General features: G+C 32.0%; 29 protein-coding genes, 1 long non-coding RNA gene and 3 pseudogenes across 33 annotated transcripts; 24 read left to right on the forward strand and 9 right to left on the reverse strand.

Moving 5' to 3' along the window:
* Nucleotides 1–1467: 1467 nt before the first annotated feature.
* LOC137826156 (agamous-like MADS-box protein MADS2) lies at nt 1468–7906 on the reverse strand. 2 transcript variants are annotated; one of them, XM_068632023.1, is made up of 9 exons: nt 7752–7906; nt 6861–7564; nt 3560–3638; nt 3352–3413; nt 3031–3130; nt 2446–2487; nt 2330–2371; nt 1882–2021; nt 1468–1807 (listed from the first exon to the last, which is right to left on the reverse strand). In XM_068632023.1, exons 2-9 carry the CDS (start codon nt 7043–7045, stop codon nt 1711–1713), a joined length of 747 nt encoding a protein of 248 aa, XP_068488124.1. In that variant the 5' UTR covers nt 7046–7564; nt 7752–7906; the 3' UTR covers nt 1468–1710. The 2 variants fall into 2 exon arrangements, with proteins under 2 accessions (XP_068488124.1, XP_068488123.1); XM_068632022.1 differs by lacking the exon at nt 7752–7906 and having other exon boundaries at nt 3352–3416; nt 6861–7439.
* A 5683-nt stretch (nt 7907–13589) lies between these two features.
* Nucleotides 13590–15280, reverse strand: LOC137825920 (MYB-like transcription factor EOBI). Its single transcript, XM_068631730.1, has 3 exons — nt 15081–15280; nt 14261–14390; nt 13590–14157 (listed from the first exon to the last, which is right to left on the reverse strand). Exons 1-3 carry the CDS (start codon nt 15217–15219, stop codon nt 13641–13643), a joined length of 786 nt encoding a protein of 261 aa, XP_068487831.1. The 5' UTR covers nt 15220–15280; the 3' UTR covers nt 13590–13640.
* A 9733-nt stretch (nt 15281–25013) lies between these two features.
* On the forward strand, nt 25014–27947 carry LOC137826950 (protein DOWNY MILDEW RESISTANCE 6-like; annotated as a pseudogene).
* Nucleotides 27948–30460: 2513 nt separating this feature from the next.
* LOC137825722 (receptor-like protein kinase FERONIA) lies at nt 30461–32367 on the forward strand. Its single transcript, XM_068631465.1, has 2 exons — nt 30461–31214; nt 31751–32367. Exons 1-2 carry the CDS (start codon nt 30572–30574, stop codon nt 32176–32178), a joined length of 1071 nt encoding a protein of 356 aa, XP_068487566.1. The 5' UTR covers nt 30461–30571; the 3' UTR covers nt 32179–32367.
* A 1069-nt stretch (nt 32368–33436) lies between these two features.
* LOC137824201 (receptor-like protein kinase ANXUR2) lies at nt 33437–47170 on the forward strand. 2 transcript variants are annotated; one of them, XM_068629723.1, is made up of 5 exons: nt 33437–34525; nt 34737–34827; nt 34916–35510; nt 35594–35939; nt 45689–45982. In XM_068629723.1, the coding sequence occupies exons 1-5, from the start codon at nt 34482–34484 to the stop codon at nt 45792–45794; spliced, it is 1182 nt and encodes a 393-aa protein (XP_068485824.1). In that variant the 5' UTR covers nt 33437–34481; the 3' UTR covers nt 45795–45982. The 2 variants fall into 2 exon arrangements, with proteins under 2 accessions (XP_068485824.1, XP_068485825.1); XM_068629724.1 differs by lacking the exons at nt 33437–34525; nt 34737–34827; nt 34916–35510; nt 35594–35939 and adding exons at nt 41949–42184; nt 46545–47170 and having other exon boundaries at nt 45689–46463.
* Nucleotides 41075–41909, forward strand: LOC137824202 (putative receptor-like protein kinase At5g39000; annotated as a pseudogene).
* A 6592-nt stretch (nt 47171–53762) lies between the features above and the next one.
* Nucleotides 53763–55076, forward strand: LOC137825508 (putative receptor-like protein kinase At5g39000). The gene is made up of 2 exons (XM_068631191.1): nt 53763–54524; nt 54604–55076. Exons 1-2 carry the CDS (start codon nt 53894–53896, stop codon nt 54765–54767), a joined length of 795 nt encoding a protein of 264 aa, XP_068487292.1. The 5' UTR covers nt 53763–53893; the 3' UTR covers nt 54768–55076.
* A 3413-nt stretch (nt 55077–58489) lies between these two features.
* Nucleotides 58490–59423, forward strand: LOC137825805 (uncharacterized). The gene is made up of 3 exons (XM_068631594.1): nt 58490–58638; nt 58725–58813; nt 59117–59423. The coding sequence occupies exons 1-3, from the start codon at nt 58528–58530 to the stop codon at nt 59262–59264; spliced, it is 348 nt and encodes a 115-aa protein (XP_068487695.1). The 5' UTR covers nt 58490–58527; the 3' UTR covers nt 59265–59423.
* An 18505-nt stretch (nt 59424–77928) lies between these two features.
* Nucleotides 77929–82117, forward strand: LOC137825481 (cytochrome P450 85A). Its single transcript, XM_068631147.1, has 9 exons — nt 77929–78704; nt 79504–79825; nt 79926–80075; nt 80448–80693; nt 80779–80865; nt 80987–81065; nt 81449–81555; nt 81646–81770; nt 81907–82117. The coding sequence occupies exons 1-9, from the start codon at nt 78514–78516 to the stop codon at nt 81998–82000; spliced, it is 1401 nt and encodes a 466-aa protein (XP_068487248.1). The 5' UTR covers nt 77929–78513; the 3' UTR covers nt 82001–82117.
* Nucleotides 82118–85977: 3860 nt separating this feature from the next.
* LOC137825879 (UDP-arabinopyranose mutase 1) lies at nt 85978–88388 on the forward strand. Its single transcript, XM_068631678.1, has 4 exons — nt 85978–86388; nt 87114–87364; nt 87447–87615; nt 87730–88388. The coding sequence occupies exons 1-4, from the start codon at nt 86077–86079 to the stop codon at nt 88057–88059; spliced, it is 1062 nt and encodes a 353-aa protein (XP_068487779.1). The 5' UTR covers nt 85978–86076; the 3' UTR covers nt 88060–88388.
* Nucleotides 88389–92052: 3664 nt separating this feature from the next.
* Nucleotides 92053–94460, forward strand: LOC137823441 (COBRA-like protein 4). Its single transcript, XM_068628577.1, has 6 exons — nt 92053–92271; nt 92365–92444; nt 92784–93240; nt 93325–93472; nt 93551–93828; nt 93920–94460. Exons 1-6 carry the CDS (start codon nt 92217–92219, stop codon nt 94198–94200), a joined length of 1299 nt encoding a protein of 432 aa, XP_068484678.1. The 5' UTR covers nt 92053–92216; the 3' UTR covers nt 94201–94460.
* A 29-nt stretch (nt 94461–94489) lies between these two features.
* On the reverse strand, nt 94490–98377 carry LOC137823440 (protein COBRA-like). The gene is made up of 6 exons (XM_068628576.1): nt 97975–98377; nt 96938–97017; nt 96056–96512; nt 95686–95845; nt 95323–95600; nt 94490–95163 (listed from the first exon to the last, which is right to left on the reverse strand). The coding sequence occupies exons 1-6, from the start codon at nt 98054–98056 to the stop codon at nt 94874–94876; spliced, it is 1347 nt and encodes a 448-aa protein (XP_068484677.1). The 5' UTR covers nt 98057–98377; the 3' UTR covers nt 94490–94873.
* A 4753-nt stretch (nt 98378–103130) lies between these two features.
* Nucleotides 103131–106880, reverse strand: LOC137825471 (protein COBRA-like). The gene is made up of 6 exons (XM_068631138.1): nt 106430–106880; nt 105499–105578; nt 104864–105320; nt 104104–104263; nt 103725–104002; nt 103131–103586 (listed from the first exon to the last, which is right to left on the reverse strand). Exons 1-6 carry the CDS (start codon nt 106509–106511, stop codon nt 103381–103383), a joined length of 1263 nt encoding a protein of 420 aa, XP_068487239.1. The 5' UTR covers nt 106512–106880; the 3' UTR covers nt 103131–103380.
* A 1321-nt stretch (nt 106881–108201) lies between these two features.
* On the forward strand, nt 108202–113229 carry LOC137825472 (uncharacterized). Its single transcript, XM_068631139.1, has 6 exons — nt 108202–108608; nt 109083–109464; nt 109985–110181; nt 110809–110953; nt 111369–111522; nt 112800–113229. The coding sequence occupies exons 1-6, from the start codon at nt 108568–108570 to the stop codon at nt 112823–112825; spliced, it is 945 nt and encodes a 314-aa protein (XP_068487240.1). The 5' UTR covers nt 108202–108567; the 3' UTR covers nt 112826–113229.
* A 1801-nt stretch (nt 113230–115030) lies between these two features.
* Nucleotides 115031–163573, forward strand: LOC137825473 (coumaroyl-CoA:anthocyanidin 3-O-glucoside-6''-O-coumaroyltransferase 1-like). Its single transcript, XM_068631140.1, has 2 exons — nt 115031–116646; nt 163196–163573. The coding sequence occupies exon 1, from the start codon at nt 115206–115208 to the stop codon at nt 116607–116609; it is 1404 nt and encodes a 467-aa protein (XP_068487241.1). The 5' UTR covers nt 115031–115205; the 3' UTR covers nt 116610–116646; nt 163196–163573.
* LOC137825478 (uncharacterized) lies at nt 118272–118820 on the reverse strand. Its single transcript, XR_011083304.1, has 2 exons — nt 118682–118820; nt 118272–118549 (listed from the first exon to the last, which is right to left on the reverse strand). It is a non-coding gene; the product is annotated as an uncharacterized lncRNA (long non-coding RNA).
* On the forward strand, nt 118548–120015 carry LOC137825474 (receptor-like protein kinase ANXUR2). The gene is made up of 2 exons (XM_068631141.1): nt 118548–119416; nt 119498–120015. The coding sequence occupies exons 1-2, from the start codon at nt 118771–118773 to the stop codon at nt 119881–119883; spliced, it is 1032 nt and encodes a 343-aa protein (XP_068487242.1). The 5' UTR covers nt 118548–118770; the 3' UTR covers nt 119884–120015.
* Nucleotides 122655–123879, forward strand: LOC137825477 (receptor-like protein kinase ANXUR2). Its single transcript, XM_068631145.1, has 2 exons — nt 122655–123380; nt 123458–123879. Exons 1-2 carry the CDS (start codon nt 122747–122749, stop codon nt 123835–123837), a joined length of 1014 nt encoding a protein of 337 aa, XP_068487246.1. The 5' UTR covers nt 122655–122746; the 3' UTR covers nt 123838–123879.
* On the forward strand, nt 127531–128879 carry LOC137825475 (receptor-like protein kinase ANXUR2). The gene is made up of 2 exons (XM_068631142.1): nt 127531–128381; nt 128459–128879. The coding sequence occupies exons 1-2, from the start codon at nt 127745–127747 to the stop codon at nt 128851–128853; spliced, it is 1032 nt and encodes a 343-aa protein (XP_068487243.1). The 5' UTR covers nt 127531–127744; the 3' UTR covers nt 128854–128879.
* LOC137826677 (receptor-like protein kinase FERONIA) lies at nt 133618–134745 on the reverse strand. The gene has a single exon (XM_068632747.1). The coding sequence runs from the start codon at nt 134583–134585 to the stop codon at nt 133758–133760; it is 828 nt and encodes a 275-aa protein (XP_068488848.1). The 5' UTR covers nt 134586–134745; the 3' UTR covers nt 133618–133757.
* Nucleotides 139426–140637, forward strand: LOC137827114 (probable receptor-like protein kinase At5g38990). Its single transcript, XM_068633327.1, has 2 exons — nt 139426–140059; nt 140139–140637. The coding sequence occupies exons 1-2, from the start codon at nt 139426–139428 to the stop codon at nt 140567–140569; spliced, it is 1065 nt and encodes a 354-aa protein (XP_068489428.1). The 3' UTR covers nt 140570–140637.
* LOC137825476 (receptor-like protein kinase FERONIA) lies at nt 145524–147740 on the forward strand. The gene is made up of 2 exons (XM_068631144.1): nt 145524–146300; nt 147245–147740. The coding sequence occupies exons 1-2, from the start codon at nt 145670–145672 to the stop codon at nt 147628–147630; spliced, it is 1017 nt and encodes a 338-aa protein (XP_068487245.1). The 5' UTR covers nt 145524–145669; the 3' UTR covers nt 147631–147740.
* A 1784-nt stretch (nt 163574–165357) lies between the features above and the next one.
* LOC137826039 (receptor-like protein kinase FERONIA) lies at nt 165358–166681 on the forward strand. Its single transcript, XM_068631882.1, has 2 exons — nt 165358–166182; nt 166260–166681. Exons 1-2 carry the CDS (start codon nt 165543–165545, stop codon nt 166637–166639), a joined length of 1020 nt encoding a protein of 339 aa, XP_068487983.1. The 5' UTR covers nt 165358–165542; the 3' UTR covers nt 166640–166681.
* A 2556-nt stretch (nt 166682–169237) lies between these two features.
* LOC137826040 (receptor-like protein kinase ANXUR2) lies at nt 169238–170477 on the forward strand. The gene is made up of 2 exons (XM_068631883.1): nt 169238–169990; nt 170057–170477. Exons 1-2 carry the CDS (start codon nt 169351–169353, stop codon nt 170449–170451), a joined length of 1035 nt encoding a protein of 344 aa, XP_068487984.1. The 5' UTR covers nt 169238–169350; the 3' UTR covers nt 170452–170477.
* A 2919-nt stretch (nt 170478–173396) lies between these two features.
* LOC137823977 (receptor-like protein kinase FERONIA) lies at nt 173397–176505 on the reverse strand. The gene has a single exon (XM_068629379.1). It carries the CDS (start codon nt 176129–176131, stop codon nt 173537–173539), a length of 2595 nt encoding a protein of 864 aa, XP_068485480.1. The 5' UTR covers nt 176132–176505; the 3' UTR covers nt 173397–173536.
* A 3919-nt stretch (nt 176506–180424) lies between these two features.
* On the reverse strand, nt 180425–183221 carry LOC137826243 (receptor-like protein kinase FERONIA). The gene has a single exon (XM_068632137.1). The coding sequence runs from the start codon at nt 183101–183103 to the stop codon at nt 180587–180589; it is 2517 nt and encodes an 838-aa protein (XP_068488238.1). The 5' UTR covers nt 183104–183221; the 3' UTR covers nt 180425–180586.
* Nucleotides 183222–188367: 5146 nt separating this feature from the next.
* LOC137826674 (magnesium transporter MRS2-7-like) lies at nt 188368–191052 on the forward strand. 2 transcript variants are annotated; one of them, XM_068632744.1, is made up of 6 exons: nt 188368–188493; nt 189643–190138; nt 190220–190363; nt 190448–190545; nt 190619–190727; nt 190820–191052. In XM_068632744.1, exons 2-6 carry the CDS (start codon nt 189668–189670, stop codon nt 190958–190960), a joined length of 963 nt encoding a protein of 320 aa, XP_068488845.1. In that variant the 5' UTR covers nt 188368–188493; nt 189643–189667; the 3' UTR covers nt 190961–191052. The 2 variants fall into 2 exon arrangements, with proteins under 2 accessions (XP_068488845.1, XP_068488846.1); XM_068632745.1 differs by having other exon boundaries at nt 190619–190718.
* A 1058-nt stretch (nt 191053–192110) lies between these two features.
* Nucleotides 192111–193825, forward strand: LOC137823501 (beta-glucuronosyltransferase GlcAT14A-like; annotated as a pseudogene).
* A 1637-nt stretch (nt 193826–195462) lies between these two features.
* LOC137823978 (receptor-like protein kinase FERONIA) lies at nt 195463–198257 on the forward strand. Its single transcript, XM_068629380.1, has one exon. It carries the CDS (start codon nt 195499–195501, stop codon nt 198073–198075), a length of 2577 nt encoding a protein of 858 aa, XP_068485481.1. The 5' UTR covers nt 195463–195498; the 3' UTR covers nt 198076–198257.
* A 2911-nt stretch (nt 198258–201168) lies between these two features.
* LOC137823502 (receptor-like protein kinase FERONIA) lies at nt 201169–209102 on the forward strand. The gene is made up of 2 exons (XM_068628671.1): nt 201169–201265; nt 208636–209102. The coding sequence occupies exons 1-2, from the start codon at nt 201169–201171 to the stop codon at nt 209100–209102; spliced, it is 564 nt and encodes a 187-aa protein (XP_068484772.1).
* An 820-nt stretch (nt 209103–209922) lies between these two features.
* Nucleotides 209923–211806, forward strand: LOC137823504 (uncharacterized). The gene has a single exon (XM_068628674.1). The coding sequence runs from the start codon at nt 209923–209925 to the stop codon at nt 211804–211806; it is 1884 nt and encodes a 627-aa protein (XP_068484775.1).
* A 1562-nt stretch (nt 211807–213368) lies between these two features.
* On the forward strand, nt 213369–213812 carry LOC137823508 (uncharacterized). The gene has a single exon (XM_068628681.1). It carries the CDS (start codon nt 213369–213371, stop codon nt 213810–213812), a length of 444 nt encoding a protein of 147 aa, XP_068484782.1.
* Nucleotides 213813–219125: 5313 nt separating this feature from the next.
* On the reverse strand, nt 219126–222132 carry LOC137824338 (receptor-like protein kinase FERONIA). The gene has a single exon (XM_068629940.1). It carries the CDS (start codon nt 221872–221874, stop codon nt 219274–219276), a length of 2601 nt encoding a protein of 866 aa, XP_068486041.1. The 5' UTR covers nt 221875–222132; the 3' UTR covers nt 219126–219273.
* Between the last annotated feature and the right edge of the window lie 16082 nt (nt 222133–238214).

Here is a 238214-nt window from a genome sequence, read left to right on the forward strand (position 1 = left end):
GTATATTGGGCCTGTTCTAATTTTCTAAAAATATTTACAGGGCAACTTCTTCCTCCACCATATCAATTTCAGCATGCACCCAATCAGCTCTAGAAGATGACAAAAATATCCCTCCTAAATGACGAAAAATAACCTTACACAAAAATGGGAAAATTTATTTTTGAAACTTTTATCTGAAATATTTTGGATTTCAATTTTCGGAACATAATTTTAAATTCTGAAATTTTTTATCCAGAATGTATTTTTAGTTTTGTGTTCAGAATTTTTTTTCCAGCATGTATTTTTTTATTTCTCAATTATAATTATTATTTTGGATTTTTTAATTTGGAATAAGGGTTTAGGGTTTAGGAGAAAAAATTTGGAATAAGAGTAGTTTTAGAAATTTAAAAAATTGATATGGTGGTGGAGGTTAAAATTGATATGGTACAAGAGGGTAGTTTTGGAAATTTAAAAATTTGATATGGTGGAGGTTAAAATTGATATGGTGCAGGAAGAATTTGCCTATTTACAGTTCTATGAGCATGCGAATGGGCCCATAAGAAAGGCTGATCAAGCCCAATGTTCAGTGCTTCTACGAAAAAGAGTTGGAAGTTTCTTCCTCCACCCCGTCAAATTTTTCCATGCACCTCATCAATTAGGTAAAATGACCAAAAGACCTTATCTAATTCATCATCATTCCCAAAAGCTCTTTCCATAATATACTCTGAAAAATACATACATTCCTAAAAGTTTATTTCGGAAATTATGTTTCAGAAACATTTTCCAAAAATGTATCTCATGAATTACAGAAAGTATGTTTCAAACACATTGCAAAAAAAGTAACCCAGAAGCCATTTAAAAAAAAGGGTATAACAGTTTTATCCGAAATTGAAGGGGGTGCAAGGAGAAGTTTGTTTTGTTGGGGTTCCATTTATATAATTCTGCAACAATAAAAATGTGAATAATTGAACTACGATACAAAATGAAATATATATAAAATATTGAAATTAAGAAACACAATAACTTGAGATTTGATTTAAAATAAAAGAAAACAATAAATATCTTTCTTTAAGTTGCGTTGATGAGATTAAGTCACTTTAATATTTATAAATATAACATGAAAAGTAGTTAATTCGAAATCGTGAAGAAAAAAATGTTAACGTGACAGGAACAGTTTAAGTAATAAAAAATATTCAAAAGCTCTAAAAAAGCGTTTTAACAGTTAAGCACAAGTCTCTAACTTTAAAGGATAACAGTAAAATGAAAATCATAGCACTGTCTGAAATTAAGAAAAAATTATAATACATGGATACATTAGTAAAAGAAATAAAAGTTCAAAAGATCTAAATGGAAGATGGAAAAAACTGGCGTTGAATTGTTTTTACGATGAAGATTGAAAGGAGGATTCAGAGCTTCACGAGATTTTACAATCCTCCACTACCGATATAATGCAAGCATTAGAAAATTATAACAGGTAGTTCAGATATCTAATAGTAAGAAAAGGATCCTTCAAAAGATACTCAATATGTAATAAATTTCTTACATGCCATGTGTCTATGGCTAAAGGTTCAAAAGTTTGAACAAGTCACAGCTGTTTCTTATACCAAAATAAGAATAATGGAAGCATGGAAGGTTGCATTTACACCTTGCAACACCGATAAGCATTTGGCTTTGCCCTTTTGTGGGGTGTTTTGCTTTTATGTCTCCAACTGAATACTGAACCCAATTAGCTCATAGCATCCACCCTGGAATAAAACCACTCACTTGTTGAGCTGGAGTTGTTGCAGTTATCTGATCTGAAGCTACAACGTTGTACCTGTAATCAGGACTGAACAAAAGGGACACGTTACAATGTAGTTCAAAAAACACTGTTCAGATCAATATTTTCTAATCATGTATTACCCAATCTGCAAAGTGGGATTGCATTCCAGTGGCTGGAAGAAGCCCTGAGAGTGAGAATTCTGTGGACCACCATATTGCATACTTTGATCACCAGCTTCCCATGATTGCCTGTAGTGATTTCTTGAGTTGATTTCGTCCAGCTGCCAACAAGTAGCAGTCATGAATCATGTCATCAGATTGAAGATTGAACAAGATTCAAGATTTACATCAACAAAATGCTAAACAATTTTGATTTTCTTCTTAACTTTCAAGCATGCAGTATGATTGGCCAGAATATATGTGCAGGGTAGTAGTACTTCTAAATTGATTAGAAGGATCTAAAATATCAAAGCTGGAAATATTTTAAGGTATGAGGTATCACATTAAGGCTGAGGTGAGGTATGTATAGTTATGTTACAAAACCAATCTTTTTAGGAGGTAGTAGAAGAACATTGGATAATGGTATTACCTTCATTGTCAAGGATCTGTTTGCTTCTACCAACATCTGTTCCTGCAACAAAATAGCATGAAATTATTAGCATCCATAGAGGTGCTTTATTCCTTTAATTAGGTCAAACAAGGTACCTTGTTTTGAAGGTCAGCCAACTGATCCAGCATGAACTGCGTCTGTAATTTGATGTTTCAGAAGTGCCAGGTAACAAACAAGAGTCACAATAAGCTTTTCTTATGGAAATTTCAAATCATATATAGAGAGTATACTATAAATCATATATATAGAGACACACAATATGCACAGTTTCTTTTCACAAAAAGAAGAAATATGTCACTTACGACTTCTTCACATCTAAAATGTCCAAAATCTTTAATGAATCAATCCTATTCCATTGGTTTCCACTTTTCGATAATGTAATTTGTAAGAATGTTTGAAACTCCCATTTGAAAAAAATTCACGAGTCATCATGTCACAATATGCCTTTATCATATACAGATAGTGATGCAGTGGCCATGGTATCAGAAAAAAAATGTAACAGGAAAAAATATTAACTAAAAGATGTTAAATCAAATGGAGGAACTTTAAGCTGCTGCAACTACTGATAAAAGATGATTTTCACTTCATGTGTAACCTAGTCTATAAAAAAGAATTTACTTTTCTGATTTTCTTATCTTTTTATGAAAAAACTAACACATGCTTAAATTATCCATCATTACCTTGGTGGACCTCACTTGCTTTAGAGAAGAATCCAATTGCCGTTCAAGCTGCTCAAGTTCTTTGGTATTCAGTGGACCCAAGTCTTCTCCTAGAAGATTTCTGCAGTACCAGAGATAAAGGCATTGGTCAAACTAATTGATTCTTGTTATGTGGTATGCAAACTAATCACGAACAAATATGCAAAAAATTATTTGATGACTAGAAATTTTATTCACATTTTAGCGCAGAAGAAATAAACATTAAACAAAGAGAAAGTTCCTATTCTTTTATCATGAATTAATTCATTATTTATTTACTCATTACTGTCCTGTTAAATTCACCTTTGAGTTCTTTGAAGTGATTCAAATCTTGCTTTCAGCTTCAAGTATTCACGGTAGCTGCTCTGCTACAAATGAAAGATAATAACATTAAAATGTCATAATAACAGAAAACTATATATATATATATATATATATATACTATACTATATTATAGTTTCCCATAACTATTTAAGTTGTATGCCAATAATAGCTGCAGCAGTTCCTATACCTCGAGCTCTTTAGCAGGTTTGCTAACTTCCACAGCTCCATAACTGCATTTCTGGTACCTTTCAAGTGTTTTGAGCATGCTGATTTGAAGGTGGACAAGGAAACGAATATCATTGAAATTGATGATGATGGCATGGATAACCATACATAAACCACAATTACTCAAAGGATGTCAACTAATCCACCTTATATATCTTGTGTTTTGCCTTTTTAATATTTGTCCTTGTTTATCTAAAAAGTAAATACATTAGAAGTAGATGGATTATGTGGACACAAATCTTTCAACATGATCTTATCTTTCAACAAAAATACTGACCAGGTTTTAGAAAAGGTTCCTTACAATGGAAAAATAGTTAGCAGCATTTGCATTTATAAGTTAACCAAAATGTGTTACATGATACATAAAGTTAATAATAGGGCATGTGAACTGTTTTATACATTAGGCCATAGAATGCAGAATTGATGCTTTAAATTAATGCTAGAACTAGCCTAAGAAAACCAGTAATCATAGATTGAAAACATTGAATCTATGTTTCTAAAGATGATGAAAGTAATGATGGAGATTAAGTAGGCAACAAATTTCACTCAATGACACAATAAATATAATCCATTTTGTGAATAAATAAAGTTTTCTGAGCTAGTAAATTTAATAGTGTTCGCAAGAGCTAGTATATGTATATATATACATGTCTTAGACCTGAATATTCGTAAGCAAAGCAAGAAATATGACAGCACAAAAGTTTGTAGGTTAAGCTTAAAATTTACATGTTTGCTTTCTTCTTCAAGTGTAAGAGAACTGATAGACTAACCAGGATAATATAAAAAGTGTGCATGAAGTTGTAGCACTAGTCTTACAAAATTTAGCCCTAGCTTACTACTTTTCTAGATACATTACATCGATCCACAGTAAAACAGCTATTCCCTTCTTGCTTTTTCGTTCACTTCTGAGTTCTGCACATGTCAATCTCAACTTATATGTATAATCCATGTGTTTCTGATTGCATAGATGCTTTTGCGGATTGAAATTTTGAAACAATTTTTTTCCATTTGCATAATATTCACTAGTAGCCAACCCTATATTATCTCCCTACCTTAAATAAAATAGAGTTAAATGTACTTTCAGCAGATAGGGCATAATATTCTTTTAATTTCTAAACCATTTGTTTTCATTTAGTTTCCTCGCTTATGAAATGTATTATGTGGGATCTTTATTTTTCATAAAAAAAATAACATTGTACCCAAAGGAATAAATGTTTTAATAACTATCCTATAATATATCTACATCAAGCATAGTTTCATAGTTAATAATTCATATTTCCCAGGAAGGAAAACTCATTCCAAAAAAGTAACAGAAGAAGTAAGAAGAATGTCTCTCCAACTTATTTAATGTTTTTTTTTGCAACCAAATAACTAACTAACGCAAGTTTCATTAAAGAAAAAGATAAAGAGAAAACACAGTAAAGATAGAAGAAATTTTCATTTTTATGTTCATCTCTTATTTTTACTTTTTACTATAATGAGAGTCTTTCAAACCAAAGATATTTTGCGATCAGACTTAGTATATTTTTATCTCTAATTTATTCAAAATTTTAAAATTTATTCTTTAATTACAATTTTGGTCTGTTTTTTGATAATATTTACAACTAATAATTTGTCAAATAATCTAAAAGTATAACAGAGTAACGTATCATTGTTTAAATAATTTGTGCTTCTAATCATCATTTCATTAGTGAATTATGTCAAACTAATGAAGAGTGATTAAATGACGGTTTAGTTAAAAAAATTACATGCAACTGTCTCATCATATTCTTAAATGACTTCCCAAGTCACTAATTGCCAACATTGTTGTTACATTAACTATTAACTTTATTACTTGGATGACAAAAAAATAAAAAAGTCCAGAAAATAGAATAAACAATTTTTAACTAAGATGTAAAAAATATGAAAAGTTTAACACTAAAAAACATTAAATCTTTTAAAAGCTAATATGCATGCATTTCGAGGTATTCATTACAAGAAAATCATTACATAAAAATTAATTTTAGAGAAAAAAATAATTAGTTACTATAGTGACTAAATTAGAGATTAAAAAATGATTGGTTTCTAAATTAGTTTCTATTATTGATAAATAATTTTCAAATTAGTATCTAATTAGCTAAGTCTTTTTCTACCAAATTTAGAATCTAAATAATTGATTAGATATTAATTTAGAAATTATTTATCAATAATAAAAACTAATTTCAAAATTTAATAATTTTTCTAGTTTCTAAAATATTATCTAATTTAATCAATATATCAATTAATTATTTTTTTTATCTAAAATTAATTTCTATTTAATGATTTTCTTGTAGTATATGTATTTGTTTATTTGTATTTCATTTTGAAACTTATATATCACCTTAATGTTTAGGTCTAAGAATTCAAGAATTATAAAGCATAAGGAAATAAGATATATAAAGTATTACATAAGATTGTTGGTGAAACAAATATAAAATAAAGGGTGTGGAAAGTTAGAAAATGGAAATATGAATTTTGCATGGAAGTATCAAAAAACAGGATAACCAACAATTTTGCATACACTCATATACAATAATCTTTACATCCTCACCCCTTTCCAAAGTAGGAAAACTGATATTAATAGTTCACTTTTTCCAAATGTAAACAGAGATTAATTTTAACAGAAGAGAATAGAAATGTAATTAATTTCTTATGAAAATTAAAGCACCCATGATTATCTTCATAGGACTACCAGTTTAGTAGAAGTAGTTATACAGAACATGTCATGATTCTGCTTACAACTATAACCTGTCAGCAACTCACCTAGCTAGACCAACTTCCAACGAAAATTACTTAGTTAAGAAGAAAACTCAGACAAAAATTATGTCAATCTTCATCTCATCTCTGAGAAAAAGCCTCACTTCAAGGAAAAAAGTTAAAACTAAAATTCACAAAAAAGAAAGAGTAAAACAATATCTTATAACCGTACAGTACACGAAATATTAGATATTCAGCAGATCATATGCCATATTACTAGATCTGATAAATCTACCATCCCTTACAAGAAAAATCAAATCAAAACTGAACTCTGATTAGTCTAACTTATAGTAACAGAAATGGACCTTCTTATGTAAAAGCCACATCATAATAAAATTTATGCAGTGTTCAGAAGTATAAAAAAGAATCCAAAGAAAGGCACTGTATAAAAATGGAGAAGCAAGTAGATCTCAGAAGTGAAGAAAGGAAAAAGTGATTTGAGTATTTGAGAAAAAGAAAAAGAAAGATGAACACATACTACTGCATACCTAGTGCTGCTACAGAACTCATAAAGCTTGCCACGGTTGGAGAAGATGATGAGGGCAACCTCAGCATCACAGAGAACAGATAGCTCATAGGCTTTCTTGAGAAGGCCATTTCTCCTCTTTGCAAACGTGACTTGCCTGTTTATCTTGTTCTCTATCCTCTTCAACTCCACTCTTCCCCTCCCCATATCCTTATTATTCTCCAACCTCACTCCTTCTACTTGTAAATCTTTTCCTTTTTTTCACTCAATTTTTCTATTTTAGTACAACACCTATCCCTTTCTCCACCTTTCTTCTTTTTTCTTCTCTTTCCTCTTCCTCCCTGGTGATCCCTCTTTCTTGGCTCAGTTCCTAGTGCAACCAAATTTGTGAAAAGCAAGAGAAAGTTCAACACTTTCAACTTCAAACTTGGAACCCTAGAAAGAGAGAGAAGGGAAAGTGTTGTGTGAGTTTTGTGTTGTCTTGTGTTGTATTTGTATATGTTTGTGTACTCTTCAACTTGCCTTTTTATCCTCAGGATTTTCCATCTCCACCAGAAAAATTGAGTGCAGCTTAGGGTTGGAGCTCTTTCTAGTTTCATGTAACTTTCTCTTTCCCATGATTTTCCATGTTAACGTATTTTTGGAAAACAAACACCTCCCCCACACGCAGCACCCGCGCGTCTCACGCACTCAACACTAGTTGCCAACACTCGCGCGTGGTGACAGCTGTCATATGTGTTGATGTTACTTACAAATATGATAATAAGATGCATTCATTCAACAAACATTATAAGATTTTTCACATTACATTACTTTAGTTTTACCAATTCGTCACTGATAATTTATTGTTTGGAATGAAAATCTGTGTCATTTTCCACTGTCTTAGCAAGAGTATCAGAACGTCGTCACATACCTTAAAATGGATTCCACACGTGTCACCTTTTCACTGGCTCGCATTCACTGAACTATCATGCATTACCTTCAAGCTTTACGCTTCACTTCACCCGTGAAAATAGCAGAATCATTGAAAAGCATAACAGATGAGTGAGTGCTGATAATTAATCAGATGTGAAACAATTCAATGAGAAACATATATAATGTATTTACGTTGTTGGTTGAAATTTGAAAGTGACCAGTGAGATATTTTTCTGTGCATTATTAATTAGGGTGGCAATTGGTACATCCTCCAAGGTTACTACAGTGTCCTATGTGTTTTATAAAAACTCACAAAAATACAATAATAAAATTATAAACATCTTTAATGGAGTAATTCATTATATACGTATGTAAATTAATTATGTGCATGTAGTTTATTAATACAATTTAAATTCTAATTATCTTACCTGTGATTAGATAATTTTCGTGGATATTCATTCAATTTATTTATAATTGTGAATGTCTTATGTATTAATTAGTTGCTTTCTTTGAAAATGAAACCCACATTGTTATCTTCTTAGTACCGTGGAAAATAAGATGTGATCTTGAAGTTTACGATTTGTAGCACCTACCTACCTACCACCTCTTCCCTATGCCATAATGTGGAACTAGTTTCTTGATTACAAGAAATAATTTAGAAATTTTTGTTTATATATGGAAATATAATTAAGAAATTTTGGTCATTGATATTTTTTTTAATTAAATAAGTGTTTATATGTGGAAATATAATTAAGAAATTTTGGGCATTGATATTTTTTAATTAAATAAGTGTTTAATTTTTTTTTCATTCAATGTAGATATATTAAAAAGTTATTTATCTTTTTAACAAATTGGAGTCTTCATAATTTTGACTGTGAAAAATACTCTCTGGTTTAGCTGTTATGAAATGTTGTTGAAGAATCAATTTAATATTTTAATCGATTATCTATTACACAATTATTTGTTTCATTAATTTCTTTAGTTAGTACCCAAATACCTATAACCACGAATACACGTAATATAATATTTGTACCATTAAAATATTTTTATTTAAATCAAAATTTCTGAATTCTTTGGTTTAAAATTATTCCCGTCAAAAAATCGAGATTAATGACAATTTAAATATACAATTCTCTCTTCTCCCATTGATAATTGATATATCTTTTAAAGATGAAACTGTAATGATACTAAAAAACGACAATATTTTAAATACGATGATTCATCGTATCTTAGTGGTATTAATAATTTTTAAATTTATATATACACGGACTTGTAAGTATACAACATACACAATACTTTCCATTTAAAGAAAAAAACGTTATTATTGGGATGTTAAACTTGCAAAAATTTCTTTCTAGGTATTGGTTATGGATATAGCTGTACAATACTAATATAGCACGGCAAAGATGCAAAGTCTTTGAACAAATCTGAAAAAAAACCATTCTCTTATGAGTTGTATTTTCATATGTTTTTTTGGACATGGCTTTCTAATATGCACATGCATGTTTAATGCAATAATTTCTCATATCATACACGGAAATTGACTAGGAACAAAACCACTTTTATGATGAATACAAAAAAACTTCCAAGGTAGGAGAATCATGTATACCATCTCTTCAAGAAACATTTTTGTGGGTCAAAATTATTTTTGGTTAATCATCAAATTTAAGCTAGACAAGAAAGTGTTCTCCATTATTTTTCCTACACTCAAAACAATTTGATCCTACACAGGAACTTAAGTAATTTTACCTTGTTCCTTCATTGTCATGAAATGTCCAATAATTAAATAAATAAATTAGTATTTAACTATCTGAAATCCTTGAAAGTAGAAAATATTAAAAGTTAAATCAGCCCTTGAAGTGAAATCTATCAACTCCATTAGTTTAATTTTTTTTTAAATGACTTATATTCTAATATAACAAATACTTAAAAAAAATATAGCAATATATAGTTTGTCTGGTTGGTTTTAGAGATTGCTAATTGTCATTTCTTTTGGTCGGTACCGTCTTTACACAAAATAAACGGCAAATTTTCTTGTCTTTGATGGTAACTCAAAATATTGGTAAATTAAGATTTTTTTTATCAATAAAATAAATAAATATGAATAGTTTAATCATTCATCAAATCCATATACATACCAACTATTTCATTAAAAAAAATTTTAACCTTTTTAGAACTTATCAACTCAATCAACAAAGACACTTAAAAAAACACTAATAATCTAATTAGTCAAACTAAAAAACTAGCTCAATGAAAATGTTTAATTTTAAATTTAACTACAATTATTTTTTTATAAAAGCAATTTGTTCAAAATGGATATAATCACTGCGTAAGAATTGATAGTTTTCATTCCAAACAAGGAAGATAAACATGTTACATATTTTTTTTTGGTGGGCGAAGAAAGAGCTCCACTTTATTGCTTTCTTTCTTGTTTGATAATGATTTGAAACGCAGACTCCATTTTCGCATTTTGAGACCAACACAAAAGAAAAAAACAAACTCCTACATTATTACATTCATGCCACGGCTTCCTGGTGCTTTTTACACGTGCTCTTAAACAAAATTAAAATATCATCCAAAAGCGTTAAATTCATTTACATGTTATTTAATCTCATCGAAATGGATGTTCATTCTGTCTTCGTAAACTTAGTTTAGATGTTGGAGATCATAACATAACATATGGACTAGAGATTAAAGTCTTTCATAGTATATAAGTCGGTGCAAACCTCATTTCATTGAACCAGTTTTATGAGATTGAGTTAGACTTAAAGTCAACTTCGTAATAGAGTTAATTGCATTTAATAATTATTTTCAAATGAGTTGAAACTGATAGAACTATTATCTTCCTCCTCGTTCTTGTACTTCTTTCCTTGCAAATTTGTACTTCGAATGATATTTACAAAAGACACTTCAACATTTGAGTGAAATCTCATATTCAATGTTCGGTATAATTAATACGTGATGATGACATACATTTTTTCTCAAAATTTATAACTATTTAGATAATTATCATAAACCTTTTGTTATTGAACCAAATTAAAATTTAAATTATAATTAAGAATCATGATTTTGTTAATTTTTTTTTAGTTTTAATGAATATGCTATATTCAGATGCCGTTGGATCCGATAGTACAATAATGAAGTGATTTGGGTGTATAAAATGAAAAATAAAAATCTATGAATTTAGATAATATAAAAATGCGTTGATTGGATGCATAACTGTAAGCGTAAGGAAGAAGATGAACGGAGATGGATGGGGATTGATTGCGATGAATTTGCAACGGTAAAAAAGCGTGGGGAACGGAAGGACGTGAGAGAGAAGAAGAACAGTAGCAGGTGACAGAAAGTTGATTGATGGAAAACCCTGTTACAGTGCAACGACGTCGTACGCGATACGTGTCGTGAGCGGAGAAGAGGAGCACGGAGTCATGGGATTTTGTGTGGGTGAGCGTGAAGAAGACGCGTGCCGTGAAAAGAAAACCAATTCTGCACTTGTACATTCCATCACTCACTCATTCCATCCAATCATCATCTTCAATCTCGCTTCAATAAATAAATAATAAACCTTTCTATATTTTACCTTCCTTTTTAATTCCAAAACGCCATTTCCATATCCTAAAATGGCATGCATTAAAGTGAAAAGGGAAAAAGTTATACTTTTTAATTTAATAGAAAATAAAATTATGTAAAACCTGTGATAATTGGCATGATTAGACCCAGAAAGGAAAACCTGTGATGCAGTAAAATGTATTGAGGTTCTCCATGTGTGGCAAGGCATGACATTTTGGATCTGTGGTAGAGCTTTCTACAAATGCACCTAAAAAATATGGCCCAATTTGCTCATCTAAATCTCTGTCATCGATGTAACAGGTTCTTTTGTGAAAGATAGAGTCTTATTATAAATGTATCAAAGTTTGACACAACACAATAAATGAATACTGTTTTCTTCACTCTTTTTTTCATTATTCATCTTATGTCCAACTTAGCATTCAGTTAAAATGAGGAATGAATAAATGATTGCTTGCAAAACTGGAATTGGTAAATGCTTCAAACCAAAAGACTCTTGAAGGTGCAAGTGAAAGAGTGAACCAAGAATGTGTAGTGGTTTGGTTCAGTCTGTTCTCAGTGTTTAGGAGTAGATAGTGGTCACAGTCCAGTAGTCACTACGGTGCAGTACATTTTTCTGGTTTCACACTATTTTTCTTAACATGGGAATGAGATTATTTGACAAGAAAGTTATTGGCTTCAAATATTAGACTGCATACTTTTGGGCAAGATTTCAACTTATATATATTCATTAGAGATAGGAACAAATTAGTATGAATGAAGAAGAAAATGATACAGAAAAATAGCTGAATTCTGAATGCTCCAATGTGTACTTTTTCTTAATTTTCCAAAAGCATCTGAGTAACATCTTTCATTCACATGGGTGGTTTGCCACTCCTTTTTGAGGGAAGGTTGAATTTGGATTATGTTTTGGAATATAAAGTATGGTTGCAGTTGGCTTTAATCTTTTAAAAATGATGCTTCTAAAGCATTTTGGTCTCGATTTGATTAAACAGCGTAGAGTAGAAAGCATAAACCTATGACTCATTTTGCGTAAAGAATATATTATAGCTTATGGTCCCATTCTAGACCACTATGTTCATTCCAAAAGCCTTCCACGGCTTTGGCACTTTGCCAACATTGTAATATAAAATGCAGAAAGACAAAATTATTATCCTTAAGAAAGATGGACGCATATATACCAGCAAAAAAACATAGCTCAACAAGTGGGCATGGAATATTGAAGAAATTCTATCTTTAATTGGAAATGGAGGATTAATGCTTCTGGTTTTTTTAAGAGAGGATGAATGCTTTTTTTCATTTTAGGATGTGACTTATGTAAGGCTTACTACATCATAAAAAAAAATTTGTGTTTCATTATTATATAATGAAATTTATCCATTTTTATCTTCTTTTCGGATTGGTTTGGTGGTTAATGCCTGATTTGTATCTATTCGATTAAAAACTGTTGAAGGATTTAGGTTGATTGTATTTATTTTGGTGTTTTTGAAGGGTGCTAGTTAGTGGAAGGATTTAGGTTGATTGTATTTTTTTTTTGTGTTTTTGAAGGGTGCTAGTTAGTGAGGTAACCTTATGTTTTAGGAGTTTCAGGTTGATGTTCTTTATAAAGGTTGAATCACCTCTTAAGTGGGTCACATTTTTTTTTATTGATAAAAAAAATCATCTTTTATTTTCTTATTATATTGAAATTAATTTTAGAGTTACTTGGTATCTCACTTTCACATCAATAAAATGTCTTGGCTTATCAGAAATGAAAAGCAAACGAGTTTCAATTTTTTTTAATAAAATCATCACGTAAATTTTTTAAATAATTGAAAGTTATAAAAAAATGAATTCTTAGTTATTTTTCTTTCATGCAATATCTCCTTTTTGTTTTATGAGAAAATGGCAGGTAATAATTGATACACAGTGGGCCATACAATGGGGCTGTTTCAAATTAAACTTCAGGCTCTTTCTTCCTCCACCTCCGTATTTTTGTCTTGCAATCCATAAATACGGAAATTTTCATTTTGTCCTTTCTCAGATTGTACAAGCGTCTTTTCGTATTGTTTAATTTTGAAAACGTTTTTTAATTGTACAATCCAAAAATCACTTTCACTTCCAAATTATACAATTTTGAAAATATTTTGTTTAAAAAAAGATTTTTGAAGTGTACAATAAAAAAACAAAATGAAAACTTTCATAGGAACATAGGACAAAATAGTTACACACCCTTCAAATGTTGCATTGAAGTAGGTACCATTCATCAATAAAAGATATACTAAGATGGATTCAATGAACTTATTTATTCAACAAGCTGCATAGCCAAACACACCAAAGTTTATCCAAACATGTCTTTTCCGTAGAAGAGGTTGCCATATGTTTCATCAAAACAATAAGTTTTATCATCACTTTGCGTAGAATCCCCTCCCAGAGAAAATGTGCCTTCATTTGGCATGGCACATTTGCTAAACTGGTTAACACAATCTGCAAAACTCAGTGGTTCATCAAAGTCCCATAAACCAAACCATAAGCCATCATCCACTAGAGTGTCTGGCCACGTGGATGAGAAACCCTCATGCATGGAAGGAACGGTATTATATTGGTTATCTATTGTTGGGTACATCAGACCAATTTCTTGTAGCTTATTATTTTGTGTCTCAAACGATTTTGTTTCGTTTATGGTATCCTTGTGGCACATGATGCTTCTGAAATCACACTTCTTAGGTTGTTGTTCCTTCTGTCGCCTTTGTAGCTTCTTGTGTTTGGATTTCTCCCTCTTCCCGAAGTGGGTTCTCCAGTAGTTCTTGATCTCGTTATCTGTTCTACCTGGCAAGTACTTTGCTATTGTAGACCACCTGTGTTAATTTGAAGTTCCCATTAAAATAACAACAAGTTTGAGTAATTGAGAAAAAGGAGAGGGAAAGGGGAATATATATATATATGGTGTCTGTTAATTACTTGTTACCCAAAATTGCATGTAGTTCCATTATGGTTCCTTCTTCCAGAGGTGTTAATTGACCTTTCTTGAGACCAGGCTTCAAATAATTTACCCATCTTAACCTACAGCTTTTGCCGCTCCTATTTAATCCTGAAATTCAATTCAAAATAAATTAGCAAGGAAGAACACAAAGAAAAAGTAGAAGACAAATAAGCCACACTAACATAACTAGGGTAAGGTTTCATTGAATTCTTCCATACTAAGTTTAATAAAATAAAATGAGATACTTTAATCTAGATACAAACAAACACTTCTGTCTCAATCCTTATAAAAAACACAAAATCAATTAAACCAACACCTGACCTACAACCATATTACAGATTCTACTAGGACTTTTACATCTTATCAAACCAATCCTTAAATGCAAGATACGACAAGCCACAATAAAAAAGAACAATATTTACCTATCAGGTTCATGATAACCAGTCTTTAGTCAAGACAATGAAGACAAAACACAAAACATCCCCTGTTATAACCAGAAACCCACAAACACATTTACAAAACAAAATCCTTCAAAAACAAGTTCTACAAAAATCACTCCAATTTGATCCCGCTTAATATGTATAGATTCATCACAAACACCCAATTTACATCCTACAACTTATCATGATCCCATATATAGGCATATGCATACAGAAAAGTGAGTTAAACCTTTACTGTTATATTTCGTCTCGATTTGTTCTGTCTTCTTGTTTTTCACTTTTATTTGTGCACACCCTTATTAGGTAGGAGAGGTGCAATTCATGGTATATGGAATGAAAGTGTAAGTTACATATATACCTGTAAACTTTGCCACTGAACTCCACCTTCCTTCTCCATACAAGCAAACATATTCACTTAGCAACTTGTCCTCTTCACCAGTCCAAGGGCCTTTCGTCCACCCTTTGTCTGTTGATAGGAAACTCATCATAGCCACCATGATTTCACTCTAACCTATTCCACACGATCCTACGTATACATCTGCGATTTCTATTACACATATGTGCTTCATTTATACCATATTATAGTGGGCCATCTTAATAGTTATCATTGAGAACTTTGAAATTAATTTTTCCTGTGTGTACTTTATTGTGATGTCAGTTATATACTCCACGTTTGTTTGAGTCTTACACATGTGGTTCACAGCTTCATTATTATTCGAGTGAGAATGGGGCAAGTGGATCAATGAAATCTTAAGCACCCGTACAAAATATAATAATTAAGTACAAATGTTTCCAGCTAGCTAGCTAAAGTAGAATAGTTCATCATATGCACAACATAATCTTCAATCAAGACAAAACAAATGAAATAAAAATAAACTAGAGTGCGTTCTGTTCCCTTGAAAGTGACTTTTGATCCAATGCTACCCTAATAGGTGTATCATTCATTACATATTAATCCTTATTTCAGGATATAGATTACATTTAGATTGATTATCGCTAAAAAAATGTAGATTGATTATTAGTAGTATTTATTTTTAAGGCATGGTTTATTTTGTTTTTTTTTAACCTTGGTTACTATTCATGTACGTCAAAAAAAATTCAAAAGTTGAAGAGAAATATCTAAATACATGTAAGTTATAACTAGCTAATTGGTTTAAGATAAAGTGGTTCATTCCATCGAAGTATGAAAATGTAACACTAGACAAATTATTTTTCACCTAGATCTAAACTTTCAATTGAGTCATATGAAACAATTCATCCTCATCTACCATTCCTTCTTTAAACACTACTTTATTTCTATGATCGCATACACTCCAAATAATTTTTATCCACACTTTCATGTCAAATTTTATGTATCATTCATATGAAGTAGGTGAAACTGTTAAAAGTGACACCACATGTTATTATGTTAGGCATGTTGAATTCCCACCCAGTTGTAACAAGTATTCCAGATAGACCGCATATGTTACCTTACATGTTAGAAATAAGTGTTGTACAAATTCTTCACATTTTAGCATAAAGGGGGAGATAATAACTACCACTACAAGAAAATCAGTAAATAACAACTAATTTTAAAGACAAAAAATAATTAGTTATTGTATTCACTAAGTTAGATACTATTTTATAAATTAAAATATTGTTAGTATCTAAAATAGTTTCTATTATTAATAAAAATTTATAAATCAGTTTTTAAATTGGTATCTAACATTAACTACCAAGGTTTTAACTACTAACTATTTTAATTTCTAAATTAGTCACTATAAAAATTAATTTATAATATAAAGTAGTTAGTAGCTAAAATCTTTGTAACTAATGTTAAATATCAATTTATAAATTATTTAATGATTTTTATTAATAATAAAAATTATTTTAGATACTAATAATATTTTAATTTATAAAATATTATCTAACTTAGTAAATATATAACTAATTATTTTTTATTTTTAAAATTAATTATTATTTAATAGTTTTTTTTATAGTTTAGTAACACATTTCCTAACTAAATTAAGTCTAATATATAATTTATCTAACAGCATTCTCCACGTAAGGGTTGAGCAATGGAAAGTGACTTAACATTAAGAAAACATTGGTTGTGTGCTTTAAAATTGTTCATTGAAGCTAACCATAATTTTCAGCATAGGATTCCAATTAAGGTATAATGGGGAACATAATTTATCAAAGGGCGAGTCACTTAGGCAACACGTGGCCTCATTTACTTTATTTAGTACCATATTGTTTAGTTCCTTAATGCATATGTCAATGAAAGGAGTTTTGCCCATAAATAGGTATTGATTGCAACTTAAACAATTGAAAAATGTGAATGTGTGTTGGCCAAAAGTCACAAGGAAACTTCAAGATCTTCTAAAGTTTCTTGGGTTATGTTATGGGATGCTAGATTTGATAGTGCAGAAAAGATTATGGAAAGATTAATGAATCTATTTGTTTAAGAATTTTAAATGTTTTAAAAGTAGAGATTAGTGGCGTTTACGTGCACGTGTCATGCTAGAAAAGATTACGATCTTCTTACCAAAATCTAATTTCATTAAATCTCACTTCAATGTTTTATCCATACAAATGTTTGGCTGAGTTTATTTAGTGACTTTTTTATTCTGTAGGGTGATATGCCTTATGTACGTGAGAAATTATTATAGGGTTCAGATCTTTTAATGACATTATCTTTTAATGAAATGATATAAAATTTAAAAATCATTAAACAATTTAATATAATTTAATTTTAATCAAATATTTTATGAACCACTTTTAAAATTTATGTGAAAATTTTAATTTTGAAAAATAACATTAATGATCATATCACTGTGGTCAGTACTTTATGATCTTTATTGCCCTTATTATGAATGTTGTAAGGATTGTTGTATCAGTAAAAACAATAAAAAAAAAAGCACTTGAAGTGTTTTAATAAGTATACAAAAACTTGAAAAATGAACGAAGAGATTAAAATAAAAAATGTTTCATAATCTTCTATCTTGTAATTTAAGAATACAAAATGTTTCATAATCTTCTACTTGTAACTTAAGAATACAATATCTAGTTAACTTTATAATAAAAGTTTAATCAACAAAAAATAATAAAAATAAGTTGGGGGTATTTAAGAGATGTTTTCGTACAAAAAATTAAGATTATATATCAATTATAACCTTTAATTCTAGTCCAAAAGATACATAACATGATAGATCAACCACATACACTCTACTAAAACTCAAACTCAAGTATTAAAAAAAAAAATCACTAAAAAAAATCATAAAATAAAAACAAAAATAATTAATTAAAATAATAATAATTAAATTAAAAACTATTTAAAAATTAATAATTTTATTATTATTAAATAATTTTTAAATTAATATCTAATTAACTGTTTTAATTATCAATTATTTAAATTTTAAATTATGTAACAAATATTTGTGAAATTCATATGTAAACTCCAGTATGCGCTGAGGCAATTGCTTCGTGCACCATATCACTGCACTTAATCACAGGGGAAAATCCGAAAATATCCTTTAAAAAATGGGGTACATATAAAATTACATTCCGGACCCCCTTTTCCAGAACACAATAATCTCTTCCGGATAATTTTTTTATCTGGAATGAATTATTTTCAGTTCCGAATTTTTTTATCCAGAATGAAATTTTGTTTTTTTTTTCTGGATTTTTATATCCGAAACACAAAAATCTCTTCTGGATTTATTTTTCCAGAATGCATTATTTTCACTTCCGAAGTTTTATTTCCGGAATAAAGGGTATTTGTGAAATTTTCAAAATTATGTTGGGTGTAGGTTGAAAAGTGTTGGGTGCAGGGAGCATTTGCCCAAAATTGACTCATGGTAACCTTGTCTATGGCCTCTTGTTGGGCCATAGAGACATGCAATAAATTTTGTTGGGCCTGACAAGCAATAAATTTTGTTTGACGGAAAATATGTCTCCTGTTATTAGGACCACCAGACCATAACCCAAAACAAAGAGTTAAAATTTGGAAGTTCGTTCCCATCACAAAAGGAAGTCATAATTTGGAAATGTGTGTGAATTTGGAATATAAGAAATATAAGAATTTTGGAATATAAATTCTAATTTCATAAAAGAATATTTTAGTTATTAAACTATGATGTGCTATATCATAAAGTGTATTAAACAAAAACAGAAACAAGATGAGGAATTTTTAATTAGGCAGTGGTTGATTGAAATTTTTCCTATGACTTAAAGTCAAGGTTTTACTATGAGTAAAATATAAATTCTCAAAACGTAAAAAACAGTGAAATTATATTATAAAGTCGACTTTAAGTCTAACTCAACTCTATAAAATCGATTTATAAGATTAAGATTTACATCCACTTATATACAATGAAATGTCCTTATTTCTAGTTGATATGATATTTTCAACAGAAAAAATTATAATTTTTATTGTGACCTGAAGATATCCATCTATTTACACTCTTGTACTTCATTTCTTAATTTATTGATGTGTTGAAAGAAACTTTTTATCTGAAATACTTGTAGATACTAATTATGTAAATCAGGTAATTTCTCTACTTTCATACATAGATGAAATTTTTTATATATAGATTGAAGTACTCTTAATAGTCTTATTTTTTTATTGTTGATAAAAAGTACAAAGAAAATAATTAATAAAGGAATGCATAGAGTCTCACCAAATTTCTGAAATTAAAAACGAGAGGGAAGTTGAACACAACACTAAAGAAAGTAGAGTTGTACTTCCTATTAGTCACTGATTTGGGAACAAGTATTCAACTCTGTGAGATCTAATTTTGTAATGTACCAAATAGAATAATGACTTTGACTTCTACCAACCAAGTGAATTTATAAAGCGGTGGAGCATGTGATTGAATTCAATGCAAAGAGAAAAACCTTATTAACACTCGCATGCCAAGAATCCTCTAGAATTTCTTTGGGAATGCAAAACGCAGCTTGTGCATTATGCTTTTGTTGATGGTTTGTCTAATTTCATTGGTCAGGAGAGTATGCTTTTGTTGCTAAAATCTTTGTCATTATATTTGCTTTGGAACACATAAGAAAAATGAAATAATACTCTATATGAATTGAATGTCGCTTCAAGCTCGTTTCTTCATGCTTTCAACAACAGATTAATTGCGATCACATGACAACTTTAAACTTATGAAGAAAATGCATGTTATTTGTTCTTATATTAATTTTTATTCTCCTTATATTTCTTTATATATAAATAGTATAAATTTTAATTTATGTGTCGATTTTATAAGATTTAGTTAGATTTAAAATCACTTTGGTATCAAAGTTATCAAGAGTTTATTTTATCGAAAGTTTATTGGACTTATCAAGTAAAAAAAAATTAACTAGTATATTGACTAAATTATATACTAATTTAGAAAATAAAAAATATTAGTTTCTAAATAGTTTATATTATTAATAAATGGTTTCTAAATTAATATCTAATTAGTTACCAAGGTTTTAGTTAATAACTTTATAATCTAAAGTTAATAGCTAAAATATTGGTAGCTAATTAGATACGAATTTAGAAACTATTTATTAATAATAGAAGCTAAATTAGATACAAATAGTTTTTCTAGTCTCTAAAATAATATACAATTTAGTCAATATAACCCCTAATTATTTTTTGTCTTTAAACTTGATTTATGTTTAATGGTTTTCTAGTAGTGTTATCGGACCACTCTTGGATCACCCATAAATATATAGTTTCACGCACAAGTTGTCAGGTCTCAACGTAAGGAAAGTATGTTGGAGATCCTACATCAATTAGAAATAAAGACATTTTATAGTATATACACTATAAGAAAATCATTAAATAAAGCCAAATTTTTAGAGATAAAAATATATTAGTCACTATAATAACTAAATTAAATACTATTATCTATAGACTAATTTATTTATCGGTATTTAAAGTAGTTTATATTATTAATAAATAATATCTAAAACTTTGGTAGCTAATTATTTAAAAACTATTTATTAATAATATAAACTATTTTAGATACTAATAATTTATTTAATCTCTGAAATAATATCTAATCTAGATAATATAATGACTAATTATTTTTTTTCTCTCTAAAATTAGTTTATATTTAATTACTTTCTGAAAAACAAAAATAAAATATAAACTGTAAGATTAATTTAAACTTAAAGTACACTCCTAATAATCAATTTTAAAATTAATAATAAATGTTACTCCATCTAATGAATTGTATTGGCCAATTTCTTAACAGATGACTTTATTTAGAACTAGAACTAGGCACTTTTTTTTTTCATTATGCTTGACGGATTAGTTTTGATCTGTGATAAGTTTCTAATATATTTTTCTTTATTTTATTATTAAAAAATTATGCACTTTACCTCTTCATAGCCTTTCACTTAAAAAGAAGAAGAAGGGTAATTTGAGATGCATGGCTGCAATCTCTCTTTTTCCATATCTTCGCAACCAAACCTTTCTATTTTTCTTCCTTGCTAAGGACCACACCACCTCTCTCACCTTCTCATTCCACGTGGCCAAGTACCACCTCATTATTCTAATAAATATAAATAAATAAAAATACTTTTTTTAAACTAAAATATCAAAATATACTACAAAAAGTAAAAACATTAAACATCTAAATTGAAAAAATTAGAAAAAAAAAATTGAACTGACCTACATATTTAGGTCAAACATGCATGTACGAGACAATGGTTATGATTCAACCTTTTTGTGAAGAAAAGTTATTAAAGTGTGTATAAAAGCATTTGTAATGCATCCGAATCTCCTCAAGTCAAATTTTCACGCGTTTACTACATTTAATGATTCAGCACAACGTGGATGACTTGTGAACGTAAAATCATCTATTTCTTTATTTTCATTTATTTTATCATATATTTCTTTATTTTTATTTACTTTATCATCTATTTCTTTATGTTCAACCACATTATTAATTTACCCACTTCTACCATGAATCTAAAGATGCCTTTGTGATAGTTTAAGTGGATCTACAGATTTGATCGTACACATTTATTTTGGTAATGTGTAGAATATAAAGAGTTAATTAGGTTTGGGAAAAGTATACTAAATGGCAAATAAATTCAACAATGAAGGTGTACTAATTTCAAAGGGTTAGTTGAGTGAGAATATGATGTTTTTGTAGCATATCACAGTGTGTAACTTTCAATCTCTATTTAATTATTTTTTTAATAAACAAATATATTATTTTTTTATAAATTATTTTGTACTGGTATGAGTGAGATTGAGATTTGGTCTACTTGACCGAGACCATGAAAACCTGGCCGATACAAGGAAAACTCGGCTAAGACGAGGGAAACCACCACAGACGGCCTGATCGACCGACACATAAATCCATTAACGCTCAAACCAATGTCAGTGAAGTTAATCTGTCATTAAGAATTAGGTAATACATCCATAAGTGTGATTCATTTCACTAATCATACCCAATAAGGTAAGTCCATTAAAATAATATAAATAGTACACATTCCAAGGAGAAAGGGACGTCATTTATTACTGTGCACCTACTTGAGTGGCGATCACCCGTTTTACTGACTTGAGCGTCAGAGTGTCTTCTACAGGTACCTCCCATTCGGTATTCACTCAAGACCGAGAGCTGAAAGAGAAACACGAAGGCGAGAAGGATCCCAGTGAAACCCTAGCAAACTGCCCAACCGAAGGAGAAAGACAAAGAATTCAATAGTTCTCTAGGTCTCATCTCTCTAACAGGAACATATTCTTTAGTTCCTTATCCTAAATAATTTTATAGTTTTTTTCCGTTTTGGAACACAACATTATGGTTTAGATATTAATCATTGTCCTAGGTTTTTTGTGTGAGGAAGAAAAGTAAACATGACTTTTCAATCACGCTATATATATATATATATATATATATATATATATATATATATATATATATATATATATATATGGTTTGGGTATGCATGTTTTGGAAAATAAATAATGAGTTTGTTCTGTAATTAATATGTTAATGTAGGATTACACATTTTAAATACATTGAATAAAGTTAAATTTATGGAATTTACTAGTATTGTCACTATGCATGCTAATTATCAAAGACGTGGATAAATTTTAATTTGAAGTGGTTCGTTGATGTAGTGTGAAAAGGTAAACAAAGTCACTTACCCAACATCCTATTTTTCTCCTTTGAAACTTAAAATATTGAAATAAAGCCAACATCCTATTTTTGTCCTTTGAAATTAAAAAATGTTGAAATAAGTTTTACATGTGAGTGTAACAAGTAAAAGTACAGAAAGGGGCAATTTAGGAAGAACACTTAGAAAAATCAAAAGAGAGGACAAAACACCTACAAGAATCAGAAGAGGTGATGACTAATGTTCGGGTGACAACAAACGAGTTTAACATAAAAAAGTTGTAAATTTTAAATTTTTTATCTAATTAAATATTAATATAATAATAGAAATTAATTTAGAAACTAATAATTTTTTTAGTTTTTAAAAATGATTTCTAATTTAATTATTATAGTAACCAATTATTTTTATTTTATTTAATAATTTTTTTTAGTTTTCATTTAATCACTACTCGCTTTATAGAGTTATTGGCAAGCTAAATTTTTTAAAAATGAAAAATTTCTTTTGACAATAACAAAATAATTATAAACTATAATTTATAAAAACATTATATTTTTTTTCATAAAAATGTTCCATGTTAGGCATTACTATATAACTTGACATCTCAGTTAGGTTGACACCTAACAATCATCTGTTATCACATGAAAAAAATATTATTAAAAAATAAAAAAATATTATTAAAAAAAAAACAAAAATATGGAAAATTAGGCAAAATTCATGTTAACAAAAACAATACATAGATAAACTATATTTATTCATAAAAAATTCTAATAATAAACTAGATAAAATCTATTATACCAATAAAATGGTTATCTATAAATAAATCATAAATTAGTCAACTCATTAGCACACACATTTCTTTCACGAAAAATAAGAGTAACCCTAAATCTAATTTTTCCATATAAATATTAAATACATTAAATACATTTGTATCCTAAAACTATAAAAAAAATTCAACATTTAGTTTATTTAACAATTAATTAATTATAGGGTTCAGATTAATTCCAGTATTAAATGTGCATTAAGAAACAAAATGGTAATATATAAATGTGAGATGAAGATTATACTTGAAAACAGCTAAATTTAGAAAATGGCATTTATTTAGAAGCATACGCAAAAAAGCATCCAAGTTCATGAACTGTTGCTCAACATATGAACAGCTACTTGATGTCTTTCAACCCTGTCCTTCTGACTCATCATCTGATGTTATTGTTTTCCCACTCATTTACCTTTTCATGCAATTAATCTGCATAATTTTTCAATAATCAATTAATTAATTAAAAAGTTTAATAATTTATAATTAATTACCGACTTCAACATACTATTTTCTTCTGATCTAGCTGGCTGGGCTCCATATCCCACAAAGTAAATAGAAAAATGTATGATGTAAGCTCTCTCTGCATTTACTATGCCAACTAATCTCAGTAACTCTTATCTTTTTTTATCAATACGTTCATGCATTAAAAGAATTGTAATAAATCCTCTTCTACACCTTAATTAGATAAAAATAAGCTAATTTTTTTTCATGATCTTTATCCAAAATTAATATCTATTAAAAAAACATGATTAATGATATTGGATCATCAATTTTTTAATGTTTTTTCATAAACAAAACTGAATCCAAAATTTTATTAAATTTTAATATCTTTTTCCACTATGTGCTGCAAAATATCTGCTAATGAGAATTAATATTCATAAAAATGAATTAACTATATTTTTATAAAAAAAAGAGAATTTTAAAAAGAGTGATGTAGATGAAAAACTGTTTATTATAGTTATTTTTCGCTTTTAAAATAGTTTGTTAGAATACATTAAACATTTATTCTTTTAATTTTTTTAAATAAAGTAATTTTCTTTTAATCACAAGCTTAATAGTATTTAAAAATAAACCTGTGTTCTATCTTTTACTCTTTTTAGGGCTATAATACCTACTTCTTAATTGCAACAAGTAACTATAGTTCAATTAATTGATTAAAACAATTTTGTAAAATGATCTAATTATGAAGTTGATATGGTGAGGTGGCAATGAAGTTTATAGTCGTACACTAGTATTTTAGTAGACTTGAGAAGTCAAATTTGTGAATTCCATAATACTAAACTCTCCATCACATGACATTTCTCATACATTTATTAAGTAGGTTACAAAGTCAAAATTCCACTAATCAGAGTTCAGACTTAATAATTTTATATTATGGTTTCTTCTCTATATAATCCACACATCCATGAATATATGAAATCAAACTTCATTGCCTTGTGTAGAGAACACATAACATAAACAACATATATGGATCAGAAGCTTGTCTCCAGCTGGTTCCATCTTCATTCCTCAGTGCCCTTATCCTACGTGCAACCACCGGAAAGTAGACCTGGCATGGTTTTTTCTCCCGGCAAGAAAATCCCGGTGGTGGATCTCCGGGTGCATGATCTGATGAAACCATCAAGCACATTTTGAAAGCCTCCAAGGACTATGGATTTTTCCAGGTTCTTTCCCAAGACTTTTCTTTCCCTTTGTCATGATTAATTTCACTATAAGCTTTCTGCTTCCATCTCACAGATTCTCATTTTTGAAACTAATCATTTTTTAAATAAATTCCAGATAACAAAGAGCTTCTTTTCTTTCTTGCACTAAAAGTAGAATAAGCACTGCAATATTATTAGTTCTTGAAATTGTGAAAATGTCAGCGTTGAAATTTAGCTTTTTACAGTAATTTTAGTCCAGAACTATACGCTATAATATTAGTGCAGGAGAGTGTTTTAATTTTAAGATTTGAACACATGCTCGTAAAAAACAGGTTCAGTGTACATACACGAGTGGTTATGCATGAAAAAACTAAAACTATCGATTAGCTAAGTTATAATTCTTCTTGATTCTCATTCTTATTCAGATTTCATTCTATAGCTTGCTAGTTAGTTTTGAAATTCTTACTTTTGAGTACTTGGTTGGTTTAAGAATAATTTAGTTAATATTTTATTGATTGAATGAGTTGTATAAAGATTGGTTCGTTCTTGAAAATGGTAGGTAATCGAGCATGGAGTTTCCAAAGAGTTGATGGATAATACGCTGAGTATTTTCAAGGAATTTCATGGCATGCCTGTTGAAGAAAAGATAAGGGAAAGCTCCAGAGATCCAAATGGAAGTTGCAGACTCTATTCAAGCCGTGAGATTAACAACAAAGATTCCATCCAGTTTTGGAGGGACACGTTAAGACACTCGTGTCCATCTTCTGAAGATTACATGCAATTTTTGCCTCAAAAACCTGCAAAATATCGGTAAAATCATCTTCATTTTATGTATTTTTTGTAAATAATATTCAATATGAGCTCACAAAATCCAATTTCGTTGGCTTCATCTTTGAGTCAGCATTTAAATAAACTAAAAACCTTTCTTGGTAATGGTAATGATATATACTAGAAATTTCAGCTTGTGTCAGATGCTTTGACGGTGGAAGTTGATGTGTTCTCCGTTGACAATGATGTCTTAAAAAATGACTAATAACTATCAAGTTTTAAATTCCTTAATTCCATCACATTCTTTGAAGCATAATTGACTCCTATAGATATTCTTGTAGATTGTTCATATTCTTTTCAGGCTTTTTTTTTCTTTTTTAATTAAATGGTTGATAATGAGATTTTAACCATTGCACTTGGTTTAATCTGAACATTTCTGAGTCATCATTGATTGTTGTGAAAGGTGAGTAGACATTTTTGTTACACGTGGGCAACTAAAGGTTTAATTAAGAAAACTTTTTCCTTTAACATTAAGTTTTCCTTCATCACTGAGTTGGTAACCACTACCTAATTACTATTTTTGCGTCTAGTTATCAAAAAGTCACAATTAACAGCACATATCCACCATATAGTCACGTCTAATAAGTACCATTGTCATCAACACTATAGCCACCACAAATAATCCAGCTCAATATGGCAGGTTAATTAGCAGAATATAACTATTAAGCATAATGATTGTTATTAATTTATTAATTATTATTATTGGTATTGTCAAGTAAAGTTTTATCATCTTCTTTAAAACTATAATCTCAATCTGACTAATGAAAAGATTCTTGTGTTCACTACAAAGGCTATTATAGTTTGATAATTCAGTTAACTAATTTTTTTTTGGTGATGACAACTTGCAGTGAAGTTGTTGCAAAATACACACAAGAAATGAAGAGAGTGGGAGTAACAATTTTGGAGCTGCTATGTGAAGGTTTAGGACTTGACCCAAAATACTGTTGTGGTGGACTTAGTGATAGTCCATTACTGCTAGCTCATCACTACCCACCATGCCCAGAACCAGGTTTAACCTTGGGAGCTCCCAAGCACAGAGATCCAAACCTTGTTACCATTCTGCTTCAAGAAAAAGATATAAATGCACTTCAAGTCTTCAAGGATGGAGAATGGCTTGTTGTTGAACCAATTCCTTATGCTTTTGTGGTTAACATTGGACTTATGTTGCAGGTATATACATGTTTCTCCCATATATAAAATTAGTCAGAAATAATAAACTGTTTGACATTAATTGCCATAATATTTGTACATTTTTTTCTGACACATCATTAGGAAAAACACTAAAAGATAGGTTGATTTGATTCCTAATTCTGGGTCATGATGATATGGTTTTGCATGATGAAACTGAAGTTAAGTGTCTGTGAGTAATGAATGTGCAGGTGATTAGTAATGGAAGGTTAATCGGTGCTGAACACCGTGTGGTGACAAATTCAGAATTTGCAAGGACCACAGTTGCGTATTTCATCCGTCCAACAAGCGAACAGATTATAGAACCTGCAAAGTCTTTGATAAGTTGTGGTGCTGAACCCATGTACAGGTCAATTACATATGAAGAGTTCTTGAAAAATTTCATGATCAACGGTGCTGACATCGAACAAGAACTGCTCTTGGAACCTAAGCAGAAAGCTGCTGCACTGTAAACACATTAATGCCCCTATCAGATTTCTTACAACTTTATCTTCTTAGTCTACTGCGAATTATCTAAAGAATTTAATGTTTTCATATTATTATTAAAGTGTTTGTAATGTAATTATGTGCTGTTAAAGACTAATGGTAAGTATTGTACCCAATCCTATCGTTGAAAGTTAATAAAGTTGAAAGCTTTATTTATTTATTACTACGCTTTATGATTAATTTTCGGTAGCAACTTTTACCTCATGATTCAGGTGTTCATATAGTCAAATCTTCCTTTCGCAAAATAATAGATTGAAGAGTTAAACAGCAACTACTGATCAATGAAAAATTGTACACATCACAATTGATTTTTTTTTTAATTCTTAAAATATAACATCATGTAATTCATGAATTTTTTAAACCCAAAACGACGTTTTCAAAATAGAATTTATTGAACAAGTTATAGTTCCTTAGTGCGTCAAGTTTGTTTTGGTTAATGAAGAGTGCTAACATAAATATTTGTTTTTCAATTAACTTAATTAAGGAGTAATATACTAGAAAATTATTAAATAAAAATTTATTTTAATAATAAAAATTAATTAGTTATTATATTTATTAAATTAAATAATATTTTATATATTAAAAAATTATTAATATTTAAAGTAGTTTTTTACACTTTTTTAATTACTTTAATATAATGCATATAAAATTATTACAATACCTAATTTTGTTCATCTTATTTTATTTTTTTATTAGTATAAAATAAATAAATTAAAAAAAGCACTTAAAAAATATTCTAATTGTTATACAAGTACGTAGAATCTCATTATCTTGTGTACAAATCCAGATAAACATTAAATATATATATATATATAAAAAGAAGAAGCAAACAAGACCAATGCATTTGAAGGCATAGCTTCCGGCAGAATTATGCAGCAAAACCTGCATAAGATTCTGTCTTCTTCTTACAAGAATATTTCAGTAGTGAGGTGGGATTCCATCTTATTTTGTTTATTCAATTTAGCTTATATAACTAGAGTAACAAACAACGAGACTAATTTTTTTTTTATCAGCAAAAGAATTGAATAACAGGAACTAATTAAGGATTCAACCCTTATACATATTTAAAAAATATGAGACAATTTCTCTCGTCTCCCAAACCAACAAATAGAGAGACAAATAAATCTACCACTAAAAATCCGTACAGTCCGTTCACTTTCAAGACTAACTTGTACCAATTCAAAACTAACTCGTACAAATTCAAATATAACCCATACAAACTCAAAACCAAACCCAATACAATCTCTTTGCAACCACAACAAGGGCAAAAAGAACAACAGAAGCTTAGAACAACAAACAACCCAACCGAAGGAGTAACTCTTATAAAAACTCACTTTATTGAAAACATACCAGCCTTAGAATCAATGCACCACTCAGAGTAAGTAAAACTAGCAGAAACAGTTTTAGAAGTTACCCAAGACCAAGCCTTTAATTGTGTCAAAGTGAACACTTCCGAAGGATTGATCACCCTCCTTAGAAAATATGTTTATTCTTGTGCTTCCATAATTTACTAACTACAGCTATCCAAACACAATTCCAAACTACATTAACTGGACAGGAGCATTTAGCAAAATAAGATGCAAGAAGTGAGCTGTTGGGACAACACGGTCAACCGACACAATCCCTAACCATGTATAACACTGATTCCAGACTAACCAAACAATCCTGCAATAAAAAAACGTGTTTTGTCCACAGCCATCCTGCAAAAACTACATAGATTGGACGAGACTAAAATACTTGTTATGTTATTTAATTTCCCCTCTCTACCCATAACTGAAAACACCTAACTTGAAGGATTAGTGCTGATAATTTACTTATAATTCATTTTATGCAATTTCATATGATCTCTTCCAAAATGACACTTATAATCTATAATGAAAATACTAAACAACTCAAGATGAAATTTCTTATTATAACACTTGATAACTCTGCCTTGATTCAATAGTAATGATATTTTATTAGCTATAAGTTACATGGAACAATTTCCTATAAAAAATCATGTACTAAATAACACTTCTCAATCTATAATATACTCAGTCAACTTTATGATGTCAAATTCTGAATATATTTATCACATATAAGTGACATTATTATTAAACAATAGTTAGAGGATGACTTTTGCAATGACCATGTAAGCACCTATCATTTTGCAATTTAAAAAGGCATCCCCTGTGTTTTTATGTACTATTAAAACAAACCAGCTACTTGAAAACTATTAGTTGGAAGAAAAAATTAAACATATTTTAAAACTTGAGATTATATAAAGATTTTTTTAAAAAAAATACCTGATAAACCTAATAAAATAATTATTAATATAAACTTCAAAATGAATCTGATACAGATCAGACTGAGAAGTGAACTTTAAATTTAACTCAATCTCATAAAATCGATTTATAAGATTAAGTTTGTACTCACTCTCTTTTTTATATGTATATATAAAATCTCCTGATCTTTAGTTATCGATGTGACATCTTCAATATATTCAAATAATTAAAAGAATTTTTTAACTATATTTTGCTTCATTCATATTTTGGTTGACTGAAATCCGAATTGGTAATTTAACTTAGTTTAAACTGAATTAGTCGAATCCATCAGCATCCAAGTTATGTTTTTAAACCTTTTTTGTGTAAACCAATACTATTTGCAGTGAAAGAAACAGATAAAAACGCGGAATGAAAGAAGATCAGAGTGTGAAATCTTAATTATAAAGTAGAGAAGGTTAATCAGTTAATTAGGTGTAAAGAGTGAAGAGGAGAAGAGGTAAATGTTTTTAGTCAGTGGAAAAAAATGAATGAAGAAGGGTGTCTCTCACAGATTGGAACAATGTTTCTGAAATGTTTGGGCAACACAAGTTCATCTAAGAAACAGTATCTAACAGTAATAGAAGAGTTGTGCCATCAGTTTTCTCTTGCGGAGCTAAGAAAGTCAACAAACAACTTCGATAGAAAGAGACTAATTGGACGTGGAGGATTTGGTGAAGTGTATAAAGGGTATCTCCAACATTATGCTGCTTCTAATTATGTTGTAGCAGTGAAGCGGTTTTCTGTGGAACACAGTGAAGTGTTCAAGAATGAAATAGAGTTGCTGTGCCAGCTTCGTCACCCTAATTGTGTGTCTCTTATAGGATTCTGCAACCACAAGAAAGAGAAGATTCTTGTGTACGAGTACATGTCCAATGAATCTTTGGATCGACACCTACAACGTGGGGAACTATCATGGAACCAAAGGTTGGAAATTTGCACAGGAGCAGCGCGTGGACTACACTACCTTCATGCAGGAGCCAAGCGCACCATCATTCACCGTATTGTCAAACCTAGAACCATTCTTTTGGACGACAACATGCAACCAAAACTCACAGGTTTCTGCATTAGCGTAAAGGGGTCACGCTTCATGTCAAAGCCAAAGCCAATTAAAGTTGATGTTGTGGCAGGTAAATTTTTTTTTCTTTGCTTTATGAATATTAAGAAATGAACTTTAAGCCTAATTCAATCTCATAAAACCGGTTTATGAGGTGAGGTTTGTACTCACTTATCAACAACTATTAATTGAATACATACCAGAAGTTAGGCTACCTTTAACGAGATCCAAGACCAAACCTTAACCTGTTAAAGAGAAGACTTCATAATAGTCTACCACTCCTACATTGAATAAACAATTATTCTTATGCCTCCAAATTTCGCTTACTAATACAATTAAAACATTATCCAAAATAAGATTAACTGAAGTGGTCGTATCAAGATTTGAACTACTCGAAATGTGATCAGGAGAGAAAAGATTTATTGAACTTACTCCTAATCAAGCGTAACAAAGATTCCAAGCTAGCCAAGCGACTCTGCAACCAAAGAATAGATAACTTGTCGACTCCTCTTACTCACTGCATAAACTACAAAAATTGTTCTTTGCTTTATGAGTTCACTTGCTAAAATGAACTTTTGTATTATACTAAGCTAATATTTTTACTTGCAGGTACTCCTGGATACATGGCTAGGGAGCTTTTCACGGACGATGCCATCACAGAGAAATCTGATGTTTATTCATTTGGTATGGTTTTGCTAGAAGTTGTGTGTGGAAGGAAATACGTAACAATGCCAATTGAAAGAGAATTTCTGGAGAAGCCTCTTGAGGAAAAAGTTGATGCGAGCATCAAGGGAAAGATTGCACCAAAGTGTTGGGAAGTCTTTATAGATATAACCAAAAGATGCGTGATGTATGAACCAGATGAGCGACCAACAATGGGTGAAGTAGAGGTGCAACTAGAGCATGCTTTGTCGTTGCAGGAACAAGCTGATATCACAAATACTAATGGTGATTATATCTTATTTTCCACCACAGTTATTCACCCAGGAGCGGAACTGGTATACAGCACAGAAAACAGTGATACTGAAGAAATATAACGTAGATAATTAAACACTACTATGTAGAACAACACAATCGTATAGATAGATGGCTGCTGTGTGACTCAACATAAGCATAAAGTATTTAGTTGATAAACCATCGTGAGATTTATCTAATGTTATTATATGTATCAAGATGGGACTTTCGTTATTAGATAAAAAATAAAAGTTTCACTTCCCTATTCCCACAGAAAAGTAGTTATTTTCTGTCTGATTTGCAAACTCTACTTTGCAACATGTTCATCTAGTTTCTTCAAGCAATATCTGTCTCAACTATTACTGAACGGAACTTTGTTTAGTTAGCTTTAATTGTATACTTTAGTTAGCCTTAATAACAAAGAAGAAAGCATATTGTGACATGTTTTTCCAAATCTGCACATCAAAACATATTTCATGATATGCATTTGATTTTTGGTTCACCAGTATGCCAAGATTTCACCTTATACTAGTTCGGTCTGAAAATTAAAAAGCCTGAACAATAATTTTTCTGTCAAGATCCAATTTAGCCTTTGATTTAGTCACATTCACAGAAATAGGATGATTTGAATAAAAAGAAAACATGAGATGATTGCAGAAATGGACTCAGGGAGTTAAGTCAAAGAGAGTTCTAGGCGATCCCAAGTAAGTTAACGCCCACGACACTTTGCAGGGACAACAAGCCAAAAAAAATGTAATTAAACCAAAACGAGTGACTACAAAAGGCAAGCGAGTTAACCAAATCTAAACAAACACTTGTGAACAAAAGTTGTTATTAATGTTTAATATAAATTTGCTTATTGAAGGTTTATTAAGAGTATTTAGTAGTGTAAACATTTGACTTTTGTATTTGTAACCATTCTAATAATTATTTTTACTCTATAAAATATTTTTGAACTTGGCATCAAAAGGCTGCAAAACTTACGTTCAAAATCACATTTTCACTTTGATACTTTAACATCTCCAACATTTGTTATTATATCATTCAACTTATCAGTATTCAAATTTATAATATACAGTCAGCTTTATCCTCTCAAATTTTGTATATATTTTTGCGCATCAGTGTGATCAGCGATCATTTGTGTAATATTATAAAAACAACAAACAGGAAAAATATTATAAGCCCATAACACCAACTACAACCATTAATTAAAAAGATGGATTGAAAGTTGTAACGTACACGTTTAAGTAAAAGAAAAAAAAATTGAACCATATTTTGTTTTATTTCTAGAAGTCATCCTAGCTCTATCAGACCACCTATAAATATATTGTGTTCTCTCACATAAGTATCACTTTCGGCATGAGAAAGTGTGTTGGAGCTGGTTTTATAAGGTTGAGTTAGGTTGAGTTAGGTTTAAAAATCGTAATGTTTTTTCCTTTTTCAGTTAGTGACAAGTGATTAAGGAAGCAAGTGTTGTCAGAAATTGGAACAATGTTTTGGAGAAACAAGTTCATCCCGGAGACAGTATCCAACAACAGTAATAGAAGAGCTTTGCCACCAATTTTCTCTCACTGATCTTAGGAAATCCACCAACAACTTTGATCAGAACACAATAATTGGACGTGGAAAATCTGGCAAAGTATACAAAGGTTGTCTCCAACACAATGATGCTTCAGAATATGCAGTTGCAATAAAGCGATTCCAGTTGGAACTCTATCAAGCATTGGGAGAGTTCAAGACCGAAATAGAGTTGCTCTGCCAGCTTTGTCACCCTAATTGCGTGTCTCATAGGATTTTTGTCAGTTAAAACTTCGCTAATACTCTCACTTATAGGTTCTTGGGACTACATGCCTAGGTCGTATTTAAAGGACTGTGTCGTCACTGATAAATATGATGTTTATTCTTTTGGTGTGGATCTACTAGAAGTTCTATGGGGAAAACCAATTGTTTATTGACCACACCAGCAATAAAACTTATGGAAAATCATATTGAGGAGAGTATTGATCCAAATATCCAAGGAAAGATTGCACCTCCATGTTGGCAAGTTTTTATAGATATCATCCATAGATGCATCAAGTATGAACCGGATGAGAGACCAACAATGGGTGAAGTAGAGGTGCAACTTGAGCATGCTCTGTGATCTCTGTTTCTAACATTCTCATCTTACTGAAGCTATCATTGCAATAATCTGGTACTTAGTATAAATGTGAAAGATTTGCCAACAAAACGAATAATGATAGCACTCCCTTGCTTCAGTCTATAATTTTTGCTCTTCTTTTTCTAGGCACCCTCACTATATAACCAGTCACTGATATATAAAACAAAATCATACAGATTGCAGCAGAGTGTTGGGAACTCTCTATAGATACCATGATAAATTGCTTTTATGTACGGACCGGATAACCGTTACCCGAAAAAGTGTACGACTAGGTACAACGAAGGGGTAAAAGCGGCAATCATAGAAATAGTATTTTGACTGATACCTTTAATTTTTCCCTTGCCATTATTAGAGTAGATGAATCTACCAAACCATATCTAGGACCATACTGGATGAATTTCTCTATAAATATTTCTAGAAAAAAAAAATCTTTGAACTAGCAGTAGTTTTTTCTCATCTTGACTAAGTCAGTTTTATATGCAGGCCTTGGATCTTATTTGGGGAAGATTCCAACCCGACCTTAATATGCTTCACAAGCCAAACGATTGAGGAGCAACATAGTTCATTGTGTATGGTAAGTGACAAGTGAGATCTACTTAAGCAAGAAGGTGTCACAAATTGGAACTATGTTTCTGAATTGTTTGGGCATGTGTTGTTCGAAGCTCACAACGAATACAAATTCATCTCAGAGACGGTTTCCAACGTTGATAGAAGAGCTGTGCCATCAATATTCTCTCACCGATATTAGGAAAGCCACCAATAACTTTGATCAGAAGAGAGTAATAGGAAATGGATTATTTAGTAAAGTATATAAAGGGTGTCTGCAGCATGATGGTGCTTCTGATTACACGGTCGCAATAAAGCGATTTGATAATCAAGGAAGGGAAGCGTTCAACAACGAAATAGAATTGCTATGCCAGCTTCGTCACCCTAGATGTGTTTCTCTCATAGGATTCTGCAACCACCAAAATGAGAAGATTCTTGTATACGAGTACATGTCCAATGGATCTCTAGATAAACACCTACAAGATGGTGAACTATCATGGAAGAAGAGGCTAGAGATATGCATAGGAGTAGCACGTGGACTACACTACCTTCACACTGGAGCCAAGCGTTCCATCTTTCACTGTATCCTCGGTCCTAGTACCATCCTTTTGGATGACCACATGGAGCCAAAACTCGCTGGTTTCGGTGTTAGCGTGCAGGGATCACGTTTTATGCCAAAGCAGAAGCAAATCAGTGTAGATCGTGTTTTGGGTAATTTTTGTTTTGTTGTATATGAGCTCACTCACTGCAATGCATTTTTGTGGATCAAACTAAGCCAATACTCTTTGTTGTAGGTACTTGGGGCTACACGACTACGGACTATGTCATGGATGGTACCATCACAGCTAAATGGGATGTTTTCTCATTTGGTTTCCTTCTACTAGAAGTTGTGTGCAGGGGGATGTTTTATTTAATAAGCCTTACTGAAAAAGAATGTCTCGAGAACCCTGTTGAGGAGGGACTTGACCCGATTATCAAAGGAAAGATTGCACCAGATTGTTGGCAAGTGTTTGTAGATATGATGGTAACTTGCTTGAATTATGAACCAGATGAGCGACCAACAATTGGTGAAGAGGAGGTGCAACTTGAGCATGCTCTATCCATGCAGGAACAAGCTGATATCACAAACTCCAACTCTGAGTATACCTTACTGTCCAAAACCATTATTTCCCTGGGAGTGAAACAATTTGATACTGAAAAAATTCTCTGAAATTGAGTTAGTGTTTTTAGTCAAAACAGTTAGAGTAAGCTGAAATATTAGTTTAGAACGTGTAGCTTTTGCTGTGATACATGCTTCCAGCATTTTCTATTTTTATGTCATAGAATTCAATAATATGTTATAATTATTTAGAATTGTTAAATGTTGTAATATCGAACATGGGTTGTCAAAATAGGTTTTTCGTTTTAACAGAGGCTCTCATCTATAATCGTGTATTAGTAACTAATTAGTAATGATAGAAACTCCTTGCTGATTCAGGCTTTAAATTGTTCTATCTACTGTCTCTGTTTTAGCCTAGTTGGAATTACTTGCCACCAACACTTTCCCCTTATACTAACTTTTAAGTATTAAAGTAAATGCTTGATCTTAAAAAAGGCATCTGGTCGAACCAACATTATTTACAGCTGATCTTTTCAATTTCAAAAATCTTGAGTGAAATTTAATAACTATATTAACAACAGAAAAGTCAGTTTGTAACATGTCCCAGTAGCATACATCTTAAAAATGTGTGACCATTAAATAAAGTACTTAAACACTTGTCTTTAGTTTTGATTTTTTTAATGGATAAAAGGATATGTATTTAAAATATTAACAGTCTTACCTTGGAAGTACCCCAATTTGCTTAACTGTGAAAATTGAAGGGAAGTAGAGGTGAAAGATGCTTCAAGTATGAACCTGATAAATGGACCAACTTTGAGTGAATTAGAAGTGGAACTTCAGCATGATCTGTAGCAGGAACAAACTGATATCACAAACACCAATGCTGATGATTATAAACCCCCAAAAAAAAAACTTATTTTTCAAAACCATTATTCACCCAAAACTGGGAATTTGAGCATGCTCTGCCATTGCACCAACAGGATTGTTATCTTTGAGATTTCCTATTATTTATTTCTAACATTTGGTACCTTCCTTTTGATTGGTCCTTTTTGATGAGATTCTGTATATTCTCCTTACTGTTTTACATCAGTTTTTCCTTGCTTATAACACCACCATTGTATGAATCTATATAGTAAGACAAAGTATTATAATATAATTCTTTGAACCAAAAAAGTTAGCTATGTGGAAATAAACACTCACTCTATTTAGGCTCAATTTGAATCCTCCCACTTTATGAGAACTTCTAAGATAAATTATTTTAGTTCTAGAAAAGTTTACTTATATAAGTTGATTTTAACTTTGATTTAGTTTACCTTCTTAATTTATTAATTAATTGTATTCTTTTTTCCTATAAATAACTTTTGGGGTATAATCTTTATCTGTCTTTTTTATAAGAAAAAAGGAAGAAAAAAACTACCTGTAACACAATGTTTCCACAAAGGCATTGGGAATTGGCTCAACAGCAATCCATTCCCCATCTTTCCAATTCTCAACCACATGTTTGGTGGCTCTTCCACTATTTGTGTAGAGCTTGCACCTTCCATTTGGATCCTTAGTGTCGTTTATCTTTTCATCCTAAGGCATGCCATGGAATTCTTTTGAAAATATTCCGTGTAGCATCCACTATATCCTTAGAAACTCTATGGTTGATAACCTAGCAAGTTTATCACAGTTTCAGATTAACCAAATATACATACAAGCACACAAAATCAAGGCCAAACATCTAAGACTATATAAAATGTGTAGTATTTCTCATAAGAAACAATTTATTGGCCACAGCAAGTTATATATATATCAGACAACACCAAAGATATCCATCACGTGTGTTCAACCAATATAGTGGCACATATGCTGTTAGGAACTATAGTAACAGAAAAATGCTAAATGATTACACACATATTTATAGGTAGATTGGATGCCACTGCAAAAGAAAAAACAAACAAATATAACCATTTGAAGTAATAAAAAATTGTATTGCATTATAAAACAAAATTTACAAGAGAGTCTTTAAAATAATATAGTATAATAGAACCATTGGAAGTGGAGATTTCTGTCGTTGATGGGAAGAATATGTATAATTAAATCAGTTTTAACCGCTATTCCTCTATTCTCTTTATCCTATTTTAAATCCTCGGAGTCGGTTTAGGCTTGGGGAAGGATAGCAGGTAAATGTCTTGGGTAAGTTGGGAGAATATGTGTAAACAGTGGAGGCAGACGGTTTGGGAGTTAAAGATATAAGAAAGTTCAATGGAGTTGTTCTAACTAAATGGAAGTGGCGATTTGTAGGTGAAGAAAAAGGGTTGTGGAAGAATAACCTAGTATCTAAATACGACCCCTTTTGAAAAATCAATCCAGGTGGTGGAGAGATTTATCTAAACTATGTGACCAGGGGGAGGAGAAGGGTGGTTCTAAGAAGCTCTGGAATGGAAAGTGAGTTGTGGAGACAAAGTTAGATTCTGGGAGGATGTTTGGGTGGGCGGAAATAAACTTAGTTCTGTGTATCCTAGGTTGTTCACCCTTGGAAAGGATCAGGGGCTAACAGTGAGCGAGGTGGGCGTATGGGAAGACTCGGCTTGGATCTGGAAACTAAGATGGAGGAGGGTTAGGTTTGAATAGGAAGTTGTGCAAGAAGCGGAAATGCTTTGGTCTTTGTCAGGGGGCACTCTGAATAGGGAGGCAAAGGACACACACTAGTGTGGAGAGGGAATGCAATAGGAAGAGTTTTCTGTGAAGTAAGCTTATGAACGTTTTTCTAACTCTTACATAAGTCCTCCTAACGGGCTGTTCAAACAGTTGTGGCAATCTAAAGCAATGCTCAAAGTCTGGACAACTGCTTGGAGGGTTCTGTTAGATAGAATTCCAACTCGTTCCAGCTTAGTCAGGAGAGGAGTTTTGGTTAATTCAACTAGTTGTGCTCTTTGCCATGTTGTTCAACATCTATTTATAGAGTGTCCCATAGGACAAATAGTGTGGTCTCTCTGCTTTAAGTGGGTAGGTATCCTGTTCTTACAACATAAGTTACTTCGAGAACTTCCCCTTAGAAGAGTTGAGTTCAAAGCAGAACTTGGTCTGGAAAATTATGTGGGGGACAATGGTGAGACGACTATGAGAACAAAGAAACTCTATTATTTTTAAGAAGGGTTCCTGATGCGGAAGAAATCTTTCATATGACACAGCTTAATTCATGGTTGTGGTTTGAAACATAAGACTCGCTCTTTCAATTATTCTTTCTCGGATTGGCCTAAATCTGATCCTATCCATCAAAAGTCAAATGTAAAAGGAGGGGAAGCCTGTTTGGGAGTGCAGTCAGTCGGCTAAATGAAGTTTGAGATGGGAGGACAAGGCAGAGGAAGGAATAGTAGAGATAGTGCAGATCATCAAGCAGGGAGATGTAGGACCTGCTCTTGCTCTGAGCAGTATAGAAAGGTATCTTGATCAGGAGGACTTGGAAGATGGCTTGCTGTGAGGTGCTCTAGTGAAGGCAAAGGTGTTGTACTTGCCAAAACCGTTTTCGGAGCTTTATTGGAGGTGTAGCAGAGAGTGTATGACAGCTGTAAGGAGATACAGCAGCACCGTTTATGCAGTAGAGGAATTGTTGTAGACGCTTTGGAAAGGTCACCTTGTAGCTTCTTGGTGGTGCTGCAGGACAGATTCTAGGGAGAGCGCTGTAATGGTATCTGTGCTAGTGCTAGAGGTAGTCAAAGAGATGCATTTATAGAAGGAAGTGTGAAGAGCAAACAATGTTTTATAGGGTACTTGAAAATGTGTGTTCTGGTATAATCTGCATATTTATGCAATGAGGCATTGCTTGAATATGCTTGCGTCATGCAGCATGCTAGTCTTGTTCTTATGGACGCTTGTGGTATTCTTAAGTGCCTTGCTAATGCGAATCTTAGGTAGCAGCTGGTGCAGTTTTGTATATTTGGCATTGTGGATCCCTGATTATGGTGCTTAAGCCAAGGCTGAGGCTATGTTGTTAACCTGTAAGGGCCAAGCCAGCAGGTTCTGTTCTGGTTTTTTGCTTTCTATGCCTATTTCTGTTTTATGCAGCAAAAGGAACCTTGTGAGCACATGGGAAGTAGTACAAATAGCTATGGCTAGAGAGGAGGTGGCTCAAGACTTCACCAGCATAGACTGCGGAGCTCAAGCAGATGTGAGATATACTGAAATATCCACATACATAGATTCTTTTCAGATGCAAATTTGTTAACTGGTGTGAAGATTCTTGGAAAATTGGAAGTTCTTATAAGGAAGTGAAGAGCTCGGTTTCTGAAGCATGATTGCAAAGTGTTGTGTCATAGAATCAAATCACGGTGGTTTGATAGCTGCAGCAGGATGGATAAAAAAACCTTTGGCTTTTGCTTTTGAACCTCGTCAATACCTCTGTTGAGGGACTTTTGAGGTCTTGAAATCACATCAGCAGCATATAGGGAGTTACATCAGAAGGGTGTATGGCTGTTCTTATGTAGGGGATGTGGCCAATCAATTCTGCAGGTGCTGTTTTGGTGTAGGGTAATCGGTGTATGGCTGCTCTTAGACAAAGGATGTGGCCAATTCTGCAGGTGCTGGCTTCATGCAGGTTAATCTGAAGCAGGGGGTTTTCACCAATTCTGCAGATGGGAAGGACTCTGTGATGTGGTCTTTTGGCTTTAAGTTTAGGGTTTAGGCTTTAATTTATTTATTTTTTGAGTCAGTGTAATTTACAAAATATAGAACACATAGTTACTTATTATAAATAGAATTCAGATTTATATGAACAAGTTGAATTTTTTTTACTAAAAAATGTCAATTTTAAAGAATTTATTTTTTATTTTTATAATTATAATAAAAATTTATATAATAAATTTAAATTATTAAAAAATCATTTTATTTACTTTTTAAAATTTTGTTGAAACCGTGTTAAAATTTTCATAAATATAAAAAACAATGTCTTTTGAAATGGAGATTTTAACCACTCGTGTTTTATAAGTGTTGTGTGTTCACTGTCGGAAACAAGGACACGTAAGAAGAAAACGCCGCCTTATTAAAAACTGCAGGAGATCTTATTTGGGGAAGATTCCAACCCAACCTTAAATATGCATGACAAGCCAAACGATTGAGGAGCAACATAGTTCAATGTGTATGGTAAGTGACAAGTGAGAACTACTTAAGCAAGAAGGTGTCACAAATTGGAACTATGTTTCTGAATTGTGTGGGCATGTGTTGTTCGAAGCCCACAACAAATACAACTTCATCTCAGAGACAGTTTCCAACGTTGATAGAAGAGCTGTGCCATCAATTTTCTCTCTCCGATCTTAGGAAAGCCATCAATAACTTTGATCAGAAGAGAGTAATAGGAAGTGGATTTTTTAGTGAAGTATATTAAGGGTGTCTGCAGCATGATGGTGCTTCTGATTACACGGTCGCAATAAAGCGATTTCATTATCAAGGATGGGAAGCGTTCAACAAGGAAATCGAATTGCTATGCCAGCTTCGTCACCCTAGATGTGTTTCTCTTATAGGATTCTGCAACCACCAAAATGAGAAGATTCTTGTATACGAGTACATGTCCAATGGATCTCTAGATAAACACCTTCAAGATGGTGAACTATCATGGAAGAAGAGGCTAGAGATCTGCATAGGAGTAGCACGTGGACTACACTACCTTCACACTGGTGCCAAGCGTTCCATCTTTCACTGTATCCTCGGTCCTAGTACCATCCTTTTGGATGACCAAATGGAGCCAAAACTCGCTGGTTTCGGTGTTAGCATGCAGGGATCACGTTTTATGTCAAAGCAGAAGCAAATCAATGTAGATCGTGTTTTGGGTAATTTTTGTTTTGTTGTATGAGCTCACTCACTGCAATGAATTTTTGTGGATCAAACTAAGCTAATACTCTTTGTTATAGGTACTTTTGGCTACCCGGCTACGGACTATGTCATGGATGGTACCATCACAGCTAAATGGGATGTTTTCTTATTTGGTTTGCTTCTACTAAAAGTTGTGTGCAGGAGCATATTTTATTTAATAACCCTGACTGAAAAAGAATGTCTGGAGAATCCTGTTAAGGAGGGAATTGATCCGATTATCAAAGGAAAGATTGCACCAGATTGTTGGCAAGTGTTTGTAGATGTGATGGTAACTTGCTTGAAGTATGACCCAGATGAGAGACCAACAATTGGTGAAGTGGAGGTTCAACTTGAGCATGCAGGAACAAGCTGATATTACAAACTCCAACTCTGAGTATACCTTACTGTCCAAAACCATTATTTCCATGGGAGTGAAACAATTTCATACTGAAGAAATGTAAGTGACCAGATCACTGAAATTGAGTTTAGTGTTTTTAGTCAAAACAGTTAGTAATCTGAAATTTGTTTAGAATTTAGATACTTGTGTAGCTTTTGCAGTGATACATGCATCCAGCATTTTCTATTTTTATGTCATAGAATTCAATAATATGTTATAATTATTAAATGTTATAATATCGAACATGGGTTGTCAAAATAGTTTTTTCGTTTTAACAGAGGCTGTCATCAATAATCGTGTATTAGTAACTAGTAATGATAAAAATTCCTTCCTGTTTGAGACTTTAAACTGTTCTCTGTACTGTCTCTGTGTTAGCCTAGTTGGAATTACGTGCCAATATTTTCCCCTTACACTAACTTTAAGTATTAAAGTAGAATAATTGAAGTGGGGAGAGGAAGAATAATTGAAGAGAGAGATAATGGGGACAGAGGGAGAGAGATGTTACAAATAGTCTTAGAGAGAGAAAAACAAGCTCAAATTGATTTTATGTATTGATTTGATTCTCACATGCTTGATCTTTTTTAAGGCATCTGGTCGAACCAACATTATTTACAGCTGATCTTTTCAATTTCAAAAATCTTGAGTGAAATTTAATAACTATATTAACAACAGAAAAGTCAATTTGTAACATGTCCCAGTAGCATACATCTTAAACATGTGTGACCATTAAATAAAGTACTTAAACACTTGTCTTTAGTTTTGATTTTTTTAATGGATAAAATGATATGTATTTAAAATATTAACAGTCTTGGAAGTAGAGGTGAAAGATGCTTCAATTCAAGTATGAACCTGATAAATGACCAACTATGAGTGAAGTAGAGGTGGAACTTCAGCATGATCTGTAGCAGGAACAAACTAATTTCACAAACACCAATGCTGATGATTATAAACCCTAAAAAAAAGCTTATTGCTCAAAACCATTATTCTCCCAAAACTGGGAATTTAAGCATCCTCTCCTATTGCACCAACAGGATTGTTATCTGTGAGATTTCTACTATTTATTTCTAACATTTGGTACCTTCCTTTTGATTGGCCTTTTGATGAGATTCTGTATATTCTCCTTACTGTTTTACATCAGTTTTTTTGTTGCTTATAACGCCACTATTGTATGAATCTATACAGTAAGACAAGTTATGTTATTTAAGGTTTAAACATTTTAAGAGTTAGATGGCTGCTGTTTGACTCAACATAAGCATAAAGTATTTAGTTGATAAACAATCGTGAAATTTATCTAATGTTATTATATGTATCAAGATGGACTTTCGTTGTTGGATAAAAATAAAAGTTTTAACAACTCACTTCCCTATTCCCACAGAAAAGTAGTTATTTTCTGTCTGATTTGCAAACTCTACTTTGCAACAGGTTCATCTAGTTTCTTCAAGCAGTCAATATATCTGTCTCAACTATTACTGAAGGGAACTTTGTTTTAGTTAGCTTTAATTGTATACTTTAGTTAGCCTTAATAACAAAGAAGAAAGCATATTGTGATATGTTTTCCAAATCTGCACAACAAAACATATTTCATCATATGCATTTGATTTTTGGTTCACCAGAATGCCAAGATTTCACCTTATACTAATGTTCGGTCTGAAAATTAAAAAGTCTGAACAATAACTATTTCTGTCAAGATCCAATTTATCATTTGATTTAGTCACATGCACAGAAATAGGAAGATTTGAATAAAAAGAAAACATGAAATGATTGCAGAAATGGGCTCAGGGAGTTAAGTCAAAGAGAGTTCTAGGCGATCCCAAATAAGTTAACGCCCCTACGACACTTTGCAGGGACAACAAGCCAAAAAATTGTAATTAAACCAAAGCGAGTGACTACAAAAGGCAAGGGAGTTAACCAAATCTAAACAAACACTTGTGAACAAAAGTTGTTATATAAATAGAATGCTTATTGAAGGTTTATTAAGAGTATTTAGTAGTGTATACATTTGACTTTTGTATTTGTAACCTACATAGAGTTCTAATAATTATTTTTAGTCTATAAAATATCTTTGAACTTGGCATCAAAAAGCTGCAAAACTTACATTCAAAACCACATTTTCACTTTGCCATTCATTTAACATCTCCAACATTTGTTAAATGTTGGAGATCAGTGTGATCAGTGATCATTTGTATAATATTATACAAATGGGTGAAGTAGAGGTGCTACTTGAGCATGCCCTTGCATTGCAGAAACAAGCAGATATCACAAACACCAATACTGATGATTATACTTTACTGTCCAAAACCATTATTCCCCATCCTGCAACTAAAATATAGGTTTGTGTTTTGAATCAAAATAGTCAGAGTAAGCTTTTGCAGTGACTTTTAATTTGAGATACTTGTACCTTTTATTGTGATATCACTTTCTAGCATTTTAGTTTTACCAGAGACTGTCATAGAATCGTTGCAATGATCCTCTACTGGTGTAAAATTGAAAGAAATGCAGGAAATTTAATAAGAACAGAGTAATGATAAAACTCCCCTGATGGAGTCTATATGATTTGCTCTTCCTCTTGTAGATGCCCTCACTTCCAAACTAACCACTGATACATGCAACACAATCATATAGATGAACTATGCTACTAAAGATTTAATAAAACATTTGGAGGGTTAGATGAGTGGGATGAGATTCAACCTCAACACAAAAATTATTTATTTGATAAACCCATCATCAATCTTATCTAATATTGTTAAAAGCTAAATTTTAAAAGCTCATCCCCCCTGCCCTGCGAAATGTGATTATGTTGGAACTGGAGACAATCACAGAAGACAGTGATATTGAAGAAGTGGAACTGGAAATCATCACAGAAGACAGTGATAGTGAAGAAATGTAACGAATTCACACCTAATTTAAGCTGAAATTAAGTTTAGTGTTTTTGAATCAAAACAGTGACATCTGCAGAGATCAAGTTTAATTGAGATACCTGTACCTTTTATTGTGATCTCTGTTTCTAACATTATCATCTTACCGGAAGCTGTCATGGCAATAATCTGGTACTAGTATAAATTTGAAAGAATTGCCAACAAAATCAATAATGATAGCACTCCCTTGCTTCAGTCTGTAATTTTTGCTCTTCTTTTTCTAGGAACCCTCACCACATAACCAGTCACTGATATATAAAGCAAAATCATACAGATTGCAGCAGAGTGTAGGGAACTCTCTATAGATACCATGATAAATTGCTTTTAAGTACGGATCGGATAAGCCACCAACAGTATGTCAAGTAGAGGTGCAACTTGACCAATTGTGATTATACTTTATTGTCCATAACCGTTACCTGAAAAAGTGTACAACTGGGTACAATGAAGGGGTAAAAACGGCAATCAAAGAAATAGTATTTTGACTGATACCTTTAATTTTTCCCTTGCCATTATTAGAGTAGATGAATCTACCAAACCATATCTAGGACCATATTGGATGAATTTCTGTATAAATATTTCTAGAAAAAAAAAATCTTTGAACTAGCAGTAGTTTTTTCACATCTTGACTAAGTCAGAGTTTTATATGCAGGCCTTGGATCTTATTTGGGGAAGATTCCAACCCAACCTTAATATGCTTCACAAGCCAAACAATTGAGGAGCAACATAGTTCAATGTGTATGGTAAGTGACAAGTGAGATCTACTTAAGCAAGCAAGGTGTCACAAATTGGAACTATGTTTCTGAATTGTTTGGGCATGTGTTGTTCGAAGCCCACAACAAATACAACTTCATCTCAGAGACAGTTTCCAACGTTGATAGAAGAGCTGTGCCATCAATTTTCTCTCACCGATCTTAGGAAAGCCACCAATAACTTTGATCAGAAGAGAGTAATAGGAAGTGGAATATTTAGTGAAGTATACAAAGGGTGTCTGCAGCATGATGGTGCTTCTGATTACCCGGTCGCAATAAAGCGATTTCATTATCAAGGATGGGAAGCGTTCAACAAGGAAATCGAATTGCTATGCCAGCTTCGTCACCCTAGATGTGTTTCTCTTATAGGATTCTGCAACCACCAAAATGAGAAGATTCTTGTATACGAGTACATGTCCAATGGATCTCTAGATAAACACCTACATGATGGTGAACTATCATGGAAGAAGAGGCTAGAGATCTGCATAGGAGTAGCACGTGGACTACACTACCTTCACACTGGTGCCAAGCGTTCCATCTTTCACTGTATCCTCGGTCCTAGTACCATCCTTTTGGATGACCACATGGAGCCAAAACTCGCTGGTTTCGGTGTTAGCGTGCAGGGATCACGTTTTATGTCAAAGCAGAAGCAAATCAATGTAGATCATATTTTGGGTAAATTTTGTTTTGTTGTATGAGTTCACTCACTGCAATGAATTTTTGTGGATCAAACTAAGCCAATACTCTTTGTTGTAGGTACTTGGGGCTACCCGGCTACGGACTATATCATGGATGGTACCATCACAGCTAAATGGGATGTTTTCACATTTGGTTTCCTTCTACTAAAAGTTGTGTCCAGGGGGATGTTTTATTTAATAAGCCTGACTGAAAAAGAATGTCTGGAGAATCCTGTTGAGGAGAGAATTGATCCGATTATCAAAGGAAAGATTGCACCAGATTGTTGGCAATTGTTTGTAGATATGATGGTAACTTGCTTGAAGTATGAACCAGATGAGAGACCAACAATTGGTGAAGTGGAGGTGCAACTTGAGCATGCTCTATCAATGCAGGAACAAGCTGATATCACAAACTCCAACTCTGAGTATACCTTACTGTCCAAAACCATTATTTCCCTGGGAGTGAAACAATTTGATACTAAAGAAATGTAAGTGACCAGGTCACTGAAATTGAGTTTAGTGTTTTTAGTCAAAACAGTTAGAGTAAGCTGAAATTAGTTTAGAACGTGTAGCTTTTTCTGTGATACATGCTTCCAGCATTTTCTATTTTTATGTCATAGAATTCAATGATATGTTATAATTATTTAGATTTGTTAAATGTTGTAATATCGAACATGAGTTGTCAAAATAGGTTTTTCGTTGTAACAGAGGCTGTCATCTATAATCGTGTATTAGTAACTAACTAGTAGTGATAGAAACTCCTTGCTGGTCCAGGCTTTAAATTGTTCTATCTACTGTCTCTGTGTTAGCCTAGTTGGAATTACTTGCCACCAACATTTTCCCCTTATACTAACTTTAAGTATTAAAGTAAATGCTTGATCTTTTTTAAGGCATCTGGTCGAACCCACATTACTTACAGCTGATCTTTTCAATTTTAAAAATCTTCAGTGAAATTTAATAACTATATTAACAACAGAAAAGTCAATTTGTAACATGTCCCAGTAGCATACATTTTAAAAATGTGTGACCATTAAATAAAGTACTTAAACTCTTGTCTTTAGTTTTGATTTTTTTAATGAATAAAATTATATGTATATAAAATTTTAACAGTCTTACCTTGGAAGTACCCGAATTTGCTTAACTGTGAAAATTGAAGGGAAGTAGAGGTGAAAGATGCTTCAAGTATGAACCTGATAAAAGACCAACTTTGAGTGAAGTAGAAGTGGAACTTCAGCATGATCTGTAGCAGGAACAAACTGAAATCACAAACACCAATGCTGATGATTATAAACCCCCCAAAATAAAAAACTTATTGTTCAAAACCATTATTTCACCCTCCAACTTTATGAGAACTTCTAAGAAAAAATATTTTAGTTCTAGAAAAGTTTACTTATATAAGTTGATTTTAACTTTGATTTAGTTTACCTTCTTAATTCATTAATTAATTGTATTCTTTTTTCCTATAAATAAATTTTGGGGGTAATCTTTGTCTGTCTTTTTTATAAGAAAAAAAAGGAAGGAAAAAACTACCTGTAACACAATGTTTCCACAAAGGCATTGGGAATTGGCTCAACAGCAATCCATTCCCCATCTTTCCAATACTCAACCACATCTTTGGTGGCTCTTCCACTATTTGTGTAGAGCTTGCACCTTCCATTTGGATCCTTAGTGTCGTTTATCTTTTCATCCTCAGGCATGCCATGGAATTCTTTTGAAAATATTGCGTGTAGCATCCACTATATCCTTAGAAACTCTATGGTTGATAACCTAGCTAGTTTATCACAGTTTCAGATTAACCAGATATACATACAAGCACACAAAATCAAGGCCAAACATCTAAGACTATATAAAATGTGTAGTATTTCTCATAAGAAATCATTTATTGTCCACACCAAGTTATATATATCAGAAAACACCAAAGATATATGCATGATATGTAATTACTCTACATTTGCAAGAAATGGGAGATTCCAACTCTACAAACATGTGTGTTCAACCAATATTCATCATGTCATGCATGAGAAACACGTGTGGTGAATTAGAAGAAAGTAAAGCAAGGAAATGAGTGAATAAACAATATGAAGCTGGAAAAAGCCTTATGACATCATTATCAGGTCTTCTTTCTGGTGGTTGCACATATGATGATGGCACCAAAGAATGAAAATTGTACCAGCTAGACACAAGCTTCTCAGCCATGATTTTTAAGACAGAATGAGTGGCACAGATGCTGTTAGGAACTATAGTAACAGAAAAATGCTAAATGATTACACACAAATTTATAGGTAGATTGGATGCCACTGCAAAAGAAAAAACAAACAAATATAACCATTTGAAGTAATAAAAAATTGTATTGCATTATAAAACAAAATTTACACGAGAGTCTTTAAAATAATATAGTATAATAGAACAATTGGAAGTGGAGATTTCTGTCGTTGATGGGAAGAATATGTATAATTAAATCAGTTTTAACTGGTATTCCTCTATTCTAATTTATCCTTTTTTAAAGTCCCGGAGTCGGTTTAGGCTTGGGGAGGGAGAGCAGGTCAATCTCTTGAGTAAACCAGTGGAGGCAGACGGTTTGGGAGTTAAAGATATAAGAAAGTTCAATGGAGTTCTTCTAGCTAAATGGAATTGGCGATTTGTAGGTGAAGAAAAAGGGCTGTGGAAGGATAACCTAGTATCTAAATACGGTCTGGATTCAGGTCGTAACCAACCTCTTTTGAAAAATCAATCCAGGTGGTGGAGAGATTTATCTAAACTATGTGACCAAGGGGATGAGAAGGGTGGTTCTAAGAAGCTCTAGAATGGAAAGTGGGTTGTGGAGACAAAGTTAGATTCTGGGAGGACGTTCGGATGGGCGAAAATAAACTTAGTTCTGTATATCCTAGGTTGTTCACCCTTTCATAGGATTAGGGGCTAACGGTGAGCGAGGTGGGCGTATGGGAAGACTCGGCTTAGATATGGAAACTAAGATGGAGGAGGGTCAGGTTTGAATGGGAAGTTGTGTAAGAAGCAGGAATGCTTTGGTCTTTGTTAGGGGGCACTCTGAATAGGGAGGCAAAGGACACACTAGTGTGGGGAGGGAATGCAACAGGAAGGGTTCTTTGTGAAGTCAGCTTATGAACGTTTATCTAACTCTTACATAAGTCCTCCTAACGGGGTGTTCAAACAGTTGTGGCAGTCTAAAGCAATGCTCAAAGTCTGGACAACTGCTTGGAGGGTCCTGTTGGATAGAATTCCAACTCGTTCCGGCTTAATCAGGAGAGGAGTGTTGGTTAATTCAACTAGTTGTGCTCTTTGCCAAGCTGAGGACGAGATTGTTCAACATCTATTTATAGAGTGTCCCATAGGACAAAGAGTGTGGTCTCTCTGCTTTAAGTGGGTAGGTATCCTGTTCTTACAACATAAGTTACTTCGAGAACTTCCCCTTAGAAGAGTTGAGTTCAAAGCAGAACTTGGTCTGGAAAATTATGTGGGGGACAATGGTGAGACGACTATGAGAACAAAGAAACTCTATTATTTTTAAGAAGGGTTCCTGATGCGGAAGAAATCTTTCATATGACACAGCTTAATTCATGGTTGTGGTTTGAAACATAAGACTCGCTCTTTCAATTATTCTTTCTCGGATTGGCCTAAATCTGATCCTATCCATCAAAAGTCAAATGTAAAAGGAGGGGAAGCCTGTTTGGGAGTGCAGTCAGTCGGCTAAATGAAGTTTGAGATGGGAGGACAAGGCAGAGGAAGGAATAGTAGAGATAGTGCAGATCATCAAGCAGGGAGATGTAGGACCTGCTCTTGCTCTGAGCAGTATAGAAAGGTATCTTGATCAGGAGGACTTGGAAGATGGCTTGCTGTGAGGTGCTCTAGTGAAGGCAAAGGTGTTGTACTTGCCAAAACCGTTTTCGGAGCTTTATTGGAGGTGTAGCAGAGAGTGTATGACAGCTGTAAGGAGATACAGCAGCACCGTTTATGCAGTAGAGGAATTGTTGTAGACGCTTTGGAAAGGTCACCTTGTAGCTTCTTGGTGGTGCTGCAGGACAGATTCTAGGGAGAGCGCTGTAATGGTATCTGTGCTAGTGCTAGAGGTAGTCAAAGAGATGCATTTATAGAAGGAAGTGTGAAGAGCAAACAATGTTTTATAGGGTACTTGAAAATGTGTGTTCTGGTATAATCTGCATATTTATGCAATGAGGCATTGCTTGAATATGCTTGCGTCATGCAGCATGCTAGTCTTGTTCTTATGGACGCTTGTGGTATTCTTAAGTGCCTTGCTAATGCGAATCTTAGGTAGCAGCTGGTGCAGTTTTGTATATTTGGCATTGTGGATCCCTGATTATGGTGCTTAAGCCAAGGCTGAGGCTATGTTGTTAACCTGTAAGGGCCAAGCCAGCAGGTTCTGTTCTGGTTTTTTGCTTTCTATGCCTATTTCTGTTTTATGCAGCAAAAGGAACCTTGTGAGCACATGGGAAGTAGTACAAATAGCTATGGCTAGAGAGGAGGTGGCTCAAGACTTCACCAGCATAGACTGCGGAGCTCAAGCAGATGTGAGATATACTGAAATATCCACATACATAGATTCTTTTCAGATGCAAATTTGTTAACTGGTGTGAAGATTCTTGGAAAATTGGAAGTTCTTATAAGGAAGTGAAGAGCTCGGTTTCTGAAGCATGATTGCAAAGTGTTGTGTCATAGAATCAAATCACGGTGGTTTGATAGCTGCAGCAGGATGGATAAAAAAACCTTTGGCTTTTGCTTTTGAACCTCGTCAATACCTCTGTTGAGGGACTTTTGAGGTCTTGAAATCACATCAGCAGCATATAGGGAGTTACATCAGAAGGGTGTATGGCTGTTCTTATGTAGGGGATGTGGCCAATCAATTCTGCAGGTGCTGTTTTGGTGTAGGGTAATCGGTGTATGGCTGCTCTTAGACAAAGGATGTGGCCAATTCTGCAGGTGCTGGCTTCATGCAGGTTAATCTGAAGCAGGGGGTTTTCACCAATTCTGCAGATGGGAAGGACTCTGTGATGTGGTCTTTTGGCTTTAAGTTTTTTCTGTGTGTTCTGTTATCCTGGTTTTGGTTCTGTAGTAGATACTATAGATGGTTTTGGACTATAACATGTTCTAGTATTTGGATGGATTTTAGGATTGTTCTAAACATAGTTAGTTTTGTATACACATTGAGATATCTTTAAACTATCTCTATAATTATTTTTAATTTGTACTGATAAAAAAAATATAATAGAGCCATTTGAAGTAAAATAAGTAAGAATAAAATTTGTTGATAAAAAAAAATATAATAGAACCATTCGAAGTAAAATAAGTAAGGATAAAATTCTTGTATTGAAAATGATATGATGATTAACAATTTCTTATATTTTTACTATTGAATCTGGAATTATATCAACAATAGTGTTAAAATATTTTTAAATACAAATTTATATTTAATCTTATCCTTAATCTTCTTTTTAAAAGGAATTTTAATGGTATAATTCTTATTGCATTTTAACTTTCTTGGTCTCACTCACACGTTTATTAAAAAAGTACTAGAGGTAATATATTCCTAAAGAGTGTTTTCAGTCTAGAATTTTTTTTAAGAACGCTATATTTTTCAAATATTATTGAATATTAAATAATTGATTGTTTATGTTCTTAAAATATTTTCCTTTCAGTAGTACCTAAATTTCTTTTTATTGAGAAACTTCATCTTACTAATAAAAATGCATGTATTATTTGATTTCTCTTTCCATTATTATAACTAACCAAATCTTTGTTTTTGTTTTATGTTTTAATGAAAAAACTAGTTTTTTTTTTTTTACAAATTTGTCCTTCATGTCTACCTTTACTTTGTTTTTCCATCATCTTTCCGTCTAAAAAACCCATCTTTTAAGCAAAAGAAACCCTAAAATCAGAGAGAGAAAAATCCCAAAGTCGACCCCGAAAGCACTGCAGTAATCGAAATTGCATGAGAGGGTTGAAGATAAGAAGCTCAACACCTGACCTTACTGAAGGAAATTTAAAAAATATTTTATAAATTTTATTAATAGTAAAAATATTTTAAATAAAAAATAATTTTTACTCTCTAATGAATAATTATTTTTTACTATTTAAAGATTCAACAGTAAATAATTGAGAAAGATTTTACTTACAGAATTCAGTAGAAACACAACATCATTAATTAAAAACTGGAGGAACCTACTAAGAAGTTGTCTATGTCCACTTCGTAGTCCATATTGAATGCACAAAAGTCCTCCTAATTCACCGTTTGAAATATGTATGTGTGTGCCAATGCATGTAGGGACAAGGAACCAATTTCGTGCAAGAAAAGGTGATACAAATTTTGATATGCTATTTCTTAGGTGATGATATTTTGACACTTTACATCCACAACAAAATATTAATGTTGGTTAATGCTGGTGAACATTTTGCAGTTTTGGTAGATGCATGTTTTGTGTGGTTTGTTGATCTGCTCTTGGAGCTTAAAAGATGAGGATGTGTGGAGATTTTAGTAGCTTTTGAAAGTAGATTGGTAGTAGAGGTCGTGCTTCACTTTGACAATAAAATGTAGTGCACAAGGTTGTAGTTTTGGTATTGTTGCAATGGGTAGGGAGTTAGCTAGACTTCAAGATTTTAGATTGTTAAAATTCCAGTGGCTAGATAGCCATCAAGTTTTTGGTTTGCTAATTTTTGTAAAACCAGTTCTGTTTGGGTAGGGATTGTTTAAATAGTTTAAGATTCTTGAGTTAAGTGGTGTGTCACTTAGTCTTACTTTGCTTTGTTGATTGCTTAAACTATGAGTATTTTATCTATAAGGGCTGGAACAACCCTAGAGTGTTACATTTTATTCTATTAATTCATTGTTGATTAAAAAAAACACAAACAAAAAAAAAATATTAATATTTATAATAAAAAAATTTATAAAAAATAAAAAAATGTTCTTAATGAAAATATAGGCAAAATGCAAAATGTTAAAACAATTTTCAAAATTAAAAAAATTAAAATTTTAATATTTAGTAGAGTGTAAAATGGAGCATGGTGTCAAAAAAATCATTTTTCTTCTCAAATACACTTACACCTCGTGTTTTATAAGTGTAAGTGTTACTCTATGGGAAGAGCAATGATAATTTAACACCTCTTGCTTTAAATTACACCTCTTTAAATGATAAAAATATCCCTTTACATTTGATAACTTCTATCATTTGAAAGGTGTAAGGTGTAAGTAATGCAAAAATTGGATGTAAAAATAACATGGACACGTAAGAAGAAAACGCAGCCTTATTAAAAACTGCAGGGGATCTTATTTGGGGAAGATTCCAACCCAACCTTAAATATGCATGACAAGCCAAACGATTGAGGAGCAACATAGTTCAATGTGTATGGTAAGTGACAAGTGAGAACTACTTAAGCAAGAAGGTGTCACAAATTGGAACTATGTTTCTGAATTGTGTGGGCATGTGTTGTTCGAAGCCCACAACAAATACAACTTCATCTCAGAGACAGTTTCCAACGTTGATAGAAGAGCTGTGCCATCAATTTTCTCTCACCGATCTTAGGAAAGCCACCAATAACTTTGATCAGAAGAGAGTAATAGGAAGTGGATTATTTAGTGAAGTATACAAAGGGTGTCTGCAGCATGATGGTGCTTCTGATTACACGGTCGCAATAAAGCGATTTGATTATCAAGGATGGGCAGCGTTCAACAAGGAAATCGAATTGCTATGCCAGCTTCGTCACCCTAGATGTGTTTCTCTTATAGGATTCAGCAACCACGAAAATGAGAAGATTCTTGTATACGAGTACATGTCCAATGGATCTCTAGATAAACACCTACAAGAAGGTCAACTATCATGGAAGAAGAGGCTAGAGATATGCATAGGAGTAGCACGTGGACTACACTACCTTCACACCGGAGCCAAGCGTTCCATCTTTCACTGTATCCTCGGTCCTGGTACCGTCCTTTTGGATGACCAGATGGAGCCAAAACTCGCTGGTTTCGGTGCTAGCGAGCAGGGATCACGTTTTATGTCAAAGCAGAAGCAAATCAATGTAGATCGTGTTTTGGGTAATTTTTGTTTTTTTGTATGAGCTCACTCACTGCCATGATTTTTTGTGGATCAAACTAAGCTTACTCTTTGTTATAGGTTGTTGGGGCTACACGGCTACGGACTATCTCATGGATGGTATCATCACAGCTAAATGGGATGTTTTCTCATTTGGTTTCCTTCTACTAGAAGTTGTGTGCAGGAGGATGTTTTATTTGATAACTCTGACTAAAAAAAAATGTCTGGAGAATCCTGTTGAGTAGAGAATTGATCCGATTATCAAAGGGAAGATTGCACCAGATTGTTGGCAAGTGTTTGTAGATATGATGGTAACTTGCTTGAAGTATAAACCAGATGAGAGACCAACAATTGGTGAAGTGGAGGTGCAACTTGAGCATGCTCTATCCATGCAGGAACAAGCTGATATCACAAACTCCAACTCTGAGTATACTTTACTGTCCAAAACCATTATTTCCCTGGGAGTGAAGAAATGTAAGTGACCAGGTCACTGAAATTGAGTTTAGTTTACAGTAAGCTGAAATTAGTTTAGAATTTAGATACTTGTGTAGCTTTTGCTGTGATACATGTTTTTAGTGTAATAGAATTCAACATGTTATAATTATTTAGAATAGTTAAATGGTTGTAGTATAGAAGATTGGGTTGTCAAAATAGTTATTTCGTTTTAACAGAAGCTGTCATCAATAATCATGTATTAGTAACCAGTAATGATAGAAACTAGTTGCTGTTTCAGGCTATAAATTGTTCTCTCCACTGTCCCTGTGTGTTAGCCTAGTTGGAATCACTTGGTCGTTTTTAAGGCATTTGGTGTAACCAAAATTATTTTTTACAGCTGATTTTTTCAATTTAAAAAATCTTGAGTGAAATTTAATAACTATATTAACAACAGAAAAGTCAACTAGTAACATGTCCCAGTAGCATACATCTTAAAAATATGTGACCATTAAATAAAGTACTTAAACACTTTTCTTTAGTGTTGATTTTTTTAAAGGATAAAATGATATGTATTTAAAATATTAACAGTCTTACCTTGGAAGAAAATCCCATACTTAACCCTAACACCTTGTAAGCACCCAAATTATCTTAGCTGTGAAAATTGAAGGGAAGTAAAGGTGGAACTTCATAATTTATTTTCTTTATAAGTATATGATTCTATGAAATTATATGATTTGTAGAACATTATTATATTTGTTTGTTGCAATATCTAACTTAATAAAATCAGTTGTTCAATCCATTTGACATCACTTATTTACCAAAAAGTAGAGTGGGACAAGAATTGACATATCCATTAAAGGTTTTTAAGTTTGTTTATTGATATAAATGAATTGTATTTAAAAACTAAAAGTTTACATAATAAAATTATTTAACTTAAGCATTACATAAAACGGGTCAATTCATATTAATAGATCTAAAGTGATTATAAATTTTTTTTATATCAACAATAAACTATTAAATTAAATCGGTTCATTTAAGGGTGATGCAACCCTTTTACATATAACAAAAGATAAAAGTTCGTTTCCACCATAAACTCTAAAGTGATTATAGATATTAAAGTGATTATGACAGTTATTGTTTGTGAATTGAATCATCTAACCTCACTCTTATTCATTATTTTTAACACATTAGGTGAGCCATACTCTCACATGTAACCTATTTTGCATTGTATTAACTGATCTTTCTGCTACCATTAACTAAGATAAATTGAAAATTTGAAGGATAAAACGTGCACGTTTAAGTAAAAGGAAGAAGAGAAAAATAGAAAGCACAAAAGATAGGTTGACATGAGTGTAATAATGAGTCTTTCCAATACTCAACCACATCTTTGGTGGCTCTTCCACTACTTGTGTGGAGCTTGCACCTTCATTTGGATCCTGAGAGCTTTCGTTTATCTCTACAAACACGTGTGTGGAACCAATATATCCATCATGTCATGCATGAGAAACACGTGTAGTGAAATGAGTGAAAAAAGCCTTATGATATGAGCTCGATCATGTCCTCCAAGGTCAATAACTGGAACTAACTTTCCAGAGGCGAAAACATCATTATCAGGTCTTCTTTCTGGTGGTTGCACTTGCACATATGATGATGGCATCAAAGAATGAAAATTGCACCAGCTAGACACAACACAAGCTTCTGAGCCATGATGTTAAGACAACATGAGTGGCAGTGGCACAGATGCTGTTAGGAACTATAATAACAGAAAAATGCTAAATGATTACACAGAAATTTATAGGTAGATTGGATGGCACTGGAAAAGAAAAAAGAAAAAGTAGAAGAAGAGAAATAGGCCTGTAATGTAATGGAAGTTGCAGGCTCTATACAAGGCGTGACATGATCCAGTTTTGGAGGGACACGTTAAGACACTTGTGTCCATCTTCCGGAGATTTATGCAATTTTTTCCCTCAAAAACCTGCAAAATAACGGTAAAATCATCTTCATTTTATGTATTTTTGTGTAAACAATATTCAGTATGAGCTCACAAAATCCAATTTCATTGGCTTCATTTTGAGTCAGCATTTAAATAAACTAAAAACCTTTCTTGACAATGGTAATGATATATACTATAAATTTCTGCAGCTTGTGCAGCTTGTGTCACTTTGACTGTGGAAGATGATGTGTTAATGGTTGACATTGATACTATTTAAACATGTTTTTATCTCTAATAATAAAGTTTTTTTTCCATCCCTAATAAATTTTATTTAATCTGTTTATCTTAATAAAAAAAATATCCATTTTCTTTGTCCCAAATTATTTAGATGGTGATTTGAAAAGTGAAACAAAGTGATTTAAATAAGTGACCATATATAAAATAAGGATTTATTTGAAATGAAAAAGTTAAACAAATTATTGACACATTTATTAAGAAAAAAAAACTTTAATTTAATTATAAAACTACAAAAAAAATCATTAAACATAAATTAATTTTTTTTAAAAATAATAATAAGTCACTATATTAACTAAATTAAATACTATTTTAAAGATTAAAATATTTTTTATTATTAATAAATTTCTAAATTAATTTTTATATTAAAATTCAATTACTTAACAAGATTTTAGCTATCAAATCTAATTATTTATTATCTCTAAAATTGATTTCTATTTAATGATTTTTCTTGTAGTATAATTTATCTATCCTATTATATTCAGCTTTATTTCTAATAATTTAAATACAACATTTTAAAAGTAATTAATTATACTATTCATTGGTAATAATGAGTTTATTAAAAATTAGAAAATAAAGCAAATTCGTTATTATTGAAACACAAAAATAATTATAAAAAACTAAATCTTTTTTAATGCCATGATATAATCAAAACAAATTATAATTTTTAACTTAAATATTATCACAAATTAAAAAAAATACGAAAATCATATAATCATTAAGTATTTAAAATATTACAATTCAAATCATTCTATCTTATATTTAAACTAATTTTTTATTAAAAATGGTATTTAAGATATTATGATAAAAATATACTTAGAATAAAAGCACACCAATTAAAGAAAAAAACTCTCATGCATTTATTTATAAGCTCACAAATTAAAATTAAAACAATCCGTTAAAGGATAAAATAAATAATTCATTGATTGAATTAAGACGTCGTGTGTATTAAAGTGGATAGAAAATAGTTAAAAATTAAATAGTTTAGAAAAAAAAAATCTAGAGAGACACCAAATGAAGAAAATAAGAGTCTGACCTAAGAAGTCAATTCTTCGTCCCTTCAAACAAGAAAGTGATATTAATTTTCCATATCTCATCTTTATCTCTGGTTGAAGCTGTCGTGAATAGCTGCATTACCCTATTGGTTATTATTTGGGTCATTCTTACGTTAAAAAAACCAGAAAAACATGAGGCCAGCCCCTAGTTTTCTCCAAAAGTCAAATATTTTATGCTTCAACACAGCCCACTGTATGCCACACTTGCATGTCAAATCTTCTAACTAGCCCTCCAAATTCTGCATTACCAACTACTATTTATACAGATGGCACACAGAAATTCAGGCCATGCAACAAAAAATCAAGATCGAAACCACAGTTGTTCGTTGTGACAACAGCAAAAACACTTTTAAGGTTCACGAGAGGAACATTTTCATGGGGCGCTGGATGAAACCAGAGGTACTACCATGCATAATTTAATTTACAACATTTATTAATCTAATCTTTATTTATGTGTTTTTTTCTCTTTCTTTTATCTTTTTTAGGTTTACCCTCTATTGGCTGCAATGACCTTTGTCACCAGCATGTGTGTCTTCCAACTAACAAGAAATCTGCTCGGAAACCCTGATGTTAGGTAAAGCTTGTTCAACTCAAATTCATTGACTTTCATAAGAGCTTAATTTTCATATGAAATTAGTATAAAGTTTTTTACATTGTCAACGTATTTTTTTAAGGTGGGTGTTTCTTAAAACACATCTTAAGATGAAAACAAATGGACGTACGTTACTAAACTCTATGAATATTTTGCAAACATACTCCCAATGTAAAGAATCTTTGTGGTTTGACCGTTTTCTAATTAAGTTATTATTACAATGATATGATTATGGATTGAATGCAGCATTTTGGTGATTAATTTTTGGTCGGAAAATTGGTATAGGGTTAACAAAACTAGACGCAGCATGGCAGTGTTGGATAACAGAGAAGAGGGAGAGAAATATGCTGAGCATGGTCTGAGGAAGTTTCTTCGTACTCGACCACCAGAGATTATGCCAACCATTAACCACTTCTTCAGCCAGGATAAATGAAACAGAATACCAAGAAATCTTAAGTGTTCAACTTGTGGAAGAAAAACCAAGTTTATCAGTTTTTCTGTGCAAAATAAAGTGCTAAACATAAAGTCTTTTGGAATTTTGTTTGTAAACAAACCATTGTTGTTGTTTCTTATCACTAGTGATTCTTTATTATGTTATTGTCCAATGAAGAGGATTAAATGTTTTCATAAGTAATAATAGATGTATAAGTATTTTGATTTTTTTGAATTGTTTTATTTAGAATCATTCGTCTATGTTTAGATAGATTAACCAGCATTAAGATTAATCAATATTAGGAAAACTTGGTGAAGTTAACAATCTCCAAAATGTTAACCATATTAATTATAGAATTATAACCGTCATTAATCAATACTCATCTTATGCTCAATAACCCAATCATGACATAAGTTGACCAGATTTTATGGATTACTAGACACACATGACTGAGATGTTTGCTAAATAGAACTCAATCATAATTATTCTAATAATAATTTCATGAATTTTCATAGAGAAGTCTAAAGAAACCGTGTTTAATCAGAGACACCTTGCCACCTCTTTTAGGATTCTAACAATCATTTTATTTTTCTTACTTTCTCAAAATGTAAAAAATAAAAAAGGAGGATTGTGAAGAAAAATAAAAGTTGGGCTTACATAATATATAAACCATAATAATTACCGAAATGGCATGGGGGACGAAATGAGAAAAAAGAGGTTCAAAAGGAAGACCTTTGCTTAAGCCCATTCGTATAAGCACAATAACCCAATGCTAAACTAGGACTGTTTCTTCCTGCACCTCCATACCTTCTTCTCTCACCTCCATAAGTTTTCAAATTTCCAAAACTGCCCCTTTATAATATTCCGGATTACGTAATCCGGAAGTCATTTTTCAAATTTGTAATTATCTATCGGATTACATAATTCGGAAGCCATTTTTCATATGCATGATTATTCTTTGGATTACATAATCTGGAAGTCTTATTTAACTTCCGGATTATGTAATCCAAAAGTCTTTTTTCAAATGAGTTTCTGAATTACATAATCCGAAAACTATTCTATGGTGGTGACACAAGAAGAACAAAAATGTATTTTCATGTTGTGTATGGAAGTGGCAAAAAGAAGATATGGAGATGCAGGAAGAAACAGTCCTAAACTAGAACTTGGGCCCAGCTGCCGTTAGACTTTTATTCCTCATTGTTTTGACCAAAAAATAATGTACTATAATTTGACAATTTCTTCTTGCACCTCCATGTCTTTTTTTCATCTCCTTAAAAGAAATGAAATTACAATTTTACCCTCTTCTTCATTTTCTCCAATAGACCTCACCTCCAACGTCATCACCATAGCACCTTCCACATTCAACGTCACTAGCAATCCCTACCTTCATCGTCTAAGGAAAAAAAATTGTATTATGAAGTATAAAAAATTGTAATCCAAATTCTAGAATCTATAATATAAATTTTGTATTTCAAATTGTATAATTCATAATAAAATAAATTTTTTATTGTATAATTAAGATTCCAAAATATATTTATATTATAAATTGTATAATTTAAAATATAATATAATATGGATTTTAAAATTCAAAATACAATATATTTCGGATCGTAGAATTCGAATAGAATCGTGAATATATTGTATTTCAAATTGTTATTTCAGATTCTATTATTTAAAATACAAAAATTATTTGTATTGCAGCGAAAGGAAGAATTTGTCATATAATTTATGTATTGAATCAAAATTCAAATTCCAAAATAACATTCAATCGAATCGAATTAAAAAAAAAAGAATTAATTGCATATTAATATTGAAAAAAAAGAGAGTAATGAAATGGATGGGTATGTTGATATGAAATAAAGGCCACGTGCATGAGAAGCTACTAAGAAAGAAGCGATGAAAGTACATGTGAAGATGCCAATTGAAAATATCCAGAATCCTCTTTGTGTTATGCATTATGATTCTTTGGATGCTATTCAATCATAGCACAAGATACACACACAGTTATGCTCCTCCCATGTTTTGCTGTATGAATAATGGGTTGCAACTTAAGAATGATTTAAAGCGAAAGTAATCAAAGAACAAAAAGATAATCCCAAAACAATTACTCATATCCATTTAACTCCAACACCATTTGCTGGCATTCGCTACTCATTTCGCTACCCTATGACCCGACACACAAACCTTATCAGTTTTTAAATCTACACAAACATCAATGGTCAAGCTTTTTGTGGCTTAAATCCATAACAACTTAGTTGTATTTCACCATGCAAATCTAATATTTTTCCTTGGTCTCCTTTTGGTTTAGTGTACTTTAATTAATCCTTTTCAGCTTCTCCTTTTTTTATTTTCCTTTCAATTCTTTAGCTCTCCCATAGGTGTGTGTGAGAAAGCAATTGCAGATAAACAAATAAAAGTACTTTGAAAGCATGATCCTCAAACGCATGTGAAATATCACTTTCACTGAGGGAATCATTTTTCTATTTTGCATCAATGAAGCGTGCCCTCAGACACCCATTTGCTTGATCATTTCATTGGAAGAAAAAAAAATGAGGTGTTGGTACGAAGCTTTTAGGATTTTCAAATCTGAATTTGGAAAACAAATGAAACTGGTTTGTTGTACAAGTAGATTTATTAGGAAAGTAGGATTTGCATTGAGATTAGCCAGCCACATTTCTTGGGGCCAACCTTTAACTTCGACATGTGATACTCCTACTTCAGAAGAGTCATTCCATTCATATTCTTGTATAGTAAATGTATCCACCGACACATATTCAGAGAGTCAGGGTCAGAGGGAGCCCATAAGATTGTGAGCAAAAAGAGGTCTCAAGTCAACCTTAGCTTGTGAATCTACACTCATCATTCAAACACACATTTCAATGCTTCACAGTTTCAACTTCAACCAATCATTTATCTGTGCAATCTCTATTATTCACCACCTTAATCCCTTACTCTCACCCCTTCTACTTTTATTTTCTTATCAACCATGTGATTAGGTAGATTAGTAAGTGCCTCACACATGCTGCAATATCACAACAATTAAAATATCACAAAAAACTAATCTATCTTCACCTTTTTTCTGAAAAATATTGTGCCTAGAATACAGGATCCGATGATTATCCTAATGCTTGCTTTCTCTTCCAAGATCATTTGGTGCCTTTCTGCTATAATAATAGTGGGAAGTTGTAATTCACTGCAGAAAAAAGAAAGAACAAAGGGGTTGTGGACGGTTTTTGTGGCATAGTTTGTGAAAAGTGTTTAATTTCATGATTCACTGATCACAAAAACTTGATAGCTAATTCAAAGCATGCCCACATGCATATACTGTCCAGTTATTTTTTTATGTGAACAGTGAAATTTAACATGAAATCTTAATGATTGAGAGATGAATTCCTAATGTAGGAGATATGGTTATAATTATGGGCCTTCTTTTTTTAATGACTTACTAAGTCCAAGAAGCTTTAAAAAGCACTTAATTTCTGAACATACTTTAAAATGATGAATGGATCTAAACCAGAGTACATTTAAAAACAGTTATAGGATGATAACTAATTTAGTTTGAATGGCTTATGTGATGTCAACTTCAAGGCCTAAAAAGTAATTGAGAATGTTGAAAACTAAACAGAAATCGCAACAATGGAGTGTGCATTATTTGATAGGTTTGATTTGTTGAATTGGAAGAGAGGGAAGGTACAAAACTTGGTAACGGGGCTCACAAGTTAACTGTCTGGTACTTGTCAAAAGCTTTGTTTTTGTACCAAGGTACGATATTCCCACGAGGGGGTAACATGCAATCAGGCATCATTTTCCCTTGTTGTTTGTGGCACAAGAGTTGTCCCAGGGCAGCCCCACAAGTTCTTGAGCTTCATCCTCAATCTGACCAAGCAGACACCAGATCACATGGGTTTTGGTACTCCTTTCTAACATAAGGTTACCTAATGTGGGCTGAAAGCAAGAGAATGAAAGATTTTAATACAAATTGCATCAGTGGGAATGAAAGAAACAACAGCAAAGACAAAAGCACTCCTCAACTATCAAACAAACCCAAAGGGGACCTTCTACACATGGGGTGAGGTGTTTGTTATTGTCAAGTGGAGCCAGCCACCACAAACCCAAGAATCTTTTGCTAAAACTACCTTATTAATGCCAAACTATTCTATCAGCAACTACATATTATATGATGCTTAAGTTTATCAGAGTGAATCATATATATGTTGATGAGATCAAAGTTGCATATTAAACTCAAATGATTTTCAATCTCCTTTTCAGAGATGGTTCTGATTCAAATAAGCTATAGCTACAAGCCTCCTTATATATCTTCTATCTGTCTAAGTGTTACTCAAATCCATCCTCCAATTGACACTGTATTGACCATGGCATAAAGTTTTGCATTTGGAATTCCTGAAGGACCAAACTACATTTGAAAAAGTGCTTTTCTGGGACATTATATTTCATTGTAACAAAACAAGTGATTGATTATGGTAAACTTGTGAGTTATTTTCAGACTGTTGCAATTAAGCATTTGGCAGAAATTTAGATGGCAAAAGTTTAGCAGCAATATGGTGGTGTTATGCAAAACATGAAAACTATATAGAAAATGCAAATTATATAAAGATGTTACTTTGGTCAAAACAATATGAATACGTTTTCTCCAATTAAAATTCACTTCATATTTTTCAATTGTTTAAGGAAAAGGATCACAAATTACGTATCAATTCATATAAGTTTCATGCAGATCTTTCATACTCAGTTCTCAAGAGCTGTCAACAGTTGTGTACATGTAACAAGCAGGGTGTCATAGATTAGATAGATTTTGATTTCAATTACAATAGATGGATTATAAATATTTTTCATTTTATTTATAATTTTATAAATTAATATCAAATTCATTCATTTAAACTATATATTGTAATTTATTTTTAAAAAAATTACTTTATGAAAAAGAAGTTCAATGCTAATACACATTACAATATAAGGATCTCTCCCTTCAAAATTTATGCTCTACCACTGAATTTTGGATTAATTGTTTCAAAGTATTACAAATATATGTTAGATATAATTATCATTCAATAAATTAATAGTGATACTATTAAACTAATCCATTAACTTTTGCTATAATAACTCAATGGTTATTGCTTGCATTTATGAATTGTTTGACTCCGCTTTTTTTTTATCAATATATCAACTTTTAGTGTTATTTCTTTTATAATTTTAATTTTGACAAGTTAAGATGAGTAAAAAATATTATGAATATATAAAAACCAAAAAATAACATATAACACAATTTAATACACATACAACAAAAAGACAAATGAAATGAAATAATAATTTCAATCTATTTATAAAAGTTATATGAAATAACTTACAAATAAAAATAAAACTATATAGATTTTTTTTAACTCTAGACTTTGATTCGTGGCACTTTAAATAAGGTCCAAAATTTCTATAGACGCTGATTATTAAACTATCCAGTATCACATTAATTAAAAGATGACATTATTATGTTTCATGAAACTAAAGGTGACATCATTAATATTATGTCAATATAAATTATTGTAAGCAAAAAAGTGTCTCAATAAAATAAATAAAAAGTGACAAATTTAAAAAAGGGAATAATGTGTTATCAACATATTTAAAAAAAAGGTTTTTGTAGCGAATTAAACTGTTGACGTGATGATGTAAATTTTAAATTAATAAAATGAACCTCTAGATTATTTTAAAATATAAAAAAAATTAAACTTTTTAAAACACAATAAATCAAACTAAATCTAAGTAAATAGATTAATAATTAAGTTTAGTTTTAGGAGATTGAAGACAGAAAATATTTGTAAATATTTTTAATTTTAATTTAAAATTATGTAAAACTTTTTTATGAATCGAATTTTAAATAATTTTACAGTTGAAGGATGTCAAGAAAGTAATATGGTTAACTCTGTTTTTAATTATTTTTATAACTTTTACTTTTATTAAATAAATGAAATATTGATCCATTTTAGTTTCTATAATTTTCTCACATAACATTATTAATATTTATCATTATCACCACTAATTAGTTTTTTGTGACAGTTATATGTCCTTTTTTTAGTATAGTATTTGTTTAGTCGTTTATTTATTACAAAATTTAATTTTAGTTTCTCGAAAAATATTATTAATTTAATCTCTCATTTTTTTTTTTACAAAGATCGTTTATAATCCCATAATACTTTTTTAGTCAATCTTAGTTCTTGGAGTATTGTTTTAGATTAACTTTAGTTTTTTTTTTCATCATAAGGAATACAACATAAATGATACAATACATGTAGGAATGTTATTGATAAGAGAGTTAGATTGATTTTGATCTAATTTAATATCCAATCAAATTAGTTTTTTTAAGTTATATTATTTTATCTTAGTTGTATTGATTTGGATAGGATTATTAAGCTAACTAAATAAAATAATGATACATACTAAAAGTTTGAAATAAATAAATAAAATAATAAGTGAAATACCAATTTTACTTTGAGTATCAAAGAAAGGGCATAACCACAAATTTGTTCTGATTATGTTCTTTTTGTGCAATGACACACCCATAACATATTAATAAAATTAGAATAGTTATTATTTTACTGTCAATACTATATATTAGCTAGATTGAGTTGAGTTTAACAAATTTTGAAACTTATAAACTTGACACTCTACACAATTCTAATTAGATTAGTTAAAAAGAGCCTAAAACAACTTCATTATCAAACCAATTTCAAAAATGTTATTGAATATACAAAATTAAGTCTAGTTTATTTTTCTAAAATAGTATATTATTACTTAAACCTATTATAAGTTCATGTCAAATAATCTCATCTATTTCTGTTTATATTTTTAATTATTAAACGAGTACAAACCAAGCCTTTAGAAGAATGTTTGATTGAGAAATAACGTGAAAGGCGGAAAAAAAAAGGAAAGAACAATAATTATTTAGGAAATGGATGTTTAAGGGGAAAAATATAGGACTAAAAAAACTCTCTTCTCCAATAGAAAAACATGGAAAGTGTTAGTGTGTAATTGATAATTCATTAGGTAAAAATGTTGTTGAGAGTTCTTTTAAAATGACTCTTATAATATAATTAAATATGAATAGGAAGACAAATGAATATATCTTTCTTATTTAGAGTTTGTTTGGGTTAAGAAGTGGAAATAAGACAGTGAATTTGAAATGATTTGAAGGAAAAGTGTGAAGAATGTTAAAATGTTTGGATTAAGATAAATAGAGGAGAAAATGTATAAAAAGTTTTTAAAAATTTGAGAGTGATGTGACCGATGTGATTAAAATTATATTTTTTTAATTGATAAAAATGTAAATTTACAAATTTATTTCTGTATTTAAAAATTGTTAAAAAATTAATTTTATTTATTTATTTATAAATTATAATTATTTTTTATTTAAAATATTATTTAAATATTTATAATTATAAATATTTGCTAAAAAATTATTTTTATATTGAATAACATTATTATTTTTATCTTAATTTTTTTAATTAATATAATTATTATATAAATTTATTTATTATTAAAAAGTATATTTATTATTATTATTATTTATGTTTATAATTTATTACATATATATAATATGATTAATTATATTATTTTATAATAATTATTTTTTTATAATCTTAATTTTATTTTTTAATTTAAAATATAATTTTATTTTAAAATAATAATAATAATTTAAGTTAAAAATAGAAAGGATATTAAATTATAATTAAGTAAAATAAATACGTATTTTCAACTTTCTTCGCAAATTTGCGAACAAAATTAAGAGGACAAAAATTTTATGGTTTTCTATGTTTTTAACATTTTAGTGTTTTGATTTTCGAGCTTTTTTTTATGTACAATAATTCTTCGCTTTTTTGTTGCTGTCTTAAATTGTTTCGATTTGATGAGAAATGCTCATTGATTGGATATGAGTGTGAGTAATACTTGATTTTTTAAATTAGATATAGAAATAAGACAAACATATACATACATCTTCTTGTCCGTATAGTCATCCCAATATCCGATTTTCTCTACATACTTATTCTTGTTCTAAATTTCTAAAATAATTTTAGTTTATTAAGTCATTTATAGTAACTTTCACTACAAGAAAATCATGAAATAAAAATCAATTTTTAGAAACAAAAAATAATTAGTTGCTATAGTCATTAAATTAGATAACATTTTAGAGACTAAAAAAATTTTGATTTATAAATTATTATTAAATGATTTATAAATTAGTGTTTAATTAGTAAACTAAATTTTTTTTACTAATTATTTAGATTCTAAATAATTTATTTAAATTAATTTTTAATTTATTTATTTTCTTTTCCCTTCCACCTCTCTATTTATTTGGTCTCTTTACAAGAGAAAGCATAGGAATTTCGTACAATTGGAGGGACTAAAATAATTAATTTTCAAATTAAAGAATGAAAAAGAAAATTGTCTTGAATTGGAGATTAAAAAGAGGCGTGTGTATATTTATTTATTTGATGGAGTATAGTTAATAATTAGTAAAAGTATGTGTGGAGAAGAAAATAATAAAAAAATAATAATATTAAACGATGAGTGATTGGAGGAAGGGGAGTGGAAAAAGGTAAAGAAAAGAACATTTGGTTAGATGGAAGCGTGGAATGGAGAAAAGTAGAAAAGATATGATAAAGAAGAGACAAATAGATGGATTCAAAGGATAGAAACAGGTGCACGTGGATAGGACCTGCCACACGTGTACTCAATCATCATGCGGATTTTTCACCCTCTTTCTTTCTTTTCTTTCTTTCTCCTCTTTCTCCTGTGTTGTGTGATGAGAATAATAGATTCATAAAGTTGTAAAGAAAAGAACTACAAAACAAATCACCATTCATCTCTCATTCTGACCTCTGAACACAACTCAGTCTAGCTGCTACTGCTACACTTATAGGTCTGCACAAGCAACCTCTATTATTTTCTTTTTCATTTTCATTTTTTTCAGAATCTCTAGGAGAAGAAAGGTGCATGATCACCCATCGTTTCGTTATTGCTACATGCTTGTTGCCACACTCATTAGCCTCACTCACTGCCAAAGGGATTACCATCAATAATGCTACCACATTTTAGGAGAAGATCAATGAGAATTTGAGAGAAAGTACCAACAAAATGTAGGTTCTCTGAATTAAGATTAAAGTTTGTAAATAATATGATGGATTTTAGAGAATTTTTACTTTTTTAAAACATAAGAATGTGAGTTTATAATTTTGTTACTATTTGAGGTAAGTACAATTGTATATAGAGTTAACTTAAAAAAAATATAACCTAACGAGCAATTATCATATTTATCTTATTATATTATTGGTAATTACTCGATGGACGTAATTACTCTTACCATAAATAATTAGGATTTTTCCTTAGGTGTATTATAAATAGAGATTACCAGACAAAGAGACACCCTCATATTCTGACATCACACGGCCGAAACTCATTCCCTAAAGGGATTTTCGAGCCTCTCATCTCTTTGTCTCTCTACTCACATAATTTCATTCAAAGAGATACACCCTAAAGAAAAACCCGATCAAGATCATGTCTTTGTCCCTCAACCATACGATCACGGGTTTACCAAGTATTATTTAATCATTATTCACAACGTTTCATTATATGATTAAGGAATCCTAATCCAACATATATAATATATAGATCCGTGTCTCTGTGTCCTATATTTTAAAGATTTTACGTATCTCCGTATTCGTGTCCGTATCGTATCAGTGTCTGTCTATGTCGTGTCTGTGCGCTACATAGGTTAATACATAAATTCAATCGCATGATTAGTAAACTAGGTTAATCAATCACGGTAAATTTTTTAATGAACTTAAAAATGTTTAAATTTATGAGATTATAAAATTTGCAAATTAAAATAACTAATGTATTGAAACAAATGAGTAAATACTCCTATTTTGGAATGAGTTGGGGCAATAGATGAAGTAAAAAGAAGAAAAGTTATGAATTTCCACGTGTGCAGACACGTGTAAGATTTGGTGACATAATTATGGTAGTTAAAAGAGAAGCAAGCAGAGAAAGAAGATTGCCACATTTCAGATATCTTCATTGGAATCTTTGGATAATATTTCATTTTATGTTTTAAGATATGGTCCCAGATGCGTCATTTAACGGTTTCAATAGGAAGCAATTAATTAGATATACCATCTTTTTCATGTTTTTAATCAAGACATACCAAATGGTGACTGCATCAGTCACAATTTTATCAATTTAAATGATAAAACTATGAAAAGAAAATATTTTTTTGCAATAAATTTAGTTTATAATAAAACTATATTAAAAAATACTAAAAATGAATTATTGATATTTCTTTGTTTTACGGATTTTTTTCTGCCAAAAAAACATCGATTTAGCAAAAAAAATATAGTATTTCATATGAGAGTTAAAATAACATTTTTAATCTAAAACTTAAGACATTATTAGGTATCTAGATTTTTTTTTTATTATACAGATTGAAGCTCACGTAGAATATTACAAGGTGGACTTTAAGTCTAACTTAATCCCATAAAACCGGTTCATAGAATTGAGGTTTGCACTCACCTATATAATGAAAGACTCTAATTTCTAGTCGATGTGAGATCTCCAATATAGGACATGAATTGTTAAAGTAACATTTTTAATCTAAAACTTAAGACATTATTAGGCATCTAGATTTTTTTTATTATATACTGTTATTCTTGAACACATTCTTATTAGCGTGACACAATCTCGCTTAAAATTTTAATATATACATGTTCTTGTAAAATTAAAAATAAAGAGCTTAGAAAATATATACAAATTTTATTATGTAGAGTGAAGCTCACGTAGAGCATGAATTGTTACACCAGTGCCTTTAGTTTTTAAGTTGTGGAACAAGTTTATTTTAAAGCATCTACAACAAAACATTGAAAAACACAACCAAATTTCCTTCTCATTCATGAGAAAAATAATTATTGGTTTCTCCTACTTCGAAAAAAGTACCCTACTCTTATATTATTTTCTCTCTAATGTACTCAAACACACGGTCTAAAAATAAGGGAACAAGGTAAACTATATATGGTTTCTTTCAAAATATATATTTGTTTTCCTATTTTTAGCATTTTATGTTAAAAATAATAAAACTTTACATTACATATTTTTCACTTTAAACAACACTGAAACTAGGTGAAAGTAAGTGTTTACCATTTTTTTTTCTTACATTGATAAAAAAATCAAATATTTAAAAAATAAGCTTATTCATGAGTTGTATTATAGTATGTTGGTAAAAGGCGTGAATTTAAAGGAAAAAAGAGGTGAAACTGTGTAGAAGGTGTTTGATATATTTACAGAGAGAAGAGAAAAGGTTAGATTGGGTAGGAAGGTGAGGATTGATTGGGGGCATATAATGAGTTGATAGAAAAGAGTCCGTAGCAGTGGAAAAGTGAAATGAAGCTATGCACCACATAATCAGAAAAGATTGATGTCATGAGGGATTCATTGGTGGAAAAGAAAAACTGAATGAGATGGTTCATGAATGATCACGTCGAAACAAAAATACAAACAATCGTGCACATTTTTGGAGCAAAAGAAGATAACAAAAGTTGATGATTATAGTACACCTATCGAAGGAAAAAACGAAGAGCTGAAAAAAATTGAAATTTCTTGACAGTCACTGGTCGATAGAATCAGCCAAAAACAGAGCCGTGATCGAAATGGTATGCATTGGCTTTATTCAGACAAAGTGATCAATAAATGTTCCTCCCCAATCCCATTATGGTGTGGTGAAACTTTGAGATATATTATAAAATAACATCTAGTAGAAGTACTAGTATGATGGCCAAACTATCCACGATTGAGATAGCTCAAAATGTGGAGCCAAACATCATGAAGAACTACATGACAACCTCACCAGAATTGACCAAAAGAGAAAAAAAAAAACTCATAAACCACCAAAAATGGCTTAAGGGACTCTAGTAAATTTGTGGACTCTTTCTCAGCTCTAACTTAGACCCACAATTGCTCCTTCAATTACATAACCTCATTCAACTGCACATCTCACATGTCTAAACAAAAACTCACATTCAATACACAAAAAACTTTCTTCATTCACCCTTTGTTTTTATTTTACAATATTATAGCTTCTTTCCCTTTTTCTTCCTGTGAAATAAATTCTCCGAAAAGGGGAGATGAAAATAATGTGAGTGGAGAAGGAAATTGAGGAATGAAAAGGGACAGAAAAAAGCAGAAGAAAACAGAACAGAGACCCTCGTGCAAACTATAGTTGTCTCTGTACATCAGAAACTTTTGGGACAAAAAAATGCATAGCTGAAACTTTGGTTTAAATGAGAAATAAATGAAAAGGGAAAGGGTATAAACTTGATGCATGCGTGTGGGTAGACATTCCTCTCTTTCTTTTCTGCAACCATTGCCATGGCCCACCTCTCCCAACCAATTCAACCAAACCAATTATTTGACACCTTTCTTTCACCATAACATGCTTCTATCTCTCTACTTCACTTCCCTCAATCTCTTTTCTCATCCACCTTCAGTTTCAATCTTTTAATTCAATTTCACTTTTCCATTTCTCTGGTTTAATAATAGAATAATACTTAATTTTGTTTTCAGATTTTAAATATTGCATCTGACCAATAAAACTGTGATTGAATCTAGAGTTATAAGTTTACACTTTAAATTTTCTCATGACGCAGACATAAAACTAATATTTCTGATTAATCTTGATTCTGAGAGAACTATAATTTCTATATATATATGCATAGAAAGAAAACAATCTTTATACGTAAGAAGAAAATTGACTTGTATTGTACACGAAAGCATACATTTGAAAAATGATTACAACAATCATGCAGACGAATTTGGATGTTTGTAACAATCATAAGGGAAAATTTAGGTTTCGTAGAATCGAGAAAAGTTCTTTCTTGCACTGTTGAAAGAAGCCAAAACCAAATAAACTGTTTTTATGCTTCAAAATTGAAATAAAAACAATTATGAAAGAAGGAACAAATTAGAAGATATTTTAATATAACTATTAATTAATTTTACATAATTTTGTGACACCATGTACAGAAGTTATATATATATCTAATGATACAATAGTTAGAAAGGAAAATAGGCTTCGTAATGATTGCACACAAAAATCATACGTAATAAGTAGGATTTTTATCTTTCAAATAATTTATCTTTATATTTTTTTTATTTATTTTTAGATTATTATCAACGAATATTATTGTTAGCGCAATCAACGTCATATCTATATCCACACACTAACATAGAAAAGTTTAAGTGAATGCACACATTCACAAAGATATAAAGAGAAAATGCACACTCCATGATTAATAATTATATACAAAGAAGAAATGAAAATTTAGTGTAAATACATTCAATGTCACAACAACAAAATCTAGTTTGGAAATTAAAACTTAAAGAATTAAAATAATATAATTACAATATCCTAAAAATAAAATACAATTAAATCAATATTTTTTCATACAAAAGACAACTACTTTAAGATTTGACCTCAAGTAATAACAATACCACTGGCAGTTTAAGATTTTAAAAAATATATAAATATAAATAGAACGTAATACTAGCTAATTTTCTAATTACATATCTAATTAATGATTATCCAACCATGCTTTCTCTGTCACCCATATATAGGTTCTGTAATTGCAATTTCATCTCACGTGGCTTGCCAATTGCCACTTGTTGCTAGCTTTATTCACACAAAAGTTGGTACCAATATCATAATGTAGAGATATTAATATGCATAATGAATATTTGCTCATAAACTTAACTGCTCATAAATTCATCCCAATCATTCATTTCATTAAACTCTCCATATCTTATCTTATCCCTTTCATACAATCTATAAGATAATGTATTTTTAAATATAATATAAATATATACTTGTTCTTAAAGGGACTTAAAACAAGATAAAATAATTAACTTCTAACACTTCTAAACCTTCTTTCTTCATAGTTTTCTGGTTTATTGAGAGGTGGATCTTGGTATACTTCGATAGGTGATAGGTGGATATTGGTTCTTTCAGGTAGGCCTTTGAATCTCACAGGTTTATCTCGTCTCTCTTGGATATATTGTTGTTCTCGGTTCTCTCGACAAATGAATGTATTTGTAAGATGTTACAATAATAAAGTTAGAATTAATTAAATTAAGTAATAATTTCTAAAAAACACACTACTTACCTGTCAATCAAGTTACCTATTTATATTACTTTTATTGGACTTTATCAACCTTATTGAATTTTTACTTTTTGTACTTTGTATTTAGTGAATGTATTCTTAATTTTAGGCTTAACCTTTGGACTTTGGTACAATATAAAAAATATTCATTCTTCTACATTTTCCTATTTTATAATTAAAATCCTCTATTTTAATCACACGGTATTTTTATGGCCAAGAGTTCCTTGTAGTTACAACCTTTCAGCCTCTCGTCTTTCAGATATTATCAATAATAGTTTTACCTAAATTTCACAATACCTATATATTATTTTTTGAATTTCATGTTTAATATATATTTATATTACATAACTAAATAATACAATGTTTATTATATCATTTCTACATCTAATATAACTAAATAACACAATGTTGATTATATCATCCCTACATAGTTCCACTAGTATTTATACATACTTTCCTTCCACTAGTACTTATACACCTATAATTAATGTGTTAAACATTATCATGATTATTCATGAAAAAAAATCCTACAAATTGTGGCATATATTAAATAATGTCATTCAAGAGATCGTTAATATAAATATGAATAGTAATAATAATAATTATTATTATTATTATTAATAGTAGTAGCGATCGTTAAAAAAAATATTAATTAAGAAATGAGACCTTTTCTTTTTAGCATCTTCTTTACATAGAATAATAAAGTTTATATTTTTCCTTTAATTGAACTACAAGTTGTTATTAAAGTGATAGTTAGTTCATATCTCTTTAGTGATATGATTAATTCATAGTGAAAAGAAAATCAATAGTAGTTATTTATTACTTGAACCCTCATTTGTTGATTAAGTGACAATAATTCATGAGCAGAGAAAATTGTCTCAAAGTCTCTCACTCAAACTTTCAACCACAGTTTAAGCAAAGACCACCAACTATATATTTGGAAAATTCTATGTGAAAAACTTTTATCTTAAATCACTTTCTCAACAATATTAAAACATTATTTATATTAAAAATTTAATTCATATACATAATTAGTGAAATTTTTTTTTACACAGACAATGAATAAACAAATATGATATCATCACCTACGATAGTAATAAATAGAATGGCAAAACGACAACATATCAATTCTTATTTAGAGTTTATGTAAAAAAGTTTAACATTAAAAGTATATAAAAAAATGGATCAAATATTACCTTAATATATTTGAAGGTAATGTAAATGTTATTAGAAAATGGACTTTAAGCCTAATTCAACTCCATAAAACCGACTCATAGGGTTGAGGTTTGCACCCACTTATATACAATGAAATGTCCTAATCTCTAGTCGATGTGGAATCTCTAACAGTGTAATTTTTTGAAAAGCGTTTTAGAAAGCAAGAATCTGAAATAGTACATGAAAGATGGAAAGGAAAAAACGATTATGTTAATTTGTTGTTAAGCCATGGTTTGATTTGTGATATGAGAGAAGATTTTCATTGTTTGGTGTCAAATCTTTCTACGGATCTGCTCGTGGATCCACACTTTTCTTTTGGTCACCATCCAATCTAACCTTTTATGCCACTTGAAGACATGTCCTCTTCTTCGTGCAGATTTAGTCAAAAAAACAATACCACCATTCAGCAAACAAATTCATATTAACCAGAAAAATCACACCTCTCATTGGAATCATCTTAGAGCCGTGATCATCTCCTACTTCTACGTACAATATCAATCATCAAAGTCTTCTCAATAACGATAACTTCTCACACACTTTCACCATCTCACATCTGCTTTTAGTCTCTAATAATTTGGTATGCAAACAAGACCAAAAGAAAACCACTACCTCTTCAAAATTCATTTATATATTATTTCATTAGAACTTATTTAATCATGAGTCAATTTTAAAAACCTAAATAAGACTCAAAAAATATTTTTTTTTTAAGTTTCGACTTGGGATTTTCTTCTTTCATGGTACATTAAAAGATGACATCGTTTTTCAAATATGAATGTGTCTTATTGGTGATAGTGTAATAATATTTTTTTTCTAATGGATAAGATTGATGTGCAAAAAGAAAGATATATAGAAGAAAAAAAAAAGAGAGGAAGAGATGTGTACAACAAGTGATGTGATGGGAAAGAAAAGAAAACTAAGATGATAAACATATGTTAAATATTGTCCATGAAGAATTTGTGCGAAACTATCTCTAGGATTTGCATGGTGTGAGTATGTAATTCAATTAATATTGATGGGAGAATCATAATTGTGAAGAAGGAAACAGAAAAGAGAAACAATAAAATTAATAAAAGAAGAAGGAAGTGTTTCTTTCTACTGATACATGGTTGTCCTGCGATCCAGTACCATGGTTTCCTTAACAAGCAATACTTATTGATTTGTGACTGAGGTGTTTTGAAGAGTGAATAGTGTTGGAAATATTTTACAAATAATACTAAGAAGAAACATATAAAAAAAATAATACTAAGAAGAAAGTGACAGTTTTTATAATAGGATCATGGCATTATTCATCTCATCTTCATCGAATGACTTTGATTGGCCACCATCTTTTGTACGGTTAATGTCCAATGTTCAGTCGGTGTACAGGGCTCAAACTCATTCTTCTTTCTTCAATTTCTTTAAGGTTTCTAATTTTCAGGATTTTAAGGATAAAGATCAATTTCAAACACAATACTGCTTAAGGTTTTTGCCCCTAAAAGTTTACATGTTCTGACCATAATATATGATTGGAAATGTTTTTTGTCTATGATGATGTATACCAGGAAAAAAGTAATAAACTTATTGGAGAAAAAATTAATCACCAAAATTATAAGAGAATTAACATCATATCTCTCTAATTTTTTTAATATATATGAAACTAACTATTTATAATTGATTTTCTGCTAATTGCAAGTTTTCACATGTTAATAATAATGTCATTCATTAATGGAACACATATGCTTACCTATCTTGAAATTTACAAGTAGGAGAAAACGAATATATTTTTTGTTGATGCTTTCTTCATTTACTTTTAATAGATTCATTTAAACATTGTTTAAATACAAAGAAAAAAGAGAGGGTTACCAACGAAAAATAAATAAATCTTCTCTTTGGAAGGACATTTAGTAGGAATGGTTTATTTTTTGAAGTCTTACATAAATATTCTTTCTTCTCTTCTCTAAAAAACATAAAAATTCTCCCACTTTTTTATTTATACACGACCCTCTAATCTGGTGAGTAAAAATATATAATCACTATATCATATATTTTATTTATACTTTTTTTTATCTTAAATGATAAGATTATTGAAAAAATAATGACATCATAATAGAATTGTTGCGAATTAAAATTTTGTGTTCTGTGACAGTGAAGCTTTTATGATAGCAGCCAATAAGAAATAGAAATTTTGATAGTTATGTAAAAGTAAAAAACTATTATAAATGATTGTTACAACTTATTATTGAAGAACACGATAAAAATCTTATACAACATTATTGCGTACATTATTTATTCTTATTCTAAAACATCGACAGTTATTTTGATGTTTTTTTCCGATAATTTTCTGTACTTTTTGCATGGGTTTTCTCTTGTTTCTTTTCCTTTTGTTTTTTGAGAAAAAACTGTCAGGTTTTATGTAAGATTATTAATAAAAACTATTTTAACTGTCAAAAAACTGTCAAAACATGGAAGTTAATTTAGTTATTATATCATAATCTAAAGCGAAAGACAGATATGTTAAGTGATGAGATACTAAGAAATCAGAAGTAGAATTATTTTTATTAAAATACACAAAAGATACTATTATTATTTTCTTAAACTGTTTTTTTTTTAAATAATTTCAAATAAAAAATTATTTTAAATTATTTAATTAATGCCCTTAGAAAACTGATAAAAAATTCCTCCATGTGCATCCTATCAAGTCTGAACCATGCAAATTTTTGTAATAATCAAGAAGGCCAAAACTGAATAGTTAATCGATAACCATCTTCGAAAAGTGATAAAACAAATTCTATTATGTGATTCTCATAAAGTCTCAACCATGCAAATTTTCGTAATCTACAATGAGCCGAAAATCGAATAGTAACCATCTCTAAAAAATTATACGGTTGTTTATGTTAATTCAACCAGAAGTGATTAGCAGAAAACTAAGTACTTATCTGTGTTGCTGCAACTGCAGAATTATGATTAGGTAATTATGTGTGTACATTTTAATTCTGGATTTTTTTTCCATATCGTTTTTCTTTATTTTTTCATGAACATGATTGTACTTGTTTGGTAATTCACTCATTCTGAAATATCACAAGCCTGAACAATCCAAAAGATGAAGATAAAGTTGTTATTTACAAAGATGAATATGATCATTGTAAATAAGACAACTTATTATTTAAGTTTTAACATGAATGATTAGTTAAAATAATCCTCACACTTTGTTGTAATTAAGAGTGAGCACTGATAAAAGTTGTAGAAAATAAAGTCAAAATGGAAGTAGCAATAATGTTATCCCTGAGGGTTACATTATTTAAAAAATAGAAATAGAAAAAAAGCATTTTCCATCGAATGGTAACAGAAATCGAACAAGACCTTATACAAAAAGAACTGGAGCAGTAAATAGTTTACTGTTATATACTTCATTGAACAATCATCAATCAACATCTTTCCAACCGACCCTTCTTTTCTTCTCTTCCTTCTATAAAGGCAACAAAGGTTTCTTGTTTAAAATCTGTATTTTTTATACACAAATCATTGTAGGTTGCTAATGTCTGTTGAGTTGAGTTGTGCACTCCCCTGAAATCCTCTCCAAAAGGAAACTCCTTTTTCCACCCCTATAGTCTCCAATCCATTTTCTTTTTTCTTTGGGTGTTCACTTTTTTATTTTTTAATCTCCAAGGCCTACAACAGGGGATGCCACTAGACTATAGAGTGGCGGTTTTTTTCTATGTAGCTATTCTTGTTATGTGCAAATGGTAGCTCAAGGACCTATATATATGTGTGTATGTTGGTGCACTTCTCGTGACTTCAACTGAAGCAGGCTGTTGCTATCTTCAAGTCTCTTCTTGAAGGCACCAATGGCTTTGTTCATGGCAATTCTTGGCGTTCTTGTGTTGCTGCTCTGTCTTTGCTCTGCTCTCTTGAAGTGGAATGAAGTGAGATTCAGGAGGAAAGGCTTGCCTCCTGGCGCAATGGGTTGGCCAGTTTTTGGAGAGACTACCGAGTTTCTTAAGCAAGGTCCAAACTTCATGAAGAACAAGAGGGCAAGGTAACTGCTTCATATGAGCTTGTTTCCTCATAGTTGTGTGCATGTGTCCAAATAAGTCTCGTTCTGTTTGTTTGTGTAAGTGGAGAGAGCTTCTTTGGTAACAGTTCAAGTAACTCTTGTGCTTTTGGAGTGAGCATGATTTGTTGCATATTTTAGCCTTTTTTTTCAGTGAAAGCTGTTTCATCCGCATCCCCTGCATGACACTGTGATTTGTCACAGTAATTAAGTTTATGGCATTACTAGGCCTAGCATCTTGCATTTTCATGAAGAATAGTTTGAGGCTGTTCATTCATGAAGTGGTTTAAGAGATGTCAATGAACGTTGTTTCAGAGTAAAATAAATGAACAACTACTCTCTTCTGTTGTAGTTCTGGGAGTGAAGAGAAGAGGAAAGTGGGGTAGGGTCATTAGGCATAGACGTGAAGATCCAGGAAAAAGATAAACTCTCACCCCCCCTCACGAATGGCACTCACATCATCAATGTGTGAAATGAAAAAAAGAGAAATTGGATATGCACAACAAATTTTTTTTAGAATAGTTGTTTTTGTAGAACAAAGAGAGATATGTAATTGATGTGATGGAGATATGAAAAAAAGAAGATTGTGGAGATTGTTAAAAAAAGTGTAATAGGAATATCACGAAAACAATCACACCTGTTGGACAAAACATGAATCTTAGTAATATTTTTCCTCAAACTAGTTAAACTGGGTGTGAGGTAAATACTATTCATTCTTGTACTTTTGGTCTTTACCTAATTGGTTGTGATTATAACTTTTTTTCTTCTCTTTTGTGAATGGCAGGTATGGCAGTTTTTTCAAATCTCACATTCTGGGGTGTCCTACCATTGTATCCATGGATCCGGAGCTGAATAGATTCATACTGATGAATGAAGCAAAAGGGCTTGTTCCGGGGTACCCACAATCCATGTTAGATATCTTAGGCACACGCAATATTGCAGCTGTTCATGGCTCCACTCACAAGTACATGAGAGGGGCACTGCTTTCAATTATTAGCCCCACCTTGATCAGGGACCAGCTTTTACCAAAAATTGATGAGTTCATGAGAACCCACTTGATGGATTGGGATAACAAAGTCATAAACATCCAGGAGAAAACTAAAGAGGTTTGGATCACCATCAATTGAAAACTTAATAGACTTCACAAACTAACTGGAAAAGTTATCAGATTTTTTTTAAGTGCTAATTCTCAAATATTTGGAACAGATGGCTTTTCTCTCTTCCCTGAAGCAGATTGCTGGTATGGAATCCAGCTCAATAGCTCAACCCTTCATGACAGAGTTCTTTAAACTAGTTTTGGGAACACTCTCTTTGCCTATTAACCTCCCTAGAACAAATTATCGCGGTGGATTGCAGGTATGATCCTTGATCTTTATCCATTGGTGCTTGATATTGCTCGTGTTTGATGTCACATTGAATTTATCAAAAAATCACAGACAGCTAATGATGTTTTTGGTTTGGTATATATGTTTGGTCTCAAGTTAAGAAAGCTAATAAGCATCTAATAAAAAATAACACTGAATTTTATGATTAAATTATTTTCTAAAATAAAACACAATTTCTTTTTGTTGAAATCAAATTTAACCAGAATTTATGTAGAAATTCACTTTTACAATTGAACACTGAAATACATATGTTTCACAAATGTATAAGAGCATTTAGTTATTCACATTGCACTCTATTTCTTTGATTATCCCATTGACAATAACACTTCAATATGTCTTATAGGCAAGGAAAAGTATCATCAGCATTCTGAGTCGGTTACTAGAGGAAAGGAAAGCATCCCAAGATGTCCACGTGGACATGCTGGGTTGCTTGATGAAAAAAGATGAAAACCGATACAAACTAAATGACGAGGAAATAATTGATCTAGTTATTACAATTATGTATTCTGGTTATGAAACTGTTTCAACTACATCAATGATGGCAGTGAAGTATCTCCATGACCATCCCAAAGTTCTTGAAGAAATCAGAGTGAGTGCAAAAATTCTCATGTTCTCTAGGTATGTTGTTTTGGCCTTATTATATTCTGTCCTGACAGTGATAACACTGAATGCAGAAAGAGCACTTTGCCATAAGGGAAAGGAAAAAGCCAGAGGATCCAATTGACTGTAATGATCTCAAGTCAATGAGGTTTACTCGTGCGGTGAGATGCTGCTATCTTTTCATTTAATGCTATTCACTTTGATTTGGTTTTCTCTTCTCAATAACCGTGTTGAATCTTTGATCACAAATTTGATGCTGTTTGCCATCTCTGCCTTTTGCAGGTGATTTTTGAGACCTCGAGATTAGCTACAATAGTTAATGGGGTTCTGAGAAAGACAACTCACGACATGGAACTAAACGGTGGGTTATAGTATTGCTCAAGCTTTTGTTGTATACTTAGGTTTATGGGCTCAAGAAGCTGTTTTTGACTTTTGGGGTCTTCTTTCAGCAACTTTTTCTTCTTCAACAAAACTTGTTATCCCTCGGATAATGTAATTGTACACATGGTATTACCTATAAGATAAACTTCCTAACTGAACCCATTCCACAATTCCATTAGTATATAACAAGTTTTCATTAAATGATGCCCTTGTAGTTCTATCCCAAAATCCTCTTGGCTACTGCTATTACTTTAAACTTTTAATGTTTTAGTCACAAAAAATGTTACCTTTTTTTAGTATGTGTCACCTAGTATGTTGTTGCAAGTAAGAGAGACTTATTGAAGCTTTTCTACTTGTTTTCAGGGTATCTGATTCCTAAAGGGTGGAGGATATATGTATATACGAGAGAGATCAATTATGATCCATTTCTGTATCATGATCCACTAACATTCAACCCATGGAGATGGCTGGTTTGTAACACAACCTATACCTTTTTCCATTTTAACATGAAGCCTAGGAAAGTGGAAAGCAGAATAATTAATGAGAAACTGCAAATGCAGGGTAACAGTCTGGAGTCACAAAGCCACTTCTTGATTTTTGGAGGGGGCACCAGACAATGTCCAGGGAAGGAGCTGGGGATAGCAGAGATTTCCACGTTCTTGCACTACTTTGTAACTAGATACAGGTGAGAGAATTGATCTCTTTACCTAAACAACATCGATGACAACTAAATTCGTTTGTTTGATGTTACTGATCCTACACAGTAATAAAAGAATGGTTACATGCAGTTTGTGACATGTGATATTTAATGTTGATTGCAGATGGGAAGAAGTAGGAGGAGATAAACTAATGAAGTTTCCTAGAGTTGTGGCACCAAATGGACTGCACATAAGGGTCTCATCTTTTTCTAACTAGGCTTTGTGCATGTACAGTAATGAGATATATATAGGCAATAGTAGGGTCCAAGGGTTCTTTTGTATGATAATATGCTCTAACAAGTAGAGAGAAATCAATGAAATTAGCTTATTTCCATTTCTTGTGTTTTGTACAATTTTTGAAGAACCCTTTTACTTTGAGGAACTTTATGAGGAGCAATGAAGAAATCTGGGGGAGTGGTTATAGGCCTGCGATGTCAGTGCTGAGGCCTAGCCCATGCTTAATTAGTAAACCTTTGAGAGTATATTCATTTGTGGATGAGAGAAGTACATGGTTTGGTCAAAGCTAGAGGCTAGTGTGCCACACTCTAGGATGCTCCTTTCCCTTTCATATGTTGCACACTTGGTCAACATGGGTTAGCCCTTCAAGTCTTGGGCTCAGGTTTCCAAGCCTTTGCTATGCCTATATATTACTCAGTTTCAGCCAATACTAAATTCATATTCTTCAATACTTCAACCCTCTGCTTCAAACAACCAAAATACTAAAAGAAAGACAAATAATGAGAAATGAGACGTGGATAAACATGTTAAGGAGTTTAGTTCGGTGGAAACTGAAATCAATTTTTGTATAAAAGTGTGATTCCTGAAGAAACTTTCACGCGGTTCAGAGAAGAAAGCTCGTTAAAACATGTTTGGTTTGCTAGCTTGTGGAAGAAAGTGAAAAGGAAAGAAAAACAAAGAAAATGTTTGAAAAAGATTGTGAGTGATTTGTTTAATATAATAAATTTTAAAACAAAATTATCATAGTTATTATAAATTAATTTTAATTATTTTATTTTATTATTATTTAAATTTATTTTAATATAAGGCAAAAAAATTATTTAATATAAGTTAATTTCTAGAATTTTTCTTATATAACTTTATGAAAAATTGAACTTATGTACAGTTTTTTTTATCGTAAAAGTCTTTTATCATAAAAGTTTTTATAAAAAAAAATGTTCAAACAAATCTGAAATTAAACGTTTAAAAAATTCGAATAACTTTTCTTGTTATGATTCTGAAATTAATAAATTTTTAAAAGCACTTCTCCCTCAAAGAATGTTTAATTTTATTTCTCCCAATAAATAGTAAATTGCGTTTTATTTTGCCGAAATGTGTTTCTCTTAACTATCAATGCTAAATGTTATAATTTTTGTAGATATCCATTCTAACACAATTTCTTCCTACGTCCCCCCTTTTTTTTTCTCTTCCACCTCATTTTCAATAAAAAAACAACAAAGTTATAGATTTTAAATTTTATAACTCAAAATACCAGGATATTAAATTTATGTTTCGAATTATGTAATTTTAAATAAAAAATTGTATTTTAAATTATACAAAAACATTATATTTCCGAATTTCTATTCTAGAATGAAAAATTCACAATTTTTAATTTTTAGATTCTATAATCGAAGAAGTATTCCAGGTTCTGAAATTTTAAAAAAACGTCTATGGAAAACTAACCAAAAACAAACCAGTGTTAAAAAGGTAATTTTGGTACTTTTGAAAGTAGGAGCTACAGAAGGAAGAAATTACTCCCTGCTATTTTTTTAAGCCTTTTGGATATTGGGCTATTTCATTTTACTCTATGTATTTTTCTTCCTACACCTCCATAGTTTCTTTTGGTACTCTCATATTTCTTAAACTACCAAACTTACTTTATATTAGTAAAATATGTTTCTTAAAAAAAAATGTTTTAAATTATAAAATCTGAAAGGTATTTATCTTTTGGATTTTATAATTCAGAATATTTTTTTTATAAAAAAAATTACATTTTAGATTATAAAATTTAAAATATATTTCTAGAAATACCATCTAAATTTTACAATTCAAAATATATTTTTTTTTAAAATATTTTAGATTATAGTATTGTAAGATATTTTCAAATGATATATTTACTTAATCACTCTTCTTTAAGTGTGTTGTTGTGGAATTTGAGTTTTGACCCTATGTTTCTCACTCAACTTAAATTCTTGACCCCAAAAGAGATAAGTTGGTAAGTAAATGGCAAGACATTGACCAAAAAATTGAAATGGTTGGTGAGTGACCTAATCATGATACCATTTAGACTTAAAAATTGCCTAACCCAGTAAATGGATCATCAATGTGCTTTGCCCCATTCATCACGTCCAAACAGATGCATTTTCCACCAATTGTGCCTAATATGATGTTAACCTAACCATGTCAAGTCAAGCAAAGAAAAGAAAATATCAATAACAATGAAAAACAAATTAGTACAAAATATGAGCATATCTAAAAGAAATTGAAATATTGTTTTTACCATATTGTGAGAAATTAATAAATGGCAACATTTTGATATCAATCAATTATATTTCTTGCATTACCAAGAAGCTTCCTTTCTTTTTCATTTTGGAAGCAAAAACTTCCTATTTTCATGCACACGCATTCCAATTTTCCGCATCAAAAGAAACCACACCAAAATTGAACCCACAAGTTATGCTATAAAGAAGAAGAAGAAAAATATTATATCTTACAAAGTTAATTTATTACAACCATTCAACACGTTAATCAACTGGTTCAAAATTTTATATTGAGCTTCACATGTTCCTCGTATATAAAACTGATAAAGGAACATAAAATTGTGAAGTTTGTTAAGGCAAATAATCATTTATATAGATGGTCAACAATGTATCTAAACTTGATAAGTTATATAGTAAATGATTTTGTTTGCTTTTTATAATACTTTAGAGCTAAAATATGACAATGGTTTGAAATTTAAGTAACGAAATAAAATTATATAAAATAATCAAATTTGGTGACATTCTTCTCTTATAAAAGTTTTATAAGTTAACTAAGATGATTTTTGAATCCGTTATATATAACAATTAAACATGGTTTGAAATAAAATTATTTTGAACAAAAAGATCGATGATTTCAAAATAAAAAAAAATAAAAAAAATCTTTTTAATTAAAGAGATAGAGTGGGAAAAAAAAGTGTCAGTCATGTTGATTACTTTTAGATATTTTTGGCTTGTATTTGAATAAAACTAGTTATATTTTGTTTTCAATTATGAAGAAAAAAAAAAGAATAATTCAAGAGTTGAGAATAGTCTTAGCCACGTGAGATTAGGGTTGGCAAAATCATCACAAACAATTTTGACCATTATAGTGCAGATTGAATGGAAAAGAAAAAAAGAGAAAATGAAAACAAAGTTGATAGAGTTTGAGACAAATCACTTTCAAAAGTTTCCAAAGTTTGGGTCTTTTTGTAACTACCAATTTGACCAAGCCATCACCATAAGATTTTTCTGTTAGAAAAGAACATTTTTTGTTCCAGTAAAAGGCATTCATTTTTCTTTTCCCCTTTATCTTAGGAACTATGAAAAATAACGTTACTTTTAACATTTGATTTGAGAAAAGACACGTCAACCTCGTCAAAATGACAAGAAATATCTATTTGAGTCACTGAAAGAAAAAGCCAAATATGAGTGTTGGATTTGGGTGACTTTTCTTCATAGAAGAATTCCATAAAAAAGCACAAAGCAATTCATGCATCTCATAAATAAATAAAAATATAGTTAATAATTGGAGAATTGTGTAATCCAATTTACTTTTTTTTTTAAAAATTAGTTTGTTCTTGGTAAGAATATATTTCAGTTTCACACAAATAATTTGCGTTATTGGTCAAATATAATTGACGTAATCAGATATTTGTCTTCAACATACTCGAGAAAAAAAAAACAATAAAACATCATTAACAAAATCAGAGATTCAGATAATAAAAAAATTAAACCTTTTGAATTTATTTCTTGATTAGGATTATTCTGAACTTCAGAATGTAAATGTGAATAAAATTCTAGATTTAGTTATGAATGTAAGGCAAATACACATCAACAACGTTTGAAGTTGAAGGAGTCCTCTAACCTTAAACATCAGACACGTGTCAATGCAAGCTCCCCAACTCGTGCCGAAAACAGCGGACTCGCACGTGCCACTCGTCTATATCATAGTCCTCTACAAACTCCCTCTTCTCCCCTGCATCTTCAAACAAACACACACAACACTGTGTCTGTGTAAAACTCACACCACCTTGTGTTCGGTTTCCAATTCAGTGCCATGGCAGCACCAACACCCCCTTTGAAAGATGAGCTCGACATCGTGATCCCCACCATCAGGAACCTCGATTTCTTGGAGATGTGGAGGCCATTCTTTCAGCCTTACCATCTCATAATTGTGCAAGATGGTGACCCTTCAAAGACCATTAAGGTCCCTGAAGGCTTTGACTATGAGCTCTACAACCGCAATGACATCAATAGGATTCTGGGTCCCAAGGCCAGTTGCATCTCATTCAAGGACTCTGCATGCCGTTGCTTTGGCTACATGGTGTCCAAGAAGAAGTACATCTACACCATTGATGATGACTGCTTTGTGAGTTTTTTCTCTCTCAATCTCATCACCCATTTGTTGGAATCTCTTTGGTTTTTGCATTCTGACTTTGGTTTTGGTTAGATCTTAACATGGTTTGCTTTGCAAGGTTGATCTCTTCCTTAGTGGTGTAAAATTTGGATCTTGTTATTATGTTGGTTATTAGTGTTGTTGTTTGCAAATGTAACTGATGGTACTGCTTCTGCTATATCCGGCCATTGCATGGATCGGATATTCCTTCTGGCTTTATGATCTGTTTGAAACAGACTGCCTGCTTGTTACAATGTAACTAGTGTGATTTTTGAATCCATGGAGTTGGGTCCAATGGAAAGGCTTAGACTTTGGTAATGTGATGAGATGGGATTTGAATTGTCATTGGAAGAGCATCCTAAATTAAGGATGTGTTATTGTTTTACTGTAAAGCATTGATGTTGGTCCACGATGTAAACGTGGTTTGTCATCCGTTTCGCTCTCCTTAACCAGTGTTGGAGTGAAATTTGAAATTATGGCTAGCTTTAGTGTCTGCATTTGTTTTATAATAACATGATATAGATTTAATCATGTCCAACTGATGGAATCTTGAGATGCCCTCCAGCTATATGTGTTAACGTTGACATTTGTTTGATATATTTATATGTTTTGTTAAGTTTTTGGGTTTCATCAAGGAATATTTCTATCAACTCGTGATTTGAAATTTTAGGGATTTATCATCTTTTGATGTGACTTAGGTTGCCAACAATCCATCTGGAGAAAAGATTAATGCACTTGAGCAGCATATAAAAAACATTCTCTGCCCATCCACACCTTACTTTTTCAACACTCTCTACGAACCTTATCGAGAAGGTGCAGATTTTGTTCGCGGTTACCCCTTCAGTCTCCGTGAAGGTGTGCCAACTGCAGTTTCTCATGGTCTTTGGCTCAACATCCCAGACTACGATGCTCCTACTCAGCTTGTGAAGCCTCTTGAGAGGAACACTAGGTACTACTTCTACCCTTGTAAAAAAATTAAAAAATACTAACTTGGAAGTGAGTTTGATCGTGAATATTGTGATTCTTATCAGGTATGTGGATGCTATTTTGACCATACCAAAGGGCACTTTGTTTCCCATGTGTGGAATGAACTTGGCCTTCGATCGCGATCTCATAGGACCAGCAATGTACTTTGGTCTCATGGGTGATGGTCAGCCTATTGGACGCTACGATGACATGTGGGCTGGCTGGTGCTGCAAGGTACCAAATCTTTGCAAATGATTGAACCAAATCTTTGCAATCAATTGATTGTTGTATTTATCTGAATATCATTGCATGAAAAAAACTGAGATATTTGAACGAATGATTGTTTAGGTAATCTGTGATCACTTGGGATTGGGAATCAAGACTGGTTTGCCATATATCTATCACAGCAAGGCCAGCAACCCATTTGTAAACCTGAGGAAAGAGTACAAAGGCATATTCTGGCAAGAAGACATTATCCCATTCTTCCAGAACCTTGTTCTGCCAAAAGAAGCTACCACTGTTCAGAAGTGCTACATTGTGCTTGCCAAGCAAGTCAAGGAAAAACTTTCCAAGATAGATCCTTACTTTGACAAGTTGGCAGATGCCATGGTCACTTGGATTGAAGCTTGGGATGAGCTTAACCCTGCTGGAGCATCACAGGCCAATGGCAAAGCATGAATCAGTTTTGGTTAACTGCATAACAGCCACAGAACTTGCAACTCAAATTATTTATATACTGTATTATGTTTCCTAGTATGTATTTTCAACTTAGCTGTTATTGTCGGCTTAAAATTTGCAGCACTATTAGCTGTAACACTATAGTAACTTTTGATTTGAGCTTTTAGAAATAATAAGCACATGTTATAGGGCGTTGTCTTCTTTTGATTATTGTTTGATGGTTAGAGATCGGTGGCAGCATTTCGTTACATGTGAAATGATAGGACACATATTGATGTATACCTTGTTTAATACTGAGTAAAGATCCATAGTGATCAATTTTTAACCCATGTGATCAGAGCTTTGGATTTGTCTTTGCTACTTTATCTGTCACTTTGACATTGTCCTAACATCATATACTAATTTGAAACTGAAAAACATAGAAATCTACAAGGGCTTTACAATTAGTAAGAAGAACTGCAGGAATCTTGAACCTAGAAGTTCCTTACAATAGCAACTGCAATTTGCAAAAATAAATGTCATTCAATTTGAAAGTCATATCTGGTCGACCATGATGTTGTTCTTGTATATGTGACAAGCACAGACTAAAGAAAAGAGAATAGAATGATTTATACAGGCCAAATTTGAAGCTATATTCATATCAACAGTTAAAATCCCGCATTAATACAAAATTTCATCAGTTCATTATGTGTAGATAAGAAAATGCTGAAGTGAAAATGATGACCAAAATGATAGTCTCTTGGTTTGGTAGTAGCATATTAGAATGCACGTGACTGTAAACATTTTATAGTGTGGCTAATATAAGAACATGGACATTACATTCCCATACATTATAGATTTGGAAGCTTCTAGATACTGGTTTTTATTTGAAAGTTGTTACTGAACCTGCAGATCTGTGTTATTTGGTTTTATTGGGTGGATACAGCTTTCTAATTCTTTAAAATCTTGTTATTACTCTTTGTCCCAACTAAACTCCATTATTCAGCTAGCCATGGAAATGATTGCTTTAGAGAAGTTGTGGTGGCCATGTTTGTACTTACTATCTGGTAAATTCTTGAAACTTTTGTCGATTTGGTTGGCAGAAATTGTAGTTTTTGTAGATGTTCCTTGGACCACTACATGAATCTACATAAAGATTATATTTCAGAAGTTATTTTATCATTTGCCTTAATATGGCTTGAAAAGCAATTTAATATAAAATAACAATATGCTAATTACATCTTGAGTCTGTTTGTAAGGTGATTAGCATCGCGGAGATTTTCATATTAATGGGATGCAAAAGAAAATTATAAGGTGCAAAAAGAAATCCGCAGATATTTAAAGGGTGCACGATATTGGGCTTAGTTAAATATGTTCAGCAAATGCCTCTGCTGGTTAATGCCTAACCCGTTATCGATCCATAAACTACAATTATTTTTTTCTTTCAATTCATTATCTTTTTATACCTCATAAATTTGAAATCGGATTTTTTAAAGTTCATTCCAGATTTTAAAATTCGAAAACCTCTTGTGCAATTTGGAACTAAAATATTATATAATCCAAAACATTAATATGTAAGTTAAAAATAGTTATGGATTATACCATCTAAAATAAACTTCTGGATTCAGAAATGACTTTTGGATCAAATAATCCAAATTTATTTTTTTATTAAAAAGGCTTTAGAATGTATAACTTCAAATACAATATTGGATTGCGAATTACAAACTTCAAAAGAGTTTATTTGCCTTTATCTATATGTAAACTAACCTTAACTAAAATCAATGGTACTCGCCTAAGTACTTTTAAGGGAAAAAGGCAATAATTGAAACATAAACCTCATTAAAAATACAAAATAAATGAGAAAAAAATATTCAACTAAACAAATTCCTAAATTCAATGGAAGGAGCAACAAAGTGATACTACCTAAATGAGGAACAACTATATACCATCTACCTCTCTATTTAGAGGATATAGTGCCAACAAATGAACTTTCTTTAACAACCAAAGAAGAGATGAGAGTAAATGTTTGAAAATGAGAGTGAATGTTTGAAAGTGTAAACAGAATTGACTTTATAAATAATTTTGTGAGAATGAATTATGTTTAAATTTATTTTTTAATACGATATTAGAGTTTATTTTAGTAAAATTTATTGAACCACAGTTCCTATTGTTGGACTAGTTAAAATTTTAGTGGCTAGATAGCCATCAAATTTTTGGTTTGCTGGTTTTTGTAAATCCAGTTCTGTTTGGGTAGGGACTGTTTAAATAGTTTAAGATTCTTGAGTTAAGTGGTGTGTCACTTAATCTTACTTTGCTTTGTTGATTACTTAAACTAGAAATATCTTATATATAAGGGCTGAGACACCCTTAAAATGTTCCATTTTATTCTATTAATTCATTGCTGATAAAAAAAAAAATCATTATTGGACTATGAAATATTAATACATTAATGTGAAGGGATTAATTGGAGATTTCACATCAATTAAGAATAAAATATCATATCTATGAATTCAGTTTAAACTCGCTTTCTAATTCTAATTAAAAAAAAATTAAAATCTCATTTACTAAATTGTATATTTAATTTATAATTAAAAATAAATGAGTTTAAATGTAAAAAGAAAATATTACCCGCGAATTTAATGTAAAATCATTTTAGCATTTACATTATATTAACAAATGAAATTATTTGGCGATAAAGTTCCTAAGAAATATATGTAATTTTTTTAATGGAAATCAGAGTCTCTCAAGTAGATTCACTTGTACAATTCTTTTTCTTTAATATCGAAAGTGATTAAGGGTTTAATTGTAGGTGGGGTAAATTTTCCCTAATCTGAATTTTAATGTAGTAAATTCACATCAAACTCTAGCATATTGAAACGTACTGATTCATGTGCTGAATTTTATAATATTTATTTGCTTATAATTTTATATTCATTCCTAATTTTCATAATACATTGCATGTATATGACCAACACGGCTAACGACCCTGTCGGTTTTCAATGCAAGACTCGTATTAGTTTGTATTAATATGGGGGCAAAAAAACAGATAATTTGCACATAAAAAACTTCATGAACAATTCTTTAGGGACAAAAGAGTACAAATTAGTATCTGACTGATAAATTTTGCTGTTCTAGGATTGAAGCAATCAAGGTTTTGTGAAGATGCATGCAGCAGCTAGAGTGTCCTTTTGACTAGAAAGGAACTCACTACCTAGTCCCTACTTGGCTTGCTTGCATCAAACTCATGTCTCTGATTCAACGTGGTGTAAAAAGAAACATCATAAAGAATAGTTCACAAAATTAGTTGGCAAGGTCTACAGAAGTGACATATGTTACCTAATACAATCATCAAGTTTTGGACACAACATAGTACAACGTTTTCATCTCATCCCTCACTTGTTCAACCCTTGTCTTCCTATCATTCTTGCTAAAAAATGATTCAAAGAAATGGGAAGTTCCCAGAGATACACACTGTTACTATTATCATATTCATTTGGATGCATTGAATGCCTAAATGAAAATGTTTAGGCTAGATCAAACTTTAAAAAAAGGTATAAAAAAATGAAGAAAATGACCCTTTTGAGGGTAGTTATTGCCTAAACTTGTTAAATGTAGCCTTCATCACCTTAGGCTTATTTTGGAGAAACCTATAATGTTTTTTCAATAAATTACCAATATGGTGTTGAAATATTATGTTGTTTTCTGAATGGTCTTGATAAAATTACATAAGTAGTTCTTAAAGTATTGGGCATTCATCAATTTAATCTCTGATTAACATGTGTTACTAATATTATGACATTGTGTTATGCACTTTTCTGCCTAAGTTGATGGTATGGTGAGCCTAAGCCATCAGAGAACAAATGCCTCTTCAAACACAACGGTTGACGTGTAATGTTCACTCTTGTATCCTATTCTAGTCAGTGGCCGTTGCTTTAAGAAATGGGAAGTTCAAAAGGAAATCTCAAGGCTGAGACAACGATGGAAATATAAATGTTAAGGTAACCAACAACCATTAGGTGAGCCATCACTTAGAACCCCAAAACAATTCCCTTCAGAGCTCTTTTTCTACAATACTACACATCCAATTCCATACCATTCAGCTCAGGATACTCCAATCCCACTGAAAAAAAGTTGCTAACTCTCACCACCACTCTTGTCATAGTTCATAACATCAGGGAATGAGGCTTGTCATATCAGCAGCTGTATGTGTTCTTGTGCTATTTTCTTATGCTGGTGAGATAACAAGTACCCTCTATGCTGAATTTGCTTCACTTTCATTTACATTTCACACACGTCCAACTGATTTCTTGATGTTTCTCATTGTAGCTGCGTATGATCCTTTGGATCCAAATGGAAATGTAACGATCAAATGGGATGTTGTGTCTTGGACACCAGATGGCTATGTAGTAAGTAATACAAACTGAATTGTTATTTGTTCAAAATACTCTGTAATTGGTTTCACGTAGGATCTTCCTTAATCAACTTGGACTCCTAATTAACATGATTTTAAGTAAAATTTTCACATGTTTTATTTCATATTGAAGAATTGACTCAAGAGTAGCATTGATCTAAGCTGAAGTAACTTTAGGTAGTTTTTGCGTTGGATAAATTTTTTATGGAGTTTACTACTAACTTGCTTTATACTAAACACATTCAAACATAAAGCACGTCACTTCAACACCAATTGAAAAGTAACTTTTCATTTGATGAAATGACCTGTTTCTGTGTATTGCATTTTTTACCAGGCAGTGGTAACAATGAGCAATTTCCAAATGTTTCGGCACATCATGAATCCGGGATGGACCTTGTCGTGGTCATGGGCAAAGAAGGAAGTAATATGGTCCATGGTAGGAGCTCAAACCACAGAGCAAGGAGACTGCTCTAAGTTCAAAGGCAATGTACCTCACTGCTGCAAGAAAACTCCCACAGTTGTAGACTTGCTCCCTGGTGTACCTTACAATCAACAATTCTCAAACTGTTGTAAGGGTGGAGTGGTGGCAGCATGGGGCCAAGACCCTTCATCAGCAGTTTCATCCTTCCAAGTGAGTATTGGGCTAGCTGGCACTTCAAACAAGACAGTTAAACTTCCCAAGAACTTCACTCTCTTGGGTCCAGGACCAGGCTACACTTGTGGTCCTGCCAAGGTTGTCCCTTCCACCGTTTTCCTTACAGCTGACAAGCGCCGCAAGACTCAAGCACTAAGTCGGTTCCTTAACTTTCTGACATCAATTTCCTGTCCAGTTTCCAAACTATTCTCTTAATTTCTTTTTGTTTTATATCATACAGTGACATGGAATGTTACTTGCACATACTCACAATTTCTGGCAAGAAAGAACCCAGGTTGCTGTGTATCTTTGTCATCCTTTTACAATGAGACCATCACCCCTTGTCCCTCTTGTGCCTGTGGATGCCAGAACAAGAGGAACTGTATCAAGTAAAGTCTGATTTTCAAAAAAATCAATGACCTCTTGATAACTAGAACCATTCTCTTACATGTTGTTATGGTATGCAGGAGTGACTCCAAACGTATCAACATGGTGGGGATTCACACTCCAAAGAAAGACAATGAACCATTGCTACAGTGCACTCATCATATGTGCCCAATAAGGGTACACTGGCACGTGAAGCTCAACTATATGGACTATTGGCGAGTCAAGGTTGCCGTAACAAATTTCAACTACCGTATGAATTACTCCCTCTGGACTCTTGCTGTTCAGCATCCAAATCTTAACAACGTCACCCAAGTTTTCAGCTTTGATTACAAGCCTATACTTCCTTACGAGTCCATAAGTGAGTGGCAACAAATAAATCTTGTGATTTCTAAGTCAAATCAATAACATTTAAGAATGAGTGCTAATGTGTGTTATCATTTTGTATGCAGATGACACTGGTATGTTCTATGGTATGAAATACTTTAACGATCTCTTGATGGAAGCTGGACCAACTGGGAATGTTCAATCAGAAATTCTTCTTCAGAAAGATAAGGATACGTTCACACTCAAGCAGGGGTGGGCATTTCCTCGCAAGGTCTACTTTAATGGTGAAGAATGCATGCTTCCACCGCCGGATACCTACCCGATCCTCCCTAACTCTGCCCCTGTGAACCTATTGAACTTCACAGTATTCATTTTAACAATGCTTGTCATGCTAGCTCTTTGGTGAACTAGCACATAAGCGAGATACAATTGTTTTCTGTGAAATTTTGAAGCCAAGTTTTCTTGCACCCACATAACGTACATCAGGTATGAAGATTCTTTAGGAATTGTTTGAAAACACCAAGCTAAACACATGAATTTGTGAGCTGATTCATTGGCGGTGATGGGGTGCTGAATAGCAAATATAATTCCATGCAATGATTTTGTTTGAATCATGTAAATGCTTTTATGGCAATGCTGTAATGGATTGGATACCTCTTCCTTTTACTCAGGTTCTCTTTAGACCACATTGAGTATGATACAAAAAAACATTTTTATTGTGTAGGAAACTGTAAGTAAAAGATCACTATCATTTCAAACTCACATGATTCATCAAGTCTATATTCATGTGACATGTTGGTGTGTATATTTATTATAATTACAGTTACATCATAATAACGATACATACATCACTGAATTACAACAAACACAAAAACAAAAACAAATTCTACCACCAATGTGCTGAACCCTCGGTAACAAACCATAGGACACGTGAAGCTAATCTTGAGTTGCCACTGGATGTCATCCTCATTCCTCCCTCATGCTTCAAATGATAAACTACTGACATCACAAATATGAGTCAAAACTGGTCTGACTGAAAATTTTCTGTTACAAGCCTAAGTGTACCACAGATTGGAACTTTATGCGTGGGCATAAAATACCAAGGCTACCAAATAAGCTATCACTAAGGCAAACAAGGAAACTTCTTGCCGAGAACCAGCATTAGGTAACCACGGATAAGCATCAGGTGGTGGCATGACACAATTGTCACCATTAAAATAGATCCTTCGAGGAAAAGCCCATCCCTTATCAAAAGTAAAAGTTGCTTTATCCTTTCGGAAGAGTAGCTCGGATTGAACATTGCCATTAGGGCCAGCTTGGCTCAGAAAATCATTATAGAACTTAACTCCCCATAGCATTGCTGTGTCATCTGTAAAAGGGAACTTAAAATCAGTACTTGCCTTCAAATTTATGAAAAAAAGGAGTAAAAGTTTGATGCTTCTTTTCAAAGAATTAAGAAATAAAATTCACAGCATTTAAGAAAATTCTTAACTCCAGAAATTTAAAACAAACAAGTTGCCACACTTACTTATTGAACCGTAAGGGGTCAATGACTTGTAGTTGAAACTGAACAATTGAGTCAAATTGTCGAAGTTTGGATGTTGAACAACCATGTTCCACTCAGAATAGTTCATCCTGTAATTAAAATTAGTAATAGTAACCTTTACACGCCAGTACTCCTTGTAGTTTACCTTCACATGCCAGTGGATTCGGACTGGACACATATGACTAGTACATTGAACCAAAGGTGACAAGTTATTCTTCCCAGAGCCAGAAACAACCGATGCCAAATGTGGCGTTTGTGAACTGTAACCAGAGATAAAGGAAATATATGAAGGTACAACTTAGTGGCTAGAAGGAAATGACAAATCACTTAGTGGTGGAAACTTACTTCACACAGCTTCCTGACAGAGATGAGTTACCCTGGCAGCCACATGCACATGTTGGGCACGGCACAATAGTATCATTGTAGAAAGATGAAAGTGAGACACAGCAAGAGGGAGTTTTCTGAGCTAGAAATTGTGAGTATTGGCATGTCACATTCCATGTCACTGCAATAAACAAGAGTGATGTTAAGAATATAGTTTCTTATAACTGTAAGCTTCAATTAGTCTTAAATTTAAGAGAATTATTAACACGAGTCTCAGATTTTGTTACCAACAAAACCTACAACTAGTGAGGTTGGAAGGAGGCAGCAGAAAAATATATAATCATATTGGCAAGGCAACTGTGAAAATGACGTTAAAAGTCCTATAACTTACTCAGTGCTTGGGTCACTCTCCTTTTGTCTGCTTGAATGAATTGTGTGGGTTTCACAATCTTGGCTGGACCACAAGTATAACCTGGTCCTGGTGCACTCAAGGTAAAGTTTTTTGGGACTTTGACAGTTTTGTTTGTGGTTCCAGCTCTACCAACACTAACTTGAAATGATGAAACTGCATTGGTCGGATCCTGCACCCAAGAACCAAGCACCCCACCTTTGCAGCAATTTGCAATTTGTTGATTGTAAGGTGTTCCAGGAAGCAAATCCACAACCGTCGGATCTTTCTTACAGCAATGTGGAATACCTGCCTTAAATTTTGAACAATCTCCTTGTTCAGTGGTCTGCCCTCCCATCATGCTCCATATTACCTCCTTTTTTGCCCATGTCCATCCTAGTCTCCAGCCAGGTGAAGCAATATGACGATATTGTTGGAAATTGTTCATTGTAACAACAGCCTGTACATTCAATGGAATCTTAGATGTCTAATGTAACTAATAGAACAAAATTGAGCTAAAGTCACTTTAAATTTCTATAATCACTAAACTAAATAAACTCATCTGTATAATTGAGTTATCAACCTTATCCTTTAATTAAAACTTAAATAGTAAATAAACACAAACTTAGAAAATAATTGTAACAGGCTCATGATTGAGATACGAAATTCAAACCATGTCAGGTTCTAGTTGAAATAAAATCATTTCTTATCCAGAACTCTATATAATCCAAGAATTGATATATTACATGAGATGCAGCTGACATAAACATGCACATGCATCACAAGAAGATGACCAGTGGAAAGAAAAGGAGCAAATCCATGCATAATGTATAACATCATTTGCTTCTCGTATTAATGGTTACTATTGGAAAAGGGTATACTTACTACATATCCATCAGGGGTCCAAGTTATAATATCCCATTTGATTGTGATATTCCCATTTGGGTCAAGCGGATCATAAGCATCTGAAAGATAAACAGCCAACAGCAAGAGGAAAGTAATTAAAAGGAAAGGAAAGAAAAAAAAGTAAATGTTGAACCTCTGAATATCCCTATAGTATACTACAAAGCACACAGTAGAAATGATGAGACACACAATTGCCATAATTTCTCAAGTAGTCACCCAAAAGAAAGAAAGAAAGTAAATAAGCAATTATATTGTTTAAGTCAACGGGGCAGGTGAAGTTATAGTTTTTTTATCAGTACATATTTTAGCATGTATGATTCACAATTCCATCATTTAAACTGGAAGATACCTGGGATCTAAAATATGCAAGGACCTTTATACATGACTTATTCCATCTACAACCAAAACTGATCAGCATGGTGACTGCCTACTCAAGTCCTCATGCAGAGTATACCCAATTACAGAAGTTCTTAGGCAGAAATCTCGTGGGAGCAATAGTAATTTCAAACTTCAAACTCTTACAAACGACAATAGGTAAAAAAAGAAGAAGAAGAAAGACAAACCATGGACTTACTTCTCACTTGACTCTACGAAAACTCAAATGCCAAATCAATTGTAATTAAAAGATAGTCAGAACACAATTTTCATTAAGTTCCAAGTTTAAAATGTAAATCTTTATAGTAACAAAACAACCTAAACAGCATATTTTCTACATAAAACATTTGGCACCAACAAGATTAGCCGCCAGAGGCTAATAAATGATCAAACTTTTCCACAATAGGACAAACCCCACTTTCTTTATCAAATTCAAAAGAACAAAGGAAGCATCTTTCATAACTCACACACCTTCATTTAAAGAACCCAAAGGGCGTAAGGTCCACGCAGCATAAAATGAAGACCACAAGAAAATTGAAAACTTTAAGCATCTAATGAAGAGTGAACAAAGTCACAGAAACAAAGAAAATCCCAAGAGACAGACAAGGAAAAAAGAGAAAGAAAACAGTAATGGGGTGAACCTGTTGAAGTGAAGCAAGTGCAATACAGCAGAACCAAGAGCAAAATGCAAGGAGTTGCTTTTGGTAACAGAGAGAAACCCATTTTGGATGGTACAAGATGATAACTGGTCTGAGTTCTTGCCTGAACAATTCAAGATCTGTGACAGAGAAAACCAGCAATAAAGAAAAAAAAAAGAAGAGAGAGAGAGAGTGAAGAAAAGAAAGAGAGAGAGTGGAAAAGATGAGCGCCAGAAACTGACTATCTAGTTTGTCCCAGTTGGCTCATCATCAGTGTTTAAGAAAGGTATATATGCAAATTGGTATCTATAAAATAAAATACTATGCAAGTACCTAAACTCATTATTGACGGTGTTCTCAAATAAACTACAACTATTGCTTTTTGAACATAAAAAAATGTTTTTCCTTTCAAATTTGTGATGACAAACTCTTACCTTTTACAAAAACTAAAGATTGTTAGGTGAAACAAAATGGGTTTTGATTTTCCCCACAAGACAACTATGAAAGAAGCTTAATACTATACTCTGCAAAAGTTATGGTAAAAGAGGAATATGATTAGTGTATGATGAGAACAATCCAATTTAAGATATAGAAAATAAAAAAGTCAATTAAGAATGTACAATAGTGTATAACAGGATTTTTTTCTAATAATAATTTTTAAAATTACGTTTAGAAGTTTTTATATTTACAATGTAAAGAAAAGTTAACTATACTTTTTTTATAGTCTGTTATTAACTGAAATTTGTTAAAAGTTACATTTTTTAAAGATTTTTATTTAATAATTATTTATCTTGATTTATAAGTGATTTCTCTCAAATATGTAATTTTAAATGTTTTTTTTGTTGGTGAGAGACCGTGTTAGGAATAGTGTATTATTATTTTTTGCACGACATTAATTAAAAATTATGTGCATTATTTATTTGAAGTCAAATGGTAAAAATATAATGCAATGAATTATAACAGAATCTCTAACATATAATAATGTGGTATGGTATGACATGTGGAGACAAAAAAATTGGCATGGAAATTTATCATTTTTTGACTTTTTTCTCACGTTGCGTTGGTTCAGAAAATTAATCTTATTGCATTAACGCTGTGGAAAACGTGAATTACTCTTAGAAAAAACTTAGAGAACCTACTAAATGTTAAGGTGTTTTTCATAAAATTGTTGTAGATTTTGATTTCATTTAATTAGTTTGACTTGTAGGATGACATTGAAACGGCTTTAATTGAGTTTGTCTTTTATTAATCAATGTGCATCATTTTTAGGGTTTAATCAATACTACACTTACCATGGTTAATACGTACATTTAAAATTTGAGTATTCATTTTCTTAATATAAAGACAAAGTTTAATAATTCTGAATGTTACTATTATTTAGTAGGTATTTTAATTTAATTTTTCAATTATTTTTCTTTATGTTAAAATTTTGAGCTTCAAAATCTTAAATCAATTATTTTTAACTTTTATGTTAAATATTTTATTTCAAATCTAATAAAATGTAAAGCATTTAATAAAATGGGATTGATATTCAATTAATATATCCATAAACACCCTTTATTAAAGACAAAAACACTCCAACAAAAGAATAATATTAAGAATTACGAGCATAGAAAAACAAAGGAAGTCAATACATGTATGCCATTATTTTCTGACCTAGAAGATAAATTATTCGTCACTTTATTATTTGTTTTCTTCTTCTTTTTTTGCTAGTACATACTCCCAGCCCAAAGTACTCCAAACCCAAAAGGCAAATTGAATAAACTTGATTAATCTATGTATAAGCGATGCAAAATATTCTCACATTTAATCATATAAATTATTTAATAAAAAACTACATAACTATAACACAACATAGACATCAGGTACAACATAGACATCAGATACTAATACATATAATTTATAAAATATTATAAAATGTAGGACATGAACACGAATATATATATTATATAATTATGAATTATATAAATTAACAATAAAGATTTATGTACACAAATATGTTTTAATTTTTTTAGTCCAAAAATGTTTTTCATTATTGGTTCAAAATGATTTGTTCTTTATTTCTATAATCATATTAAAAATTTATACAATAAATTTTAGTTTTTAAAAAATTAATGTATTTTTTAATTTTAAAATTGTGTTATAATCGTACTAGAATTGTCAGAAATTTAATAAATATTTTTTTGAATTTAACACTTCACTTATATGTATTCTACGTGTACGAATGTCGTATCGGTATCCGATACATGTTCAAGACACAGTTTAACAATAGAAGTATCTCGGCCTCATAAACTATAATTGCTTAAGAAATGCTTCACCAAACACAAGAATTTTGATTTTATAAAACACGTTTTACTATTTAGTATTTTTTTTTATTGCGAACCTAAATTTATATACTTTTGCAATGTTGTCCAGATTAAAATATAAAACCAATAAAATAAATAAACTTTAGTTGCACCTACCATATCAATGGGTTTTCCTCATGGTTTTTAATTGCACAATAGAACAAAAAAAAGTAGACGAATGCAAATTAATTAATAATATAAACAGCTATTGCTTAATCCCCATCATAATCAAACCAACTAAGTCTGAAGATTCATGAAAGCAACCCTTCCCATTGGGTCAGCTCTTTCATAATTTCTTCTGCTTCATATTTATTTTCCAAATAAAGAAATATTTTCTGTGAAGTACAATTACACGTGGCTTTTTGTGGTTGGACAAACTTATTTGTTCATGAATCAGAATAAGTTGTTGTGTCGGTGGGGCTTTTTGTGTTATGCAGTACATTAGGGTTTAGGGTTGTGTTATATATATATATATATATATATATATATATATATATATATATATATATGGCTTACCGACACAGTTGGTTAATGGGGTTCTTTCTTTTTTGGGACATTTGACAGTACAAAGCTAGCATTTAAATTTAGATTAAGGGTATATATTTTATAGGATAAAACATATTGTTTTATTTTGTTGTGAAATTCTTCATTTCTATTTTAAGATATTCTTTTTGTATTTTTTTTTTAATTTGGGTAAATATTTAAGTTTTAAAACAGTGATAATTAAGGATAAAAACAATTCATTGTATATAAATGAATGCAAACCTCACTTCATAAATCGGTTTGCTGAGATTGAATTAAATTTAAATTAAATTTAAAGTCCACTTCTTAATAAATAAATTTGTATTTTTGAAACATAATTTTGAACATTTTGTACTCGTTGATTTAGTAAATGTCTTCCGAAATTCACACACATGAAAACGATGAGATTCAATAAATATTTGCACTAAAAAAATTTACACAGCAGTTTGTATTATTGTAGGTTTATAAGCCCCACAAAAGTAAGATAGTAGAATGTGTATTGAACATTATTGTTGTTGTTTTCGTACGCACGAGACAAGTAAACCCGACCAAACAAAGAAACAAACAGCTCCCGGGAAGGTCTGGAAGTAAGAATTGGTGTGTCCTCAACTTGTCATGTTGTGTTTGACACTGTAATGTCATTGCCAGCTATTATTTTTCTAAAGTCTCTCGCATGCTTTTCCTTTTTTTAATTATTTTGTTGCATGCTTTCATTTTTCAATTATTTTTGTCGGAAATAAAACTATTATACATATTCTTCTATCTAAACACTTCTAATTAGAGCACTCAAAAGTAAACAGAAAGAAGGATTTTAACTGGTTGTCTTTTTCATACTTAGGCTATTTCTTTTTATGCTTATTTTCTGTTCCTTCTGTTCTTGTATCTGATCCTTGTTTAAGTTTTTATTCATTGTTAAATATTCAAATTATCTTTATAACACTTCATTTTCGATTTAAATTTCCTTAAACTATTTTTATGTTGACGAAAGAATATTGAAAGTTTATTTAAGAAAAAGGATGTAACGGCAATTATATAGGACACAAAAAGTCAAACCAATATTGAAAGTGAAAATCAATTGTTCATACCCGCTTAATACGCACCCCTACTTTTGAAAGAAATTATGAAGAAAAATTTGCAAGAAAGTCTTGAACAACATGTTTCTTTTCCTTATCCTCGTTTTCATTGTCTTCAATATAGCACGCTTCTTGAGATCGAACTCTGCAAACTCAATATGATGCTCTAAAACAGATAAAGGAGTGGGTGGTGCCTTCACACAATTGTCAAATAAATCTTTCGAGGAAAAACTCTAACTTTTTACTATAAGTACAGTTACGTAATCCTGTGGAAGGAGTACCTCTGCTTCAACATTGTTGCCTTTGGAGCCAGCCTGGTTCAGAAATCTTTTGATTTTCTTTCTAAATTATTTATTGAAAATTTGTTTTGTCTTCTAGATTAGAGACTGCTACGTGGAGATCTTTAACTAAAGTATTTATTTTGTCTTTCTTCTTTTGTCATTCTTCATCTTAGTTTAATATTTGCTCTCTTTTTTTTCTTTCACATTGTTTTCAGCCTCATTATATTTATTACTAATTACACCTCTTTATTATCATGATTTAAATGTCTTAATGATATTTTCAGGACTCACTTATTAGATAAATTTAATTTTCATATCTTATCTTTATAAGTCGGTCAACGATTTACTATAGATATTACTGTACTGAGATTGGGGTGAAGACGATTGGATCTGGATCATAACAATACATAACCTTTAAATTTGGATTTTGAACCCAGAAACTAAAAGAATGGATGAATTGATCATGCACTCCTATAAGTCAAACCTGAAAAAATGGTCTTGAACTCTTTTATTATAGCAATTTTAGAAATGTTATCTTCATTAATTGATTACTCCACATCAAGTGATTAATATCAATCACATATACTTAGCGACAAAACATCAAGAAATTAATAACAAGTGCATAAACTTGACAACAACTTCAACTATAGGCCTAACAATAACATCAATTGACGACCCATGCCAAGTGTATATACATTTGGTGATGAAATCAAGTGTACGATGTATTTCGATAATGAATTCCAAATCTATAAATTTGGTATAAACTTCAAGTATCTTAGTGAGATCTTCTTGGACCTTAAGCTGCTCATAAAAAAAACATGGAACTTGTAATCATTTAATTTTTTTTCAAAAAAGTGAAGGTATTTCTAATGCATATTATGAAACTTTTTGTTGTAGATTGCAGAATCCTTTATTATCAACTAATTTGACAAGCTGTGTATGATACTTTGTTTTCAGCCTTTACTAATAATACTACGAAAACACTTCACAATGCTTACTTGATTATATCCGAATACCAACCTTATTGAGCTTTTAAAGCAACAAAGCAAAGACTATGGTCTTAAAAGAAATAATGCAGAAAATTTTTCAGCAAACTCTTTGACAACTTGTTTCGTTTCCTTATCCTCATGCTCATTGTCTTCAGTACAGGACACTTGTTGAGATCGAAAACTGCAATCTGATTATAATCTAAAAGGGATAAGCACTGGGTGGTGGCATCACACACATGTCACCATTGAAGTAGATCCATCGAGGGAAAGCCCAACCCTTATCAAAACTTAAAGTTGCTTTATCCTTTCGGAAGAGTATATCTCCTTGAACCTTGCCATTCGGGCCAGCTAGATTGAGAACATCATTATGCTGGGACTTCATTCCCCACAACTCTGCTGTATCATCTGTTCAAACCAAAATATGATGAAAAATTTGATATTTTATTATGACGAAGAATTAAGACAGAAATTTAACAGCATTTAAGAAAATTTGTAGCCTCAGAATTTTGAAACATACAATTTAGGATCACATCACACACTTACTTATTGAAGCATAAGGAGTTATTAGCTTGTAGTTGAAACCGGACACTTGAGTCCGATGGTCAAAGTTCGGATGTTGAATAGCCAAGTTCCAGTCAGAATATTTCATCCTGTAATTAAAATTAGTAATCATAACCTTCACATGCCAGTACTTCTCGGAGCTGAACTTAACATGCCAGTGGACTCGGATTGGACACATGTGATTAGAACATTGAACCATAGGTGAAAGATTGTTCTCCCCAAAGCCAGAAACAAATGAGGCCAAATGTGGTGTACCTGGACTGTAACCACACAAAGAAAGGAAAAATATGACTTTACAACTTAGTATGTACAAGGAAATCACTATACTTTTACGATGGAGATTCATAGATTGTAAACCTACTTTACACATTTCCCTGACTGAGATGAATTACGTTGGCAGCCACATGAACATGTTGGGCAAGGCACAATAGTATTATTATGGAAAGATGAAAGCGAGAGGCAGCAAGTGGGAGTTTTATGAGCTAGAAATAGTGAATATGTGCATACCACCTGCCATGTCACTGCAATGAATAAGAACGAAATTAAGGATTCAATAAATTGTAGGAATTTGCTGACAGTTCTTCATAACAACTGTAAACTTCAATTGGTTTTAAATTTAAGCAGAGAATTAGCTACGTGTGTCCTAGATGTTGGTATCAACAAACTTTGATGAATGAAGAGTATGAGACTGGAAAACAAAAGTGGTAAGTAATCCCAGGAGGAGAAACACTTGAAACATCTTTAATAAAAACCACAAGCTAACAAAACAAGTGACCTTAACACCAACTTAACTTATTGGGTTTTCAAACACGGACATGTTAATAGTGGCCAACCAAAGGACTACTTCACAAGCTTAAATCACAAGCAGTTTTACTCAATCACAATTAGTCAACTAGTCCCTTGGAACAAGAAGATCTTCCAGGAGAAGTTTGCTCACTAGGGAAGACTAAAGAGTTTTAAGAAGAATCAAACCCACATTTATAGGGAGAATAAGAATTAACTCTGGATCCTTAACTACTAGTTGCCAACAACAGAATATGAGGCTGATAGGAGGCAGGATGAAAATAGAGATCATATTGAGTGGACAACTGTGAAAATGCAATTAAAATCCTATAACTTACTCAGTGCTTGGGTCGTTCTCCTTTTGTCTGGAGTAATGAACTTAGTGGGTCTGACAATCCTAGCTTTTCCACAAGTATAACCTGGTCCAGGTGTTTTCAAGGTGAAGTTTGTTGGGAGTTTGACAGTTCTCTTTGAGTTTCCAGCATCACCAACACTGACTTGAAAAGATGCAGCTGCTCTGCTTGGATCCTGCACCCATGAACTGAGCACCCCACCTTTGCAACAATTTGCAATTTGTTGATTGTAAGGTGTCCCAGGAAGCAAATCTACCACTGTTGGATTTTTCTTACAAGAATGTGGAATATTTCCCTTAAATTTTGAGCAGTCTCCTTGTTCAGTGGTCTGCCCTCCCATCATGCTCCATATTACCTCCCTTTTTGCCCATGTCCATCCTAGTGACCAGCCAGGTGATGTAATGTGACGATATCTTTGGAAGTTGTTCATTGTAACAACAGCCTGTACATTCAATTCTTTCTTAGATTTCTGAATAACTAACCCGACAAAACTAAGCCAAAACAAATCATTTACAAAAGATGCAACCAAGCAGTGGAAAGAAAAGCAAAAAAAGACATTTCAACAGCATGCATAATGTACAACATATGTTCTCATATTAATGGGTGATGAATGTACTTACTACATATCCATCAGGGGTCCAGGATAAAACATCCCATTTGATTGTGATATTCCCATTTGGGTCAAGCGGATCATAAGCATCTGAAAGATAAACAACCAACATCAAGTGGAAAGTGATTAAAAGGAAAAGAAAGTAAGCAAATAAATGGTGAACCTCTAAATATTCCAATCATTTACTTGCTTATGTAGTCATAAAAAAGGAAAGCAAGAAGCAAGCACACATTTTCTTTATGGGTGAAGATATAGTTCTTCATCTTTGCATATTTATTTCTTGTAGAATGATTCATGATCCGTATACTAATAATGACAAAGAACTGCGAGTTATATATACTGGATCCAAAATCTGAGAGGAGCTTTACACACGAATTATTCCATTTACAGCCAAAACAAATCTCTATTGGTGATCACCACCCACTCATGGGGAGTTTTCCCAGTTGCAGGAGTTCTTGGGGACAAATCTCGTGCAATCTCCAACTTAGAAACATATTTAAAAAAAAATAAAAAAATCATAACTTTATTTCTCAGATGACTCAAATGCCAAAGCAACTATTCTAATTACCAAATAGTCATAACACAATTTTATATAATTTTTTTGTTCCATATCTAGATCTTCATAGAATCAGATCAAGCTAAACGACACACTTTAACTAAATATACTTGACATCAACTAGATCAGCAGCCAGAAGTTAAGAAATGGTAAAAAGTTTCCACATTTTCTTTATCAAGTTCAAATGTAGCATCTTTCTCAGGCATACCTATGCACATCAAAATCCAACAGGACGCAAGGTCCATATACAACATAACAGAAGACCACCATAAAAAGGTTATGCATTTAACGAAAACTGAAGAACCCATTATTCAAAAAACAAGGAAGCAATTACATTTTCAAGACATAGACGAGGAAGAAAGAAAACAATAGCAAAGGAGTGAACCTGTTGAAGTGAAGCAAGTAGAAGAAAGCAGAACCAAGAACAAAATGCAAGGAGTTGGTTTTGGTAACAGAGAGAATCCCATTTTTTTTCTTGCTGCAAAATATTTTAGCAACACCTTTGCACCAGAAGAACCTCAAGCGCTGACCTCAAAGTCAACAAACTTTTAAAGGTTACAAACACATCATTGCATAGTAAGAGGCACAAGAAGCGCTAGCGTCAATATATATTGAAAAAGGGAAGATTCATTATTAACAAACTATCAAACAACAAAATTTTAAGATAATAATTTATGAATTTTTAATTTTCTTATTTTTGGTCAAAGAAACTCAAACTCATTAAAATTCGCACAATAAAAGCAGATCATGTTTATAAAAGTCAACAAAATCTGCAGAGTATCTTTCCTTTGAGGTAGAAGCTTATAAATGCAGAGAAGGAACTACTTGAGAGATTTGGCCATGAAGTTTTAGTTTAATCTTGTAATATATCAGACTAGAAATATAGTTAAGTTAGTTGACTCCATTAATGTATAATCTTACAACAATATAATGTAATGAATTATTCTGCCGACAAAAATCTTTTCCTATTTTTTTTAATAGTATTTTAAAGTTACAGTGAAATTTTTTATAATAATAATGAATACTAATATAATTAAAAATATATATAACAAAACAAAAAATGAAATGTAGAAAATAAACCTAAAACATAATGGAAAGAAACTTACATATATATAATTCTTGTAATTATAAAAAATATGGAGGCATAAAGTACTTTTTCCCCCTAGTAGTAGTATTAGATAGTTTTTTTTATTTAATAATTTAAGTATATAAATAATATTATTTAAGTCACTATTTTTGTTTATAGTAAAATATTTCATTTTTTGTAGTTTTTATTATATAAATTATTATTGTTTTTTTTTTATATAAAATAGTAGAGTATCACATTTTTATTTTCTAACTTTTCTCTTTTACAATATGTTATTTTATTTAAAATTTCTAAATAATAATAGTTTGTAATAAGTAAGCTTATTAATATTTACTTGATATTGTTTTAAAAATTCAAGATTATTTTTATACTTAATTCCTTTTATCATTGTGAGATTATAACATATTTCTAGTTTCAAGAATACGAATAAAGAAGGAGTAATATCTAAATTTTAGAAATTACATGCCACATTTTTTTAGAGTACTAGTCTTTATTTTATATAACATTTATCTTCGTTTATTTTTTTAACTATTTGAATTAAATGATCTTTTAATCACTATTTTTCTAAAAAATAATTTAATAATAACATAATTTTTTTTTATTGTGAATAGTTATTTGAATTAAAAAAATTATTTAAAAAGTGAAATCAGATTGTATATATATAAAAAAGTAAGTAAAAAGAGAATTTTTTTATTAAAACTAATTTTTTTTTTTTGAAAATAATTACTTAAAAAATAAAATTATAAGAATTTATTTACATTAAAATATATATAAATTATATCCATAAAATAAAGATGAAGTCAATGATAAGTTCTGAATTTTAATCCTCACTTCAAGTATATTATTGCAGTAAATATTATTGTTACGTTAATTTACGTAACAAATTCAGACTGTTTTAAAAGACAAATAAAATGAGAATGAAAATAACATTTGAATAAATTGTTTTTTGAGTGGATAAAATTGAGAAAAGTAAAAGTTTAGTTTATACACAGGATATTGTAAAAAAATTTACACAAATAGTCAATAAAAAAATACGAATATAAAAAAATTGAATGAAGTCTTCTCCCTCTGAAGAAGATTCACTTGGTGATTATAAATTAAATTAATAGGGGTTTGTATTGGAGGAAATGATGAGAAATGTGAAGATTATAATTCCATTGGATTGGTCTGCGTTGAGAAGAAGAGAATAGAGAATGGTCAAAGTAAAATAAAAATGAAGGAATTGAAATTAGAAGGCGTGGGATGCGTGCTTCTCCCACAACACAAAGACAACTCCGCGTACGCCGCAGCCTTTTCACCAAATCTTCAACAAACCATTTTCCTTATTTGCAACTATCGTGTTCTTTGAATTAGAATTTACAATTTTACAAGACAAGGAAGCCAACCTCGATCGTGTTCTTAGATTCTATTCTGAGAGAGATTTTTTCATTCTTCCAATGGCCCAGTCCTTCGGTCAGACCGAGATAAACTGGGACAAGTACTGTTTCTTCTTCTTCTTCTTCTCCTTTTTTATTTTAATTTTCTGAATGATGCAGTTGTTTTCTTATTTTTGTTCTTGTTTGCTGTATTTCGACATACCCATCATTTAAAAATTATCAATTGATATGCCATGGTTCCTAAAGTTTTTTCCTTTGGAATAATTATTTTGGGGGTGGGGGAGTTATGACTCCTGCTGTGTTTGTATTCTCTCAATCCAGTGAAAATTATAAAAGGGTAAGCTAATTTTCATGAAAGGAAAAGGGAGAAAAAAATCTTCTGAAGTTCCAGATTTGATGGGAACCGCTGAAAAGTGATTAACATATCTTGCAGATTGAGGCCATCTTCTTTCTTGCCCTTACTTTGATTTATTAATAAAATATCTTGCAGATGCTTTGACCTTTTTGACCATGGTATTATATTGAACTTTGCATCTACAAGCTTTTATCCTAATGAACTTCTCCCAATTCTACAGGCTAGATAAAACTAGGTTCTATGTCGTAGGAGCTGGACTCTTTACAGGTGTTTCGGTGGCACTTTACCCCATTTCGGTTGTGAAAACTAGGCTGCAGGTTGCCACAAAGGATGCTGTAGAGAGAAATGTGTTATCTGTTATGAAAGGAATACTTAAAACAGATGGCGTCCCTGGTCTGTATAGAGGGTTTGGCACAGTTATCACTGGTGCTATTCCTGCCCGAATAATATTCCTCTCCACTCTAGAGACCACAAAGGTGGCTGCTTTCAGAATGCTTGAACCGTTTAAACTATCTGAAACTACCCAAGCTGCCATTGCAAATGGAGTTGCAGGCATGACATCATCGATTTTTGCTCAATCTGTGTTTGTACCAATTGATGTGGTATGATAATCCAATTTTTAAGTGTTTAAAAGTAATATTAAGTGTTTATTTTAAATGCTTCCCAATGTTCTTAAGTAAAACTCCCATTGGGAAAATAATGCTCGTAATTTTTTTAGAATTTACAACGTAGGACACATAAAATGCAAAATTGGTTCTTTAAAAGCTCAGAAGATTTATTTGGATGAAGGATGGAAAGCAATGTTTAGCAGTGATGTGTTAGTCTTCGTACCAATGGTGTATTCCATTGTATAATGATGTAACACCTTACAAATCGCAAACTTTTTAGTTTTTTGTTATAAATATATTTTGTCTGTCATGGTGTTCTAGTGGTGCTTCTTTTAAAGCATTGTAATGGTTGATGTTCAGAAACATACAGAAAGCTATTTTTTATTTTTATTTTTTCTGCCCTTTCTTTGGTGGTATGGAAGTTCCTTATTCTATTAATTTGGTCTCATTTCTTTTCTTGCTTTACCTCATTATGGATAATTCTAATATCTAATTCACGTTGAATGATATTCAGGTTAGCCAAAAGTTGATGGTGCAAGGATACTCAGGCCATGCCCAATATAGCGGGGGTTTGGATGTTGCTCGCAAGGTTTTAAGATCTGATGGCATCCGGGGATTGTATAGAGGGTTTGGTCTGTCTGTTATTACTTATTCACCTGCTAGTGCAGTATGGTGGGCAAGCTATGGTTCAAGCCAACGCTACATTTGGAGGTAAAATATGATACTAACTGAATCTTTCTTGCATTACCTTTTAAGTTATTTTTATACTATATCAATTGACAGATGATAAGAAAATATATATCTCTTTGATTATAGTATGAGTGTCCGTTGATAGTGTTCATAAGTCTTAATCCATTTTAAAGGTTATTCTTTATTAAAATACACGGTGTCTTCTATACAAATGTTAATTATGATGTATGCACAACATCGCTTATAGGTCTGTCTTCCGTCTATGTTAGAGTTATGGAAGCCTGTTGTGTTCCTAGGACATGTTTAAGTTCAATGTGATCTTGGTCAGATAAGGTAACAGATTCAGTCTCTAATCATGGAGTTACACCAGTTGAAGTGTATGATGCCGTATTTGCATCTGCCATTCTGCAGGCTGACGGTAAATTATATTAAGTCAGGAAAGGTAGAATTTCTTCTTTGGTGAGAGAAACCCTGCCAAAAGAGAATAGCAGTTTCTGCTGTAAGCTTCTGGTTCAATATTTTTTATGGTGGTGCTTTTAGTAAATAATATGGTAATTCACTTCTAGTACACGTGCTTGCTATTATTTTTATTTCTTATCATGCAAACTTTCTATATTAAAAGCAATTAGCACCTGTTTGCATGAACAGATTCTTGGGCCATGATACCAAATATGATGAACACATTCCTAGTATGCAGAAAATAATGTTAGTTCAGGCTTTGGGAGGGATTATTGCTGGTGCATCTTCATCCTGCATTACAACCCCATTGGATACTATCAAGACACGATTACAGGTTTGCATAGTTTCATTGAACGGGTTTATTTCTGTTTTTTAGTTCATTGTTTTCGGTGGTCACTGATCACTACAACCCCCTAGAGCAGGTTTTTCTTCTTTCATGTAGTTCTGTTCATGAATATTTTCTTAGCTCTCTCATCTTCTCTTTATGTGCATATCATCTTCACTTTAGATTGTAAAGATGAAGAGATAATTATACACTTATTGCTTCAGTGTATATACAGAATTAGTTCATTGAACTATTAGGGTGAATGGTAGATTGCACCCTCATTCTCCACGAGAAGACTAAAAGGAGAATAAAAGAATGAAATGAACATTTCATGAACATAGTGTTTTCATTTAACTTGCGAAAATACTTTTATTCCAATTACCCCCTGTTTAAATTTTTCTGAGTGGCTAGTTCTACACTTCAGGTAATGGGTCATGAAAATAAAAGCTCTATAAAACAAGTTGCTAAGGATTTAATGAATGAAGATGGTTGGAAAGGCTTTTATAGAGGGTTTGGCCCAAGATTCTTTAGCATGTCAGCATGGGGCACTTCGATGATATTGACTTATGAGTATCTGAGTAAGAAACTCTTCCTCTCTGGTTATTACATTTTATTTATGTGTGTGTGCACTTGTTTTTATGTTTATTATCTGTTTGTGCTCTCTGGTTTAGTGCAAGCAAATATTGGAATAATAGTTCAACTTAAACTTTGGTATAATGAATGATTTAATTAATGGCAGCTAATGTCATCGTCCTAGTATTTATATTTAGATCCAATGTTGCCCTTGAGAAAGCAACTGAAATGAAACTGAACCTAAAAGCAGTTACAGTAGAAAAGATAAAATTTAGTTACAGTAGAATGTTCTTTAGTCTTCAAATTTGTGGAAGAACAATATATTTGAGAAAGTACATTTGGAGGGAGCATAAGAAATCCCCCCCTGAATTGAAGGAAATAGAAAAGAAAACAGTGGGCCAGCTAAAAAAGTCATCATACTGCAAAGCTGTCCAATATTTTTTCATACAGCAATAGGAATTCCTTTTGAACAACATGAACAAAGAATAAAAGAGAGGACATTAACACAATCCTATCTAAGAAGATTGATAAGGAAGAGGGAGAGAGATATCCTTAGAGTCACATGCATTCCTGTCTATCAAAATACCCATATATCATACAACAACCAAGCTTTAGCCTACCAGGTGCAGTGACCCATGTGGATAAGTTTACATCATTGAGTTCTCCTAAAAAACCTTATTTTTTATTTAAGTAATATAGTTAAAAGAAGTTCTTTTAATTGTTCACGTAATGATTCTTAAGATATTCCCTTTGCTCTTTTTATTGAACTGTATTCCTTGTGATCAACACTTTCCAGTATAGAGCCTTTCTTGGTATTCCTTTAATGTAGCCAAAGGTTTGGTCATCCCGTTTCTTATTAGATATCCCAATTAATAACAACTTTGGCTTTTATAAATGATCTATTTACATGTTCTTGACAAGAAGCTATCTGTTACAAGTTTCTCTAAATTTGTCTAAAGGGGAATTATCTCTGCTGGCCTTGTAGAAAATAGTTCTCAAACTGTTTAGCTGTGACACCACACAATCTATGTCCACCATCTAATTTGATCTTCCGATTGCACGCATTTTTCTTTTGATTCCCTTCTTCATTCTTATTTTATTTTCATATTTATTGAATAAGTTACACTTTTCTTCTTCTGCTGCTGCTGCATCTATTGCTATGTTATTGGTTATCGAGTTTGGAATAAATATGGTAAACTATGAATCCTCATTTATCATTGCATTTGTTTCTGTGTACATATATATAACTAACCTAAAGCATTTCAACTTTTTCTTTGTGCAGAACGTGTATGCGCAAAAGATGAATAGAGACAATTGATCTGAAAGCTTGTATTTTACTGATTGATTAACCAAGATTAGGATGATGATGTTGGCTAAGCACACAATAGCTTAATAACCCTGCACACCTGCACCTTCAGCATTGGAGTTGCTGTTCAACATTTATCAGTCTATGACTAGAGTTAAACTTTTGCAGTAAAGCTATGCTAACAATTACTCTTTAAACACCTGCTGGATATAAATATAGAAAACTTCTCAGTAGAAGATGAGTTGAATCATTCTTTTTAATAGTTATATTGGATTTGGGGTATTTTTTTTTTGTAGTATTGGCTTGGATACTGTATTATGGAAGGGAAGGAAATAGATTGCAAATAAATGTATTGTAAAGAAATGTGAAGAATAAATTTGAACTTTTAAATCTTGTTTACTCCAAACGGGGAAGTTATTGCAGATGCTCTTATTTATATATTGTTAAAATTATGTTTCTAAATTGATAATAGTTTTTATTACAAGCATGAGTGTAGCTCTACAATTTATGGACTTGTTTTTCTTGTTCGAGAATATAACTAAGAAGCTATCTACGCAATGTTATCTTCCTTTAACTCTGATTGAGGATTTTCCAAAAGGCTTTTGAAGAAATGGTGAGCACATTGGTCAAAACACGAAGATAAACAGCATCCATGGTTTTTTTTTTTTATCAGAATGGAGCAAAAATGTTGGATGGGTTTTGTTGAATTATGTATTAGGTATTAATAAGTTTTCAATTTAATGTAGGCAGTTTCTTCCTTCCTGCACCCATAAATTTTTGTTCATGCACCCCATAATGTTGTGTAAAGACAAATTGTTCCTATATAAAACTGTACATTTATTTTTTTCGTTACGGATTATGAAATCCGGTAAATTTTTAGATTGGCGCTTTCAGTAAAATTTTGTATTGGCGCGTCCGATAACCTCTTGGATTGGTGTTTCCGGTAGTACATTAATGATAGTGTTAATCCAAAATAAAAAATTACAGAACATTCATAATTGAAAAAACCATTTCGGATTCGTCAATCCGTAATTCAAAATATGCATTCTAATTTAGAAATTCATAATTGAAAAAAATCATTCCAGATCCACCGATCCATAATATAAATTAAGCCTTTCAGATTCAGCAATCCAGAAATTAACAATTTAGACAAACTTTACTTCTGGATCATTTCCTTATGCAGAAAGCAACATGATTCTATAAATTCGTAACATACTCCCAAATCCCGATTTTAAATAAAAGGTGAAGTTTTTGGGATTTAAAAAATTGTGGGGGTACAGAATTGTGTTATAACATATTGTATATACATATATAAGTATTTATTTATTATAAATATTTTATATATAATAAACATTTATAGTTATAGTACCAAGGTACCACTTAATAAAATGATCTTAATGCATTTTCTTATTCTTTATCCACAAAGTTGGTGTTTGACGTGAATAGTGATTAAGAATATAGAATGTAAAAAAAAAAATCACGACTCGTCCTTTCAAGAACTATTTTTTGAGATTGTTGTTATTGTTTATTTATATATTGTAATGTTAAAATAATATAATAAGTAGCAATGATTATCATCCACAGATACTCTTTTTAATCCGAAATGTGTAAAATTGATGACTAATTCATACCTATGATAAAGTTAGTTAATTTAGTTATTACTACTAAATTTTAATTCTTTTTCAAAATTTCTATAAGTAATTAACCTATGAGAAAAATATTGAAGATTTAAAAAAATCAAATTCTTTACTTCTGAAGTTTTTATAAGAAATAAAAATAATTTATAATATTTATTATTTATGAATTAAAATAGTAGCTAGTATTTTAATAAAAAAGAATTAATATAGGAGACAATAAAAAAAATAGTTTCATAAACAAAACTAGAAAAATTGAAAAATAATATCTTACTATTAGGAACAAAGGAAGAAGTATTATGATTTCTTACATTTATTTTTACTCATTATTGAAAAAATAATATTAAATTAACTATTGGTTAAAAATATATTTTATTTGATGCTAATTAAAAAACAATCGTTGACATCAGCTGTCAGAAACTGTAGTTAGAAAGGAGCCAAATCATTAAGTAAAACAAAATAAAATGTAGTTAATCAACTGAACACCTAACCAATCTGATTAAAAAATAAAAACTTGCAAGAAGAAAACAACCATTAAAATAAAGTAAGATTCGATTACAAAATGGCAAATTGGATTACTCAACTTCATGGTGGAAGTTTCTATGTATATCTTTCAATGAGCACTGTCTCTTTGTAATGATTATATCAGTATAGATCAGAATTTGGATTTGGAGTGCTGTGTAACTGTGTTTGTTCTTGTCTAGCAGTGAAAATCACACATTCACATCCAAGTTCAACCCAGTAATCCATGGCTGACACACTGAAGGTGATAGAACAGTGTGAAGTTAGTCCTCCACCAGGTTCTGTTCCTTCAACCTCTATCCCTCTAACTTTCTTCGATCTTCCATGGCTTTGTTGCCCCCCTCTCAAACGTATCTTCTTCTATAACTTCCCTTATTCCACCCAACACTTCTTCCAAACTCTCCTTCCAACTCTCAAGAACTCTCTTTCCCTCACTCTCCAACACTTCTTCCCTTTCTCTTCCAACCTTGTCTTCCCTCCAAAGCCAAACCCCCCTCACATCGTCTACACACAACCTCATTCTGTCTCCTTCACAGTAGCTCAGTCCTCAGCAGATTTCATCACCCTTGTCTCTGATTCCCCAAAAGATGTCACAGCTTTGCACCCTTTTGTTCCTGTGTTGCCTCCACCACAAACTCTAGAAGATGGCACGTTTTTTATCCCTATCATGGCCATTCAGGTCACTGTTATGCCCCATTCTGGCTTCACCATATGCATCACTTTCAGACACGCGGCTGCTGATGGGAGAGCTTTTCATCACTTCATGAAATTCTGGGCCTCTGTTTGTAAGTCTAATGGAGACTTGGGTTTGGCTTCCATTGCCCTGCCACTGCACAATAGGGATATCATTCAAGACCCAAAAGGCCTTAAGCACATTTTCTTACAAAAATTGTTGAATTTTTTACCGGAAAATGTAGAGTCCAAGGGCGAAATACGTGATGTTCCTAGTGACATGGTGCGGCACACGTTTGTCTTTAGTCATGAACATGTTGAGAAACTCAAGAGATGGGTCTCTATTAAATGCAAAAGCCATGGTCTAGAATTACCACACATAACAACCTTTGTAGTGACTTCTGCTTTGATTTGGTTTTGTAAGGTCAAATCAGAAGAGATTAAATCTGCTACTGTACTTGCCAATAATGATGAGTCCTACATCTTGGCCTTTATGGCAGATTGTCGTAATCGTCCTGAATTTTCAATTCCAGTGGAATATTTTGGAAATTGTCTGGTTTGTGGCAATGCTGAAGTCAAGAGGAGCAAGCTTGTTGGGGAAAATGGTATTTTGGAGGCAGCCATTGCTATTGGTAGTGAAGTTAGACATTTGCAACATGGAACATTCGAAGGGGCTGAAACATTGATGTCAAATTTTACTGAATTTGCCACGTTGGGGAAGCATATGACAATAATTGCAGGGTCGCCAAATCTGGAAGTGTATGAAACTGACTTTGGGTGGGGAAAGCCTAAGAAGAGTGACGTGGTTCATGTAGATAATTCAGGAACAATTTCCCTTTCTGACTGTAGAGACAAAGAAGGTCGAATTGAAGTTGGGTTAGCACTTCAGAAGATTCAAATGAAGAAATTCAGTACCATTTTGGAAGAGCACCTCACAGAGATTAGAGTTCTTGACTGAACAAATTCATATTGATGAGTTGTCTTAAGCCGGGAAGGTTTATGTCTCTTTATACTGCAATAAACACATGTTCATTCATTAATATGTTGGGTATATAAAACTAATTTTCTTTCTTAAGTTTATTGTCCTATCAAACACTAAAACAATAGAAAATAAAAGGAAGAGATCTTGATATATCCTATTATTTCTTCCAATGTGCAAGACATTCCAATTATCACAATATACAATACATTTTTATTGCTCACGTCCAAGTTCCTCCATTAACTATGAATCCAGATAACTTCTTTGCAAGCTTAAGTAGTTGTCATGTTCTCGACTTGTGTAGTAGATAGAGCTACAACATTTTGTGACCAACTTCTTGTTCCTTGCAAATGTAAATCCTAAACCCTAAAAGCTAAGTTGGTTAGGTTGGTTATCCAAGATGGAAATAGTCCACTTGAATTGGTGTAAAGTAGGGATAGTACAGATAGCTGGGTGAGATTTGCAGAACAGAGTGGACTGTGGAAGCCAATATTTACAAAGTCTAGTTCTAAATCAGTTATTCCTGGCAGCTTACAAATCCATGAGATGGTGTCACTAGAAAATTCATTAAAACCTGCTCTCAGGGTGCTTAATTTGGTAAGATTTACCAATAAAGAGGAAAGATGACCCTTGAAATTGTTGTATCCAACATCTAGATACGTAAGCCCAGTGAGGTTTCCAAATGTAGAAGGGATAAAACCAAAAAATTTGCACTGTGAAATTAATAAAAATTTCAGAGACTTAAGATTTCCAAAGGATGCAGGCAGTGTACCATAGAAACTTGTGGAAGAAAGTTGTAACATGGTAATTTGTGCACTTGAATTAAAATTTGGAAATATTCCATTAGGAAATTCCCCATGTAGTTCACAATTGTAAAGAGAGAGTTGTTTTAATGAAGTAAGATTTATGAATATATCAGGTACAGGTGATGAAATCGACACATAACTAAGACGAATACTTTCAAGATTAGTTGAGTTTCGAATTAAGCTTCTTAGAGTGGATATTTTCAAACTCAACAGATTGACTGGCTCTGGTGAATAGAATAAACTACATAGATCAAGAGACAGTAACTTGGTCAAATGCGAAACTTCTTATGGAATTTCGCCAAAATAATTGGCTTCAGAAAGGTTCAGATATCTTAACTGTTGAAGCTCACCTATCCTAGAGGGAATTTGAGATTGATTAAAGTCATTATCAGCAAGATCAAGGCTTTGAAGATGCTACTAAATATTGTCTTGTTTTAGAGATAAAGAATTATTGTCATGTTTTTAAAATCTTCAAAGTGATAACTAATTGATGTGAGTTTGAACGTTAACAACAACCTCTCTCAGACATTGTTGATTTAATTCAGTAACTGAGATGTATAAAGTCTTTTGAACCCTTGTCTAGAATTTGACTTTCTTCGTTATCTTCCAACAACTTTTCTGTCCTATGTAAGTTTTTGGATTGTGTTTATCTCTGTATATTTTAAGTAGACCCAAGTAGCTTTCTCTTGTTATGTCACACTATGCATACTTTCAATGGTGCATTTTGGAAAAAAATCTTCATCTATCTTCATTTTCTCTCAATTTTTTCACAGCAAAAAATTTGAAAAGCTAAACTTTTTACTGTTTCAATTTAAAAGAAGGGAAGATAAAATGGTGATCAGAAATGAAAAAAACATCACATTGAACAAGACTTCACTACAAAGGAACATGTCTAGTCAATGAAAATGATTACAGAGTTAGTAAGAAAAAATAACTATGGGTTATTTCTAGTCTTTGCCTTAATCGTGACACTAACTTCATAAACTCGAATCCAACAAGTTTTTTTGCATGTTAAATACACGTCTTGGCTTTAGCCAAGTATTTGGATACTCCTTGATGCGCGTTTACTCTGTAGCTTCCTGCGTTTTTGCCGGTTCTGACAGCGATCCCCACCTTCAACAGCGAATATATAATAAACAAAAGTTGTCTTAATTGACCTCATAGATGGTGCAACACGCTTTCACTTTTTTCTTATGAAACCAAACGCGTAAATGAGACAGAAAGAGAACAACCTTAGTTTCTTACCAATAGTTAAGAAGTTAGATGTAGAGATTGCTGAATGATTTTGACAAGTGACAAGTAATAAGCAAGCAGAGGAGTCACAAATTCGAACCATGTTTCCAAAATGTTTGGGTTTCTGCGGTTGGAAGCACACTAGTTCATCTCAGAAACAGCATCCAACGCTAATACATGAGTTGTGCCAGCAATTTTCTCTCACCGATCTTAAGAAATCGACAAACAACTTTCATCATACCAGACTAATTGGATACTCAAGCTTTGGTAAACTATACAAAGGTTGCCTCCAACACGACGATGGTTCTGAATATTCAGTTACAATAAAGCCATTATATGGAGAAGATAACATCGAAGGAAACAACCAGTTTAACAAAGAAGTAGAGTTGCTCTGTCAGCTTCATCACCCTAATTGTGTCTCTCTTATAGGATTCTGCAATCACAAAAAAGAGAAAATTCTTGTGTACGAGTACATGTCCAATGGATCTCTAGATCAATACATACAAGGTAAGTTTAGAGAAGCACTGTCATGGAGGAAAAGGATAGAGATATGCATAGGAGTTGCTCGTGGACTGCACTACCTTCATGCTGGAGCCAAACGCACCATCTTTCACCGTGACGTTTGTCTCTCAAACATTCTTCTGGACGACCAAATGGAGCCAAAACTAGCAGGTTTCGGCCGTAGCATACAGGGAGCACGCTTTATGTCAAAGCCAAAAACAATTCCAATAGATGATGATACTTGGGGTACGTAATATTTTATTTAATAAAGACATTACTGCTATGAATTTTTTGTGAGTTAAACAAAGCTAATAATTTTAATTGTAGGTAGTTATGGCTACCATCCTATGCAGCACTTCAGAGACACTATCGTCACAGATAAATGTGATGTTTTTACATTTGGTATGCTTCTTCTTGAAATAGTCTGGGGAAGAAGGTATTTTGCCATGAAGGAAATAGATGGATTTCTGGAGAAGCCTGTTGAGGAGAATATTGATATGGATATAAAAGGAAAGATTGCGCCAGAGTGTTGGAAAGTGTTTATAGATATCATCCAAAGATGTGTGAATTCTGCAGCAGATGAGCGACCAACAATGGGTGAGGTAGAGCTGCAACTTGAGTATGCTCTGTCGTTGCAGGAACAAGCAGATAGCACAAACATCCATGGTGATTATATCTTATTGTCTAAAACCATTGTTAACCTAAAGCCTTAGTTGGAAGATGAGAGTCATAAATTTTAGTTATTGTTTCCGATATATTAAAAACAAATTACGTAACGGAAGTGATTCCATATTCAAGTGTTTTTTTTGTCTTTGAATACAAAGAAGTGAAAGCGTGTTTCACCATCTCTGAATCTCTGCTTCTGCGTGTTTATTAGTATTAAAAGGTTGACTAATATGGTCAATTACGACAATTGGTGTGGGCATAAGTTAGCTTCCTTTCACTTTTCAATTAATTAACAGGTGGGGTATAACTAATAATTAAAATAGATATGAAATCATGCTTAAGCCTCACAGAACTCAATTTGTGATATTTTTATCTATCTTAATTAAATAATTAATTAATATATTATTTATTTACTTAACTTTTTATGTCCTGTTAATTCAATTTAAAACACGTATATTTTGTTACTTAATATCAAATGAATATAAATTAAAATACAACTGCTGATCATTGTAGACATACACTTCTCAAATATTATAAATGTTTTTTCTTCTAGACATGCACTTCTCAAATACAAAATAATTTAATTTTTATCTGTATTTTAAATTAATTTATGTAATTAATATTTTTTTAAAATTTAAACCATGATTTTCTCGCAAAAATTAAAGTATTTGTTGTTGGATTTCAACTTATAAATTTTTTTTATTGAAAATTGTATTTTTTATATTTTCCGTATAAGAGTAATTACCAACAAAGTTATTGTCTGGAGCATTATTTAAACATAACAATTAACATTATAATGAGAGAGTAAGATCATTTGTTATCTTCATACAAACACACACACAAAAACATCTTTATTATAGAGAATAAGACTCACCTTTCTTATTTTCTCAATTATTTCATCTTTTATATATATATATATATATATATAAAGAATGAAGTTTTTTTATGCAATTGATTAGGTAGTCCTCTGTCGATTGGATCATTGTGCACGTACTAGGAACATATACAACGGGAGATATTTACTGATAATTTTCTTTTTCTTTTTTTCACAAATAATAATAAATGATTCAATAATTTCATATCGCATATAATGTTTAAATTTTTTATTAGAATTGTAAATTATAACTTATATATAAAAATCAAAAGTGCATCATTTTGATTATCACACCAAACTTTGTATTTTGTAAAAGAGAAAAATTATAAATGTGAATTAAAAGTTAAAAACTAGAAAAATAATAAAATAGATAATTATATGTGATAAATTATAAAAGTCTTAGCTTCTTAATAATCATTATTAGTTGATTATATAGAATTTATACTCTTTTATTTACTTTAGATAAATAGTTCACATTTATTTAACTTAAAAGAAATCAAGGTTTATTTATTCAATTTGATTGAGATATATAAAAAGTGATTTTCAATGGTATTTACTTTTCTTTAAATAATTACTTAAAGCCTACTTTAGTTGTTAAACTTAAACTAAATAATTCATCTTTTAGTTATTAAAAAAAATGTTTTCTTTCTAATTGTCCACACCTCATCTTATATATTAATATATAAATCAAAGATCTTACAAATGTTCCGTTAAAAAAAGTTGAATTCCAAGTAAGAACACTAATTTAATTTAATGAGAAAAAGAAAGGACAATAAATATTGAACTACCAAATAACGAAGGTGAAGAGTTGATAAAATTATTATAAACATTTATTTGGAGCAATGGGATGCTTCCATAGGTCTTTTCTTTCAACTTCAACATTTTGTCACTTATAGCACTTATTATTCAGCTTTTATACCATCTTCTATCAATGCCAGAAAGATAGAAAATTATATATATTTGTCGGCAACTATGCTTTCTAGCCACACATATTTCTTTTCTACTTAATAAATAAAAAGATAGTTGCATGACTTGCTCATTGACTTGTGGAGTCACTATAAAGATAAAAATTTCAATATATTTTTTATTTCTATAATTTTGTAACTTTTTTAATTTTACAAAGATTAAATATCATATATATTTCATGTTTCAGTTTTCTGAAATTAAACAATTTTGATCTTTTAGTAAAACATTCATCAACAACAAATTAATTACTTGTTTTAGAATATTATTATTTATATTTAATTATAAACTTTACACTTTAATTATACAAATCCCTTAGCATTTTTTTATAACATATTCATAATATTTAATAGAAACAAACAATAAAAAATTTAATGTATCATAAAAATTATAAAATATTTTACAGGAAATACCATCGATTTCAATAGAAAGGGTAATTTAGTAGTTTGAAGAAAACACTACAAAATTAGAAGTTAATAATCAACGTTATATTTTAATTAAGGAAATACAGAGAGCGTGAATAAAAACATTCTTACGTAAGATGCAAAAATTAGACCTCTAAAAAACTACAATTATATTTTTAGTTCTTTAAAAACTAATTTAAAGAACCTTAAGTTTTAAACACAAATATTTCCACTAGAAATGAAATTAATTCGATGAGTTAGGTCAATTATTTAGGAAGACTAGTTTCTACCGATTTTTAAAAAACTAAAATATTTATGTTTTTTTATGATTAATTTCTAATTTTTTAAATAACTAAAAATATTTGAGTCTATTATTTAGATGTTAATTAAATACGCTTAAAGAATCAGACTTAGAGTATCTTTAAAGCAGATACTTCCTCTGATTTGAACTTGTGTGCTTGGAACAGTTGAACCCCACACATTTGACAAACATTGTTAAAATTTGTGATACCGTCTTCATTAATTACTCGTCAAGTCACTTTCCCAGTAGCATTCATCTCTGTTTTGGTTTCATTTAAAATAGGCAATGAAAGAAGACAGGGTTGCCAAATGTGAATTATATATTAGAAACTAGAGACAATCATAGGAGTAAAGAAATTAGGAACAAGAATGTTTCTCAAATATTGGGGCTTCTGCCATTCGAAGCGCACAAGTTCATGTCAGTATAAAACAAGAATAGAAGAGCTGTGCCATCAGTTCTCTCTTGCCGATATTAGTAAATCAACCAACAACTTTGATCAGAATAGGCTCATTAACTTTGAAGGATTTGGTATCGAAGTATATAAAGGCTGTCTTCAGCATGATGGTTCTGATTATGCAGTCACTATAAAGCGATTTAATGACGATGTGGATGAAAGAGGGGAGCAATGGAACGTGTTTAAGAATGAAATTGAGTTGCTCTGCCAGCTTCGTCACCCTAATATTATCTCTCTTACTGGATTCTGCAACCACAAGAAAGAGAAGATTGTTGTGTTGGAGTACATGCCCAATGGATCTCTGTATGATCACCTACAACGTGGGGAACTGTCATGGAAGAAGAGGCTAGAGATATGCATAGGAGCAGCAAGGGGATTGCACTACCTTCATGCTGGAGCAAAGCGCACCATCATTCATCGTGATATCAAACCTCAGAACATTCTTTTGGATGCAAACATGGAGCCAAAGCTTTCAAATTTTGGGCTTAGCTTACAGGGACAACGTTTTATGTCAAAGCCAAAGCCAATTAAAGTAGATACTATTGCTGGTAAAGTTTTATTTTATGACTTTACTTACTGTAATGAAATTTTGTGAGTTAAACTAAGATAATACTTTCATTTATAGGTACTTTTGGCTACTTGGCTCGGGAGTGTTTCATGAACAGTATCGTCTCAGATAAAACCGATGTTTACTCATTTGGTATTGTTCTATTACTAGTTGCGTCTGGAAGAGCGTATTCTGACATGATAAAGGAATTTCTGGAGAAGCCTCTTGAGGAGAATATTGATTTGGAGATCAAAGGAAAGATTGTGCCAGAGTGTTGGAAAGTGTTTATAGATATCATGCAAAGATGTGTGGATTCTGAAGCAGAAGAACGACCAACAATGGGTGAAGTGGAGGTGCAACTTCAGTATGCTCTGTCGTTGCAAGAACAAGCAGATATCACAAACATCCATCATCATTATATCTTATTGTCAAAAACCATTATTAACCCAACATCTTAACATAAAAGAGCAATAAAAACATTCACTTCACACTTTAATAAATTAATATTTTTATTTATTTATTTTGTTTTATATTATAAACATTGTAGGATTTAGGGTTATAAATATTGTCAATATATGTTTTTTATTTTTATTTTTATAGTATAAAACAAATTTTTCTGTTCTTGTAAATCTATAACATGAAAAAGATCTCTTTGACACACGGTAAAACACATATACATGTTTTTTTTATTCTTTATTGTTTGTGGTGTCAACATATCACCATTCCTATTATACTCAATAACTTTTAATAATTGTTTCTGATCTATTAAAAAATTATATTTTCTATGTGTATAATTAAAAATTATTGTAAAAAATATTAAGTGATGAAATCTTTGTCTTTTGAATACAAAGAAGCTCGTGAATATGCGTCATGACTTCTTATTTAAAATTATTTATAGTAAGGTTTAGATGTTCCTCTATCATTTTCTTTTAAAAATTTATAGTACCTAGAGTTTGAAGTCTTATTTATAAAAGCAATTTCTTTATAATAAAATCATATTTATCGTATAAGATATATTTACAAATATAATATTTTTAAAAAAAAAATTTAAATAATTTTTAACGAAATCTCATTACAATAAAATTATGAAATAGAAACTAATTTTAGAGATAAAAAAAGAATTAGTTGCTATAGAGACTATTGTAGGAACTAAATAAATTTTTGGTTTCTAAATTAGTTTATATTATTATTAAATGATTTATCAAATTTAGAATCAAAATAATTGAGAGTTAAAACCTTAGTAGTTAATTAAATATCAATTTAGAAACTATTTAATAATAATATAAACTAATTTAGAAATTAATTTATAAACTATTTAATAATAATATAAACTAATTTAGAAATTATTTTTTTTAGATTTTAAAATGTCTCTAATTTAGTTACTATTACAACTAATTATTTTTGTTTCTAAAAATTAGTTTCTATTGTATTGTTTACATAGGAAAAGAAAATCTATCTTTTTCTTTTGAGTAATGATATCTTACACCCATTACATTCCTTTAATATTTAAATAAATTATTATTTTATTATAATATAACATTTTATTCTAAAAATCAGTTATAGAATAGTTAATTTTACTATAAATATAATGTGAAAGAAACATTATTCTTTTCTCTCTGTCTCATTTTCGTGTTTTCCCGTTTCAAAAGAAAGAAGTGAAAGGGTGTTTTTGCTTCTGCGTGTTTATTAGTATTAAAAGGTCGATTTATATATATATATATATATATATATATATATATATATATATATGTATGGTGAATTAAAACAAGTTTTGTTTAATATATATTGAGTGTGGAAGGTGGGGATTGGTGTGGGCATACATAACATTTATGTTCTGTATTCTGAGTAGCTTCCTTTCAGTTTTCAATCAATTAACAGGTGGGGTATATTTTGTTATTTAATATCACATGAATATAAATTAAAATATAACTGCTGATCATTGTAGACACTAGCTTTGTCATAATTGGAAGTTTTAATAGAATCTTTCAACATAAATATGATACAACCATTAAGGGCACTACAACATTTAAATAAAAAATCATGGTTCAACTACATATATAGCCACTTTAAAATATTACTGACAATATTTTCCTACAGACAACAATATCTTTCCATTTCTGTTCAGGGAGAATAAAATCATTGAAATGAGATTTTAATAACGTTTTTAGTGAAAATAAGAATTTCTTCACTGTTTTTAAATCTATACTTGTTCTAGCAAAAAAACTATGGAAGTCCAAGCTATCAGTGTGCTTTTTTTAATCTAAAGTTTCTCTTGTTTTTCCTTCATTATAATCAGATCATGTTTTCAGTTTCCAATAATTAAATTTATTATTATTTACACATTTTTAATCTCATGATCATATTAAAGTATAATTAAATATTTTAGTGATTCATCTATTAAATAAATTTAATTATTTTATTTTATTTTTATGGATTAAATGAGAACCTAAAAAATTAATATATAATATGTCGCGAAATAAAGAGTAAAAAGAAATAACGGACCAATGAATATATTTAATTATAATTTTTTTTAAATGTAACACGAATATTTTTCAAAAATGTAACCCATCTTACCTTAAGATTACCTTTTGTTTAAAATCATCTTCCGCGTGCGTTTTTCCCATCAAGTGGCATAAGAGCTTGGTTCATTTACACACTAGAGATCCGATGAACAGAAATTAATCGACGAAATGGGAAAATTGCGACTGCAGCGACGTCCCAAAGTTAGGGTTTCGTAGATACCAAAAACATTGGTTGTTAATTAGATTCTAATATAGAAACTATTTAACAATAATAGAAACCAATTTTTTTTTAATTTCTAAAATGGTCTTTAATTTAGTTATTATTGCAACTAATTATTTTTATCTCTAAAAATTAGTTTTTATTTCATTATTTTCTTACAGTCTCACCTTTCTTATTTTCTCAATTATTTTATCTTTTTATATACTTTATCTTTTTATATATATATATATATAAATATAAAGAATGAAGTTTTTTCCTAACAAAGAGAAAAACATGGGATATTATTCCATAAGAAATTTCCCATATAAGATTAAGTCCACATGCAATTGTTAAGGTAGTCCTCTGTCCATTGGACCATTGTGCACGACATATGGAGATATTTACTGATAATTTTTTTTTTCACAAGTAATAATAATAAATGATTCAATAATTTCATGTAGCTTATAATGTTTAAATTTTGTATTAGAATTGTAAATTATAACTTGTATATAAAAATAAAAATTACATCATTTGATTATCACACCAAGCTTGTATTTTCTAAAAAGGCAAAAGTTATAAATGTGAATCAAAGATTTCACAAATGTTCCGTTAAAAAAAGTTGAATTTCAAGTAAGAACATTAATTTAATTTAATGAGAAAAAGAAAGGACAGTAAATATTGAACTTCCCAAAGAACAAGGGCGAAGACTTGTAAGAAGAGTTGATAAAATTATTAAAACATTTATTCGGACGCAATGGGATGCTTCCATAGCTCTTTTCTTTCAGCTTCAACACTTTGTCACTTACAGCACTTATTATTCAGCTTTTATGATCTTCTATCAATGCCAGAAGGATAGATAATTATATAGATTTGTTTGCAACTATGGTTTCTAGCCACAAATATTTCTTCTACTTGCATGACTTGCTCATTGACTTGTTGGCTCACTATAAATATAAGAATTCCAATATATTTTTTATTTCTATAATTTTTTTTAATTTTACAAAGATTAAATATATCATATTAATTTCATGTTTCAGTTTTCTGAAATTAAACAATTTTGATCTTTTAGTAAAACATTCATCAACAACAATTAAAAACATTTGAACTTTTAGTAAAACATTTATCGTTGGATACTTCCTCTGGGATAAACTTGTGTGCTTGTGATACCGTCTTCATTATTTACTCCTCAAGTCACTTTCGCATTAGAATTCATCTCTGTTTTGGTTTAATTTACGCGTTTCCCCTTTGAAAAGGAAGATCAAAACGTGTTGCACAATAGTTCATATCAGACTTCTTCCCTATCCCTTCATTCATCTGTCTTATATGAAATGGTCACTTACGACGGCGTTTAGAAATAATTTTAATATTTTTTATTTGTTTCTTCCACCGTCAACCCCACTCTGCGCTATATATGTACCTGATTTAGCTTGAAAAACAAACTTTGCATACAAAACACTACATTAAAAAATAGATATGGAAAGCAATGTAATCAATATATTATGAGAAAGAAATGTGTAGAGCCAAAACATGGAAGCTCTGACAAAATCAAAGGAAATAGGCAATGAAAGAAGACGGGGTAGCCAAATGTGAAATATATATTAGAAACTAGAGACAATCATAGGAGTAAAGAAATTAGGAACAAGAATGTTTCTCAAATATTGGGGCTTCTGCCATTCTAAGCGCACAAGTTCATGTCAGTATACAACAAGAATAGAAGAGCTGTGTCATCACTTCTCTCTTGCCGATATTAGGAAATCAACCAACAACTTTGATCGTAAGAGGTTCATTGACCTTGACGGATTTGGTACCAATGTATATAAAGGTTGTCTTCAGCATGATGATTCTGATTATACAGTCATTATAAAGCGATGTAATAAGGATGCCATTGGAAGAAGAGAGCGTGAATGGGACCTGCTTAAGAATGAAATTGAGTTGCTCTGCCAGCTTCGTCACCCTAATATTATCTCTCTTATTGGATTCTGCAACCACAAGAAAGAGAAGATTGTTGTGTACGAGTACACGTCCAATGGATCTCTGTGTAGTCACCTGCAACGTGGGGAACTGTCATGGAAGAAGAGGCTAGAGATATGCATAGGAGTAGCAAGGGGATTGCACTACCTTCATGCTGGAGCAAAGCGCACCATCGTTCACCGTAATATTCACCCTCGCAACATCCTTTTGGATGCAAACATGGAGCCAAAGCTTTCAGAGTTTAACCTTAGCTTACAGGGACAACGTTTTATGTCAAAGCCAAAGCCAATTATAGTAGACACTGTTCCTGGTAATGTTTTATTTTATGACTTTACTTACTGTAATGAAATTTTGTCAGATAGACTAAGATAATACTTTCATTTATAGGTGTTTTAGGATACATGGCTCCGGAGTATATCATAAACGGTATCGTCACAGATAAAACCGATGTTTTCTCATTTGGTACGGTTCTATTAGAAGTTGTGTGTGGAAGAACGTATTCTGACATGATAGAGGAATTTCTGGAGAAGCCTGTTGAGGAGAATATTGATTTGGAGATCAAAGGAAAGATTGTGCCAGAGTGTTGGAAAGTGTTTATAGATATCATGCAAAGATGTGTGGATTATGAAGCAGAAGAGCGACCAACAATGGGTGAAGTAGAGGTGCAACTTGAGTATGCTCTGTCCTTGCAAGAACAAGCAGATATCACAAACATCCATCATCATTATATCTTATTGTCAAAAACCAGTACTAACCTACTTCTTAACATAAAAGAGCAATAAAAACATTCACTTCACACTTTAATAAATTAATATTTTATTTTTATTTATTTTGTTTTATATTATAAACAGTGTCAATATATGTTTTTTTTTTATAGTATAAAACAATTCTTTCTGCTCTTGTAAATCTGTTACATGGAAAAGATTTCTTTGACAGTAAAAACTTATAGTTATACTTGACACTATATTATAATGATATAGTAATATTTAAAATTAAAAAATAAATTAAATATGTACCTGAGTGGAGAAATGGGGCCCAGGCACGGTCGGTTGACGTAATGAGATTGCTGACGTGTCGATCTTCTTCTCCTTCGGTCGGTCGTTCCTTCTTGGTGTATCCTTCGGTCGGGCGGGGGAGGGTACCTGCGAAGGCACTCCGACGCTCAAATAAGTATGAGATTCTAAGCGCGGTTTCGTAAGTGAATGAAAACGTACCTTTCTCTGGCTTGAGCACCGTATTTATAGGATTGCCTAATGGGCTTTCTATCCCTTGGGCTCAGGGTGGTTATGGATATGTCTTGTCAGTCGTGCTCCGGAATACCCGGGAGCATATCTTCTCTAAACGCATATTCCTTATTCTTCGGAGGTGTATCTTAACCACCTTAGCTTGTCACATAAATGCTTACATTTATTGTGTATTCGGTCGGTCGGCAACGTGCGTTCGTCCGGTGCCTACCAGTACAAAATATGATTAAAATATTATTTTATTGGTTTGTTAAGTATATGCTTTTTATTGTTTGTGGTGTTAACATATCACCATCCCTATTATACTCAATAACTTTTAATAATTGTTTCTGATCTATTAAAAAATTATATTTTTCATGTGTATAATTAAAAATTATTGTAAAAAATATTAAGTGATGGAAATTTGTTGTCTTTGAATACGAAGAAGCTTGTGTATATTTCTAATTGAATTCTAGATGAGTCTGATCGTCTCACTCTTAAATCAGTTAGGATTTTTTTCTTGGATCTAGGGATTTTCTGTGGTTGGGGTAAATTTATTTGGTCTTCATATATTTCGCCTTCCAAAATTGTTGTCCTTTAGAAAAATTTTCATAGGCGGCTTCTTATAGATCAACATATTCAAAATAAAGGTTTGCATATTTCTTCTATGTGTACGCTTTGTGAAAAGCACGAGAAATCTATTCAACATTTATTTTTTGAATGTGTTAATGCTTTGCGTATTTGGAGTTGGGTTCAACACATTTCCTACTTATGATTTCTCTAATAAGGATGATCTTCTTTCTTTTATTAAGAGTGATGGTAGTCTGTTGGTTAAATTGGTTAAGGTAGTTGTGATAACTTTTTCTATTTGGATGATATGGCGTATGAGGAATTATGCTTGTTTTCAGGATAAGATTGAGGTTTATAAGGTTATTTTGGTTATTAAAGATTTAACTTGTCTAGTGGGTAATTCGTCTAAAGCTTCAATGGAGAATGATATGTTCGATTTCAATGTATTCAAGTTTTTTGGTATTAACACTCGTACTGGGAAAGTTCTACATCCTCTTCCTATTAAATGGGAGTTTCCTTCACCAGACTGAGTTAAAATTAACACTGATGGGGCTGCTATGGGTTATCCAGGTCTTGTCGCTTGTGAAAGTATTTTCCGTAGGAGTATGGAGGAGTTTATTGAAGCTTTCTCTGTGTTTCTTGATGTTCGAACTCCTTTGGTTTCTGAATTTTATGGAGTTATATATGCTTTGGAGGAAGCTCAAAAGTTGGGTCTTACTAATGTCTGGCTGGAATGTGACTTTGCCTTGGTTTGTGTTGCGTTTACTGCTAGGACAAATGTTTCTTAGATGCTTCGTAATCGATGAAATACTTGTCTTAATTACTGTGGAAAAATCAGGTTTATGGTTACTCATATTTTTTGTGAAGGGAATGCGTGTGTTGATAAGTTGGCTAATTTAACATTTATTCATAGAGAATCTTTTCATTGATATAATAGGTTTTCATCTAGTCTGTTCTTAAAATTCTTTATTAATAGATATTGTCTACCTATGTTTCGTTTTTGTGAACATAAGGTTTTGGTCTAGTCTCCTATATTTTTGCATTTTTTTTAATAATATTTTTTTTTCATGTGATGACAAATGATTGTTGTTACTTGAGATGTTAGCCTAGCTGAAATGTCAAGTAGCATAGTGATGCCTAACATGAAAGCTTTTTATAAAAAAAAATAAAAAGAAAACTTTTGTATATGCAACGTTACTTCTTGTTTAAAATTATTTATAGTAAGGTTTAGTAGTTTCTCTGTCACTTTCTTTTAAAATTTTATAGTACATAGAGTTTGAAGTCTTATTTATAAACGTAATTTTTTTACAATAAAATCATATTTATTGTATAAGACATATTTACAAATATAATATTTTAAAAATTTACTTTTTTAAGTAATTTTCAACGAAATCTACATCACTTTTGTAACAAAATCTATCCTTTTCTTTTGAGTAAGGATATCTTACACCTATTACATTCCTTTGATAGGGAAATATGAAGAGAAAGTATGACAAAGTCCAAATTGGATCAGAGTCGGTGAAAAGATACTAAATTTGATGCTACGTTTTAAAGTAAACATTTATATTTATATTTATATTTATCCTTCAAACTTATACTCTATAATTTAATATTAATAAAAATTTAATGTAAAAAAATAACAAGTTTCTTCTTGCCAAAAAATATAAAAAGATGATTTTTTTTGAATGTTTTCTTCCTTATCGTCCACACCTCATCTTGTATAATAAATCAAAGATTTCACATCATTAAATGTTCCGTTAGAAAAAGATGAATTCCTGGTAAGAACACTAACTTAATTTAATTAGTTCTAGAATTTTAAACTCACATAAACTTGTTTTTTTAATGAGAAAAAGAAAGGACAATAAATATTGAACTACCAAAGAAGGAAGGTGAAGACTTGATAAAATTATTATGAACATTTATTTGGACGCAATGGGAAGCTTCCATAGGTATTTTCTTTCAACTTCAACATTTCGTCACTTATAGCACTCATTATTAAGCTTTTATATCAGCTTCTATCAATGCCAGAAGGATAGAAAGTTACATATATTTGTTAGCAACTATGGTTTCTAGCCACAAATATTTATTCTCCTTAATAAATAGATAATTGCATGACTTGCCGAGACTGCCAACTCGTGTGTGGGACGATAGGCGGCCCGATAGCGGGTGACACGATAGACCCAACACAAACATTCGCTAAGATAGACTCGAAATGGCTCTGATACCATATTACGAAGTGGACTTTAAGCCTAACTCAATCCCATAAAACCGACTCATAGGATTGAGGTTTGCATCACTTATATACAATGAAAGATTCTAATCTCTAGTTTATTTCTATAATTTTGTAAACTTTTTAATTTTACAATGATTAAATATATCATATTAATTTCATGTTTCAGTTTTCTGAAATTAAACAATTTTGACATTTTAGTAAAACATTCATCAACAAAAAATTAATTACTTGTTTTTAGAATATTATTATTAATATTTAATTATAAACTTTATATATTTTATTATAAAAATACCTTAGCCTTTTCTTTTATAACCTATTCATAATATTTAATAGAAACAAACAATAAAAAAATTAAATTTATCACAAAATTATAAAATATTTTATAACCAGAATATATGTGTATAATGCATCATATATATATATATATATATACCACCTCTTTGAGTTGATTTTATGGGGTTGAGTTAGACTTAAAGTTCACTTCATAATATAGTTTCAGAACCATTTCAAACCTATCTTAACGAGTGTTTATGTTAGGTCTATCATGTCACCCGCTATCGGACCACCCATAATATATAATCTCACGCATGAGTTGACCGTCTCGGTGTGAGGAGTGTGTGTTGGAGATCCCACATCGACTAACTCAATCCCATAAAACCGGCTTAAGGGTTAAAATTTGCACCTACTTATATACGATGAAATATCTTAATTTTTATTCGATATAGGATCTTCATCAAAAACTATCATGTTGGAGGCTCTCTCTGACAAAATATAATTTAGATCAATGCTAAAATCAAAGAAGAAAAAACTTTTTATATTAATTCTTTTACTATGAGTTGAGGAGCAAGACGAAGATCTCAATCTTGATCATTATATCAAACTCCTTGTCTTGCAGCCCAACCCGCACCAGCCATGAAGAATATGCACCAAAGTAGAACTGCATTAGATGCAAGTAAATACATTATTCAATGATTAATTAATAATATGAAATTCTGTATGATATCACCATTTTTAATTTTTTTTAAGTTACTTATTCATTATTTAGCTAAATTTCCTTTGCAAAATTGTCATTCATTTTCAAGTTTCTTGCATGTTTTATTTTTATCTGTTAACTCAACGTATTTTTACCATCATAATCTCGAGTTCTTTTATTTTATTGAAATTCCACATTTGCTTTTGATTTATAATATAAGAATGATTAACTTCTACTTACTTTTCAATCAAACGGTTAGTTTCTTAGTTATAATTACTAATGTAAAAAGAACTACTTACATTATAATAGAAATATTGTAATTTTGTGAAACTTTTCTAACTCTTAATATTATTATTTTAATAGTTTTTCATATCATTTAATTATAAAAAAAAAAAACTCAAACTTTCTTTCATATATATAAGTAAATCACAATCACATCCTGACTTTTTAAAAAAAAAATTACACACTAATTACATCTGTTTTCATCGTTACAGTGTTTTTTTATCAAGGGAAATGCAATATATTTAAAAGAAACAAGAGACTTGAGTGAAGTTTTAAAGGCACATATTCGAATGTAATTTTTAAAAAAATAAAATTCAAATGAATCTAATTTACTTTTCTTTATTCCAACCATTATTTCTTTTTCTTATGATACACCAAACTCCACCAGAACTTGAATAACCTCAATCAGCGTCCCTTTGGATCCTTAATCTCAGAAAAAACAAGCTCTGAGATCAACCTGTCAGATGCCTTACTCCCGTAGGTTGTACTGTTGAATCCACTGCTGTTACTATAGTCTGAAGCATGAACACTAGTATGGGTGCTGCTAAACATGTCCTCAGTAGAACTGTCTTCATAATCCCCACCACTTTCCAACACTGCATTCACATTAGCACTATTCTGAAGCTGAAGTCGCAGAACAAACTCTAACACCCCAACCACGTCGTTCATGGAAGGTCGCTGAGTCCCATCCTCAAGCAAACAGCTCAACGCAACCTCACCAAATTTGCGCAAACAGTGAGGTGCTATCTGCCCCTTCAATGCTGGATCCACAATGTCACCCAGAGACCCCTTCTCATACCAATGCTTCGCCCAATCCACAAGTGACACCTGTGGCTTCTCTACCATTCGGAGCAAAGGCTGCCTCCCACACAATACCTCCAACAGCACCACCCCATACGAGTAAACGTCCGACTTCTCCGTCAAACGCTGTCGTTTGTAATACTCCGGATCCAAATACCCAATACTGCCTTTCACCTGAGTGCTCACATGGGTCATCAAAGAACCCATGGGCCCAATTCGAGATAACCCGAAGTCTGAAACCTTCGCCACCCATTTTTCATCCAACAAGATGTTAGTGCTCTTCACGTCACGGTGAATGATCATTTGTTTCGCACCTGTATGCAGATAATGCAGTCCTCGTGCGGCGCCGATGCATATTTGAAGCCTTTGATTCCACGAGAGCGGAGGGTTATCGGTTCCGTAGAGATGATCACGGAGGGTTCCGCGATCCATTAAATCGTAAACGAGTAAACAGAATTCACACACCTTTGGGTGATATCTATAAACACTTTCCAACACTCTGGCACAATCTTTCCTTTGATATCCATATCAATATTCTCCTCAACAGGCTTCTCCAGAAATCCATCTATTTCCATCAATGCAAAATACATTCTTCTCCAGACTACTTCAAGAAGAAGCATACCAAATGTGAAAACATCACATTTATCTGTGACGATAGTGTCTCTGAAGTACTGCATAGGATGGTAGCCATAACTACCTACAATTAAAATGATTAGCTTTGTTTAACTCACAAAAAGTTCATAGCAGTAATGTCTTCAAATAAAATATTACCCCAAGTATATGAACATCTATTGGAATTGCTTTTGGCTTTGACATAAATCGTGCTCCCTGTATGCTACGGCCGAAACCTGCTAGTTTTGGCTCCGTGTGGTCGTCCAGAAGAATGTTTGAGAGACAAACGTTTTTTCACCAAAATGGTGCATTTTTTTTTTCATATTTACCTAAATAGGTAAAAATAGAAAAAATTACAGAAATGAACAATTTTTTTTTTAAAGTTGTATGGTGTAGGCAATATCAATTAAATTTGTTAATCTGTTTACTTTTTATTTTTTAACTAAAGTTTCTAACTGGATTGACAACTTCCGTTTAAATAAAATTGGATACTGGGTTGACAATTTCACTCCATTGAAGTTGTCGGTTGACAAGTTCAGTTGATTTTTTTTAAATAATTAATTTAAAATAAAAATAAAAATTTATATAATAATAATTTTTTAAATTAAAACTAAAAAAAATTAAAACTAAATTTTTGTTTTCACAAGAAACAAAGTTACCCAAAATTAAGTTGGATTAAAAATAGGTTGTGTAATAAATGTAAAATATTTAGTATTTTTTAAATAATGTTAAAATTAAAAATACTTTTATTGTTTTAAAAAAAATTGAAATTATGTTCGTAAAATAACGTTGATAGTTGATATAGTTATAGATAAATAGGGTAGCGTTTAAACAATATTTATAAAATGATAAATAAGTACAATTCATACATAATTATAAAATAAAGATGTAGGAAAAGTTGTCATCTATGTGAAGTTGTGCCGCATGGTGGTCTTCTTTGTTGTCTTCGTAGTCGTTGTTGTGGTTGTTGTTCGGATGGAAGGGTAGGAGGGGCTGGAGGTGGAATGTCATCGTCAGTGCCTTCGACTTCATTATCATCATTTTGATTTTCGGACACCTGTGAAGGCATTGTTGGTCGATAATACTGCATGGATGACATTGGATTGTAGGCAGATGGGGGGGTCATGGTAGAGGTTGCAAATGGATTTGATGGACCAACAAAAAATTGTTGTTGAGATGGAGATGTTGAGTAGTTGAAAGGTGGTTGATGGACCACTTCCAAGCTCTTCGACTTCCTTGTCATCACGTTATTACCGTTTGTTCCTCTTGTCATTTACAAATAAAGACATTCAGTGATCCGGTTTTCAACCTCCACACGATTAGAAAGACATATCAAGTTGAATTTCATTCCGTTTGAAACGAGGATTATTGGTCTACTTATACCAGACCAAATTTCATACCTTACCCCCACATGCGATGTAAAATCTCGGAACGACCAATTACAACTTGTTTGCATAATGAAATGGATCAACCAATTCAAAACAAGCCAAAAAAATGTTCTTACTGTCGCAATGAAGGTCATAACAGAGAAAATTGTCCATTTAGACAATAGAATCATCCTTTGTAATGTTGTTCTTATCAAATATTTTAATATCATCTCCTTTTAATGACTTTTATTCAATATTTTCATTTATTTTACATAAATACATGTATATTATTATTTTTTACATATTATATAATTTATACTTTCATGTATTATATAATCTAAAATTTATACATAAATCATATCACATTTTTATAAGTGTATTTTTAACTTTAACAATATTTAAAAAATAGTAAATATTTTTAATTTATCACACAACTCATTTTTAACTCAATTTATTTAAAATTATTGTAAAAAAAAGTAATTTTAATTCTTCAACTTTATATACCATTTTCTTAAATAAAATTAAATTAAATTTTGATATTATAATCAAAATAAAAATTTTAACTATATATTTTTATTTCCAGAAATATTAATTGTCATTTCTTTTAAAAAAATCAATTGAACTTGCCAACCGAATTATCAACTTCAATGGAGTAAAATTGACAATCTATGATCCAATTTTGTTTAAACTGAAGTTGTCAACACAGTTAGAAACTTTAATTAAAAATAAAAAATAGACAGATTAACAAATTTAATTAATGTTACATACACCATTGGCAACTTTGACCAAGAATTGCCCATTTCTGTATTTTTTTCTGCTTTTGCCCATTTACGTAAATATGAAAAAAAAAATGCACCATTTTGGTGAAAAACCCGTGAAAGATGGTGCGCTTGGCTCCAACATGAAGGTAGTGTAGTCCACGAGCTACTCCTATGCATATCTCTATTCTTTTCCTCCATGACAAGGAAATTTTTTCAAAATGTTAGCAATTCAGTTTGAGTATTACACAAATGAAAACTTATCGAAATGTGCATTTTTGAGTTATAGAAAAAATTTCTCACCTTGGCCATGGATTCAGCTCAATTTCAAATGAGAAAGTCACTAAAAGGGCTTGTCCACATGCCTTTTACGAAAGCAGCAACGACCATCTCCTCGTTTGGTGTGGAGAGTTGAACTGAGAAGGCGCAGTAACAATTTAGGTAGTCTTTCAAAGATTCGCCCTCCCTTTGTCTGATATCAAACAGGTCGGGTAGTTGAGGGAGGTCAACTTTGTTGACTGAGAACTTCTCTTAGAAAATTCGTGAAAACTGTTGGAACGACGTTATATGTCCATCTGGGATGCTGCTAAACTAGTGGAGGGTCATACTCGTGAACGTTCCCATGAGCATCTTACAACGAACAATATCTGAGTCGCCTGATATGATCATTTGGGCCCTAAACACCTTTAAGTGACTCTTAGGGTCCTCCACTTTTGAAAAAAGGAGTCATCTTCGGGGTAAGAAAATGCGGCAGGATCAACTCGTCCATTATTTGCCTAGAGAAAGGCTGAGGGTCATCCCTTGAAGACGAATCTGGAGAGCAAACTCAGACAATTCGTTGATGATATCTTTGCATGGTTTCACAGCTCTTTATTAGCCTTTTGTAGCTCCTCATTTACCCGTGTCTTTCCTCCATCATCTTATGGGATGCCTCTACTTCTCTTAGGAGATGATCCTGGTGGGCTCGGGCTTCCTCTCTCTGCCGCTCTTGTTCAACTCGGGCCTCGTCCCTCAGTTGTACATGTTCGACTCGTGTCTCTTCTCTAAGTCGATCATGTTCGACCCGAGCCTCCTCCCTAAGATGCTCTTGCTCAGTTTGTGCTTCTTCCCGAAGGCGATCTTGCTTCCTACGATCATTAGCTTGCTGAAGGATTCTCATTGTCTCCATAATTTGTTGCAACATGGGGACCTCGTCTCCGTCGGGCACTTGAGCTCCTTGTCCCGTGTTTCTCATCTTGTGCGTTGGCGTGGATGAACTCGTGTTGGTAGGTAGTGGGATCAATTTTACATGTTTCACAGTGAGGGCCAAATATTCTTGTTGAGTGACCTGGGTCAAGCAGTAGTGGTGGTGGTTACACTCCGACAGTGAGAACACTTGTATATTTGAATGTAGTGTAAGATAGCGTAGAGTTAACTTACATGGTGACTAGGGTCTCAGGTCCCTTTTATAGTAGTCGTCAAGCATTGATAAGTGTATAATTTATCCGTTAATACTCTCCTTTATATTTTGGGATTATATCTTTGTAGAGTATCGTCTCTAACTACGTCTCTTTTCTTTCTCCTCTTTTCAACCATTTCTCCTCTTTTCAACAACTAACTGAATCAGATAAAATATTCTTCTGATGTTTGGGCCGTGTTAATTTTACCAAAAATGAACGTTCTTTTTTACATACTAAAACCTTATCGTATTTGGACCGATTTCTAAAGTCATGGTGTGCTCGACATGTATCACTCTGACTGATGGACTAGGGACCGAAATGTTCAAACTATGAGCATAGCATACCGGGATAGGAACAGAGACTCAATATACCAAAGAATACAAAAAAACATTCTTACCTAGGATGCAAAAATTAGACCCTCTAAAAAAACTACAATTATATTTTAGTTCTTTAAAAAGTAATTTAAAGAACCTTAAGTATAAGTATCTTTAAAGCTGGATCATACTTAAGATTATAAATAAAATACATCTTAAAAATATCTCTTTTACCAATAAATATAAATAAAAAATTAGTAAATCGTGAATCTTATAAAAATTATATATTAAAATAAAAGTTGAAAGAAGATATTGGAAATAATATGACAGAATTACATCCATAAAAAAAGTAAATGTTCATCTCTGTTTTGGTTTCATTTACACGTTTCCCCTTTGAAAAAGAAGATGAAAACGTGTTGCACAATAGTCCATATGAGACTTCTTCACTATCCCTTCATTCATCTGTCTTATATGAAATGGTCAATTAGGACGGCGTTTAGAAATAATTAATTTTAATCCTTTTAGTTTGTTTCTTCCACTGTCAACCCCACTCTGCGCTATATCTGTAACTGATTTAGCTTGAAAAACAAACTTTGGATCAAAAGACTACATTGAAAAACAATGTAATAAATATATTATGTGAAAGAAATGTGTAGGGCCAAAACATGGAAGCTCTGAGAAACTCAAAGGAAATAGGCAATGAAAGAAGACGGGGTTTCCCAATGTGAATTATATATTAGAAACTAGAGACAATCATAGGAGTAAATAAATTAGGAACAAAAATGTTTCTCAAATATTGGGGATTCTGCCATTCTAAGGGCACAAGTTCACGTCAGTATACAACAAGAATAGAAGAGCTGTGCCATCGGTTCTCTCTTGCCGATATTAGGAAATCAACCAACAACTTTGATCATGAGTGGCTCGTTGACCGTTTAGGATTTGGTGTTGAACTATACTGTGGCTGTCTTCAGCATGACGGTTCTGATTATACAGTCATTATAAAGCGATTTAATAAGAATGTGTATGAAAGAGGGGAGCAATGGAACCTGTTTAAGAATGAAATTGAGTTGCTCTGTCAGCTTCGTCACCCTAATATTATCTCTCTTACTGGATTCTGCAACCACAAGAAAGAGAAGATTGTTGTGTACGAGTACATGCCCAATGGATCTCTGCATCATCACCTACAACATGGAGAACTGTCATGGAAGAAGAGACTAGAGATATGCATAGGAGCAGCAAGGGGATTGCACTACCTTCATGCTGGAGCAAAGCGCACCATCATTCATCGTGATATCAAATCTCGCAACATTCTTTTGGATGCAAACATGGAGCCAAAGCTTTCAGATTTTGGCCTTAGCGTACAGGGACAACGTTTTATGTCAAAGCCAAAGCAAATTAAAGTAGATCAAGTTGCTGGTAATGTTTTATTTTATGACGTTACTTACTGTAAAGAAATTTTGTCAGTTAGACTAAACTAATACTTTCGTTTATATAGGTACGTATGGCCACTTGGCTCAAGAGTATGTCCTGAACGGTATTGTCACAGATAAAACCGATGTTTACTCATTTGGTATTGTTCTATTAGAAGTTGTGGCTGGAAAGTATTTTGACATATTAGAAATAGAGGAATTTCTGAAGAAGCCTTTTGAGGAGAATATTGATTTGGATATCAAAGGAAAGATTGTGCAAGAGTGTTGGAAAGTCTTTATTGATATCATCCATAGATGTGTGAATTCTGAAGCAGATGAGCGACCAACAATGGGTGAGGTAGAGACGCAACTTGAGTATGCTCTGTCCTTGCAAGAACAAGCAGATATCACAAACATCCATGCTAATTATATCTTATTGTCTAAAACTATTATTAACATAGGTGTTATCTCATATAGTATTTTGGATTGGATAGTTTGTAATTACAAAAAACAATAAATAGTGTGGACTAGAGATAGACACAAATAGCCAAAAATCTATGCAAAATCATTGTTGTCATAGGCCTACCGTTTTCGAAAAAATGGAAGCTAATACCTTAGATGCTAACATTTTTGTGTAGGTCCCAACGACTAACGTAATTTGAATAGGCTAAACCTACTCAATATGGATGCTACATCATTTTAGCCGTCACAAAGTTAACACTATTATTTTATAATTTTAAATAAGCGTAAATTTAGCTTACGCTTCTTGGTCACTAAATTAAAGTTATAAATGAGTTTGACCGACATTATAAGAAAATAATTTAAAGGACGTTTCTTCTTGCACCTCTACACTTTTCTTCCTACACCCCTACATTGTTCAAAAATATCGAAATTACCCTTTACAGTTTTAGGTTTTTCCGAAATAGTAATTTTGTAAGCAAAGGATTAGAACATCTTTTCTATAACACATTTTTTATTTATTTCCGTATTTATAAATCTGGAATTCATAAAACATGTTCTGAAAAAGACGTTCTGGAAATATTTCGAAAAACAATCAAGAAGTCATTTTTTAAAGGGAGCAAAACAGTCTTTTCTGAAAGTGAGGGGGTGCATAAAAAAAATTGTAAAGGTGCAGGAAGAAGTTGCCTAATTTAAAATGTAAGTGTGGCTTAGGCCCGCAGTGAAGTAAAAGAAAATGTTAGTGTTTGATGGGAGAGACTCAAGCACAAGCCCACATGCAAGCCCACCAAAGGGTAGATTTGGGCCAACCACTAGAGTTATGGCCAAAAGGATCCAAGAAGACGTTCTTTTACATGTTCAAATGTCATAAACTCTAATGTATAATAGACTTTAATTTCTTGTCAAAATTATCATAGGAACTTTATTTGTAGTTTTTCTTAGAATTAATTTTGGCACCTAAAAACACCAACCTAGGTAAACTTAAGTTTCTAAAAAACCTCTAAATTTACCAAGGTCGGTCTAGAAAGCCCATGGAGGGGGTGAGCTTACAAACTACGCACACCCCTCCCTATGTGCTCATTTAGGCGTCACCTTTGGTAGGGAATTCATTTGAATTTCCCTCCACTTTGTTTTGAATTTCCAGCTCTCTAAACACTATAAATAAGAGGGCTTGACTCATGTATTTGCAAGATTAATATACTTAGTGAATTGCTGTCAAATTTGAGCCAATTTCATTTCTTGCCCAAAACCTCTTAGGTTAGGTTATTGATCTTCAATTCTCACCTTACTAAAAAGAGATGGTCTCACCACTCTCATTCCCTACCTAGCATGCACCTTCAAGGTCACCATACCTCTTAGGAGGACCTTGTCCGTTACAATCCATAGTGTTTCCATTGATCATCAACTAAATTTCCAAATCATGAAGGCACTTCTCCATCAGTGTGGGTTAGATCCACACAGACGGTGAAATAAAATAAAAAAAGAAATTCAGAAAATGTGCGGGACATTTTGAATATTTGTATATGTGAATGTAAATAAAAATAAATTTAAATATATTTCTCTAAATTAATACCAAATTAAATTTAAATTAATTTTCAATGAATCTAAATCCAATTTAAATGAATGTAATGTCTCTAATTCATTGTAATAAAAAAATTACAAAAACATTAAATTACAAACAAAAATAAATATTAAAATTGAATTATAACACATTAATTGAAATCCACATTAAAACTGAATTAAGTGTAACACAAATCCATTGTAATTAAGAAATAAATTTACAAACAATATCAAATTTACAAACAACACCAAATTCCAAACTCACAATTGAAGTTCTGGAACATAGCTGGAAACATCAATTGGAATTGGAATGAATTTTAAAAACCTGTAAAAAGAATTAAAAAATAAATAAACTAAATTTATGAAACTCATGTAGGATATAACTCATACTTACCAACTTCTGTGATCCAATTTGTGGAACTTAGAAGATAAAAATTAGAAAGGTAAAGAAAAAACATAATTATTTTATTCCATCACTTACCAAAATTTCCTCAATGTATTCTCACACTTTTCTTCTTTTCAACATAATTTGAGGCATTATATATAAACAAATGTTTTCTTTCTAGATTTATGTCTGTATTTTTTCTTTACAATATAATATAAAACACCTGATTCATTGAGAGCAGTGTGTTGTGATTCTTTGGTGTCATCATCGTCTTCCTCATTCAATTATTGGACAAAGATTGACCTTTCACTGGATTATGAACGGAGATTGAAAATGAATGGAGATAAGAGGAGTAACCCACAATCAAATTAGAAGGAAACTAGTTATCAAGCCCCAGTTGAAGCTAAGTCTTTGTTTTCATGGATGTGAATTTAATCTAAAGGAAAGTGTAAATCCATTTCTTAAAGACATCTTGTTCTACTTTTCAAAGATCTTTTCCCATCAAACATATGGGCAGGACCTAAGTCAAGCTCACAAAAATTCATATACTAACTACCATGCAGAATCAATCAAGTATCAAAATAACTAATTATAATATATTTACAGTATGAAGTATTATGTGTGCTAAGATTGCTAAATTTCAAAATATTTAATAAATTAAATTTAAAATGATTTTTTTATTAAAATTAACATGATAACTGCAAACGCAGTGAAACCGTTTCTTTCATTGATCAAACTTATTACATGTTTTGTCCGCCTGTAAAATTGGAGAAACCTCGGAATAATTAATTAATTACTATTTTTTAAGCTTCAATGAGATAAGGTACATCCGCAGAAAAGAATCAGATCTAATGTAATTTATGCAGGATTAACTGCATTGCAGAGTATTAGAGAACTGAACTATGGCTAACCAAATTGAAAAGGCTTACATGAGCTCAAGGACAAGAGCAGATGCTCCTCCTCCCCCATTGCAGATGGTGGCACCACCATACTTCACTCTCTTGTGTCTCAAGTTTCCTTCATTATAATCCGATCATGTTTTCAGTTTCCATTAATTAAATTTATTATTATTTACACATTTTTAATCTCATGATTCATATTAAAATATAATTAAATATTTTAGTGATTCATCTATTAAATAAATTTAATTATTTTATTTTATTTGTATGTATTAAATGATAACCTAAAAAATTAATTTATAATATGTCGCGAAATAAAGAGTAAAAAGAAATAAGTGGACCAATGAATATATTTAATTATAAAAAAAAAATTCTAAATGTAACACGAAGATTTTTCAAAAATGTTACTCTTTCTAGGACTACTCTTATGCTTAAAATTATAAGCAAGGGAATACTTCATTGTCTAGGCACAAAATTCTTAGATATTATTCCTCGGTTGCTTCTACTGGTCAGATCTTTATAACTTTTTAAAATGTAGACCATATTTGAAAGAATAGATTAACTAAAATTGGAACTGGTTTTTCTGAACATAATATATTAAAAAAAGTTAGAGGATTGAATTCATCAATTTAAAAATATAAAAATTAAAAACATATTTTCCAATATTTTATATAGGATAATCACCAAACCATAGTTGATATTTACCTGTATGATCTAGTAAATATATAATTATGATAATATTTATATTATTAAAACCCCTTGTTTATTTGAAACATTTATTTTATAATAACAATTTGATTTACATTTTTAAAGTAGAGATCAATCAGTTAACGATAGTTATACATTTTTCAATTATTTTACATATATGATATCGAATTAATCAGTGATCCACAGTTCAATAACGGAGTCAATCTCTTTGATCACACAGCTCTTTTAAATATTTAATTTTTTTATTATAATTGTAAACTATATAACTTATATACGAAAATCAAATTACATCATTTTGATTATCACACCCAAGCTTTTTATTTTCTAAAAGAGAAAAAATATATACGTGAATTAAAGTTAAAAACTAGAAAAATAATAAAATAGATAATCATACGTGATAAATTATAAAAGTATTATTAATAACCATTATTAGTTGATTATATAGAATTTATGCTCTTTATTTACTTTAGATAAATAGTTCACATTTATTTAACTTCAAAGAAATTAAGGTGCAATGATGCTTCCATAGGTCTTTTCTTTGAACTTCAATTTGTCACTTACAGCACTTATTATTCAGCTTTTATGATCTTCTATCAATGCCAGAAGGATAGAAAATTATATATATATATATATATATATTTGTTTGCAACTATGGTTTCTAGCCACACATATTTCTTCTACTTGCATGACTTGCTCATTGACTTGTTGGCTCACTATAAATATAAGAATTTCAATCTATTTTTTATTTCTATAATTTTTTTAAGTTTACAAAGATTAAATATATCATATTAATTTCGTGTTTCAGTTTTCTAAAATTAAACAATTTTGATCTTTTAGTAAAACATTCATCAACAACAAATTAATTACTTGTTTTAGAATATTATTGTTTATATTTAATTATAAACTTTACATTTTAATTATAAAAATACCTTAGCACTTTTTTTATAGCATATTTATAATATTTAATAGAAACAAACAATAAAAAAAGTTAATGAATCATAAAAATTATAAAATATTTTACAGGGAGAACCACGATTTCAATGAAAAGGGTAATTTAGTAATTTGAAGAAAACACTACAAAATTATAAGTTAATAATCAACGTTATATTTTAATTAAGGAAATACAGAGAGTGTGAATAAAAACATTCTTACATAGGATGCAAAAATTACACCTCTAAAAAACTACAATTATATTTTTGGTTTCATTTACGCGTTTCCCCTTTGAAAAAGAAGATGAAAACGTGTTGCACAATAGTTCATGTGAGACTTCTTCCCTATCCCTTCATTCATCTGTCTTATATGAAATGGTCAATTAGGACGGCGTTTAGAAATAATTAATTTTAATCCTTTTTGTTTGTTTCTTCCACTGTCAACCCCACTCTGCGCTGTATATGTACCTGATTTAGCTTGAAAAACAAACTTTGGATACAAAACACTACATTAAAAAATAGATGTAATATTATGAGAAAGAAATGTGTAGGGCCAAAACATGGAAGCTCTGAGAAACTCAAAGGAAATAGGCAATGAAAGAAGACGGGGTTGCCAAATGTGAATTATATATTAGAAACTAGAGACAATCATAGGAGTAAAGAAATTAGGAACAAGAATGTTTCTCAAATATTGTGGCTTCTGCCATTCTAAGCGCACAAGTTCATGTCAGTATACAACAAGAATAGAAGACCTGTGCCATCACTTCTCTCTTGCCGATATTAGGAAATTAACCAACAACTTTGATCATACGAGGATCATTGACGACGTATTTGGTATCCGAGAATATAAAGGTTGTCTTCAGCATGATGGTTCTGATTATACAGTCACTATAAAGCGATTTAATGACGATGTGGATAAAAGAGAGAAGAAATGGAACAAGTTTAAGAATGAAATTGAGTTGCTCTGCCAGCTTCGTCACCCTAATATTATCTCTCTTACTGGATTCTGCAACCACGAGAAAGAGAAGATTGTTGTGTGCGAGTACATGCCCAATGGATCTCTACATAGTCACCTACGACGTGGGGAACTGTCATGGAAGAAGAGGCTAGAGATATGCATAGGAGCAGCAAGGGGATTGCACTACCTTCATGCTGGAGCAAAGCGCACCATCATTCATCGTGCTATCAAACCTCGCAACATTCTTTTGGATGCAAACATGGAGCCAAAGCTTTCAAATTTTGGCCATAGCTTACAGGGACAACGTTTTATGTCAAAGCCAAAGCCAATTATAGTACATACTATTCCTGGTAATGTTTTATTTTATGACATTACTTGATGAAATTTTGGGGATTTTAACCATGAGGTATTTTTTTTTTGCTTTTTACCAAAATGAGGTCCGTTTAAAAAAAATTACAAATTTAGGCAAGTCGTGTCAATTCGGCACGATTTCATATGCATAAATCGTCTCAATTAGATACGACTCTGTCATGTCATACTGAAGTCGTGCCAACTTGACACGACTCCTGCCCTGTCATGCAAAAGTCGTGCCAAGTTGACACAACTTCTGCCGCGTCATATTTTTTTAAAAAAAAATTATTGTTTATATATTGGGTAGTAAGTTATGTAATGTTAAAAATTAATTTGATACATAATTTTCTAAGAGTGTTAGTTTTAAGGAACAAAAAATTGGATAATCGTGTATGAATCATGTTTGGATAATCAGCTTATTCAAACTTTGAGTCATTGACTCCTGAGGACATTACCATCGGACATGGTTTCCCACTAGCCAAAAAGTATATTTTGATATTTAATGTTTCATGTATGCAATTTTTTTTGATATTTTGATATTTAATGGCGCAGGACATGATTCATACACGATTATCCAATTTTTTGTTTCTTAAAACTAACACTCTTAAAAAGTTATTTATCAAATTAATTTTTAACATTACATAACTTACTACCCAATATATAAACAATAATTTTTTAAATATATATATATATATATATATATATATATATATGTGTGTGTGTGTGTGTGATGTGGCAGAAGTCGTGCCAAGTTGACACGACTTCATTATGACATGGCAGAGTAGTGTCAAATTGGAACGATTTGTGCATATGAAGTCGTGCCGAATTGACACGACTTGCCTAAATTTGTAATTTTTTATAAACGGATAAACGGTATCGTCACAGATAAAACTTATGTAATGAAATTTTGTCAGCTAGACTAAGATAATACTTTCATTTATAGGTACTTTTAGCTACATGGCTAAGGAGTATTACGTGAACGGTATCGTCTCAGATAAAACCGATGTTTACTCATTTGGTATTGTTCTATTAGAAGTTGCGTCTGGAAGAACGTATTCTGGCATGACAGAGGAATTTCTGGAGAAGCCTGCTGAGGAGACTATTGATTTGGATATCAAAGGAAAGATTGTGCAAGAGTGTTGGAATGTGTTTATAGATATCACCCAAAGATGTGTGAATTATGAAGCAGAAGAGCGACCAACAATGGGTGAGGTAGAGCTGCAACTTGAGTATGCTCTGTCGTTGCAAGAACAAGCAGATATATCGAACATCCATGATGATTATATCTTATTGTCAAAAACTATTATTGTAAGACACCATGAAAAGTAAAAACATCCACTTCATACTTTAATAAATTATATCTTATTGTTAAAAACCATTATTAACGTGTAGCTTACTATAAAAGAAGAATAAAAACATTCACTTCACACTTTAATAAATTAATTTTTATTTTTATTTATTTTGTTTTATATTATAAACAGTGTCAATATATATATATATATATATATATATATATATATTTGTTTTTTATTTTTATAGTATAAAACAAATTTTTCTGTTCTTGTAAATCTATTACATGAAAAAGATCTCTTTGACACACGGTAAAAACATATACATGTTTTTTTATTCTTTATTCTTTGTGGTGTCAACATATCACCATTCCTATTATACTCAATAACTATTAATAATTGTTTCTGATCTATTAAAAAATTATATTTTCTATGTGTATAATTAAAAATTATTGTAAAAAATATTAAGTGATGAATTTTTTTTGTCTTTTGAATACAAAGAAGCTCGTGAATATGCGTCATGACTTCTTATTTAAAATTATTTATAGTAAGGTTTAGACGTTCCTCTATCATTTTCTTTTAAAAATTTATAGTAGTTTGAAGTCTTATTTATAAACGGAATTTCTTTACAATAAAATCATATTTATCGTATAAGACATATCTACAAATATAATATTTTAAAAAAATTACTTTTTAAGTAATTTTTAACGAAATCTCACTACAATAAAATTGTGAAATAGAAATCAATTTTAGAAAAAAAAAATTAGTTGCTATAATAACTAAATTATAGACTATTTTAAGGACTAAATAAATTTTTTATTTCTAAATTAGTTTATATTATTGTTAAATGATTTTAAATTTGTATCTAATTAGCGACCAAAATTTTTGTTACCAAATTTAGAATCTAAATAATTGTTAGTTAAAACCTTGATAGCTAATTAGATATCAGAAACTATTTAACAATAATATAAACTAATTTAGAAATTATTATTTTTAATTTCTAAAATATTTCTAATTTAGTTACTATTGCAACTAATTATTATTTTTTTCTAAAAATTGGTTTGTATTGAATGATTTTATTGTACTATTTACATAGTAACAAAATCTATCTTGAGTAATGATATCTTACACCCATTACATTCCTTTAATATTTAAATAAATTATTATTTTATTATAATATAACATTTTTGTTCCTGCTAGGGAGATGAGACCTAAAGAACTATTGAAGTCTTTTTCTCCTTCTCTCGGTCGGTCAGGTGACTGGGTGATAAGCTGAGATTCTTCTCGTCCTCCTACTTCTCCTTCGGCACTCGGTCTCGGCCAACACCGGATGGTGGGGGAACCTGCGAAGGCACTCCGACGCTCAAGTCAGTAAAGCAGGTGGTCAGCTCTCAGGTAGGTGAACAGTAATAAATGACATACCTTACTCTTTGGAATACGTGCTATTTATATTATTCTAATGGGCCTACCTTGTTGGACCCGTTTATCGAGGTGGATACCGGTTAAGGTTGCATTACCTAATTCTTAATGATGGATTAACTTCACTGATCTTGGTTTGAGCGTTAACTGTAGTAGGGGTCGGCTGGCGACCAAGTACCCATGGTATGGGTCGGCCCTCGGCCAAATTCCAGTGATGTCGGTCGTCTCGGCCAAGTTTTCCAAGATCTCGGTAAAGCAGGCAGTCGGTCTCGTCATCTTGATAAGTCTCTCAAGTCTCGACCGGCTTTCCTTTGGTTTTGGTCAGGTTGACCAGGTCTCGGGTAGGGAGGCCAGGGGTTGGCCTCGCCCATACCGAAACAATTTTATTCTAAAAATCAGTTATAGAATACTTAATTTTACTATAAATATAATGTGAAAGAAACATTATTCTTTTATCTCTGTCTCATTTTCGTGTTTTCCCGTTTCATAAGAAAGAAGTGAAAGGGTGTTTCACAATCTCTGAATTTCTGCTTCTGCGTGTTTATTAGTATTAAAAGGTCGATATATATATATATATATATATATATATATATATATATATATATATATATATATATATATATATGTGTGTGTGTGTGTGTGTGTGGGGTCAATTAAAACAAGTTTTGTTTAATATATATTGAGTGTGGAAGGTGGGGATTGGTGTGGGCATACATAACATTTATGTTCTGTATTCTGAGTAGCTTCCTTTCAGTTTTCAATCAATTAACAGGTGGGGTATAGTCCCAAAAATTAAATTACAAATGAAATCATGGCTTAAGCATATCAGAACTCAATTTGTGATATTTTTATGTATCTTAATTAATTAATATCTTATTTATTTATTTAACTTTTTATGTCCTGTTAATTCAATTTAAAACACGTATATTTTTGTTATTTAATATCACACAAATATAAATTAAAATATAACTGCTGATCATTGTAGACACTAGCTTTGTCATAATTGGAAGTTTTAATAGAATCTTTCAACATAAATATGATACAACCATTAAGGGAACTACAACATTTAAATAAAAAAAATCATGGTTCAACTACATATATAGCCACTTTAAAATATTACTGACAATATTTTCTTACAGACAACAATATCTTTCCATTTCTGTTCAGGGAGAATAAAATCATTGAAATGAGATTTTAATAACGTTTTTAGTGAAAATAAGAATTTCTTCACTGTTTTTAAATTTATACTTGTTCTAGCAAAAAAACTATGGAAGTCCAAGCTATCAGTGTGCTTTTTTTAATCTAATGTTTCCCTTATTTTTCCTTCGTTATAATCCGATCATGTTTTCAGTTTCCATTAATTAAATTTATTATTATTTACACATTTTTAATCTCATGATTCATATTAAAATATAATTAAATATTTTAGTGATTCATCTATTAAATAAATTTATTTGTTTTATTTTATTTTTATGGATTAAATGACAACCTAAAAAATTAATATATAATATGTCGCGAAATAAAGAGTAAAAAAAGAAATAAGTGGACCAATGAATATATTTAATTATAATTTTTTTTAAATGTAACACGAAGATTTTTCAAAAATGTCACCGATCTTAGGATTATCTTTTGTTTAAAATTATAAAATTTATTTTGGGTTGGGTACGAAGTCAGAACTAATTGGACTGACTAGGCACCAGATTTAGTGAGTGAGCTTAATCATTGTGTTTATTTTATAATCTCTATTTAAAGAGATAATTGTACTTGTAATTGGTGTGCAACAAATATAATGAAAACCTAATAGTTGTCCGTGTGGATGTAGGTCGCAGTTGGCGAAAATCTTGTATCGTTTATTTTTTTTGCAGTTGATTCGTGATTATGTGTGTTGCTTCCACATGCGTTTTTCTATCAAGTGGCATCAAAGCTTGGTTCGTTTACACACTAGAGATCCGATCAGCAGAAATTAATCGACGAAATGGGAAAATTGTGGCTGCAGCGGCGTCCCAAAGTTAGGATTTAGTAGATACCAAAAACATTGATTGTTAATTAGATACAAATTTAGAAACTATTTAAGAATAATAGAAACTAATTTAAAAACCAATTTTTTTTTTTAGTTTCTAAAATGATCTCTAATTTAGTTACTATTGCAACTAATTATTTTTGTCTCTAAAAATTGATTTTTATTTCATGATTTTCTTGCAGTGATAAGACTCACCTTTCTTATTTTCTCAATTATTTCATCTTTTTATATACTTATCTTTATATATATAATGTTCTTACAACAGGGACCAAGAACACTCGAACCAGATTGACAAGATGACCTTTTATACAAATCTTCCGGTCTTGGGCTGGACTGTTTCTTCTTGGGCTGGACACTTGGCTGGTATTCTAGGTTGCATCTCTCGGCTAGTATTCTCGGCTGCTCCTCTCGGCTGGCACTCTCGGCTGCTCCTCTCGGCTGGCACTCTCGGCTGGTCCTTCTCACAGATGGGGGGGGGGGGGGGGGGTGTACCTGCAAGTCGCTCCGATGCCAAAGTCAGAAATAGTTCAATAGTTTTCAGATAAAATCACTCTTACCTTTTTCTTACACTGACCTCCTATTTATAGGATTTCGTTAATGGGCCTTCTACAGTACTTTTGGACTTTCTTTTTACACCTTTTTATTACTTTTACACCCCCTTATGCAAGTTTCTTATCTAAATTGGGCTTTATTATAAAGGTTTCGGTCCAGACCTTTCGGTTTTAACTTATCACTTTGGTTATTTAATATTTAGTTCTCGGCTTATACCTCTCGGTTTTAGGCTAGCAGTACACTGGCCCCCGAGACAGAAATAGTTTATTTAAATTTAAATAAAAGTATTTGTGTCTTAATATAATATAATAATTTTGAAATTTGATTTGATTTGGTATTTAATGCCTTGGTTTTCGTAATTTTACTTTTTTGAGAATTCATGATTTGACGTGAATTGTCTATTTTAACCGTTAGATCATATATTTTTGAATAGTTTTGTATGGTTGCAACGTTTCGAATTCTAGGGCTTATTGTGGGTTATAAATAGGTTTCTCATTGAACCTTTTATGATTGTGAGGTTTATTGCTATTGAAAAGGAAGTTCATTTTCCATCTTCAGTCGATTCTTGCAAAGGTAATGTCTCTTTCAAGCTTTTCTGCTACTGACGATTTTTCGAGCGCGGGTGGTGAATCAACTGGGCGAGTGGTTCGAGAAGAAGATCATTCAGACTCAAAGTCTTCATCTGCTACTCCTTCTTGCATGAATGATTCCAATGGAGCCCCTACTGTTGATGTTCCTCAAGAATTTGAATTTATATTGCCTTGGAAAAATCTTCGTCCAGGTTATCAGTGGGTTAACCCTAAAGTTCGAGAATTTTTTTCGAAGTATCGTTCTGCTACTGAGCTTCGTAGTTTCCTTTCCCATTCTCAGATTTATTATTCTGACATTGAAAATGACATTATTTCTTTTCGGCGTGTTGGAGATATTGATAATGTTTGCCATGGCCGAGAGGATGATAGTTATGAATTTTTTTATTTTTATGCTTGCTTTTTTAGAGACCTTCATATTCGATTGCCTTTGAACAACTTTCAAATAGGCGTGCTTAATTTCCTTAATGTTGCTCCGACTCAGCTTCATCCTAATGGTTGGGCTGCAATGCAAGCATTTAGTATTTTGTGTAAATTATTGTCGCTTTCCCCTAGTCCTGCCTCTTTCTTGTACTATTATAGCTCTCGGCCTGGTAAACGGCCAGGATGGCTATCCCTTATTAGCAAATCCAACGTTTGTTTCCTTAAACCTTTTACATCATCATATAAGGATTTTAAGGGAGGTTTTTTCAAAATTCTAATAGAGCCGATAGGAAAAGAGTATTTTTTCAATGGAGATTCTCCAAAATTTCCTCTTTATTGGACGAGAGATCCAGTGAAGTTTAACTCAATATCTTTTCACTCAATGGGTGCGGCCGATCGTCATGTTATTGAAGTTTTCAATCACCTCTCGTACCAAGTTCCCACTCGCGCCTTGCTACAATTGTATACTTCATCCCATCCTCAAGAAGATCTTATTGGTAGGTGGTTGTTCTATATTTTCTTGTTTTATAGGATGAGTTTTTTAACTTTGCTAAGTTTTTTATTGATTTTCAGCTTTGATGGCAAGCACAAATCCGAAAGCTCGGTCTTATTTTTCGAAGTTGCTAAACAAGGTAGGTGATGTAACTCCTCGACGTGAAAATGTGGTGAATCCTGTTGTGGAAATAGAAGTAGCGGAACGTGTTGCGCCTGTTGAAGTGATTGAAGTTGCGCGCAATGTTGATGTTGCCGGTCCTTCGAAAAAATCAAAGAAACGAGATAGAAGCAGCAAGAGATCACATTCGTCTTCTCGGCGTCATCGCCACGTTGAAAATGTTTCGTCTGAACCACTCTTTGAAACAATTTTTAGTGCATCAACGAAATACGCGAAGTTTGTCCAAACTTCTTTTAATGAATCGTCTTATAACATGTTGAAAAATATGGATGCTGCTTCATTAGCGGATTCTATTATTGAATTGTCGAGTAGAAGTTTGTTGATTGGGAAAATGATGAAAGAGAAGAATGGAAACCGTGTGTCTTTATCTGAGTTTGAGAAATTGAAGACTGATCTTGCTGAATATAAGGAAAGAATGAGCTCTTTGTCTGAGCAACTAGAAGAGATGAAGAAGCAGAAAAATGAACAAGAAGTTGCAAAGGAAGATTTTAGAAAGGAAATTGTTGAATTGAAGAGTGAAAGCTTAAGATCTAGTAAAGAGAATGCTCAACTTCTTAAAGAAAATCAGTTGTTGAATGAAAAGGTATCAACGTTATCCTCTGCGAACGAATCCGACAAGAACACCATCAAACTTATGGATGATGAGATAAATCAGCTGAGGACCAAAGTATTTGAAGCCGAAAGCTTTATATTTGTACAGCATAAGCTTGGTTTTGATAAGGCTCTTCAACAAGCAAAATATTTTTACAAGATTCCAATTGATGAAGGGAACTTTGATGTTAAAAAGGATTTTTATAAGGGTGAATTAGTGCCGGCTAACGAGATTCCAGACACTGATGCTGAAGATGTTAATATCGAGAGCTAGGGGGCACATGTTTATTTGCCGAAAGCGGGTTTGTTTTGGAATGCTAATCCGTGTATGGATGTTTTTTGGAATGCTCATCCATGTATGGATGTTTGCCTTGTTAATGTAATGTCTTTTTGAGAACCTTAATACGTATAAAGTTTATTGGTTTGTCTTTAACTGTTATCTTGTGTTATTGATTGGATACTTTGTTTCTGATTCGCCGATTTAATGTAATTGTGGCCTCTCGGTTGTATGATTGAAGTGTCTTAACAGACGTTTTCGGTGTTTACGTCTAGATGTCTACTTTTTTGGTCTTTTATCGTGAAACATATTTTGAACTACTTATATATATATTTTTTAATTGTGATATCTTTAACACGATTACGTTTCGTTTAAAGCCCCGAGTGCTTTTCGGCTGTTAAGACTTCAAAGCACAAGTACCTTTCGGTTTTTATCCGAAAGTTGTTCCAAAATGGTGGATTCTACGCGAATTTTGTAATCCATTAAAAGAATTTCTTAGAAGACTTCAAGAATGCTTGTGATCGAACGTATAAAATCAAGTTTATGCAGAATATTATAATGGGTTATTAATTTATAATTTTTATAGTGACCAAGGACATTTCTTATTTTTTCGGCTTTCTTATCCAATTTATTATCAACATAAGTATGTTATGTGAGTGAGTTTTCACTTAGAGTGAAATCATCCAAGACCGAAAGTTTTATGAACACATGCTTTTTCGGGTGGGTTTTCACTTAGAGTGAAATCATCCAAGACCGAAAGTTTTATGAATACATGCTTTTTCGGGTGGGTTTTCACTTAGAGTGAAATCATCCAAGCCCGAAAGTTTTATGAATACATGGCTTTTCGGGTGGGTTTTCACTTAGAGTGAAATCATCCAAGACCGAAAGTTTTATGAATACATGCTTTTTAGGGTGGGTTTTCACTTAGAGTGAAATCATCCAAGACCGAAAGTTTTATGAATATATGGCTTTTCGGGTGGGTTTTCACTTAGAGTGAAATCATCCAAGACCGAAAGTTTTGTAAGTGAACAAGATAAATTGTTACTGGATAATGCTTCTTCATTGATGGATAGATATGTACACGGAGTCCTCTTTTTACATCTTCCATTTTAACTAAAATAAAACTTTAAATGACTTGCATTCCATGTTCTTGGTACTATTTTTTCTTCCAAAGTTTCCAATATGTATGCTCCATTTTGTAAATTTTCGAGTATCCTGAATGGGCCCTCCCAGTTAGATGCCAATTTTCCATGTCGTGGATCTTTTCGTGCATCGGTTCGCATTCTCCATACCAAATCCCCTTCCTTAAAATCTCTGAATTTTACTTTCGCATTGAACCTTTTCATTGCTCTTCTTTTTACTGCTGCCTCTTTTATTTTCGCTCGCTCTCTAAGTTCTTCAATAAGATCAAGGTCGGTTCTCAAGCATTCATTGTTAATGTTCCAGTCTTCTATTTGCCTTCGTAGTGTTGATTCATTTACTTCTACAGGTAGCATTGCATCCATTCCATATGTGAGGTTGAATGGTGTTTCACCAGTTGAAGTTTGTGGTGTGCATCTATACGCCCATAAGATTTCTGGTAACTTCTCTGCCCATAAACCTTTGGCACTTCCTAACCTCTTCTTCAATTGTCCCAAGATGATGTGATTCCAATAGTCACAAAGAACAAGATTCTTGACATTTTTAGGAATCACCTTGAGCTGGAAAATATAGAGGCACTTTTCTTAGAGTTGGATCATTGTTCTAAGACAAGAACTCACCAATAACTAGTACCAAATCCCAAACTCATTTGGATGAACCAAATATTGTCAAATTGAATCAACAAAGAGATTAAAACTGGAATTGACCGAACAGAATTGAACAAATGATCAAATGAACCGAACCAAAACAGAAATTAAAAACAGAAACAAAACATAGTGCTGGAAAATAGAAAAACCGAAACTGAAAAACTCAAGAACACAAAGCAACATGAACAATTGAAGAAGAAGAAAGGAAGGAGAAGAGAATGCTCATGAAGATGGAAGGAGGATGGATGATCTCGCCACTAGAAGTGTGGAATGCTCCTAGATGAGAGTGATGCCGCCACTTGAGGACTCCATTGATCCATCAAGATAAGACTAGAGAAGAAGGCTCCAAAAGCTCTCCAAAGGTCACTCAAAATTTGAGTAGAGTTTTCTTAGATTAATTCCAATCTGAATTTTACAAAGAGAGCACCTCTATTTATAGCCTAAGGTGCTGAAATGTAAGCTACACAAATTCAAAAAAAACTCCCTCCCAAAAAGCTTTTAGAATTTGCGCCTAAAACAAAGCATGAGGAAGGTGTGATCCTTTCTCTCACTTTGGCACCTCCTTATTTACTCCTACACCTATCTACTAATACACCCCCCCTAAGACTCTTAACTAAAGACTAAAAGATGTTTTAACAATAGAGGTTTCTAATGTTTCCCTCTAAGCACCTTTCTAAACAATATTTATTTAAAACTTGGCCTTGCCCTTCATGGGATGGTCTTTGGGCTTTTGTGGGCTTTGGCCTTCTTGGGCTTGGGCTTGGGCTTGGGCTTGGGCTTTATCTTTTGCAAAGATTAACAAGAAAAACTTTAAATGTGAAGGCGAATGATCTTGTTCTTCATTATAAAAAGCTACCTTTAGTTGATTCTCATCACAAGATAACTTTGTTTGCAGCCTCCGCTTGTCCATTCGTCTGTGGATGTTCAACTGAAGTGCTTGTTGACTTGATTCCCAAATCTGCATAAAATTCCATAAGTTTTTTGTCAATGAATTGTCGGTCATTGTCAGTTATAATGGTGAGTGGGATTCCAAATCGACATATTATATTTTTCCATATAAACGTTTGAACTTGCTGAGCTGTTATCTTAGTCAATGCTTCTGCTTCTATCCACTTTGTAAAGTAATCTATAGCTACTATCATGAATTTAGTTTGTCCCCGTCCGAGTGGAAATGGACCAAGTATATCAATTCCCCATTTTGCAAATGGCCATGGAGAAATAATTCCTTGTAACGCTTGTGTTGGTATATGATTTAAACTTCCAATTTCCAAACTCTTGACATTTCTTGCATGTTTTAACATAGATTTCACAATCTTCTCAGAGTGTTGGCCAATAATACCCAGCTCTGCAAACTTTGTTGCCATTGTTCGAGCTCCACAATGTAATCCACACATTCCTTCATGGAGTTCTTTCACCACATACTGAGCTTGCTCTTTTGAAAGACATTTTAATAAAGGTATTGAATGTCCGCGTTTGTAGAGTTCATCTCCAATTAACACGAAACTAGCTATTTTTTTTGCCATTTTCGTATCCAGTTGAACACCTTGCTCTTGATTCTTTATGGCTTCCATATATGTTTTTATCCATTCGTCCTTTGATGTGGTAACATTGCAACATTCCTCTAAACCGATTGTCGGATGACTGAGGGTTTGTTGTATTACTGAGTTGTGTTGGAGTTGTCGCTGTTGACTTGCTAATTTGGATAATGAATCTGCTTTCATGTTTAGTTCTCTCGGAATATATTTTATTTCAGCTTGATTGAAACAGTGCATGATATTTAATACCTTATGATAATATTGCATCAATAATGGATCTTTTACCTGATAATCTCCTCGTACCTGCCCCACTAAGAGCTGAGAGTCACTTTTGCAAATGACATTTTCAACTCCCATGTCTCTCGCCAACAGTAATCCTGCAATAAGAGCTTCGTATTCGGCCTGGTTGTTGGATGTTCTGAACTCGAATCTCAATGCCATTTCTATTTGGAAGTTGTCTGGTCCTTCAAGTACTATCCCTGCTCCGCTTCCTTTTTTGCTTGACGCGCCATCTACATACAATATCCACTGTTCCTGCTGTGTTGTTGTCGGCATCTGGATGATGAAATCCGCGAGGGATTGGGCTTTGATTGGTCCTCTTGGTTCATATTTGATTCCATATTCTGAAAGCTCCATTGACCATGTCACCATTCTACCTGCAAGTTCTGGTTTTCTTAAAATTTTTGATATTGGATAATCTGTCCTCACAATTATCTGATGATTCTGAAAATATGGCCGAAGACGTCTTGCGGCGTACACCAGGGTTAAGGCAACTTTTTCTACCTTGGGATATCTGGTTTCGGCATTTTGGAGGGATCTACTTACAAAATATATTGGTTTTTTGTCCGGGTTCTCTTGGATTAAGGCTGCTCCTATGGCTTCATTTGAAGTTGCTAAGTAGACTATGATGGGTTGGGTCAACTCAGGTTTAACTAGGATTGGTGGTTCAGCTACCATACTTTTGATTTGAGAGAAGGCTTGCTCACATTTTTCATTCCACTCAAAGGTTTCAGATTTTTTTAACAAATTTATTATTGGTTTAGTTTTTTCAGCTAAAACTAGTAAAAATCTTGACAATGAATTTAGTTTTCCCACCAATCTCTGCACCTCTTTCAGATTTTTCGGATTTCCCATCTTCATAATTGCTTCGCATTTATCAGGATTGGCCTCAATCCCTCTGTTGGTTAGCATAAAACCCAGAAATTTTCCACCTTTGACGTCGAATACACATTTTTCCGGATTGAGACGTATATTGTATTCCCTTATGCGTGTAAACACCTCCTCAAGATCTCCCAAATGTTTTTCTACTTCCTCCGACTTCACAACCATATCGTCTACATATACTTCCATGTTTTTTCCAATTTGATCTTTGAACACTTTATCCATCAATCTTTGGTATGTTGCTCCAGCATTCTTCAAGCCGAAAGGCATGACTTTATAACAATAATTTGCAGTATCTGTGGTAAAAGCTGTTTTTGGCACATCCGGCTCATACATTTGTATTTGGTTATACCCTGAATAGGCATCGAGAAAACTCATCATTTCTTGTCCAGACGCCCCATCTACCAATCGGTCTATGTTGGGTAATGGATATGTATCTTTCATACAAGCTTTATTCAAGTCTGTATAATCTGTACACATTCTCCATTTTCCATTCGGTTTTTTGACTAGCACCACATTGGATAACCATGTCGTATACTGAGCTTCCTTAATGAAACCAGCTTGCATTAACTTCTCGGTTTCTTCAATTGCTGCTTTTCGTCTCTCTTCACCCAACTTTCTTCGTTTTTGAGATATCGGTCTCGCTTCTCGGCATACCGACAACTTGTGACAAATTACCTTTGGATCGATTCCAGGTATATCAGATGGTTTCCAAGCAAACAAGTCTTTGTTGTTGCGTAACAATGTGATAAGTTTGTTTAACAATTCTTCGGGCAAACTCCCACTTATATAAGTGCATTGCTTCTCGTCCCGGCCCAATACTACGGCTGTAGTCTCTTCTTTTGGTTCTAATCTTTCATCATTTCACCTTGGATCCAAATCTGCCATTGCCACCATTCTTTCTGTATCTTTGTGTGCCTTCAAATTCATCTTCAAACCTGTCGCATAACATTCTCGAGCATCTTTTTGATTAACATAGACTGTTGTTATCTCCCCCTTTTCTGTTGGAAATTTCATTGCTAAATGTGGTGTTGAAACTATTGCTCCCAACTTATTCAAAGAAGATCTTCCTAACAACACATTATATGACGTAGAAGCATCCACCACCAAATATCTGATTTTGATCTTTTTAGTCTTATTTCCTCTTCCGAATGTGGTCATCAAATCAACATATCCTTTCGTGTTAACTCTCTCCCCTGAGAAGCCAATGATTTGTTCTCGGAAAGGCACAATGTCTTGTTCTTTTAGATGCAACCTTTTGAAAGTATTCCAAAACAAAATATCAACTGAACTCCCCTGATCAACCAATGTTTTCATGACGGCATATTCGGCTATTTCTACTGTTATCACCATAGGATCAGGATCAATTTCTTGAAAATCCTCATCTGTAAAAAGCATTGGTGGCAAAGTTCTTCTTTTGAAAATGTGGTTAATAGTCCTGATACTTCTCCAATGTTGCTTCCTTGCTGATGACGATTCCTTTCCAGAGAAACCACCTGAAATAGTATTTATAAACCCCCTGACGGGTCTTCCCAAACTTCGTTCCCTACTTCTCCCTACTGATTGTGTGTTTTGGTAAGCTCTATCATTTCTTCCTTCTGATCTCCCACCTCTTCTATCATCTCTCTTTTCTACTCTTTTTTCTCTTTCAAATCTTTCCGCCCTTCTCTCCCCCGTCTCACCCCCTCTCAATCTTCTCTCCGGACTTAACCTCAGTCTAGTATTTCCTCCCTGAACAAAACGTTTCAGCTGCCCAGCCTGAATTAATTCCTTTATTCTATGTTTCAACTCGACACACTCCTCTGTATGATGGCCATGATTTTTATGATATTCGCAATGTTTAGTGTGGTATGCCCTTTCCGGTGTTCGTGCTTTTCTAGGTGGTGGTATTATCTCTGCCGCCATGGCTTCTTGTAGGACTCTTGTTCTATTTGTATTCAAGGGTGTGTATTGCTAGAACTTTCGGCTTCTGAATGGCTCTTCTAACCATAGGTCCACTTTCTTTTTCTATCACCTTTCTTTCACCTCCATCAATCCTTGCCTGATTTCAAAATTCTCTCAGTTCTTCCATTTGCATGAATTTCGACTCTCGTTGTCTTAACTCATCTAAATTGGTCGCAGGTTTCTTGCAAAGACTATCAGCAAACGGTCCTGGCTTCAATGTTGTTATCATATGATGCATGGTAACCTCTGGGCTGAGATTTCGAATTCCCAGGGCAACCCTTCCAAAGCGTTCCATGAACATTCTTAACGACTCTCCCTTCTCTTGTCTTATATTCACCAAAGCAATCGAGGTTAGATGATGGGGACGGCTGGTTGCGAACTGAGCTCCAAACTTTTCCACCAATGTATCAAAACAGTCTATACTTAAGGGCGGAAGACGTGTGAACCAACTTAATGCTGCCCCTTTTAACGTTGTAGGGAACACTCTGCACATAACAGCATCGTTCCATGTATATAGACTAATTTGTGTGGTATATATTGCAACATGTTCATCAGGGTCCGTGCTTCCGTCATATTTGTCAACAGTTAAATTTTTCCAATTGTCAGGCAATGGAGTATCAACTATAACATCATAGAAGGGATGTTTTCATGAAGATGCTCCTGCAAAAACTTCAGAATCTCCGAGCAATCTTCTTTTTGTTTGGGAACTCTCATTATGATGAATCCTCTCATTGACTTGTGCTCTTGGTTGAACAGTTTCAGTAGATGAATTCAAAATTGTCTCCTCTTGTAACTTTCTCCTCATGCGTGCATTTTCGGCCCTTAGCACACTCAGTTCTTCTTCATTACTCTTTTTTAGCATCTCAAACTCCTTCTGCAGCTGTATCAACATTGTCATTGGCATGCTAACATTATCTGCCTGCTCTCCTCCTTGTTCTTCTCTTTGATCCATCTTGTCTTCTACCTTTTTTCAACTAGTTCTCGGCCCCACGGTGGGTGCCAAAATGTTCTTACAACAGGGACCAAGAACACTCGAACAAGATTGACAAGATGGCCTTTTATACAAATCTTCCGGTCTTGGGTTGGACTGTTTCTTCTTGGGCTGGACTCTTGGCTGGTATTCTAGGTTGCACCTCTTGGCTAGTATTCTCGGCTGCTCCTCTCGGCTGGCACTCTCGGCTGCTCCTCTCGGCTGGCACTCTCGGCTGGCACTCTCGGTTGGTACTCTCGGCTGGTCCTTCTCACAGATGGGGGGTGTACCTGCAAGTCGCTCCGATGCCAAAGTCAGAAATAGTTCAATAGTTTTCAGATAAAATCACTCTTACCTTTTTCTTACGCTGACCTCCTATTTATAGGGTTTCGTTAATGGGCCTTCTACAGTACTTTTGGACTTTCTTTTTACACCTTTTTATTAGTTTTACACCCCCTTATGCAAGTTTTTTTTATCTAAATTGGTCTTTATTATAAAGGTTTCGGTCCAGACCTTTCGGTTTTAACTTATCACTTTGGTTATTTAATATTTAGTTCTAGGTTTCGGTCCAGACCTTTCGGTTTAACTTATCACTTTGGTTATTTAATATTTAGTTCTCGGCTTATACCTCTCGGTTTTAGGCTACCAGTGTATATATATATATATATATATATATATATATATATATATATATATATATATATAAAGAATGATGTTTTTTTTATATCCCCTTTGGGCCAAGAAATTTTTTGTTAATATTGCACCTTAACCTTTATTGATATAATTTTCTACCCTTTAGCATGTCTAAGGAAGGAGAACATAGATGCAATGCATATAGAAAAGGGAATGGTTGGTTCTGATTTTGAAAGTTCAAAAAGTTGAAAATAGGAAGAATCTTTTCCTATTATTGAAAACAAAACAAAAAAGAAAGAGAAACAGAAGAAGAAAAAGAAATAAAAAAAAAAAAAGATAGAAAAAAATTTCATGAAAATCATGAAAAGAAAGAAAATGAGGAAAAAGGTGACATCGAAAGAAAGTGGTAATTAGATAACATATATGTTCTCTATAATTGAATTGAAGGTAGGTTCTTCTTCTTTAAGATGTGCATTTTGTTATCTAAGAAAAACCAATATTTTTTGGAAGCCCAGCCTCATTACAACCCTCTAAAAGACCTCAAGATTCATGTTTCTAATATGTTTGTGATTTGAAGATGAAATGAAAAGCAACTGTGATTTGTTATGATTCAGTAAAAATAAGAGAGAAACACTTACCCATGAGCATATGAGAAGATATTCCTTGATGAATTGTCATTTATTTGTTTTGATTTGATCCTGGAAATTGATTGTGTCTATAATTATCTATATTTCAATTTGGAAGCATCATAAGTTTCTAATTTGATCTGTTGTTTGGTGAATTAAGCTGTTTGATATTTAAATTCAAATATATTCATTTACTTTGCTTGAGGACAAGCAAGATTCTAAGTTGGGGAGAGTGATAAGTGTCTAATTTCAGTAATATTTCATATTAAAATATAGGCACTTATGAGGATTTATTGCTAATTTACATATAAAATAATCCCTAATTTATGAATTTATACCTTTTTACATTTTTTATGATCTTTATTTGAATAAGAGTATTTTATTCCCAAATTTGGTGTTAATTGCAGATTTCTAAGGAAGATTGGAGATTTGGATTAAAGATGAATGATTTGAGCTAAAAAGATAAAGATAGAAGGTCCCAGAATGGAAAAAGATGCAAAGAAAGATTGGGCCTTTTTTATGTTTTATCATTTAGCCCATTAGCGCGACATATGAAACAACCTAACCCTAGAAAAACTAGGATAAATAGAGGGCTAGAGGCTCAACCTTAGTGTGCCAGATTGAGAGGAAAACATCATAGAGTGAATTGTAACCCAATTGGGAGAATGGAAGGTGATAGAAGTATGCGTGGCTAATTCTACCATTTGGGATTGGGAGTAATCTGCTCAAACTCTTATGTATTGAGGTGATATTTTATATATTAATATTCAGTTCCTGATTGATTATTGGTATTGTTGTTTTACTTTTAATTCTCCGTGACAAATTGAGAATCTTAAATCTGACCGGGAGGTATTTTTAGGATTCGGACCTAAACAACAATACTTAACATATTTGAGTGCTAGGAATAGACTTGAAATGTTAATTGCTATTAAACGTCTGAGCTTCGTTCTAAGTTGTTCTTATAAGTATGCGAGGGATCGATAGTTAGGGAACATTCTTAAGGATTTTATATGCGAGGAATCGATATAAATGATTTTTATACGGGCATCAATTAAAGAACTTAATATTAACATGCTAATCAAAATACATGAGAGTGAGAGAGATGAAACTTAATCCCAATTTTTCCAATTGAAGCAACTAATTCTTTGTTTGTTTTCTTATTGATCAGTGCCAACATAATCACTTCACACTCTTTTTTATTATTGTTCTGTTGTTATATTTAGCGAATATTGTACTCAATGATTCACTGTTCTTTGTGGGATCGATATCCGTCCTTAGGGACAATTATTACTTCTGACAAACGCGATGCACTTGCCGTAAAAAGTCATCAAAATATATATATATATATATATATAAAGAATGATGTTTTTTCCTAACAAAGAGAAAAACATGGGATCTTATTCCATAAGAAATGTCCCATATAAGATTAAGTCCACATGCAATTGATAAGGTAGTACTCTGTCCATTGGACCGTTGTGCACAACATATCATCCAAGTGGAGATATTTACTGATAATTTATTTTTCTCTTTTTCTTCACAAGTAATAATAAATGATTCAATAATTTCATATAGCTTATAATGTTTAAATTTTTAATTAGAATTGTAAATTATAACTTATATATAAAAATCAAAATTACATCATTTGATTATCACACCAAGCTTGTATTTTCTAAAAAGGCAAAAGTTATAAATGTGAATCAAAGATTTCACAAATGTTCCGTTAAAAAAAGTTGAATTTCAAATAAGAACATTAATTTAATTTAATGAGGAAAAGAAAGGACAGTAAATATTGAACTTCCCAAAGAACAAGGGCGAAGAGTTGATAAAATTATTAAAACATTTATTCAATGCTTCCATAGGTCTTTTCTTTGAACTTCAATTTGTCACTTACAGCACTTATTATTCAGCTTTTATGATCTTCTATCAATGCCAGAAGGATAGATAATTATATAGATTTGTTTGCAACTATGATTTCTAGCCACAAATATTTCTTCTACTTGCATGACTTGCTCATTGACTTGTTGACTCACTATAAATATAAGAATTCCAATATATTTTGTATTTCTATAATTTTTTTAATTTTACAAAGATTAAATATATCATATTAATTTCATGTTTCAGTTTTCTGAAATTAAACAATTTTGATCTTTTAGTAAAACATTCATCAACAACAATTAAAAACATTTGAACTTTTAGTAAAACATTTATCGTTGGATACTTCCTCTGGGATAAACTTGTGTGCTTGGAACGGTTGAACCCCACACATTTGACAAACATTGTTCAAGTTTGTGATACCGTCTTCATTAATTACTCGTCAAGTTACTTTCCCAGTAGCATTCATCTCTGTTTTGGTTTCATTTACGCGTTTCCCCTTTGAAAAAGAAGATCAAAACGTGTTGCACAATAGTTCATATCAGACTTCTTCCCTATCCCTTCATTCATCTGTCTTATATGAAATGGTCACTTACGACGGCGTTTAGAAATCATTTTAATCCTTTTTGTTTGTTTCTTCCACTGTCAACCCCACTCTGCGCTGTATATGTACCTGATTTAGCTTGAAAAACAAACTTTGGATACAAAACACTACATTAAAAAATAGATGTAATATTATGAGAAAGAAATGTGTAGGGCCAAAACATGGAAGCTCTGAGAAACTCAAAGGAAATAGGCAATGAAAGAAGACGGAGTAGCCAAATGTGAATTATATATTAGAAACTAGAGACAATCATAGGAGCAAAGAAATTAGGAACAAGAATGTTTCTCAAATATTGGGTCTTCTGCCATTCTAAGCGCACAAGTTCACGTCAGTATACAACAAGAATAGAAGAGTTGTGCCATCACTTCTCTCTTGCCGATATTAGGAAATCAACCAACAACTTTGATCATAATAGGCTCATTAACTTTGAAGGATTTGGTATCGAAGTATATAAAGGCTGTCTTCAGCATGATGGTTCTGATTATACAGTCACTATAAAGCGATTTAATGACGATGTGGATAAAAGAGAGAAGCAATGGAACCTGTGTAAGTTTAAGAATGAAATTGAGTTGCTCTGCCAGCTTCGTCACCCTAATATTATCTCTCTTACTGGATTCTGCAACCACAAGAAAGAGAAGATTGTTGTGTTGGAGTACATGCCCAATGGATCTCTGTATGATCACCTACAACGTGGGGAACTGTCATGGAAGAAGAGGCTAGAGATATGCATAGGAGCAGCAAGGGGATTGCACTACCTTCATGCTGGAGCAAAGCGCACCATCATTCATCGTGATATCAAACCTCAGAACATTCTTTTGGATGCAAACATGGAGCCAAAGCTTTCAAATTTTGGGCTTAGCTTACAGGGACAACGTTTTATGTCAAAGCCAAAGCCAATTAAAGTAGATACTATTGCTGGTAAAGTTTTATTTTATGACTTTACTTACTGTAATGAAATTTTGTGAGTTAAACTAAGATAATACTTTCATTTATAGGTACTCTTGGCTACTTGGCTCAGGAGTGTTTCATGAACAGTATCGTCTCAGATAAAACCGATGTTTACTCATTTGGTATTGTTCTATTACTAGTTGCGTCTGGAAGAGCGTATTCTGACATGATAAAGGAATTTCTGGAGAAGCCTCTTGAGGAGAATATTGATTTGGAGATCAAAGGAAAGATTGTGCCAGAGTGTTGGAAAGTGTTTATAGATATCATGCAAAGATGTGTGGATTCTGAAGCAGAAGAACGACCAACAATGGGTGAAGTGGAGGTGCAACTTCAGTATGCTCTGTCGTTGCAAGAACAAGCAGATATTACAAACATCCATCATCATTATATCTTATTGTCAAAAACCATTATTAACCCAACATCTTAACATAAAAGAGCAATAAAAACATTCACTTCACACTTTAATAAATTAATATTTTATTTTTATTTATTTTGTTTTATATTATAAACATTGTCAATATATGTTTTTATTTTATTTTTATAGTATAAAACAAATTTTTCTGTTCTTGTAAATCTATAACATGAAAAAGATCTCTTTGACACACGGTAAAAACATATACATGTTTTTTTATTCTTTATTGTTTGTGGTGTCAACATATCACCATTCCTATTATACTCAATAACTTTTAATAATTGTTTCTGATCTATTAAAAAATTATATTTTCTATGTGTATAATTAAAAATTATTGTAAAAAATATTAAGTGATGAAATTTTTTTGTCTTTTGAATACAAAGAAGCTCGTGAATATGCGTCATGACTTCTTATTTAAAATTATTTATAGTAAGGTTTAGACGTTCCTCTATCATTTTCTCTTAAAAATTTATAGTACCTAGAGTTTGAAGTCTTATTTATAAACGCAATTTCTTTATTTACAATAAAATCATATTTATCGTATAAGACATATCTACAAATATAATATTTTAAAAAATTACTTTTTAAGTAATTTTTAACGAAATCTCACTACAATAAAATTATGAAATAGAAATCAATTTTAGAGAAAAAAAAAATTAGTTGCTATAGTGACTAAATTATAGACTATTTTAGGGACTAAATAAATTTTTGATTTCTAAATTAATTTATATTCTTGTTAAATGATTTTAAATTGGTATCTAATTAACAACCAAAATTTTTGTTACCAAATTTAGAATCTAAATAATTGGTAGTTAAAACTTTGATAGTTAATTAGATACGAGAAACTATTTAACAATAATATAAACTAATTTAGAAATTATTATTTTTAATTTTTAAAATGTTTCTAATTTAATTATTATTGTAACTAATGTCAAAGCCAAAGCCAATTAAAGTAGATACTATTGCTGGTAATGTTTTATTTTATGACTTTACTTACTGTAATGAAATTTTGTGAGTTAGACTAAGATAATACTTTCATTTATAGGTACTCTTGGCCACATGGCTGAGGAGTATTACCTGAACGGTATCGTCTCAGATAAAACCGATGTTTACTCATTTGGTATTGTTCTATTACAAGTTGCGTGTGGAAGAACGTATTCTGACCTGATATTGGAATTTCTGGAGAAGCCTGCTGAGGAGATTATTGATTTGGATATCAAAGGAAAGATTGGGCAAGAGTGTTGGAAAGTGTTTATAGATATCACCCAAAGATGTGTGAATTATGAAGCAGAAGAGCGACCAACAATGGGTGAGGTAGAGCTGCAACTTGAGTATGCGCTGTCCTTGCAAGAACAATCAGATATCTCGAACATCCATGATCATTATATCTTATTGTCAAAAACCATTATTAACCTACATGGCCTGCAAGATTATTGTAAGACACCATGAAAAGTAAAAACATCCACTTCATACTTTAATAATTAATATTTTATTTTTTAATTTAAAATATTATTATATTATTATAAACACTGTCAATGTATGTTTTTTTTTTTTTATGATCTCAAAGCAACTTTTCTGTTCTTGTAAATCTATTATACTCAATAATTTATAATAATTGTTTCCGATCTATTAAAAAATTATATTTTCCATGTGTATAATTAAAAATTATTCTAAAAATATTAAGTGATGGAAATTTTTTGTCTTGGAATACAAAGAAGCTCGTGATCATATGCGTCATGACTTGTTATTTAAAATTATTTATACTAAGGTTTAGTAGTTCCTCTATCATTTTCTTTCAAAATTTTATAGTACCTACAGTTTGAAGTCTTATTTATAAACTCAATATCTTTACAATAAAATTATATTTTTCAAATACGACTTACTCACAAGTATAATATTTTTAAAATTTACTTTTTTAAGTAATTTTCAACTAAATCTACATCACTTTTGTAACAAAATCTCTCTTTTTCTTTTGATTAATGATATCTTACACCCATTACATTCCTTTAATATCTAAATAAATTATTATTTTATTATAATATAACATTTTATTCTAAAAATCAGTTATGAAATAGTTATTTTTACTATAAACATAGTGTGAAATAGATTTTCTTTCTGACTCATTTACGTGTTTCCCTGTTTCATAAGAAAGAAGTCAAAGAGTGTTTATTAGTATTAAAAGGTCGATTTGGATATTTGTATATATATTAAAAAACAACATTGTCTATTATCGTTGGATACTTCCTCTGGGCTGAACTTGTGTGCTTGGAACGGTTGAACCCCACACATTTGACAAACATTGTTCAAGTTTGTGATACCGTCTTCATTAATTACTCGTCATCAAGTTACTTTCCCAGTAGCATTCATCTCTGTTTTGGTTTCATTTACGCGTTTCCTTTTGAAAAAGAAGATGAAAACGTGTTGCACAATAGTCCATATGAGACTTCTTCCTTATCCCATCATTCATCTGTCATATATGAAATGGTCAATTAGGACGGCGTTTAGAAATAATTTTAATCCTTTTTGTTTGTTTCTTCCACTGTCAGTAATGAAATAATTTCATTGTTTGTAATAAATATATTATGAGAAAGAAATGTGTAGGGCCAAAACATGGAAGCTCTGAGAAACTCAAAGGAATAGGCAATGAAAGAAGACAGGGTTGCCAAATGTGAATTATATATTAGAAACTAGAGACAACCATAGGAGTAAAGAAATTAGGAACAAGAATGTTTCTCAAATATTGTGGCTTCTGCCATTCTAAGCGCACAAGTTCACGTCAGTATACAACAAGAATAGAAGAGTTGTGCCATCACTTCTCTCTTGCCGATATTAGTAAATCAACCAACAACTTTGATCAGAATAGGCTCATTAACTTTGAAGGATTTGGTATCGAAGTATATAAAGGCTGTCTTCAGCATGATGGTTCTGATTATACAGTCACTATAAAGCGATTTAATGACGATGTGGATAAAAGAGAGAAGCAATGGAACCTGTGTAAGTTTAAGAATGAAATTGAGTTGCTCTGCCAGCTTCGTCACCCTAATATTATCTCTCTTACTGGATTCTGCAACAAAAAGAAAGAGAAGATTGTTGTGTACGAGTACACGTCCAATGGATCTCTGTGTAGTCACCTGCAACGTGGGGAACTGTCATGGAAGAAGAGGCTAGAGATATGCATAGGAGTAGCAAGGGGATTGCACTACCTTCATGCTGGAGCAAAGCGCACCATCGTTCACCGTAATATTCACCCTGGCAACATCCTTTTGGATGCAAACATGGAGCCAAAGCTTTCAGAGTTTGGCCTTAGCTTACAGGGACAACGTTTTATGTCAAAGCCAGAGCCAATTATAGTTGATACTATTCCTGGTAATGTTTTATTTTATGACTTTACTTACTGTAATGAAATTTCTAAGATAATACTTTCATTTATAGGTATTTTAGGCCACATGGCTCCGGAGTATTTAATGAACCATATCGTCACAGATAAAACCGATGTTTACTCATTTGGTACGGTTCTATTAGAAGTTGTGTGTGGAAGAATGAATTTTGACATGACAGAGGAATTTCGGGTGAAGTCTGTTGAGGAAAATATTGATATGAATATCAAAGGAAAGATTGTGCCAGAGTGTTGGAAAGTGTTTATAGATATCCTCCAAAGATGTGTGGATTATGAAGCAGAAGAGCGACCAACAATGGGTGAAGTAGAGGTGCAACTTGAGTATGCTCTGTCGTTGCAAGAACAAGCAGATATCACAAACATCCATCATCATTATATCTTATTGTCAAAAACCATTATTAACCCACATCCTATTATAAAAGAAGAATAAAAACATTCACTTCACACTTTAATAAATTAATATTTTATTTTTATTTATTTTGTTTTATATTATAAACATTGTCAATATATGTTTTTTTTTATTTTTATAGTATAAAACAAATTTTTCTGTTCTTGTAAATCTATAACATGAAAAAGATCTCTTTGACACACGGTAAAAACATATACATGTTTTTTTTATTCTTTATTGTTTGTGGTGTCAACATATCACCATTCCTATTATACTCAATAACTTTTAATAATTGTTTCTGATCTATTAAAAAATTATATTTTCTATGTGTATAATTAAAAATTATTGTAAAAAATATTAAGTGATGAAATTTTTTTGTCTTTTGAATACAAAGAAGCTCGTGAATATGCGTCATGACTTCTTATTTAAAATTATTTATAGTAAGGTTTAGTAATTCCTCTATCACTTTCTTTTAAAATTTTATAGTAGAGTTTGAAGTCTTATTTATAAATGCAATTTCTTTACAATAAAATCATATTTATTGTATGTCTTAATTTACTTTTTTAAGTAATTTTCAACGAAATCTACATCACTTTTGTAACAAAATCTATCAGTAATGATATCTTACACCCATTATATTCCTTTGATATTTAAATGAATTATTATTTTATTATAATATAACATTTTACTCTAAAAATCAATTATAGAATAGTTAATTTTACTATAAATATAATGTGAAAGAGACATTATTCTTTTCTTTCTGTCTCATTTACGTGTTTCCCCGTTTCATAAGAAAGAAGTGAAAGGGTGTTATCACAATCTCTGAATTTCTGCTTCTGCAACTTCCCTTTATTGAAAAAAAAACAAAGTATAAAATGTCTTTGCAGGTTGAAAATACCTCAGAGCCTTGCAAGGGAAGAAAATAGGGAAATATGAAGAGAAAGTATGACAAAGTCCAATTCATATTTATATTTATCCTTCAAACTTATACTCTCTAATTTAATATTAATAAAAATTCAATGTCAAAAAATAACAATTTTCTTCTTGCCAAAAAATATAAAAACATGATTTTTTGAATGTTTTCTTCCTTATCGTCCACACCTCATCTTGTATAATAAATCAAAGATTTCACATCATTAAATGTTCCGTTAAAAGATGAATTCCTGGTAAGAACACTAACTTAGTTTAATTAGTTCTAGAAATTTAAAGTCACATAAACTTGTATTTTTAATGAGAAAAGGAAAGGACAATAAATATTGAACTACCAAAGAACGAAGGTGAAGACTTGATAAAATTATTATGAACATTTATTTGGACGCAATGGGATGCTTCCATAGGTATTTTCTTTCAACTTCAACATTTCGTCACTTATAGCACTTATTATTCAGCTTTTATATCAGCTTCTATCAATGCCAGAAGGATAGAAAGTTACATATTTTGTTAGCAACTATGGTTTCTAGCCACAAATATTTATTCTCCTTAATATATAGATAATTACATGACTTGTTGACTCACTATAAATACAAAAATTTCAATCTATTTTGTATTTCTATAATTTTGTAAACTTTTTAATTTTACAATGATTAAATATATCATATTAATTTCATGTTTCAGTTTTCTGAAATTAAACAATTTTGACATTTTAGTAAAACATTCATCAACAAAAAATTAATTACTTGTTTTTAGAATATTATTATGAATATTTAATTATAAACTTTATATATTTTATTATAAAAATACCTTAGCCTTTTCTTTTATAACCTATTCATAATATTGAATAGAAACAAACAATAAAAAAATTAAATTTATCACAAAATTATAAAATATTTTATAATGAGAATATATGTGTGTATAATGCATCATATATATATATATATATATACCACCTCATTGAGCTGATTTTATGGGGTTGAGTTAGACTTAAAGTTCACTTCATAATATAGTATCAGAACCATTTCAAACTAATCCTAACGAATGTTTATGTTGGGTCTATCGTGTCACCCGTTATCGGGCCGCTATTAGATCATCCATAATATATAGTCTCACGCATGAGTTGACCGTCTCGGCGTGAGGGGTGTGTGTTGGAGATCCCACATCGACTAACTCAATCCCATAAAACCGGCTCAAGGGTTGAAGTTTGCACCCACTTATATACAATGAAATGTCTTAATTTTTATTCGGATCTTCAACAAAAACTATCATATGTTTGAGACTCTCTCTAACAAAATATAATTTACATAATGCTAAAATCAAAGAAGAAAAAACTTTTTATATTAATTCTTTTACTATGAGTTGAGGAGCAAGACGAAGATCTCAATCCTGATCATTATATCAAACTCCTTGTCTTGCTTGCAGCCCAACCCGCACCAGCCATGAAGAATATGCACCAAAGTAGAACTGCATTAGATGCAAGTAAATACATTATTCAATGATTAATTAATAATATGAAATTGTGTATGATATCACCATTTTTATTTTTTTTTAAGTTACTTATTCATTATTTAGCTAAATTTCCTTTGCAAAATTGTCATTCATTTTCAAGTTTCTTGCATGTTTTATTTTTATCTGTTAACTCAACGTATTTTTACCATCATAATCTTGAGTTCTTTTATTTTATTGAAATTCCACATTTGCTTTTGATTTATAATATAAGAATGATTAACTTCTACTTACTTTTCAATCAAACGGTTAGTTTCTTAGTTATAATTACTAATGTAAAAAGAACTATTTACATTATAATAGAAATATTGTAATTTTGTGAAACTTTTCTAGCGTTACAACTCTTAATATTATTATTTTAATAGTTTTTCATATCATTTAATTATAAAAAAAAAAACTCAAACTTTCTTTCATATATATAAGTAAATCACAATCACATCCTGACTTTTTAAAAAAAAAATTACACACTAATTACATCTGTTTTCATCGTTACAGTGTTTTTTTATCAAGGGAAATGCAATATATTTAAAAGAAACAAGAGACTTGAGTGAAGTTTTAAAGGCACATATTCGAATGTAATTTTTAAAAAAATAAAATTCAAATGAATCTAATTTACTTTTCTTTATTCCAACCATTATTTCTTTTTCTTATGATACACCAAACTCCACCAGAACTTGAATAACCTCAATCAGCGTCCCTTTGGATCCTTAATCTCAGAAAAAACAAGCTCTGAGATCAACCTGTCAGATGCCTTACTCCCGTAGGTTGTACTGTTGAATCCACTGCTGTTACTATAGTCTGAAGCATGAACACTAGTATGGGTGCTGCTAAACATGTCCTCAGTAGAACTGTCTTCATAATCCCCACCACTTTCCAACACTGCATTCACATTAGCACTATTCTGAAGCTGAAGTCGCAGAACAAACTCTAACACCCCAACCACGTCGTTCATGGAAGGTCGCTGAGTCCCATCCTCAAGCAAACAGCTCAACGCAACCTCACCAAATTTGCGCAAACAGTGAGGTGCTATCTGCCCCTTCAATGCTGGATCCACAATGTCACCCAGAGACCCCTTCTCATACCAATGCTTCGCCCAATCCACAAGTGACACCTGTGGCTTCTCTACCATTCGGAGCAAAGGCTGCCTCCCACACAATACCTCCAACAGCACCACCCCATACGAGTAAACGTCCGACTTCTCCGTCAAACGCTGTCGTTTGTAATACTCCGGATCCAAATACCCAATACTGCCTTTCACCTGAGTGCTCACATGGGTCATCAAAGAACCCATGGGCCCAATTCGAGATAACCCGAAGTCTGAAACCTTCGCCACCCATTTTTCATCCAACAAGATGTTAGTGCTCTTCACGTCACGGTGAATGATCATTTGTTTCGCACCTGTATGCAGATAATGCAGTCCTCGTGCGGCGCCGATGCATATCTGAAGCCTTTGATTCCACGAGAGCGGAGGGTTATCGGTTCCGTAGAGATGATCACGGAGGGTTCCACGATCCATTAAGTCGTAAACGAGTATCATCTCGTTGCTCTCGTAGCAGTAACCGATGAGGGAAACAAGATGGACATGACGAAGTTTAGAGAGCATTTCGATCTCGTTCATGAACTCGTTCAGACCTTGCTGAGAACCCGGTTTGAGCCTTTTGATAGCGACAGGTGTTGAGCCGTCGTCGATGTAGCCTTTGTACACGTCGCCGAAGCCTCCCGCTCCAATGACGAAGAGTTTGTCGAAGTTATTTGTCGCGGCCCTGATTTCTGCGATTGAGAAATGACGGCAGAGGTTGGTTGGCAGCGATGATGATGAGCCTCCCCCGCGAGAAGTTCCATCTTTTTGGTTTTTGTAAACAACAACGTTCTGCTTGCATTTGGTGATGAAAAAAACGACTATAAAGGAGAGTAAAACGACACCAAAAACTGCACCTGCGATGGCTGCAATTAGGGGTCTGGTGGTGCCGCTACTTTTCTGCTCTGGTATTTGCTTATCGAGGGTTTTTGGAAGAGGATCTGGGTTGGGTTCAGCGAGACTACCTGTTGTGTCGTTGATTTTGAAGAGTTCAATTGCATTAAGTTGTGCATCCTGGATGAAGCTTTTAGGATGAGGATGCATTTCCAGTGAAAGATATACCTTTTCCCTATTCCCTGGAATGTAAACTGCGTAGTCTTTAACCACTGGTACACCCTTCTGGTTGTCGCTCCACATGAGAATGTCTGCACCTCCTTCAGCCATCAGTTTCTGAATGAAGATGTAGAATATTTGGTTTCCAGGGTCTTGAACCTCCGGGTTGAGCTGACAAAAGTGTAACCTTAGCAAGTAGAAGAAGCCAGAATAAACCGGAAACTGCCATGTCAGGTTCTTAAAGGGATTCAATCCAATATTCCTTACGGTTCGGTATACTTGGTCGGGTGCCGTGTAGTTAGGAGTCTTAACGAAGCTGAGATTAGTTTTCTTGATAAAATCAACAGATGTTCCACTGTCAGTAATTAGGTATTTATCATCCGTATCCCAGGCCCTGAGCATGCCAGTGTCCTGCGAAGGGGAGATTTGTGCTCCTCCAACATTCAACCGGTGCTTCGTCTCCAGAGAAACGTTGTTTGTAATGATATATACTTGGTTCATTTGACCAACAAGTTGTGGCAATCCAATGAAGTCGTCAAGAACGGTGTAGTTAGGGTTGGAGTAGTAGAGATAAGAGGGCATTGAAACAATCTCGATTCCATTAATGAAAGCGTACGAATCCGTGGTGGTTGGAGTGAAGGTTATGTTGAGGCTCTCACCATGTTGGAGGTAGATGCAATACTCTCTGAACAAGGTGTCGTGGTGGCCAGGGTCGTCGTCAGTATCAGCATAGAGGGAAGCATTGAAATGTTGAAGGAGGGTGTATGGGCCTGCTTGGACTGAGAAATAGGCTTTGGAGCGGTCAAACATTTGGTATGAAGTTGAGTAGAAGAAGAGACGAAGGAAGAAGGGGCCTTGTGTGGTGACGGGGAAGGAGTAGGTGAATTGGGAATAAGAGAGGCGAGCATAAGTGTAAGGGCCCTGTGTTGTTGATTGTATCTGTGCAGGAGCAGCAACTGAGTCCTTGCTTTCGGAGAGGAATTTGGTATTGCTATCTCCAGTCCAGTTCCGACCATCGACACTGAAGTTTATGTCGGAGCCACAGTTTACGGTGAAATGCTCAACGGGACGGTAAATAACGTCTGCTGTGGAAAGGTAAGGGTGGCACAACAAGAGGAGGAAGAGGATGGTCGCCATGCATGTTGTGTCCATTGATAAACTGTAAGGGAAGCTCACACAGACCTCAAACACTAGAAATGGAGGAATTAACTTGTTTATTAATCAGATTTCTGTATATTATTCTCTGAGCAAGCATATAAGACTTTAATGCACCGGGTTCCATCGCTATATGTATTTATTATTATTTGTGGAAATTTCAGCCTCCGCAAAAATATCTTGAGTGATTTTTGTTTATGTTTTTTAAAAATCAATATTAAAGATGATATGTTATAAATAGTCATTTTAACATTTTTATTTTTGTATTAACATTTAAAATTATTTGATGAGTTTAACGACATATTGTTCTGTAAATGTTTTTATAGGAAATCACTGCATTGTATTAAGAAAAGATGAATGAATATAGTTGATCTCCCAAGATTCTGGCAATTGAAAACTGAACTGCAGATTCCAAAAATGGTCCTAACAGTGTTATGCCCCACTGCACATGGGAAGGAGGAATTATTGAGGTGGAGAGTTAGGTTAGAAAGTGTTATTATTTTGCAACTGCCACCATAATGTAGTGCAGCTGTAATCTTGGAAGTGGTATATGTATATATTAAAGGTGGATAGTGGATGTCCATTGGTGTGTAGAAGTGATGAGCAGCATGAAGAAGCTATCATCAACCCCTTTCTTGATATGGGTTATGGTGATTACGCTGCATGCACATCTTAGCATTGCAGCTGTGTCCAACGCCAATGACTCCACCCCTCTGTGTGATGGCTCCCTACAAGACTGCCTCATCTTCCATCAATTGGACTCAGAATTTCCCACTATCACCACTACAATGGTTGCTAAATCCAGTTTAGTGACCCCTAGCAATGTTTTTAATCCACGTAAGCCAGCCATCCGTTGTAGGATCATTAACAATGGTTATCGTTTCTGTTCGAACTTACAAGCACCAGATCGGGTTAAAATTAATCCAGAAAGGTGTTCGCCCTACAAAAGGACTTGCCCAAGATGAATATCTAAGATTGTGATCTTGTTGGTCATGCTATATATGTATGTATTCTCATGCTTTGGCTTCTTCACTCTACTGTTATAAATGTCTTATTAGTTAGCATGTTTTTGTTACTGCAAGAACAAATTTCAGGGAAGATAGACATTGTCAACATATCTGTGAGCTTTTCTGCATTCAATTTATTGAAGTCAGTGTGTGTCTATATATAAAATATGGACTGCTGTTTCAACTTCTATCTCTCAATCTGTACGAGGATAAGTTTAATAGTGGATATTTATACAAGGAAATCTATGAATTAATTTAACTTTAAAAAAAATTGACTTGTTTTATTTTTATTTGATTTATGTATGTTGTTCTGGATTTTAAAAATCATAAAAAATATTTATTTTACATATGAGAATTGAAAAGAAAAAATAAAGAAAATGTATATTGAAAATAGGATGTGTAAAGTAAGTAATACACAAATTTATTTAGAATGACACTCCAATTTAATTTATGATAATCAATTTGCAGCACATAAATATGTTTAAAAAAATAAAATATAGGAGAGTTAAACCAAACACGATTTACATATTATGGATACAAATTGTTATTCAAAAGTTTATTTTGAAAATTTTATAAAATATTGCGTACGGAATTTTTGTTGGAAATCATTAAATCAAACATAATTTTTATTTTTCAGAAACACGATATAAGAATTCAAGCAAAGCCTTATATTTAAATGAAATTTATATTTAAAAATAAAAATAGAAAAAAATAGACTATATGTTTTCTCAAATAAAAAATTATATTAAAAAATACAAATAGAGATTGAAAAAAACACAAGTAACATTTTGTCTTTTCACTCTCGTACCATCTTCTTTTCCAACATGTTCAATTCTATTATCAATATGAGTAATGTGACTATGAGTCCTTGGTTTGGAAAGACAAGTGAATTTCTAGGCATCTCCGATTGTGGAAAATTCGAAGTGGGAGTGAATAACTCCTATTTGGGTGGGGACGTATCATAATCTAAGGCATTCTCGAAAGGAAACATGTTTGTAAAATCATTCTCCTCTCACCTAGTTTATCAGAAGCAAGGTGACCCAAGAGTGACCTTGCATTAGCCCCACCAGGAGCATCAATTTCAATTTCCCAGGGAGGTCTTCCACGAGCTTCTGCTACAAATCTTTCTTTGGATACTCTTTACGTTGTTTAGGAATCGCGATCCCCTGTTCCCGTTCATCAGAAGTTGTCTTCTGAGAAGGTTTATGTTAAGGTCCAAGAATACGATCCTGATCATGAATTACCCCGCACTGAGCAAGCTCATGCTCAATCATCTTACAATGAGAGCAAAATGGAGAGAGTCATTCATATTTCGCACCAGCTATAAAGCAAAGTCTAGACATTCAACCAAGAGGTGGTCGGGAAGAGGGGACAACATATATTAGATTATAACACATGTTTGAGTTTTGGTAGTCTTCATGGTTGCTGGAACAAAGTCTTTTGTCCCAGCAAATCTCAAGAAACCAGGAGATAACTTCAAGGAACCCATCCTGAGGGTCCATCGTATGTCTTCTAAAGAAGCGAACTCAAACTCGTAGAAACCCTTTCCAAGAAGAATTGTTTTCCACGGTCCAAAAGCCTTCCACACTGCTGCAACTTTTTAATTAAATCTAGGTGTGTGAGAGGTTTATCCCCCTTAGATAGAATAATCTGACCATGAAGATGGGTCTTGCAAAGACCAACCAAGTAATTTGCCTCATCAATCCGGACAGCAATCATGTCTCCTTTAATACAAGGAGTAGGTATATGGGACAAAGGAATGTCACATGTATTTTCCAAAGTCTGAGTAAAAGTCTTCCTTCAGCCTGACATAGCAAACACTTTCTTATTAGGGAACACTTCTCGATCCATCAAACAAGTCCATGGGATTAAGAAACCCGCAAAGCCCTCCGTCATTCTCAAAGGCTAAGAAGTTGTCAACTAGGCTACGCCAACTGCCACCATCCCACTAGCCGCACCACCTAAAAATCTTGACTCTACCACAAATGTTGATAAAAATTGTGACTTTACCACAAATTTCAATAAAAATCGTGACTTTACTACAAATTAAAACTGGTTACATGAAAAACGTGTCAACTTTGGTTGTGGGCAATAGAATTTCTAAGAAGAAATTTAAGGAAAGAATACACCTTGAAAGCAAACGTATAGAGTCGCCGCATCACCACCAACGTCTCGGTAGACTACTGCGCCGCCACCGACCAGCATCCACAACCCATGCGCCACCACCGTCCACCACTAAGCTGGGGAATGAACAATCACCCACACAAACCCTAGTCACACCAAAACCCTTCATATAACAAAGCAAAAATCTCTAGAAAAGATAATTGATTACACACAAATATAAGAAATTACTTTGCAAATAAAGACTATCCATTAATATTAATTTAAAAAATAAAAAATAATTTTACTTTTTAAGTAATTCATATTAAATAATAAAATGTTCCTTTGTATTAATAAATAAAATATATTAAATAAAGATAAAATAAAAAAAATTGTGTAAAAAAAAAGGGTTATAAGAAGGAAACCTCTAATTTAATTTAATATTATAGCTATGTTGTTATCCTAAAATCACCGTGTTTTAACAAATTTATTATTTTAAAAAAGTAAACCATTATTATAATGATCATATTATTTTTAAAAATAAATAAAATTATATATTTTTATATTTTAAATTGATTTAATTCATTAAAAATAATAAATTTATTTTAATTTATTTAACTAAATAATATATTAAAATATTTGCCGGAAACTATTATAATTAAAATAATATCTACAAATTCATAACAAAATTAAAAATTATATACATTTATAGCGTAAATTATTCATAAAAAAAAAAAAAAATTATTTAATTAAATAACTAATTATACAAGAACGAGTAAAGTTCTAGTTCTTATCCCTGTTTACGCCCCTCTTTATAACTAATTAAATATATATATATATATATATATATATATATTTATTTATTTCTTATTACGTGTTTTTTTTATTGTACATACTATGTTCAATGACAAGTTTTATTTTTTAAAAAATAAAGTATTGAAAAATACTGTCATAATAGTAATAGATTTGTTGATAACTATTTTAAGAATAATATCAATTGTAATTTCTAACATATAAAAAAATTTACATTAATGATAAATATAAATATTAGACACTTATTTAACATGAAGTTTTTATTTTATCAAGAATGAATGAAATAAAAAAAAAAATAGAATACTTCAGGTACCCATATAAAAAATGAAAAGGTTCACACCCATGAATTATAACAAAACAAAACAAAACATTCTAAGGCCAACTTAACATGAAGTGTTATTAACAATTATTAATTTTTTGTAACCTCATCATATTTAGTCTCATAACCATATTTAAATATGAAAAATATTTTCTCTTTATCATATCACGCTGTATATTGAAACTGGGAGTGAATTTGAATAGTGGTTGAAGCTCATCGTCCCTTTGGATCCTTAATCTCTGAGAAAACGTCACCAGGGATCAACACAGACGATTCCTTGCTCCTCCAGCTGCTATTATCTCCATCGGTGCTCTTACTATAATCTCCACCATGTTGGCTACACTCATCCCTGCTCGATACCTCCTCACCAACACCACTATTCTGAAGCTGCAGAACCAACTCCAGCATCCCAATCACGTCTTTCATGGAGGGTCTCTCGGCCCCATCCTCCTGCAAGCAGCTCAGCGCAATATCACCAAATTGGTGCAAACAGTGAGCTGCTATGTGGCCCTTCAATGAAGGATCCACAATCTCACACAGACATCCCTTCTCATAGCAATGCTTCGCCCATTTAACAACTGAGATCCGTTGCTTCTCCTCCCAGTGGACCAGAGGTTGTCTCCCACACAATACTTCCAAGAGCACTACGCCAAACGAGTACACGTCAGACTTCTCCGTCAAACGCTGTCGTTTGTAGTACTCCGGGTCTAAGTATCCTATGCTACCTTTCACCTGAGTGTTCACATGACTCATCGAAATACCTGTGGGCCCAATTCTGGATAAACCGAAGTCTGAAACCTTGGCCACCCATTTTTCATCCAACAAGATATTGCTGCTCTTCACGTCACGGTGAATGATCACCTGCTTCACACCTGTATGCAGGTAATGCAATCCTCGTGCAACACCTATGCATATTTCGACCCTTTGCTTCCACGGCAGGGACGGGTTATCGGTGTAGTAGAGATGGTCACGGAGGGTTCCACGATCCATGAAATGGTAAACGAGTATCATCTCGTTGCTCTCGTAGCAGTAACCGATGAGAGAAACAAGATGGAGATGACGAAGTTGAGAGAGCATTTCGATCTCGTTCATGAACTCTTTCAAACCTTGCTGAGAATCCGATTTGAGCCTTTTGATTGCCACAGGTGTTGAACCGTCGTCGATGTAGCCTTTGTACACGTTGCCGAAGCCTCCCACTCCAACGACGAAGAGTTCGTCGAAGTTGTTTGTGGCGGCCCTGATTTCTGCGATTGAGAAGTGACGGCAGAGATTGGTTGGTAGCGATGATGAACCATCCCCGCGAGAAGTTCCGTCTTTTTGGTTGGAACCCTTGTCGATGGCAACGCTATGCTTGCGTTTGATGACGAAGAAAGCCACTATAAAGGAGAGTAAAACGACACCAGAAACTGCACCGGCGACAGCGGGAATTAGGGGTCTCGTGGTGCCACTGCTCTTCTTATTTGGGATTTGATTTGGTCCAGCGAGATTACCGGATGAGTCGTTGATTTTGAAGAGCTCAATTGCGTTTATTTGTGCGTCCCAGCACAAGCTTTTAGGGTTAGGATGCATTTTAAGTGAAAGATTTACCTTGTCCTGATTGGAGGGCATTAAAACTGTGTAGTTTCTAACCACTGGTACACCCCTTTGATTATCGCTCCAACTGAGGACGTCTGCCCACTCTTCAACCCGCCGGTCCTGAATGTAGATGTAGAAGGTGAGATCACCAGGATTGATAATCTCCGGGTTAAGCTGGCAAAAGTGTAACATTAGCAAGTAGGTGAAACCCAAATCAACCGGAAGCTGCCATGTGAGGTTGAACCCCTTGTTCATAGACCCATCATTTCCCATATTCCTCAAGGATCGGTACACTTCGTCTGGTGCAGTGTAGTTAGGAGTCTTGGTGTAGTTCAGCTTAGTTGTATCGTCAATAAGAAGAGATTCTACACTTGGACTTGTTACATAATTGTTATCAACATCCCATTTCCTGAGCATACCTGTGTCCTCTGCCGGGGGAATATATTGGTCCGCATTTCTTAACCTGTACATTGTCTCCAGAGCAAAGCCGTTTTCAATGGGGAATGGGTTCAAGGGGTCAACAGGTTTGGGCAGTCCATTGACGTCCACGTCAGGACTGGTGTAGTAGAGATAAGGGGGCATTGAAACAATCTCGATTCCATTGATGAAAGCATAGGAATCTATGGTGCTTGGCATGAAGGTGATGTTGAGCTTTTGTCCTTCTTGGAGGTTTATGCAATACTCTCTGAATAAGATGTTGGAGTGAGTGGGGTCATTTTGAGAATCTGCATTGAGGGAAGCATTGAAATGTTGAAGGAGGGTGTATGGGCCTGCTTTGACTGAGAAAAAGGCTTTGGAGCTATCAAAGTTTGGGTATGAGGTGGAGTAGAAGAAAAGGCGAAGGAACTTAGGGCCTGGGGTGACAGGAAATGAATAGGTGAACAGGGAGTGAGAGAGACGAGCATGGTCGTAAGGAGGACCCTGTGGGATAGATGGTATGAGTGGAGGAAGATCTACTGAGTTATGGGTTGGAGAGAGGAATTTGATGTCTGAAGTCCAATTCCTCGTATCAGGGGTGGAGAAGTTGGTGGAAGAGCCACAGCTGATGCTGAAGAGATCAGGAGGACGATAGATAACATCTGCTATGGAAAGGCACGACAACAGAAAGAGGAGGAGGATGGTGCCTAAAGCAGTTTGTGTGCAGCTTGTGTCCATGGATATGCTAATGGAACCACCACACAGTACCTAAACAAAGAGCTTAAACGAGATAAATCAACAAATGCATCTAAAGGGTGGTCCTCGCTATTTTTGTAGAAGTCAGGGTAGACTTCAAGTCTTCCCAGCTAACAGAGTCTACATTTGCCTTTTGGTTCTTCTTTTCTATCTCCTTTTCTTTGGACTGGCTGGGCGAAAATTTCACGGAAAAAATATCTGGAATAATTTGTATTTTTCATGTCGCATAAGTTGAAATTAAAAAGTTAACATTAAAATGATATCGTAAATAAACCTTTTTAAATTATTATTTTTTACATAAACATTCAAAAAAATTATTTTAATTATTTTATGAGTTTAATTTTGATATATTATTAATCTAAATATTTTTACATTAATAGTTATTTTATCTAATTTAATATATGAAGAGATAAAAAAATTCCAAACTGTTTTTGGTGAACACGTTTCTGTATAATTCTTTACTCTTACAATATTTTAATAACTTTTCTCATATTCGGATTTGTTTCTTAATCCAAATTATCTGTGCAAATTTTTGGTAAATAGACTAGTAGGCAAAGCTTTGGGAAGGAGTCACAACTGAGAGGGGTGTTCTAAAGGCAGCAAATTTCATATCTGAAATTTCATAGATCTTCAGCTATGCAAACTTTAATCCTACAAAACAAATTTGCTTGGGTTCACATTCCTCCATAGAAGGGGTCAAGGTGAACTTTATCAGCTTCAGGAGTACCTGAACAACACGTTACTCGGATCACCAACATCAACACCCAGATTTCAGGGTTCTGTTGTAACTATGCCCCGGGAGATGGCAGCAATGCTTTTATGCTGCTGAATTTTTTGGAGAACAACATCAATGCTTTTATTCTAGACGTGGCTCATGATACTTCTCTGTTTTTGTTTCCACAGAAAAGAGCTTTAATTGTAGGGTTGTAGCACGTAAGTGCTTCTTTTATTCAATAAATTCTTTGTTACAGACAATAAAAAAGCAAAAATATTTTTGACACCCTAATTCACCCTTTAACCTAATAAATATTAATATTTTAATTATTTATAATTTTGAAAATTATTTTAATATTTTTATTTTAATTATATTTTTATTAAAGAATTTTTTTTATTTTTTTAATTATAAATATTAATATTTTGTATTGATATAAAGTGAAGCAAGATATCAAAAATATCAAAAAAAACCATAAGACACCGGTACCATCTAAATCATCTCGTTGAGCTTGTAACAGTAATCAACCAACGAAATTTAACTTAACACTAGTCTACTCTTTGGAACTAAGGGGGAAGACTTGATTCTTAGCAGGGCCAAGTCTAACCTTTCCTTTTCATTTTTTTTTTCTTTCTTTCTTTTTAGGACCCAATTCCGAATAACATTTTTTTTTTAGTTTAAATGATTAACATCGGATTCTTCCTAAATTTTACAAATTAAACTTAATATATATTAATCTAGTTAATGAACCAATCTGATTCAACATGTATAAATCGAATTCAATTCATTCATTTACGAATTAAATTTTGAGTTGAAGATCAACTCTTTTATTTACTTTGATAAATCAGCTTAAACGAAATCGAATATAATATTATGAAACAGTTAGAATTAGTTAATTCATTGTTCACTCTATGCAGAGGGTTCACACGTGCATTATTTTTTATTTCGTGTTAAAACGTAATCACACTTCAATAAAATAAAACAAAATAAAATGTATTATGTCGGAAGTTGAAAATAATATCTTTACACAGTGATTGAAAAATAATCACACTTAATTAAAATAAAATAAAAAGTAGACATCTGTTGTTAAAATAAGATTGCATTTATGTTCCTTAATTTTGTATTAAATAACATTCAAATTCTTTTTAATTTTTAAATAGATATTTAATTTTTAATAAAATAATATTCACACTTCTATAACTTTTAAATAGATATTTGTCGTCATCGTATTAACATTTAGAATCATGTGAATAAAGTGACATTTTTTTTATATATTTTTTTATAAAATAGTCCTAATTTCTATATTTTAAAATTATTATTTTTAATTTTCATAGATTTAGTCGATACAATAAAAGAACAATCACGAAGAAAAAATAAAAGAACTGCAACCCCATATTTTGAAGTTGCATCTTATAGGTAGGTGGTGAAATAATAAAATTGTTTTAGATTCAGATTTATAAAATATATTTTAGAATATACATCTGAAATATATTAATGCATTTTATATTATATAATTTAGAATGTATTTTTAAATATTAAAATATATTTTAGAATATACAATTTTAAATATATTTAAAAATAAGTTTATTAGTCTAGAATAAAAAGATGTATTTTTTAATTATAAAAACTAAAATAAAAATTGTATTTTGGAATATATAATTCAAAATATAAAATAGATATTCTGAAATTTATACTGAAAATAACATAATATATATTCTAAAATACATTTTTCTATTACAGAATGTATTTTAAAATGTATATTTGGAATAAATATTTATCTTCTGAAATAGAAATATAATGTAAATATGTATTTTGAAATGTATAACTTAAATTTCAAAATACATATTTTGTATTTTGAATTATTTTTTTACATTAATACATAAATTTAACTTTTTAATAAACAACAACAATCACGCCACCAAACATCACACATCCACTAAGCACCCACAGCCATCACTAACACAATCTTCACATTATATCCAAACACTCCAACAAAAACACCCTAATTTCCCACAACTGACAATTTATTTTGAAAAGAATAAACTTGGAATTTCCAACTTTTTAGGAGTGCAGCTTCAAAATATGGAGGTGCAAAATACAATTGCAAAAGAGGGCCAATATCAGCCCGGCCCATACAACATAAAATAGACCGCAAAATCAGCCCATAATTAACCCAACTATGGGTAAATGAACAAAGCTAACATTTAAAGGTAGAATGAGTAGAGATGAGAGCTGTTTACACCGAGGTAAATGAGTAAACTAATAATGAAACAGTTAAAAAAGAATATCTCCCTTTATAACAATGAAACACAGAAGTAGGAATTTTGCCTTGAAGGAGGAAACCTCCTTAACCACTCCAACCTTATTAGGATTTCTTATTGAGGTTTTTGCTTTCTTTAAATTTTAAACTTGTAGAGTTAGGGTTATGATTGGAAAGTACTATTAACACATCTGTCTTTTTATCCCTCTTGTAGTAAGATAAATAGTTAAACATTTTAATAATTTTTTAATTTTTTTATCTATTTTAATAATTAATTTATAAAATTATTCTAGTAAAAAATCGACTGAGACACCTATACAGAAAATTGTGATTAAAATATGATTAAGGTAGATAAAACTAAGAACAAAATTGATGAGTTTGACGAAAAAAGGAAAAGAGAAGCATTGACCAGACACATGGCATAATGGGTTGGTGCACTATGAAGTTCGGACTCTTATTTTTAAATGGTGTATTCGTGTCGGACACACATATCCATGTTGACACTCGTAGGATACTTATTGGTGAAGTGTTCAATTCAAAAAAAAATATTTGTTGAATTTTTAAAAATTCTAGCACGGTTCTAACACAATTTTAAAAGGTATAAATACAATAACTTTCTAAAAACTCAAATTTATTGTATAAATTTTTATTATAATTATAAAAATAAGAACAAACTCTTTTGAACCAATCATAAAAAATATCTTCCTGCTCCCAAAAGAATCTAGAACATATTTTTGCATATAAATATTTATTTTCAATTTATATAATTCAAAATTATATAATATATAGATTTGTGTTCCATATCTTATATTTTAAAAATTATACGTATATCTGTACAACCGTACTACATAGTTAGTCATGAAAAACTTTTGAAAAACTTTGTCCTGTCCAGACAAAAAAAATCTTTCTGTTCATCCTTATCGTTAAAGACAAGGTTGTTGGTGCCGTGCTTCTGACACACCACATTTTACGAAAATGACCCTATATTGAAAATGATATCTTAAAAAATATTTTTGAATAATAACATTTAATAAATACATTAATTTGATTCTAAGAATTATTTTGTTATTTTTAAATTAATGATATCAGGACACTAATTTTTTAGAATGTTTTAAAAATATTTGACTTAAATAATTATATGTCTATTCAAGATTAATAATGTAATTATCAAGACAAAATAATATGTTTATTAAATGTTGAGTATCAAAACATATTCTGGAGATGACAATTTCAATGGTTAATTTCATAAAAAAAATATTCAATCCTACTATGAATAGTTTAAAACAAAGTAATTATTCATGGTCAATCAATAATAAATCATTTTTAAAATACATTTTTATATAATGTTATAAGAACCACTAAAATTTTCATAAATATAAATTTATTTACATTATTAGTATATCACTATTTATTAAGCAGAAAGTTTATTATTTATTATTATTATTAATATTTCTATAATGATTTCTATAAGTCATATAACTTTTCTTACCTTGAATAGTTAATTTTATATATATTTTTTTAATACCTTAAATTTAGTAAACAATCAAATTGACGAAATATTTCTTCAAATAAATAGAATTTTTAATTTCTAAAATTTTAATAAATTATAATTTATTTTTTTATACACTATATTAATAAATATGAGATATATTAGTTTTATAAATTAGCTTCACATCTATTTGAATTTTTTTACTACAAAAACATTTATTATTAATAATAAGTTATTTAACTTTAATTTCTTCTTGTAATCTCATTTATTAATTATATTACCTAATGATAGTCAAACCAATACCATTATTATGGAATAAAAACTTTTGCCAAAAGAGTTTGGTAAATGAATTTCAAACCAAAAGAATTGTGCATTAATGTCTTAACATATATTTTTCTTTTTGGGCGTTTTTAACAAATTGCCTTTAACCAAAAGTTATGTTCATTCAAATTTTAAGTGAAAAAAAAGTATTAAATGATCAAAATGAATGAAAAGAAAATATTCATTTGGTGTGATAATATTAAATGCCAAGGTGTGGACTACATATTCATGATTTTTGGTAAATTTTAATTAAATAATAATAGAAATGTGTTAAGTGAATGTATTATGGAAATATTATTTTTTTTTTTTGTAAATTTTAAGTATTTTTTTAGAAAAAGAATTCAAAAGGAATTTTATTTTTCTTATTTAAACCTCGAAATTCAAAATTTGAAATGAAAAATAATTCAAATCCAAAATAATTTTCTGTAATCATCAAATTTTAAAAATACATTTTCCCCAAATATTGCATTCTTGCAACGTTTTCTCCCCAAAAGGTGGCGGTTCACTTGGTTACATTCGGTTTCCTTTTCATCACTTTTCTGTTGAAGGGCTTTGCTTCAGCGGCTCCGGTGTGAACGAAGAAAACAAAGGTACGTTATTCTGAAAATATTCATCTGGGTTTTGCAAATTTTCTCTCGAAAACAGTGTATTTGCGGAAAAAATTGATCTTGGCGCAAGCATGCTTTGATATTTGTTTCTGCTGCTCTTTCTTAGATTGGTTTATTTCGGTGTGTGTTTTGCTAGTTCTACTACATTCTGAAACTTGAAGAATCGGCTTAAGGTGATGCTTTAGTTAGAATATAAGTGTGAATTTCTTCTGTGTATTTTGTGTTTGCATGAAATGGATAATCAGTTATGCATCATCCCACTTTTTTTTGTTTTGGATGAATATTATTGCACTTTAATATCCTCACGCATAGATTATAAAGGCTGGGCATCTGCTGGTCTCTGGTGGTGTAGCACTGGATGGGATGTAGACAGTTTAGTTTATTAGAATGGTTAGGAGAGTGCAGGGGATGGCAGTAGAGTGTGAAGATGGTAGAAAGTAGTAATGTTAGTAGTGTAGGTTATGCTAAGGTCAATTTGTCGTTTTGCAGGTGTAGGAGTGGGGCTAGGGTGTACAATTCCTTGGTAGCATGAATCTGTCTTGGCTTATTCCAGTACCTATTCTAATTAGGATGAGCTTGGTTAGTGCAGCAGATGGCGTAATCCATCTAGCAGTATTTTGTCATAAGGATGGGCAGTAGTGAATCATCTGTTATCATCTGTTGGGGTCTAATGTTAGCCTGCCAAGAGTGGAAACAAGTGATGGGTGGACCGGATAGACCAAAACAGGACTTTTTTCTATGGAAGTTTCTGATGTAGGGTGGAATTTATCAATGTTATAAACACAGTCTGAGCAGAATGGAATGAGCAGGTCTGATGGATGGAGTGCGGCGTAGCTTATGTGAATTGTAAAACAAACAACCACTCACTTGAATTTTCTCCAAAGAAACAGTCTTCTTTGTATTTCTCTCTATTGTATTTCTGTGGTGCATCTTACAACTTAGAGAGCATTCTATTTATAGGCTTTAGCTCTACTAGAAAAATCTTCATTATGGTCTTAAAACCTCACTAACAACATTATTAAAATCCCACTCACAACTGTGTATTGACTGATGGTCAGGAAGCAGAGTAGCTGTTGAGGAAACTGTGTATTGACTCATGTGCTTTTTGAATGATGATTAAATTGTGTACAGGACCATAGACAAAGGTGTGTATAGGATGTTAGGCAGAGGAAGTAGACAAACGCCAGCGCCTAGGCCTAGGATTCTGGATACGGAAACCGAAGTGGGGCAACCATGGACGCTGCTGGACTGGGAAGGGAAAGTAAAGGAGCTAGAGGTCCGGTATGATGCCATCAATAGGCACATCGGCCTCTCCGCCAATGACCTCGATAATTCCTTCTCTAGCCGTTCCATCATTCTCAGCTTGAGGGAGGCTTCAGTTTCAATTGGGAGGACATCAAGGTTGTCATCACTTACTCAGCAGTCCTCCTCAACACAGGTGACCCCTCCATCAGCCCTTTGGTCCATGAGCTGCAAGCCTGGATCCTCCGGACATTCACTTTTTCCGACGCGGACCCTGTCCACCCGGGATCCTCTTCTTCTGACTCCAACCCGACATTTTGCCCCCCTCGAGTTCACAATCCTCAAGTTTTTCCTTAAAACAATATGTAGCAAATTCGATGACGAGGTCCTTCCCTCTTCTCTTCTTTTTCATTTATTGTCAATTCCCCTCTCTACTCTACACTTCTCATCCTCTGCCAATTCACAGGTAAAGACTATTGAGGAGGAGGCTCATTCCCTCCTGGATCAGAGCATTTTTCAGAGGTGTACTCTTGGTATCTGTGATCCCAAAATGGAAGTCATTGAAAAAATCAAATACCAATTACGCAACCTAACTGCCCGTATTCAGAAGGTTAGTTTTGGATTTAAGATTTTGTTTAGGGTTCAAGTTTTCTTTGATGTGAATGCATGCATGTGTGGTTCGATATATGTCCAGATGAGTGATGAATTGGAGCAGTTGAAGGATGATGATAATCGTAAGACTATGATGTGTTTAACAGAAATGTTAGAGCAACAAATCTCTCCCGCAGATAGGTATTCACTTTTTTTTTTTACTTTTTACCTCTTTAAACTCTCTTTCATCCTCTAACTGTAAATTTTCTACCAGTTTTAGGACAGCGCCGCAGGACATAGACTTAGGTGAACCCTCTGACATTGAAATACTTTTAGACAACTACTTGAGGAAGAACATTGAGACATCGAAGAAGGTCTCTATGGTATACACACCTATGATCTTTGAATATTTCTGATCCAATATAGTTATCTTATGTAATAATTTTAATTTGTATGTTTTTTTGTCTTGATAAAGGTGAGCAGATATGTTGATGAGAGTCAGTCCCTCATCAAAGACAAGGAAGATCGCCGAAACAGCAATATCATCAAGATGACCCTCGTAGTGAGCATAGGAAGCTTGGGATTGAGTTTGTTCAGGTACTTTCACTCAAAATGATGTATGATGTTTCGGTTTTCTTGCTTTTTCTTTTCCTTATGGAAAAACTTTAAGAAACAGTATGTTAGTAAGATGAACTTGTGTTTATTTCATTCTTCTGTGGTTTTCGCATGCATATTAAATTCAACCATTTCTTATAGTAAGCAAGTGATTTTTTTTTGCTGAAGTGAGTGAAAAGAACTTGAACCTTATCCTAGACAAACTTAAAAAAAAAAAAACTGCTTACTAATAAAATACAAAGCTATTAAGACAAACTTTTGGCATATCACTAATAAACACAAAATAAAAGACCTTTCTCGGTAGCAGGATGTTGAAGAACCAATTCATTGTCGTAAAACTGTATCAGGGGTATCACATAATGGGTTCTGGCAATCCCCAGCTGTTCTGTTGTTCTCCAATATTTTTTCTGCACTAATCAACTTCACATCTTTTATGGTCCTTGGGCCATTCTCCTTGTCTTCAAAACAAAAACACAAACTTACAAATCTCATATATCACAAAACACATGGCAAAAATTTAGCATGAAGCTCACAATATGACAAACATCAGAATTCACCACAGAATCTAATTAAAAGATATCAGTTTTAATCTTGTTTGATGGGGTGATACTCCTTGGTGATGAACAAAAAAAGGGACTTATACCAAGAGTTCCCATTTTTAATTTAAAAGGCTGTTATACAGGTCTTACCACCTTATATACTTTCTTTTACAGTATAAACTCCCAAAAGGGCCTTCATATGAAAAAAAAATGTCGTTTTGTTAATATAATTTAAGTCTTCTCAAGGAATTGACCAACATTGACACATTAAACATAATTATGCACATATGCTGGACAGCATATCTTTGACCAATATTAAACGTAACTGTAATACATTAAATGGAAAATATTTTTATTCGTATAAGTTTATTTTTTTATCTCATCAAAAGAATGAAATAATTCCAATTGTTCTTCATCATCATGTTTTCCAATCCACCCAAACCAGCAGTCTCTTAATTCATAGCACAAAGTTCCTTAGTAGCACCAGAATAATACTACGTCTTCTCAGTTCTCACATGGTAATTTAGTGATTAAACCAGAAGACCAAAAAGAGAAGTAAAAAGAAAAGGTTGAGTTAGAACCCTCTCACGCACGCATCCATACTCACTTAACATGCAGAATCTGGCATGGGAATCTAGATATATCCAGAACAAAGAAATTATTCTCAACATCATTACCATTCTAACCAGAGGTATCCCAATCAGTTAAAAAGTCTACTACAATTTTTTTTTTTAAAAAAACAAAAAAAATCTTCAATTTTGGAATTTGAACTTCTGCTCAAGTGACATTTATATAATTCTTTTTCTTAAAGCAATAAAAAAACATGTCAAAGTGCAAGTAAAATGTCCTCAAACTTGACAAAACTATTTCTCCTAATAGAGCTTGAGAACGGTATATATTAATATATTAATATAAATATATTGATTTTTTTTTTCTAGTTCCTCTGTAACTATAAATAGTAGATAGGGAAAACAAGTGAGGAGTAAATTCTTATTTGTTTTTTTTTTTTTTGATCAGCAACTTATTTGGTGTTAAAAGAAAAGTAGATGATATGATATAAATAAACTTGTTTCCAAACATAAACGTAAGAAAAGAACAAAAAAGATATAGCATGCCATTAAGAATATATCAAGCAGGTATGGATAACGCAGAGGAGAAGTAGACCAGCGGCCTTCAAACTTTTCACAGGTGCTCATCCCTTTGTTATGTCAAGCTTTTTGGACTCTTTACAATCACAATGTGATCATAATTGTGGCTGCATTGTGTTTGCAAATTTCTACAATGACTATAATTGCAGCAAAATTGTGACTGAATTCAATCATATGTTCTAGCTTGTGGGTTGCTGTTTTAGTTTTATGGGTTATAGGGAGTCAGGGCTTTCTTCATCAGAAGAACGGTTTTGGTTTGGCCTTACTGGGATTAATTAAGTTATTGAAGCTTAAGAGTTTATTTGTTTTTGTTGGGAAGAAAGCTTTAGTTGCTATAGTTTTTAGGTGATTGCTGTGCCATTGGATGGACTTCCTTTGTTGGATAAGAAGACATAGGATAATGTATGAATTGGTAGAAAAAATTGAGAAGTGAGATTTCCCAAAAAGATTTAAAATTATATTAAAGTCCAGGTTCGTCTTGGATGGTACTGTCAAGATCTTTCATTGATTACTGTATATGGGGATGGGACAACCTACCTCGTACTGTTCTCATGTACTACACAAATTTCGTATCTTCCCCTGAAGAGTACTTCCACACTGTCATTTGTAATGCTCAAGAGTTCAAGAACACAACTGTTAATAGTGATCTTCACTTCATTTCTTGGGACAATCCTCCCAGGCAACATCCCCACTACCTTTCTGTCGATGACATGAGCAGAATGGTTGACAGCAACGCCCCCTTCGCGAGGAAGTTCCACGGAGATGATCCAGTATTGGACAAAATCGATCCAGAGTTATTGTCTAGACGTCCTGTGATGGTTGTTCCTGGTGGCTGGTGCATAGGAAGCAGGGAGAATGGGAGCGATCCTTGTTCTGTAGTTGGTAATGCTACTGTCCTTCCTTAGGCCTGGCCCAGGTTCTGAAAGGCTTCAAACTTTGATCAATTCAATGATGTCTGATGAAAATTTTCGACCAAAACAGTGTGCATGACAAAAACCTACTGCCAACAGCAGTGATTTCTAGAGATTATGTCGCTTGCCACTTGCTTCAGTTTTTCTTCTTCTCTATATTTAGTTAACCTGATCGATGAATTCATGTACCTTTTCAGTAGGAAATGTAAATATTGCGAGTGTAAAGCACAAACTCGATTTTTTTATATATTGACAAAAATTGAGGCTATCTGGTGGCATGATATTGACAGCAGAGCTGGATCATATTCTGCAATTTTGTGACATTTCTTTTTAACTACGGTTAAGAGATAATGGAAACTTCCAACTAGGGTTAGAGATAATGGAAGAATGTTGAAACAAGAAAGACCTTCATGAGTGGGAAATATCTATTAGTGCACTCTAATCTTCCTCTTTGTGCCCATATACTATATAACGCACCATAATGTATCTTTAGAGTCTCTAACCAATCAAATGTGGGTGGATGTGGAAATTTTGTGATGTCTTCTGTTTACTTTTTACACATAAATTAATACTTAATAATATGACTGCTTATTGGCTTGTTGATTCACCAGAGGGATAAATATAAAGTAGTATTTTATCTATTATTTTTTAATTCAGACATTGTCATTTTATAGTTTTAGATAAATTTAAATTATTAATTAAAATAGATCAGCCTATGAGAAATTAAGTTTCATAATAATATCTATATGAAAGTTTTTATAAAAAAAATTTAATTAAAATAGGTTCAGATTTTCAAATAAAGTGTGTCAACATTTTAACATTTTTAGAGGATAAATTATTATTAGTTGTGTAAATACTCTTTGCACTTCGAAGTCTACCTTAATTTTAACGAGTTCTAGAAATTTTAACACAGCTAAAGTTGTTTTTTTAATGAAAAAAGGAAAGGCAAAGGGAAAGGAAAAGGAAAAGGATCATAAATATATTATTAAGCTTTTATCCATCTTCTATCAATGCTAGAATAGAAAATTATATATTGATGATAAATAATTCCATGAATTCGTGACTTGCTTTGCTCTTCAACTCACCATAAAATAAACCTATTTTTATTCTTTTTAATAAAATGAATTTTTAACCTTTATAAAATTTAACTATATACGTTGTCCTTCGATTTTTTTTTATAAATTAAATCATTCCAGTCTCCTAGTAAATATCAGTAAAAAGCAACACAAATAGGGAGTTGAATTGAGTAATTAAAAAAACTACACTTTAATTTTTTTCCCTTTCTTTTAACAACGTATGAGACCTCTATCTAACATGCACTTTTTAATTTATGAAAATTTATAATCTATATTAACAGAAATGACTGTAGTTTAAGTTGTTATGAGTAATAATTAACAATAATTTATAGTGAAAACGTTTGAAAGTGATTATTTTAAAGCTTAATACTTGGAATAAAGAGAAACATTTTGTTTGAAATTCAATTTTTAAAACAACTTTTTCGATACATAAAATTTATATGCATCATTAATAATTTTTAAAGATTTTCTCATCATTTCATAATAAAAAATACGCATATTAACAAAGATAGGGATAAGAAAAAAAATTTAATATTATATAAAACTATATAATATTTTATAAAAGCATCATTGATTTGTAACTTGCAGAGTTTCGTAAATAAAAGCATTGCTACACCTAATTATAGTGATAAATTATTAAAAAATATTATTAAATAAAAATAAATAAAATATTTAAAATGAATAAAATCATTTTCTAATGAAATTCTTTCTGCCAAACCAACATAGACGGTAAGACTTGAAATGTCCCACTTGCTTAGAAAAAGTACACACGAAATGTCCAGCGCTAGTAGTTTGAGAAATCTTGATATATTCATTGCTTGATTTATGGTGTTTGAGTTGAGCTCTCTTTGTTTAGAGATTATCGATGGAAACTACTTGCAGGCAAAGTGCTTCAGGAACCATTCTTCTTCTCTTGCAGTTATGGTGCTTCTCTTTCATTTCCATAGCAGAAGATATTTATGATCCCACTGAGCTCTTCAGCATCAGCTGCGGCTCATCCACCAACTTCTCCACTCTCGACACTCGGAATTGGACTGCAGACATCCACTTCCTCTCTCCAACCACCCATCTCTCCGTTGCTGCTCCTTCACTCACACCATCTACCCAACAGGGACCTTACACCTATGCTCGTCTTTCTCACTCCCCGTTCACTTACTCATTCCCTCTCACACCAGGCCCCAAGTTCATTCGTCTCTTCTTCTACTCAACTTCATACCAAAACTTCAACCGCTCCCAAGCCTGTTTCTCAGTCAAAGCAGGCCCCTATACCCTCCTTCAAGGTTTCAATGCCTCCCTCAACGCCGATGCTGATGATGACCCTAGCCACTCTGATATCTTGTTCAGAGAGTATTGCATTAACCTCCAAGACGCTGAGAACCTCAACATAATCTTCATTCCTAACACCACAGATTCCTACGCTTTCATCAACGGGATCGAGATTGTTTCGATGCCCCCTTCTCTCTACTACACCGATCCTGATGAAGACTACACGGAGCAGCCTCAATATGTTGGCACCACGACCCCGTATGTGATTGAGAACAAGTTTGCTCTCGAGACCATGTACAGGTTAAAAGCTGGTGACCATACAATCTCCTCCTCTGGGGACACTGGTATGCTCAGGACTTGGGATGCCGATAGCAAGTACCTAGTTACTCAAAGTGAAGAATCTATTGAGTATAAGGCTACAACTAATCTGAGCTTCACTAAGAAGACTCCTAACTACACGGCACCAGACCAAGTGTTCCGATCTGTAAGGAATATGGGAATGAATGACTCTAACAACATCAAGAACAACATCACTTGGCACTTTACCGTTGATTCCGGATTCACCTACTTCCTAAGGTTATACTTTTGTGAGCTTAACCCCAGATTTAACGAGGCTGGTTTCCTGATATTCTCCATCTTCATACAAGACCAGTTGGCTACCGATTGGGCAGACGTTTTCTTGTGGACCAAAAACTGGGGTGTGCCCGTGGTTAGAGAGTATGTAGTTATCATCTCAGAGAATCAGAAAAAAGTTAACCTTTCACTTAAAATGCATCCTAACCCTAAAAGCAGGGTCTCGGACACACAAATAAATGCAATTGAAATCTTCAAAATCAGCAATTATAAAGGTAGTCTTGCGGGACCAAATCCCGACCCTCCTACACAACCCGCAGTGGTTACTCATCAAGACTCAAACAAGAAAATTGGAGTCTCCAAGAAAACTCTTCCCGCCGTGATGGGGGCAGTTTTCGGCGTCCTTTTGCTCACTTTATTTATTGTCGCTTTCTTCCTCGTCAAACGCAAGAAGAACATCGCCGTTGAAAGTAAAAAGCACGGAACTACTCGCGAGGGTGGCTCATCATCGCTTCCAAGCAACCTTTGTCGTCACTTCTCAATCTCAGAAATCATAGCCGCCACCAATAACTTCGACGAACTCAACGTCCTTGGAGTGGGAGGCTTTGGCAACGTGTACAAAGGTTACATCGACGATTCAACACCTGTGGCAATCAAAAGGCTCAAACCGGATTCTCAGCAAGGTCTGAAAGAGTTCATGAACGAGATCGAAATGCTCTCTCAACTTCGTCATCTCCATCTTGTTTCTCTCATCGGTTACTGCTACGAGAGCAACGAGATGATCCTCGTTTACAATTTCATGGATCGTGGAACCCTTCGTGGCCATCTCTACGACACTGATAACCCTTTGCTTTCATGGAAGCAAAGGCTTCAGATATGCATCGGGGCCGCACGAGGACTGCATTATCTGCATACAGGTGCGAAACAGATGATCATTCACCGTGACGTGAAGAGCACAAACATCTTGTTGGATGAAAAATGGGTGGCGAAAGTTTCAGACTTCGGGTTATCTCGAATTGGGCCCACGGGTTCTTCAATGACCCATGTGAGCACTCAGGTGAAAGGCAGTATTGGGTATTTGGATCCGGAGTATTACAAACGACAGCGTTTGACGGAGAAGTCGGACGTTTACTCGTATGGAGTGGTGCTCTTAGAGGTATTGTGTGGGAGGCAGCCTTTGCTCCGAACGGTGGAGAAGCCACAGGTGTCACTTGTGGATTGGGCGAAGCATCGGTATGAGAAGGGGTGTCTGGGTGAGATTGTGGATCCAGCACTGAAGGGGCAGATAGCACCTCAGTGTTTGCGCAAATTTGGTGAGGTTGCATTGAGCTGTTTGGTTGAGGATGGGACTCAGAGACCATCCATGAATGATGTGGTTGGGATGTTGGAGTTTGTTCTGCAGCTTCAGCTTCAGGATAGTGCTGATGGTAATGTAGTGTGGGAGAGTAGTGGGGATTATGAAGGCAGAACAACTAAAGACATGTTTAGCAGTTCCCATAGTAATAGCAGTGGATTGAACACTAAAAGCTACGGGAACGAGGAATCTGACCAGTTGATCCCTCAGAATGTTTTTTCTGAGCTTGAGGATCCAAAGGGACGCTGATCGGAGTTAGTGTGCTCATGTTAAAGAACTAGACATCCCGCTAAGGTTCATGGTTGTTGGTTATGGTTATTGTATAAAAAATTGGGTTGTAAATTCATCATTATCTTCTTTCTATTGGAAAAATGATGTTTTTCATAATCTTTGAAATTCTATACAACTCTCTATAAAATTTTTGAAACATTTTACATCTTGCTTGTGTATTTTCATTAAGGAGGTTTTTGTAGGGTTCAATCATGCTTTCAGCTTGGTAGAAATGTTTAGTGTATCCCTTACACATCCACTGTTTTTTTTTATCACCAAAGCTCACACATCCACTGCAATGTCTGAACAACTAAATACATAATAACTCCGAGTAAAGTAAGTTACTGATAAATCTAAGGTTTAAGCTCCATCTAATACCAAGTCACCGAATGATAAGCATTCCTTTAAGTGAATATTATCTTAATTATAGAACATCTTTTGATAGATCTAGTAAAATTAGTGAAAATGATAATTTTATTATCAAAATTTCAGAAAATAAATCATTGAATTATGAAACTCGTTTTTCTCGTATCTTACACCTCTTATTTCTGAAAATATTTTTCAATACTAATTATCTAATAAACACTAAGAATGAGGGTTATGTTGAGAAGGATACTTGAAATCACTTTATTTTTAAGAAGAACATAAACCAATATTACCCTTTTGTGTACGTTGATTGTTGTTTCAAGTTATGACTAAAAAAGATAGAAATTAGTATTTGCACCACACACCAGTACACAATTATGCAACTATTATACATCAAATCTGCACAGCATTAGTATAAAGTAAAGATCACCGAATATAGTTTTGATGATACTGATTTTATAACTACGAAGTGTAAAAAAAGGGTAGACGTATATTGGGCATGAATTTGAGAGAGGTATAGGAACTTTAAGATCATATATTTCTATGAATTGTAGCAATGTATCAATAGAGGAAAAAAAAAGGACCATGGATCGATTTTTGCTCCACTGCATTCGATACAAGCACTATCTATTCCATTATGTTAAAGGAAGACTCTTTTTATAAAAGAAATGCTGCATATATATAGTGTGACCTTGGAGGAGGAAATTAGACCGAACGTGTCGTTATCACTTCAGCTATATTGCAATTACATGTAGCCCACAAACTACATAGTCAAAAAGGGAAACAATTAAGCATTTGAAAAAACGAGATAATTTCCAACTAAAGATGCAGTGATAAGGTTTATAGATAGTGGTGCTTCATTCATGTTGGGATATATCTATATTTTGTTGTTGTTGCTGCAGAGGAACCGAAATGAAAAGAGCACGCATTTGTGGTGTGATGTTGGTGATGATTTTGGTCCACGCACATGTCAGTATTTCAGATCCGGCGAAGACCAACGACACCACTTCTGTTTGCGATGGCTCCCTACAGGAGTGCTCCGAGTTCCCCACCCTCACCACCTCTCACTTCGCCAGAATGCTTGCTCAAACCGACACTAAGACCATTAATACACTCAAACCTGGAGCCTCCTGTCCCGTCCGAAATGACAAGTATTATAAGGATTGTTTTCCTCCTAACAAACCAGAACCTGTTAGAGAATGTCGTAGTATCTACTACAGAAAATGCTGAATAGCTTCCAAATTTGGTGTGAAGCTGTTTTGTGTTTTGCTTCTTCCATTTCCGTAGTTCTTCTATATATGTATCTGCAGTTACTGGGCACGCATCACTTTCCCCAGAAATGAAATATTTTGGTGAAGGGACTGTCACAGATGTCTGCTTTTCTTGTTTCAGCTTCAACTAATGAAGTTTCTAGCTATATATTGTCTTGCAGAATAATGGATGATAGTTATATATATTGTCCTTTCAGCCCGCTGACTTTGAAAGTTCGTATTCATTCCTCACGATACTATGATCTAGTTACTTGTTTTTAGTAAACCAGCAATGGTCTCTACTTAACTTAAAGATTCATGCTCCATGATGAAAGTTCTAACTTTATGCAATTAGTGACTTTTACTTTTTTTTCTTTTTAGAAATTAAGAAATGTATTTAAAAGATTATCCTATAAAACAATCATAAGATTTTTATTTGTTTTTTTATTTTTGCATCACGATACATATATAAATTAATGAAAAATAGACGTTGAAATAAGAAAATAATTCATGTTATTTTAAATTTGAAAAATTAAGTCTAGGGTTTTCTGATGATATCTATAAACATCTTGAGTGCACTTTACATTTATTTTTTTGTATTGCGTGACTCACTTGATGAGATGAAAGAAAAGGGAATAGAGTGTGTTTAAAATTTCAAACTCTTTGGTTTATGAGACAAAAGGAGAGAAAAGCTAACGTATTAATGATATTACTATTTTACTCTTAATTTCCTAATTTCTCTCTATTAAAATATGTGATATATTAAATTATATCAACGTAATATAATTTGATTACCTTATATAAATGTTAAGTTTAACGTAACATAATTTTCTATATAATATAATCTAATAAAATTAAAAAAAATATTTTTTATTAAAACTGTAGTTTTAATAATAATAATAATAATGCTAAATAATAATAATTTAGTGGTTAAATAAACTTAATTTATAATAATAAAAGTAATTTGGTTGTTTTGTAATTATATTATTTTATAATTTTTAATGATTGGTGAATTTTATAAATATAATATGATCAACATTAGAACGACTATATCTATATATAAAAAAATCATAAAAGGTGATATTGGATACTTATTACTCAATAATTTTCCAATTTTGATAGAATTATTAAAAAAAAATCATTAAGTAGAAATTAATTTTAAAGATAAAAGATTAACTAAATTAGATATTATTTTATGAAGTAGAAAATTATTAGTATCTAAATAGTTTTATTATTAATAAAAGAAAATTAATAAATAATAACTAATTTGATATAGAAAAGATGAAATATTAATAAAACATGTGATTTAACATTGGATATTGTTTATTTATTAATATCACTCAAGAATTGCATATTAAAAGCAATCCACGCGAACAGTATATAATCTCAAATTTGCTGAAAAATCATCTTAATGTTCGCTATTTGAAACAAAATTCCTTAACCCTTGTTTGCTTTCATGGATGTACTGTTTAAGAGGAAGGATGTGAATGAATATTCATGGTTTGGATCAAGGGATGTGCAGGGGAGTGGAGGAGAGGATATACCTGTGAACAGTAAATATCTTCTCCCCTCAAAATGAAGAGATGTAGAAGGAAAGCCATGTCAGCATCCCTTATTTCCAAATTTACCCTCATTTGAATGTATCACAATGCTTCATTGGAATGTATTAGTATTTTAAAAAATTTATTGTACAATGTTTAAAAAATATATATAATATTTAAAATGAAGAAACAAATCATAATAAATTTTAAGGAAGTTTTAAGTTTGTTTATTATTTTATAAAATATTATAAATCAGTGTAAAAAAATATAGTTAAATAAAATATTTCATTTATATATTAGTTATTAGAGTAGATCAAGTGATACCTATTTTTCAAGTTCTAATAAGATATTTTATTAAATGTGGTTGAATTTAGTTTTTTTTAAAGAAAAAAATATACTATATCTAATTAAAATTGAAAATATTACCTGGGTTGGATCATGGTCATCACCAAAAGGTTATACTAAACATTTTTCATTTTATTTTATACTAAATATTTAATTTGTTTAATACAAAACAATCCATCACTTAAAATAATTTTATTCTAACTTAAATTATTCATTAGAAACTGAAAATATAATTAATATATTTTCACGTATTTTTACATAATTTATTAATAAAAACTACACTTTATTATAAATATTAGTTATTAAATAAATTTAACTAACACAAATATTTAATAAAACAAAATAATAATAATTAATTATTGAACTATATCGGATTATACTACTAATACGTTTTTATCCTTATATTTTATGAAATCCTTTTATATGGTTAATTAAGTTATATTTTTGTTATGTTGTATTTTTTAGATTGCTTTATTGTGAAGTTTTTTAATATTAAAAAATAGTAATTTCTTATTTATATAAGATGTGATTTATTTTTTAATTTTATAGTATATGTTTAATATTTAAAGAAATTATTTGAAATTCTGTTTTTATTTTTTTGTTATGTTTATATTAATATATTTCTATATATAGTTATTATGTTTATGAGTTATAATTTATTTTATTATAATTTTTTATGAAATTTTTTTCTATTGTTAATTACGTTATATTTTTGTTGTTGTAGTATTTTTTATTTTTCATTTCTAGAGGGTTTTTAATATTAAAAAATAATATCTTTTTATTTATATAAGATTTGATTTATTTTTCAATTTTATTACTTGAAGTTTTTTTTATTTAATTTGTTGAATACATATTTTTTTTAATTATAGTTTTTATATTATACATATTTACATTTAACATATATTTTTTTAATTATAATTTTTAAATTTACGAAATATGTGAAAGTTTTTCATTTTTAAACAAAAACAACTCATTTTATTATTAATTTTTTTAATAGGCAAGGGTTAATCTGTAAAGTAATAATTCACACCTTTAAAAAAAATTAAAATTTCATCATAACCATCACATCACTCACAAACTCCCATAAACTTTCCTCACACATCCACCCTAACATACATCAATCCAAACACCCTCACTTTCTTCACACTTTCTTCACACATCCTCACACATCCACTCCCTCGAATCCTCACACATCTCCTCCTCAATCCAAACAGAGCCTAAAAGTACCGAGATTTAAAATCATTACAAATGTCTTCAACTTTCTCGATTCATAAAAGACTAAGCCGGATTGGTGCGAAACCAAGTGGACAATCCAAGACACTATTATATTTTTGCAGCGTCTCTAGGCAGAATACGCAGGTTCACTTTTAATAGGTTCTGTACCGGTACTAGGCGAGGCTGGGACCCACCTGCCTGCCCGACTCCCAGTCAAGCCTGACCGAGAGACTGATAAGTCAATATCTTCGGAAATCTGGCCGAACGACCGGCAGACCAAGAATATCTTCAGAAATCTGGCCAAACGACCGGCTGACCGAGAGTATCTTCAGAAATCTGGCCAAACGACCGGCAGACCGAGACCTTTGTATACTTGGCCGATTGACGAATGGTCGACACCTTTGTATACTTGGCCGATTGACGAATGGCCGACACCTTTGTATACTTGGCCGACTGACGAGTGGCCGAAACCTTTGGAGACTTAACTGAGATGGTCGAAGACCACACTTATTTGGCCGATGGCCTATCCTCACCATGAGATTGTGGCCGACGGCCGAACCCTATTACGATTAACGCTCAAACGGAGATCAGTAAAGCTAATCCATCATCAAGAATTAGGTAATGCAACCCTAAGCGGTATCCACCTCGATAAACGGGCCCAACAAGGTAGGCCCATTAGAATAATATAAATAGCACGCATTCCAAGGAGTAAGGTATGTCATTATTACTGTTCACCTACCTGAGAGCTAACCGCCCGCTTTACTGACTTGAGCGTCGGAGTGCCTTCGCAGGTACCCCCACCATCTGGTGTTCACCCGACGACCGAGTTCCGAGTGCCGAAGGGTAAGCAGAAGAAAGAGAAGGATCCCAGTTTATCACCCAGACACCTGCCCGACCGAAGGAAGGAGAAGAAGACTTCAACAGTTCTCTAGGTCCCATCTCCCTAGCAGGAACAGGTTCAGTTATGCTTTCATCAACGAATTCAAGCTTGTTTTTAGGTTAAGGGCAATGACTATTGATCTGATCTAAGAATAATAATTTTTTCCATCAAGAACAGAAGAAATAAGGCAAGTGACCAGATTTTCAGTGGGATGAACTAGCAGCTTGGAACAGAAGGTGTTTGTTGAAATTCCTATGCCATAAGAACAAAAAGAAAACAACAAGAAAGAACAAGATAAACGAAAGGAGAACAAGAAAAATAAGCAGAGTAAATGCGCAGCAGATGATACCATGAAAAATGGAAAGCATGGACAACACAGAAGAATTAAATCTGATATCTCACGCAAAGAACAGAGAAGAAGAATGCAAGATAAGAAAACAGACTAATAGTCATGAACAAAGAGGAACCAAGGTATGAAAAGAGAAAAACATTATTGATCAGAAAACTCTCACATACAACTGTCACATATAAACACTGAAAATAGAAGGAAAACAACTGTCAACTACCTGTAACAGCTATCAGTTATTAGGCAAATTCTTCCTGCACCCAATATTTTCCAACGTGCACCAACACCTAAAATACCTTTTATTTCAAATATGAAAATCCAAAATTGAAAATAATATATTTCGGAAAAGTAAATTCAGAAGAGTTTTCTATGTTCCAGAAATAAAAATCCGGAAAAAAAAAATCAAAAGCTCATTCCGAATAAGAAAATCCACAATGTAAAAAATAAATGACATTTTCATTTTTTCACTGGAACTGGGTGCAGTAATATGTTGCAGGAAGCAATTTCCAAAACCTCAATGCTGTTGATAGTGAGCCTTGCTATGAGAACCATAATTTCATGATGAAGTCTGTTTGTAACGTAGTTGGGCCTCATGTCATTTAATTGGAGGCAAATTCTTCCTGCACCATATCAATTTTAACCTCCACTATATCATTTTTTTAAAATTTCCAAAACTACCCTCCTGCACCATATCAATTTTAACCTTTACCATATGAATTTTTTAAATTTCCAAAACTACCCTTATTCCAAATTAAAAAATCCAAAATAATAATTATAATTGAGAAATAAAAAAATACATGCTGGAAAAAAAATTCTGAACACAAAACTAAAAATACATTCTGGATAAAAAAATTTCAAAATTTAAAAATATGTTCCAAAAATTGAAATCCAAAATATTTCAGATAAAAATTTCAAAAATAATTTTTCCCATTTTTATGTAAGGTTATTTTCGTTATTTAGGAAGGATATTTTTGTCATTTTCTAGAGTTGATTGGGTGCATGTTGAAATTGATATGGATCATTATGAGGCCCAACAAGGAGCCCAACGATTAAGTAGCAGGCACATCAAGAAACGATTATCAGATGAAGCCTTTTTAAATATTTGAATTTTCACGTAAAATAAAAGGATCCTGGACCAATTAATCAAATTTATTCTTTCAATTATTTCACTCTTGCATTTAACATTTTTCTTACAATCTATTTTATCATTATCATTAAGAATACTTTAGTATGGAAACATCAATAGCTCAACTGCAAAAAGGTTTGTGGAGTAGACTAAAAACCTAGGTGAGGGACAAAATTTCTTCCTTAAGCTAATCGCTTGAAGAGGAAATTAATTGTTGGCATGGTTATCCAGTTGCAAATTTCACACAAACAAAAACATATGGTTGGTTTTCAAAATTTTACTTAACTTCTATTTAGATAAAAGAAAAAGAAAACAAAATTCTCTATAAATTCAAAACTTAACTTATTCATATTTTATTATAAATAATATATCGTATGAACTTTTCTAAAAGATTTTTATAACTCATGTATTCGCTAATTTTAATTTATAAACAACTTATTTTTTTTCTCTTACAAATATTTATGGAAAAATTATCTAGACCAATACTTAACTTAAATTATTAATTAAATGATTTATTTAGATAAGCCAATTCAAATCAGTAAACAAAACACACATTTATCATTAGTTAATTCATTCTAAATAGTAAAAATTAATGTTAATTAGTGACTAACGTCAATAAGACATATAAAAAAATTTAAAATTATAGAGGTTTTTTCCCTCATCACTAATTTTAAATTGATTTTTAAATAAGGTAGTTTAGTATCAATCAAGTTCACATAATATTTTATTTTATTTTAAATAAGGTACTTCTATACATAATTATTAATGTTCTCATCCAATTTTTTTTAAAAAAATATTATCTATACTTATATTCTATCTCAATAGCCAAATTCCACATTAAAATTGGATGAACCGTGAATGACATATAGATTTATCATTCTAATTATCACAAATAATATAATTGGAAAATCATATGCTAAAAATTTAATGAAATTCATGCACACATATAAATAATAAATTGATGAATTATTTAGACTTTGAAATTTTTTTTCATGTAACAAGAAAATCATTGAGAGAAAAAAAAAAAAAGCAAAGACTTGCTAAGAAGAGTTGGATAATTTATTAGGAGCTAGCATGGTTGTATGGCCTGATGGGAATGCGTCCCTACTTCTAATCTTGTGGTTTCTTTCAACTTCAACATTGTATAGTACCTTATTATGAGTTGTGTGAACGCTAGACGACAACATATAGAAAGGACCATGAACATTCAACTAGCTAGGAAAAAGGCAATGGCGAAGACTAGCAAAGAAGACTTGATAAAGTTATTATGGGATGTGCCCTTAAGTCTTCATCGTTCGCTTTTCTTCCATCAGCTACATACAGAATACAGCATTGTCAGCAACTACTGCCTGGTTACCGGCCACAAACGTCTCTACTTCATAAACAAGATAATTCTGCGGCTTCATATGCCCATTCACTTGTTCAAATATAAACTACTAAGTATTTTATCTATTCAGAACATTTTTTTTTTTAAATTTAGGTAAATTCACGATCTGAATTAAAATACTTCAAAAAGTAAATATATATAACTTAAGATACTTAATATTTTGATTTTGAATTTACAAAAAAAAATCAATAAAAACATTATTCTAAATCATAATCAAAGATACGATGTTCATAATAATTTTAATTTTAATTTTTTTTATATAACTTACATTCAATATGAATATTTCTATTTACAAATATATACATGGTTGTAAATATGAGATAAATAAACACAATATCAAATGTTAAGCAGTTGTTTTTTTCATGCGTTTTTTCTTATTAATAAAAAGTTTTGGTAATGTCGCTTGTGAAAGTATTTTCCGTGGGATTTTGGGAGAGTTTATTAGAGTTTTTTCTGTGTTTCTCAACGTTCAGACTACTTTGGTTGTTGAATTTTATGGAGTTATATATGCTTTGGAGGAAGTTCAAAAGTTGATATTACTAATGTTTGACTGGAATGTGATTCTGTCTTGGTTTGTGTTGCGTTACTACTAGGACAAATGTTCATTGGATACTTCGTAATCGATGTAATACTTATCTTAATTACAGTGGAAAAATCATATTTAAGGTTACTCATATTTTTCGTGAAGGGAATGCATGTGCTGATAAATTGGCTAATTTAGGATTTATTCATAGAGAATTCTTTCATTGCTATAATAGACTTTCATCTAGTATGTTCTTATAAAATTCTTTATTAATATGTATAATCTATCTATGTATCGTTTTTGTTAACATATAAGTTTTGGTATAGTCTTCCATATTTTTGTATTTTTTTATATATTTTTTTAACAATATTTTTTTCATGTGATGACAAATGATTATTATTACTTGATATGTCAGGCTAACTGAAATGTCAAGTAGATGATACTTAAGATAAAACTTTTTTTATATAAAAAAAAAACTTTGGTCATATTTTATTTGGTTTAAATGGGATGCTAATAAAATGTTCAAGCACATTTAAAGTGTGCGGGCCATAAGCCTATTCAAGTTAAACCAATATTCTAATAAAATCAAACCATGAATATAAAACAGTTAAAAATTCAAATTATCACAGTGAACAAAACAAAGTTTGACCGATCACTTATTTCCAGTGGAAATATATATATTTTTTCAATACAGAAAAAATCACAATACACAACTTTATCATCAATAAGTAAAACGTGCAGTGAAAAAATAAATAAAACTTCATAATCTTAATATAAAATTAAAATAAATTCCTTTTCATACCTATAATATATAAATATAATAAATTAAAAATTCCTAATTTCACAACTAATAAAATTGTGAGAAAACATCATTTCAATAAAATCATATAATTTTAAAACACTGTTCTAATACCATATATAAAATTATAATAGTTTTTTTAATAACTATATAATATAAAAAATCAAGACAACATTTTAAAATTTACATAATTTATATATATATATTAAATAACACAGTGTATATTTTTTTATAATATATTATTTTTAAGTGTTCTGTGCTGATATTTTTTTTATCTTTTTAAGTTTAAAAGAGACTAAAAATAACTAGTTACCAAATAATTAAATTAATAACTAAATTAAAGACTATTTTAAAAAATTATTAATTTTTAAATTGATATTTAATTAATTATGTTTTAATTACCTATTATTTAGATTCTAAATTTAATTATATAAAATAATTTAATTATCTTAAATAAAAAATAATAATTCTTGTTAAATAAAACAACGGGAAATATAAAATAATATGTGTTTAAAAATAAATTAAAATTTAAAAAGTCGCATCAAGAAAAGTTATTGAAAAATGTAAAATTTGATATCTTATAATTTAAAAAAATGAGCAGATAGTTGTTGTTGATAGTGATAAAATAATAGAGCCACTGCCGACACTACTAGAGAGTGGAAATTTGAGAGTGGCTTGCATTGAGTGTGGATTCTTGTGAGATAAGATTGTGTAGCAGAGAGAAGTCTGATGTGTACTCGTTTGGGGTTGTGCTGTTGGAGGTATTGTGTGGGAGGCAGCCTTTGCTCCGTATGGTGGAGAAGCAACAGGTGTCTCTGTTGATTGGGCAAAACATCGATATCAGAAGGGGTCTTTGGGTGAGATTGTTGATCCAGCACTGAAGGGCCAGATAACACAGCAGTGTTTGCACAAATTTGGAGAGGTCGCCTTGACCTGTTTGCTCGAGGATGGGACTCAACGGCCTTCCATGAACGACATTGTTGGAATGCTTGAGTTTGTTCTGCAGCTTCAGGAGAGCGCTAATAATGGAGTGATAAAGGACACCTGTGGGGGTTACGAAAATAGTGAGGACATGTTTAGCAGTAGTCATAGTAGTGTACAACTTTCAGATTATAGTGATAGCACTAGATTGAACACCACTACAGATGATAGCTATGGGAGTAAGCAATCTGACAGGCTGCTCCCTGAGAATGTTTTCTCTCAGATTGGGGATCCAAAGGGACGATAAGGTACGCCAATTACACAAGGTGGGAGCAGTACACAAATTCAAGCTGAGTTTGGTATTTAGGCTAATCGATGCAAATATTAGATGAATCTTATGTCGAGATATGAATCTAAAAATCTGGAAGTGGTTTTATTAAAATGGCTTATAAAATTTTGAGAATAATAAATGTAATTAAGTATTGTTGTACTGGTAGGCTAAAACCGAGAGGTTCATGCCGAGAACTACATAGTAAAACAACTAAGAGATGTTAGGTTAAAACCGAGAGGTTTAGACCGAAAGCGAAGAAGACAAAAGAATAAAACAAAAATATAAATATTATAAGAGCCCAATTAGATAAAAACTAGCAAGAGGGGTGCACAAATAATAAAAAAGGTGCAGAAAGAAAGCCTAAGAGTAAAGGGGAAAACCCATTAAAGAAACCCTATAAATAGGAGTTCAGAGATAGAAAGAGGTAAGAGTGATTTTATCTGATGAATATTAAACCTTTTCTGACTTTGGCATCGGAGCGACTTGCAGGTACCCCCCACCTGTTGTGAGGAGAAGCCGAGAGCACCAGCCGAAAGCACCAGCCGAGAGCACCAGCCGAGAGGAGAAGCCGAGAGCACCAGCCGAAAGCACCAGCCGAGAGGAGAAGCCAAGAGTTCCCATCAAGGAGAGAAATCAAGTACCCAGCCCAAGATAGTATTCAACCCAAGATAGTATTCAGTCCAAGATTGAAGGATTAGTCTTGTTAACCTATTTCGAGTGTTCTTGGTCCCTGTTGTAAGAACATTTTGGCGCCCACCGTGGGGCCGAGGGTCAATTGAGAAGGGTTAAAGACAAGATGAGTCAAGGAGGAGAACAAGGTGGAGATCGGGAAGACAATGTTAACATGCCAATGGCAATGTTGGTCCAATTACAAAAAGAATTCGAGATGTTAAAAAAGAATAATGAAGAAGAATTGAGTATGTTGAGAGCCGAAAACGCACACATGAGGAGAAAGTTACAAGAGGAAACGGTTTTGAATTCATCTTTCGAAACTGTTCAACCTGGGATACAAGTGAATGAAAGGCTATATCACAACGAAAGTTCCCAAACCAGAAGAAGATGGCTTGAAAACTCTAGGGTTTGTGCAGGGACATCTTCTAGAAAACATCTGTTTTATGATGTTATAATCGATACTCCGTTGCCTGACAATTGGAAGAACTTGACCATTGACAAATATGATGGGAGTACGGACCCTGATGAGCATATTGCAATATATACTACTCAAATCAGCTTGTATACATGGAATGATGCTGTTATGTGCAGAGTATTTCCTACAACTCTGAAAGGGGCAGCATTGAGTTGGTTTACACGCCTCCCACCTTTGAGTATAGATTGTTTTGATACGTTGATAGAAAAGTTCGGCGCTCAATTTGCAACTAGTCGTCCTCATCATTTAACGTCAATCGCCTTAGTGAACATAAGACAAGAGAAAGGAGAGTCCTTAAGAATGTTCATGGAACGTTTTGGAAAGGTTGCTTTGGGAATCCGAAATCTTAGCCCAGAGGTCACCATGCATCATATGATAACGGCATTAAAACCGAGACCGTTTGCCGATAGTCTTTGCAAGAAACCTGCGATCAATTTGGATGAACTAAGGCAACGAGCATCAAAATTTATGCAAATGGAAGAATTAAGGGAGTTTCGAAACCAAGTAAGGGTTGATGGAGGTGAGAAGAGGGTGATAGAAAGAGAACACCCACCTGCTGCAAGAGGAGCCCGAGAAGAATTCAGAAGCCGAAAATTCCAACAATACACACCTTTAAATGCAAACAGAGCGAGAGTTTTACAAGAAGCTATGGCAGCAGAAATAATACCACCACCAAGAAAAGCACGAACACCAGGAAGAGCAGATCATACCAAGCATTGCGAGTATCACAAAAATCATGGCCATCATACAGAAGAATGCATCGGGTTGAAGGATAGAATAGAAGAATTAATTCAAGCTGGGCAGTTGAAACGCTTCGTCCAAGGAGGAAATGCGAGAATAAGGTTAAGTCCTGAGAGAGGATCGAGAGGGGGAGAAGTGGGCCAGAGAAGAGTGGAAAGATTTGAAAGAAGAGATGAAAAAAGAGTTGAAAAAAGAAATGATAGAAGAGATGGGAGGCCAGAAAGAAGAAGTGATAGGGATCATCAAAACACTCAATCAGTAAGGCGGAGTAGGGAACGAAGTCTGGGTAGGCCGGTCAGAGGATTTATAAACACAATTTCAGGAGGTTTTTCAGGAAAGGAATCCTCATCAGCAAGAAAACAACATTGGAGAAGTATCAGAACCATTAATCATATTTTCAAAAGAAGAACCTTGCCACCAATGCTTTTCACAGATGAATATTTTCAAGAGATTGATCCCGATCACGACGATCCTATGGTGATAACGGTAGAAATAGCCGAATACGCCGTTATGAAAACCTTAGTTGATCAGGGGAGTTCAGTTGATATTTTGTTTTGGGATACTTTCAAAAGATTACATCTAAGAGAAGAAGATATTGTACCTTTCCGAGAACAGATCATTGGCTTTTCGGGAGAAAGAGTTAATACTAAGGGGTACATTGATTTGATGACCACATTTGGAAGAGGTAATAAAACTAAAAAGATCAAAATCAGATATTTGGTGGTGGATGCTACTACATCGTATAATGTGTTATTAGGACGATCCTCTTTGAATAAACTGGGAGAGCAATAGTTTCAACACCGCATTTGGCTATGAAGTTCCCAACAGAAAAGGGTGAGATAGCAACGGTCTATGTCAATCAAAAAGATGCTCGGGAATGTTATGCAGCAGGTTTAAAGATGAATTTAAGAGCAAACCATGATACTGAAAGAATGGTGGCAATGGCCAATTTCGACCCAAGAATAAATGACGAAAGGATAGAACCAAAAGAAGAGACCACAACTGTGGTATTGGGTCAAGACGAGAAGCAAAGCACTTATGTAAGTGGAAGTTTGCCCAAAGAATTGTTGAGTAAATTCATCACAGTGTTACGTAACAACAAAGATTTGTTTGCTTGGAAACCATCCGATATACCTGGGATTGATCCGAAAGTAGTTTGTCATAAATTGTCTGTATGTCGAGAAGCAAGACCGGTGTCTCAAAAAAGAAGAAAGTTGGGAGAAGAAAGACGAAAAGCAGCAATGGAAGAAACTGAGAAGTTAATGCAAGTTGGTTTCATAAAAGAGGCTCAATACACAACATGGTTATCCAATGTAGTGCTTGTTAAAAAACCAAATGGAAAGTAGAGAATGTGTACAGACTATACAGACTTAAACAAAGTTTGTCCGAAAGATACATACCCATTACCCAACATAGACCGATTGGTGGATGGGGCGTCTGGACAAGAGATGATGAGTTTTCTTGATGCCTATTCGGGGTATAATCAAATACAAATGTATGAGCCAGATGTTCCAAAAACGGCTTTCACCACAGATACCGCGAATTATTGTTATAAAGTCATGCCTTTTGGTTTGAAGAATGCTGGAGCAACATATCAAAGGTTGATGGACAAGGTGTTCAAGGATCAGATCGGAAAGAACATGGAGGTATATGTTGATGATATGGTTGTGAAATCAGGGGAGATAGAGAAACACCTGGAAGACCTTGAGGAGGTGTTTGCACAGATAAGAAAATACAAAATTCGGCTTAATCCAGAAAAATGCGTTTTTGGGGTGAGAGGTGGAAAATTTCTGGGTTTCATGTTGACAAACAGAGGCATTGAAGCAAACCCTGACAAGTGCGAAGCAATAATGAAGATGGGAAGTCCAAAGAATTTGAAGGAGGTACAAAGACTAGTGGGAAAACTTAACTCATTATCAAGATTTCTACCAATTCTGGCCGAAAAAACCAAACCAATAGTAAACTTGCTAAAAAAATCCGAAACCTTTGAGTGGGATGAGCGATGTGAGCAAGCCTTTTCTCAAATCAAAACTATAGTGGCCGAACCACCAATCTTGGTTAAACCAGTGTTAACCCAACCTATCATAGTCTACCTAGCAACCTCAACTGAAGCCATAGGAGCGGCCTTGATACAAGAAACCCCAGAGCAAAAACCAATATATTTTGTGAGTAGATCCCTACAGAGTGCCGAAACCAGATATCCCAAGATTGAAAAAGTTGCCTTAACCCTGGTGTATGCTGCGAGACGTCTTCGACCATATTTTCAGAATTATTAGATAATTGTGAGAACAGATTATCCAATATCCAAAATTTTGATAAAACCAGAACTTGCAGGTAGGATGGTGACATGGTCGATGGAGCTATCAGAATATGGAATCAAGTATGAGCCAAGAGGACCTATCAAAGCCCAATCCCTTGCGGATTTTATTATTCAAATGCTGACAACAACACAGCAGGAGCAATGGACATTGTATGTAGATGGCGCATCAAGCAAAAGAGGCAGCGGAGCAGGAATAGTGCTTGAAGGACCAGATAACTTCCAAGTGGAGATGGCGTTAAGATTTGAGTTCAGAACATCCAACAACCAAGCTGAATATGAAGCTCTTGTTGCAGGGTTACTATTAGCCAGAGACATGGGAGTTGAAAATGTCATTTGCAAAAGTGACTCTCAACTTTCGGTGGGACAGGTGCAGGGACAGTATCAGATTTGGGAATCAAGTCAACAAGCACGTCAGTTGAGCATCCACAAACAAATGGACAAGCAGAAGCCGCAAACAAGGTTATTCTCGGACAGTTAAAGAAGCGGTTAGGAAGTGCTAAAGGTCTATGGGCTGAGAAGTTGCCAGAAATATTATGGGCATACAGGTGCACACCACAAACATCAACATGAGAAACACCATTCAATCTCACGTATGGAACAGATGCAATGTTACCAGTAGAAGTTACTGAACCAACACTACGAAGGCAAATGGAAGATTGGAATATCAACAATGAATGCTTAAGAACTGACCTTGATCTTATTGAAGAACTCAGAGAACGAGCAAAAATAAAGGAAGCAGCAGTAAAAAGAAGGGCAATGAAGAGGTTTAATGCAAAAGTAAAGTTCAGGGATTTTAAGGAAGGGGATTTGGTCTGGAGAATGCGCACTGATGCTCGGAAAGATCCACGACATGGAAAGTTGGCATCCAACTGGGAAGGACCATTCAGGATAATGGAAAACTTACACAACAGAGCTTATAGATTAGAAACTCTAGAAGAAAAAGTGATACCAAATACATGGAATGCGAGTCATTTAAAGTTCTATTTTAGTTGAAACAGAAGATGTAAGCCAAAAACTTTTGTATGCATACTTATCATCTAATCAAGAAGAATTATCAAGTAACATCATCTTATTAGACTTTCATTCTTTTCTTTTCGGTCTTGGATGTTTTCACTACAAGTGAAATCCCTCCCGAAACAATACTTACTACTTTTCGGTCTTGGATGCTTTTCACTTCAGGTGAAATCCCTCCCGACAAAATTATTGACATAATTCTTTTCGGTCCTGGATGCTTTCACTCCAGGTGAAATCCCTCCCGAAAAAAACGGTCTTTTCGATTCTTTCTTCAATTAGCTCACAAGACATCTTCAAGCAATGGATATAAAACCGAGAGAATCACAGCATCTAATTCAAACCTCGGCAACTAAAGGCAAGAGTTAGATCTATCCAAAATAAAATAAAGGTCAAGCCCCAAGCTGGTCCACGTTTTTGGTTAATCTCATAACAAAATTGCAGAGTAGGAAAATTCTCCACTTTGCACTAAAAAATAAAAGCCGAAAAGTAGTTTTTTGGTTTTTACATAATAAAAACCGAAAAATAGTTACGGTTTTCAAGTAATAAAAACCAACAGATACACATGTTACTTTAAAAGTGGTACAAACCGAAAGGTAGCAATTATTCCAAGGCAATAAAAACCGAAAGATAAACTTATTGCTTGAAGGTAATAAAAACCGAATAGTAATCTTGTTACATTTGTAATTTAACATTTAAAGCATTTAACTAAAATAACCGAAAGCACAATCCCAATAACGTTCGACCGAAAGGTTTATCATACAACCGAAAGGACAAAACCGAGAGGTTCTGATAACATTCAGTACAGAGCCAAAAGTAAGAGTCAACATAATATCTAGTGAATAACAAACAATAACTCAAGGGGAATAATATTCTTTAATTTCTGATAAGATTCCAAGGGGAGATTACAAAAAGGACGCAAACTTCCATATATAAGATCAACATTTCAAAATCAAATCAGCCTTGTCATGTAAACCGAGAAACTATAAACAAAACATTAACATCTATATCCTCATAATTTTCGATATTGATATCTTCGGCATCATTATCCGGAATCTCATTAACAGGAACTAATTCACCATTATAAAAATCCTTCTTAACATCAAAATTCCCTTCATCAATAGGAATCTTGTAAAAATATTTTGCTTGTTGAAGAGCCTTCTCAAAACCCAATTTATGTTGTTCAAAGATAAAGCTTTCGGCTTAAAAAACGTTAGTCCTCAGCTGATTTATCTCCTCATCCATAACTTTGATGGTGTTTTTGTCGGAATCATTCACAGAAGATAATGCCAATACCTTTTCGTTCAAGACTTGATTTTCTTTGCACAGTCGAACATTCTCTTCGCTAGATTTCAAGTTCTCATTCTCCAAATCAAAAATTTTCTTCCCAAGACCTTCTATTTCGATTTCTCGTTCTTTTTTCTGCTTTTTAATCTCTTTTAACTGCACAGATAAAGAGCTCATTTTTTCTTTATACTCAGCAAAATCATTCTTCAATTTGTCAAACTCAGATAAAGCCACACAGTTTCCATTCTTCTCCTTCATCATCTTTCCAATCAAAAGATTTCTGCTTGACAACTCAATAACAGAATCGGCCAAAGAAGCAGCATCCATAGTCTTCAGCATGTTGTAAGACGATTCACCAAAAGACGTCTGAACAAACTTCGCATATTTAGTTGTAGCACTAAATATCGTCTCCGAGAGAGGTTCGGAAGAAACATTTTCACCATGGCGATGGCGCCGAGAAGACGAATGCGACCTCTTGCTATTTCTATCACGTTTTTTCGATTTCTTTGAAGGACCAGCAGCCTCAACATTACTTACCGGTTCAACCACTTCAACATTCACAACAGGTTCCACGACTTCTTCCACCACAGGATTCACCACACTTTCACGACGGGGAGTTACATCACCCACCTTGTTCAGCAATTTCGAAAAATACGATCGAGCTTTCGGATTAGTGCTTGCCATCAAAGCTGAAAATCAATAAAACATTTAGCTAAGTTAAAAAACTCATCCTATAAAGCGCGAAAATGTGGAACAACCACGTACCAATCAGATCTTCTCGAGGATTTGGTGAAGTGTACAGTTGTAGCAAGGCGCGAGTGGGAACCTGGTACGAGAGCCGACTAAAAACTTCGATAACATGACGATCGGCCGCACCCATTAAATGAAACGAGATTGAGTTAAACTTCACAGGATCTTTTGTCCAGTACAGAGGAAACCTTGGAGAATCTCCATAAAAAAAAATACTCTCTTCCTACAGGCTCTATTAGAATTTTAAAAAAACTCCCCTTAAAATCTTTGTATGATGACGTAAAAGGTTTAAGGAAACAAACATTGGATTTACTAATAAGGGATAACCACCCTGGCCGCTTCCCAGGCCGAGAGCTATAATAGTACAAGAAGGAAGCAGGACTGGGAGAAAGCGATAATAATTTACACAAAATGCTAAATGCTTGCATCGCAGCCCAACCATTCGGATGGAGCTGAGTAGGCGCAACATTAAGAAAGTTAAGAACGCCTATTTGAAAGTTGTTCAAAGGCAACCGAATATGAAGATCTCTAAAAAAGCAAGCATAAAAATAAAAAAATTCATAACTATCACCCTCTCGGCCATGACAAACATTATCGGCATCTCCAACACGCCGAAAAGAAATAATATCATTTTCAATATCAGAATAATAAATCTGAGAATGGGAAAGGAAACTACGAAGTTCGATAGCAGAACGGTATTTCGACAAATACTCTCGGACTTTAGGATTAACCCATTGGTAACCTGGACGAAGATTTTTCTGAGGCAATACAATGTCGAATTCTTGAGGAGCATCAACAGTCGGTGCTCCATTTGAATCATTCATACAAGAAGGGGTAGCAGATGAAGACTTCGAGTCTCGATGATCCTCTTCTCGCACCACTCGCACAGTTGATTCACCACCCGCGCTTGAAAAATCATCAGAAGCAGAAAAACTTGAAATAGACATTACCTTTGCAAGAACTGATTACAGATTGAAAATAAGCTTCTTTTTTCAATACGCAACGAAACACATATTCGTAAAAGTTTGAAAGAAGAACCTATTTATAACCCAAAAATACACCCTAGAATTCGAAACGTTGCAAGCAATCTGAAACCGTTCAAAAATTTATAATCTAACGGTTAAGACAACAAATTCACGTCAAATCAACTTAACTCAGCAAGCTAAAGCACAAAAACCGAGGCATTCAATATCAAATCAAATCAAATGTCAAATTTACTATATTTTATTAAGACACGAATATTTCTTAAAACTTAAAATATTTCTGTCTTGGGGGGCTAGTGTACTGGTAGGCTAGAATCGAGAGGTTCATGCCGAGAACTACATAGTAAAACAACTAAGAGATGTTAGGTTAAAACCGAGAGGTTTAGACCGAAAGCGAAGAAGACAAAAGAATAAAACAAAAATATAAATATTATAAGAGCCCAATTAGATAAAAACTAGCAAGAGAGGTGCACAAATAATAAAAAAGGTGCAGAAAGAAAGCCCAAGAGTAAAGGGGAAAGCCCATTAAAGAAACCCTATAAATAGGAGTTCAGAGATAGAAAGAGGTAAGAGTGATTTTATCTGATGAATATTAAACCTTTTCTGACTTTGGCATCGGAGCGACTTGCAGGTACCCCCCACCTGTTGTGAGGAGAAGCCGAGAGCACCAGCCGAGAGCACCAGCCGAGAGCACCAGCCGAAAGCACCAGCTGAGAGGAGAAGCCAAGAGTTCCCATCAAGGAGAGAAATCAAGTACCCAGCCCAAGATAGTATTCAGCCCAAGATTGAAGGATTAGTCTTGTTAACCTATTTCGAGTGTTCTTGGTCCCTGTTATAACAACAATTGTAATTATTATTTTATTAGATGATTTTTATATTTATAGATGTATGTACTATTATATATAAATTTGTTATATAAAGAATGCTAAAATTATAACTTTTTATATATAAATGAAGAGTAGTTGGTTGGTGGTAAACATTTAATAAAATAAATGTTATATTAGTGATTTTGGCTATCACTAAGGTTTCTACCACAATGGGCATGCTCTAACTTTCCTCTTGTGTTTTATATATAAACAGTTATATATAGTCTCTGTTCGAGGCTAATAATTATATAATACACTAGAATGGAAAAGGCGAAGAGTTGGATAATTTATTAGGAGCTAGCATGGTTGTATGGCCTGATGAGAATGCGTCCCTGCTTCTAATCTTTTTCTTTCAACTTCAACATTGTCACTTATAGCACCAATTATTCAGCTAGCTAGTACCTTCTTGTGAGTTGTGTGAATGCTAGACGACAACATATAGAAAGGAAAAAGTAGCCAATGAAGGTAAGGACCAAGAACATTGAACTAGGAAAAAAACAATGGCAAAGACTAATAAAGAAGACTTGATAAAGTTATTATGGGATGCGCCCATATAAGTCTTCATCATTCGTTTTTCTTCCATGAGCTAGAGAAGGATACAAAATAGTGTATTGTCAGCAACTACTGCCTGGTTACTAGCCACACACGTCTCTACTTCATAAACAGATAATTCTGTCACTTCATATGCCCATTCACTTGTTCAAAGATAAACTCTACTGAGTATTTTTTATCTATTCAGAACAAGATTTTTTTTAAATTTAGGTAAATTCACGATCTGAATTAAAATACTTAAAAAAGTAAATATATATAACTAATTTAAGCAAATAAAGAAAAATAAGTGGTTCAACCTATTCGACTTGATGGCAGCATATGTAAGTATTTGGTGGCAAGGAATTTATTAACGAAGAACTCAAACTTTCATTATTCCAAATATTAAGTACACATGTAAGTATAGTTATTATAACTAATTACATTTAACATTCCGACCATTTTTCTTATGTAAAATACCAAACTCCACCTGAACTTGAACACGGTACCTCGATCAGCGTCCCTTCGGATCCTTAATCTCAGAGAACACAAGCTCTGGGAATAACCTGTCAGATTGCTTACTCCCGTAGGTTGCACTGTTCAGGCCACTGCTATTACTATAGTCGGAAACATGCACACTACTATGGGTACTGCTAAACATGTTCTCAGTACCACTGTCTTCGTATTCCCTACCACTTTCCAACACAGCATTGACATGGGCACTATCCTGAAGCTGAAGCTGCAGAACAAACTCCAACACCCCAACCACGTCGTTCATAGAAGGTCGCTGAGTCCCATCCTCAACCAAACAGCTCAACGCAACCTCACCAAATTTACGCAAACAATGAGCTGCTATCTGGCCCTTCAGTGCTGGATCCACAATCTCACCCAGACACCCCTTCTCATACCGATGCTTCGCCCAATCCACAAGTGACACCTGTGGCTTCTCTACCATTCGGAGCAAAGGCTGCCTCCCACACAATACCTCCAACAGCACCACCCCATACGAGTACACGTCCGACTTCTCCGTCAAACGCTGTCGTTTGTAATACTCCGGATCCAAATACCCAACACTACCTTTCACCTGAGTGCTCACATGGGTCATCGAAGAACCCGTGGGCCCAATTCGAGATAACCCGAAGTCTGAAACCTTCGCCACCCATTTTTCATCCAACAAGATGTTTGTGCTCTTCACGTCACGGTGAATGATCATTCGTTTCGCACCTGTATGCAGATAATGCAGTCCTCGTGCGGCGCCGATGCATATCTGAAGCCTTTGATTCCATGAGAGCGGAGGGTTATCGGTTCCGTAGAGATGATCACAGAGGGTTCCACGGTCCATAAAATCGTAAACGAGTATCATCTCGTTGCTCTCGTAGCAATAACCGATGAGGGAAACAAGATGGAGATGACGAAGTTGAGAGAGCATTTCGATCTCGTTCATGAACTCGTTCAGACCTTGCTGAGAACCCGGTTTAAGCCTTTTGATAGCGACAGGTGTTGAGCCGTCGTCGATGTAGCCTTTGTACACGTCGCCGAAGCCTCCCACTCCAACGACGAAGAGTTTATCGAAGTTATTTGTGGCGGCCCTGATTTCTGCGATTGAGAAGTGACGGCAGAGGTTGGTTGGTAGCGATGATGAGCCAACCCCGCGAGAAGTTCCGTCTTTTTGGTTGGAACCCTTGTCGATGGCAACACTATGCTTGCGTTTGATGACGAAGAAAACGACTATAAAGGAGAGTAAAATGAAAACAAAAACTGCACCAGCGACAGCGAGAATTAGGGGTCTCCTGGTGCCACTGCTGTTCTTATTTGGGATTTGATTAGGAACCTCTGAGGTTTTAGGAGAAGGGGATGGATTTGGTCCAGCGAGATTACCGGATGAGTCGTTGATTTTGAAGAGCTCAATTGCGTTTATTTGTGCGTCCCAGCACAAGCTTTTAGGGTTAGGATGCATTTTAAGTGAAAGATTTACCTTGTCCTGATTGGAGGGCATGAAAACTGTGTAGTTTCTAACCACAGGTACACCCCTTTGTTTATCGCTCCAACTGAGGACGTCTGCCCACTCTTCAACCAACCGATCCTGAATGTAGATGAAGAAGGTGAGATCACCAAGATTGATAATCTCCGGGTTAAGCTGGCAAAAGTGTAACATTAGCAAGTAGGTGAAACCCAAATCAACCGGAAGCTGCCATGTGAGGTTGAACTCCTTGTTCATAGACCCACTACGTCCCATATTCCTCAAGGATCGGTACACATCGTCTGGTGCAGTGTAGTTAGGAGCCTTAGTGAAGTTCAGCTTAATTGCATTGTTAAAATGAAAAGATTCTACACTCGGACTGGTTAAATAAATTTTATCAACATCCCATCTCCTAAGCATACCCGTGTCGTATGCCGGGGGAATATATCGGTCCGCAACTCTTAACCTGTACATTGTCTCCAGAGCAAAGCTGTTTTCAATGGGGAATGGGTTCATGCGGCCAGCAGGTTTGGGCAATCCATTGATGTCCACGTCAGGACTGGTGTAGTAGAGATAAGGGGGCATTGAAACAATCTCGATTCCATTGATGAAAGCATAGGAATCTGTGGTGCTTGGAATGAAGGTGATGTTGAGCTTTTCTCCTTCTTGGAGGTTTATGCAATACTCTCTGAAGATGTTGGATTGAGTGCGGTCATTTTGAGAATCTGCATGTAGGGAAGCATTGAAATGTTGAAGGAGGGTGTATGGGCCTGCTTTGACTGAGAAAAAGGCTTTGGAGAGATCAAAGTTTGGGTATGAGGTGGAGTAGAAGAAAAGGCGAAGGAACTTAGGGCCTGGGGTGACAGGAAATGAATAGGTGAACAGGGAGTGAGAGAGACGAGCATGGTCGTAAGGAGGACCCTGTGGGATAGATGGTATGAGTGGAGGAAGATCTACTGAGTTATGGGTTGGAGAGAGGAATTTGATGTCTGAAGTCCAATTCCTCGTATCAGGGGTGGAGAAGTTGGTGGAAGAGCCACAGCTGATGCTGAAGAGATCAGGAGGACGATAGATAACATCTGCTATGGAAAGGCACGACAACAGAAAGAGGAGGAGGATGGTGCCTAAAGCAGTTTGTGTGCAGCTTGTGTCCATGGATATGCTAATGGAACCACCACACAGTACCTAAACAAAGAGCTTAAACAAGATAACAAATGCTTTTAAAGGGTGGTCCTCACTATTTTTGGAGAAGTAAGGGGAGACTTCAAGTCTTCCCAGCCAACCCACGAGTCTAAATTTGCTTCTTTTTTTTCTCTCCTTTTCTTTGGACTGGCTATGGGAAAATTTCACGCAAAAAATATCTGGAATAATTTGTATGGTTCATGTCGCATAAACATTAAAATGATATCATAAATAATCCTCTTTTTTTTTTTCCTAAGCATTCCAAAAATATTTTTAATTATTTTATGAGTTTTATTTTGACATATTATTAATCTAAAGATTTTTTCATTAATAATTATTTATCTATTTTAATATATGAAGAGATAAAAAAATTCTTAATTGTTTTTGGCGTACATGTTTCTGAATAATTCTTTACTGTTACAATATTTTAATAACTTTTCACATATTCGGATTGGTTTCTTAATCCATTATCTGTGGCAAACAAATTTTGCTTAGGTTCACATTCCTCCATAGAAGAAGGTGAATTGTATCAGCTTCAGGATTATCAGAACAGCACGTTGCTAGGATCACCAACATAACACCCAGATTTCAGGGTTCTGTTGCAACTATGCCCTCAATATTTTATATAAGTACCTTACAAATTTCATTATTATTATTTTAATATTTATTTATATAATTTAATTACAAATTTACCTTTTATTATATACATTTATTTCTAAACCTATTACATCAATAAGTTGTAAAATTATCATTTTTTTTAGAGATCATCAGTACCTTTAGGAAAAGATTTCTTTCACATCCGGACAGTAAAACACAGTACTTGACAACCATTTAAATATAACTAAATATTAATTTATTAAATTGTAAAATAAATGTTTACTGTGTTAAGATATCACCACCGTCCTTTTATTGTAGATTTGGCTCATAATACTTCTCTATTTATGACCGCACGAACGAGCTATAGCTGTAGGATTGGATTTTGGTACTTCCCTTTCAAATTGTAATTGTTCTCTGATTTTTAGATAGCTTTCAGATTTTGTTTGGATTGGAGTAAGAATTTGAAAAAGTGAATGTGAAGTGATTTAAGAGACTCATTTTACATGTCATAAATTTTAGTGTAAAGTAATATTTTAATTCTTGTCAAATTAGCATAGGAACTTTATTTGTAATATTTCTTAGAATTAATTTTGGCATCTAAAACACTAACTTAAGTAAACTTAGAGTTTTTAAAAACCTCTAAATTTACCTAGGTTGGTATAGAAAGCCCATAGAGGGAGTGAGCATACAAACTAGACACACCTCTTCCCATGTGCTCATTTAAGCTCTACTTTTGGGAGGGAATTCATTTGAATTTCCCTCCACTTTCTTTTGAATTTCCAACTCTCTAAACACTATAAATAAGAGGGTTTGACTCATGTATTTGCGAGATTAATACACTTAGTGAAAGTTTATTGGAGTTTGTGGGTGGAATGATAGATTTGAGAGACTTTTAAATTTTTTTAAAATGTTAAAAATATAAACTTTCAAATTTACTATTATCTTACTAATTAAAAAATAAAATAAAATATAATTTGTATAAATTTTAGTTAATTTTTCTTTTCAAATAAAAAATTGTAATATTCATAATTGTAAAAGTCATACAAAATAGAAACACAATAAATTTTAATATATTAAAACAAAATTAATCCATAATATATCTACATATAGCAAATACTATTATTTTATATTTATATTTTATTAAATTATAATATTTTATATAAATTTATTTTTTATTATAAATAATTATTTTATTTATATTAATAATATTAAATATTTTAATAATATAATTTTATTTAATATTTAATATTATATATTTGGACAGATTTTTTATATTGTTGTAGTTATTTGTTTCTTGTTATTTGTTGGCATTGTAGAAGGGAATCGCTTTTTTTTTTTCATTGCAAATAGTTGCAAATCAATGAAAACACAAAAAATCTTCGTCCGGAAAAAAACAGTAATTTTCTAGATACAAATAGAGACTTAAAGATAAGTGTTGATATTTTAATCATATTTAATTTATTTTTTTAATTTAAAACATTATTATATTATTACAATGGATTGTAAATTATATGTATTTTACTTTTTGTTTAAAATAATCCTTTTCCTTTAGGATTGGGAAACGGCTAGACACCTTGAGCACCCCTTGTTTTATTTAATAAATTTTGTTGTTGTGGATAATAAAAAAACGTAAGACACCGCTACAACTATAGTCTAAGAATTATGCAAAACAATGATGGTAAATTTTATCAATATATTAACAAACTATAAACAAAAAAAAATGAAAGCATAAAAATTATTTCGACACACAAATGATTGGAAAAATAAATAAATTTCTTTTTTATCAATAAAGAATAACATAATTAAATCGAAGTATTTAACAATTCGTATATAAAAATGAAAAAGACTTCTGTAACAGCAAAAAGTAAAATATATACACTCTATAAACCATTAATATTTTAAATTAAAAGATAAAATATAATTAAAGTATTAGTTTATTGAAATGTAAAGAGTATTTTTTTACTGTGTGGTGTTAAGATTCTAATTCTACCTTCGAAGTATCTTCCTTCCAATAAAGACAACGCTTTATTTCAAACACATTTGGACACACTAGGATTATCATTTCTTTCAATTAGAACATTTTAATTTAATGTAATATTCATTAATTATATTTATAATAAATTTTAAGTTAAGAATTAAATGAAATTATAGATATGCCTAGTCGAGACAAAGTGTGTGTCAATATTGTTTTGTTTTTGTGTTGGTTGAGTCCGATACAACGTGTGTTAGTTTGTTGTTTTGTATCGATTACAGTTGACACGAAGTATGTTTATGCATTGTTTTACGTTAGTTATAGTCGACACGAAGTCTTTTTCAGTGTTTGCGTCCTTTGACGTCGGCCACAAAATGTTTGATACATAACAAAATTTCGCTTTCTTGCATTTAATTTCTTCCAAATTCTAAATTCCCAAATTAAAAAACCTAATTTCTCTCTTTTCTTTCTTCACTTACTCGGCCTTTACCGTGTCTTCCTGTTGATTTATCCCGACAAGTGTACCAAATCAACTGTAATATAGTACTATTTAAAGTACGAATGTCGAACCCAACCCAAAGGGAACAATTCTAATTAAGATATTCTATTATAAAACTCATTAAGTATAGAAAATAATGTTGAGAACTTGTTCATAATCAAATTAAAGATTCCACAAGAAGTAACTCAAAGGTTTAGGGTTTGATTCAAGACGTAACAAAACTCACTTATCAAATATAAAGAAAGATACTTGGAATTGAATTGCGTCTATCTCAATCATTTTGTATTTTTTGAATAATACAATATATAATACTCAAAACTACTTATTCTTGATGCTTAATTTAAAGTCATTCACCTTGATTCCTCACAAATGAAATTCATAAGATAATTTCTCTAACACTGATTCCTCAGATATTTAACAAATCATCCAACTTTAGGAACAAAATTATGATGCATTCAATAACCTGAAATCTATTCCTAGCATTACAAGTTATCAAGTATTTTCATCTATTTCAGATCCTTAAAAGTAATTTCCAGTTAAATTTAAGGATCAAAATCAAGACTCCATTGATCAGAGAGAATCAAACAATAAGCATGAAACGAAAATACCAAGAACAAGTAGAAAAGACAATGTTATATATATATATATATATATATATATATATATCACCAAGAATACATTTGAATAGAGTAGATTACATTCAATCCCAAGTTAGAAAGCACTCATGACAACTCCTCCAATCTTCATTTTTGATCTGGATTGCATAAGAAGGGCTTATCTGAGCAGGTTCTTCTCCTAAGAACAGAGTTCTCATTCTTCCTCTCTCACTAATCTCTCTATAAAAATCCAATCTTTTTTCACCGCTTCTTTTTTCACTTTGTTCCAAAATTTATATATTGAACTTTAGCTCAAATGACCCAATTTAGCTTAAGCTAGATCTTTCGGTACATTTTTAGCTTGAGCTAGCAATTCTAGCCTGAGCTAGATTAGTACTGCACCTTTAATCAAATCTGGACAATTTTAGCTTGAGCTAAATCTTCTTGTGATCCAATTAAGTTTTTGCTTTCTTTCTTTCAATGCTTCATAGTCATCTGCAATTTACACAAAAATTGAGATTAAATTTGTTCATTTGTTTCTTGGTTCAAAATATATAATCGTATTCAATAATTCTCAGATTAGGATAATTTTCTTACATTAAGCAACGATTAAGTTTCAAAGTATTCAATTTTCTCAATCATAAAAACTACACATTGACACTTATCACTTCCTCCTCGTCACCGCAGTCTTTCTGCCATTTTCTCCCTCTTTATTTGCCTTTGTCGACGCTCCCTTTACTTGACGGTTTCTTCTCTCCCTTCTCTTTATTTTTTTTATAAAGTTTTTATTAATTTTTTTCTTCATTTCAGCTTCAGCTCCACCACATCCACCTCCAACATTCAGAAGGTGCAGCTCCAACTCCCTCTTTTCCTTTAAATTGCTAAAAGGTAAATTTTTAAAATTGTAAAGTTTCAGTTTGAATTGGTGGTTTCAATTTGTTTTAGTTTATGAATGTTTCTGTATGGTTTGATTTTGTTTAGGAAATTTTGTTGTTTATGATTGTTTCATTTTATAGTTTGGTTTGGGAAATCTCGTGGAGAATTTTATGGGTATTTGTGTGAGTTACGTGGGAGTTAAGATTGGGAATTTTGTTTCATAATTAGCTTCTGAATACAAATTTGTAGTATATCTAGGGTAGCATATAGGAAAAATCATGGACCAACTGAATGGGCCCAAGCTTGACAAAACATGGTGCAGTGCAGACATATGAAGTATATGGTGCAACAGTAAAGTGCTAGAAGTGGAAATATTAAAGAGAGGGTGTGAAAAGTTAAAGTACTAATTAGTAATAATTTAATATTTTTCAAAACAATTAAGCATTCTCATTAAAAAAAATAGTGCTGGATATAGTTTTTTTAACAAGCTATTTTTTTAAATAATAATAATTATTATATATAATTTTAAAAGAAATTAAAAGCTGGCAGGAAATAAATAGGGGTGGCAGACAGAAAAACTTATCAGCAGCGGAATGGGCCCAAGCTTTTCAAAACATGTTGCAAATGGTGAAATGCTGGGACTGGGAATATCAAAGATAGAGGTCTGAAAAGTTAAAGTACTAATTAATTAGTAATAATTTTAGAATTTTCAAAATAATTAACATTCTCATTAAAAATTTAGTACTGATGTATTTTTTTTATAACATTTTTTTAAAATATTTATTATATATATAATTTTAAAAGAAATTAAAAGTTGGTGGGTGTATAAAATAAATAGGAGTGGAGATAGTTTTTAATTTTTTTAAAAATAATAGTGACTAACTATTTTTTATTTTAAAATTTAGTTGTTATTTAATGATTTTGTTGCAGTAATATTTGCAATAAGAATGAAATGGTGAAAAGAAAGTGGTAAAGGAAATGTGTGAAGTTGTGGGGTTATCTAGGAAAATAATAATGTAGTTGAGTAGGAGTAGGGAGTGTTGTATATATTAAGGATGGGTATTGAGTGTTCAGCGTTCATTGTTGTGAGAAAATATCTGTGTATTAAGATTTAGTAGGAGATGGGCATGAAGATGAAGAAGCGAGCATCAACCATCCTTTTGGTGATGTGGATTATACTGATTTATCTCAGCGTTGCAGCTGTGACTGCTAAGCCTGTCACTCAAAATGTACTCCAAACTGCTGAGGCCATCGGGTGTACGAGGAATGGTTTTTATAAAGGCTGTGGAGCCAGTAAAATGGGTGGTGAAGATAGCACTTGTGCTACGGCTACCCCTAATAGGTCTTGCAGTCACATTGATTCTGATACTATGTAATATTAATCGTCGTGGATCGCGGCGGCCGGAACAAGCAATATACTTTGCGCCTCTGTTACTGCAAGTGTTTGGGAGGGATTGTGAAGATGTATATGTATGCTTTTCAGTTTTCAGTTTACTCAAGTAAGTAACTATTTATGTACTGTCTTAAACTATAATAATGGATTCCTCTTCATCGTTAGTCAATATCATCTTCTGCTTACTACAGGTTAGAGACGACGACTATCGCCTCATTAAAAACCAACATGCAAATGTAGTATACAAATTTATTTTAGTAATTATAGAGTTGATATATCTTTTGTAGAAAGAAAAACATATTATTGAGTAATTATAGTTTAGGTTTTTAGTAATTAGTTCTCAAATCTTATTATTTTCTTAAAAATGTTTTATAAAACTAGAAACGTAAATAACGTAATAATTATAATAAACAGTATAACATTGAAGGATAAATTTGAATAAAATAAACAACGAGAAAGAATTTTATGAAACTATTAAACATAAAAATAGAGTAAATGATAATAAATGGCTCGAATAGTTCTAAAGAACCATTTAAAATAAAAGAGATTATTAATCACTGTTGGAATACTGATTAAATAATTAATAATAGTTTTCAAACAAATAATACATTAAAAATGTAGCTAGAAATTATAGTGGACTAAATTAATAACACTGGTATTTTTTTTAATAACGTTTTTAGTTTCTAGTCTTTTGTTGTTGCCATAAAAATATTGCTTAATTAAAATCAAAATAAAACAAGTAGATAAAGTGCTTTATTACCGGAGAAGCCAGTTGGCCTAAATCTTATTGTTCATACCTTTCAATAAAGGCAATAAACATGTGAAGTGAACTCAAAATTTGGAGTTATGTGCACATGTGAACCTCGATAATTAGTTTTGTCTTCACCTCTAAAAGTTATATATATATATATATATATATATAGAAGAGCATAAATTAATTAATTAATTTTTTCATAAATTAACTAATTTATGCATAATAATTTATTTTTTCTGGATAAAATAATTGGAGCGTACATTTTTTAATACTCATTTCTCTTGTATTATTATAGAATTAGTATTTAAAAAAATATAATGGATTTTTTTTACATTTCTTTATTCAATATTGACTACTTAAATTATAAGATACATTAATAAATAATTTATCTTTATATCAACATCTTTTCATATTTTTGTGTTTCTTATATTGTTTTTTTTAAATAATAGCGTTGATGTTGCATACAAAATGTAAACGACTATAAAAAGAAGAAGCTATTAGTTTAATGTCGGTTTTCACTGATTTTACTAACTAGAGCTAAAAAGGATAAAGGCCATAAAATTTTAATATTAAATTAATGTAATGTCAATCTAATTATTAATAATGATTTATGATTTTAATATTTAATTATTTACTTCAACCCCTGAGACCTTAAAAATCTTAAACTTTTAATCGATGAACTAAAATAAACATCTATAGTATTTGTTAATTGTCTAAAACCAATGTATTTGTGTTGCATACATAAACTTATAGATAAATTATAAATCATTATAACTATTGGACTATTATTAATACTTAAATTACTAAAACAATTCATTTCACCTGTAAATAAGCTAGCTTATAGGCCTTTTAAGATTGAGTCATTCTCGATTTTTAGTAGCTTCATGTAAGTTTATGGGAATTGTTATTTTAGTGAAATGTGTATGTTAAATTATTAGAGGTGATTCTTTTATAATAGAGTTGAATTGAAGTATTCTCGAATATTTTATTTATTCATTCTTTTATCGATGATAAAAGAAATAAGCCTAACTATTTTATTATTGGTTATTCTCTACTACAATTAAACTTATTTGTGTTTTTATCTGTGCAATTTTTTTATGAGCATTTGTGGTTATTGGAAATCGGAATTTGGGAGTGTTATAGATTTATCAATCTGGAAGTAAATCATTTTAGTAAATATTTTTTTATGAGGTGTTCTGGAAGTAAATTTTTCATAAATTGTTGATTTTTAAATTGCTTAATCTGGAAGTCTAATTTCTGTTACGGATTGGTGGATCCAGAATATTTTTTTGAACTATGAATTATGAATTCATAATGCATAAGAATTACGGATTGATGGATCTAGAAGATTTACTAATTTTCCAATTCAGGATTTTTGTGGATTCCATAATTCAAAATGTAAAAAAACAAGTACGGATTCTCTATTGTGTAAAACTATCAGACTGCATTGTCTAGATATGAATCACGGAAACAAAAAAAAAAATCAAACAATAAATGGAACTACAAATCCGAAAACCAAAATATTTACTTACTTTCTTATCCAGGGAACCATCAAGAGAAACCATCATTCTCCCACAAAGTTGTTGAGACACCACCCTAAAACCCCAACAAAAGCACGAGATGACCGCTGAGAGAGGAATGGAGTATGTGGAGTGTGACTGTGCAATCTGTGGACAAATAAAGAAGAAAATAATAGTGTAGGACTTAAGTACATTTTAAGGTTTTTAAAAAATAATAGGAACAATTTTGTATTTGCATAAGATTGTGGGATGAAGGAAAAAACGTAGAGATGCAGAAATAAAATGTCTTTAGTTGGACCGTTATGATGCCCAACAAGGAGCCCACATTTAAAAATAATCTTATTTCTATGACTCTAAATCTCAATAACCATCGTAATCCAGATTTTTTTTATCAGCAAAGAATAAAATATAATAAAAGAGATACTTCAGGGGTATCTCAACCCATATACAGAAACCAAGAAACCCAAACCAACTAACCACAATCTAGATATTTCTCATCCTTCAATTGACCAACTTGCCAGTCATAATCATATTAATGATGCTAATTGGTGATTTAAATGAAGTTGTAGATATATATCTAAATGAAGGTTGTTTATTGCATTATAAAAATAGAAAGTAAAGATGCACCAAGCTCATCTTCTTAATCTATTATTTCCACTACTCATCTACATAATTGTCCAGAAAATGTGCATTTAGTTAGAGATTCACATTTTCCACCTTATACCATTGCGCATTTAACCATTATTGTCCATAATTTGTTGCAACATATCTATCTCAACACAAGATCCATTTGAGGATATCCCCTTCCTCTCCCATTTTCAGTGTTGTTTTTATGTTTGTTATCAACAATAAATAATATAAATAAAAATGAGTATTAGTACTCTAATCCGTATAAAAAACTTCAAATTCTTGAGCCAAAGTCTATCACATCAAAGATCCTATATTACAATCTAAAAAACAAAAAACATTGTAATATCACAATAACAGTATTGCTTCATTTTCATCTCCCCCAAAAGCAGAACACCTACCAGCAAGGGACTTTTCTGAACATCAAACCAGATAAACAGAAAAGAAAAGAAGCCTTCTGTCAAAAAAACCAGTTTGCACAGGATGGTAAGAGTAACAAAAAGCATCAGAACCCATGTTTGAGCTACTACCAAGCACTCTCAAACATTTGATTGCATGAGCACCTTGTCTTTATCATTTCCTTGCTCCATCTTTGTACTTTTTTCTGTTGCTACTGTCTTCAGAAGGGTCGAGCTTTAGAGTCTAAGGTGAAGGGTCCTTCTAAGGTTTCTAAAAATAGGTAGTTACAGTAAGTGTTTAGAGAGGTACCACTACAAGAAAAACGCGAATTACATACAGATTATTACATACGGAAAATCCGTATGTAAATTATTACATACGGAAAATCCGTATGTAATTACATAACATACGGAATTACATACGGATATCCGTATGTATGTAAATATTAGCACCATAAAATAAAATTAGCAGTGAATGGGATTCAAAGCCAGGTTCCTTCAGCAATCTTTCAGCAACCAAGTAAAATTTAACCACTACACTAAGCAAATTCTTTAGTTTTATTATGATTTTTATTATACTTATTATTATTAATAATACTAACAATATTAATAATATTAATAATATTAACAATACTAACAATATTAATAATACTAACAATACTAACAATATTAATAATACTAACAATACTAACAATATTAATAATACTAACAATATTAATAATACTAACAATACTAACAATATTAATAATACTAACAATATTAATAATACTAATAATATTAATAATACTAACAATATTAATAATACTAAAAATATTAATAATACTAACAATAATAATAATACTAACAATATTAATGATACTAACAATATTAACATATGAATCACATTTAATTTATCTATAATCTACTTCAATCTAAACATAATTTATTATATTATCTATTAGTATGAATCAAATTTAATATATGTCATACTCATAGTCATCATATTACCTATTACATTAAAATCAACTATCATATTAATTATTATTTTACGATCATATTGACTTAATTAAGTTCATTATAGGTAGTTGGTTTTACTTGTGTGTTATATATAGTAAAGAATATTGTCAACAAACAATATTATCTTTTAACATAAAATGATGACTTTTACATTAACTATTAATTAAATCTCTAATACAGATTACTAGTTAGCATATCATTATAGTTTAAACTATATTAATTATTCCATAAATCTATGTAAAAAGTTGTTACTAAATAACCCTTTCAACTAATATATAAATCATAATGACAAAGTGATTAAATAATTTATAATTTAAAATATTTTAAAAATTATACATTATATCAATTTTAATCTATGTAAGTAAATATTTGAAAATAAGATTTTTTTTATCGACAAAGAATAAAAAAAATTAAACAAAACATTTTAAGGATATTTCAATCCTTATACAAGAATCTCAAATAAGAAAAGAAGTGTAAGATACAAGCACCTATATAGCCATCTAACAAAAACTTCACAACTACCTATAATAACCTATATTTGAAAATAAGATATCAAATAATTTTATATTAATATATATATATATATATAATATGAAAGTAAATTTAAATTTAACCATGAGTTTTAAAAAATTAATGATTAAATAAAGAAATATATTAATCAATATATATATGTATTTATAGTATTAAAGTTATATTAATATTATATAATTTCTTCCTTTTTCTCTCTATCTATCTATATCCGGATAAAAGTAATATTACTCAAGTCAAATAAAACTACTATACACACCCAATAAATATCTAAATGTATATTTATATCAAAATTAATATTAATAATATGAATATAATATTGATAATATGAATATAATATTAATAATTATATTAATATGTATAAATTATATTAATATGTATAAGTATAATAAAAATGATAATATGACCAAAGAACTTGTCTGGTCTAGTGGTCAATGCTTCCCCGGGTCACTGGAAAGACTTGGGTTCGAATCCTGGCTGCTGCAGTTTGCTTGTAACATTATTTGGTGCTTGGTTTCGAGTCCTATGGGTTTGGGTTCGAGTCCCAGCCAGTGCAAAATGCCTCTAGGAAACAGACTTCTAAGATTGGATTCCATCAGGTGAACTTTTCAAAAAATATCTTAATCCTTAATTTTTTTAAACTGAAAAATAAAACAATGCATAAGGAAAATACTTCAATATAATCAATCACTTCTCCTTTAAACAAACAGTTATTCTTGTGTCTTCAAATCTTACTAATTAAAACTATCCAAATATTATCTATAATAAGATTAAATGAATTAAGTGAATCGAAAATCTTGAAATGTTTAATGAGAAGTTATATAATGTAAAATATTTTTATTGAAATACTTTAAGGTAGTAAATATATATATTAAAATTTAACTAATACACTAGAATGAAAAAAGCGAAGACTTGGATAATTTATTAGGAGCTAGCGTGGTTGCTTCACTCCAACCACCAATAATAACTAAAGAATCTGGGTACCTTACTTTATTTCAACTCATAACTCATTTTTTACACCTAAAATAATTGTTACGCACATTCAAACAACTCAAAATTTAATAAATATAATATTTTCTTAACACAAATACGTTAATATCTTATTATAAAGTAAATTATATATATAAAGATAGGACATCCCTGGTTACTAACTAGGTTTTTATATGTTTAATAGTCTAATCTATTTTTCTTTTCTTACATAAAACTAGAAGAGAAAAATGGTTTAAATAAAAATAATAATTTATCAAATACTTACATTTTGTTTGAATTAAAAATTAAAAAAAGAAATAGAATGAAATATGTTTAGATTATAAATTTATAAGTAATTCATTTGATACTATAAAATAATAATGTATGATAATTTAATAATATTAACAATTATTAAAGTGTTATTATATTATAAATAAATATTAAATACTTAATAGAGGCTCTTATTAATTGGATATCGACTTCAGAATACTTTATTTTTGTTAAATTCTTTTAAACTTCAAATGTTCTTTTTTTAACTTTAAGTAAGATTATTTAAAATTAGAATAAAAACTAATTTTAAAGTAGAAATGACTTATAAAAGAAAAAAATCTTTAAAGAAAGGATAAGTAGCACCTGATTTTTCTCACTATTCTATTCCATTATTTGAGTAGAACCTAGGTAACCTACAATCTTTCACTTAAAATCGTACTAAAGTATAATAAAAAGAATACAAATGTTTATTAGATTTTACACGTTAATCCTGAACAAATTTCAATTATTTTTTCTGTCTAATACTGTTATTTCAAAGATATTTTATATTTAAATTTAAATATCATTTCCAATAAATATGGTAGGGGATGTACTTATACAGATTATTTATTATCGGATTGAAGATGATTTAACAAATACATTTCTTTATTTTATGAAGTTTAATTAACTATGCTTAAACTCATAAAATAATAATAATAATAATAATAATTTGTATTTTAAAGTTAAAAAAAAAAAAATCTTAAAATTAATTCAGTATATAATATCTTTTCAAATTAGGTATATAATAAATTATAAAATTTCAGTTTATAAGTATGAAAAAAATATTTCTATTTTACCTTTATTATTATATTAATTTTTAAAAATACTTTTACGATTTATCTAATATTTCTATTTTTTTTGTTTCATAATGATCAATATTCTTTTATCATATAGTGCAATATTTAGTTGGTGGAAAGTAATAACTTTTATATATATATATATATATTAATTGACATATTTTAATTTAACGGATACATATACAATAAAATTAACATGATTAACACATAAAATTTAAATTAAAATATCAAATTGAGTGTTAATATATTTAATTTTCTATTTTAAATTATTGAGTTTTGTTTGTTTGATCCAACTTTTCTTTTTCTGTTTCAGCTAGGTCTTAATCTTTTTTTTTATATATACACCATGTATTTTACTCTCTAATATACAAGTGAATAAAAAATTTTTTTATATTTATTTTTCTCTACAATTAGGGTTCATCAAAATCTCTCTTTCTTCATTACGATTACGTGCGAGATTAAGTACGCTACCATCACATCAGACAAGGAATATTCATCATCTTCATGGTAATACTGAGTGCTCAAAGTGAAAAAAAATTAATCAGTTAAGTATATATGCACAGATCGATTATTTGTCAATAATATAAAATTTATTTAAATTTTCTCTTAAAAAATATATCATAATTTTACAATATTAAAAACACAATTATAATTTTATATATTTTAATATTTAAAGTGAATATGAATTTTAAATTAAATATATATGATGACAAAATTTTAAGGCAAGAAATATATTTCATGATATCAATGTCATTATACAGTAAAAAAAAATTATCAATTATGAAACTAATTATCATTATTATTCTTAGCATTACAAATATATATTTGCTATAAAGGATCAATTGGAGTATGCTAAAGTTAGCAGTATTTTAATAAAGTTATTATTTTAATTAATGGCCCAAAATTGACTTAAATTAAGACAAAATGGTTTATTATTGGAGAAAAAGGTATCGTGTAGGCCTACTGTTATTGGGCATACTCTTCAAAAAGGCACTGAAACGTGCGTAGTCAATATCATCCTAAAGATGGAAGTATGTGCACATGTGATCTCACTAATGAGTTTTGTCTTCACCTCTACAAAAAGTTTAAATACAATAAGCTTTTTATTATATATTATATGTTTATATTATAGAAGAAACTTTGTTATATCATTTTTTTTCTTGCATAAAAATAGACTAAGTTTTGTTCATAGAAATCAATAGTTAAATCATATTTAATTATAGTAATTAAAGTGCGTATTATATATATATATATATATATATATATATATTATAACATATCAATAGTTTAGTTTAATTTATTTAGTATTGATTTTTACTAAACTAAAAATTAAATTTATAAAATAAACTTAAAAAAATAGTAAACTTGTATTACAAACTAGTGGATTGAAATATGAGTTAAAAAAATAACTATTGTTGAACATATAGACATACCCGTAGTCTGTTTTTAATAAACAAATATTTAATAACTTGCAAATTTAATGTATTTCTCTTTTTTTCTTAATATATATTAAAAAATTGAGTTGAGTAATTGATTCTCACGTCTTAGTATCAGTAAAAACAATTAAATTATTGTTCATAATTATTGTAGTTATTATAGATCCAAGTAGTTTATCTATAAGCAAAGGTATAGAAGTGTCAACATTCTGAAAAGGCTTAATGTTCACACAAAAATGATCAGCTACATGTTGAAGGTTATATGGATGATGATTGGACTTCAAATATAGTGACAGAAAATCAACCTCAAACTACTTTAGTTTCATAGGAGGGACCTTCTATCACATGCAGAAGCAAGAAGAAAAAAAAGGTTATCACTATCAAGTATTATTGTCGCAAGAGGATTACGATAGACATGGTGAAAAATTAAATAAAGGAGTTCTCATTATAGTTTATTAAAGAAAATTAAAAAGAAAAGTGATCTTAAATCAGATTTTAAATTCAGGAATCAATCACCTACAGGAAAAAGGTATTATATCCTATAACATCGGTAATGAGAGAATTACCTTTAATTAAAGTGAAATTAATGTATTATTTAAAATATTTATTTTTCTAAAATATATATATATATATATAACTATTTTTAGTTATTATTATTTTTTAGAACCTAAAACTATTTATCAAATTATTTATTTGGGCCGGATAAGGATTGAACTTCTCCAACATATTCTCATCCATAATGGAAAATTAGAATTACATATTTATTTGGGATTACATATTTATTTGAGTAGAAATAATTTGTTGTGTGTTTATATTTTCTAGTTTTGAAATTTAATATTTTTTAAGGCTTTTGTATTTGTTAGTTCAAGAAGATAATATAAATTACTATATATAATACTTGTACAAATCATATAATAAATAAAAATATTATAAATATCAATACATGTACAAGAAAATAATGAAATAGAAATCAATTTTCAGAAAAAAAATAAAATTAGTTACTGACTAAATTAGAAACCATTTTAGATATTCAAAAAAATTTGGTTTCTAAATTAGTTTTTATTATTGTTAAATGGTTTCTAAATTGGTATCTAATTAGAAACCAAGATTTTTGCTACCAAATTTAAAATCTAGATAATTGGTAGTTAAAACCTGTGTAGCTAATTAGATAACTATTTAACAATAATAAAAACTAATTTAGAAATTAATTTTTTTTAGTTTCTAAAATGATCTCTATTTTAGTTACTATAACAACTAATTATTTTCTGTCTTTAAATTTAGTTTCTATTTCATGATTTTCTTGTAGTGTATGTACTTGTTGTGTTCTTATTTTTTTATCTTTGATTTCTTTAAAAATTTCTTAAGATGATTGTTTTTTCTTCTCTTTTGCTAATATATGATATTCTTCAACATATAAGCAACAACTGGATTGATTTAACATGCCTTTCCATGATGTGTACATATTGGAAGCTTAGTATGAAAAGTCTTGTTTTGTTGAAACTTCAGAACTACTGACTTCTTCTACACTAAGAAAACAATTGTCATTTAAGTATATACTAAGAGAATCATATAATTTGTTTAGTTGGCATACATAACATAGTCGTTGACAAAATTTTATATAAAAGTTTTGTATGTTATAAATATATAGTTTTCATTAAAGATTTTGCAATGTTTATCATATATTTAGAATATATATTGCTGATTTTATATTTTATAAAATATTTATTGCTACGAGTATTAAATAAATTTCTTAACCTAAACCCTAAGCAAACAAAACAAATGTTGAATAGACTTTATCTTGTTTAAAAGAAGTTATGAAAATTCACTAGAAAAATAATTAATTACTATTTGACTAAATTAGATACTATTTTAAAAATAAAAAAATTATTAATATCTAAAGTAGTTTCTATTATTAATAAAAATTTATAAAATAGTTTTTAAATTGATATTTAACCATTAGTTTATCAATGTTTTAGCTACTTATTATTTTATATTCTATATTAATATTTATTAGTCTTTTATAAACTAATTTAGAATATAACATAC

Source organism: Phaseolus vulgaris, chromosome 8 (genome assembly GCF_000499845.2).
Source record: "Phaseolus vulgaris cultivar G19833 chromosome 8, P. vulgaris v2.0, whole genome shotgun sequence".
In the NCBI taxonomy this organism is placed as follows: Eukaryota; Viridiplantae; Streptophyta; class Magnoliopsida; order Fabales; family Fabaceae; genus Phaseolus; species Phaseolus vulgaris.

Coding starts and splice junctions, on each gene's coding strand:
- LOC137825476 (XM_068631144.1), top strand. CDS start 145,670: ATGTTTCTCAAATATTGTGGCTTCTGCCATTCTAAGCGCACAAGTTCA. Junction 146,301..147,244: donor TATAGTACATACTATTCCTG/GTAATGTTTTAT, acceptor TTTCATTTATAG/GTACTTTTAGCTACATGGCT.
- LOC137825473 (XM_068631140.1), top strand. CDS start 115,206: ATGGCTGACACACTGAAGGTGATAGAACAGTGTGAAGTTAGTCCTCCA.
- LOC137823440 (XM_068628576.1), bottom strand. CDS start 98,056: ATGGGTTTCTCTCTGTTACCAAAAGCAACTCCTTGCATTTTGCTCTTG. Junction 96,513..96,937: donor GGACCCCTGATGGATATGTA/GTAAGTATACCC, acceptor TTGAATGTACAG/GCTGTTGTTACAATGAACAA. Junction 95,164..95,322: donor GACCCCTTACGGTTCAATAA/GTAAGTGTGGCA, acceptor TCCCTTTTACAG/ATGACACAGCAATGCTATGG.
- LOC137823441 (XM_068628577.1), top strand. CDS start 92,217: ATGAGGCTTGTCATATCAGCAGCTGTATGTGTTCTTGTGCTATTTTCT. Junction 93,241..93,324: donor CCGCAAGACTCAAGCACTAA/GTCGGTTCCTTA, acceptor TATATCATACAG/TGACATGGAATGTTACTTGC. Junction 93,473..93,550: donor AACAAGAGGAACTGTATCAA/GTAAAGTCTGAT, acceptor TATGGTATGCAG/GAGTGACTCCAAACGTATCA.
- LOC137825879 (XM_068631678.1), top strand. CDS start 86,077: ATGGCAGCACCAACACCCCCTTTGAAAGATGAGCTCGACATCGTGATC. Junction 86,389..87,113: donor CCATTGATGATGACTGCTTT/GTGAGTTTTTTC, acceptor GATGTGACTTAG/GTTGCCAACAATCCATCTGG. Junction 87,365..87,446: donor CCTCTTGAGAGGAACACTAG/GTACTACTTCTA, acceptor GATTCTTATCAG/GTATGTGGATGCTATTTTGA.
- LOC137825474 (XM_068631141.1), top strand. CDS start 118,771: ATGTTTCCAAAATGTTTGGGTTTCTGCGGTTGGAAGCACACTAGTTCA. Junction 119,417..119,497: donor AATAGATGATGATACTTGGG/GTACGTAATATT, acceptor TTTTAATTGTAG/GTAGTTATGGCTACCATCCT.
- LOC137826243 (XM_068632137.1), bottom strand. CDS start 183,103: ATGGACACAAGCTGCACACAAACTGCTTTAGGCACCATCCTCCTCCTC.
- LOC137825481 (XM_068631147.1), top strand. CDS start 78,514: ATGGCTTTGTTCATGGCAATTCTTGGCGTTCTTGTGTTGCTGCTCTGT. Junction 79,826..79,925: donor TCCAGGAGAAAACTAAAGAG/GTTTGGATCACC, acceptor TATTTGGAACAG/ATGGCTTTTCTCTCTTCCCT. Junction 80,866..80,986: donor CAATGAGGTTTACTCGTGCG/GTGAGATGCTGC, acceptor TGCCTTTTGCAG/GTGATTTTTGAGACCTCGAG.
- LOC137826156 (XM_068632022.1), bottom strand. CDS start 7,045: ATGGGGAGGGGAAGAGTGGAGTTGAAGAGGATAGAGAACAAGATAAAC. Junction 2,488..3,030: donor AGCAAGTGAGGTCCACCAAG/GTAATGATGGAT, acceptor ATCAAATTACAG/ACGCAGTTCATGCTGGATCA. Junction 1,808..1,881: donor AATCCCACTTTGCAGATTGG/GTAATACATGAT, acceptor CCTTTTGTTCAG/TCCTGATTACAGGTACAACG.
- LOC137824201 (XM_068629723.1), top strand. CDS start 34,482: ATGTACGGACCGGATAACCGTTACCCGAAAAAGTGTACGACTAG. Junction 34,828..34,915: donor AACATAGTTCATTGTGTATG/GTAAGTGACAAG, acceptor TGTTGTTCGAAG/CTCACAACGAATACAAATTC. Junction 35,511..35,593: donor CAGTGTAGATCGTGTTTTGG/GTAATTTTTGTT, acceptor TCTTTGTTGTAG/GTACTTGGGGCTACACGACT.
- LOC137823977 (XM_068629379.1), bottom strand. CDS start 176,131: ATGGACACAACATGCATGGCGACCATCCTCTTCCTCCTCTTGTTGTGC.
- LOC137825475 (XM_068631142.1), top strand. CDS start 127,745: ATGTTTCTCAAATATTGGGGCTTCTGCCATTCTAAGCGCACAAGTTCA. Junction 128,382..128,458: donor TATAGTAGACACTGTTCCTG/GTAATGTTTTAT, acceptor TTTCATTTATAG/GTGTTTTAGGATACATGGCT.
- LOC137826677 (XM_068632747.1), bottom strand. CDS start 134,585: ATGGATCGCGGAACCCTCCGTGATCATCTCTACGGAACCGATAACCCT.
- LOC137825508 (XM_068631191.1), top strand. CDS start 53,894: ATGTTTCTGAATTGTGTGGGCATGTGTTGTTCGAAGCCCACAACAAAT. Junction 54,525..54,603: donor CAATGTAGATCGTGTTTTGG/GTAATTTTTGTT, acceptor TCTTTGTTATAG/GTTGTTGGGGCTACACGGCT.
- LOC137823508 (XM_068628681.1), top strand. CDS start 213,369: ATGGAGCTATCAGAATATGGAATCAAGTATGAGCCAAGAGGACCTATC.
- LOC137824338 (XM_068629940.1), bottom strand. CDS start 221,874: ATGGACACAAGCTGCACACAAACTGCTTTAGGCACCATCCTCCTCCTC.
- LOC137825920 (XM_068631730.1), bottom strand. CDS start 15,219: ATGGTGGCTATGATGAGTTTCCTATCAACAGACAAAGGGTGGACGAAA. Junction 14,391..15,080: donor TTCAGTGGCAAAGTTTACAG/GTATATATGTAA, acceptor ATTGAATTTCAG/GATTAAATAGGAGCGGCAAA. Junction 14,158..14,260: donor CATGCAATTTTGGGTAACAA/GTAATTAACAGA, acceptor AAATTAACACAG/GTGGTCTACAATAGCAAAGT.
- LOC137823504 (XM_068628674.1), top strand. CDS start 209,923: ATGAGTCAAGGAGGAGAACAAGGTGGAGATCGGGAAGACAATGTTAAC.
- LOC137827114 (XM_068633327.1), top strand. CDS start 139,426: ATGTTTCTCAAATATTGGGGATTCTGCCATTCTAAGGGCACAAGTTCA. Junction 140,060..140,138: donor TAAAGTAGATCAAGTTGCTG/GTAATGTTTTAT, acceptor TCGTTTATATAG/GTACGTATGGCCACTTGGCT.
- LOC137823502 (XM_068628671.1), top strand. CDS start 201,169: ATGGATGTACTGTTTAAGAGGAAGGATGTGAATGAATATTCATGGTTT. Junction 201,266..208,635: donor AGAGGATATACCTGTGAACA/GTAAATATCTTC, acceptor GTGCTGTTGGAG/GTATTGTGTGGGAGGCAGCC.
- LOC137826039 (XM_068631882.1), top strand. CDS start 165,543: ATGTTTCTCAAATATTGGGTCTTCTGCCATTCTAAGCGCACAAGTTCA. Junction 166,183..166,259: donor TAAAGTAGATACTATTGCTG/GTAAAGTTTTAT, acceptor TTTCATTTATAG/GTACTCTTGGCTACTTGGCT.
- LOC137826040 (XM_068631883.1), top strand. CDS start 169,351: ATGTTTCTCAAATATTGTGGCTTCTGCCATTCTAAGCGCACAAGTTCA. Junction 169,991..170,056: donor TATAGTTGATACTATTCCTG/GTAATGTTTTAT, acceptor TTTCATTTATAG/GTATTTTAGGCCACATGGCT.
- LOC137825805 (XM_068631594.1), top strand. CDS start 58,528: ATGCAACAAAAAATCAAGATCGAAACCACAGTTGTTCGTTGTGACAAC. Junction 58,639..58,724: donor GGCGCTGGATGAAACCAGAG/GTACTACCATGC, acceptor TATCTTTTTTAG/GTTTACCCTCTATTGGCTGC. Junction 58,814..59,116: donor CTCGGAAACCCTGATGTTAG/GTAAAGCTTGTT, acceptor AAATTGGTATAG/GGTTAACAAAACTAGACGCA.
- LOC137825471 (XM_068631138.1), bottom strand. CDS start 106,511: ATGGGATTCTCTCTGTTACCAAAACCAACTCCTTGCATTTTGTTCTTG. Junction 105,579..106,429: donor TACTTGCTTCACTTCAACAG/GTTCACTCCTTT, acceptor TTTATCTTTCAG/ATGCTTATGATCCGCTTGAC. Junction 104,003..104,103: donor CAGTCAGGGAAATGTGTAAA/GTAGGTTTACAA, acceptor GTGTGGTTACAG/TCCAGGTACACCACATTTGG.
- LOC137823978 (XM_068629380.1), top strand. CDS start 195,499: ATGGAAACTACTTGCAGGCAAAGTGCTTCAGGAACCATTCTTCTTCTC.
- LOC137825722 (XM_068631465.1), top strand. CDS start 30,572: ATGAATGAAGAAGGGTGTCTCTCACAGATTGGAACAATGTTTCTGAAA. Junction 31,215..31,750: donor TAAAGTTGATGTTGTGGCAG/GTAAATTTTTTT, acceptor TTTTACTTGCAG/GTACTCCTGGATACATGGCT.
- LOC137825477 (XM_068631145.1), top strand. CDS start 122,747: ATGTTTCTCAAATATTGGGGCTTCTGCCATTCGAAGCGCACAAGTTCA. Junction 123,381..123,457: donor TAAAGTAGATACTATTGCTG/GTAAAGTTTTAT, acceptor TTTCATTTATAG/GTACTTTTGGCTACTTGGCT.
- LOC137825472 (XM_068631139.1), top strand. CDS start 108,568: ATGGCCCAGTCCTTCGGTCAGACCGAGATAAACTGGGACAA. Junction 109,465..109,984: donor TGTTTGTACCAATTGATGTG/GTATGATAATCC, acceptor AATGATATTCAG/GTTAGCCAAAAGTTGATGGT. Junction 110,182..110,808: donor AGCCAACGCTACATTTGGAG/GTAAAATATGAT, acceptor TTGCATGAACAG/ATTCTTGGGCCATGATACCA.
- LOC137826674 (XM_068632744.1), top strand. CDS start 189,668: ATGTTAGGCAGAGGAAGTAGACAAACGCCAGCGCCTAGGCCTAGGATT. Junction 190,364..190,447: donor TAACTGCCCGTATTCAGAAG/GTTAGTTTTGGA, acceptor ATATATGTCCAG/ATGAGTGATGAATTGGAGCA. Junction 190,546..190,618: donor CAAATCTCTCCCGCAGATAG/GTATTCACTTTT, acceptor ATTTTCTACCAG/TTTTAGGACAGCGCCGCAGG.